Consider the following 277,652-nt stretch of genomic DNA (forward strand, 5'->3'; position numbering starts at 1 on the left):
TTAACATTTTGACAGCAAAAGGTATTTTTTGCTCGTACTCAGCTAATTTAACAGCAGCTATACAGTAGAGTAGGGCTCGGACGGACAGGGATCAGCATATCAGACAGGGTCACATCCAGATGCAGTAAGTGGGTCAGGGATTATCCAGCTGGGTCACATAAACACTGAGGCTGTGAGTCAACTTGGCAGCGTTTGGATGCATCATGATCATCCTGTCAGTCCGCATAGCAAGTAACAGGATAATGAGATATACTGACCTGTGGCCATGCTGTTCTATTAGTGCCTGCTTAATTTGGAAAGAGAACTGGGCCTGAAAGAAAATCATTATGTGTGTGAATTAATGCTTGGACGGACTGTTGTGGATTTTCTATTTGGGGAGAGGAATTAGTTGTTACTGAAACTCAAACAATTTGTAAATAACACGACAGAATGAAGGTTTCCACAGTTTCCACATCCAGGAATGAGTCAAAATTAAAGTCTTAATTTAACAGGGACTCCACTGTACTCTACTTTATCCACTAACAGTTATCATTCGATAATCAGAGACTTAAATTTGCTGTTAACACAGTGAATAATCAAACCCACTGATTATTTTCAGTGACAATAGCTTTTATCAGACACATTTGTTGTCAAAAACAGTCAAAAATATCACTACCAGTGATATTTTAACAACAGACCTTTCTGACAGCAGACATGTCAACATGTCACAGCAGGAAAAACACAGGTGTGACTAATAACTTTAATTAAAACTGCACTCCGTTTAGTTCCAGGAAAACTGTAAAAATCATATAGTGAAATCAACTCATCTTGTTTTATTTATCTAGTTTTATTTATTCAACCTAATTCAACGTAACAAAGTACAAAGTTACCACAACTTGTCTTTTTAAATTCAGTCAACTTAAAAATTTAAGACAGCCCAGACACTAACTTTTTTATGTTAAAATAAATAATTTATTTTTGCAGTGAATGTATTTTGAATGCTGGCTTACGGGCAGGGATTACTAATAAACCTAAATGGAATAGAGCCATAATTAAAATTATTTGCTACATCTGTGCTTTTTTTCTGATGTGAATTTAGGTAAAATGTCTGTTATTAATGGCTAGTTGAGGAGGAAACTAATTACAAATACTCAAATAACTGCAACTGAGTAATTTTTTCAGAGTATTTATTCAATACTGTAATTTTATTCACACTGAGGTATGCATTATCCACTTAGTTAGTAGCTATCTGCTTTCTTTTAACATAACAAACAAAAAACAAGCCCTGCTGCAGCAGGCACAGGTTTGGAGAAGTGAGCAGAATAGTTCAAGAACTGGGGTCATTTAGACTGAAAATCTGAAAAAAAAAACAGAAACACCTTTTGACTGAATGCTGAAAAAGCAACTACTACTCTGGGCAGCTGTTGCGAAAAATACTTTGTACTTTTACTTAAATATTTTTTAACACCAGTAGTTTTACTTGTATTTGAGTAATATTTCAGCAGTGCTCTTCCCGTCGTGACAGTGAGCCGACATGCACAACACCAGCACCCTGAAACTGAAGCAGCTAAGTTCAGCCATAATTAATTTTATTATTTACACTGTGAATTGCCTGTCTGTCAAAATGCCTTCTGGGTAAATGGCCAATAGACCTTTGTTCACAGCAGCCATATTGATATGAAATACTACACTGTGTTATCGATGACACTAATTAAGGTTCTGTTCCTTTTAGCGTAGCAGAGACGCTCCAGTGAACCAACACGCACCACGGCAGCACCCTGACTCTGTCTGACCTGAATGTAACAGAACATTAATTAGTATCATCTCTAACGCCCGTGTTAAATCTACATGTCAAAATGGCTGCTGTGAAAAAGGCCTTTTGTTCACTGTTGATTTTCACTTAAGGTTTTGAGGTTTTGCTGTATAAAAGTTTTCATCAAACTTCTTTGACTCAGATATTTTCATAACATTTGTTTCAATTAAAAGTGAATGCAATCTGTCAACGGTGACTGATTTGCCATTAAGTACCGTATGTTTGTCACCTTCAAAATGAAAGATAAATTAATGATGAATTATTTATTGGCATCATTTGTATTCGTAAACATCATCCGTCTTAATCTAACTACGTTTTTCATGCACCTCATAACCAAGTGGACAAAGATTCCTTCTCAGGTGTTTGAACCAGCATCACAACAGTTTCTTATATAGTAGAGGCTACATAAATGCTGGTAGATTATACAGGTGACCCAAATAGATGTTGCGTGCATAGAACAACAAAATCCAATTAAATATTTCCTCACACATATAATTATAGAATATATGATATATGCATATCCTGGCCAACACCATTTAGTCACATAAAAATTAATTTGCGACATATATAGTGCATAGGATCTGAGAGGAATGACTATTAAATACTGTTAAATATGGTTAAAAAACATGTTTTGAATGTAGTGTTTGAATGTCTGGTATGAAGACAGACTTTTCAAATGAATAAATTACTCAAAGTTGAGGGTGTGTGGTTCAATAATGCATCTTTCCAGCTTTAGGAGGAGGTAATTGTCCCCTCTGAACAGGTAATTGTGATTAAACCTTCACACTACTAAACACGTGACAGGCAATTTAGGTAATCCATGCAAATCTACTTACAAATCTACTTATGAACTGGGTTATAATTGAGTACCTTTATAATATCTGTGTGAAGCTTAATTGAGATGTGATGTGAGCTTAAGGCTGATGTTTGGCCCATTATTATACAGCCCTACTGCCACACTTTTCATCACAAACTAGGCTACAGTAGGTGGCAGTAATGTGCTGATTATTGGCTCCTTAATGAAAACTGCTCATCATCACACATTCATGGCTCTGTCCCTCTGTGCTGAAATATCACCATAATATTTCTATCGAGGCTCTTTATTTGTGTTTGGAATCCAAAAGAGGCTTCTTGCGTTGGTGACTTCATTCCTCTAGCAGCCTTTTCTTACATTGACGGGTTTATTATGCTGTTTCATTGTTATGAGATGGCCGTGTAAAGATCACTTCAGATCGGGTATTTGTAGTTTTAGTAGAGTCAACAACAACAGCTCAATAAAATAGGCCAGAATAGATATTTTTTCCGTAAATGTTTATTACAATCAAAACCATTTCAGAGCAGCAGACAGCCAGATGGTTGCTGAAATTCACTATCTGTGCTACCAGTAGCTCTCATCACTATCCATTATGTGTTTTCTCACTCGGCAGCAATGCTGGCACTTTTCCCTGCAGAGAGGACACAGCTTGGGTTTAAATAAATGTTTGTGGTTTCACAGAAATCTGCTAAACCTCTGGATTTTAGATTAATCCTCCCTGAGCAAAAATAACTAGGCTACTATTATGTTTTTTATGGCTGTCTGCATCACTAGAAAGTGTGTTTTTAGTGTGGTACCTTTTGGCGTTTCCATCACCGTCTTTTAAGGTCACCACACCGAGTCTTATTCTGATCAGGTGTTCCTTGTTTTTTTAATATTACTACAGCTTCTCAGACTTTGGACCATTTAAGTTTAATTAAATATTATCAGGAGTTATCGCTGGTATTGTTTAGATGCATTTTTTTCAACCTTCAGGAAGGCTGAAAAACAAATATTTGCTGTCCACAAATGTCCCCTCTGATGTTCTCTCAACAGTAATCTCAGTCTGGATCACTGAACAAAATCAGCAGTCCACTCCTCCGTCCCGCAGCCTCCTAAGATTACATCTTTTTTTCCTGCAAATACTCAGTCAATGCGTTTATTACATCTTCACCAGGATGATTGAAATGTCCTGTATCTTTGTTTACATAAGTGCTTTGAAAATTTCCTCACAAAACCATTTTCATAAAACTTTTAGTGAAAGAAGCTTCTTGGATCAGAAGTGAAATGTCTTCAAGTCCAGTTGCCTAGTACAACTTTTGGGAGAACCAGAAGTGGTAATATGGCATCTCATTTCCAGGTTTTAGGATTCACTCTGCAGCCCTCACAAAGTACAGCCAAGTCTGATGGAAATGTTGTTAGTTTTTCAGTTTAGTTAAATTTAGTCATATTACAAAACAAAGTACTGGACAAATTCTTAGCCTTAGATGTAAAAATTGATAGCCACTATCATCACAGTTCCAGTCAATCTGAGATATGGGCCAAAATGGCTTACGAATCATCTGACCAACATTGCCATCTAGCTTTAATTTAAATCATTTCATGTTTTGTGTTTTTTTTATGTGTTCCGTGTTATTAGTACTACCTGTATTGTAATATACATGTAAGTGGAACAATAATAAATTAAACTTTTGGTCAATGCATTATCTGTATATAATATATATTATCTATATTTTTTTCTTTAAAAGTGGATTAGTTTTAAGCCTATTTGTATTTCTATTAGGCGTATCCTCAACAGTACAGTAACTCAGTGTGAATCTATAGTGATAGGAAATACAGAAGACAGACATTACATACATATACAGACAGACAGACAGACAGACATGACATTTGTCAGTCTATTCAAGAGCACAGGGAGGAACAACCAGTGACTAAGATGAAACAGAAGTAGCCTTCTCTGATTCCACAAAGAGCTTCTTTCCCACTTGTGATACAAGATAATATGCACAATAATCAGAAACTGCACAGCTGCAAAGAGTGTCATATGTTTTTTTAGGCTCGTCTTTTATCAAAAATGCAGACCTCTCTGTCTGTCCCAACGTCTATGACTCTGCCTCTGACTCAGACACTCGGTCAGCTCGCGGTCAGCTTCACAGCATGACACTCTATCCATGATCTGGGACAGTGAGCAGCATCAAAAACATCCAGATGTCCTGACGCTAATGCTGACCTCTGACCTCTCTGTCTGGCAACTAGAACAAGAAGCACAAAGTCCAGTAAATGGTGCAAAAATCAACAGAATATTACAGGATGGTTATATTGAGTAATAAACAGCAGAAGAAGAAGTCTAACTCCTATTCAGTGAATCTTGCTTAATGAATTTGACAGAATCATCAATGATTATAGATAGATAGATAGATAGATAGATAGATAGATAGATAGATAGATAGATAGATAGATAGATAGATAGATAGATAGATAGATAGAGTTACAGTGTGTAAGATTTACTGGGGTTTTCTGCAGAATATGACCAAAAATAGAATATAATATTCATAAGTATGTTTTCATTAGTGTATAATCACCTGTAAATAAGATTTGTTTTGTTTTTTTTTCTTTAGAATGAGCTGTACAGCTCTACAGAGGGTGCAGGCCCTCATCCATAGAGTTCACCATGTTGCACCGCCGTGTTTCTAGAAGTAGCCCAATCTGCAAACTCATCACTAGATGCCACTGAATCCTGCACACTGATCCTTTAAAAACAAAAACAGTGAGCAAACAATCAAACAAACAAACAAAAAAACAACTATATAAAAGCTGCTCAAATTCAAGTTTAGTAAGAAAACATATCCAAGCACCAAATCTGCCTAATTGGAGTTTAAATTTTTACGTGTGGAATTTTGGTGTCTAAACTAAATAAACCAATGTGTGTTTTAACCTGATTTTATAACTTTTAGGTCAGCATTTCATTATTTTTTTTTGTATTTTGGACAACTGAATTTAGTATCTGACTTCCACATTAGTCCAGTTTGTGAAATTGCACCACTTAAAAGGAGAGAAATTCAAACCACATCAATTCAGATATTAAAATATTTAAATGCTAAAAGTTCAGTGGCGTTTCAGTGAGCATTGCTCTCTGTGAATAAAATTTAAATTGTTTTTTTTATAGTAGAGTATAGTAGAGCCAAGAATGGCTATTAATAGTGTCAGTACAATTGTTTGCTGGTGAAGAGCTTAGACTGAGAGTTCATTTTAATCTGACCAGTCGCAGGTCATTATCAATCATCATCATCAATCATAGTTCATAGTTCTTTCCACAACAGTATGAACCATTCAGGTGTTGATTTTCTTTTACCTGTCCTTCTGCCCCTCTGTGCTCCTCCGACACATCTGCTGGATGACTTTTGCTCACATTATTGTCAGAGAAGAGGCTGAAGTTGCAGATCCTGACTGCTAGGTGGCAGTATTGGCTTTATTGGTTTGCCACTGAGCTGAATGTAAACATTAGAGATTCAAAGAGGCCACTTTGGAACCACAGGGAGCAAACATAGTAACAGAAATTCAGGGATGCACACAATCAATCAATATGAATGTTTTATGAAAAAAAAAAGAAACAATCATGCACACTTTTAAGTTCCAAAAGACAAACATCCAAAGCAAGTGAAACACAATATATACTGTATATTTACATATGAACACCACTGGTATTTTCAACATGCCTCTTTTACCACAAGACCGAGCACAGATAAAACCTGCAGCTTGGTTAATGCTGTCCATAGTAAAGCAGCAGCCATGGAGACTTATCAGACAACACTTTGCTCTATAAACACCATTCATAATTTAGATATTCAACAAAGGTTGATGACGGTTTTATTTACTGTGTGACCATGCACAGCTCTCCACAACACAGTCTGCTCTGAAACTTTGCCATTAATTACATCTCTGTTCTCGTTCAGACAAATTAAGGATTGTGAAGCAAAATTGGGTTCATCAACGTGTCACCAACAAGAAACTGGCACAGTGATATTAGAGCTGACACATTAAACAACTGTGAACAACATAAAAAAACGGTTACCCTTGCATTAAATTTTAAAAAATCTCTTCAATTAATCAGAGCAACACGCCTCAGGAGAATTGGAAAAAACACAATGATGAATATTTCATCCCGCAGAAGACCTTGGTACATATTTGTCTTTTAGTTTGCTCCATCAACACCAAACATGCAAGTTAAGTGACACAAAACCATCAACATGGAAGAACCAATTATCTTATTAGGTCGTGTGTCTGCAGGCAATCCAATTGCAATCAGATCAATAGATACGAAACGTCTGACAGTTATAAGACCACTTGGCAATCTTCGGAAGCATTAGGCAAAACATTATTGCAAGGGAGAGGTATGTGTGGTCATGACGGAGGAGTTTAAATGTCAGCGGTTAATGAAAGTGACAGGCCACATTTTGCTGCAGTGTACATTGCTGCAATGTCATAACCATTTTCAGGCATTCAAAATTGGGCTGAATTTGAACAGATGAACTAATATGGTCCAAATTTTAAAGTCTATTTTTGGTCCAAATTTGGACCTGATCAGACAGACTAAACATGGCCCAAGTTTCACTGTCTACTTTTGGGCAAAATTTGGACCAAATCGGACTGACTAAACACTGCCAAAATTTTAATGCCTATAATCGGGTTGCATTTGGACCAAATCAGCATCTATTTTTGGGCTACATCTGGACCAAATTAACACATATTTTTAGGCTACATTTGGACCAAATCAGATGGACTAAACAATGCCCAAATTTTAAAGTCAATTTTTGTGCCAAAAAGTAGCCACAACGGGCTGACCAGATTTAGCTAAAAAGACAATACTGAAATGACGTCAGGTACCGGGTGGGGATGTAATGAGAGCAAGCAAACCTGACATGAGGGACAAACTGCAGAATAATTCAACTTTCCCTCTCATTATATTTTCATTTGCACGATTTCAATTTTTTGTTCTGCAGAGGAGCATTTAGATTGACATTAAACCCACAAAAGGGACGTGTATCCCCATGAATATGATTATGAAAATTCTCATACTGTCAGCTTTGTTGTGGGGAAGCTTTCCCACATTTGCATCAGGTCTATTTAGACCCGAGATTAGAGTATTGATCTCTGAATGTGACCCCTTTGGGTGTGTTGTCGTGAATTATGGTCTCATCTATGACACAAAGCAAGTAGGACATGAATCCTTCATAGTCATGCAGAAAATCCTCAGAGCATGCGATGAAACGTCTCTCATGCCAAGTCGTCGGGTCAGTCTCTCCAGTGGACGGGGATCAGTTCATTCCTGCAGTGTGGATCCAGGCAGCTCGTTAGTCAGCGTGTGCCAGCGCTCCACCTTCTTGCCCTTGTTCTTCAGACAGTCTATCCAGTGTTGCAGAGTGTCTCCCTGTGAGTGACACCCTAAGGACACCCCACCTAAACAGTGCAAAGAAAATAAAATAAAAATGACTTATTTAATTAAGACGGAGTGAGGACTAATGTAAAATGTCAGTTAAAGAAACATTATGTAACTCTTCTACAATAAAATATCAACTTTAAAACAATTTTGCCAACTGACTTGTAATAGAGTGAATGGTGCTTCTGCCATTCCCACTCTGTGTCCCGTATGCCTGTTCCTGCCCCATGCAACTTTGTTATCAACGTTTTACAGCGCCAAGTCACACAAAACCAACTATGTCACTTATTTTGTTGATCATACTGGACTGGATATTTTATGGAGAAAATGTTTTAGGGTTTTGTCTCTGATGCCCTCCAGCTGCTCTGCCTCAAGTCTGGGCACCACAACTGGGGTAAGATGAGTAACATAACCGGGCATGTACAGTATCATGGCAGAGCTGTAGCTGTACCCTCAACCTACATCTTTTTGTTGTATATATTTGGTGTATCCTCATTGTCTTATTCTGTTCTTTTGTTTTCTGCTGTACTGTTTTTTTTTAAGCAGTAATGGCATATTGTGTTGTCTTTTTCCCCTGTAATTACTTACAGGCATAAATCAATTTACTTTCTAATGAAATTGGGGACTGAGAGCCAAAGAGCTGAAAATGTTAATTTCCTTTTATAGCAAGAGCAAAAAAATCAATTTTAATAAATGTTCAGGTATTTAATAACAGTTTTTCACTTGAGTTTTGTGATTGTAACTGTGTCTAATGATACAAAAGCATGCTCTTTTGACCATCAGATAGAGCTGAGCAGTGTTGAATCAAGTGTTGAAATTTCTGTATTTCATTTAAAATCTACCTGAGTGATAGATAATAAGCAGCTTTATTGAAATGTAACAATAAAGGTGACTGAGTTGCTGTTTTTAAAAGGATATTAGGTTACTCTTCTCTTCATTGACTGACTGAATGGCTCCACAGCTTCATTTCAGTTGCCCAGTGGACACTTTCAAGTACTTTTATTCCTTAATGGATTTCAACTCTGATATTTTAATAATAATAATTAAAAAAAAACCTTACTCAAGTATGATGATTTTCTACAGCACCGCAATGAATTAACTTGAAAGAAAAAATCTGCTCTTTTTTTTCTAATATAAATTTTCATGGAAAACAATTCCTGCTCTGTAACTCGATACCTTCAGCCAGCCCTCCATGTCCAGGGCTGGCTCTCAGCCTCCACAGAGCCTGTCCCAAAGCACATAACCCTTCTCCAGCATGTGGGGTTCCAGGAAGGGCTCTCTGCCCTCTAGCCTTCACCCAAGGTCCCTAACACTGGCTCACCAACCCTCAGCCTTGAGCGAGCTTCCTGTGCCCTGATAGGACCTTCACCCAAGGCATCCCACCCACAAGCCAAACCTGCGGACCGACTCTTAATCGCCTCATCGTGGGCTACACTTTTAAAGCTGCGCTGTGCTTGCCTCCAGTGCTTGGGCCCACTGAAACATGCAGGGTTAAGAGCAAACCTGGGGCATGGAGAGCCTGTGGAGGCCTCCCCAAGGCCGGAGTGCCTGAGTTAGGGGCTCTGGATTAGGTTTATGGTGCTGGACCATGCTGGGGGGCAGGTTACAGAGAGGCTCCAGTGGGGCTGAGAGCCAAACCTGGACATGGAAAGCCAGCTGGAGGTATCTCATTAATTCAGAAAAACAGAGCAGGATTTTGTTCATGAAAACTTTTCTTGTAATTCTACTCTAATAATCTAATTAATTCAGAAAAAACAAGGTTAAAACTTTTTTTCTCAAGTGAATGTATTACACTTCCGGAAAATTCTATATTTTTCTACTTGTCAACAAATAACATGAAAAGACCGACATCAGCCATGAATTCATCCTATTGACAAGTATTGTCAGTGTAACCAAAGCCTGATATAACTTATTCCTGTGTGCCATCGAGCTCCATTGTTGTCTTAAAACAATTAAAAACACATCAGTGAGCTGCACTGTTGTACTGAGTGACATGTTACATCATTACCATGAATGTGGGTATTGTATTTGTTTTGATTTGATCCCACAAACATCCTCTTGGCGCTAGAAATACTCATTAGAGCAGCAAATGTGTACAACTCTTGGCTCATTTTGCTGTTATATGCCACTTTTTGTTTTACCCTGCCAATGTTTGGTTTCCTTTTTTTTAAGCACAGCATGACTCCTGGCAGTTATCTTTTCACATTTTTGTGACCTGTTTTTAAAGGTCTTCGTGTTCAGTACAATTTGTTGGAAATAAAAGATACAGAAAAACACCAGACTTGACATTTACCTACTGTAAGGAACAGAAATCTGGACTTTTAAAGGACCAGTCTGTAGGATTTAGTGGTATTTTGTGGTGAGCCTGCAGATTGCAACTATATGGCCTCACCCTCCCCTTCCAAACTTGCAGGAGGACCTATGGTGACCATGAAACTCACAAAAAATGCAAACAAGTCCCTGTCTAGCAACATAAACGGCTCCCTCTAAGATAATGAAAACAAAACAATTCTTATTTTCACACTAATTTTGCACAAATGAAAACATTCTTAAGAATATTCAATTCTATTTCTGCCATATTCTGCCAATAAATCCCCTTAAATCTTAAACATAGACCTTTAAAGTATGCCTGAAAATATATAACCAAAAAAAAAACTACTCAAATAGAGGCACAGGAGTAGATGTACTTGATCCCACTCTCAGAGCAAGTATAGTAAAAAGCTAATTTTCAGCCAAAATGTCACTGACACCCTTTTGGCAACCAGACCCTGCAAATTACACTCAGTTCTGCTCTCGGATCATAGCAGATAATAGAGAACATCTTAAAATATCTTTGGCACCATCTGCCATGGGTACAACATTATTAGACTGCTAATAAAGTAGCCGGCCAGCTAATCAGTAATCCCAAAAAGCACCAACAGGAAATGATTAGCTGCCAGAGTGTTTGTGCTGTCAGCTCACCGATGAAGTCGTTGGACTTTCCCAGGTCGTAGTCCCACACCGTGACCTCCAGCGTCTTGGTGGCTAACTCCGAGAAGGTGATTTCATAGAAGAACTCCTGGGTGAAAGCAAAGAGGGAGAGGGGTGAGTAGATGAGAGCAAAGGTCGAAAGATCACACCTAACACACATGTTCCTCCTCCTCTGTATGCCTTTAAAATACTCACTAATGAGGCAGCAGATAATAATATGCAAACAGTAATTGGCTGTGTTAGAAAAAGGTTGCAGAAGTTTCACATGCAGTGTCTCTGAAGACTGTAGTTATACGTCTAAATGAGCTGTCTCTTTACATTCAGCCATTGTGAATGTGCCTCTTACTCTCACAGTTATGCACACACATACACAAACATGGACATCTACCTCATTAAACTCCGGGTTGAGAGTCTTTTTTATGACCGCTGTTTTGTGCTTGGATTTCTTATGAACATCTGGCTTGAGGTACCTAAAACAGAGGAGTGTGATATGGTCACATTATCACTCACGGGTCATGGTTCTGCAGAAAGGAATATTGTAGTAAAGTAGTAGTGGTACAAGAACTTCAAATGCCAGTGATGACTACAGATAAGTCTGAGTGAGTTCATGCATACAGAAAATCATTATATTCCCACAGGAATTCTAAGTGTATCATTCTCTTCCATCATGTCGCTCTTACTTCATTCTTAGTGACTTGTTCATTGATAGATGATTCAGAAAAAGTATTTACTAAAGAGAATGGTTCATCAATTCAGGAGATTCACTCATTTGCCATCTTGCCAAGAGTCATATTTATACAGTAAGCGTTTTCCCCAAGACTGTGCAGCCGCCACACTGTGGCATGATTGGTTAGTCCCGCTGTGCTGTGATTGGCTAATACTTGTTGCCTGATGATAGCTGTGAGCGCAAATCCTGCCTGATGTGTTTGCCAGATGTAGAATAATTTTTGTATTTGTACCATAATTTTATAATAATAATCCAATTCCAAAAAAGGCTGAATGTATGATAATTTTGCCATTTCAATAAACCCACAATATGAGAGCAATCAATCACATTAGCATCACTGATCACACCAGTCTATCAGCACCACAGTGATCAAACAGCTGGTAAATCAGTGCCACACTGAGTAGATCTCTAGTGTCTGTGAAGTTTCCCTTCCTCTCTCTCTAGTCCTCCATATTTCAAGTTGCCACTAATGATTACAAAGTAGTGAGTCAGCGGGAGATTGTTAAACTGTTTCACAGCAACACACCCTGCTAGGCAATATCTGCAGTAGCATCAGCTTTCACATGGATGCACATCAATAAGACCAGGCATAGTTAAGACTAGGCTTAAGTCTGCTTGATGAAACTGATTGAAGTCCAATCAGTTAGAAGAAGGTGTAGTAAAGACCAGTTGGTGCAACCCACTCCAGGGCTTTTATTTTGACAGGTAAGAACAGAGGGAATGATTGTGTAATGGGCTGCGATTGACTCTGTGCGAAATGATTAACAGTTTCTGTCTCATTCAGATGATGGAGCTGCTATTCAGTGTAGTGTTCTAGCTCCTTCCCAGGTTATTCCATCCAGTCCCACCCAAACTATGCTCTGGTTGATTTTTGGATATCAGAACCACTTGGTTAGGTTCAGGAGAAGATCATGGTTTGGGATAAAATAGACTTTTTCATGTTACCAATGGATGTATTAAGGAGTACTGGATAAAGTGACAGAGGCAGATCCATTCATTCCTACGAGAGCTGCTAAATGGCACATGAACTTGACTTCCACGCTTGATCTTTCACATATGCTTCAGCGTAGCGCGGCCCAGAGAGCAAGGACAGTAGAGACTTCCTTCAGACGAGCGATTAACTTCTGTCTTTTGTTTAATAACTTAATTGTGCAGGTCTGCTAGACTTTCCAAATGTTATCAGACCGAATGAACTGAATTCTGAATTGAAACAAGTCGTTTTGCGGGGGTTGTGAAATTTATCAATTGTTTTACAGCTGCTTCTTTCACAATGTGTGCTCATAGGAATAAAGTGTTTTGTGCTGCAGCGTGTTACTTGATGTTGTCATTACAGCATTTGGCCACTATGTAAAACTCTTCCTGTGGGCTTGACTGTAACCACGAAGGGCTTTCTGACAATCATGAGGGAACAAGTATTAGCCAGTCACAGCACAGTAGGGCAGGACTACCTGGAACACATTATATAGAAAAAAAACACGTATGGAGGCTACAGCCAGCAGCCTGTTAACATTAAGACTGGAAACGGGGATGCAACTAGCCTGGCTCTGTCAACAGATACCAAAACCTACTGCCTGAAACCCCATCCACATGTTAATGGGCAACACACTGAACCCCCAAGTGCTCTTGATCTGTGTGTGAGTGTGTGTGTGAATTATCCATGAATGTGCATGTGAATGGGGTGAATGAGTTCAAAGAGCTTTGAGTAATTGGAAGACTAGACAAGCCCTACATAAACACAGCCAATTTACCCTTGGACAAAACCAAGCTAGCTGTTTCCCCTTCAATTCAATCTTTATGCTAAGTTAAGCTAACAGCTGTAGCTTCATATTTACAGCACAGATACAACAGTGGCATCCATCTTTTCATCTTAGTCTGCAGGAAAGTGAATAAACACGTTTCCCAAAATGTCAAACTGTTCCCTCAAAGCTTTAATTTATTATCTGTGAAACCATCCATGTGTGAGTGTGAGGACTGATCAGTAATTCCGCCACCAGCACAGCACAGATTGAAAAAGCTCAGCATCCCTTTTCGCGGGGTGTCATTAAATTCTCAGGATATTTTTAAGCCAGCTGGAAGGAGCGTGGCAAAATCTCTATTCACATTTGCTTTCCACCCACCACCCACAGCTCGGAGAGCGTATGTTCCCACACGCTCTCAGACACAACAAAGCATCTGGGAAAAAGCTCCCGCCAAAGGGCAAAGATGCGAGCACGCATCCGAAATGAAACAAGGTGTGTGATGTATTACTGTGGATGTGTGAGGGATGTATGCGTAGGTTCAGGAGAGAGATAACTGGAGTTTAAGGCATGATGGGAAAAAGAGAAGGGAGACTGGTGTGTGAATGCGTGTGTGTGATGGGAGGCTGTTTGGTGTTTTACTTATTCCACAAACAGCCTCAAAGAAAGTGTTCAGGAGAGCACTGAGAAAGAAGAGGGGGGGTTTTACAGCTCATTTGTCCAGTTTCTGTCATGGTGCATCATTCAACACAGGGACCTTCCTGCCCTCGCTGGCACACACACAGCCACACACAGTGACACACACAGTATTGCTTTTCTTTCATCAGTGAGTAATGAAACTCCAAGGGACCTCTATGACACCAACAATAGCACCCAACTCCGTCTCCTCCATGATACACTGTGCCCATAACATTAGATCATGTCACTGCCTTTCAGTCCAGTTTGAAGGCTGTCAATACACACACGCTCTTCACATTATCTTGACGGATGAGTGATATATTTCTCAATGGCTTCCACTTGTGTGAAAGCTGCCCTCATTTGTCACCATTACCTTAAGCAGGGTTAACTCGAGCCATCTATCACTCATGAGAGGCGACAAAAGGTGATTCATGGGGTCAATATAAGCCAATGGCCATTTAAGACCAAACATTAAGGTGGAGGGGGAGATGGATAGGTCATGTGGAAACGAGGGCCGTGAAATGTCAATCTCTCAGTCCAAGTTGTGTATTAATTATTAAGGGATAGTTCAGATTATTTGAAGTGAGGTTTCATGAGGTACTTATTCATAGTCTGTGTATTAGCTACAATAGACCCCCACCTAAAAAAAGGTCCACCAGCAAAAAACAATATCATTTTAAGTGTATGCTATATTTAGAATATCTCCACTGTTTTGTTTTCCCATCAGACAGCCTTTTCTGACGGGAAACTGCTCTGCCCAAGCCAACCAAACTCCATTTTGGTAATTATATCTGACAGAACAGGGGAGTTCCTGGTCCACCGCTGCCTCGATCTGTTAGATTTTTTTGCGTTAGTGTGTGACTTTGGGGTTTTACAAGGTTAGTTCAGATTCACTGAAGTCAAACAATAACACAAACTAACCGATGGAGGCAGCGGTAGCGGTAGGGTAAAACGATTGATTCTGCATATGGAAATTGGTTGATTTGGAAAGAGATGTATTTTGGCTCCTATAACACGGGTTTCCTGTCAAAAAAGGCTCTCTAATGGCAAAGTAAAGTGGTGAAATATTCTAAATATAGAGTACAATTAAAGTTTAAAGATGGACCTTTTTAAGGTGGCTAAAACCTTCTGTATCTGACCCTGTTCACAGCAGTACACTGCTTAATTGCTAGTACTCCTCTCTGTTTCTTCTAATTGGTGGTGTAGTGATCACAATCTACTGTAGGTAATATAATGATAATTGACAAGTACCTCATACAACTCAATATTAAATAATCACTTTAAATGGGTCCAGTGATGTGGCAAAAATAATTAGACAGAAGCGTTACTCCATTTTATTTAATCAAATACCATGGCGTTCGGTGAGTTCTTTAATTAGGTCCTTACGTTTTAACGTAGGGGTCTGAGTAGCCGTTGACGTCCATGGCTGCCAGGTGGGCACAGCGTTTGACACCCACACAAAGCCCGCCACGAGCCCTCTCCTTGGCCTCGCCCTTCACGTCGCCATCATTGGCCGGGGGGAGGTACTGCAGGCAGAGAAGCAGACGGCCTCTCTCCTCTAGACTTCTCTGCTGCTCAGTCTCCCACTGAGAGAAAAATGAGATATGAGAGATAGAAAAAGAAAAAGGAATCAGGAAAAAAGGTGTGAGCTGAATCTGTAGATAAGTGATTAAAGGTTCAGGGTTAAAAGGAGGCCTTTATATATTGAAGATGATACATCAGAGGCTGCGACCTGCTGATGAAACAGGCAGCAATATTCAAGCTCCTGTAATCAATATTTTTTATATTAGCAGTGGATTAAATGATTGTGTGTAATGTAAAGAGGTGGCTCAGAGGGATGAATTACAAAATTCTGCTGGTTGCCTTATCTCTACAGAGCTTTTTGGTGACTTCCAGCTCATTGTTTTGTGTTTATGGCCCTCAACTTCACTGTTTTGGTTCACTCTCACCACTCTCAGCGGTGTCATTTCCAGACTCAGCAGGCACTTGTTTTCGATGGAAAAGTTCTGATAAACCCAATGTACACTTCTTACTCCAGATATTTCTCTCAGGAGTTGGTCAAGAGCAAAACAGAGCCAAAAGGTGAATGAATGTTGGACTTGTAGATTCAAACACAACTTTCAGTGAATGCTAATGTTGCTCTGTGTCTGTTCGATGCATAAATAAGCCTGAGCTGCTCGCTGTCATGCTCATCATATCAACTTAATAAGGTGATTATATGTCAATGTTGTGTTTACTGAGGGCAAAAAATCAATTGATGCAGGGTTAAAGCTAATAAAGAGCAGATCCTCTTACAGCAGCACAGTAGAAATCAAAGCAAGCACATAAATTATGCGTAACAGCAGCCACTATTATTACAAGTGACAGGATGAATGTTAAAACAAAGAGTATTACTAACAGACAGTGTAGTGCCTGAATGTACTATAAGATCACATTCATTGAACATGCTCATGTTTTTGGTGAACAGTGAACTGAACATGTCCATTTGCAACAAATGAACGTGACTGTAACTGTCACGACAATTAATAACACTCATGCGATGTGTTTTAAGGCACCCGGCATGGCCAGAGCAACTGGCAATTAAGACGTAGCTACCAGTACTGCTGAAGCCACTTCTTATGAATATTTTTAGGAGTTTTGTGAAATCAGTTCAGATTCCAACGAAAAAAAAAAGTCTCACATTTGTTGTCCCAGTGTCAGCAACAAATTTGAAACAACACATCAAGTTGAAGCTTCTGATCAGTCTTGGGAAATACCTGCGACCACAAGAAATCTCTGACAATCAAAACTGTGAACTATGAATGTGAAGTGGTTCATTTTAATCTGAGCGAAGGTAGCTTTTGTGAACTTGCACAACACTGATTGTAGAGTTCAGTACGAGCCTAAAACACAACTCCAGCCGACACCCGCCATGTCTTCACGACTCAGCCAGACTGAGCCCAACTCTTTCTACCAAATCTGAGACTCAAGGTTATGTTTTCTCTTTATTCCATTTGTTTCTGACTGAAAGCTTATTGCTCATGCAGTGCACTGGCTACACTCTTTTCTTCTGCGGACTTGATATATCTGCTTGCAGCACCTAACACCCAATATTACTGGCAAAGTCAGAAAGAGACTGCACATGTAGAAATTATTAAAGACCCCCTCCAGACATGTATTAATGTTTGTCCTGCAAAAACGCTGAATTATAAAGAAATTTAAATTAAAATTAAAATCCTTAAAAAGACATCTTTTTCTTCTACCTCATTAAAAATGCCAGAATCTATGAATACGTAAAATTCATTTCTTTCTCAAGTTTTCCCTCTGGAAACAAGATGTCTCCTATTTCACTGTAGAGTCCATTCTCAGATATTTGCAGTGAGATCTTCAAGTTTCTATATCACACTCGTATTAACTGCAAGTTGGACCAGGATTGACTTCCAAACTCGTTGTGATGTCACAAATCATGCTCATAGGCACGCCCCTTAAAATTAGATTTTTCAATGAGCCTAGTATTCTAGTATTGTCATTATCTTTCTTATTATACTGTACTGTTTTATTGCAATGTCTAGTTTATCTCCTCATTTACTATTCTTTATTTTCCTATCCTTTTATATTTCTGCTGCTGTGAGACTGAAATTGCCCAAACCCCTATCCTAAACCCGAGACTCTGTCTGGACACCTTTGCTCTAGTGAGATAGTGTAACTGTAAACAGTAATACAAGTAAGGCTGTAGCTGGAAAACCCCTGAGTGCACTAAACCGAGCAAAGGTGAGTTTTATTGTTTATGAATGCAACCTTTTATTTGTCAGGGGACAGATATGTATTTCCCTCTTTCAGCAGTTACACGGTCTTGCTTTAAATTGTACTTTGTGTCCTTTGCTGTGATGTAGCTCATCTCTCTTCTTCCTCTCATAAGCAGACACACCTAAAGAGCTCAGTGACTTTCATCTAACATTCGATCTCATCTGCCGCAGCTCAGAGACAAACCAAACCATCACCGACATGGTAATAAACAGGAGTGCAGTGGGTCCGATGGCAAAGACCTGTCTTGGACAGACCTTAAAGTCATATTAATGCACTTTGTCGCTCGTGGCTCGAGTATTTTTCATGGACAACATCAAACTGTTACCCAAGTATTTGACAACTAGCGGAAAAACAGAGTAGATTAAAAGTGACAGATGAAAGAAAGCGAGGAAGCAGAGGCAGAGGGTGAAGTCGGGGAAGACGATGTTCTCACAGGACCGTGACTCACCCCTATGGCCAACAGCACCAATACATGTATGTTATTTATAGGAAAAACGCGCGTTTGTTTTTTCAGGACTTTAATCGCTGTAGGTGCATCTTTTTGTGTTATGTTTTATGTCTGAGCACAGAAAATGGAAAAGGTTTTATTGCCTCTGATGTAATTTTAATGTGAAAGGGGTTCCATCACTCCTTGACAGTATTTCTCACTAAATGTCTCTCCTCTCCTTTATATCTCTCCATCTCTCATTAAGTCTTATCTTCAGGCGTGTGGTGGGTACAGCCAGGACGATCAATATGCCACACGCCCTACACTCCTCCATGCTCCTCCCTCCCTTTTCTCTAATTGTCTCAACAGCTTGCCCCTTTTCTTTTCCCTAATTCTCTCTTTCCTTACTTCTCCTCCTCTCCTTGTCTGCGTTTTTCTTTGGGAATCATCATTACTGTCAACACACAGTCCGCCATCTGCTGTGACTAAGTAGGAGACTTTAAAACTCGCAATTAGTGAGGATAATTTGCACCAGGTATCTGGTAATGAAACAGCTCAGACCTTCACAGATCGATAGAGAGCAACTCATTAGGGAGGTGGAAATAAACAGGCATCAGTGTGGAGCCAGGCAGACACACACGGTGACAGACGGATCGGAAGGAGATAAATTTGTGGGTGGGTTAGCAAGGCAAGAGAACTGGCAGCATGATCAGAAGACACAACCTTAACTGTGGTGAGAAATACGGAGGCTGTTGTTTTGCTTCAGTTATCTTTGTGGAGGATTACACCGGCCTTCTGATTCGACCCCTTCGTTAATTTACTCAATACATCTTTTTTATTTAACTTGATATAATGAGTTGAATGGATGTATTATACAGAGTTCAAAATGTGTGCATTGTTTCAGAGTTAAAATTTTCCTGAGACCACCTTTTTTAAGAGAAGTTATGGCTGCCTGTTTAGACAACAATGAAAGCACTGAAAACAGTTTCATAATGTCTTTGTGCCGATGTTGGAACAAAGTAGCTCCAACAGAAGCGGCTCCAGCTCTAAGTTCTTTGTGTGTAATGAAGAACTGACTCTTCAAACTGAAAAAATGTCAAAGGAAATCACATTTGTTTGCAAAGTTTATCAGTGTGACTGAGATCTTCAGCTTACTGAACATGTTTTCTCAAGTATAACTGAATTAATAAGAAGTTTATTTGACTACACTACCGCAAAATTACCACAACTTGTCTTTTTAAAGTTTAAGGCTGGACACTAACTTCTTTTTTTTAAACAGTGAATATGATAAGAGATAATTGGCCCAGAAACTGAAACATTGAGGACTTTGACACTTTGATGAAAAAATGAATTATTTATTTATCTATTTGTTTTTCTGGATTTCCATGAAATACCATGCCATAGTTATATTCCTACACAGACAAATGCAGTGCATGGTTTTGTGTATTACTCTACACGTGACCCAGCAATTCAGCCTACAGTAACCAACTTGACCATAAAGGTTAACTTGTAAATTAAGCCCTACCTTTAGTCTAACCTGGAATATGTTAATTTCTGTATTCATCAGTATTTAAGCCAATCAAATTTCATTTGAAAGTTTTGGGGCGTAGCATATCATTATCCTTATCTTGGGTTCTCTTGGGTATACTGTACATTTTTTTTCTTCACACTATTTGTTTTTGTATCTCATTCCATGTCATTATATGACTGTATACAGAATGCATACATGATTACCTTAGTGAATACATGTAGATGTGTACACAACATTTCAATTACTTGATTTTCATATGTAACATCTCCATTCACAGACCATATAACAACACAATACATTTGGGGCTGCTGCAGCCTCGAGTGTAGGCCTATTGAATAAATATAATCATCACTAAACCAATGACTGACAAAAAAGGGGTAAAAAAAAAGACATACATATAACACAGACGGTTAATGCCCAACAGAGTAATAAAATGAGTCATGAGGCAGCAGCATTACATAAAAACATAAATATGAACAGTATATATGAGAGCATAGAGACGATTAATCCACTCTGACAATCAACCATTTACTCTACAGGGCCCAGTGTCAGATATTCTCTTGCTCAATGTTTGCAAACTTTAAATACGTACGGCTGTAATACTGACGTTATTGAATCAGTTCACAAACTTTATGACTCATCTCTGTTTGTAACTGTTATGCTAATTTTTAGTTTCGTCCCATAATTGTTGTCACAGAAGCTGCCATTAAGCACAAGTTACACAGTCTTACTTCAATGTAAACTGTGCAGTTCTATCTATCTATCTATCTATCTATCTATCTATCTATCTATCTATCTATCTATCTATCTATCTATCTATCTATTGTCGTGTCTTTTCCCTTTTTCAAGTTTTCATTAATTGCCACATAGAAAAATCAAACTCAATTATCCAGTTTGCCCACAGATTGATTTGAAATACTGCAGTTAATTACCTCATAACAATAAATTAAAGTTGGCTTAATGGATTTACATGACTCAAGCCTGTCTGCTAATTGATTTTTTAATGTCTTAGGGAAATGAATGGATACTAATAGAAGTCTAGAACAGGGGAAAGCATGCTGTACCCTCAACTGGTTTCAATAGTTTGCTGTCCTGTTAAATATACACAATTTGTGTTAATGGCACTTATCTTAACCTAAAGCAAATCTTAGTGAAATTAAAGATATAACTCAAACAACAATTAATACGTCGACTACTTTCTGATTATTTGATTATTTAATTTATAAAATGTCAGAAAATTGTGAAAAGTAATATGAGTCCACAAACAAAACAGAGAAAAGCAGCAAGCGCTCTCTCACAGTGAATGTTTGGCATGTCTGTTTGACAAATTTAAATGATTAATCAGTCATCGAAATTGCTGTCGTTAATCTTAATGATTAATTGACTGTTTGTTTCAATACCTGTTAGATAAAAACAGTAAAACCTGTTTCTCTTGTGAATCTTAAATGCATAGTTGGGATTATTTGAAGTGGGGTTATATGAGGTACTTATCCATAGTCAGAGTATTACCTACAGTAGATGACAGTTGGTGCGGCCCCTGTTTGGATGACATGGACAGGATCAGCAACAAAAGGTATTAAAAAAATTTCACTATCTCTTTAAACGTACACTATAGCTCTTTGCTTAGCTGTCACATGGCTTCTTCTTTTTTTTTTAAATAGGGAATTGCCATTATTGAAGTCAAATATGGCTGGTTCCAAACCAACCAAAGTCCATAGTCAAAATCAGTAATTTTACTTCACAGAACATGGGGGTTCGGGGTGCACTGCTGCCTTGGTTTGTTGGTTTGTATTACTGTTTGACTTTGGTGAATCCACACTAAACCATCCATAGTCACACAGTAACACAAACAAACTAACAGACTCAGCAGCAGCAGACCAGCAGCTCCCATGTTCCACAAGGTAGGCTTACTTTTGCCAATGGAGTTTGGGACAGTGATATTCGGCTTATATAATGGCAGTTTCCCATCAGAAAAGGCTGTCTGTCATCAAAGTACAGCAGTGAAAATATTCCACTTAAACTGATACTGATTCTTTTAGCTCGACCTTTTTAAGCGGCTGAAATATGTTTTGTTGCTGGCCCTGTCCACAGCACTACATTGCTGAACTTCTGTGCTGGTGCTCCTCTCTGCCTCATCAAATTAAGGGCGTGCTGACCGCCATCTACTGTAACTAACACACTGGCTATGAACAAGTACCTCATACAGGTCCATGTCAAATAATCTCAACTATACCTTTAAAGGAAGAATGATGATGACTGATAATTTGCTTCCACAAAAATATACAGGCCATAGCATGAAAACTTAGAGCAAACTTGGAATAATAACGGTTTACTCTCATGCTTTTAGGCTATTATTTTGGAGCCATGCCGTCTCGTATTGGTTAAGGGGAACAAAACTCAGGCTGGATGAAAGATGAACTGTAAGGGCAGACAGACAGACAGACAGACGGAAGGAGGGTCAGGTTGACCAAAACAGAGGAGTCATGCTGTCACCTCTCTCAGGTAGCAGGAGATTCCTCTCAGGGCTGTGCTCATCGCAGTCGGTGAAGGCAGCTGGAGGCAAAAAGAGAAAAAAAAAAGTAAGGGGATATGACTGACAGAAAAGCTGTACAAGCAGGTTAGAGAAGCACAGGATGAAGAGAAAGGAAGGGATGCATCGAGTCGAGGGTGAAACCACTTTGAAAATGACAGGCCTGACACAGCGTCTGGTGCGCAGGATGACAGAGGGGCTTTAGCGTTTGATCGCAGAGTGGTCACCGGCCTCAGAGGGCCAATCTAATACCAACAGCCCTTTCCAACTCGTGAAGAACAAAAACCCAGCACCCTCCCGCCTCTTTTCACACACAAGCCCCCCCCCCGCTGTCCTCCACTTTTATTTTTTAATCCATTTGTTCCTCATCTCTCTCACACAGTCTCACTGTTTATTGACGTCCCCCTCCTCTCCTCTCCCTTTATTCTCCCAATCTCTATGTACCCTTTTCCCACGTGTGACCCAGCTGACATTTAGCCTGCACAAAAAGCTATTTGTGAGCTATAAGAATAGAAATGGTGGTCTGTCCTCTGTTTACCTAATACTTCTTCTCAGGAAAGAATCATGAGGCTAATCTGGACACCACAGTCTTTTTAGGTAGTTCAGGTTTAGGGCTGATAGCTGCTTTTAGTTCAATTTAAGGAAAATCTACTGTGCTTTAAAGGGGTTGTTTGAATTAGATTAGATGGTGGTTAGCATGCCCCCATTTTAGAGAGGAAGCAGCAGTAACAGTGTAGCAAGCAAAGTAATGTAGTTTTGCAGACAGGGTCGGCAACAAAACTTAGTTACCTAAAAAAATCGATATCAATTTAAGTGTGCAGTATATTTAGTACAGTTAACTGCTTTACTTTACTTTCAGACAGTCATCTGATAGATACGACAACAAGATAAAGCAGTGAAAATATTCTAAATATAGCATACACTTAAACTGATATTTGTTTTTTGTTTTTTAGGTGAGTAAAGTATGTTTTGCTGCTTCTTCAAAATAGTTGTGTGCCACCCGCTCCTACTGTAGGTAATACACCGACTCTGGAGAAGTACCTCATACAACCCCACTATAAAAAAACACAACTTATCCCTTTAAATTCTAGTTTGCGGAAGGCCCTTCCCTGTTTCAACTTGGTGAGGTGCAGCACATGTTTTTCTAGTCTGGTGACTGTTCACTTGACTGGCCTGCATAGAGCCATGACCTCAACCCATCCAGCACCTTTTGGATGAACCTCAATGGCAGAGAGTCTGGCCTTATCACTCAACAGCAGTGGCCAACTTCACTAAGCCTGTGGCTGAATGTGACTAAATCCCTGCAGCAAGGTTTTAAAATCTGGTGCAAAGTTTTTTTCTAGGCGAGGGAAGGCTTGTATACCAGCAGATTATTGCCCACAGTTTGAAGGGTTTTTTTAATGGCATGTTCAGCAGCCACGTCTGAGCCACGTTACGCCCGAGTGTCTGCACACTTCATGTGGGTGTCCGCATATGTTTGCTCACGTGATGTAACCACAGACTGTGTAATTAATAGTGGACGGGCCTGAAAAGTGAAGCCAGTATGGAAGTGCCTTAAACCTGCCTTCTTTCTGATGACCAGCAGGGCACGACACCTTTGGATGCAAAAAGAAATAAATTGTGCTTAACCTTCTCAGTTGATTTATTACCTCACTAAACAGTTTCTTAATGACTTTATGGTCTCAATTGTTAGTCTCAAGTCTTTTTCAATACAGCATGATGATATAGCATTTTGTAAATTATGGTCCCATTTAGAGTAAAATAGACAATAAAGCGAGGTATGCTTTAGGGCGACTTTAGGCTACGTTGTGATTGACATATGGCCACTCCAGAGAAAGGCTGCAGAGAATCTGGACCAAAATCCGTCTACAGTTTTTTCTAAATTGTTTTGGCTTGTTTTTCAAAACAGTCTCAACGTTCTCTAAACTGCAAGTGCAAACGGTTTCATGGAACATCAAAACTCTATTGCATGTTTGCAAAAGGTAGATATTTTCCCATCTCCCCTCTCATTCAACCTTCAGACCCAAGTTTTTGTATCAGTAAATATTCCAAATGTCACAAAAATGAAAAGTTGTTTTGTCACAGTGTGAGCCGTACTGGTCAAAATGTTTAGATCTTTTTTCACCATAATAATCAGTACTGCAAATGTTTCTTAGATACAAATCTCTGTTTGATTTTACTTTTTTGTTGCTTACTTAGAGTCTGAGTCTAAAAAAATTGATACACAACAGGATTCAGCTAATACAGAATGTATATTTTGTTAAGCTGTTGTGTACCACACTGAGTCAAATTTCATTGAAGTCAAATATGGCTGTGACTCTATAAAGGGTTTTGTGCTGTTTGAACTATTCCTTTAACATGTCTTGTTGCATTTGCTTTTATTAACATTCATTTGAAGTGTGTTGTCCTAAATTAGCTTTTATCTTCAGTTTTATTGTCATCTTTAACAATAAAATCTAATGTTTGACTATAAAATGCCACAGTATATTACTTTCTCACTACCCTAATAAACACATTTGAGGGATTCTTCTTCTTTAAATGTTTATGATTATCTGTTTATGTTGCCAGAAAATCTATTCTTATTAGTTTACTCTTTTTTTCATCAGCTTTTGTGAAGCACTTGTTCAGCTGTTTTGCTAACAATGCTACCGTGTCCCTCGTGAAATGTTGTAAGACAAACAGCTTGGTTTACACAAAAGAAACAATAATTGAATCGCAGAGGAGTAAGCAGGTCCTGCCTTCATTGCTTATCAATGACCAGATAGTGGAGAGGGTGGACACTTTTAAATTCCTAAAGGAGTTAAAGTATCTCTAGGTCTTGTACAAGAGTGATGATAAAATGGAGTGTGAGACCGACCGATTTGTGCAGCTTTAGCAGTAATGCAGCTGTTGTATCGGAAACTTGTGGTGAAGAGGGAACTTTCGATTGCCGGTCGATCTATGTTCCATCTCATCTATGGCCATGAGCTTTGGGTAGTGACTGAAACAATTAGGCTGCAAGCAGCTGAAATAAGTTTCCTCCGTACAGCGTCTAGGCTCAGCCTTAGAGATAGGGTGAGGGGCTCGGACATCCAGAGGGAGCACGGAGTAAAACTGCTCCTTTAGATTGAAAGGAGCCAGCTGAGGTGGTTCAGGCATCTGATTGCCTCCTGGATGCCTCCCTTTAGAGGTTTTCCAGGCACGTCCATCTGGAGGGGAGATGCCTCAGAGCTGGAAGGCATTGCTGAAGAGAGCAATGTCTGGAATACCCTGCTTAGCCTGTTGACATTGTGACCCGACACCAGATAAGTGGAAGAAAATGGATGGATGGAAGGATGGATGCCCGAACCATATTCCACATTGTGCAGTGAGGGGTCAGCATCAGCCACATATTTAATAAGGCCCACAGAGGCTTTGTTTGGTTTGACTACACGCCTACTGTGCGAGCGTCCTCGTCTTTTCAGTCACAGTGTGGTATGGCAACAACAACTGCCCTTGAGAAGGGACAGTTACAAAGAACGGTACATTCAGCATCTAAGATCATTAGCTGTGACCTTCATCCGTATCTGCCGCTCACATCAGATACAAAGCGCAGAAGGTGATCGCTTACCACTCTCAACCTGCTAGCTCCCTCTTCAAACCCCTCTCCCCTGGTGATTCCAGAGTCTTAAGTGTTGGACATCTTGCCTCAGGGACAGCACATATCCTAATGAGGCTTTCCATAATAAATTAATTTGATTGATAGATTGAACACACAAGCGCTTGTAGTAGTAGTAGTAGTGGTAGCAGGCCACAAGCAGCAGCACAAGCAACAGGCACCTTTAGAGGACAGCTCACTGTCAAATCAAAAATACATGTTTCACAGGCCGTTGCTATGAAGAACAGACCATTTCTATGAATAACAGACCGTTGCATTGCTATGTATTATCCCTGACATAAAGTATATGTTTGAATGTATAAATGTGATAACTATTTTCCCAGTTTTTGTTTTATATCTATTTACGTGTGTGTTTTTGGACTGTTTTTAGAAGCTGCAATGAAGAAGAATCCTACCAACAAGGCAATCAGTGGATGGACTGAACTGATTGTACAGACAGTTTATCTATTTCTATCTATATTATGAAACCCAGGTTTGTGGTCATCATTGAAGTGGATTGGTATGTCTACGAAATATCGACATTTTAACGCCTCCCTGTTGGCGTGTAAACGATTTCCTGCCTTCTCTCTTCACCTCATTCTTTCCTCCCGCTGTCTTTCCCCCACATCTTTTTGTCTCTTAAAAGATGAGGTTGTGAGTCCGACAGGAAGCCTTAATATATTGAATATTACTGTACCCTCCAGTCATTTATCTCTCTAATACATACTCATTTTTCTCTTTCCTTCCTTTCACTCTTCCTCTCCTATCCCCTCTTCTCTTCCTTCTGCCCCCACCCCCCTCGCTTCTTCTCACAGGAGGTGGATGCTCCAGACAGATGTTAAAGTGTTTGGTCTGGTCTGGCTTCACGCGGCGCAGGGCCACCCGCGACTCCCCGATGAACTCATTATGTGTCAGCTTGTCTTCGTCACACACGGACACCCTAGGAGTGAGAGACAGAAGAGGGAGGCAAGATGAAGTAGAGGTAGAAAATGAGTAAAAGCGAGAAACAAAGATGGGGAGAGAAGGAAACATGAATAAGAATATATGAAATGCTGATTAATGAGGCTGAAACAGAGTTAGAAAATTTCAAGTAGAAAGACGGGTGGCACTATTTTAGGATTTTTTTTTACAGCACACTAACAGAAGATGTACCTTGTACCACTGCAAACTAAAGTGTATTATTTCCCACTGTTAGAGCCTGATTAGACTTAATTAGAGGATAATTTGGGACACTTTACAGTTGGAAACAATACTGTAGTTTACAGTACAGTTCTGATGTAATGTGTCCCATAAAATAAGGGTTTGCTACAAAGCACAAATTGTTATGTCCTATTAGTGTACATGTGGATATATGGTGTGTATTTAGGGTATAGCTGTGTTTGTTTACTGAACTATAAAGAACATATACACAGTAAAGCTTGTTGCATCTTATTAGCATACTGTAAAATAAAGTGCAGCTAAAAGATGTAATGTGCTCTTGAGTGTGTGTGAGGGACAGTGTTAGTCAATCAACTTCACATATTATGACTCATTTAATTATATCCGTAATGTTGTGGCAACATAATAATGAGTGAAGAAAGTTGTTGACCTGAATTTAAGAGCACACAGTCAGAAAAATCACCTACGTATAAATTTCAGCATCTGTATATTGTATGCATAATTACCATTTTCCCTCCCAGGGGAATTTAGATAGTGTGAAAGTGCATCATGCATGGTTAACTAAATCCATATTTATGGGTCTGGCAAACTTTTACACCTGCCATAGCATCAGACGAACTGCATAAGTGGGTGGGAGCAGCAGAGGGGAGTGAAGGAGATGGAGGGAGGCTGTGTATGTGAAATCAAAAGCCACCGAGCGAGGGATGGAGTGACGTGGGTGAGAGGGAGAGATAAAAATGGATGAATTTATTCAAATGTGTGTGTGTGAAGAGTCATTTATGTATGCAAATGTGTATGTCTATAGGCAGAAGTGAGGAATCAGTATGCTACAAGCTAACAGAAATCCAGTGTGATTGCTTTTTTCTATCCTTTATGTAAATGCGAATGAAAGACATGGGGGGAGAAAAAGGAAAATAAGAATGCAATCTGTCAGAGGTCTCAGATATGAACACACTGCCTCTTGGCCTCCTGTTTTATTTGACCTCTGACTAAATTCATAACCACGGCAACGAAACGTCGTGGTCACCTGCCGCCTTGAGTTTCCGGTAATAAAACACGGCATTGCATTGAAGGTGCAAGGGGCCAGTTGCCAGGGGGACACAAGATATGTGTTGGTATTCGCCCCAGAGGAACTTTCTAGTCTAGCAGCTTATTAGCCAAACGTAGATGTGAAAGGAAAAAAAAACCCCAGCAAAAATAGAAGAGCATGAAAAAGAAGGACAGAAAAAGAAAGGCAAGAACAGACGAGACTACAGAGTGATGAGGTCAGTCCGAGCTGTGTGGTGAAAGATGGTGTGATACATGGATGAGTAAATGACAGCGATGATCAAAAGGGCTTGAAGATGGAGTGGTGAGTGAGTGACCGTACAATAGGTCAAAGAGCCGAGTGTGAAGCGCAGCGTCATTATAATGTGAAGCGGATGTAAGGCTGCAGCTACACAGTATGTGCTCATATATTCACATTTTACTGTCACTATGACAGCTCGCATTTCCCACTACATCAAAAAGATTTCATAATGTCAGCGCAGCAGCATGACAAATCTAATCACACACACTGTCACCAACTCAAATGTCCATGTCAGACATGTAAAAATGTTCGCGGATGCTGTATGCAGCTCGAGAGTCCATTTAAAGGCTCTTCCTCTGCTGCAGGGCAGGTGGATGATGACACCTTTCAGACTGGCTCTCACAGAAGCTCATTTCAAAGTCAAAATGTTGAAAATAAAGTCAGACTTCTAGTATTAGTACCAGGCATTAAAGGAAATAATCAGGGTAAGGGAGGAAGTGTACGTGGACAGCTGTGGACACCACAGACACCTACTGGTTCTGTTTATGCAACTTTCCACACATGACCAGTGGATCTGTAGTGGCTTTATGGACAAGTCTGCGCACTCACAACAAATTAGGGCTATGTCAATGTCCATACAGAGCATTTACACCCACTGATGATAAAATTCACGTGGACCCTCGCAGACCCTTGCACATTTGCAGATGAGTAAAGTATAATAGCAGCTCTATGCCTGGCCCTAATACTCTTATATAAAATAAACTCAAAACTATGAGATAATGTGACAGAATATTTGTCATAATTTTGATCTCAGTTTTGACTGACGAGTCAAATTATTGAATTTTGCATAAAAACATTGCGAGAGACAAAATATTGACTTACCATGTTTATATATGACTATACATACTTCTGTCATAGCTAACTTTTTTGTCAGCAGAAAGGTCTAAATTTTCACTTATCAGTTTGCCTAAACTAGAGTATTTCTATTTGTATCATTCATAACCACTGACATAAAGATGGATAATATGAAAGTTCCCTAAAAGTGAAGCCAAAACATCTCAACTGCCCCCTGGTGGCCGGCTGCAGTATAGGTCATAACTCTGCCCCCTCTATTTCAGAAAATGTGAAATGACCCAAACTAAAACATCACAGCACATATCAAAAATGTTTCTGAAACATGGTTTCTGTCATTTTAGTTAGTTCTTATCACACTGATGTCTGTATGGGCGGGACTTCAATCTGCAGCTGCACAAACTCACCAGTGCAAGACGGCTGCCATTTTCGTGGAGTAGGAAGAAGTAGAGACGCTTCATCTATCTTTATTTTACAGTCAATGTTCAAAACCATTTATTTGTCTTGTTTTTCTTTTCTTGGCAGGGATGCACTTCCACAGCCTCTGGTCTTTAATTGATAATTGATCAATAGCCTCCAGACAGTTGTAAATTAAATAAAAAGTTATAAAAAGGATGTTAAATCATGACCTCCTGTCATTATAATGCAATAGAAATACAGAACTGCAGCTTATGAATTCCATTTCAGAAACTGTATTTCTGAGATCTCTCAGAGGATACGCTGCACTTTGTTGCCCGCGGCTGCTGCTTTGAGGTTGGAAGCAATAATGGAGATGCAGTTTTTCAAGTTTAGAAAAAGTAAGTGTTCTGTCCTTTTTCAAAATGTGGCATGGCTTGTTGTGGTTGCTATCTTGTCTGAGTGCTGCTTTAAGAGAAGAAATGTAAAAACCTCCCTTTTCTGTGATGGATTTCTTCCTGTACTGGAAATGTGGACATTGAGTAACAGACTGCAAGCTTGGGTGGAAATCCGTCACTTAAATTATGAGGGACTAACACCTAACTTGGACTGTTGGTATTTCAGACAGTTGAAATTTTTTTCTACGCTGGAAGTAGCCTGGCATTTGACCATTACTCTGTGATAAAAAAAAACCCACCACAAAAATGTTGTACACTGTAGCTGCAATGAAATGTGTTAAACTGGTTATGGTCGGATTAATCCTTTAGAATTTGCCCTAAGAGCACTTTAATTATATCAATTACATAATCAAGAATTCCATTTATATAATATGTGATTAAAATAACTTTGTACGCAATTTCAGACGACATCAACATGTTTACACGTTTCAGTAGGTTAAACTTAAACGCCTCTGTTGAATCACCACCGTGTTGGAGGCCGGTTGTAGGCCAGTTTCTCTAATTTCCCTCGAGAGATCAACCATCAATCCTATTTAAATCCCACTCCCACGTGTGCAATGGCAAAGTTTTAGTCACAGGCAGAGACAATTCGCAGCTTTCGCCACCTCTGGAGGGGGTCAATGAAATTAAAACACCCCGCAGTGCCTAGTCTGACCTCAATCTGTCACTGCAACTTGAACGGAGAGAATAGCAGGGTGAAAGAGAGACAAAGAGAGGGAAAGGGATGGTTTAGACAGAGTGAGGGGAGATCTTTTCTGATCCTAGTGGACAGGAGAGCTGTGAGGACAGGGAGGAATGAAGGTGAGGTGACAGAGGAGGATCAAAGGATCAGTGGAGATAGAAAGAGTGGGAACACATGAAACAAAGAGGATAAAGGGCTATAAACCGAGAGCAAAAGACTCCGTGACTGAGACAGATGATAAGAAATCCTTTGTAAGCAAGAGTCAGCTTTCTGATGGACAAGACAAAACAGAGAGGCAGGAAGTGATGGAGCCAGAAATAGCCAGAAAGCCTCTGAAGCAAATGTTTACCGGAGTGTTTTGCGGTACATATCTTCCTCTGTGATTCCACAGTAGGTGAGCGTCTCGTTCCACACAGGGTTCAGCGTGTTGCGAACGGTCTTGGTTTTCAATTTATTCGCCTGCGCATCAAAGCAGAGAGGAGAGGAAAATGAAAAGCTCTCAGAACGGCAAACAGCAAACAGCCTCAACAGGAAAACAATCTTTTACTGGATGGAAGGTCATTTTATTTTAGTGCAGATTTACTGGCCTGCACTTGCACTTTCATGATACAGCTCAACATTACAGATGGAATCAAATATGCTCTCAAAAGTTCTGTGCAACAAGTTACTGAAGATCTTTTTTTTTTCAGTTAAATAAAGCCACAGGAACAAAACTGTGTTCTCCTGATAAAATCAAACCTTGCAGGCTCCCGGAAGCAGGTGCAGCTTGACGTAAGGATCAGCCAAACCGTTGAAATCCATCGGCTTCAGGCCCTAATGAGACGGAGAGAGAAGATACAAGAGAGGCATGTAAAATAATTGGTGGAGAACACTGTGCAAGCTGCCAACACCTATAATGAATTGTTAAACGATTATCAGACTGAGAGGTGAAGGGTTCATTTACAAATTGAATCTAAAGCATGGAGGTAAGGATGATGTGGGAGGCTTTTAATTTGACAGATAGATTCAGTTGACCAGGGAGCCACATAGTGCAGAGGCCATGCTGCCTGTTTTAAATATGAGGTAAAAAAGGATGGAAAATGAAATCCTCTGCTACACACTAATAAGAAAATGGAAAACATTTCCCTAGAGTCTGTGTGACTTCAGACCTTTAATTTGTCTTTCTTTAATTAGTGACACAAAAAGCTTTATGAAGTAAGGAGTACTGTCAAATGGGTGACTAATTAATGAACTAATTAACAAGGTAAAATGCTACATGCAGACAGATTAAAAAAAACTATAGAAACATAACAACATAAAATAAAACAATATAAAATATATGACCCAATAAAACAGGATGTACCAAAAACGGCTAAATACAATTGATAAAAGAGGGGTAGAAATGAGAAAAACAGATTTACTACAAAAAAAAAAAAACTTCATAAAGTTTTGAGAAGTGATTTAAAAGGTGGTACAGAGTTTGCAAACCTAAGTTCCTCAGGTAGGGCAGCACAGGCAGCAGCTAGGCTCATAAGGCATCAGTAAATCTAAAATGTTGGCAGGCTTTAAAAGCAAAGTTTAAAATCAATTCGGCTTCTAACAGGCAGCCAGTTTAATGTTGGATGGGAGTTATATGGTCTTGTCTCTTAGAATTAGTAAGAAGTCTGGCAGCCGAATTTTGATTAAGCTGGAGACAAGAAAGGGGTTTATGACTGAGCCCAGAATAAAGGGAATTGCAATAATCCATGCGTGACGAGATAAAAAACATGGATGACCTTTTCCAGATCTGCTTGAGATTAAAAAAAAATCTTCTGAAATTTTGCAGTGTTTCTAAGCTGAAGAAACCAAGACTGCACTACCTCACTAATATGTGTATCAGAGTTAAGTCAAATGCACCAAGTTTGCAGGTGAATTTCAATAAAGTTGTTAAAAAGAAAGGGCTCATTTATTCCCCCTTACATATGAAAATAGATAATAAATTAATCAATTTCAAACTATATAGCTGCTGTTGCCCATTTACTTTAACGTATCCTGTAGATTGGGAGGGATTTTAAGCCACTAGAGGGCGCCGATCAAAGTCAAAAGTTATCCTAACAGAAGGAAGAGTCAAAAGTTTCTGACATGTTGACACTGGAGGTTGTAATCATGCGCGTCTTGAGAAAGAAGAAAATGCAGTGGTCTGTGCAGCCAGTAAATACATTGACAATGTGTGAATTTCTTTGTCGTGTTCTGTGATTGTGTCTCATTTGAACTATTAGCTTCAGACAGAAGGCATCTGTCTGTATCCATATGCTTATCTAATGTTAAGTGAACGAACCTCAAGAGTCTACAACCAGGCTAGCAGTTCTGCAGGGCTATATTTAGCCACGGGGTGCTTTGAGCTAAATGTTGCTACTGATGCTACTGTCAACATGCTAGCAACATGCAAGCTTGCAACAAAGACAACAATGCTTGTTTTCATAAGTTCATTTATCTTATCTCGAAAAAACACTTGGCAGATTTCTCAAGATAATTTGTCTTGTGAAAACAATTTGTGTTCTCTGTTTTCTTCTCTAATAACCAGAAATGTCAACCACATGAGGAAAAGCCGGTAAAATTTATCCTCTGGGATATCTGTACAAACTTTGAAGGCAATCCATCCAATATTTGTTGAGATATTTCAATCCGAAAGTGGTGGATGGACTGACAAACATCGCCATCCCTAGAGTCACTGCACTAGTCTAGCTAAAAACAAGGGTTGTTTTTTGATTTATAGCCTCACAGCTTTATGTGTCACTTTTTGAACACATAAATATGACTGATATAAATTTAAATGACAACTTGTTTTTAGTAGAATTGATTTTCTATTTTTTTCTCTCTGTTTTTTTCACCTTTGCTCTCAGGACTGTGCAGCGTAAGGAGCTGGTGGCTCTCTCATACAGTAGGTCAAACTCTAACGTCCCCAAGGAGGCTGAAAGACAGATGATAAAAAAGTTAGTTTGGTAATTGCTTTTCAGATGATGACTTTATTAACTTGTATGAAGAATGATGGCAAGAGGAAATGTGGATTATCATGAAAAACTGTCTAGTCTTTCATAAAATCACATTTTAACATTTTAGAAAAAAAAACCTTATTCACTCTCTTGCTCAGAGTTAGATGAGAAGATTGATGCCATTGAAATGATCAGCTCGTCATCAAGCCGCTGCAGGAGCCTGATCATTTGAATCAGGTATGTTGGAGCAGGGAAACATCGAAAAGATGTGAGGACCAGGACTGAGAAATGCTGCTTCAATCTAACCCTTGGCAAGCGAGCAACAAAAGCGTAATTCCAAAAAAAGTCAAAATTTTCCTTCAAGACCAGTTTCACAGTGTTATTCTTTTAAAACTAATCAGCTGGAAACATGCACATCAATTGGACACAGAGTTTTGAACCAGCTCCTTAAGTTTTAGTGTTAGCACTGGTTTATGTCAACTGGTTTTGTTAAATCTGTGTAAAATCAAGGACCAGTTGTATTAACAATAAGAAAGAATTTCAATGGTAAATCTTCTGTAAACAGCGTATGTACTGTGCCATACTGAAGGGTCAGCTTAAATTTCTTTGAAGCATTCTAGGCTTTTTCTCCCAAATTCACATCTGTGTTGAATTAATTTTTATTCTCTGGCTCCAGCAGCTTGAGTGAAACCAGGTCGTCATTACTTTCAGGTGACTCACTGTTATCATCGCTGTCACAGCTGTCGATCTCGATGGAGGTGTCCATGCTGCTCATGGCTGACAGTGAGCCCCCTCCGCCTGCCACCCCCGGTGATAACAGGCTGCTGCTCCCACCTCCTCCCCCTCCTCCTCCAACTGCCCCTCCACCTTGACCCGTGCTGCCAGGGCTGAGTGTGGTGGGAGCTGCCACCTGATTGGGCGAGAGCGGCTCAGAGAAGGAGGAAGTGGGCGACAGGCGAGGGAAGTAGGCAGAGATTTGACGGATGGGGCGGATGGGGCCCGGACACACGTCGATGGCCATGTGCTCCTGGATGGAGATGGCTAAACTTTTTCCTTTTCGCACAGTCATAGGGCTAGAGAGTAAGAGACAGAGATAAATGGTGTTAGGAAGTTAAGTTCTGATGTAAATGTAACGAGAAAGAGGAATGGTTAATGCACAATTTGCGATTTCAGCCAGTCATGACACTTGTATTAAATATTTAAGTAAGTGTTTGTCATAATGAACTGCTTCTCAGCTGTTGTTTGTATGTTTTTAAAAAAGGTTTAGTGTCAAAATGAAGTACTTAAAAAGTTGAAATGGATGTCTTTATAACTTTCACTTTCAACTAAAACCGGATAAAGATGGAAGTCCTTTAGTTGTCTTTTCAACATCATAAAAAAAGATGTTTTTTCACCTTAAACTTTAAACCATAGCCGGACATAGAGGGACATCCTTGAGTAGTTGTCTTTTGAACAACATGAAAAAGACAGAAAAAGACTTTTGGCTAAAACTAGACGTAGATGGATGTTCTTAGGTGGTTGTCTTTTCACTGATATGAAAAAAAAGACATTTTTCTGCCTTTAACTCCCAACCAAAACCAGCCATAGATGAATGTCTTTAGATAGTTGTCTTTTCAATGACATGAAAAAGACATCGTTTCACCTTTCACTTTCAACTAAAATGTATCTTAGATGACTGGCAAAGGCTTTTTTGACTATATTCTGCTGGGTGAGATCACTTCAGCAATACACTGACTGAAATTTGGGAAAGCCTTCATCTGAAACAAGAGTGAAGACACTGATCCACAGATCTGAGATGTTGTTCCCAATTTCACCTCTGCTATTTGTAGCGAAACAAGGTGAGCTTAGTAAGAAATTGGTGATAAATAAGATCGTTTCCTGTGGCCATCTCTGAGCTATCATCACATAATCAGAGTTTCTCATTTGCCATATAGTGAAGAGTAAGAACTTGTAATAAGAAGCATTTATCTCAATTTGCTTTCACACTGAAAACTCCTTCAACATGATTAGAACTCTTAAGAAGAAAGACATTACTCATGAGATGACAAAATACAGCAGAGGATGTGCATGAATTTGCATTTCAATTGAATACATCTGAATAAACGCAAGCGAGGATAAAGGATAATGGACAATAGGGGTCTCCCCCGAATCCTAATCATCTTTGATGAAATTGCAGCGTGTGTGAGCTGCCGAGGCATGCATGTTATCTAAAGTGCTTAACAATTCTCCATAGACAGACAGGTAATTATGGGATGAAGTCTTTACTGGAAGGCTCTTCAGTACACTCGGAAGAGGAGAAGAGTCCTGATGATTATATAAAGTTGTGGCAGGGAGTGGAGTTGACCACGAGGCTGACGTCTCTCTGCTCTCTTCCCGAAATAAAAAAAAGAGGGGGCTGGATTACAAATATCTCACAGCTTTTGTTTTCTAAAGACAGCAGGCCTTGAGGGGGCGTTCTGTCCTCAATACTCAACAGATCCCCCCCTTCTGCTCTCTCTGCGTTAATCGATCGAAGCCGAGGAGTGAGTATTTGCTCTGTGAATATTTGCACTTCCCAGGTGTTGTCTGTAAGTTGAACGTCGGTGAAGTTTGGAAATATCAAAATGAAGAGAATGTCTGCACACACACACACACACACACAAACACACACACACACACACACACACACACACAGAGAGAGAGCTTTAGATAAATAATTTAGAAAAGTGCCCATATTGACTTTATGCTGGTGACTGAGGGGCATGAAATGAATCCTAACAAATAGAGATAAGTGGAAAATCAGGAATAACTAATGTTTGACAATTCTTTATCAGTCATTAGAGGAGTGAATGATCTCAAGCCTGCATCCGTATTAAAGGAAAAGTTCAACACTCACTTTCATGCTGAGAGTTAAAGGGCTCTCCACAGCAATAAAGATAACTGAAACAACAACGACAATGATAAAGATGTGAGCATCCTCACTGATGAATAACGTTCTAGTGGCACAGTGGCACCAAGTATGTGCTGTGTGCTCCAGCAGCTTCATCAGCTCAGGAAAATGGATATTGATAACGTTGCTCAGAGAAACAACAAGAAAACGTCAAAAGATGAGAGCAGTTAGGAAAGTTGTCGTCTTTAGAATTTTAGTCATAGACAAATTTTCATTTTGGTCATACTTTCGCACATATGTTTCATTTACACTGGAGATGATAAGGACATGTCCCCACCATTTTTTGAAAGGACACTTAATTGTATAATTTGTTAAAAATGTTAAATAATAGCTTGCTTACTTTGAGAAATATTTATTTGCGCAGTAAGAAAACATGCAATGAGTCATGATTGTTTCATCATCAAAACAACAAGACTCTTTAACTTCGCATCTAAAGGTAAGGTTGGTTTATTATCTTTAGCTAAAGTTGTTAACATTTTTTCCTTCAGTTGTTTCTGTTTCATCACATTTTAGGGGAGTGATATTGAATATTGTTCTCTGGGGTGACTCACTTGCATTGGTGCTTTCTACACTTGATGTGATATTGGCATTGTTCAACTGACTGACGTGATGTTCCAGCTGTGGATGTGATCAATGACTGTTATTTGTGCTGCTAATGTTGTTTTGTGTTTCATGTTGAGCATTTTTGTATTGTGTGCTCTGCTGTAGCCTGGGCTGAGCCTGAGCCATAATGTCCCTACCACTTTGTCTAACAGAGTGATGCCCCTGCTTTTGTATGAGTCAACATCAGTCAGTTCACTACATCAATTAGAACCAAACTAATTGAAACCTCATCCACACTAAGGACATTTTGGCAGTATGTCTCTGGTATGGTCAGGTTTTATTGTGTAATTTGCACCCTAATATTATGTTATACGGGTGTTCAATAGGTTGTAGGCTATATCATGTAAACTCAGGTGGATTTTGATTGGCTGGCTGTCAGTGTTTCCCTCGAGCAGACAGGAAATAGGGTGCGGGGGGGTTGACAAGCAGCAAAGGGCTGCAGGCAGGAGTCGAACCAGCAGCTGCTGCAGAAGACCAACAGCCTCAGTACATGGGGCGGAAGCTCTACCAACTGAGCTATAGGGCCGCCCCAACAGGGGGATTTGTTGTTAAAATGTTTTAAACCCAGGGGTGTTTTCACCGGAAAAAGCCCTGACACACAGCAGCTCCAGAGATGTTGATGGGCAAGAACTTGCTTTCAAAGCATTTTAAGTACGTCTCTCCCTTCTTGTTTCAGTTGCTGCAGGAGAACACTTTCTCAAAGTTAAAATATTGAATATGGATCGATATTTTATTGAGATGGGATTATCTGGAAAAGAGCTGTACTGAGTTGGAAATCCAACTTCAGGGGGCTGTTCCAGTAGAAACCTCCAAATTCTGACTTCCCAGTTCAAATGGAGATGGTTTGTGAGATCTAAAAGTGTTGGTAAGTAGATTTTGTTACTTTTTTAAGCGGTTTTAAGCTCCGTAAAATGTCCAACTATTGCTTTATTATGAACGCAGGTTGTAGTTCAGATGCTGCTCTAATGGCTGTATTTGTAAGTGTCTTCAGTGCCACAATTATTCCACATTTTATCTTCGCTTCTGTTTGTGGGTCAAAACCTGCAAACAGATTAAAGTCAGACCCTTCAGTCATCAGGACAAAGTCAATAATGACACCCTGGCTCTGAAATTGCTGCCTCTCACTGTTGACCTTCAGCAGAATTACAGGCAGCGAGGGTCATTTGTCATGTACGGTCCAGTTTCTCTGCTGTGAGCACAAAAGTGTGCGATACACACCACAGCTCATCCAGCTTTTCCTTGGCTGGAGATGAAACAAATGTCCGAAACACGCTGCAGTGTGCCAGCCTGCAAACTTCCTCGACTCATCTGACTGAAAGGACTCTGACAGACCACTGGCTCTGAAGTGAGACATGATGGACATCTTTTTCCAACAGCAGACATTTTGGTCATCAAGGACCACAACAGCAAAGTTAATGACTTCTGAAGTGCTGAGCAACGAGTCAGAGTTCATCACTGCTCAATTAAGCAGTACAGAGATGACCTCGGACTCCTGTGCATCAGGACAAGCTGTGACTGTTGTTTTTCAAACCTGAGGTGGATGAATGCACCCAGTGAGCACCGACTGGAATTTTAGTGTTGATTTCTAGTTAAAAAGTGTTTGATATTTTGCCCTCTTTTCAACCAGCTAAAATGTGATTATCAATGTGTCACAAAAAAACTTTTTTAAAGTTTAAAGAGAGACAATATTAAATATTTTGAAGGCATTTTTCACTTCTACATGAAGACATCGTTTCACCTCACTGAATGTTTCATGTAAAATGTCATAAAAACAAACTATATATTCTGTGTGCTGCCAACAAGAAGCTTCCAGGGCATCATAATGGGAGAGGTAAAATAAAGAAATAGCATTTCTTGCTGTAGCCTAATGTGCAGTTACAGCTTTGACTATTCCAAAGGTATGTGCAACCAGTCATCACTGCACTTTTTTTTTTTTTTGCATTTTACATGCAGCATTTATTAACTGACACACTGTAACCTGTGCGGTACATTTACTGCCAGACTGACAACTTACTGCTCGGCTCTGCTCCGCTAACAGCACCGTCTGTCAGTCTGCTGCTGACTCCACCTCACTTGCAAGCCAGACACATTTATGCACTTCTCCATTCCCATAAAGGAGCTACACTACCCTTATGACAGCACACTTCAATAAAGTTAAAATATATATATATATATATATTAAGACAGTCACGGTAAACAGCCATGTGGTCCATATGTTGCTTTGGCACTGCAGTAAGAAAAAATCTGTACCATCACTCATTCTTTTTCTGGCTTTCAACTGAGAATTTTAGATGCAGTTTCTTGGCAAGGGTCCAAAGTGATGATAGACTATCATTTACACAGTGTAGAGGATAAAAAATGTCTCTGTTGCAAATCCTGGCAAAATATGAATGTTCAATAAATGTCTTTTAACAATTTATGAAAAAAGTTTCACTTTTGAACCAATGCTGAATGTCTTTTCACTGGGTCTGTTTATAAAGTCATTGGCAATGCCCTGGTCTATGATTTTTGTTTTTCAGATGTGAGGTGGATGGGTGGAGAGAGAAGGTGAGCCAGAGCTTATCACAGCTACTGTGCCATAAATCTCTCTCTCTCTCAAATCTCAGTGTGGCACAACAATAGCAAAGAAATAATCTTAAATTAAGTGGATTGCAAGAGATTAAATAGAGGTGAAGAGAAGTTAATGAAACTCCCTGTGATGATGATGATGATTATGGCCAGAAATTATTAAAAGATGAATTATCTCAGACGAGGAGATAATAATGATTGTTGTTATGAGTGATACATAATCCATCAAAGCACCCACCCCCACACACAAATATATCAATACATCCACACAAGCATGACAACAAACGTACAGGCAGATACACTTCCCTCAGATCATTAATTCAGCTCTCTACACACACACACACACACACACACACACACACACACACACTACGCAGCTGTTGCAGGCTTGTGCGCGAGTGTCTGTTGATATAATGTGCGCAGTCAGTCGCCTCCCAGTCCTGGCAGATGTGGCCGTGAGCTGGAAGCACCATCACCGGCTCCATCACCAGCAGCAGCAGCAGCAGTAGCAGCAGCACTCGTACAGCCTGGAGGCCTGGTGGCGTGCAGCTCGCGGGGAAGCAGAAGCTCACAGGGAGATCATGATTGATCGCTCTCATGCTGCCAGCTGGAATCTCTCTCTCATCTTCTCTTTTCATCATCATCTCGTTGTTGAGAAGTGCGGCAATGCACACTCGGAATAATAAGGTACAGATTTCACCCCACACTTCACAAATTTTTCTGTGCTAAATCTTGTTTACATACATGAGTGTTAGCCTCAGAGCACACTGGTTGAACAACTTTACATAATTCCTGTAAGCCACAAAATAATGGCACAACTTGTCCACAACAGCTACACACACGACACTCTTAGAAATAAAGGTTCTTACAATGACATAGGGTTCTTTGGCTTGTCCCCACATTTTTGATTCTTGGTTGAACCTTCTGTAAAAGTTCCACTTGGAATCCTTTCAGAAGGTTCTCCCTAGAGGGGTTATATCCAGATCAGTCTGTGAAAGGTTTCACCCAAAACCCCCTATGAGAGGTTCTACAGAGAACCCTTCTATGGTGGAAAGGTTCCACCCAGAACCCTCCCTGGGGTTTCTATCCAGAACTTTTTCACTTTGTAAGAAGAACAAGGTAACAAGAACCTATCCAGGATGTTCTACCGAGAACCCTTCTCTTATTCCAAGGGTTTCGTCTAGAACCCACGCAGGGTGGTTTACTGAGAACTCTTTTATATTTCGAGGGTTTCATCTGGATCCCACTCAGGGTGCTTTACCAAGAAACCTTATATGTTCCAAGGGTTTGATCTAGAACTCATGCAATGTGTTTTACCATAAAGGTTTCATCTAGGAGCCATCTGAGAACCCTTATGTTTCAAGGGTTTCATCTAGAACCCATCCAGGGTGTTCTACATAACACCCGTATATGTCCCAAGTTTTTCATGTAAAACCCACCCAGGGTGTTTTACAGTGAACCCTTTTATGTTCCAAGGGTTTCATCTAGAACTTTTCATCTCAAATTTTATAAGGGTTTTTACCTATAATCCGCTTGTCTTCAGCAGGTTCTATGAAGAACCATATTGTATTCTGTAGATGAATCCTGTAGACTGCATACAGCGGTCATCATTTTAACAATAATTGTTTACACTGAGGAAACATCTCACGCTTTCAAAAATCTTTGAAGAACTTCTTCTTCTTCTTTCTTCCAAAAAAGGTTCCACAGATGTAAATGGCTCTGCGTAGAACCTCAACCGTTCAGGAAAAACCTTTATTTCTAAGAGTGTAGCCCTTTGGCCGTTAGTTATGCAACCACACACAGTACAGTACTGTATCTCCTGCACGGCCCCCTTGTACATACATTTGTGAGGTTACATATGCTTACAGCTTCGAGAGGGAGGGATGAAGCTGCCAGAAGCCGGCAGTCGGGAATATCTCTGTGCAACATGCGACTTCCCCTCCTCCTCCTTCACTTTAAATTAGAGTCACATCACAGCATGGACGCCCTCACCCCCAATCCCCCTCCTCTACCTTCCTATCTCCACCTCAACAACCCACCTCTCCGCTTCTTCTCCCCTCTTTATCTCTGTCATTATCACTCCATCAGTCACTGTGATTCCACCTGTAGGTATGCGAGCATCTCTCGCTGCCTATCTCTTGACTGGTTCTTCTTCTTCTCTTGTGTCCTACATACAATGGGCCCCCGCGGCGGGCTCCGTTCACCTTTAAATAACAAGCTGCTGGCTGACAGGCAGATGGTATAGTAGTACAGTGCCGCCGTACACTGTAGCTACTCATTAGAGCTTGACAGTCAGCACATCATTTATAACTAACCACAGTGACAGCGAGCACTTGTCAATTAGAGACAAGTTATTCCCTGGCAGACAGGGATGAGTAAACTTCAAAGTGTGTGAGCGAAAGTGTGTGTGTGATGGAAGGTGTGAAAGAAAAGTGAGAGAGCAGGTAAAATGAGACAGAAACAGGTTAACACATGTTGCACCTGCCTGCTGTGTGAGAATGATGCAGAATTAATGTGTTCGTCTGTCGTTTTTTATTTTCTAATGCAGTTAACAAAACAAAAGACACACACACACACACACACACACACACACGAGCCAAACACACAAGAAAAGTGAAGATATAATGATCTTTAAGAGGTGTATTTCATTCAAAGAAATGCAAGGAAAAATATATTTAGACCACAACATTAACAACCTGTCTGCATTTCAAAATAAAAGAATAAAAAATGTTGCCTTACCTCACTGATAGCGCAAGTGTGAAACTCCTCATAAAAAAAGAGGGGATTCCAGCGCGGAGAGGAGAGGGAGACTAACTAACAGGTGGCGAAGAGAGGAGAGGAGGAGAAACTAGAGAGACAGAGAAGAGGAGGAGGAGGAGGAGGGAGACAAAGAGAGAGACAGGGAGGGACAGAGTGAGCTCTACGCATATCATTAAAAATTAAATGCACGAATAGTTCAAGTTGAGATGAAAACGAGGAGCAGAGAGGGGAAGAGAGAGGAGAGCGGCATGCTGGAGGAGGAAGAGGAGGAGGAGGAGGAGGAGGAGGAGGAGGATGGAGGATGGATGGAGGGAGTCAAGAGGGAGAGAGAGAGAGGCAGAGGGGAGTTATTCCTTGACATTCTGTTGTGCATGTGACTGTTTCGCCTCACTCCCCCCACCATCACCCTGCGCACACACACACGCACGCACGCACACATGCATGCACACACACACACACACACACACACACACAGACACACATACACACACACACACACACTTGTTTTTGTCACGTAGGAGGACATTGCATTGACTTGCATTCATTCTTTTCCTGCTTAAACTAACCTCAGAGGAAAAGGCTGATAATTTTCAACTAGGGATGAAAAATCAAGGGTTGATAAAACTACAATGAAAAAATCCATGATATAACATTTATCCCAATATTTTAAGATGAAAAAAGAAAGAGGATGACTTGAAAAAAATCTCCTTTAGTAAATAATAAATCTGACATATACAACATTTTTTGTTTGTATAAAATTCATTTGAACTTTAAAAGCGCTTTCCTTCTTAAAGTAAAATAACCAAAATGGCATTGTCTTTGGCGATGAATGCTTGAATGATGTATACACTACTGCAGAACAAGAACAATGCAGGAGTCAGTAGCAGTCCTTTTATAGAATAGAATAAAAATGATAAAATAATTAACCATGCAATATGACTGTAGATATCATCACAGTCTGGCACTGTTCTGTCGCAATTTTATGGTGAAATTCAGTTTATTTTTAAGTCCCAATATTCTACACTTTTCTTCATGCCAACAATTCCCAGCCAACAGTGAGCTGTTTCATGTAGGCACTACCTTCTTCCTGCAGTAGAACTTACCATAACCACTTTCTTTCCAGTAGAAAAAAATAGTTCCTATTTGAAACTGCTCACCACAAGGTCTTAAGATTATCTTGAGTAACTGACTCACTCATACCAAGACCATCTAGATGGATAAATAACACAGCAGGTAAGAGGAAAAAAACAGATTTTTGATTTTGGGGTGAACTGTCCCTTTAAATACAGTGGAAGTCATTAATAGTAATCACAGTTACAGTGATGAGCGTCTTATATGTATCAAAAAGCAGAGAGACAGAGTCATTCCTATTCAAATGCTCTGACAATTATTTGGCTATAGTAATAAAGTAGTCTGCTCATTTTGGGTCTTCTGAAACATGACAACGCATGGCGGAAAAAATAAATAAAGCTACAGTAATTCTATTTGTTTTACTTAATTCCCATGATACCTTGCCTCATGGTAAACTGTCTGCTTCCAGCTGGCTACCTGAGGCTGGTGCTGCATACAGAATTGAAATCATGATGGGGGAAAAAAAAGATTTTCTCTCAATGAAAAATATGGTCTCCGTGAGGTTCCTGACAAACTGCCAAAAATGAGCCAATGAGATGCAGCAGTGAAACTACGAAGCTATATTGTATATACAGTACTGTATTATAGTGTATCTGAATTACTCAGTACAAGAATTTAACTTGTACAGTAATTTGAAAAGCATTTGGCAACAACTCTTTTGTATTTTAAAACAGTCAATGACTCAACGTTCATGACTTTATAAATAAATAAATAAAGTGGAAACCTCTGGGGCTGAAAAAAGAAACCAATGCCAAAGGAAAAAACAAGTTGCAGTTCCTTGAATGTCCACTTGAGGCTGGCACCAAAAGTGAGTAAATCCCCATAGATGCCCCTGTTAAAATGCCCCACTTTACAGCACAAATAAACATGTTAACAGCCCGGTACAATGTTTGTGTCAAATGTACATGTGGTGAATTTTCATATAACTCACCTGTTTAAATGATGTTAAGGTTCAAGGTCTTTTCACACCAGATGCATCTTTTTCATGTGATTGATTTACACATTATTCTTACTTTTTGAACATGTATACAGTCAATGCAAGCTTTCACATTAGATTTTCACTGAGTGATATTGCAACTTTTATTTTTTGGATCGAGGTTGATTTTTCTGAGGTTTTGTGTGACTGCATGGTGTTGATAATGTCACATCCAAAACATTCAACATGGCGGACCACTTCTTTCGTATAACTCCATTTCATATGATAAAAGTGGGAAAGAAAACTACAGAGACAACAATTTCAAAGACAATGTATGAAGAGGATTAATAAATAAGCCTCAGTATGATGATGGTGTGTATATAAAGCTTCAGTCTACAGAAAATGTGTTCACATTTCTACGTCTTTATGTAAACTTCCATGCAGGAAACCCCCCACCCCACCCGAAGAATATTAATGAACCAAATGCTCAGTGTATACAACAGGAACTGTTTACAATATATCTCACCTCAGACATATGGCTAACTGCTGCTCTGGATCAACTGGGTCTCTAAAATTACCCCTCTGCTTCTTCAAGTGTGTTGCAACAGTGAAATATGTCATGAAGCGGCTGTGGTTTCAGCTCCTGAACCAAGCAATAAAAAAGGTCCTCTTTTTTTCTCAGTGTTTGGTGCACCATGTATATGAGTTTTTTCTTCTTTTTATTAAGTATAAGGAGCACCAGGTCATGTTCACTGGGTGTTGATTGCATGTTTTTTGCCATGGCATGTTTTTTTTTTTTTTAAGTTAAATAATTTGCATTGTGCTTAATGTGAAAGTCAGTAATTCATGGTTTCAATTCACAATTTTTGTTGTTTATACTCATTGCTGTTGTTGTGTAAAGGCCTTTCAAGTTATGCATAATCAGGGTTGTGCCCACTTTGAGTGACAAGTGGTAAACGTCACAGATGGCTAGCTGCCAGTTAGCTGCTTTATTTGGCTTCCTCGGCTCCACCCACACTCCATCTCTTTGCCTATTTATGGATTAGCAGGGAGTTAACTGAAGTCAGGCACTGCCAAGATGGCAACAGCCAAGCCACCACACAAGACGAGAGATGTAAGTCACAAAGTTTCACTTGACTTGTAAAATTATGTTTTAAATTTGCAAATGACATATGTGTGATTTGTGGCACAGTTCAAACAGAATCGAAAAATAATTTGTCTCTCTCCATAGACTACTGTTTTTTCTGAACTTAGGACCCATGGGGCACACCGGAAAGGGCCTGACTCAGGCGCTCTTTTGGAGATCTTGCCGCCTTGCAATAATTTGGGGATAAATGCAAAGATGACGGTTGGTTCTGCAACGCAGGGAGTCATGATCTGGATCTTTTAATCATCAAATAACAGCCAGGGGGAGTGACTCTAGCCTCATGAAGTCTTATTGTCACAATGAAACTGACACTTTTGGTACCATTGTGTAAAGAGACCAAAACCAGCGCTCAGCAGTCATATTGGGCAACCTGCACTATAGCCGGAGAGGCTGCAAAAAGCTGTTGAGTGGATGAATAAAATGTTCGTAAAGAAATAGTTCCAGCCCCTAACTCCCTTAGTACCCCTCAGAATCACAGCCATAATGGACCAAATGTAACATTGAAAATTTAGCAGAGAGTTTTGCAGCATTATCCAAATATTTATGTTCTTGTCTAGCAGTACGGCAGACCCCCAAAGACCTCAATCCTCAGAGCTGTACGGATTAAACATACAAGGTACAATATGTTGATAAATCAGTGTAGCTTCAGTTTTGGTCAGAGCAAGCATAGCTGTCTCCCCATGAGTCCAGTCTAATTTCATCTCCTTTCCCAAGATGTTGAAATATTCTTTAACCATGCCTAACCTAACCCAAGTCTTAACCTTAACTGGACCTGGTTTGTGTCCCCAGATGAGAGACAAGTCTAACTTTCTGTTATTAAACTGACATCTAATTAAATCAACTCCATTATTCTGTCCATGTTAATTCCAAACTAATACACTGTGTCTAGATCTCTGTCTTTCTCCCTCACACACACACACACACACACACACACACACACACACACACACACACACAGTCTCCTCAGTCTCAGTTCCTCTATATAATTAAGCTAATGGCTCTTGAGTCAGTGATAGACAAGGGGAAACATGCTATTTCCCCCTTGCGTCTATTGAAGGGACAAAATTGGTGTTCTCTCTGTGTCTCTGTCTCTTTTTATCCGACTTGTCCCTCTCCTTCTATTGCTTCTTTCTTTCTTTCAGTGTCGCGTCCGCACTCTGTGAAACTCTCCTTCTATCAAAAAGAGGAGCCAGCAAGCTGTCACACACAGCACAGGCTGCTGAATAGACTTTCTGGTGGGTTTTTTTTGTGTAATCTTCAAAAAAAAAAAAAAAGGCCTGATGTCTTTGTTCGGTGGTGTTCTTCATGTCTCTCGTCTTTCTTATCTCACGTCCCCTCTCCAGTTCTATCTCTCTAGTTCTGCCACACCAACACACATACATACACACATACACGCACAACCTCACACATGTTCTGTTTCCATTAAATTGATGCCATGGCTCAGACATGCATGGATGCATTAACACGGCCATATAACAAACACGAGCCTCCAGAGAAGAATGACTCCCACTCCTTCATGCAAACGGCTCATGCCACACATATTTAAACACACATGTACACACACACTGTAATTTAAAGCCACCACTCTGACCAACACTGTCAAAAGACTCTCCAGTCCCTTTTTCACCTTTTATTCTTCTTCCCCTCTCCTCCTCGCCATATCTCTCCTCTCCTGCCTGCTGTTTATGAGAACTGAAAATCTCCCTCATTATAAATGCATAGTCGTTACGTGCTCTCTCCACACCAATTATGTCGGAGACGGGTGCTTCAGCTAAAACAGCTGACCACAAAAGCGTCCACAATGGCTCTGAAAAGAAAAAATGACAACACTGCACCAGTCGGCCTGGTTGCACACAGATGACAAACACTGATGGGAAGGTTTTCTCTACAGAGTCACTTATACTGTAAAACTATGGACAATTTATTATAGATTCTGTTTTTATAGCCAATTCCACACAGATTCCGTACATACAGCTGCATTACTTTGTTGCATATACTCAAGTGCCTTGGTCCATCTGTTCAGTTTAGGTGCAAAAGCCAAAAAAAAACAGTTAAATTATGATAATAAAAACTGCCTCCCTTTGGCAAGATGTTCTCAAAACAATGAATAGGTTTAGAAATACAAACATAGTACATTAAGATGCAAAAAAAGATAACAATAATAACATGCTCAAGGTGCACAAATCACACAGAACAAAAAGAGGCAGCAAAACACTGCTGCGGTATAACTGCTAGAATGTGACTTATGGACGCACAGCGCCTCTGGTAAAGAAGGTGGTGGCAGGAACATCAGAGCAATGGTTGCAATCTCCCATCAAATGCAAAGAAGCAGCAGCAACTATGTTGATAACCACAGAGGAGAAGTGAAAAGGAGAGGTCTCAAGAGTAAATCATGTCTACAGGTGTGTTGATTTAGCAGGGATTAATGTTAATGAAGAATGAGAAATGTTGAGACAATCACTGACCTCACTGAAGCGTGAAGTGCTATGTCCAGCAAAACCACGTCCATCTGAGTGAAATGCCAAGTTTTTAGGAATAAAAATGCAAGAGCAATGTGGAATGCCTCAGAGCATGAAATATTCACAAGAACTAGACAATATCGGGTAAAACCAAGCTGCATCCTTGCTAGCTAGAGTTGGCAGTTTGGCTACCTTGTGATATTGCTTTAGCTGAAGCTATTTTACTCATTTATTCATGTTTCTGGGCATTAACAAAAAATGAAATGTGATGCTCAAACAACTGAGCACTTGAGTTTGTTACCAGAAATGGTTGCTGAATTTATACATAATCAAAAGGAAAAAAGTAATTCCAACGGGGATTTTCCATCGGCGCTTTTGGCCATGCTGAGTCAAACTCTATCATGCTGATTTGAATTTCATTACCATTTTTATTGCGCTGAGCTGTGCCAAGCCACATCTCAGATGTACCTACTCTAGAATGGGGCCAAAGTGAGCCCGACCCGCCTCCAAGCAGGCTGCAGTAACGTCTCACCAACTGCAGGCAACCCATGACGACCCTCCTTTCTCCCCCTCATCAAGCTTGTGTTGTGATACTGAGCTTGTGTGTGCAGGAGAGCAGAGAAAAGGAGGTTTCTGAAAGTCCCTTTATGTTCAGTTCTCAGTAGTTTTGTAGCTTCTAACTGAATCTATGTGCTGTGAAATATAGCCAATGTGGCTATTTACACCTGCATGACAGAGATAAACCATGATCTTTTTGTAAACCTAACCAAGTAGTTAGGTATTTTTTGGATCCCCCAAACTGAAAACTGGAAATAACTAATTAAAAAAAGTCCATAAAATAACATCAACACTGATATCCAGCTTCAAACAGGGCTCAGACTTTGTGTCTGAGGAGAGACGTGTTTAACCAATTCATCTACCACAACCTCCTCTTTACAAAGACTTTGCCATTTCTTTATAGTTAAACTAGGAAGCTGGATGTAAATAGCCAAGTAGCAGCCATGTGACTATTCTCATCTGGGTGCAAATAGTCACTTTGTTAATCTATATAAGTTGCTCAAGAAAACTTAAGAATAAACAAGAACATTGTTTTGTTTGTAGATACTGTAATTCTCTGTGCCTTTTTAGATTGTCCAAACACATCATTTTATGGGATAAACTAACTGCACTTCCTGTTACAGTAAAATGATGCCAAACACAAGCGAGCGGCATAAAAGAAACAATCAGAGAACTTGAAGGTCTTCTTTTCTCTGCCTCTCATCCATGCATGTAACTGCGAGGTCATGGTCATCGTGTTCCGATTGGAAAGAAAAGGACTCGAGCTTCTCGCTGCACTTGTCGACTCTGCTTCTTCAGTATTTTCGCTCATTGAGATGAGATACCCCGATGTATTGCATGACTCACGGGCCCATAAATGGAATGGAAATGCTAGCAATCTTTTATGTTAGAAATGAAAAGGAAAGAGCCTGATAGCGACAGTGAAGAAAGAAATTCAACAGCTGTTGTGATGCCAGGAGCGCAAGGGAACGGAGAGTGACAGATAGGAGAGGACACTGCATCCAAATAACAAAGACTTAAGTTGCAAATGAGGGAAGGATGTCTGAAAAAGGAGATGAGGACATGTGAATTAAAAATTTTATTCTAAAAAAAACTAGTGTTTGCTCATTTCATTTCTTTGTGTAGCCTTTATCTGTGGATGAAATTAAAAAACCCAGTGAAAGTGGGTTGCAGACAATTCCCTAAAAAATTAAAAACTCCCAAACAATTCACTAAAACGCTATTGCTTGAGACGATCGAGTCAATATGTAAGAAGGCAAAAAATATAATGTACATCCTTTTATTATATTACTTCAAAAGTCCAGTCAAGAAAGTGTAAAATGAAAAATGGAAATAACAGAAAATTTTAGCCTCGAGCATGTGCTCCTCTGAACTAAACATCAAAATGAACTTCATACTATATATTACTGCATATATGTTGTGTCTTTCACTGCAAATCATCCTGGGTGCTGTCCCAGTTACCTTTTCTATTTCTTTAACTCATCCCCTATGGAGCTTTACATCCAGGGACGAGTCTCTGACTAAGGGAGACATTATTAGACGTCCACTCATGCAGGTGCAAATTGATCCGACGGAAGGATGGGAACAAATGTAAAATGTATCTCAAAGCTTTTTCATACAAAGTTGTTTTCTGAAGGAGTTTTTCTCAAGGAAAATGTGTTGTGTGGTGATAAACAGACAGACAGCCGCTGGAGAGATGTGTGACGGCGCAGTCATTCAGCGAGCGGCCTTGCTTGCCATATGGAGACGAGCAGCTGGAACAGTCATGGAGGGCAGGGAACAAGTTTACATGAGTGCATGACCGACTGTGACATGTGCAGATGAGTGTGCAGCAGCTTATGAACCCTGCAGCCCAATGTGCACATTAGGCATGTTTGTGTGTCGGTGTACTTACATTTGCTCATGATGAAGGGATGTGACTGTGTGTTCCTCTGCCTGTTAATACAATCATATATAGTAATATCTTGTCTGCAAAAAAAGAAACCCTCGTCTCTTTTAGGACTTATTAGATAAAGTGTTATATTGCAAAAATCAATATCATGGAGATTTGTAATATATACAAGTCTGCAGGCTGTGACAGATAACGTAACCTTTGTGGAAAAAGCAGAAATGAACATAACTTCACAGGTTGTTTCAGCTCACTAATTTTCTCATTGAAACAAATGAGGAAATTACAGAGGAGGAGCGGCTATTACAGATTATTGCCATTGCATCCGCTTTAGTGGACAGTAATGGCTTTTCACCTTCCTCGAATGAATGGAGTTCAAGAAATTACATAGTCAGACTCTTACACTTAGGCTGTGATCTATCAGCGTAACTGCGTTCAGTGGTGTATAAACACTTCTTTGACACAACGGGGTGAAATAAATGCAGCAAAAGTGCCCTCTTGGATGGCCCTATGGTAGATAAAACATGATAATGTGCCCTCTAAGGTGACCCGATGTGCAAGAAAACGTGATTCAGTGGACTAATGGGTGCCCTTAAAATGGGGAAAATGCAGTGCCCTCTTACCTGCCCTGTGGACACAACGTGATGCAGTGCCATATAGGCTGCACTACATACTATAGAAGCATTTGGATTTGTTTCCACCATAAATTCATCAAAAGTTTCTAAGTGTCTGTGCCGTTTTTATTTGTGTTGGCCCTGCCCCTCAGACAGCCTCAGTCTGCCACTGGATTGACTGACATTCAAGGGCCCGCATTGTTAGAAAACTCGCTGTCGGCTCCTGAATGTTATCATTAAAGGAAATACACAATATGATATCTGCCTGTGTTAAACTTGATTGAAGTACGGTCTTGTGTTTTCATGAATAATGGGTACTAATGATGAGCGGATGGGCTCAGAATTCATTCACGTCTGCATGTATTCATAAATTGTCCATCCACCACCCACATGAACTTATTATTTTCTCTGATCTTTTACAGATCCCTGTATGGTTATATTACCTTTTAAAACATATTAAGTGGGGCAAGCTCTTCAAGTGATTTCTTTATTGTCTGTAAGATGCTTTCAGTACTTTTAAACGTCTCCATGCACACAGTAATGTCACTACATCTATTAACTATTAATAATAATTTTTAAATTGAAAAACTAAAAGCTGTTCTAAACTTGATGTGACAAAAGAAACTCTCCACAGGAAACAGAATTAAATCAGTGAAGCTGTGCAACTGTTCCTCGTTATTATGGTCCTCGCATCATTAATGGTTACTCCTTGATTTGACATTTTCAGCTTAGATCAGTTACTACAGGTGTCAAGACACTATCTATGCATGCTAACAGACCATGCTCTTGTCACAGATAAACTTTAAGTAATAAGTTTATTAAATAAAATGCTTGATTTATTTTTGTTGAACATCACAGCCCCATTTAGGTTAGCGGAGGGCTAAATGTGAAGTTGGCTGCTTGACTGAAGAAAGTCTCCAGTTAGTTTGCTCTATCTCTGTATCCAGTTCTTTTTGTACATCCATGCCTTCACTCTTGCTAAGTAGCAAGTTATTCCTTTTATGTTATTTGACCTCTTGTGTCATCTGCAGTTTGTCCTGCATTATAGAGAGGCGGGTGTCTGGCCAGCATCAGCTGTCTCTCTTCTCAGTCCTTATTTTGTGAATTACTGGAAAGTTTTTGAAGGACCAGTGTGTAGGATTTAGTGGTGTCTAATGGTGACCTTGCAGATTGACACGCATCTGCCTCATCCCGCCCTGCTCAGCACGTGAAGAACCTACGTTGGCTGTAAAATGTGCGCAAAATGCAAAAGGCCACATCTCGAGCCGGTGTTTAGCTTTTCTAATTGGGGCTAATGTAGAAACATGACAGCTCAACATGATGCACGCTGTGAAAGAGGATCCACGCCCTCTGTGGACATAAATGGCTAAAGTTTATGAAAACACAACGATTATTTATTTATTTATTTTCCGGAGGTTATACACTAATGAAAACACACCTTTTCTGCCACATTCTGCCAATAAATCCCCATAAAATCTTACCCACAGGCCCTTTAAAGCCTTTAAAAATATTCATATAAAACAATCTCAGATGGGAAGTTTGCTTCACTGGTTGAACTGCTCACAGCTCACATTAAGCCTGTGAGAAGCATGGTTTCATTTTAATGGCACACAAATCAAAAAAGCTGAGATTTATATGCTTTCAAAAGTTGATTCCAGGTCATCCTCAACCACTCGAGTGTGTTTACAATGCACTTTTGAACTGTACTGGAGTGAAGGGGAAGGCAAAAGCAGTAATTGATAAAAACATACACTGAACGATCTCTTCAATAATTAAAATGCATTTTTAAAAAATATAAATAAATAGTGTTGGTAGCTGATTTCATAAAGCATAGATGTTTTATCACAAATTGCCTCAGGCTGCAGTTGTGGAGGCGTTGGTGTCATGCTGAAAACCTAATTTAGTCCCTGTGGTTATAATAAAACTCTATAAAATTAATATTTACAGTATCATTCTGAAATATTCCACACATCAGTCTTACTATTCATATATTTCTTGAGATTATAAAGTCCTGCATCATTTAAATCTCACACAGCTTTGCATACGTTGGCTTACAAAATGGAAGCTGACAGGCTGTTATGTCAGCAATGTCCAAATGCGAGCTAAAGTGTAAAGTGCTGAAATGCTTCCTGAAAACGGGAGCATGGCATTGACTTGATTTCTCTCTCTCTCTCTCTCTCTCTCTCTCTCTCTCTCTCTCTCTCTCTCTCTCTCTCAAAAGTGCATACATCTAGCCTCAGGTGATGTGCAGCCAGCCATATTCAAAACTGTATTTTATTAAAAATACATTGATATGCAAAAAGGCTTGAAAGGGCATTTGAAAATGAAGATTTGTTTAGTCTGATGTTGGTTTGCAGTCTTCATAAAGCCATTGTACAGTAGGAGTTGTACGGCTGTAAAAGAAAACATTCTTTTTTTTGTAATTGAATATTTTCTACAAAAAGCGTCTTTCTGCCACGGCCAAACAGGCTCTCAAACTGAGGCTGTCTGTGCTTCAAGCTGCATCATTTCACACTGAAAAGTGAAGATCGAGTCAACTTGAAATTCAGTGTTCATGGCCAAACACAAGAAGGCTTCATAAACTTTTCATAAAAAAACTGTGAAACATATGTTACCACTAACAACGTGTATGTTAATAACAGTATGACATCTCATTTTAAAAAAATGTATATATATGGCAGGTTTCATGGCTGAAGAGCGAACCAGCTTGCAATTTTTATTTGGAGATTAAATAATAATAATAATTTTATTTATAAAGCATCTTTAAAAACAGATAACAGGATAACCAGGAAAGTCCCAATGCCAATACAAATAAATCAAATTTAAAAAATAATAAAAGGTTTAAAAGTCTCAGAGGATTGAAATAGATTTCTGTTTGAAGTTCTAGTCAGAGGATGATATCTGATGAGATGAATTTTATATGAAAATATCTGACACATGCTAATTATAGACGTGACAGACAGGCTGTAGAGTAACACCCATGAAACAAGGCCTTAATTATGTAAAACATGATTAATAACCATTAACAAGATGCTATTCTGACATGAGATGTTCCGTTTTTTCATACTTATTTGGGTGTTTTATTACATGACATATGCTCGAGGCTGTAATCAGCAAGTCTGTTGAAGTGTTAGAAAGTGTTAATGAATTATGAATTTGAACAAGAGAAAGCAACGGAGTACAGCAAGAGAGGCAGCAGAAATTAAAAAAACAGAGAAACAGAGAGGGAGAAAGGATGAACATGTAGGGACGGGAAGAAGAATAAGAGATAGGCTGTCAGATAAACATTTCAGAGGCTGAGACTTATCATGATCTTTTCAGAGAATTTAAATTGTCTTTCTATTATCTCCTGAAAAGGACTAGATATAAGAATAAGAGAAGCCTTCACCAGAAGACAGTCAAATAATGAAATCATCCAGAAAAATGCATCACGGAGGAGGCTGAAGTTATTCCGGCTCCGTTGAGATATTGATTTTTACATATCAGGGACACCTCCTTCACTCTCACAATGCTTTTGAAATTCCTCAGGGGTTCAGGCTTTATTGGAAAAAAAATATCAGAGTGCTGTGCCTTTGTTGAGGAGAGACGATCTGTGATGTGTTAGGTAGTTTACTGTGAATTTCACCTCATGAAGACAAAAACACATGAATATTCGGTCGCCCTTTATTTTTTACTGTACACTAATAAGTCATAAAAAGCCATACTTTGTAACAAAATTGACAAAAGCTAGAAACAAAATGTTCTTATTAGACAGTGGACAACCACAACTATACCCAGTTAGACAGTATAAACCCAACAGTACACAATAAGATGTTACAAACCTTACACTATCAGATTAGACAAAAACAAGAAATAATATTTGACATTATTAGACCCTTAGATCCTTATTAGAGGATAACACACATTACACAGAACTGTACTGTAAAATAAAGTGAAATCACATCTGCTACTTCCCCAAATCTACCAATACACTTTAGTTTACAGTACAGCTCTGTTGCAATGTGTCCCTAATTACCCCCTAAGAAAGTCTAATAATGGTCTATTAAGGATCTAATCCAGTCTAATTAAGTTCATAGTATAATTTAATACAAAGCACAGCTTGTTATGTCTTATTAGTGCACTACGAAGTAAAGAGTGACCAAATATTCTAAAAAGCCCTCTGAAAAATACATTCCTTACAAACAACATTTGCAAGGCCTCTATTCGCAGATTATATTACAAATGGCACGATTCCTTTGCATCTACACCTCACACTCATCTATTATTAACCAACTGTTAGACATTAACAACAACTTAAGAGTCTAATTTATGGGTGAGAAAACAAGGCAAATGAGAAGAGAGTAAGACGGAGCTAAACACTGTCTCTTCCAGACAAGCTTTACGATCTAAATTTTCCAGTCTGTGGAGTAATGGCTCTTCAGAAACAACTGAATTGAGTCTGTCAGATGACAACTAAGTCAAGAGATGCCTGGAACATTACCTTCAAGAGTGACCTTTCATTATCCAGTAGTGCACTTATGCTTTCACAGCAAAGCTCACAGGACAAATCTCCGAGCCAGACTGGCATAAAGAGCGCTGCTCTAATAAATTAAGATTTATATCAGAGTAAGAAGAAAGTTGGAGGATTTGAAAACAAAAGTTCTTTGCAGAGTAGATGTGAGAATAGGGTTTATGGGAATAGATCAGAATTTTTTGGGAAAAAAAAAGGCTTATTTGCTTTCTGGCAAAAAGTTAGACGAGAATAGTGATACCTCTGTCACATTTGTCTTTAAAGCATGAAGCTACTGCCAGCAGTTGGTTAGCTTAGCTTAGCACAAAGTTTCTGAAATTCTCCTACCAGCGCATTAAAGCTCATTAATTAACCTATGTCATTTGTTTTGTTTCATTTGTTCTCAAGCAGTGTGTGTCAGGGCACAGTGGTGTGCTGTGGGATTTTGTGCCTGGACTTAGTCTACTGTCCCCAGGGGGAAATTCATCTCCAAAGCACTGAACACACTGATCGACATCAATCAACAAACAAACAACACACAGTACCAACATATGTAAATCACTGAATACACTCAACGAGGCCTCTTATTTAAGGTGGTTATGGCAGATGGGATCAGGCTTTTCCCAAAACAAGGCCTTCTGCACCTCGGAGCTCTGTTCCTGCGTCCAGAAGGCAGTGGGGTCAGATGGTGGCTGAGTGGGTGTGCGAAGTCATGCGCTATTGTAGTTCCAATGCGAGCTACGGCCTTATTGTTTAGCTCTGTGAGGTTGGGTGTAGGGAGACTGATTATTCTGGCAGCATTGTTGGGTATTCATTTGAGTTTAGCGCAGTTAGTAACAGATAACATGTTAAAGAAGCAGGTGGAACAGTACAGTATGAAGTATGAATAACACTCTGGTACAACATTAAGAGGAGGCTACTATACACTATACACATTTTCCAATACAGACACAAATTCTGTACCCTAAAAAAGTTCGTTCAGTCAAACAAATCACAGTTTTTGTCTTTCTCGTAGTTCCCAGATGGTGGGAATTATCAATATGACATGTATTTGATTCAATATACCTGAAGAGGTTATGCAAGTGCTCAGTAGTCATGATTATAATCTATCAATTGTGTTTTTTTTCTATTCTATCAGGTAATCATTTTATGTTCAATGGAGGAAAGTGTAATAGATAAAAGTATTTTACATTGCTTGATCCTTGTTTTGTATTCTGTCGTTAGTTCTTTACTTTATAGACACTGAGTTTGTTACATAAAGGAAAAACTGGGACACGACACCTAGGTAACAATGACCTACAGTCGAGGATTGTCAGCTGACAGTTATATGTCTGACCACCATCTTTACATTAACAGGGATCTATAGTTAAGGTTGACAAATGTGTGACAGCTGCTCCCATACATGCCCATTTACTGTATAAGAAGCACTTACAGAGTGTTGGTCTTTGGACCTTTGACTTCTGTCTGCAGTGAGCCATATATGCATGGATTTATATTACAGTAAAACTCAAAGACAGACAGATCTTTGCATTTTTGTCTTTATTAGTGCAGATTTCCACCATACATATAAAATGAATGATTGTTTTTTTTTATGTGATTTTAAAAGTTTTGAATGAATTCTTGAAATAATATATATAATATATATTAATATTTCATGAGTGATATAGTTGTTTGTTTTATTTTATTTGGCATTAGTAAATAAAAATAAATGTTTACAGAGTAATGAGTGATAACACACGCTGTTGTGCATGGATGTGAATGCAAATGTGCCTTGAAATTTTGGCTTCTCTTTGATGTGCCTTGGACACAAAAAGCTTGAAAACCACTGGTTTAATCTGTACAGGGGTTACGTGCCAGACTATTTCTGGAGCCAGATATGAAAACAGAATTTCTGGGTCTGTTCCATGAGTAATGAAACCGCACTCAAAATCGACCTGGCGGGGATTATTGATCGCTTACGTGTGTGTATGTGCGCGATCACTGGATTGATCAGCCCAATGTTTTTTGTGCACATTCATGGTTATATGCGGAAGGACTGCTGCGATTCACAATGTTTGAAAAACCTTTGAAAAAAACTTTTTTATGGCTCCACACCAGAGAGGCAGAAGCATTATGTTTTCAGATCGTTCCTTTCTTGTGAATGATATATCTGAAGAATGCCTTGGAGGAATTTCTTCTGATTACATTTTAGTGATCAAAGGTCAAAGGTCAATATCACTGGGACCTCTTCCATTTTTCTGACTGCTCTGTTTTATATGACCACTGACAGCTGACAGCTTACTCTTCTTAACTGGCAACAACTGCTTCAGTCGAAAATCTTGTTTCAGTTGGGGACAGTGTGTATCGGCGGTCATGTTAATAGTGGAGGAACATTGCAAATCTCCACTGGTTGCATCTGGCAGTTGTAGTGGCATTGCAGTAGGTGCTTCAGGTGGGGATCTGCACATTGAGTGCACTCTTCTTGTTGATCATATTTTGATCAAAAATGGGGAAATTTGCATACTGTAGTTCACAATGCCTAACCCAACATAACATGTCATGTGATTCACTTACATTTAGCCAAAGATTGTGATTAGGATAATTATTGTATAGTTTTTCTCTACAGTTTAAACCAGGGATAAAAATGCGTCATATTTGAGAAGAAAATTACCAAATGTATTTCAAGTATTTCAAATATACAATAAAAACTCCTCAAATATTTTGTTACAAATTTTTTTTTTCTGGCAAGCAAAACACAAATGACAAAATACTCAAAAGTGACTCAATACCTTCAATACATTTAATTTAAAACTGCCTGCTTCTGCATTATATTCACCAGAAAGATATGATGTTGGTATCAGTCTTCTTACTCCCTGAAAGACACCAAATACAGTAAGTGTATTTCCCAAATGTCAAACTTTTGCTTTAAACGTTATTGACCGTGAAATCAACCTGCAATCCCAGCAGCAGTGAAATTGAATATGTCTTAAGATTTACACTGCAGACAACTGCCGATACATTTTGTTATAATCACCACTGTGAGGCCAAGTTTACAGTATATTGCCTGGAGGCTGCAGGGGAATCAGGGCACTGCTGGTGACACACACACACATCAGTCATTACAGAAGCACATATGCACACACACACACACACAGACACAATGCATGCGCACACACGCATGTATGCACACGCTGACACCCCCATAAACAGTGTTAAATCTCCACCATGTACAGCCCCAATTGTAATCCGCCAGCCAGTTGCTAGGCAACACTGGAACTTGTAATAGCACTCGGGTATCATGGCCCGCCGCGGGTGGGGTGGGGGTGAGGGTGTGGATGGGGGTGCCGGGTGAAGAGGTTGCAAGAGTTTTTTTTTTTTTTTTTTTTTTTTTTTTAGAGGAAGCCTCTGGGGAGGAAGATGGACGCTCCAACTGGTGCTCTGATGAAGGCTTGATTTCTCCTCCTCCTCCTCCTCCTCCTCCGACCACCCAACCATCTCTTTAACCATCATGGGACCCCACAGTCAACACTAATGCCATTTCTGACAGGAGCAGCTTTACAGGAGGGTTATGATGTTAGATGAGGGGCAGAAGAGCAAGGAGATGTGATGAGATTTCTGCTCCATTTCTTTTTCAGTATGTTCTAGCTGTAGTAGCAGGAGTAGGGATGGGGGATTCTGGAATGACTCATATTTTTAAGATTTAATATTTTTTAACCAAACTAGGGCTGCAGCTAATGATTATTTTGTTATTTTATCCATTATTAATTTTTCCAAATATTAAACAATCAGCAGCAAATAGCAAGACATGGCAAAATCAATATCAAAGCTGCCCTGGACATTAACACACACACACACACACACACACACACACACACACACACACACACACACACACACACACACACACACACACACAAAACCCTAAATAAAATGAATGAAAACAAAACATTAATGCCAACAAAGTGCTACAGTAGTTATGTAGTTATGATAAACAGTCCTACAGACAATTAGAGCTGAAAGAATTAGTCAACCAATCTGCTACAATGATTAATGAATTAACTTATTATTAATCAACTGTTAAATTGATCGCCAACTATTTTGACACTTCATTAATCATTTTGAGTACTTTTATTTATCGAAAACATTACCAAATTCTCAGATTTTAGCTTCTTAAATGTGAATACTTTCTCATTTATTTAGCCCTCTATGAGAGTAAACTGGATATCTAGACAAAACAAAATATTTGAGGACATGACCTTGGGCTTTGGGAGACATTTTTCACCACTTTCTGACATTTTATGGACTGAACAACTAATTGATTAATTGAGAAGAAGAAGAAGAAGAAGAAGAAGAAGAAGAAGAAGAAGCTGGAACAAGTGAATATTTGCTTAAAACATACTAAAATGCTTAATCATTGATCTGTGATGGCATAAAAGGGTGTTTTGTTTGTTTTATTTGGATTGTGTGCTCTTGCTGTGTTATGTATGTTCACTTTTATTTGATTTGAATTGTGTATGGTGGAAACTGGAATGATTTTTTTTTTTTTTTTGAAATAATCTCAGAGAATCTCTGAGTTTCTTTTTGCAAATTCATGACTATAATTTAGATAGATCTAGATATTGTTTTTCCTTATGGATTTATGACTTTAATCTTGGAAATTAGTTTTTCTCTGTATATTACTCTTCCCTGGCTCTGTAGTTCCCTGGCCCTAACATTAATAAAGTCAGCAAAATGAACAAATCGATCAATTGTTTAGCTCCAGTGAATAATCAAATACAGAATCCATTCATGAGTCAGTTCTTGAGCAGTTTACATCTCTGGGAGATGTAACTAGATGCTAATAAAATGATTAAATATGACAATATTTCAATTAAACATGGATGAGTTGATGTTTTAGGAATTGAGAGAGGAGAGGAGAGAGCATCTTATCCAATAAGAAGAAGGGAGTTGGATTTGGCTGTAAAGCTTCATCCCCAATCCTCCTTTCAGGCAGTGGAGGCTGCCAACACATCACCCCCAACACCCATGTGATATACTCTCCCACTCCATCCCTCATTCCTAAGAGGCAACCTGGGAGCCAGTTTGTCAGGCTTAGTCAAGCTTACTGTACCTTCTGCCTGTCGCCAAGCAGAGCTAAACTAACCACCCCAGTGGATGAGCAGCGCTGCATACTGGAGCTCAACCATGCCAAAGGGGGCAATTTAAAAAACATTATAATCACATGAGGAGAAATGTCTCTGGCTTGATAATTAGCAGTGGCGAATGGGGGATATCTTTGATGCTGTTTGGTTTGGCTGCAGTGCAACAGCATAATGGGCTTCTTCATTATCCTTTTTCCAGATGACTCCAAAGCATTTTCAGGAAATACAAGGAAATACATATATTTATAATTCATGCAGCTTTTAGGGTAATGGTCTTTTGTTGAGGTGTGAGTGTGAACTGCAACCATCCACAATAGTGCTGCTGTTCAAGTACAGCAGAAATTAATCGCATGCACATTAGAATTGACACAATAAGTTTGGTATTTTGGGAAAAACACTCGTTTGCTTTCTTGATAAGAACTGGATGAGAAGTTCGATAACTATTTCATATCTGTCTGTTAAAGATAAGGCTACAGCCTGCAGCTAGTTAGCTTACTTTGCCTAAATACTGGAAACAGCCAGCCTGGTTGCCCACCAACCAACCTCTGAAGTCACTAATTAACAACTTATATCTAGTTTGTTTACAAAAGCTGCAAAGTGCAAAATTGCCAGGCTGTGGTTTAATCATAAATATACCCTTTTCACAGCCATACTGATATGTAATCACAGGTGTTACCAATTACACTAATTATGGTGCCATTCCATTTAGTATAGCAGAAACTTTCAAGTGAGCCAACATGCACAATAGCAGCACCCTGACTTCGTTTGACACGAATGGAAAGGAACTTTAATAGAGTGGAGAAGTCTCTCCCCACCTGATGAACCACCATGGGACCGCACTTTGGAAAAAAAAAGAGTGGTAGTCAATGCCAAGAGACAGGTATTTTTTCTAGTCTACAATATCATTATTAATAAATAAAGATATCTTTATTAATAAATAAAGATATTGTTTCATAGAAATTGTCTGTGAATATAATCCAGCAAAAAATTATGTTGTCAAAACAACCTAATTATTACTATTCTTTTTTTTTTAAGTAAAATAAGGTGTAATTAGACTTTTTCATTTCTTGGACAATTACTCAAAGCGATTAACTGATTATCAAAATAGTTGGTGATTAATTTAATAATTGATTCATAATCGATTATTCAATTTATTGGAGAGATATGAGAGTGGTCTCAATCTTCTCATTTAACTCTATGGAAAGAAAATAAGCTTCTTTCCCAAAATGTCAAAGTATTTTTTTTAATTCAGTGTGTTGTGTGCAGCTAATCAATATTGCTCTTTGGAACCTGGAGTGAGGTTTTCAGTCAGTAGCCGGCAGCCTCAGTGTGAGATCTGTTTGACATTATTGGTGCAGTCGTACCTTTTATCATCCTCTCTGGAGCACTCACACTCAAACACACACACACACACTAACAATACAGCAAAGTCCCTCAGCTGCAAGGATAGCGATAGGGAAGCACCGCCACAGTCCACCCAGGCATATCTGCACATGGACCATTTGTTTCACCACTGTGCCTCTCCAGCTCTGCTCGGCATCTGCCTTCATGGCCCCTGACAACTCATGTGACAAATAGCCTCTCTCCCGATACCTCAGCTCCCTCCGCAATCTGCACTTTCCCTTTGATGATAATCATCTGCTAGCGAAGACTGACCATGTGCATCAGCCATTGGGGATCACTGTCTGGCATCAGGATCCACCAGCTGCCACCGTCAATCAAGTCTGTTTTAAAGCCACTGTTGGTGTGCTGTAGTGAAACCATGCCACCCTGTGGAGGGAAGCTCCATCCTGGAGCCATCTGAAGCGTGATCAAGGATCCAAACCTTGATTTTGATGTAATGTAATGCTTTATTGATCCCTGGAGGAGAGTTCTCGTTTCACTTTTCTCCCTCCACCTTTAGGTCAGAGCGCTGGGTCAGATACAAAACAGCCATGTCTCGCTCGAGGACGTGTTAGCAGGATGGATGCTTGCTGACACTGCAGCTTGGAGCTGAGTCTTCTGGTGGAACAATGATCTTCACCCTGCTGCACGAACTGCATTCCAGATCTGATAGATTTAAGTTTTTGTGTCAAACATGCAAAGATCATGTCTGGATCCCAATCTGTATGGTGGAGTGTACAACGTGTGCTGTCAATCATAAATGCAGTTGTCAGCCAAAAAAAAAAGTCAGCGGTTTTGGCTTAAATACAACCAGTTTTCATGAATATCTTATGTTGTGCCTTATAAAAATGGCTTATTTTAAAGCAACATATACATCAGTGAGATACTGCAATTAAAACCAGTGGTTCCCAAACAGTCTGCCAAGACACAGTGGTATGCCTTGGGATTTTGTGACAAGCATACATTATTACTGCAATATACAACTACACAAAAAGTTAAGAAAAAGTTAGTTGTGCAAATTACTCAGCCCGTCCTCACCAGAAAAATGTGCGTATAGGTTGAATATGCAAGCAGCTTCTTATGACCCATATTTCCATTTATTATTAGGCAGCGACCTCTCATGGGTGTAGTAAGTATGGCCGTACAAAAATAAAGAGTGACAAAGAAGAGGTGGATGGATCGCTCCAACAAACATAAGACTTTTGTCCTTGATGCACATGACTTCTGTTTTGTCACTTCCATCGTGTTACTTCCATCACATTGCATAAGTAATGTAGCTATTGTTGGAGCAGAATGCTTTTCTAAACCTACTTTTTAAAAGATTAACAAGAAACCCTACCCAAGTAGTTTTTTATGGCAAAACCTAACCAAAACGCAGGCTTGGGAGGGTTACTTTTAAATTTATTATTGATATAGTTACTAATTGCCTGTTAAAACATGTACTCAGTAGCTTAATCCAAGCATCATAATATTAAAGTAATACAACCTCATTACTTTCTTTTACATTTGGATTACCTCAATACCAAGCAATTCCTTCCCTTCTCATGAGCAAATGCACCTTTAGATTAATAGGACAGATTACACACATTGAAATTTACTTTGCTAACTATGATTCACACTTCATTCTCAAACTTCACATAGCCTGCCATAAACTTATTCTGAGGCTTCGATTTTTTACCCACACACATCCCGGTCACTAGGATCACAACCTGTCGTCTGTTTTCACCAGAGGCCATGATAATGAAGACCAGATCCATGTTGTAATGTGTGCACACTGTGTATCATTCTGTACTTTAACATGTATTGTAGAATTGTAATCCTGCTATTTATCTAATTTTTTACAAAATTTAACATGTTTGTACTTCAGCTACATGTGATCTGTTCCTCACCAGGCCCGCCAAACTAAGACAGTTTTACGAAAGGAGTCCGATCCTCTTGTCGTCACCCTTCTTATACTGTAAACTTAATATTGTGATCCTGACCTAATCTGTGTCATGGCTGGCACAGCGACCAGGCCTATTGGGCTCTGGATTCGCTGGTAATTAATAATCTCTTTCATCCCTGCTGACCTGCTGGTTTATGGGTCAATCATTACATGATGCTTGGACAAACCTTGTTTGATCCCATGGAAAAGTGTTTTGAATGCCAGTCTTCTTCAGATTTAGATTTATAGTCTAAATAGAGGGCTGCAGGGATGACGTATTTTTGTACGTTGACCCAGAAGTGAGCATCACTCTGGTAACCTATTTTTGAAGTGTAAACGCAATCGCCAGAGGTAAAAAGGTAGTGAGGCTATAAACTAACTACACCACAGTAACATGACTCACCCCCACTAAGTGACCAGTGTTCACTTTTAATGACATTTAATGTTCACAACAACCACTGTAGTGTCATTTAGCCACTTTTTAGCAACTGTTCTTTCTCTAACAGTATGTAAAATGCTATTTAGTGATTTATTTTACGTTATAAAACAAAACATGAAGAACTCTTATGCTTGTATTAATAAACAGACTATTTTAAGCAATAACAAAAAATATTCAAAAAACATATTGACTTAGATAAGGCTGAGATAAGGGTGATAAACAAAATAAATCATTCCCCCGAATAAAACAAAATATGTGTTATATTTGTATTTGAAATCAAGCCAATTATAGCCAATTTTTTATTTTATTTTAATACACACATGTACACATATACATACATATAGACATAAACATACATCAACAACAAAAGATAAAAGATACCAGGGACTTTGGTATTTTGCCTGGGGGCAGTGCTTTTCGTCCTCCGGCGCACAGTGTTGTGTGGTGGAGGACTCACTTGCATGGGGATGTCTTGTAACTTTTTTGGTTGAGGTAGCAAAACTGTAACCTAAAAACCTACACACCAAACCTTTGCCTTAACTCCAAGAGGAGAGTTATCATGTTAGTTTGTAAGCTCTGGATATGCTGAGGCCAATTTTGTTCCCTTTGACCAGAGCCAGGCAAACTGTTTCTGCCTGTTTCCAGTATTTATGCTAAGCTAGGCTAACTGGTCACTGATTGTATGGACCTATATTGGGGCCAAAAGTTTTGTATTTTAAAAAATAAAAATTGAAACTGAAAATTCAAGCTTTGATCTTGAATTTTGAAAAATACATCAATGTATTCAAAATAAAAATAAGTGTACAAAGATTTTTTTCAGGTTAAATATAATTATGATTCACTCTTGGAATTTCTTTTGAATAAATTATTTATTTTCATTTTTCACTTTCATATATTTTGATATTTGAAATCAACATGGCATCAACTGAGAGGGGTGTGGAATCATGACAGCATCTTACTAACAAAAAGGCTAGGGACCTTCCCCTATCACGTTGCCTTCAGGGAACATAGGAAGTTAAACAATTCAACTCAACACTTTATGTAGACTACACCATGTGACTGGCAGTGAAAAAAATGATGTCAGTGACAAATTTCCATTGGCATGGCATGCACGAATATTCTGCATGGCTAAATCTAAGTGGTGAATTGGCAAAGCTGGAAGTTCATCACTTAAAGATGGCAGTAACATTGCATGTTGTCACAAAATGACCTCTCATTTGAACATTTCTCACCTGTGTGCTGCTCCAGCAGGTGGGCCTGCAGATGCCGTCATTGCAAGCGGACACTGCTCTGCGTTCACAGTGCTACATGGAAAGCATTAAAGTGTGGCTGTTGAAGTGCACAGTCTGGCATAATTTATCGCTCCGCTTCTGCAATTGGTCCTCAGTACTGTCTGAAACAGCTTTCACATCTCACATCTCCAAAAACGTCGGAGTAAATTTCAAAAAAGGCGATATTTGGATAAACTTACCACACATTTAAGAATATTAACACTTAATAAAGTGACATATTAACAGCTTTAACCTTACAGAGGAAATTAAAACAGATTTAGCAATGCAGAATATTCGTGCATGCCGTGTCGATCTCAAATATCAAAATATATGAAAGATATGAAAAATGAAAATAAATAATTTGTTCAAAAGAATTACAAGAGTGAATCATAATTATATTTAACCTGAATTTTTTTTGGTACACTTATTTTTATTTTGAATACACTGATATACTTTTCAAAATTCAAGATCAAAACTTGAATTTTCAGTTTCAAATTTTATTTATTTATACGAAGGACATGCACTGTGAGGTGTCAGTGCTAACCACTGGACTACCATGCTGCCCTAACATTATTGTTTATTTTTTTAGATTTCAAATGAGTTTTTCACAGGGCTGACACATAGACAGACAACCACTCACACTCACACCTACGGGCAATTTAGAGTCACCAATTAACCTAGCGTGCATGTCTTTGGACTGTGGGAGGAAGCCGGAGAACCCGGAGAGAACCCACGCAGACACGGGGAGAACGTGCAAACTCCGCACAGAAAGGCCATGCCCCAGCAAGCCAGGGGATCGAACTCAGGACCTTCTTGCTGTGAGGCGGCAGTGCTATCCACTGCACCCCCGTGCCGCCCTTAGATTCACCAATGAACCTAATATGTATGTCCTTGGACTGTGGGACAAAACTGGAGCACCCAGAGAAAAACCCATAAAGACATACGAAGGACATGCACTGTGAGGTGTCAGTGCTAACCACTGGACTACCATGCTGCCCTAACATTATTGTTTATTTTTTTAGATTTCAAATGAGTTTTTATTTGGTTCTTAGTTTCAGAAAAAAAAGCAACTAAGAACCAAATAACAAAATGACTCTGGGCAATAATGAGAAATAACTAGTAAAACAACAACCACAATTAAGTCTGAGGTCAGGACATGGACAATTAACAACTATGAACCTAACCTCCAAGTCTTTGGACTGTGGGACAACATGCGACGCCTTCCACTAAAACAACGTAAAATGTGGCAAAACTTATAGCTTACAAGTTTGAAGTGAGGTCAGAGATGCCCTGATCGATCACTCCTATACTTACCTGGACAAGTCAGTCTTCATTGATGGTGTCTCATACTAACGTTTGAATCTTTTGCCTTTCTTGTCCTCTCCTTCATCGTCTTCCCTCGACCGCTTCCTAGAGACCCCTGGCTCTTGGTCTTCTCCACCTACCTGCTTGGTGACTTTCTCCTCTGTTTCATCCACAGCACTTGCACCCTCAGCCAGATCAGTATTGCTACTGCTGCATGTACGATCGTGGTCACTTCTGGTTCCAGCAGTCTCTGAGTTGCTGCCAGCAACAAACTTGATTTCCTTTGATTTTTCACTGCTGCTTCTCTCTTCCTCTGCTCTACTGCTCTTTCTAGTCCTTTTCCTGCCAGGCAGAGGGTTTTCTTCTGCAACCTTAGCATTAGGACCTGCTGGTTCGGCTGGACTGTTTCCAACATTCTTGTTAGAAATATTGTCACAGTCAGTCTTGTCAGAGTCCTTGTCAGAGGTGCAGTCCAAATCCTCACACAATCTAACCCTTTTTCTGCTACTCTGTTCATCGTTCTGTCCATCCTCTCTTGGCCTCTTTGATGGGCCAGGCAGAGGGTCTTCTTCAACAAATTCACTGCCACCGATAGGGTCGTCATTGTCAGTGTCACTGTCGGAGGTGAAGTCAAACTCATCCCACCATCTGAAGTTTTCAAAGCTCCTTTCTCTGACAATTTGTCCAGCTTCTTCTTTTGAACTCCCCCTGGGTGGGCCAGGGAGAGGGTCATCTGCAGCAACCTCAGCGCTGGTACCTGCATGTTCATCACAGTCTGTGTTCCCGCCACTCATGCAGTTAAACACATCTGAAAATCTCAATCGCTTCCAGCTTCTCTCCTCGACGTCTAGTCCATCCTCCTCTCTTGACCTCTTCCTGGATGGGCCAGGCAGAGGGGGGTTTTCTTCAGCAACCCCAGTACCAGCACCTATGTGTACGACTGGACTTTTTCCAATGTAGTCAGTGTTGTCACTGTCACTATCAGAGGTGTCATCCCACAGTCTAACTTGTTGCCCGTTTCTCACTGTGATTTCCTCTAGTTCCTGCTCTCCTGACCTTCTGGATGGGCCAGGCAGAGGGTCATCTCCTGACCTTCTGGATGGGCCAGGCAGAGGGTCATCTCCTGACCTTCTGGATGGGCCAGGCACAGGGTCATCTCCTGACCTTCTGGATGGGCCAGGCAGAGGGTCATCTCCTGACCTTCTGGATGGGCCAGGCAGAGGGTCATCTTCTACACCCTGGTTGACTCCGACCTCATCACGAGCACTGACATCTTCTACATGTTCATTAATAATGTTATTGTCAACATTGTTGTTGTCGATGTTGTTATTGTTGTTGTTAACGTTGTCAGCGTTGCCCTGGTTTTCATTGTTGCCATGGTTTTCGTTCACAGCATCGTCATGATTTTCATCATCGTCATGGCCAGCATTTTGTACATTTGCAGGTTCCTCTATCCACTCCTCTAACATAAAAGGGGCTTCCACATTCAATAATTCATGATGTAGGAGAAAGTTCAGCCAAGCTAGAAGCTCAATATGAAGCTGATCAGCTGGTGGGAAATCGCCTCCTGGGACATTTGGAAAGTTTGGATCTGTAAGATAAGTGAGAGAAGTATGTTAACATCACCATTCATAGAATCATACAGAATTGTACAGTAAGCAAGTCTCCCTTAATAGCTTTCGGAAAGACTGTAGATCAAAGTGTAAAATGTGTAAAATGATGAACTAAGTACTTACGATTTCCGCCATTGTGCCATCCGTCTCCTTGTCCTCCTTGCTCCATTTTCCTGCCTAAATAGAAGAAAAAAAGAAAACTTAAGTTAGTTTACAAGATTAATTAATGAGGTACGTTTATGAAAAAAAAAACAAAACAAGAAAACTATAAAATGTGAATTTTTTTTGTCTAGGCCAGTATAACTTATATCAAATAGTTATAACAACTATTTACATCAATTTGAGAACGTTTACATGACAGCAGACAGCAAACTTGAACCCAATTACTCAAGATAATCCACAGACCTCGCTGTGCGCAGTTTCACGTAGGAACTATTTTCTTACACCGTACTGCTGTACAATAAATCCCGTTTGAATTGCCTGTGGATGTAACCTCAATGCAAAATGGGAGTTGCTCAACTACTGCTGCCTCAATTAGTTTGTTTGTATTATTATTATTAGAGCAGTACTAGCTTATATAAAATCAGTTTCCCGTTGGAAAAAGCTGTCTGATGGCAAGGTAAACTGGCACAAAATATTCTAAATATAGTGACACTCAAACTGATTGTTTAACATTATCACAGTAACTAGTTCAGAAAACACCCTCAGTCATGTAAATGCTTACATTACTAAGAAATTATATATCATGTACAGGATTATAGACTTACCTTGTTTCCAAAGAATGAGCTTGTAAAAACAAATGGTAATTACTGTTTCTTTCTCCTGGGAAAAACAGCTTATTCTGTATTATGTTCTGTCTCCTTTGATCTGATACCATTCCGTGACATCACAAATGTATGATGTCATCACTCACTCATTTTTTTCTTTCTTTTCAAATTCAAATTCAAATAGCTTTATTGACATGAACAAAAAAATGCTGTCAAAACAGTTTACAGAAAATCCCTTATTACATATTAAGTTTATTTATTTATTTATTTATTTATTTATTCTGTTCATTTTTGACAACAAATTGATCCTAACCAGTATTGTAACCAAAGCTTGATGTATCATACTAAACTGTCACGCGCTTCAAAAATAAATATTTTGTTTTAACATACAAATGTTTGTGTCTGGGCTGCCTTAAATTTCTAAGTTGGCTGTATTTGAAAAATCAAGTTAATGTAATTGTGTAATGATTCAAAAAAAATAAACTTCTTGCCAGCTAAACTTGATATTTATTCAGTTCATGAGTAAATATGTTCAATAAGCTTAAAATTTTAAGTTGATCCAAGAACTCTTCAGTCACACCAACGAACATTACAAACAATTTGATTTTTTTTTTTCCACGGAGTCGGCCATGTTGCTTCTACAGTAGTCCAGAACAGACAAACCAAACACTGGCTCTAGATAAGGCCTTTTGCATTTTGTGCAAGCCACCATAAATTCTCCCACACACTTAAAGGAGGAGAGGAAGCAAAGTGTTTGCAATCTGCAAGCTCACCTCTAGGAGCCACTAAATCTTTGTCTCTTGTTTCCATGCACAGCCAACTGGAGGGAGAGCATCATGTCAATGTCAGCATTTTTACAAGTAACCTTGGTCTGGATGTTAGTTTGGATGTTAAATGCCTTCAGTATCATCACATTCTGGGGCGGGTGCGGCAGCGGTTGTGCCACAGGTGCTCGCTGAACCTTTTTTGTTCTGTTGAAGCTTCTCAAAATACTCAAAAACGTGATTTTGTTCCATTGTTTGTTCCATTTTTGGCAGTTTTTCACCTTGCTACATCACCAGCGAGAGGTCATAGGTGACTGGTCACCTGACGCCTAGCGGTGTTTATGGCAGAGTGCTTCAGTGTCAACAACGCCCCCTGCTGCACAGGGAGTGTAATATATAATCAAATTTAATAATTTTATTATATATTACAATATTTAATTAATTTTATATATGAAAATATTAACATCTATTTGATATATTAATTTAATAAATAGTTTTAAATTAAAATGCAAGTTTGTGTGGTGCACCTGTGCAAATGGTGAGTGCCAGGGAAGGAGTAAATGATTATCCCGCTGTTACAGAAAATATTTCCCATGTTTTGCCATGTCTCCATCTTGCCAGCTGAAAGCAGGCTTCTAAAATTGGTTTGTCGTCAGCTGCTGTCTTTTTTTAGCCTCCACGTTTGCAGCTCTTGTGCGTCCAACCTGCAGCCTTTGGTTTGTAAAGTCGCCTGCAAAAACTTTAGTGAATGAACGCTGGTGTTTGCTGCAGGCCTTTGAGAGCTGGGACGGGCTAATACTTGCAACAAGACAAGTAGCGGAGAGCAAGCAGTGTGTGTCTGTGTGTGTGCAGTGCAGCACTTGAGTCTGCAGCCCCGGTGTCGACTTGTGTGTGTGACCGCCTGGAGCAGCTTGGTTTCCGGGAACGACGCGCTGCAATGGACCGGTGAGGCTGCAGCTGCATGGAGGAACGATTTCCTGCAGCAAGTGCAACATTTTACGTAAACTACTATCAAATTAAGCCAGAGAGTGACGTCATGTTTAAGTTCTCCTGTTTATATGTTTGATCGATGTTTGAGGTTATGGTTACATTACGTCAGAACATGTTGAGATGTCTTTACAAATACGCAAATAGTCAAAACATTACTTCTGCAGGCATTCATGTAGAATATATCTTAATATAGGAAAACACCCCGGCGTACATAGCTGTTTGCGTGGACTAAACTTTATTATTTTTCATTTCTATTATTTTATTGTACTGTGACTATGTCTGAATTGTTAGTCCGTGTTGCTTTCTAGTTATTCTAGTTATTTAAGCCTTCCTATAAGTGTATTGATCTTTTCCCATTGTGTGACCTTTCCATTGATATTATATAATACTTTGCTTGAGTGCAGTTCTCTATGGAGGCCCATTTCTGCCACTGTAATGGGAAAAAAAAGATCCTTTAAGTCATTATAATGGGACACTTTCTCAAAATCATGACATAGCATTTAAATATTATGACTTAGTATTCTCAAAATAATGAGCTAGTATTCCAAGATAATGACTTGGTATATCAAAATAATGAGAAACTTTAAGTAAATAATTACTTAGTAAATAAGTAATTAATTTGAGAAAGTTTCTTATTTTTAGATAGCAACTCGTTATTTTGAGATTATGCTATTCTTTTAAAAGGTTTCTCATTGTAATGACTTCCCCATCACATTAGTGGAAATGGGTTTCCACAATCCCCACATCAGAGAAGCAGCACCAAACTAGGCTTTTGGCTTCCGCACAGTGTCTTTAATTTCCATCATGAGCAATAGCTAATGATAACATTAGTTATGTTAGTGGTATTTTCACAAATCAAAACAATTTCAAACACATTTTAAATATGCAAAGCAGCTTGAATTAATATTACTGTAAGAAAGAAGAGAAGAAAGACAGAAACTAAATGATCTTGTTAAAACAGCTTCGCCAGTAGTTTCCGTTTTATGGACTTTGACTAAGAGCATCTACATTAGTAATTTTCTGGTTTGAGGGTTTTCCTTGATTTACTTCGTGTGTTTATGGCTCAGGCAGGCACTTCATTTTGGCATACATTTGTTAACATTTGTGCCTTTTGTCTCAGCGGATCTGCTACACTGGAGCACTATAAAGCAGCCATGCTGCTGAGTGGTGTTGGTGATGCTCTGGGATACAGGAACCAGCTGTGGGAGTACAATGAGTCCGGACCAGCTATTCATCAGGTCAGTGCAGGACCAACATGGATAGAGAAGTCACACTACAGTTGAAACAAGTTGGTCCGGGGGCCTTCAAGGGTCCTTGACAGGGTTTCAGGGGCTCGAGTAAAGGTTTAACTGAGAGTTCATCTTTTGGTCATAGCTTTTATAGACAATGATCATGTCCTGTGTGCATTATCTAGTTTCATACATAGGAAATAATGTACAGCAGACGTGCAAAGTAATGAAATACAAATACTTTGTTATATGTACTTTTCTTGAGTATTTATTTTTCTGAGAACCTTTTACCTTTACTCCCTACATTTGAACACAAATATCTGCTCTTTCTACATGTTCAAAAAAAAGGCCTGTCACTTTACTGTTAATGCATTTGAAATACATTATTTTTATCTTGCATCATTGTGTGCCACCTTCCAAACATCAAAAAGTATTTCAACCTAAATGGATGGCACAGTGATACATAGAAAATGTGATTGCTGTATGTATTGAAAAACCTAACAAGATGAAAAAGGATGACAAGAGAGGACGACTCGACTGCAGATAAAAGCTGACACCGTTTTACTTTTATACTTTAAGTACATTTCAGAGCCTGTACCTTTTACTTTTACTTGAATCCAGAAGTTCAATCAGTCTTTTGTATTTGTACTTCTTCTTGAGTACTCACTGTACATTATCCTGCTTATTCCACGGCTACTTACGTAAAAAAAAAAAATCACAAAATATTGATTTAAAATTGATTTTATTGATTTAAAAATGATTCTGTTGCTCTTTATGATCAGAACTGTGTCCATGGCATAGGCTGTTCTTCATAGCAATGGTGTTTTTTTAAGCAATAATTTGGTATTTGTACTAATGGTCTGTGGTACCAACGGTCTGCTATTCAGAAAAAACAAACCTGAGCGTGCCATCATTGACCGATCAGAACTGCGTATTCGATAAAGTAACGGATAATGTAATGTTAGCGGGTCGTAATTGCAAAATAAAGTCAGACAAAGTGATTTAAAAATGATTTAATTGCTGTCCCAAAGACTATGATGAGAACTGTTCATAGCAACAGTGTGTTCTTCTTAGCAACAGCCTGTTAAACACAGCAGTGGTCTGTTATTTAGAAATAACAGACTGTAGAATGCTGTACTTGACCAATCAGAAATAAGTACTTAACCAAGCCATGTAGAACTAAATAATAAGTGACGTCTTCGTCCTTTCTGTTCTTGCAGGAGCTGAAGGAGCTTGGTGGTCTGAAGAACATCAAGGCTGAGCTTCCTGATTGGCCGGTGAGCGATGACACAGTTCTGCATCTGGCGACGGCTGAAGGGCTGGCGACTGGTGAGCTCAAAATGACATCCAACTATATTACTCTCTCCGACTTTTGTTTCTCCTTTGCTCATTTCGTTTCAAACAAGAAATTGATTGGATTGATCTGATAGTCGGTGCCGCTCTGATGAGACCTCATCAGGACACGCACCACACCCTCCCTCCTCATGAGCCCCAACTAAAGGTTAAATCTAATTTCCAGTCTTGCCTTGATTTGCTGCTCTATTACAGCTGTGCACAAGTGGAAGGAAAATTGTAGAAATCCCACTTGACCTTTAGTGTGATAAGGCAAACATCGAGCCTTGTTAACAGATGTGTTACCACTTTAAAAACCTTAATATGGACAATGTCTGCAGTTTGAACAAGTTGTCTCCCCCGTAGGGAAGGGCGGGGAGGAGCTCTTGCATGAGGTGGCTGCTCGATATGTAGAGGGGATGAAAGACATGGAGGGGAGGAAACCAGGGCCTTCAAGCATTCTGGGTGAGACAAAATCTTCCTTTGAAAAATAATATCATGTATTTGTAGCAATGCCAGAGATTTGACTTTCATTTGCTCTTTCAGGAGTCTCTCAGCTGAAGCCTGGAGAGGAAGGCGGCTACAGAGTGGCCTATAATCCAGAGGGGACGGGCTGTGGAGCGGCCATGAGGTCTATGTGCATTGGCCTCAGGTAGAGACACTTGTTCTGAGAATAAAAATACAAAATAACTCTAATTCTTATGCATCTGATGTTCTGCCTCCTGCCTGAGCCCTCGATGGGTTATTACTTTTTAATTGTCAGTGACCTTGTAGTGTCGCTTTACTGAGCAGAAACTGAGCATCCTAACAGTTAATTGTGGGTTAAGACGAAGACAGGAAATATGTTACAAAATGATTTTGAATCAAGTGGAAAATATTGGCACTATATTATCAATTCAAATCTCTAAAGTGTTCCAGTAAATCAAGACACTTCTCTGTTGTGTTGATAAATAAATCCTCTGTGCCACTTTACAAGACTACCCTCATAAATGATTTATAAATGGTTTACAATTAGGTTGTAAACAGTTTAAGAATCAGTAATAAACAGTTATAAACATGTGGGCTTGCTATTTGGCAAGATCCAGATATTGCTTAGGGTAATACTATTTAATAACCATCATTAATAATAGTCAGTAATTGATAGTCAGTTAAACTTAAGTTAGTAACAATTATTTTACTGTTAACAAACAATGAAATGATTCTGAAGTGATGATGAGTAATGCTATAATTTATATTTTGTTATCATTAGTTTGTGTTCTGCACAATTACAGTTACATTCTGATTAAATTACTAAATTCACAGTTAATTGTTACATTTAGAACACTTTATATACTATATTAAGTGTTATCTAATGACCAAGCTGCTGTATTTGACAAGTTGGGAGAACATGTTGTCATGTTATCTGGATGGTTAATGGATATTAAACTAATGTTTAACAGTATAGTATAATTTAAATGACACTATAAAGCACTAGTATCAGTATCCTTAAAGTGACACAGGTACCAGTAGAATACTTTATTCATACCTTTTTTCAAAGGTTCTTCTTTATGAAGAATGCTTGTATTTGCTGCAAGCAAAACTATATAAATAGTTGTCTTTTTGTAGTATTGACTGCAGGTATTGTTTATGTAGTTACAGTCACTTAATAAATGGTTTATAAAGCATGCATATGCATTAGTAGAACTTTATTAACAGTTAAATAACTAGTAACTACAGTTTAAGTAGCTATCACTTTACCATTTATGAATGATGGTTATTACAAAGTGTTACCGTTAATTGATGCTGTTAATTCAATATGCTGACATTGCTTAATCGAAAGTAACTTACTAATATTTGATGAAGCTGATTGGCTGCTGATGTAGAAGACAAAATGAGCTAAGTCAGCAATGAGAGCTGAATCTGTACAGATAAATCTGGGCTCATTATTTAACAAGCAACAGGCCACTGTTGCCCTTTTTAATTAATGCTTTATAAAGTGTTTACAACCTAATTATAAACCATTTATAAGTGCAATCTTATAGTAAAGTGGTACAGAGTCCTTTAACTCTTAGGCTATTATGTTTTCAAAGTGATAAAGGGTTGCCCTTCTTACGTTACTGACATGACCTTCAAAGTTAAGGTCAGAGTCCAAAATAACTCCTGAGGCACTCAGACTCAGTAACTCTGAGTGTGAATATATTTCCTCACTCTGCTCTTATGTTCTCGTCACATTTTCGAATGCCTAGTTTTATCCAAACAGTAGTTCCAAATGAAAAGATATTCAGTTTACAGTGGTATGAAACCAAGAAAAAAAGCCAGTCTTGAGGATGGAGAAGCTGAAATCAGAAAGGCAATTTTTGCTCAAAACATGATTTAAGCGGCTCATCGATTAACAAAATAGTTCGGCTCTTAAAGGGTAATTTTTTTTTTTAACATGGCCCCTTTTTCCTTTTCCAGTTTTTGAAACTGGTCCAGTATTGAGGGAGTGCACTGCAGCTGCAAGACGCAAAACTGAGCAACAGTGTGATCCCTCCAGGCAACTGCAGACCTTTAAAATACATCCACCAAAAGTGCTTTTTTTTGCCACTGACAGGCTCAGACTGTTATTATATGTGTCTGACAACATCATGGAGAGGATTGCTACAGTGACAAACCTTTTTAAAAGAGTAAGACATGTTTTGTTTAATCAGAAACAGTTGTTTTATTGCTCCTGCTAATTTCACCAGACTCCCTTTGCAGAAACAGTTGTTTTATCATCGTCATTGTCATTTTCATTCATAGTCGAAAGAAGCAAAATAAAACTCACCAAAAATGTCATCTGGTTCATCTTTCCACTCACTCTGAGGTCAGACGTCAGAGAAGCAGAGAAACGGAGAGCACAGCCAGAATATCACAGCTAGCTTGATGAATAAAGAGTTTATTTCAACCACACCAGAGTTGGTGAATAGTGAAAAGACTCAATAAGACAGTCTTGGTGAGTTTTATTTTGTTGGTGTCAAGTTTCATGATGATAAAAGTACTGTTTCTGTAAATGGAGTTTTGGGTGAGTTTAGTGAGCATTATAAAACATCTGCTTCTGGTTACATAAAACATGACTTTATAAAAAGGTCTGTCTCTGTAGTGATCCTTTCTATAATCTCAGTGTCAATGGAGAAAACAAGCCCTTACAGTGGATGTATTTTAACATTGCCCTGTCGCCTGTAAGGATTATGTTGTAGTTTCACCTCAGCTGACTGCAGCACTCTCCTGCAATACTGGACCAATTTAAAAAAATGTCCCATTTGTCCATGTGTTACCCTTTAACTCACTGTATTTGGATGTGGAGAGGAATTCATCAGGGACTGACTGAATGGCTTAATCAGTTTTTTTAATTGTAAAAAAGATGAAACGTTCAAGCAGGTTATCCTCATCTTCATTTAGGTTAATGAGTCACAATAAAATGAAAATGAGGGAGCAATATTAAAAACGCACTGTGCGTGTTGGCCACCTATTCACATGAAGGGAACATCTAAAAAGAGAAAAAAAATCCTTGAACATTTCATATTTGTATAGTTGAGGCACACAGCTGCCGCTCTTATCCAAAGTAATTTAGAGTAACTGTTACAGTGGAACACATTCTTTGATCAGTAAGCAGAAAATAACAAATAAATAATAGAGTTCCAGGGTTAAAACATTAGCCAGAACCAGTAAAAACATCATGTGTACTCAATTAAGGCCTGAAAAGAAGTAATTACTGTCAACATAATTTGTATCCAAACAGAAGACTACCACAGAATGCTTAAACATGTTTCTCATCTGTGCGACCGACTAAGAACTGAATATCCTCCATAATAAATGTTGATAAGGACTTTAATACTTTGCCCTCACCAGGTATCCAAAACCTGCCCAGCTGTTGTCGTTGGTGGCGGTTGCCGTGGAGACAGGCAGGATGACCCATCCTCACCCCACGGGTTTCCTGGGCGCGGTAGCGTCGGCCCTTTTTACCGCATATGCCGTCCAGCGCAGGCCAATCACGACGTGGGGTCTGGGCCTGATCAACGAGGCCTGTCCAATAGCGAAGAGCTTCGTTCAGGGTCGAGGGTACGCCGTGGAGGAGACGGAGAGAGACTGGGGCTACTTCTGTGACAAGTGGCAGTGGTACGAGCAGCCGAAATCAACATCAGCAACTTTTTGTTAACCTATTTCAGTCTCAAGGTTAATCTATGATGACGGGAGACTTGTACTAAAATGTCACAGGTCACGTGATCAGTTCAGCAGCACTGCACACATTGTATTAAAGGGATAGTTTGGATTATTTGAAGTCGGATTGTGTGAGGCACTTAACCAAAGTCAGTATATTACCTATGGAAGTTTGGAGAAGCAGAAAGGAACACCGACACGGAAGCAAAGCAATGTACTGCTGTGGACAGGGTCAGCAACAAAATGTATTTTAGCCACTTCAAAAATCAATATCAGTTTAAATGTACGCTGTATTTTTATCTTGGATTTTATATACAGTGCCAGTCAAAAGTTTGGACACATCTTCTCATTCAATGTTTTTGAATTTATTTTTATCATTTGGGTTCTGTGTAATATATTTTATATATTTCAGTGTTTGACAGCTATTATAGCTGCCTATATATAAGTGTTGCTCTCTCTTGCTCAACCAAACTCCATTGGTGAAATCAGTAATTTTACCTCACAGAACGCAGGAGTTGCTGGTGAACAGCTGCCTCTAACACACAAGTCACACAATAACACAAGAGACCAGCAACTCCAGTGCTCTGCAACATAAAATTACTGTTTGATTTTGGTTGAAATATTTGACCTTTATAACCGCAGTGTCCCGATGGAAAGGGCTGTGTGATGACAAAGAGATGAAAATACAGTGTACACATATATGATATCAAGTATTTTAGATGGCTAATATACATTTAGCTGCTGATCCTGTACATTGTGCCAGCTGTTGTCTACTGTAGGTAACACACTATCAATAAGTCCCTCATACAACCCCACTTTAAAAAATTCTCACTATCACTTTAAGTATTGCTCCTTATATATTATTTACTTTTCTTTTTTTACTACTAGTGTATGTATTTACATTATATATATATTTACCACTGGCATAAACAGCTGTTTCCTCCTCATGTTTACAGTACAAATGACAGTGTGATCAGGATGTCTATGAACTCTGGAATGACTCATTACTTGTTTGAGTTGTGGAGAATCACATCACACGAGATGAATCTCTCACCTCTGTCCGCAGGTACCTCGATTTCAGGGGAATCTCCAATGGGGTGGGGCCTGCGATTTGGCCCTCTGCCTATGGCCCAGCTGAGAGAGATGAAGCCTACAAGAGCTTCAGCCTGTCGGGTTGGGCGGGACGCAGCGGCCACGACGCTCCCATGATAGCGCTGGACGCCCTGCTGGGGGCGGGGGCGGACTGGGAGGAGCTGATGAGCAGAGCCAGCTTCCATGGAGGTCAGAGGTTCAGACAAGAAAATGTATAGGCTGTTTGGGAAATGTTGTCCTAATCTTAATCAAACCAAACCTCTCTAATTTTAGCCCAAATTTAAGTAGTTTCAACTTCAGACCTAAAACTCACCACTCCAAGCCCTTTTTCTAAATATAGTCTGTTTTAGTATTAAGCCTGGTAGTTTGCATAATCCCAGCCTTCTGGTTTAACTTGATAATCACTTCTACTCATAACCTCCCTGGACATTATAATTTCACGTTTGAGCATTTTTGCACACATTCCTGGTCATTCCTTTTAAACAGAGATGTTTTCCCAACTTCTACCTAAAATAGTCAGGGCACTTTTCCCCAAAGCAGGCCATATGGACTGATGGTCTAAACTCTAATTGGTCCTCATCTGTCATTGTGTTGAGCACAGAAGCAGCTTTGTAGAAGTCACGCAAATGAGGCGTAAATTAAATTTCCTTCATAGAACAGTTAGTGAACAAGTCGTCTTTACTACAAAGACATTAAATAAATCTGCTTATGAATGTGGGGAATTTCAGTCATCCTAACAGACATTCTGATGTGGCCCAAGTGCCATAGCCGTTTCAATGCATTCATAACTAAAATACAGTTAGTTATTAAATGCAGTAAAATATCTGGTCCATCTGTTAATTCTTGCACCAAATCAATGTAGTTAATAAGTCAGTTAATTTGAAAATTAAGAATTTCAAAGAAAGATGAGTTATGGATCTTTTGATATTTATTCAATTTATGTGATAAATAATGTTATAATTAATGTTTGTTAACTGGCCCCTGACCTCTGTCATCTTGCACAACTGCCCCCTAGGCAAAGAAATTTGAGTACCTCTGCACTAAACCACAGCATTCAAATTGTTGGCTGGAAAATCAACACAACAAACCAAGATGCTTAAAAGCTCTGTGGGTTCATCACTACAAGTGACCCCTTTTACATTAGTGTCTTTAAAGCTGTAAAACATTTATTGTAGTGGCCTTAAAGTAAAACATATATATGAAAATGCTTCATCTCTGCACTTGTGCTCTCCTTTTTGCCCAGGTGACAGTGACAGCACAGCTGTGATTGCCTGCTGCTGCTGGGGTCTCCTCCATGGCACCCAGGGGGTCCCTGAATGCAACTACTCCAACCTGGAATACAGAGATCGGCTGGAGCGCAGCGCCGAGCAACTGTACGCCTTGTCACACTGAGAGGGCCACCACAGCCTGCTGCACTGACAGAGTGTCCAAACATCTTGCGCTGAGGGGGAACTAGGCCATGCACTCACATTGACGTAGAGCTAGTTGGTGCGCTCACTAGTACATCGATCTGGAGTGCTGTCACATTACCACAAAGTGTGGTGTCATACTTGCCTGTAGGGGAAGCAGAGTGTCCCACTAACCCACAGAAGAGTCATTCTGACACATCAAGGACTGTGTGCCTCATGATGTTGGCACTGAGGCTGGTGTATTAAGAGGGGTCCCCCTAGTGACCATTTTAAATTAACATGCAGAGCTGCAGCACCGAGTGGAACGAATCCAACCTAATGAGAATGTGAGAATACAGAAAGTCCCCCAGGAGATAATTACTTCGTTTTGTCAGCCTGACATAATAGCAAATGCTTAGCGAGCTTCAAATTAAATGTGCTCCTGTTATTGTCTAATGAAAAATACATTCTGTGTCTCATTATAGTTGTTAACTGTTACTTCATGCAGTGTAGAGCCACACTGTAACAGGCACAATTAATGATACAATAAATTAAACCAACAAAGCTTTGTAGTTGAGTTGAAAACTTTATTTTTTGGTCATTGTTGTTTTAATATTTTTTTTGTCTTGTCCATTTTTTATTAATTATATTGTCCTACAGGAGAGAAGAAGGGCAAAGGGGTGGTCTTAACTACAGGATTGAGTTAAAAAAAAGAATTATTTGCTAAAAATCCTCTTCAAAGCCCTCTGTTCATGCTGTATTCATGAGAATTTCTCCGACAGTCTGTTTTTCCCATTTGCGTCATAGTACATTACAAAACCCCACAAGGCTAAAAACACGTTGCTGGAAGATAAAGTGTCTTCTGCTGTCTTTTCCTCTCCGACTGGTCCGCCCGAGCAAGGTGCCTCATGTCTCTGAGAAGGGACAAAGTTGGAGAGAAGAGCAGGATGGCAGCAGGGGTCGGAGGCTGCTGCTGTCATCTGCCACCTTCATCATTAGCATTAAAAAGGTCCTCCTCGTCTGGGACTGACACCGAGGTTTGTACCAGTGAACAATACAGCAGAAGCATAAGGTGCTGCAAGACTTTTTGTCCTCTTCTCTCCTTCTGCACAATCCTGTCTGTCTTTTTTCTTTTTATGAGTCGCGTTCAGTCTGGGCCTCACATCCAGCAGGCAGTGGGGATGTTGGGGCTCATTCCTGGGAATAGTTTGGGAGGTAAGTGGGGAGAGGGCAGATGGGGTTTAGTTTCCAGGCGGATGGAAGGGAGCAGGGTGTGTCTGTACCTGCATTGCTGTGGGAGGGAAACAAAAACCAACAAAGTCCATAAATGCAGCACTTCAAATTACAGAAATGAGTCAATCACTTTTACATTATGAGTCAGGAGGGATTTTAGTTGGAATTAAGTCTTGTACCTTGTGGATGTCCTATGTAGAAGTGTTGGTGTGCTCCTTGCTGAGGTCCGTGCTGAGGGTGCTGGGGCACTGAGCCGGGGCCCTGCTGAGGGGGTGGCTGCAACATCACTAACTGTGGCTGACCGTGTCCCCCTGAGTGGTGGGGACCTGACATGGCTCCCTGTACGTGGGCCTGCAGGATTGCCAGAAGATAAATCAAGTTTAGATCCAGGTAAAGCATTTCAAATGAAGCAAAACTAGGAATGTTCAACTGGTGACTAATTGCCCTGTCAATTAAAACAGAGATTTAGTTTAAATTTAAATTTCTAGACTTGCTGCAAAAGTAAGTAAACAAACTTAGCATATTTTATAAATCTGTTAGGTTAAACATTGTCTGAAAAAAGATTCTTGAAGCCATTAATTACACTCAACAAAATCCAAATAATATTTTAAATGCAGCTGATATGTATGGCACGTGCGGTGTATTTTCAACATTCTTTTCACAGTGTGGCTAATGTTAGCAGAGCTAGCAGGAGCAACCTGCTCTTCTTGCAGCTTAAGGTCCACATGCCTGTGCTGAATGTGGTTACACACAGTTGTAGTCAGATGTTAATATGTCTGTTTATTGACACATCTTATAGAAAACCTTATTTTCATTCATTCTACGTTGCTGGATTACAATATCCAGGCATTAGCGCAAAGTGAGAGCAGGCAGCTGTCTGCCAGGGCTTCACTCCATTGAAGTGGCAACAGTTAACCAGCACTGTACATAATGAAATATTGGTAAAGAGTTTAATCGACTAGTATTTTCTAGTTAGTCAACCAATTGTTCGCCATCCTTCACAAAACAATCACATTTTCCTCTTAAATGTGAGTTTTACTCAACAATAATTCATTTGCAGTGATGCACAAAAAAGGAACAGCAACCATGCAGCAGAAAAAGCAGCAGCTCTCTGGATCCACACCTGTGCTATCTGTCCCAGGGGATATGTTGGTGGGATGCCCTGGTGGCTGTGGATGCTGTAGCCCTGAATGGGGTAAGAGCCCTGTGGAGACGTATGGCCTGGCGGCATGTTGGGTGGGGTGGGTGCTGACAGGGGACCTGAGTGGTACAAGGACTGGGGCTGTGGGCCTGACTGGGCGTTCTGAAAGGAGAGATTACAACATCAAATTGTTAGGAGATGAATTAATCACACAAACCCAGAGGCTGGATCCTTGGCAGGATGTGGCCCTCAAAAGCGAGACTACACAGGCACCTCCTCTGTCTGTTTCACACTTCTCTTGACCTTAAAGTTTACTTTCCCAAGTTTATCACCAGAATAGGTGCCATAAAACTGTTGTAATAACATTAAAATAAATATTCTTAGTACTTACGCACACAAAAGGTTTCTCTCAAATCTTGTTCACTACCAAATGAACAAAATTTAAGACAAATAAACCTTTTGAGTGCATAGATGTTTTAGAGCTTTTACTTCAACTCATTAAAACAGAAGTGTAGGTTTGTATTTTTATTAAATATATATCCATATAACATACAGGTCACTACCCAGAACAAAGAGGAGAGTTTATGCCTGGATTCTTTTTGAAATGGAGCAGGGTTTTCTACTCGTTATAAATGTGCTTCGTCTGGACATTCAGCCTTTGGAGAATTCAACCTCTGAATTGGGACAAAGTAAAAATATGTCTTGGTATATTTTGGGAAATCCAAGCAGTCCTGTAGGGGGGGGGGTTTCTCACCTGTCCAGGGCTAGGTGCAGCGTGCTGGGGAGGGGGCTGGTTGCCTGTTGGGGTACTGGAGGGCTGGGGCTGATGAACTGCACCCGAGTGGTGGGAGAAGGACTGTGGAGCTACATGGAAAAAGAGAGAACCAGTGTCAAGATGATTTTAGTTGTTTTACTCTCAATATATTGAAACTGTTAATGGAAGTCATTGAATTTAATATTTATATTTAATAATAATTGTGATTTGCTCCCTGTCTATAACTGATAAACTGCCTGTGTCTCAAAGTCTTCATCAGGTTACCTAAAGGACACCTTGTGTCAAAATACTGATACAAGTATCAGAGCAGTATGACAGAATATTAGTGTTCCACTTACCGTAGATGCCCTGCTGTGGTCCCTGAGGTCCGTCTCCCTGTGCAGGGAACTGGGGGCCTCCTGGAGGTCCGAGAGCTTGCGGATGGGGACCCCCACCTTGACCTATCATCCTGGCTCCACCCTGCAGCATGGAGTACATCGGCTGGAAAGGGAGGAGGGGAAGACAGAAACAGATCATTTTAAAATGTGGATGTAAGATATACTAGGCAGCTTTAGATGCTGTAAACATCTGTTGAATAAACAGGTCTCAGAATTAGATAATCCTCTCACCAGTTCACGTTTTTAATGCTACTGCAAACATTCTGCTGACCATTTAAAAAGTGAACTAAAAAAAGGTACTAGAGGCTTGACAACCTACCTGTCCAGGGTAGGGTGTCATGGCCTGGATGACCTGCTGCTGGCCGTACTGCTGCGGGTTGTACTGAAGGTAGGACTGAGGGTAAGGAGACGCTACCAGCGGGGCCCCAGCTGCTGACGCTGCGGCTTGCAACATGGGGGGTGCTGAGGTGCCATGATCAGAGCGCTGAGCCACAACTGAGCCTGGTGGATGCAGAGAATTATCAAGATGAGATAAATGTGGAGGAAACAACCCAGATGCAACTACAGCGAGATGTTTTTTTTTTAAATTCATTTTGCAAAATAGATGTTGTGTCCAAGTAGCAATCTGCTACCTTGTAGTTTGACACCTCTATAATAAACAAGACCTCTCGGTACAGGAACATTGATAAAATCATAATTTATGCTTAAACTGAAAGGCTCCGGGTCTGCACTATGAAAACAGGACTTTCATTTTAGAAACAATTTGTCACAGTCTGAAATGGAAACAACAAATTAAAAGCACGGACATACTGTACAGCAGTGGAGAGAAGTAACGCTGTATTTACCTTTGGGCCTGGGATATTTTCCCTGGCTGACTGTAGACATGGTGTACTGGTACATCGGTGGGGGCTGAAAGACAGAAATGATCAAGAAGTCAACATGTGACAAAGAAAATTAAATTAGCATAAATTGTGATGATCAATTTATTGTTTTTGCTATTTTTTTAAGCAAAACACCAAATATACAGTTTTTTGGTATTCTATGAAGAATCTTTGGATACTTTTTTTTATTTTAGTAGACCAAAGCAGTGGTTCTTTTTTCAATAATGAAATATTTTTCAGCCAAGCAGTATTTTTGTTAGAAAAAAAAAAAACAAAACAATATTAAGAGGTACAATACAGCGCTGTACCATCAATGTCAGCTTAAATCCAATTAAAACACTTTCTTCCTGATACTGATGGTATTTAGTTGGCTCTGTTGTCAGCTTTCTTTTTCACTTATTTCTCCATATTTTCAGTTGTATTACTGATATATTTCAACCATGAATTCATTTTCTTGATTTTCCTCGGTCATTTAATATCAAAACTAGCTTCTCTCAACAATGACTTTCTTTCTTTCTTCGTATGAGTTTTTTTTTTTTTTTTCATTTTTAATGAATTTGTTACAGTGTGATTATTTTAGAAATTATGCATGATTATTATTTTTTTTAATTAACATTTAAAAAACCTCATGAACCCCCTGCAATATTTCAGTACCCAGTTTGAGAAACAGGACTACACGATTCATTAAGAAAATAATCAGATAAATCAATAACAGAAAGCATTTCTAGTTGCAACCCTAAATATATCCAACAAAAAATAAATGTATTGCCATTAGGAATCTGAATTATAGTCTAATGTAACTTGTGAGTCTTGCTGTTGTTCTATATTTGTTTTCAGATATTCCATGTCTAAAAATGCCACTGGCAGTAAATGTAAATTTGCTTCTAAAATCATGTACTCAAATGCTAAAGTGTCAGGTATGAAAAAAGATTCAGCTGCATGGCATGGTTGTTACTTCCAAAAATACAAAAGCTTAAATGTCTTTGATAATAAACACAGATGTTTTTGAGCTCATGTACCTGTACAGAGTGGATCTGTGGTACATAGGAGAGGTAGGGGGCGTTGTAGAGTGGCCCCTGTCCGCCTGGGTGCTGAAGGACCACTGGACTTGGAGGAGTTGGCCGAGGTGGGGTGGGCGCAGTGTTGGGCTTCGTCTGTATGATAACACAGTCAGAGATAAATTAAACTGTATGTAAACACAAGGGTTTTAAAATGTTTTATTTCTCAATACTGGACATTTTCCTCCATATATTACAATAAGTTAACTCCTAACATTGTGCAATTTCACTTAAACTATAAAATATATGGTGAACTCTACTTTAACACACTCTTCGATCTACACAATACATTACTAAAGTGCTCTCTATATACTACGCAGTAGCTTTAGCCAAAGTAATAATTTTTCATGTTTTAAGATAAGATGGATTTTTGTATTTCCTGAGAGAAATGGTTGCACAGCAGTTTTAGTACAAAGTACAAAAGAGTGCAGATATAAAATATCAATGAAGCAGGAAAAAAAATGGCTTACCATAGGCATTTGAGGTTTGATAGGGTTAAACTCTTTAGCGTTAGGGTTTAAGGTTGATTTCTTCACTTGGCTAGAAAAAGGGAAAAAAAATGTGTTTACAAATGCCATAAGTAGGAAAAATCAAATGGTTTACAAGGAGAAATCTGTCATCCTTGTCGAAACTTACTCTGCCACACCCTCCGTCCGCTCCGCTGTCTCAGACCTGGCCTCCTCGCTTCCAGGAGTCCTGGCTGGCTGCGGGGCAGCTGGTGAATGCCTGTCTGAAACCGGTGCTGTGGAGGGGGCTGTGGAGGCGCCAGGGGTAGCTGTGGTGTCCTTGGTGGGGTCCTCAGCAGGTGCAGGTGAAGGCTGAGGTTGGGGCTGGGAGGGACTGGGAGCTGGAGGCTGAGGTTTGGGCTCTGAAGCGGGGTGAGCGTCTGATGGCGAGGGTTTGGCTGTGCTGGGCTGGGTGCCCTCGCTGACAGCAGGAGGGGTGGCTGCTGCCGGGGAGCTGGGAGAGCTCGAGCTGCCTCCACTCGCCTGTAGCTGAAAAAAGAGAGAGAAAGAGAGAGAGAGAGATACAGACCGAATCAGTGGGAGGCAGGTGAAGAGGGAAAGCGGGAAAATGGAAGGTGGAAATCTATCAGCTATAGAGAAATAAATGTTTAAATTCACCAGCCACTCAACAGTAAATCATTATTTGGTGTTTAAATCTACCCAGCACTTTCATACTTTCCCAGCATTTGGCTGGTGCTAATTTCCCCCTGGAGTCGATGAAAGGGAGAGGAAGGAATGAAGATTTAGCGAACAGATAAATGTAATTATATGGAGCCACTTGAGTCTTAATTAGACGTTTTTTAAGCTTTTGATGTAACACATCATGATAACACATCATACAGACATTTTAAGCTACCACATCGCTTAAGTGGCCAATGGCCACTAGGCAAATGTCCTTGAGAAGCAGAGAACAGGTCCAATTAAATAGTCTTTTTCAGAAGTAACTTAAGTTTCAGTAAATATGTTGCCCAAATATTTAAACCAAGAAGCAAGTATACTACAGCTGTACCAGACTCAGAATTTTGTCGGTTAAATCGGCTATGGCTGTTCAATTCTAAGATTCAATGATTTGTTCCTTTTCTTTTTTCAGTTCAGCATCACACTTAACTTCTATATCGGCCTACATGAATGTTTTACCAGCAACAGTACATTCAGACTACCAGCAAGAAAGCATGAGGCTACAAGTCATTTTCAATGGAAGCCGGCAATATGAAACCAGAGATGTGACACATTTTGGCAGCACGGAGGGCATGAGGAGATACGAATCAAAGCTGAGCTGGCCTCAACTTTTTCAGCACTCAAACGACCTGGTGACTCATCAAGCAATCATATTTCTTTGTTTCGCCACTTCTGTATCCTGTCCCAAAACGATTTCTGAGTTAACAATGGAAGAAAAACTTATTCTTGTCATTAGCCAGTTTTATTTAACCCTATTCCCTTTTCTTACCACAACAAAATGGAGCTTAGCGGTCAATGTTTGCTGATTCTACACACAACCACTTTCCAGAGCTTTACTGGCAATTTGGTGACAATGTAGCTACTCATGTTTGGCCATTTAATAGCTGTCACCAGTAATGTGAGCATACAGAAAGACTCACGTTTTAATGCAATTCTTTGTTATCTGTGACGTGAAAACATCAGATTTCCACTCAGAGAAACAAAGTGTTTATTCTCCTGCTCATAGTTCAGGCACATCCCACTGCAACTTAGTGTTCAGTGTAGGTTTTACATTTCTTTACTTCCATCATTTCAAACCATTTCATATTTTGTTGTGATTTAGAGACTTGGTTAGTAAAGTTTACAATCTGCCACACTGTTGCATTGCTCTGTGTACAATGACATAATTAAAAATATGAGCAGAAACTTATTTACCAACCACCTGTTTCACCCTCTTTCATCATGTAACCACCAGGGCATACTGACACATTTTTTTGCACCAGCTACAATAAAACTATATTTATGATTCCCCTCGTTCATAATTCCCAACTGAAATGTTATCCCCCATGCATTTTTGTAAGCTTTTACCCGTTTTATTCTGTTGTAATGCACAGTGACAGACAAAAAAGGAAAGAATCTCAGCTGACTGAGATGTCACCTTGTGACAATTCAAATCTTTGACTTTCAGGAGTCAGCCCTATTTTCTCCTGTTTACCCAGGTGGCTGTATGACATGTGTGGACTGGATTGACAAGAACAAGACGGGAGGGGGGTCATTCATCAGGGATTGGGATGGGAGCATTTTTTTCACAGGAGTGAAAAAATCCACTCTTGTGTCACCCTCTAATTGCTACTAGGCAATTGTCCTTGAGAGGCAGAGAACATGTCCAATTAAACAGAGCTATTACAGATCGGCAATTACATAACACTCAAGCCTTTCTCAGAAATAACTTCAGTCAAGATGTTGCACAAGTATTCTTTCTTGCAGAATCTTATGACATGTCCAACCTTCAGTTGTTCTAGAGTGACAGAAAAAAATACTGTAACTAGTCACACAATAAAATCAAACAACCTCATTACAGGAACCTGAGTTCCTAATGTACACTTAAAGTTTAGACCAAGAGGTGTTGGGTGTTGAAGAGTGAGTATACGTTCAGTAACAAACTGCCCTGACTGATCTTCACAGGACACAGTAACTAGTATTCAGTGTCATGTGAAACATACTAATGGTCACAACCAAGTGAATAAGCCACCAGTGATTTTTTTTAGGAAGTCATTTAACATCAGTGATGTCTCGGGTCGCAGCCTCTTGATTGGTCACAGATTTTCTCATTTCACGCTTCATGGAAAGGAAACTGAACTCTTACCCTGAATTCCTTGCCAAATTTCCGCAGCTCCTCAATCTGTGACCTCTGCTGAACTGAGGGAGCTGGTGGAGGAGAAAGGAAACAAAGGTTAATGAAAATGTGAACATTTAAAAACTGCCAACTCAGTGCATGCTGTCAAAAACACACACACACACGGATGCAACTGAGCCTAAGTGGACTGGACTGTGGGTGATCACATTAAAAGACTTGAAGACAGTTTGAAGGTTTTACACACACACACACCTTTACTGCTCTTGCTTTCCTCTGTGCTGCTGGGGCTCTCAGCTGAGCGTTCTTTTGCAGCTGCTACAAGGATCTCATTCACTGTAAAGACGACACAAAGTAATTAGCTGTAGCGCTTCATTAGATTCCACCTTCGATACCCGTCGCTCACTGCGACTGTCTCACTGAGGCAGATGAGGCTCATGTCATAACAGAGCAAATGGTTTTGACTTTGATTCTGAACTCTTCACAAAGAAGGAGAGAAGTGAGACAGTACCATCCACAGGGAAGAGAGGGGCGGGGCCAGATGTCTTCTGGGCAGGCAGGGAGACAGATGATGTGTCCAAATAAGGTGTGTCCTGGGAGGAGCCTGATTTAGGAGAGCGAGTAGCTGCAAGGACGGGACAAAGAAAAGTAAAGTTTTAGGCAAAATCTAAGTGTAAAAAGCATTTGTCCCGTTTCTTTTACTAAATGACAATATTTAAATCCTCTTTAACCCACTTTTTTCTTTCTTTTTGCACTTAATTTTTGTTAGTTGGAGTTTGTTTCTATGTTTTCCTTTTTACAGCTTCTTCAGTTGTGATGTCACAGTTACAATAACAGTAAAATATTGTGATATGTAAATGATTATGTTGTATTTGTCCCACTAATAAATATAGTTGACAAAACAATAGAAGATGACAATGAAGAAGAGGATGATTTTGTTACAACAGATGACTGAATGTACCTGTGGACTGAGCGTGTGAGTTCGCAGTGCGGACTGTTCTGCTTGACTGTGGAGGTCTTTGGGCTTTAGGAGATGTTCTGGCAGAGACTGAAAGGCACAAAAACAGTTTTTCACAATGCATACTGCCTCAGCAACATCAAGAGATCCTGTTAAAATACACTCTGACACAAGTTCACACTCTTACCTCCATTAACAGGCCTGCCAGCTTCAGACAGCGAGTGTGGGAGTGAGTGGGAATGAGGGACTGTATGTCCGTGTGAGGCTGGGGGGCTGGCTGGGGATTGGGCAGCGGAAGCTGAGGCTGGTGTGGTTGCTGGTCCACCTGGAGAGGCAGGTGTATACGGGCTTGCGGGGCCGGAGCCCGGACCTGGGCTCGGGCTTCCTTGAGGGTGATGGGGCGCATAGGCCCCACCTCGCCCTGACAGAGGGCTGTTTCTCTCTGAGGGGGAGACACCAGGCTGGGGTCCAGCAGCAGAGGGAAGAGGGGGTCGGGGGGAAGAGGAGGATGGAGGGTTGGAGCGATAACCTCCACTTAGACGGTTGGGTGGTCCACCAGGACCTCTCTCAGCTCGCTCCCGCTCTCGGTTCATCTCCCTCTGGCGTTGAGGTAATGGAATGTACTTGCCCTCCCTGAAAGAGGAAGAAAATCCATCACATCATCACCACTCAGGGGTAATGCATGAGTAACACAAAAAATACAACACATCCAAACCAACATAGAAACATGATGAAAATAATTAAGTTAATTCTTGATACAACTCTGGAAAGAAACAGGAGTTAACAAAACAATATCACCTCAAAGTCCATTCAGTAGCTGATCTGGAGGATTTTGATCATATCACATGATCTTCTTTGGCAGATGGAACTCCAAAACAGCCACAAAATGGACCTTACAGTGAGACTGGTTTGTCAACTGCTGATTCCAAAGTCAAGAATTAATGTTAAACCTCATTTGTAAAGCCACAATTGGCAATCAGTCTCAATTTTTTTTTTGAACGGTTTAAACTTATACAATATACAACCAAAAACGTCAGAACAACAATCAAGTTTGTTTTGTCAATTGATTAAATTTTGAATAAACAAGAATATATAATTAATTTTTCTTTTAAGCAGCATTTCTACTTGACATTTTAGACATTTTAGACTCTGGTGTTCAACCACCTATTTTTAAATTGGTTTTAAATGTATTTTAATAATTTCACTTGTTCAACCATTTGGATGATGCATTTAGAAATTTCTGCTATATGGTCTTTTAAGCATATGGTCTTGTATTTTCTTGTGTTTCTCTTCTATAATTGTGATTGCTTTTAGGTTGTTTATGGTAAACACTTATTGTTCCTTGCTATAAAAAGCTATACAAATAAATACAAATATATCTAGTATTATGTACAACTAATATTTTTTCTCATGATTTGTCTCAAAGGTTTGACATCTACAGCCAAAAAGGTCAGAAATACGGTATTGTATGGATGTTGATTATCGCAATACACGTCAGAACCACAGAATCATGCCTAATTGTGGTATTTATGAAGATTGTTTCGTAAGTACAGTTTCAGACTGCTTCAGACTTCTCACCTGTTGCTGGCTCCAGGGCTGTCTCGGCCCCTTTCGCGCTCTCTGTCTCGTGGGCTCTCACGGCCCCTCTCACGATCGTTGCCGTCCCGCACCACAGCGCTGTACTTCTCTTCCTCGCTTTTGCCCTCATCATTTTCCAGGCCAACACGATGGCGATACTGGGGGCTGGACTCAATCTCACTAGCCAGGCGGGCAGCACGTGCCTCCCTCTGCCGGAAGACCTCAGAGTTGCCCTTCTCCAGTGGCACACTGGACAGCAAGAGAAAGGTGGGACAAAGACACAAAATCCTCAATTCTGATTTGTAATTATACCAGACAATCTACCATAATGAATTTTACAATAAAATGCAACGGCTTAATACAATATGTATGATATGAAATCAATGAACCCATTTGCAAACTTACGTATACATTGACAGGCTGGAATCATACGTTGACGTGACTCCATATTTCACTTCATTGTAACGGAACATCTCATTGGCATCCCAGCCATTGGACTGAAGAAAGACAACCATAAAAAAAAAGCTGAGTTTAATGGTGTGGAAAAGTAATTTGCACTTAATAATAGGACTGGACAATGAAACAATAATGATATGTATCATCAATAGACAATTCATGCAAGCTGCCGTGAAAGCACATAATGAATACATCATCACATCATATCACTTAATAACATGAAATAGATTGGTTTCTTGTAGCAAATCACTAATAGTTAACTTGTTTCAAAAGACAGAGGTTTGGATAATAAAACAAAATAAGAGATTTACTGTATGTATTAGTGACGTGTTGGCCACTGAGTAACCGATGAGAGCTGGCTCCTGTCTGGGAGCTGTTCTTTTTGTTGTAAATTAATACAAGACAGCATAATAGGATGATCTTTTTGCCACACTGCTCGTCGGCAGTGTGCACTCCATGCATGCATTGAATGAATGTTGTGCATGACTAATCACTGACTGTCAGAAGTTGGATGTGGCATTCTCCTTTCAAAGAGCCGTAATTCTCATTACTAATATGTATAACTTAGAGTGCATATTATCATACAATTTCTGAGGTCAAATTGGATTTATAGTATACCATTAGATTGTTAGTTGCTGTTTTTGTGCATGTATTAAAGAGACAGAGCGACTCACAGCATCATTGTCCAGATCGTAACTCTCTCCATTGCTGTCTCCTCCCTCCCATCTCTGCAGAACCTTCTCCTTGTGTTCTCCATTGACGCGGTTGGAGCTGATGGCTGTGTCTGTGAAGGTGTCTAAAACAAAAGACAAAAAAAGATGAAAGTGTTTCCTTTGGCAGCATTTCTCTGCAGCCTACATTTTGAGTCTGATTCAAACTGCTATATTATGCAACATTATGCTGTCATTTCTTTTAACCATATTGCCAAAAACAGGGGTCCTGGACAACAAATCACATACTGTCCATACTTTTTTCCTTCACAAGATCAGCAGATATTTCAGACTAGTACAGTATGACACAGTTGACACAGATACATTATTGTCTGTTACATGAACGCTGCACTTTGTCATCATTTACAGCACTTGGAAACCCGTTAACTATAATCAAAGATGCGCTTAGCATGAACAGTCTAATGCTCATACCACAAAGCCATCTTCTCTTAATCATTGTGTCTTTGCTACACATGCATTGCAGGTTGTATTAGTTTCTTTGATTCCCTGCTACTCCGGTCCCTAGGATGTGCATATTTGTACCTCTGGTAGCATAGTTGAGGTCAACATCTCTGCAGATCATTGTCACCAGGTCTGAGGGGCTGAAGATCATAGTGTCAGTGATGTCCTCCCTCCGTGGCGGAGCTGACGTTGAGCCCTCCTCCTCACTGCGTTTGTGCACAGCGTCTACAGCCAATTCACACTAAAGAACAAACATTGGAAAGGCAGCAGAAGTTAAGAGGATTGTGTGAAACTGCAGAGCAGTTTAAACTAAAAAAACTAAAGAAAAGGTTATATTTCTCCTTGACACAGGTTTACCATTATAGTGGCAAGATTGCTGGCAGTGCTTCATTAAATTGGCAGAACGAAATGCATGCCTGTGTGCTCAACCTGAGCTTCTTACCCGAGAACTTAGAGTCTTGAATATGCCTTCAAATACACTGCCATTCTTCACTCTTATGTCGCAGGTGGAACCCTGAGAGATGGATAAAAATTTTGTTAAAAGCCTGTTCTAACCTTGCTATTTAGATCAAGGATGCATCCAAAAGTGGAACAGCATTAGTTGATTAATTATACATATTTTGTGCAATGTATCCTGCACACTGCATAATTCATATGAAAGGTAGCTACAGGATGTACAGTGTACGGAAAATACACAGTATTCCCGTTTTTTACAGTCATGTGGAAAAAAATATTTTAACCAGCAACTTTCTGCTAGCTGCTGAGACTCTTCACTAATCATGACAGACACAACAGATCATAAAAGAAAAGGTAGCTTTACACTGGATAAGTTACATGTTACCTCCAACTATCACAGAACATGTCAAAGGTGGTGATTCAAGTCACTCATTTTAGACATCATCCTGGTCTGAGAAGACCATTGATAACAAATCAAATGACTTACCACAACAGCTGTGAGGAAGTGAAGCATTCTGGCATTGTTGTACACACCCTCAAACACCTGCAGATGGCAAAAGATAGAAAGTATCCATCAAATGAACCTTCACCTCAACATGACATAAAAACATCATATAGTGATATTAGGGATGCATAGATATATTGGCTGACAACGGTATTGGACAATTTTTGCTTTGCTGACTAGTATCGACCTATGGGCAAATGAGAGGAGGAGTTAAATCAAATTCCTTTAACAATCAAAATTTAACTGCCCATCTTAAGAGCCATCATCCAAATCATTACAATGAATCTGAAGAAAAAAAGAAAAAGCTGCCAGAGAGGAAAAACTGTCAGTAGATGTGTACATTTTGAAAAGCATTGTATTTTATGTTTGGATCTAGCATCGGGCCATCACTATAAGAGAAGGCATAATAAAGTGTTAATTCCGTTACAAGAGAGACTTCATGTCTCTGTAGTTAGGTAGAAAATATGTGCATATATCAGCAATTGGCCAACATGAGTTGGAGAATATTGACAAAAATCCAACATTGTGGACCCTTGACGCTAAAATATTTGAGCACAATATGCTGTCATTTTGTTTGCTGCCCAACTTTTTGGGATCAGGATACTCACAGGAGATGACTGGAATGATGGCTTTGCAGATGTTCGATTCCTATGAAAAACAGCACAGTTATGACAAGTTTGACTACTTGCAAACACAAGGAGTATAACTTGTTTTCAAAGCCTGTCACAACAGTCTCGCATTCCACATTGCACATATACAGCACATGAGTTAGGCTCTAACTAGGCTAGTTAGAGCCCTGACAAGTTCCCAAATCAACATTTCTACAGCTGCACTGAAAAGTTTATCTACAGTGCATACTTGGTCCCTAAAACCACATATAATGCCAACCTTTCTTGTGTAGACTAAAAACACTGGCATCAGAACATTGTGTAGTATTATATCCAATCTTAGAGAAAACTCTAATATGTTATAATCTCAAAACATATTCAGTTGATTTGGTCTCTTTTGAAACAAATCACACGGTTTTCTTAATAAAGAAAGCAGGGAAAGGGGACAGCTACATCATTTAAATCATGCCAACATTTTAGGTGAACAACGGAAACGTGGTTTTGAGCAATACTTTCATTTTCACACATTTAATAAAGGGACTGAGATAAATCTGGATACTAAAATGCAACCTCCTTAAAGACAGCGCAAATTGGATGATATCACTGCAAGTCACATTCACGGTTGCAAAACAAAGACTGAAACAACAGTTCAGCAAACACACACTAATTTGAACCATTCAGACCCCATATGACCTTGTACTGGCAATAAACTATTTACTATCTTAATAAAAATGTTTGTACACCAGACTTTTCTTAGCTAAAATAAAAACGTGTTATTGTTGTTTTGACAGTCTTTTTTCAAACACCAACGTCCCCTCTCTGGCACTGACAGGCCAGATAAACTTTGTGTTGCTTGTATGCTGCTTTCACCAAAATTGAACCCACCTCACTGAGTCGTCTTCAGTTCAAGTTGAGGATTCTGATTGGCCAGCAACCACTGTCAATCAAACTTAGCCTAATCTCATTGGCCTGGCGAGAAGCTCTATTTCTGAGACACACCCACTGAACGCACAACGCTTTAACCGGTAGGCCTCTGAGTCACAGGACAATCCCCGGACTGTCCTGACGGGAACCCCCCAGCCCGCTTACCTCCCGGCCGGTGTCCTGTTGCTGCTGTTGATGCCGCTGACTGGGGAAGACATACCACCGGGGCCCGAGGTTCCGTTAGACGCTTTTCTCCCGCCTGACCCGGGTTGCTGCTGTTGTTTCAGCATTGCGAAGCACAAGGCTTAGACAGTACCAAGTGTAAGCTAACTTATAAACACTGATACCTCTGGATGTCAAGTTGCTTTAAAAGCGAACTATCTTTAGCAATATCACCTGTCCTAAGGAGCGCAGAGCCGGTGTAACCTCAATAAGACCGGCTATTGTAGCTAATCTTGCTAACTGAATACCAGTCGCCTGTGGCCTAAAATGTAAAGGCAAAACACCTCACTGTTTCTAATTAAATGTAACATATAACTTAACAAATTTACCCCCGCTATCTACTTTGTAACCACAGTGGTTATGTCAAAGCAAGCGACTAATAAAATGACACGAGTTTCCGTATGATTATTTAGCAACAGCTAGCTGAGTTAGCATTAGCTTAGATCCTCAAGCTCACTTCGGGCGCTTTCCCTCCGGGATTTACTTTCTTCTCTCTGTCGCGTCGCCTTAACGCCGACACCGCTGACCCTTCCGTTAAAAATTAAGGTCTTAGCGTTACTGTCAGTTGCCTTAGGAAGTCTGATTTGTTCAGGTTTCTTACTGAAAACCTGCTGCGGTCGGTCAACACCACCTCTCGGTAGCTTCACTTGACTCAATCCGCGCGCGGCTGCTGACTGGAAACCGGCTGGAGGGGGAGGCGCGTGCGCCTTTGACCTACTAGTGAGCGCGCGTACGTGGAGTGATGCATGCATTGAATCGATATTTGATTTGATTGAACTTGATTTAAATACGATATATTTGGAAGCCCGTTTTCGCCGATAAAAAAAATAAAAATCATATTACAAGTCAAAAATGTGAAATAAAAAAAAATCATAATTATGAAATTGAAAGTAGTGAGATAAAAAATTAAATTATGATAATGATTATGAAATAAAAATAATTATAGTTTGAAACTCATAAAAGTATGACATTACGGAATAGAAAGTCATTCATTTGAGTTTTAATAAGTCAGAATTATAAAATAAAAAACTCAAACTTATGAGTCATAATTATGAGATCTTAAAAGTCAAAATTAATAAAAAGTCATAATTATGAGGTAATACTAGATTTTTGGGGCAGATGTTGACATCGATATTAGGGAGTATTGGCCAATACACTTTATTCTGGATATCAATCACTGACAAAGCTATGTAATGTAATGGTGGCAGGATATTTTACAGTTTAAAAATAAACTTCACTGACCAAAATGGCGTCAGTTCACTGAATCAGTATACTTATACATATAAAAAACATACATCAAATGCTGGATATAAAACTAAAAAGAAAAAAGAAAGATAATCTGCATTATGCTCTATCTGTGCATATTGGACAACATATCAGTACTAATGATATAGGCCGATATAGCTTTTAAGTATTGGCCATTAATATCAGCCAACTGATATATTGGCCAGGCTCTGGCAAAAAGTCATAATTATTAGATTAAAAATCAAAATGATTAGATTACAAAGTCATAATTATAAGATAAAAATAAGAAATATGAAAAAAAATCTAAATTATGAGATAATAAGTCATAATTATGGCATGAATGCTCAAAATTATTATATAAAAAGTTACACTTACGAGATAAAAAAGTCCATCTTTTACTGGCGGAAATGGGCTTCCATAGATGTAAATAAGAATGGATGGTTTCTACTGTACACGTGGCAGCCAGCACACAAAACAACAATATTTGTTTTGATATTTGATAATGTTCTCTTCGCATTCCGCCTTTCCATACGTCTGTTGCTTGCGTTACTTCTTCATTTCATTCATGAATTAATCTACAGTTTAAAAGGACTGCTAATGCCGACTTGACCTAGCTTAAGATCTTTGTCAGTGCGTCTATACAGCAGTTATTACGGCTGGAAGCTACAGACAGCATGGCAGCCTCCACTGAGAGCGTTTAGCAGCAGTTCTGTAATTTTCCCAAGGATCTTTTCGTACCTCTCACTCTCCTTTGCAAGCAACATTGAATCCAATAGACAGATCTTCGTCACCCTCCAAATTCGTAAGGTAAATTGTTTGTTGTGATGGACCCATACGCACAAATACTGTGTGCAAGTTAGAGTATATGTTAAAGTCTCAATGTTCTTCAGATCTCATTTAAAGTTAAGTGAAGAACTACTTCACAACTATGAACTCCTGTGGTCTTCCTTGATTTGGTAGATCAACACCCAACTGATAATCTATTTATTTTGTTGAATGATTTTTTTTAAGAAAAGATATTCAAATCCCACAGTATAACATTAGATGGTTTGGTGTCAAATGTGTACAGTCAAACGTGAAAATGTTATGGTTTCTAAAGTTCTTCATGGCAGTAAACTAAGTTTCAAGCCAAGTAAGACATAACTAATCCATCAATCAGGAAAATTATTTATTTATTTATAGTATGCAGCATAAATTACTGCCACACACTATAGCAATTGTAGCCTAAGCTAATTTGCAGTGCCCATCCTTAGCTGGATTATGTCATATTGACAGTCATCATGTCAATATTTCTGACCATGTGTAACCTTCCTCGTGCAGGTGTGCGTCTCACATGTTGTCAAAGAAGCTTCCCCACCTGCAGAGTTTCCTGGTACTGGTTTCCAGACGAGCCAGTCATCTTGCCCGACAACAGTATGATGTTATCGTTGTGGGTGGGGGTCACGCGGGGACCGAGGCGGCGGCAGCAGCAGCCAGAGTGGGAGCTGAGACACTCCTGGTCACACAGAAAATAAGCACCATCGGTAAGATGAATTAAAGGGAAAAATACTCTTTACTAAAATATTGTTTTCATATGTATCATAGTTTTGGCAATAAATTGGTGTGAACAACTTGATTGAGAACTGTTTTTTTTTGTTTTTTGTTTTTTTTTTCCAGGTGCCCTGTCCTGTAACCCATCTCTGGGAGGAGTGGGGAAGGGTCATCTTGTGAGGGAGGTGGATGCTCTGGACGGGTTGTGTGGTCGAGCAGGAGACTGGGCTGGGATCCATTTCTCCATCTTAAATCGTAGAAAAGGCCCTGCTGTGTGGGGCCCGAGGGCCCAGCTGGATCGCCAGCGCTACCGTGAATTTATTCAGGTACCTGAAGAAGGCACAGATATAACAGAAGATTTAATATTCCCTGTTTAATATAACATAAGATTTGTCTCTGAATGAATAAAAATTGTTATTAACGATGTGTCTGCCTGCTTTTTGTCATTCAGTCTGAGCTGCTGTCCACTCCCAGGCTGACGGTGCTGGAGGGCTCAGTGGAGGAGCTGTTTGTAACAGAACCAAACCCAGAGGAGCCTGGACACCACAGAGTCACAGGGATACGTTTGGGTGGGGAACACAAGAGAGCTACCTGCCAACGTTCTCTTCTTGCTACGATTCAAGCTTGAATGAAATTTTGCAGCCAAGAAATTCTTATGAATCATGGCTGTTTATTAGTCGGTTTAGGAGGAAACTAACCAGCACATGATGCATATTAAATGTACTATCACTGCTCAGTAGATTAAAGGGACATTTGGATTAGGGAAGGGAAGGAAAGGGAATGGCTATCAAAAACACTATTTTATCCACTTAAAAAAGCCCTATCTAAAAATTCAATATCAGTTGAAGTGTATGCTATATTTGCAATATTTTCACCGCTTCATCTTGCTGTCAGACAGCCTTTACCAACGGGAAATATAGCTCTCTCTCATTCAACCAGACTCCATCTGTCATTTAACAGCATAGAACACAGAAGTTGCTGGTCTACTGCTCTCTTGATTGGTTAGTTTGTTTGTCTTATTGTGTGACTTGGTGAATCCGAGCTAACCTTTTAAAACCCAGGAGTCACACAATAATGCAAACAAACTAACAGGTCGAGGCAGTGGTAGACCAGCAATTCCTGTGTTTTGCAAGGTTAAATAACTGATTTTGCAAATAGATTTTGATTGGTTTGAAGAGAGCGATATTTGGTGTATATAATGCCAGTTTCCTGTCGAAAAAAAAGTATTATGATAAGGTAAAATGGTGAAAATGTTCTAAATATAGCGTACACTTAAACTGATACTGATCTTTTTTTAGCTGGGCTAAAATACAGTACATTCACAAATGCATATCTAGTTAAATGCACTTCTATTATTGCAAAATGCATCAGATTTCCAATATAAGTTGGCAATTGCAGAAAAAAGTAGTTTGCTAATCACTTCATTATTTTGTGCTTCTTCTGACATCCTATCAGCAAATGGAAGCCACTCGATCTCAGCCAGCTCTGTGGTTCTCACTACTGGTACGTTCTTGTCTGGCTCCCTCTTCGTGGGCCAAACCACGTCCCCAGGGGGTCGGATTGGAGACGCCCCGTCGAGTGCTGGGCTGTCTCACACGCTGAGGGAGAGGCTGGGGCTGAGGATAGGCAGGCTGAGGACCGGTACTCCTCCCAGGATTGTGAAGGATTCAGTAGACCTGTCCCTGGCTGAAATTCACCCTCCTGACAGTCATCCAACTCCGTTCAGCTTCCTCAATACACACACACACTGCAAGGTAACATTTTTGTAGTAAGTACTCGTATAAGTACTTCTTTTTTATTAAGTCATTGTTTAGTCTATTAAATGTTAACACAGGAAGGCAGACCAGTATTCCCTGCATTATTCGTCAAAAATAATATGGACAAAATCAAATATCACAATATTTTTTTACCAAATACCTCTATCAATATTTATCAAAAAAATGTGACAATATTATAGGGATGACCACTGGTGTTGTTTTGCAAAATATTAACAAAATAAGATTTTCAATAAATAATCATCAGTTAAGTAGATATAATGACTAAGTGGGTAAAGGCAAATAATAAGTTAAGATAAAATAATTAACCATGTTATGTTGTTACAGTTCAGTAGTATGTTAGAGCTAAACGGTGCAATGGACTTACTATTTTATCCTTTAATTAAATGTATTCTAATTACTGAATGCTTTATTTTGAAACTAAACACTTCATCAGCCTGAAGAGCAGCTGCCGTGCCACCTGACCTACACTACGCCTGGTGTAGAGAGAGTGGTGAGGGAGAGTCTTCATCTAAACTGTCACATACAGCAAGACACCAAGGGTCCCAGGTACACACACACACACACACACACACACACACACACACACACACACACACACACACAATGTACATGCTAGACATTGCACACAGTGTGTTCTGACATTTTAAAGTAACCCTTGTCCTCGTCTCCCACAGGTACTGCCCCTCCATTGAATCACGAGTGCTTCGCTTTCCGGGGAGAAAGCATCAGGTGTGGCTGGAGCCGGAGGGGTTGACCACTGACCTTCTGTACCCGCAGGGTTTGTCCATGACCATGCCCCCTGACCTGCAGCTCCGCCTCATCAGAGAAATTCCTGCCATGCACAGAGCAGAGATCCACACACCTGGTACGCTGCCTGACTTGAATGAAATGATTGCTGTCAGTTAATGGACTTGACATCAAAGTGTTCTTACTTCATGGGGGGTCTTCTCCAGGTTACGGTGTGCAGTATGACTTCGTGTGTCCCACCCAGCTGAGCCCTGCCCTGCAGGTGAAAAGCACACAAGGTCTTTTTCTGGCCGGTCAGATCAATGGAACCACAGGGTACGAGGAGGCTGCTGCACAGGTAGCTGCTTTTTTCTGTACTTTACTTTTTTTAATATAATGTTTTTATTTAAAATTTTAACACTTTTATATTCATATAATATGCTGTACATTAAAACACATAATACTGCCAAAAAAATTTTAGAGTATGCTAAAAAACAGATGCAAAATATAAGAAATGTTTAGAAGAAAAATAAAAATTCTACAGGCTCGGAAACTGTATGCTTATATGTTGAATCTAAATCTTAGCAATTATTATGAAAATCATATGCACTGTATACCCATATAGAACCATAGCTAGACCAGTTACAGGCCTCTGATACACTGCCAGACATCTGTGACTTTCTTCAGCAGTTACACTGGATCTGGTGTTTTAATCACTGGATTTTTCCACAAGCTTGAGAAATATTCAATATCACAGCTGAGTAGACAGGATTAAAGAATGGGGATGAAGTTTCTGCTACTGCAGAGATGAATTAGGTGAAACAGAATTTAATGTGATTATCAGGCTAGGGCAGGTGAAGTATCTGCTTTTAAAAAATATATATTTTCTCAAATAAATAAGGCTAACAATCTTTTCTTCTGTATCAATTTATTGTTTTTCATCTATTATTTGTGGTGGCAGCAATGTCCTCTGATGCAGTCGAACAGTATATGTTCTGGGGCCCAAGAAAAGTGGGATATGATAATCATAATCAGCAGTTAATACAGACAGAAGAAAAATTAAAGGTGTTTTTATTGAAGCAAAATCCACTTTTCCACAAACAAATACACACAAGAAAGACAGACAGAAAAACTAAATGATGTCCTCATGTATGTTAATTACAACATTAAATAAACAATGGGAGAACACAAGGACAAGTTTCTACGCAAAACATTAGCCAAAGGTGATGATAGTAAGGTCAGAAAAGAGCCCCATATCTTTCACACATTGCTGGTTTCCTCCTTAAACTATACAGAATCTTTTCGGGTGTGTTTTGGGGTCTTCATTCATTCAAAATTTGCCTCCAGCTGTGCATGTAAATAATATGAAGTATTTAACAAGTAGTGTTGTTAATCACATTTTAATTGAATAGCAGGCTTAATCCAAACATCAGGTGTATGAGTAGTTGCGTTTTTCAGGGGTAACAGAATCAGGAACTTGCTGTCTGACTGGTATTTCTTGTAGTTACTGGTTGTATCACAAGGAGGTGCGGAGAGGCGGATTCTTACTCCTAATGGAAAATGCTGAGGATCTAGTTAGTTAGTGCTAATTGGGAACACTCTGTCCTTTATACTTCACAGGCATAATTTGCATAACAAAAGACAATCACATATTGAAAACGGCCATCATATCTTTTCTCACACTGTTTATGAATTACACTGAATCAGATTGCCATAATAACAGGCATAGGTGAAGATTTTGGAGGGGGTGGAAGGGACAGGTCCCCCTCAATATTTAGAAAATGAGTGGTAGAGAGGACTTTTATTTTGACAAACCACACGTTAGAGAACCTCACTGCATTACATTTCATTGTTTTAAGTTGTCAGCTGGCGCCTGAATTTTGGGTTTTTCTTTAAATAATTAGACTAAACTGATGCAGAAAAGACACAGATTGGTGCTTAAAGGACTCACACTTTATGTGCTGAAATGAAACCTATGCTAAGTATTTACACCTGAGGAACACTTTTGTTTCTGTTTCTTCAGGGCCTGTGGGCGGGGGTTAACGCTGCCTGCTGGGCGCTCTCCATGCCTGCGGTGTCGCTGTCTCGGACAGAGAGTTACATCGGTGTTCTCATTGACGATCTGGTGAGTCGAGGTGTCACAGAGCCTTACCGCATGTTCACCAGCCGGGCGGAGTTTCGAACCTCTCTGAGGCCGGACAACGCCGACCTCCGCCTCACTCTGAAAGGTAGGAACAGCGTCGGGACTTGAACTGTGATTTACAATAAAATGGCACCAACTTTTGACCTTTTTGTTCTATCTGAACAAAATAAAAGATCTCTGTTCTTACTGTGGTTGTTGTGTACACATTATGGGTCCACTGATGGGTTTTTTTTCAGGACCGATACTGATTATTTGTAATCAAGGAAACCGATAACCGATATTTGGAACCAATATACATTTTGAAGTAAAAAATAAATAAATAAATAAACAAAATCGCTGTAGCAGAGTCAAAGTAGAGCATTTTAAAATTAATTTATCTAATCAGTAATCAGATTTTTTTTAAAAACAACTTAAAAATAATGCTGAATATCAGATCCAATAATCAGTCGGCCCCTGGTATGCATTGTTATAGGTTTTTTAAAAATTAAATAAACACATTGTGAATCACGATATTAGATTTTGATATTGCCAAGTGTATATTTCATCTGCTTTATTTACATTTATGTTTTTTCCTGTTTTAATCAACTTCTATGGTCCAATAATGCAGTTTTAACCCATAATGATTTAAAAAGTAGACACATTTTTGCCGTTTCCATGGTTCCACTTAAAAAATATTACAAATCAGAATGTAAGACAGCCTGTAGAGTCATGAGGGGTCTCATTACTTGTTATCTTTTTAAGTTTTTCTCCCCTCATTAACGTGGTCCTCTATCAGGGTTTGAGGAGGTGGGGTGTGTGTCCTCTTCACGCTACCAGGAGGCTGTGAGAGTGAGGGACAATCTGCAGGATGCACTGACTGCCCTTCAGGCTCTCTCTCTGTCCACCACCTACTGGAGAAAAAAGCTGCCCAATATGCGTATGAGCGAGGCCAAGAACACCCTACTGACGTGAGTGACAAACACTTCATCTGTATGTACGGTCAAAGTTTAATCTGTGGTCGATTTGTAGTCCTGACTGTTACTTTGTGGGCTCGTTCTTCAGTGGTATGGATGTGCTGCAGTACAACGATGTGTCCTTTGAAATGATGGCATCTGCCTTCCCAGAGTGCCTTTCACCTTACATGGAGTTTGCACAAAGACTCAAGATAGAGGGTAATTTAAATTGTTGGCTCAGTTATCTGCCTGCATTGCCTCTAAACGTCACTTTGGTAACATAGTTTATTCTCTCAGTAAAACATTTCTCCTGTCGTTCAGCTGTGTACCGGCCTCACTGTGACCAACAGAGGAAAGAGATTGAGAGGATTCAGAGAGAAGAGAACATGTTTCTCCCACAGGACATCGATTATTTGTCTCTGCCGGTGTCACTGTCTCAGGAGGTCAGAGAGATTTTGGACCGAGTTCGACCCAGCACTGTGAGTCTCCACATTCAGAGTGTAGAGGATTTATGCTTACCAGTAGCTTTTTGCCTTGTTTTTTGCCTGATAATTGTTAAAAAAAAAAGAAGAAGAAGAAATAGAGCCTGATGCATATAACAGCTGATTGATATTATTGGCTCAGTATTAGCCGATCACAGCTATATTGATCTATATTCTATACATTATCCAATATATGCCAATATGAAAACATAATCCAGATTGTTTTTATTTTTTAGCTTTGTAGGCAGCATTTTATGAATATGTGAACCTTTTTTTTATTAATTCAAGTTTAATATATGTATTTATTTCTTGGCTTTTATAAATACTAGACTCTGATTGGTCAATTGTGGCTTTCTATGGCCTGTTATTTCTGAATAACAGCCATTTGCTATGGATACAGCTCTGATCATAGACTCTAGAAGAGCAATAAAAACATGTTTAAATTAATTAAAAAAAAAAAATTCTCAAGTAGCTGTCTAATATGCAGGATAATTTGCAGTGTGGGGGTCATTATTGAGAAATAACCAGAAACACTTAACATCAGGGTCCTGCATCACCCTGTCAGGATTTCTTTCACAATAATGACCCACTCACTGTGCTTTATCCCTCACATATTTTGTTTTACTTTTGTTTTTTTAAATTTATAGTAACTAAAATTATTAAAAAATTGACAAAAGTTTGTTTTAGTATAATTTTGAATAATAAAGTTTAATCTTCAACTGCAAAACATCCTGCCTCCATATTACGATGACAATAACTACATTTGAGGGATTAAGTGTTTAGAAACATTTTTTTAAACTCCCTAATGTCAATAACCATTATTGACATTTGCTCCAAAAATCCAGTATCCATCAGGCTCTTAGAAAAAAGAAAAACAATACTTAATCTGCCTGCAGAAAATCCTTATTTCAGTGTATTCTTGGCAAAATGAAATGAACTTTTGTGCTTTTACATAAAAACATGCAAATAATAGCATACTTTTTCCCTCCAGCTGGGTGCTGCTACACGTCTGCAAGGCATAACTCCAGCTGCAATTGTCCATCTCCTCAACTACGTTCGCCACACAGGACAAAAGGAGAGACAAACACACAGGAACCAACCAGACCAAAAGGAGGAGAGAGAAGAGGAACTGTGTGCGAGAAACGCATCTTTACCTCAGTGAAATCATGACTCGTAAAACGTCTTGTAAAAATGTATTTATTCCTGAACAATGTACAAAAGAATAAATTAAGGTGTTCTGAAGTTTTACTTAAATGGATAATTCTATATTGTAAATTAAAAAAAAAAGTTTAGCAAAGTAAAATTGTGTACCAAAAATTCTGTCATATAAAACTAATTCTTCAAGATAAGAAGCCCTGAGAACTTCTCTAGCTGCTCCACTGTGAGCGATCTACCTGGTGAAGAATTCTAATCCTGTTAGTAACATTACTGTGAACAGTATTAAACTCCATGTGACCTTCTCTGTGTCGCCACTGTTAATAACAAGGTGGCCGTCCAGCTCAGCAGCGCCTCTAGTGAAGAAACCAAATGGAAATTTCCAGTGAGGCTGAGGTGAGCCCCTGGGGGGTTCTGGGTAAACCGTAGTGTCGACAAACGTCACTTCAGTGGTTAGTGCAATAGGGGACGACATAGGACACTGAAAAATAACAAGACAAGAGATTTTTCATGGACGTCAAACTGTGTGCTGTGCAGAAAAAAAAAAGAGTTTGATGCTGGTCTCACAATGAGAAGATGTATGTGTTCATACCTTAAAATTCTGACACTGGAAAATGTATTTGGCTCCCAGGATGTAGTTCTGGGGAAGGTCTAAGAGACCCTGACGAGCCCACAGCACTCGGATAGAGAGAGAGCTGGGGAGGACGCAGCCTGACTCACATGTTTCCTGAGAGAGGGAACAACGGAAAAGAATAGAATTTTGTTTTATTCTGCAAATAGAAATGAGTTCATAAGTATAAATCTACAAATTCATAAGCATAAATACATAGTGGCATATACTCTAGTCCTTCAGTTGAGAATATCACAATAAAGTAAGTAAATATCACTTAAGAAATTCTGCTGTCTGTAGGCTGAAGCTGCAGCTTAGAGCGTCTACCCTCATTACAACACATCATGTTTAACACATTAAGATCAAACAAAAATCATCCATTTTTGTGTTTCAGCTGCAAAGACTTTTTTTATGCAAGCCTAATGATCTTCACGTCCAACAATACACACACATACACCGTAGTAACTAAAATAATCCAGAAATGTAACATTCAAAGGCTCAGTTGTACCAGCAAAAATGTGGTACAATTTTTAAACCATTAAATCATATTTTAACATTAAATTATGTTGCACCAAACAGGCTTAAAATTGAGAAAGACTAAATTTAAACTTCTTGAACCCTTTAGTTTTTTTCTCTAAACCTAGATCAGTTTTAATTCTGTTGCACCAAAACCTTCAATTCAAAACATCAATTCAAAATGTGATCCAGTATTAACTTTAAACTGGCTTTTATATGATGGATTGTGCAAAATAATAATGTTACTCAAAAATATTAAGGGACAGACTCAACCTAGTTGAGTTTTGTAATGTGTCTCTTCTTTCTTTCACTCCAGTTGATCCTTTAAAACAGTCGTCCAGTTACTGTAAGGCAGTATGTTTTTTACTTACTGTGCTGTTGGCCCTTATTGCTCCATTAATTTGGCCAACAAGTTTTTCTCAAAGGAGTCATCATGAGTTGGCTAACTAACTTTTTAGCTGGCTAGCAAACAATTTAACATTTTAAGGAATATAGAGCAGCCGAAATTTTAACTCTGATTAGAATTACTTTTAGATTAAATTAATCTCAGTGTTGCAACCCAGTCTTAAGTTCTTAAACTTTGTTTTTTTAAATATTTAAAATTCACTGTACCTCCAGGCTGACAGGACACTCCTGGGTGATGACTCTTGTCCATTCCGGTTGGGTGCCTGAGTTCATGGCGATCACATCAGGAGTAGCTAGTCCCTGCAAGATCCCATAAATCTGGGAACGCAGCTCAAAACAGTCGCCAGATGAGGAACTAAACAGCACATGTAGAGAGTGAAAAGACAGATGGACTAAAACTCAATACTGCATCACTACTCTCTCTGTAAGAAACATCAGTTAAAAGTATAGATAGTACAGACTCACCTGAATGTGCAGCCAGTGATGGTGTTGTGTGTGAAGAGGACGGGTGCCCGCCTGCTGGGGTCAGAGGAACACTCCCCACTCTGTGACACCCCCAGTGTGGTCAGCTGACATCGCTGTCAAGGAACCGTGATGCATGATAGACTCATAGTAGCTGTATAAATTAAACTTAAAGAAAAGTTTGTGATGCTGATTGTGAGGATACAGGCTTCACATCTGCCTTAAAGCGACCGATGACAAGAGATCCTGCTCTGAGTCCAACTGCAGGGACTGGTCCTGGAGTTGGGCTTGGTGTTGCCAGCTGGAAGAGAGAAGCCGCATTAATGTTAAGTCTTTAAATCCGTACCTCATTTAGTGATGATATCTGTGGCTTTAACAGGCTACCTGGAACTGTACAGAGTGCGTCTGCAACAGCAACTCATTTGGATCCACATCAGCTAAGACCACGTTCACTGTTGCATATGTGAGCTCCCCTCTGCCTGTGTATCCTATGACAAACTCCACCTGCAGGAGAATCAGGAAAAAACTGTAACTGTAAATTGTATATACTTTTTGTGTGTGTGTTTATTTTATTTTGTTTTGTTGTTGCCATTTTGTTTCTTCTCTGTATCCTTCTGAGAATTTGGGATGGGTGGGGGGAATTTTGAAACACAATTTTATACTTCATATTCGGCATTTTTATAATACCCATTTCCAATTTAAAAAATATATGATTTAAAGGAAAGGAAAGGAAGGAAACAATTATGGAAGAAAAAAAACATGTTTTAATCTACTCACCATTTTCACCACATTGACACAGGAGTTGTTTTGCTCACTTGGTGCAGGCAAGTCGGACAGTGGAGTAATAGGGACCTGAAACAAGAGTTTGTTCAGCTCAAAAGTCTTTGAGTTACATTAACAGTTTGTCTAAAAGTTTTATTTTTCAATGCACATACTGTACCACTACAGGCTGCTAACTCCACACTCAAGAGGTAGATACTGCATAAAGAATGTTGTTTCATTCTAAGACTTGTGCTTTAGAAACATTTTTGCCTGATGACATGTAGGAGAAAAAAGCCCTGAGAGGCAAGTAAGAAAAAAAGTCATTCTAAGTCTAGTTATGAATTGATTTCTCTCCTGTGTTTATGACTTAAGAGGAAATGAGGTAATGAAAAAAGTTTTTTTCTAAGTTTCTTAATTTTCTTCCACCTATGAAAAAAAGTTTGATCAAGCGTTTGTTCTTGCAATACTAAATTTGGCCACAAGAGGCTGAAGTACACCTCGATCTCATGTTCTGAACAGGACTAAAACCATTCATGTTTTCTTCCAGGTTAGCTTTAATTTTGCAACACACTGTAAAAACAAGGTACATACAATATATTGAGGGTAAGCAAGTTATGTAACACAACTGTTATGTCTTTCTTTTGGCTAAAAATGTATTTGACTCTGCACTGAATGCTTTTAGTCCTATTTAGAATACGTGGTAGCAGTGCACTTCCCCCAGTGATTGAAACGAGCTTAACAACAAGAAACACTTGGAAAAATTATTCTGGAAAAAAAAAAAATTACCTGCAAAAACTTTTGTCACCCACCTGTTTCACGGGTGACAAAAAAAAAGAGAAAAATATCATAAACATGGGAGATAAATTTAGAACAGACTTAGAAAATTAATGACCAGAGTTTTTTTTTCCTTACTTGCCTCTCAAGGCTTTCATACAAAAATGCTGCATTGGTTGACAGTCGATCAACTTGTGCAGAGGGATGTGAAGTGCAAAATGACAGTTTTATTCGACATTTCTGCTAATGTTATGTGAGGTGTATGTAGTCAGTGACTTACCAGAAATTCTGACACTTGTGCTGTCTCACCTATTGGAATCTGTAATGACAACATTGATGTTAACCTCATCAGCTGTGGAATTTTAACCTGTGAACATCTACATATAAAGGCATTTAGTGTAGGCAGACTCACTGACCTTGACCAAACTCAGGTCAGAGAAGTAGGAGCGGGCGTTGAGATTTGGGTCTGTGATGCAGGACTGAGGAGTTAACGTGCGGGTACAAGACAGAGACACAGACCTCAAGAACTCTGCGAGCAGAAGAAAAACGTATTTAGGGGAAAAAAAAGGACTTGTACTGCTTAATATGGTTGTGATAAACAGGCACAATTTACCAGACATAGCAATGTGTTAACTGTTTATGCATATTATTCGGATGTCTATTGCGAAAGACAGCAAAAGTACACAAAAGGACTACTGAAAATCTTTAAAGGAGACAAAGGAGGTCTTCTGACAAAATAGGATTTATGAATGATTTTGCTGTGCACTGAGAGGGTGAAGAGAGAGAGACTGCTCATTATGACAGGAGAGAGTACCTGACGTAAAACTTGCCTGGAGGTCTTAATTTTGTTTAATTTGGTGTGCACTTACTTGCAGGATTTCGGTTGACACAGAATGCAGTACCAGCCCCTGCAGATGGTTGACGAAGGAGACCCCGGACAGACGAATTGGAGAAATATGTCTGGATGACATCATCAGCCTAAAAAATGAAAAGTCTTACACTGTTTTCATCTCATTTATTAAAGATGCACTCTTTCATTCAGTTCTAGTACTTTCTAGCCACTAAAATATCAAAGGTTTGTTACTTTTAATACTTAAGATACAATATTGTGAGCAGAAAAACACAATATCTGTTTACCCTGTAGAAATCTCTGCTGTAGCTGCTGCTCAGAGGTGCTGGTGGTGAGAAATGGTATGAGTCCCCTAAAGCTGGATATTGAGATAGAGCTGGGAGGGACTGGGGTGCCTTATCTGCTGGGAGAGGGTTAAAAAAATTCAGATTTTAAAGAGCATTACATGTCACTCTTGTATAACTATTTGTTACATGATCAGTGTTTCCCCTGGTGATACCACAGGTGATTGTTAATTAATTAAAAGATAAACTATGCAGTGTTTTTTAAAAGAATATATTCTTATTACATCTTTGTACCTTCAGTCTGAACACAAAACAAAGTGTCAGTCACACTAACAAGAGACGAATCCACGTTGGCCCTGAACATCAGCCATTTCTCAATGCAAACTCCTGATCTGTAAAATAAAAGATTTTTTAAGTGCTAAAAAATGAGCTCTTCATGTAGTTTAACTTCAGAACATGTGCGGAGGACTCACATGGATTTCTGTGGACATCCAGTGAAGACAGTGCTCAAGTTTGCAATACCACAATCAACTGTGTCACAACAGCAGCCAATGTCACAGAAATCCGGGGTTAAATCACAGAGACAACCTGGATAACAATAGAAAAGACTCATGTTAGTCAGGAATACTTCAGTCTTGTGCAAAATTAGAGAATGTTAGGAGGTTAACTGCTTTAACAATAGCACATAAGAAGCACAGTGGATACACTGTCAGTCATATTATTTTAAATCTTAATCAGTTATTGAGTAACTTGAGTAAATAACGAAAGTTGTAAAAAGTAAATTCAGAAATGTTTGGGACTAGTGACCTTATTGGAAACAACTGAAGTCTAACTGTAAATAGCTAAAATGTTGAGACTGTATACTTATATTTATACTGTTTACTTCAATCGATACTAATGTTAACATTATGTTTTTAATTCACATTAGATGGTGGTTCACCTTTTAAGTTCACCTGACTTTAAACAAGCTGAAATGATGAGTCTACCCTTTGGATCTGAGATATAATTATTTGGAGATCATTGCCATGTGTCAATGCCTGCTGCTAAAAAATAATGTCTGCAGACAGCCTAGCCAGTGTGACTGCTGTGTAACAATGTTAGCAATCCCCTTTGTGAGATTTGGGAAGGTGGGGAAAAGGCAGGATTTGAACCCTGTAGTAGAACTCTCATGCACCCTGCTGTAAATGGTAGCCTAAATTTCCTCGGTGACCATCATTTTTTCTATATGTTACCATGTTTCTCCCAACTTACATGACAGCAAATCTAATCCAAAACTGTTATTGGCTACTATTAAATGTGTGTATTGTTATAATATATAGAATAATGCAGTTGAATTACATATTGCACTGCCAAGGGGCACCTAATACAGATGATACGGTTTAACAGCCATTAATCTACAAAACTAAATTAAGAAAAAAAAGTTCAAATGGGGTCTGGCTTGCATGAACAATGGGAGACACTTTGATAATGTAGTAGCTTGGCATCAAGCTAACTTGGCCTGGCAAACAAAAGACTGCGGCAGAGTAGAAACAAAGGTCACTTGACTGAGAGTTTCAGTTTGTGAGTCTATTTCCAAAAATGAACAATCACAAGAACCAGATGTGAATTACCCTCTGAGGTCAGCACAGGTTGGGCGGTGGGTGCAGAGGGAGCTTCAGTGACCACAGTACTGGGAGCCTCAGACACAGTCAGGGCGGTGGTTGCCATGGAGTCCAGAGTGGAGTCCACAGTGGCCGCCTCAGTGGTGCCACTGACACTGGTGGAGTCCACCGCCTCTGTACCGCCCGGAGCAGGGGTGGCTGAGCTGAAAGACTCCCCATTAGTAGGGCTGACATTAACGGCTGAAGTAACCCCTGAATCTGTGGCTGCGTCTGCCAAACATCCACATAAGACAATAAGTATCTGAACTGAAACACACCACTGACGGGAACTCATTTCGTCAAAGAGACATGGTGCAACCAACTGTGCTAAGTAGAGCGGTTAGCTGGCTAGCTAATCGTTAGCTAGTCAGTTAGCTAATGTTAACTTAATAGCTGGCTGGAATTATCTGTCCTACATCGCTCGTAACAACTTCAGACCCATGAGTGCACCCTATAAAATAAAATAAAAGACGTTAAAAACTAAATAATTTATAAAGCATTTCACGTGAATGCATTTAGCTAAGCATGCTATACATAAATACACTGACAAAGAGCAAGCTTCTTGTTGCCAAGGAAGTTGTCACGGCGGCTTCCGTTTCTAAGATAAGAACTACCGTAAGACACATAAAAGAGAAGAAAGACGTTTCCCAGCTTCTTACATTTATGTAATCAGCATTGGTCTACCCACATTTATAAATCCTACAATCTGATAAGAACAAGTACAAGAATGAACTGAACAATTAAATGGAGCAAGACAAGAGAGAGGGAAGTAAATAAAAGAAAGAGGGTGACTTTTTCTCACATACATTTTTTTGTTTGGGGACTTTTGCAACTGAATACAAAAATACTTAAATATATTTATTGGAATTTAGCATCTTAACACATCAAGACGTACAACTGTATCCCCTCCAGTCACCCTTGTCCCAGCTCTGTCTCCCACTGCCAACAACCCAATCATACAAAATCATCCAAAAACATAAATAGTATCAATAAGAAAGAAACATAGACATTATTTAGTAAAATAATAATATAATATAATAATAATAATAATAATAATAATAATAATAATAATAATAATAATAATAAAATAACTTAATAATTAAAAGAAAGTGGTCATTTGTTAAAAAAAAAATGAAGAGGAACTCAAAGACGAAAATGTGTACTATAGGCCTATCCAATAGGACAGTGTATAACATTACATACACAAATATACTGTATACAGATGAGATACAAGAGAATGTCTACAAACACCCACACTCATCTGCTGTCCTTCCCTACAGATCGACGTCCCACCATACAACCCTTGACTTGTGTATTTCTGTCTATGGTTATGTTCAAGTACATGTTATCACATTTACTGGCTTTGACTATATATACAATATGCCAAAGTATATGGATAAGAAATCTGACTTTATTTGAGGTAATGACTCAGCTGAGCTGTCTCCACTTCACCCCAATTTCCTTTAGTGTCTGGTCTCCAGATTAGGTCAAGCTATTAATCCACAAACAAACAGGATCTGACGTTCTTCTCCTTTATTTCTCCATTAAAATAGTCAAAGCATTCTTTCACTGAATACCTACTGCAAATGAAACTTTGCTGTTTTTGATTTTCTGTCTGGACTCTGATTATGTGTATTTTGAAAACTAGTGATGAGAAAGCAGTGATCCTCCCTGGTCCCAACCTTGTGAACAGAAATGTGTTTCAACCTTTCCAGTGTGTACATACCCACTGACACAAACATTTGCCTTAGGTCTTAATCTTTCCACAAGAGCTCTCAAGTTTCACAATACAATGCCAACAATTAATGTGTCATCAGATTACCCATTCTCTGTATTGTTTGTGTAAATCCTACCTCCATCATGTAAGGAAATCTGTGTAGCACATAATGATATGTGGCACATAATGCCAAAGACAACCTGCTTTAATTGTTTAGATCTGACCCAGCATGAACCTGGAGCTAAACACAAACTCATACATTTGCCATGTTATGTTTTTTTCTCATTTATTTAGGTGATCCCTAGAGACAGTCAGAAGGTACAAAAGGTTGAGAACCCTCAGTATAGCACATACACAACACTGGATTATCTAGTAGTGGGAAATCTAGATAAGTTGATTTCTTGACTTGCAATAACTGTTTTTCCACAATGGATACTTAGTATGCCTCAGTGGCCATGATGAGATTAGCAGCACCCTGCGTGGCTACAGACTGCAGTGAATGTGGATCAGAAGTGAACAAAATGTTCCCTGAGATCTACACCACACAACAAAATAGTTGTGTTCATATTCTTTTGTTGATGTTATTCCTTTTCATTTCTGAGGATAGCTAGATTTCCACCTAAACTATACTACTTTTGCCTCTATTGGACAAGACAGGTGAAGACAGGACAGGAAAGGTGAGAGAGACAAAGGAGACAACAAACAAAACCACATAAATAACAATTTATATGCATTTTTTTTTTTTTAAATGAAAGCTAGAAACAGGCTGCAGAAAATGAGGAATTTAGTCACTCTTGCGATAAAATTACACAGAAAAAAAAAACAGGTGGCCAACAACACAGAACCATATCTTCCCATCATTTGTGATACTTAACCTGGACTGGAGGAAAGTCAGGCCCTCCTCTACAAAGTTAGAAACCGTTTGAATTTTAAATAATGCAAAATGTGCTAACAGCAAAGGAAGATTATTACTGACTGCTTATTATTAGTGACTGCTGGAAAAGTAATCATAGTAGTATACAGTAACTTACTGTATACATATTAATATATTACTATTAATATTTTACAGTAATAATCCTGTGAAAACTACAGAAATTTGTTACTTAGTTTGCTTAGTCAGAATAATGAAGTACCCTTTGTTTTGGATAATTCTTCAAGCCTGTTTCTCTCTGAGGTTAGAATGCCAGAGGTGGACACTATCACTTCTCCTTTGATATCTGATATACTGGCCACACTGAAAATATTAGATCTAAACAGAAAGACTTTAATCCAGTGTATCAAACAGACCAGGCTGTCAGTCAGATTTAATACATGCAGGATGAATAGCGTGTTAGAGGTGAAGCTGACAGTGAATTGCACATCTTCATCCTCACTGTTCACTTAAGCTTTTTGCAGATTTTACAGGTGTGACTGTGGGGAAAACAATCAAACCCTGCTTTTAAATTCATTCATCTTTAATGGTTCCACCCTGCTGTTTTAGTAATGGGTCTCATTTGTCCTCTGTTTTGTTTCCACAAATACTCTGGTGGGGCTGCATACTGGCCGTAAGAAAACTCTGAGCCGAGCCCAGATGTCAACATGCAGAGGTGCACAGATTGAAATCAGGGTGTTGCAGGAGCAAACACTTTTTAATGAACTTGACCTGGATGAAACAAACAAACTGTCCAATAAAGAACACTTATCTCTAAAATGTCGACTTTTCAGGGGCTAAGAAAAACAGCCATGCTTTTAGCATTGTAACAATGCATTTTTCAGATGATCCACTGGTTTTGTGAATGGTTTCTTTGACCTGAGAAATAGGAAGAGTGTCTTAAGCATTTCCTCCTTTTAGTGAGTTTTAGTGAAAAGTTCAAAATCATCAAATGTGGAGATGAATGTTTTTTAAAGGATAGCAATGATATGTGGAAAACATTTGGTCCATAAGCAAAAATTGCTTGAATCCTTAAATTACTGAAAAAAAGGAATTTGTATGAAGCAAATCATGTATTTAAATTTATAGCAAAGTCTCTTTGGCTCTCTGAAGATATGAACATTTGTCTCTCAGTAAAGAGGACATGTCTCAAAAATGAAATAGAAGATACAACTACAGATTATAAAAAATGTTTACAAGCAAAAGGCATGTACATGTCAATGATAAAAGCTCTCCATTTACTTTGATTACTCAAGGATTTTCTGTATTTATGTCCTGTGTGTTGGAACCTCTTAGGTTAGTCTCAGGGGACCTGCATGAAAATAAAGGTCACTGTGACACTGCAGGATTCATATAAGGTTATAAAAGCATGTTAGTCATAGCAGATAGGCCAGGTTCCAAGTCTGCTTTTACTGCTTACTGCTTGTATTTTAGTTTTTGTAAACGGAATCCCAAGAAGGTCAATATCACATTCATAAAAAAAGACAGTAAAAATCATCTCATGAATAAAATATATGAATGAAACAACAATTTGTTGAATAATTAAAGAAATTATTAAAACGCAACTCATTATAATATGCCACTTAAAGTTCCTGTAAAGCCAAAATTCATAACTTATGTGAAGTTTCACCCAGCAATGACAAAAAACACTTTTTTTTGCTTGTGACACAGTGAAGCATGGAAAGAGAAAACATCCATTCACTGGAGTGCTTCTCTACAAAAGAATAACTTTACTTTTTTTAATTTATTTTGGTGACACTGGATCATATTTCATGGAGAAAATATTTTCCGTTTTCCCCTCTGATGTCCAGCTGTTCAGCTTCAGCTCTCAGTTATTTAGTTGAGCTTTTCCTGGTAGACATATGGCGTTAATTAACTTGTTGCTAAAGATCATTTCTTACCTTATGTACACACAGCCTGTTCACCCTGCTACAGAAGTGTCCACTGTTGTCTTCCCTCAGGCTGTGAGATAATCCATCCTCACCACTCCTCCATGTTAGCTTGTTCTGTATGTTTTCTTTATTTTTTATTCTATCTCTTCAGCCAATCTAGTCAATCAATGATACATCAAAATCTTGTTATACAACTTGACAAATAGATATCATTTCATTCTTGTGTATTGTGTTCAAGACGGGACTATATAGTCATAGAATATTGTGTAGAATTGCAGGAAATGCAATGAAAATTTCCTCAAGTTTGTGGTGGCCAGAACTGTCCCCACTACTTTCCAAAACAAAGCTACACCTTTGCTTTTGTACTATAACATACTGTGTCTGTGTATGTTTTGTAAATTCAAAACACATGGAACATGAATTCAGCAAAGAAAACCTTACTTCATTTTTGTTCAGTTACAACTCTGTCTGGTCTGATTGCTTGTACAATGTTTTAGCAAACCTTCATCCACATCTAATCTTAATCTAAATCTTAATGTTCTCTCCGAACTCAAACATTCAGGTTGCTTTAAACTTTACATTTATTCCAACGGGCTTCTGCACAGACAGTTATTAAAAAGCAGTCTTCTGAATTGTAAAGAGCATTCTGTGCATTGTTAAACCTTTCAGACAACCGTCAAGCTGCAGCTTATTTTCACTGAAAATATTGTTTACCTTTGGCAGGATATTGAGTATGGAAATCCTGGAATGTGAATGATAAACAGCTGCTTCTGGCTGAACTCAGTGTCCTGCTCCCTGAATTCATGTCCCGCTGCGTGTCTACACACATTCAGTATGTCTTGTTTCCTATACAAGCTTAAGTGAGATTATCTGAAGTTTATCAAACAGCCTTTTATTGCCATGACTTTTTGTTTGGGTTCAAAGGTGTCTTTCAGTTGGTAAGTGTGTACAAATGCTATGCCTCCCATAAATAGTTAGTTTTTATCTGTAATAAATATTTACACGATTTCAAGCCTCACATTGTGAGGCTTTGGTAAAGGAGCAAGAAACACAAACTGGCATGAATGAAATTACACAGTGTTTACATGATCATATGATCCCCTAATTTTCCTCCCTGTGGTGTGTTGAGCTCATGTGAGACTCTCCCTCGTCCCAAGCTCAAATTACAGGGGAAACAGTTAGGATAGTGTTATGGGGAAAAGTGGAATTCATACGTAACTGGGAATGTTACATAAGGGCACTTTGGTGTAGATCTCCCTGTGCAAGTTCAAGTGATCGCAGACAGACAAGAACCTGGTACAAGCACTCAGACGGCCAGGTTATAAAGATAGAAAGAGGGAGTGACTGAAGCACTCAGGCTTCAGCTGGGACTGGGAGAACAGGAAGGACTGTTCCTGGATTCACATATTGAAGAGGATTTAAGCTGAAGAGTGCAAGAAATCAGGAGGAAACCAAAGCACAACAAGGAGGAGATAATGACAGAGTGACGAGTGCTTGTGGGCCTGACAATCAAGCAGGAAGAGATTCGAATAGCTGGAATTTATGGTGTACAAAAAGCAAATCAACTGTGAATGTTTGACAAAGGAGCAGGATCCAGCTGAGAGAGGAGCTGTGGCAGACAGCAGCTCAGGAGTGAACCACCCTACTGGCTTCGCTTGAGCCATTTTACACTTTAATCTTTTTGGTTCTTGATTTCCTGGAGGAAACTTTTGACAGCGTCAGTCATGTCAAAGACAGAAGAACTCTCCTACAGCGAAGCCATCCAGAAGGCCAGCGCCTCCATCACTCGCTTCCCTCTCATCCCAGTCAGAGGAGTCCCTCTGATGTGTCACATCGCCCAGAACTGGGACTCCATCTGGGCTTTTCGTCCTGACCCCAGAGACCTCCTCATCGCCACTTACCCAAAAGCAGGTAGGCTACTCACACAGCTGCATGCTTATACAGTGAATCTCCATGTGGGTGGTGGGTTGTAGACAGGAAATCTTCTTTGTGTTGTAACAAATTGAGGTATTTTAGTGGAGTATTTACATTTTCTGTTACTTTATATTTCCACTCACTCATGAATCAGAGGAAAATATTGAGTTTGCATACAAAATATATGATAATCTTCTAAAATATGTTGCATTGTTATGGATTTCATGACTCCACAGCATATAGAATAAATCACATTAGATCTACTTTGACAAACTACAACAGCAAAATGCTGCTTAACATGTAACACATAATTTATATACATAATAAGCCATTTTTCTTGTTTATGCATACATTTACTGACACTTTTGAACTTTTTAAAGTATATTATTTTAATAATACTTTAATGAAGCATTTTTTTTAGTGTTGTATTGCTATACTTTTAAAGGATCTGAGTACTTCTTCCATCCTTGAAATAAAGCTAATATAACAGAATACATGATGGACCCATCATAGAGTGAAGCAAAACAGAAAAACTAACAAAAATCAAAGAAAAAATATACAAACTAAATTAATTTAAGCAAACCTATAACCCTTCTAGACTAATGGTTGACAAATATGGGTTTTTCAATGGCCAATACCAATATTTAGAGAACAAGACAGCTGATAGCCAACATATAACGCCAATATTAAAAAAAAGAAAAAGAAAAGTTGTGGGTGAAAGTGCATGTGTGAACATAATATACATTAAACACTCACCACCAATGGTTTTAGATGAGATTAGCATTGATTTAGGATGGGAGAATCAAATTTAGGCATTATTTAAGTGTTTACAGCAGAGTATATGAGAGTTATAATACTTGACTAAAAAATAACTTTCTCGCCACCTTCCCAAAACACACAAGGGGGAGTACTAACATTTTCCACAGCAGTCATACAGACAAGGCTGCCTGCAGATGTGTCTGCAGCCTTTTTTCTTTGTTTGGTTGTGTAAGTTCAGGTGCTGGCTGATGGTGATTATCTCAAACTACCAGAAAACTGGCCCAATCAGTTGGCCGACCAAATGACCTGTCTATTACTGCTCTAGACCAATCCTCTTAAAGAGTGACAGCATTTATTCAAATTAAAGGTTTAGCGTTTAACCAGAAGTGCAAAAAGCAGTAAAATGCTGATTAATGCACGTTATGCATTTGTGTAGCGAAAAATGATAGAATAAACAGTAAGGAGTAGATATGAAACAAGTGCAGCAAAGATGTAACAGAGGGAAGCGACAATCTTAGGACTTGAGTTAATGTGTTGATTATTTTGTGTGGGTGTAAGAAGGGATTTCTCCTGAAACTGGCGAGATTCAATACATGCAAAGTATCCTATTCATTCAACTCATTGTTAATTTTTGTTTTTGGGATATAAGGGACCACATGGACACAGGAGATAGTTGACCTGCTAATGCACAACGGAGATGCTGAGGCCTGCAAACGAGCCCCCACACCTGTCCGCAGTCCTTTCCTAGAGATTTTCTCTCCACCACCCATCCCCTCAGGTGTGTTTTCATATGCTCACGTTTGTATGCATGTGATTGTACTTATAAGTTTTAATTAAGTGCAAAATTTTATATAGGGGATACATTTCTGAAATAAATTCAAAGTCAGGGGTTGAGCTTTTTCTCTATGTTTCTCTTCCTTTTTCTCTCCTGCCGCTCAGAACATCCACTTCAAATGCACTTTGTTCCTCTGGATTCGGCTAAAACTCAAGATATTATTTTCAAATGCATCCTCCAGCTAGGTCTGACTGTGCAGTGACAGAACTCACATATCCAGTTCCTGCAGGAATGTTTTCAAAATGGCTTATTTCCTCCGCCTTAATCAGGGTCAATGAGCTATTAACCCATAAACATTTCTCTCGGCGCCAAACTGCAGAGTGACAGACTCAATGTTTCTGCTGGTGGAAAGAAAACAAGTCAGTGTGGAGCCTTAAGTGTATGCTGGTGCTGTGAGTGAAACCTGAAGATTTAGCCAAGTTGAGCATTACCTATACTGCCTGAGCTGCCTTCTCAAACAAAACCAACGCTGAAATAAAACATGCTTTTTTGTTTTTTTGAAAGCCCCATGGCATACTAGAGGGTGACACAGGAGTGGATTTTCACCCCTGTCCCATCCTGTTCCCAGAAAAATGACTCCTGTCACATCAATCCACAGTCCAACAGAGCAGACAGGAGAGAATAAAAAAGAATAATAACAAGTAGCATTATGGTAAACAAAATAAAGTTTATTCATATTAGGACTGAATATAAAAACTGACCCATTGTTATTATGTTGGTGCATACTGTCAAAAATACCATAGTAGGCTACAGCCAGGACCATATAGCTATGGTATTTGCACCTTGGTAAAATTAATTATGGGCTGAATTATTTATTCATGTAAATTCCGTTTTAAAGCTCTGTCTGAAAACCAAATTTTGCAGACAGCTAAAAGACGTTTTCTGGGGTTCCTGCAAAAGCAGAATATATTCACATCTTAAATTAGCTACTGCTAGCAAACTCTACCAATCTAGATAGCTAATCTACATAATTAGCTAGCTAGTTAGCCAAAGTTTTGCTAACTGAAGATGTGACTCAACGTGTCGCTTTTACAGGAAAAAAGAAAGTCGACAGAGGTACCAAGTTTGTTCAACTGTTATTGGAGCACAGAGCAAAAAGGGTCAGTAGGAAGGACCAGTTGAACTCGCTGTCTTGTTTATTCAGGTAGATAAGAAGATTAATACCACTCTCATATCTGTACAAATACAAATGTACAGCCAGGAACCAGGATTTTGTCAGGCTTGCTGCACCAAAGCTAAATGGCTGCTCACTGTAGCTTCATATTTAGTGTACAGACATGAGAGTGGTACTAATCTTCTCATCTAATGCTAACATATAAGAATATTTCCCAAAATGTTGATGATGTATTTTCCTTCTCTTTCTAAGAATCATGACTTGGTTACTCCAGGTAATCCACAGTAGTGGATTTTTAGTAGTTTAAAGAAAGTAGTTCTGGTAGATTCTACTGTAGAAAGAAAATAGTTCCTATATGAAACTGCTCACAACAAGGTCTGTGGATTATCTTGAGAAACCAAGTCATAATTTTAATAACACAGTTTTGAATTTCACTGTCAGAAGACAAACAAAAAAAAATGTTACTTTGAACACCACACGCTGAATGCAGTTTAGTCTTATATACATTATATTGGAGAGAAGAAGTACATCTTTATGGTTAATTTTTCCAAAACTCTGAAATGCAAATCACACCAAAAAAATCTAGGTCGATGAACAGCACTGCGGCTGCTGGACATTTATTGATCATGTATGAACGTGGGCATTACATAACACCAAATCTAAGATAGTGTGGAACAAAAGTGTACCTCAACTCGTTTATACGTACATATTGTTTTCCCTGAATGTTTGTTGCAGGTCTTGATCTTCTGAAAACTATGGATCCACCTAGAATTATAAAGACACATCTCCCCTTTCAGCTGGTGCCTCCTGCATTTTGGGAAAACAAGTGCAAGGTAAGGTTCAGCTGAGAACAAGATCCTGCAGTGAATTTTATTGCATGCTGATAGGGTGAAGGGTTCATGATACAATCAGCGCAGTGAGAGGTGAACAAAACAATGCCATAGAAGTGCCTCATTAAATTACCCATTCTCTGTATTGTTGTTGTAAATCCCTTTTTTATGTCTGACCTGTGCGTGTGTGAAGGCTATCTACGTGGCACGCAATGCCAAAGACAACCTGGTGAGCTACTACTACTTTGACTGTATGAATCTGACCCAGCCTGAGCCAGGGCCCTGGGATGGCTACATCCACAAGTTCATGCGAGGAGAGTGTAAGTGGATTAAAGCACATTCCCGAGTGTCATCTTACCTTCAGTCTTACTGATTATTCCTGTAATCAGCTATGGTTGATGCATTTAGCTACTCCACCAGCCACAGGTTTATTTTAGAAAATTTTAATATGAAAAAGGGCTGGTGACTGATGTGATCCATGACACCTCAGAAAAATGAGTTACCTCACAGTTTTTCTTCATGGGAAGCTTTGTATGCCTCAGTGACCATGACAGGATTAGCAGCTCCCTGCTGCAGAGCGAAGGTAATGCTAATCACAAGAAACTGTTCCTTCAGATCTGCAAAAGAATTTCAACTACAGCGTTTTTAAACGTAACATGTCTTATTTCTTCTCTGCTGCCTAATTGCCATCTTTATTGTTGCAGATGTATTTTCAACACGTTTGATTGTGACTTTGAGAACCATTTTGTATTTTGTAAAACTGACAACCCTTCTGTCACAATGGTCTGAGTACACCCAGCAGACGATATGAGGGGGGGGGATGTCACCCCCATTGTTAGCAAAATGACCAAATAGATCCCCCGCAGTCTTAAATCATGTTTTTGTAAAAATCTGGGAAATCTGGGAAACAACTTTAGAGGTCCAACATTTTCATAAAAATTAATTTTAAAACAAAGATGATTATAATAGCACATCTTACAACTTGAGTCTTTGTGAAAGGAGTCATTCGAAGTGGTGAGCCTAAAAAGTATCTTCACTTGCATACAACAGTTCCCCCAGCATTTTAGCCAGCTCATTGGTTTGGTTTTTCCCCAAGGAGGTCCACTCTCACTGCTCTCATATCATCAGTTTTTCATTTTACTGTGAAGCATTTTACTACCTCTGGTCCAGATATTTCTTGCAGGAGGTGATGGAGACCAAAAACTGAGCTAAAAACAGTTGATCTTGTAAGTTCAGTAATTGTAGATTGTCTCACTTTGTTGTAATCCATCAGTTCTGCAGTTAGAAATGCTTTTAAAGTTATTGAGAAAGGATTGTCTAGGTTTCTCACTTTCTAATCAGCCAACAACAGCGGGTTATTAAGCCATCTGCTGTTATTAATGTTGGCGTTGAGTCATTAATGAGGTTTCTTGTAGTAATTGATCATGTCAGCAGTTTTTAAATATTGACAAGTTGTTGAATATGCTGCCCTGTCCCAGAAGTTAAGCGTTCGCTTGTCAGGAAATGATTTGACATTATTAAGTGATACCCAACTGATCTAACCAACCAACCTTAATAAATAAAATAATTGCTTACACATCAGTCACAGTTGGCATAAATCTTTAACTGGAGAGGGAGTAATGGATGTTCTTGGTCTCCACAGTGTCGTGGGGCTCCTGGTATGACCATGTAAAGGGTTACTGGGTGGAGAGAGAGAAGAGGAATATCCTTTACCTCTTCTATGAGGACATGAAAGAGGTGAGGAGAACCTGTGGGACACTCCATAACATACTGCATGGACCCAGCAGGACCAGAGTGTGTTGTAAAGACCCTCCTATTTACTCCTGCAGAACCCTCGACGTGAAGTGGAGCGAATCATGAGGTACCTGGACATGTCAGTGTCTGACGAGGTGATCAGCAAAATTGTGGAGCTCACATCCTTCAAGAACATGAAGGAGAACCCAATGGCCAACTACTCCTGCGTCCCAGCACCTGTTTTTGATCAGACCATCTCTCCCTTCATGAGAAAAGGTGCACACATCTGCTCCTAGTCCTGTCCAGAAGAAAGTTATTAATCCAAATAATTAAGTACCCAGGTTTCAAAATTAGGAAGAGTGATCTGCATGGGGCGAACACATCATCTCACTCCTATAAACACGCAGAGAGGAGAACTGTTGACAAAATACCATTATTATACCTGTGTTTTATCTTATAAAAATGCAATTAAATCAGCGTCTCTCTCTGTATAAACCTCTCAAAGACACGACTCACTTCTCTGGTATTGTTTTGTATTGCCTTTATGTCACATTGTAAAGATAAGGTGGCGCCCCCTAGAGGTTACTGGATTCCTTGACTTTGCTTCTGTTTTTTTTTTCAATCATTTCTTTATTTTCTTCATTTAACAAACATTCATGAATGGCAGAGAACACAGATAACTGTCATTATAATAGCAACTAAAGTGAAGTAAAATATGAAATAGTAGTGATTAAAGAAAATTGAAGAGCAAAAATATACAAATAAGAATCTCAATACAGTTGAAAAGATTAGTTGACTAATTGATCACTCCATTGGCAGAAACAAAATCTGCAACTATTTTGATAACTGCATCATCCTTTAAATAATATTTAGTGCATAAATGCCCAAAATTTTCTTGTTGCATCTTCTCCAACTTAAGGATTTTGTGTTTTTCTTTATTTTGTTGAATAGTAATTGGCTTTATTTAGGTGTTGGACTATTTTTTTATGGAGTTACTTTAATGCCAGCACAAACTGAATATGAATTAGCTAGTTAGTTAGTTTTGAATTTGAAATGTTCAAACTGAATAGTTTATGCAAAATTTGACTGTTTCACAGAAGTGAACCCAGTGGTATGAAATTTAATTTAACTCATATTGCTTTGAACCTGTGAGCACTGCAGTTTCTCAAAATTCAGTTATCAAATTCAAAGTCAAAACTATAAATTCAGATTCAGTTTGTGCTGGTAATTGGAAATAGTGATAGCCATTCCTCTGACATTTCATAAATCTCACTTTTTGCGCCACAAGCTGAGAAGAAAAATATTTGTATATGAGGCCGGAACTGATTATTTAACCAATTAATTTGTCTATTAACTGGTTAATTGTTTAGTTTCTGAAATGTCAGAGAAATGTCCATTATTATTTCTGAGAGCCCGAACCTGATGTTTTTACATGTTTATTCCAAAACATTAAGAAAATTATACTATATTATACTACAAAATAGATTAAAACAGCAAATTGTCACATTTGAGAAGCTGCAACTAGCAATTTGGTATATTTGATGGATAAATTTCACCATAGTTAAGAGTCAAAATATGAAATTTTGATTTTGGGGTGAACTGTCCCGCTAAGAACTTTATTCTAAGTCATCTGCTAATTACAACACTGTTACTCATTTAAATACTGAGCACTGTTGTATTCTCTTCTGCATTTACTGTCTTTACAGGTGTAGTAGGTGATTGGAAAAACCACTTCACACCCGAGCAATCAAAGATGTTTGATGAAGATTATGAAAAGCAAATGAAGGATGTGAACATACCATTCAGGACCCTCATCTAAGGTACTCATAAGGGGTTTTCCTTACTGATGCAGCTCTGCAAACCAAAGACCGGTGAACTGACACTGTGCAGCACTCAGAAATACCGTCAGAATATTTGACACAAGCTAAAAACCAAAAAAAAACCAAAACAAAAATAAATCTTTTTGACTCACTTCTGAAGCCTGGATGTTAAACACTGTGTACACCAAATCTATGTTTAAAAAAATCAATAAAAATGTTCTCCACAATACAAGTACATGAGTTTGTAATCATCACTTTATTGCAGCTTATCACGTAAACAATATATAAGACCAAAAGTGTTGTGACTGAGTGGACATGCCCATTTTTAATGTCATGAGACCTCCAACAGAGTCTGCTGACTGCATGGAGCCTATAGAGAGCGCTGGCAGCTGAAGGCATGTGGTTTTTCTGCCCATATGAAGTCATTTTGCAACCCTACACCACACTGTACAGAGCCCAGCCAAAGCAGGGAGGCTGCATGAGACACGAGCAACAAAGACTAGAATAAAAAGAATGAGCTGGAAAGTCAATCATATGAAAATGGACAGAGGACACAAAAACACAACAGCTGAGAATATCCAAGTTTAACAAAAAATCACTTTTAATACATACTTTATGTCTTAGAATAAAATCTTAAATATTTGAATACTTTATTGGCAGGGATCCTACCCCGTTTTAATTCAATCTCCTTCCTTATATAGAGGCTATGTTTATGTAGATTTTTTTTTGTTTGTTTTATTGTTTTTTTTGTACATTTTCCTGTGTTTTCTCCTCTCTCTTCTATTGGTTGGCTCACTATGGTTCCCCTCTTCGGTTCTGATCTTCTCTCCTCCTCTCTTCTCTCCCTCTTTCTCTCCAACCCTTAAGATCCTCTTCTACATCTCTATTTAGCTTCTGTACCTGGTGAAGAGAAAATAGAAAATTAGAAAAGGAAAGGACAATGGAAACAGACACTGATCCTTTTGACAAAATTAATTAATTGCAGACAAACGTGATTATTACTAAGTATTTGAACTAATTTCACTAAAAAGCATAATGTAATCTATAAGATAACGTCTCACTTGAGAATAATTTTGTTTTTTAAAGCAAATCTATTGAAAGCAGCAAGCAGACTAAGTGTGTCCGCAGTGGGATACTGAGCTTAAGTCATTTTGCTTTTATCTGCAGGCTCAGACTTCTTGAGTAGGTTGAGGAGCGATGCATTACTATGCAACATGTAAAGAGCTCAGGCCTGGGTCAAACTAGTTATAACTTTTCAGGTGTGCAGAATTTAATTTTCAGTACATTTAATTATTTTATAGGCAGGTTGACATTCACAGGATGGACCGGACTGTTTAACCATCTGACTTACAGCCAAAGGCAAATGTAATGTAAAATAAGAAACATTACATGCAAGTGTAGCTTGACCAGGTCTGAATTATAAGCACAGCATTAGGCCTCTACAGAAAGCAAAATTTTATTGGAAGAAAAGTATATTTGCAAGAACTACGTTATTTTTCTAAAGAGGGTCTCAAACATGGATGCGAACATCTTGGGAATCCCATTTAAAAATTCAAAATATTTTAAGTAAGGTTTGGTAACATTTCACCTCAGCTCCCCCTATTCAATATTTCTAAGCAGGATGTAAACATACGTGACTGTTTATAACACATTATAGTTTGGTGGTAAGTAGATGTAAGGATCTTTTAAAATATTTATTAATAGGGATGTAACAATACTAAAAACTCAAGGTAATAATACCCTCATCAAAAAGTTTCAAATCTGATGTGTACAGAATTTTTGTTTATATAAAATTTCTTTTTATTTTTAACTGTGCTTGTTTAATAGCATTGCTTCACAATTTAGATAGATAAAATACAGATGTTACCAATGAAAATAATTATGGTCTCATTTATTCTAGCAGAACCATTTCAGTGATCCAATATGCACAACAGCAGCACACTGACTCTGTCTGACCTGAATGAAAGGAAACCTTAATTATTATCACTGGCAACACCCGTGTTTACCCAACTACTTCATGTCAAAATAGCGGGTGTGAAAAAGGTCTATATCAATCCTTTTTACACAAGTGGCACCAGAGCAGCCACTGGTCAAAGACAGAAACAACCCAGCAAACACGCTGCAGTGCTGACAGCAGTAACTCAGAGAGGATGAACTCGTGAGCCGATACAACATCAGAAAGAGCAATAAACAGAGAGCTCAGAGGAGGACATCAGATGCAGAGATCTCCCTGTTCATTAGTCATCGTGCCACCTGGTCAGTCTGTGGCAGATGTTAAATTATTTTTTTTAGCTGTGTCATTAAGTAGAAGGGAGAACCCAGTTCAACATCAACAGGAGAGTGATGATACATAGAGTAGACAATACTGAATACAGAGCAGGAACATATGCAACAAAACACAAACATACACACAGAGTATAGACAGACTGACAGCAGGAAAATACCTTGCTTTAGTTACAGGCTAATGGTGGTGGGTTGACTGAATTTAGCCTGGAAATCAACAAAAAGGGTTAAGTGAGTTAATGATGGATGGAGAGAGGGGGGAGGGATGAGAGAGATCAGGCAGGTGAAAACAGACATCAATGGAACTTATGATGATGAGGAGATGATGTGATAAAATGAAATGACAGAACAGTACAGGATGGAGAAGGATTACACTTTGTTAAAATATTAATGAATCATTAACAAAAAAGATGACAGAATTAATAAATTAAAATGATAATAAATATTTTTTAAAAGAGATCATAACTGTTATTTTAGGAAATAAGGTACATCTTTATTTTTTTAAAATATGTTAGAGTGAGTTAGCAAAAAATCCAAGGCTACTTACTCTCAACGTAGTTGCGGGCGACGAACTTCAGCACCTCATCAATGGCGATGACGGGGAAGGAGAGCTTCAGGACCATAAGCCACTGCTCAGTGGTCAGATGGGTCAACTTGAAGATCATCTGGGGAGGCAAAAGGGTGGGAGTCAGAAACTACAGTGGAAAGCAACTGCAACAAAAACTACACAGCACAGAGGACTACTGAGTACCGCAATATAACTCCTAAAACTCGGAGATTTACACACATAACTCTTAAATCAAACTGCAGGGAGCGCTGGTGGCTGACTTACGGGCAGAGGGTCAACATAGATGATCATGAAGTGCAGGGACATGGAGAGGGTCATGGCGGAAAGCAGCCAGAAGTTGCTCCATGGGGGCATACGCACCAGAGACTGGTTCTCAGACAAGCTTGAAAAAGAAAAAAAAAAAGGGGAATTATGACAATAAACGTCTGGTGGTTTGGCATCTAAAAATGTACACACAGTAATTAATTGTTTCAATTTTGCAGTGTTGACAGAAAGTTTCTGTGTGACACATGCTAAATATTAATGTGTGTTTACATGTCTGCTGGTCATTTTCATATTTTTTGGGAGTGTCTTAATATTTCTTCTTATTGGGCAGATGTGGCAGCAGAGATCCGATTTTAATTTAGTTATGTATTGGTGAAATGTGCTAACTATGCTGAAAAAAAATATTATTAATATTAGTAGCATGTATAACAAAGGCAATAACCAGAAAATGGCTGAGAAAAGAGTCTCCTATAATCCCTGAATGGATGGGAAGTTCAGGAAAGTTGTACTATTGGTCGATTGCCCTTTTCTCTAAAACATACCACTAAGAAATGTGAAAAATATTGGAAAAATTGGAAATCTTTGAATCTGAAGTGATTTTTATGCACTTATTTTGTTTGGAGAATTATGTATTATTTTCTTATGTACTAAGAACAACAGAATGAAAAGTTATGAATGAGTGGGAGATGTAAAAATACCCTGGAATCAAAGTCATGGATCATAAAGACCTGTAAGATTTCAATCATAGTCTTAAAGGACCCACAGATCTCGATACAGCAATGTAGCCAGGCTTCATTTCATTAAAAAACAAACAAACAAACAAATGTGCAGTATTACCTGTTGAGGGCGTTGCACATCTCAATGGTGACCAGCACAGACAGGGCCATGGTCATGGGAGGGCAAGCCTCAAAGATCTCGCAGTCGATGCCAACGAAGTCCTCGTTCTCATCGTGGCACTGCATGAAGTGGGACTGCACAGAGGAGAGGAGTGGTGAGGTCATTCACTGTCTGCGCATGGGTGTTTGTGAGAGACAATATGAGAGAGAGACAGTTACTCACCAGCTGGTAGTAGGTGACATGGGGGCCAGTGGGATCGTACAGGAACCACCAGGCAGCACCACCAACAGTGGCGGCACCGACGTATCCTGTCAGGGAAAGGTGACAGCGTCAGTGTAGGTGGGAGTGTTTCCTGCATTCAAACAAAAGCCGAACACACAAAATCCTGTCTTACTTACCACCAATAGCCATGTATCTGAAGAACAGCCAGCCAGAGATCAGGGGCTCCTTGGGGGAACGTGGGGGCTTGCCCATGATGTCCAGATCAGGGGGGTTGAAGCCCAGAGCGGTGGCAGGCAGACCATCAGTCACCAGGTTGACCCACAGCAGCTGGACGGGGATCAGAGCCTCGGGCAGACCCAGAGCAGCAGTCAGGAAGATACTGAGAGAGAGAAAAAGGAAATAATAGAACAAAATGGACAGCCAAAGTTAGCCAGAGACAGAGACAAAGATGGATGAAATATGTATGAAAGACAGCTGAAAAATAAAGATGTCTGAAACGTGGCTTAAAGATGGAGTTTAGGTGCGGATCAGAGTGAATGCTACACCACTCACCAGACGACCTCACCGACGTTGGAGGAGATGAGGTAGCGGATGAACTGCTTCATGTTGTTGTAGATAGCTCTGCCCTCCTCAACAGCAGCCACAATGGAAGAGAAGTTGTCGTCAGCCAGGACCATCTCAGAGGCAGACTTGGCAACGGCAGTGCCAGAGCCCATGGCGATGCCGATCTCGGCCTTCTTCAGGGCAGGGGCATCGTTCACACCATCACCAGTCTGTGGTGGGAAGAGAGCCAGTTAAACTGCTATTCACAAACTACAAAAATGTACAGCACTACATGTCACCGGTTGTATCCTGTGCTTACCATAGCAGTAATGTCATCATAACCCTGCAGGTACTCAACAATCTTGGACTTGTGGGATGGCTCCACACGGGCGAAGCAGCAAGCTCTGCGCACAGCCTCAGCCTGCTCATGGAGGGGCAGATCGTCAAACTCACGTCCGGTGTAGGCCCTGCCAGAAACATCCTCCTCCTCGGTGAAGATGCCAATACGACGGCAGATAGCGATGGCGGTACCCTTGTTGTCACCTGAGATATAAAGATGGAGAAGTTTGGTGGAGAGTCAGAGAAATGGCAGATGTTGCTGAGGTGAAAAACATAAATTCTGCACCACAGGGGAGAAGACACAGATGTTTTTAATTCTGTATACTGTAGATATTAATTGTTATGGCGAATGTTTTCACAAATACACATCCCATAATAAGAGTGGTATCACAACACAGCAATTTTGTGGTGTAAGATACACTAAGATCTAACGTACACAGTTATTCATTTGTGTAACTGTGTAAATGATAATACAAACTACAGGGCAACACTTTTGTTGTTATTTAAATAACAGATTTTCCCTTTAACAGCTAACTCAAAAATACTGTGTAATTGATTACTATGTAAAATCATGGTTTCTACAGGTTTCAACAAGTTAAATTTTAGCTTTTTTGAGAAACATATGAATGCAATTTAATCCTTATTTCACGTCCAAGCTGACAGATCACAGCACATATAACTCATCCGCCAAATAATACTAACCAGTGATCATAATGACACGGATTCCAGCAGCATTGCACAGCTGAATGGAGCCAGTGACCTCCTTACGAGGGGGATCCAGCATACCAACGCAGCCAACAAAGGTCAGGTCAGTCTGAGGAGAGAAGTGTGAATGGAGTCATTCAATCCAGGTTTTTACACATGATCACGGTTGTATCCAGACATTTTAACATAAAGTCCATCTGGTTGTTTACCTCATAATCAGCAAACTTGGTAGAGTCCTCAAGGTTCATCTCGTCCAGCTTCAGGGGGGTGTCACGGGTGGCCAGGGCCAGGCAACGCAGGGTGTCACGGCCGGTACCCCAGTCTCTGATCACAGCCATGATCTTCTCCTTGATGGCGTTGGTCAGGGGCACGCGGGTGGTGCCAACACGCACGTATGCGCACCTGTCAATCACACCCTCAGGGGCACCCTGTGGAGACAACAGGACAATTATTTTGTGCTCCGTTGAATGCTTCACAAAGTCTGACTAAAGGCTGTGGGAAGCAGGAAAGACAGAAAGAAACTCGCCTTCACAAACATCTTAGCACCACCATCACCCTTGGAGGGAGTGCAGTACACAGACATGGACTTCCTGTCACGGGAGAACTCAAGAGTGACATTCTTCTTCATGAGCTGCTTGACCACCTGTTGGAGGACACACAGATCAAAGGGCCTTTTATGAGATTGACAGTCAATTTGCCACAGGCTGATCCAATTAATGATAATTTTCAGTGGTTCACAAATGAGACAGAGCATAATTAAGTATCGCCCACATCAGAGGGGAAAACAATTCATTGGTCTCCAGTGACTTAATATTGTGTGAAGGTGCCTCCTCATCACTTTCCATCTGCTAGAAAATGCCTAAAAGCTGCTGTGTAAAAAAAACAGAATCAAATTTGTATAAGCTGCTAAACTGAAAAACTGAGCCTTTAATAAGGCAAAAGTGAATATAGACTTGAGGCATCAGCAGGAAGACTAGGACAACTGACACTCTGTACACCTACATGTACAGCAAGCATCGTTTCTGAACTATAGAGGTGATTTGATCAAGTAGTAGTAAATTTTAGAGATCATTTTAAAATCTGGTCACTTAGTGGGATAATTTCTCACAGAAAAACAAGCTAAAGAGTAGGAACACTGCGACAAACTGAAAATCTTGAGTTTGTCAATATATCATTTCCTCTCTGGTACACATAGGGCACTAAAATAATCTTTTGAAATGATGAAATTTTGTTTTTCGATAGCTACGGGCATTTTGTTAGTGTTTCAGTCTGTGGTTGCATATTGTTTGCCCCTCCAGTGAATTATGACACATTGTGATCTGTATTAACAATAAAAATGTGAATTCTCCTTAATAATGGCAGGAAGAAACGTACGGTGCAGCAGGCGTTGGCTCTCTCAATCCTGGACAGGTTCTTCACGTTGCTGTTGAACACGTTCATCTTCTCAACCAGGCAGGACAGGGCGGTCTCGGTAGCCTCACCAACCTTCTCATAGATCTTCTTGGTCTGGAGAGAAGGAGCACAACGGAGAGAATTTGTTAAATTGTGGAAAGGCAGTGAGATGAAACTGGAAAAGTGTCTGTTGTATGAAAACCAAAAGTACAGGCAGGCTAATTGTAATTGTCGGGTGAATAACATCACAATAAATAAGGTCAGTGGTAGAAATAAAGACTGGATTGAAACCAATGGATTGTAATGAAAATCACCTTGAGAGGATTATCATATTTTGCTTGAATGTCACAATATGAGCATAATGAGTTACAGAGAAAAGGTAATCTGCCACAGTATTATTTAAACCGCTCATCTAAACTAAAACTTATTAGAAAAACTAAGTGCTTTTTGAAGAAGTTGTTCTTCCTTGGTACTTTGTAGTAGTCTAGTTGTGATTTTAGTCTCAAATGGTATAAATAAATGAAATGAAATGAATGGTTTCAGTGTAGCAAATATACCACATGACTTCATTGCTTTACCTCGTTGTAGTCCAGAGAGGAGTCGTTGCACAGGGCGCAGATGGTAGCCAGCTCAACAAGGCCGTCGTATACGCTGCAGTTAACCTTGGCACCACCCTGGGTACTGAAAGACGAAGAGAGAAATTACAAATATATGAGATGATTCGTGTGTACCTCAATGTATGACTGATGATTGTTTTAAAATGAGGACAAAATAACTTACACCTCGCCCTCAGGGGTGTACTTGGAGCCAGAGACATCAAAGGCATCAAGGTCAACATGGTCGCCATCAACACTCTTAATAATGAACATCTGCAGTGGAGGAAGGAAACAAAGTTTTAATTGTGTTCGAACAAGTCCTCTAGACAACATGTGAGGGTGAATAACAGTTGATACGCACCTTGGTCACACACATCTGGTTGGTGGTGAGGGTGCCAGTCTTGTCGGAGCAGATGACGGAGGTGCAGCCCAGGGTCTCCACAGAGGGCAGGCTTCTGACGATGGCGTTCTTCTTGGCCATACGGCGGGTACCGAGGGCCAGGCAGGTGGTGATGACGGCGGGCAGACCCTCAGGGATGGCAGCCACAGCCAAAGCAACAGCGATCTTGAAGTAGTAGACAGCACCACGGATCCAGGAGCCACCATGGACGGGGTCGTTGAAGTGGCCGATGTTGATGGCCCAGACGGCAACGCAGATCAGGGAGATAACCTTGGACAGCTGCTCGCCGAACTCATCCAGCTTAGCCTGCAGAGGAGTCTTCTCCTGCTCGGTGGCGGCCATCTGGTCGCGGATCTTGCCGATCTCAGTGGAGACGCCGGTGGCCACAGCAACACCGATGGCCTTGCCAGCAGCGATGTTAGTGCCCTACAGGGGAGAAGAGGAGAAAAAGGTAAGAAAACAGGTAACGGTGGCGAACCGCGAAGGTGAAATACTGATGTTGCTGAGGCACTTACAGAGAAAAGCATGTTCTTCTTGTCCTGGTTGACGGCTCTGGGGTCGGGAACAGCATCAGTGTGCTTGATCACACTGACGGACTCACCTGAGGGAGAAAACAGCAAAATTAACTCAAAACTGTAAACAGAGATAAGACAGAAAAAGATGTTAATAAGCAGGTTTAAGGTTTCTTGAAAGCTTACCAGTAAGGATGGACTGGTCAACACGCAGGGTGGTGGACTTGATGGTAACAATCCTGATGTCAGCGGGGACTTTGTCACCGACTGTGGGAATCATAGAGAAGCCATCATTAAAATTAATTCTTGTTTTTGGTCATTGAATGCATAAATATTTTTCTTATTTATGTTAAACAGAAAATAAATTGTGGCTGTGTATATTTGTGGACTACTTTCTCTCAGGAAATTTCAATTTTTTTTAATTATTTTTTCACCTAATTAAGATTCAACTGACTGTAATTGTTGTAAGTAGCACCTAATGAAATCCATAACTGAAAAACAATTAAACAAATATTCAGAATTACGGTATGAAAATGGAGCCAAATGCTCAAATTGGATTTCATAATGAGACAAAACCTAAACTGACACATGGCTCAATTAGAGTGAACCACACATGGTGGGGGGTGGGGACAGCCAACTAGAGAGGCGACAGGTGTACACTGACAAATGAACAGAAGTGGGCAATGGCAGGGAGGGGAGAAGAGGTGCGGCAGGTGCTAGTGGGGGTATTTATACTCCTGATTTTGCTTTCCCTCAGTCAGCATGTTTTCACAGCAGTGCTACTCCATCCTGCCTCACTCATGTTGCCTTAAAAAGACACGAGGCTCTGCCATCAGACACATACGTCCTGAATTCAGCCCTTCTTTCCCTCAACAGAAATGTAAGTATCTCCAGTCTACTTAAAAAATAATTAGCAAACAAAGATAACCAATGAACAGTTTCTTACCAGACACCTCAACAATGTCACCGGGAACAATTTCTCTGGCCTTGATCATCTGCACACTCTTTCTGTCAGAACGGTAAACTTTGCCCATCTCAGGCTCGTACTCCTTGAGAGCCTCGATGGCATCTTCAGCGTTACGCTCCTGTGACACACACAGATGAAAAAAAGTCAAAATTAGTGAAGAGTGTCAGCTAAAACAAAGGCAGAAATTCACAAATTCTGAGCCTGACTTGATTGAGAAAAAAAACCTAATGCGCACTCAACAACAATTATCAACAAACTGATGCCAACACGCCTGTTTATCCTTGCTTGAATGTAAACCATACTCATTTTGACCTTGGTCCTCAATGTCCTTTAGCAGGCTTTGAGTCATTACACACTGATACACAGCCTAGTGATGACACATGAGTAGGTCAAATCTGTGATCTGATGTGCGGTATTCCATCTAGAGTTACCATATATTATTTCTTTCTTCCTTTTTTCAAATAAATACCAATTATTGTGTAGAAAACGTGTTTCTACTGTGTTCAGAGATGATATTTAAAATGATAAAAATTTGATCTGGGAAGCACAACATCAATCTTCTGACAACAGATTGTCAAAGTCAGTTCTGTTTCTAGATGAGAAAAACAGGAACGAAGCAGCTGATTTCAACACTTGGCGAGGATGTGACAACAACAGTGTTCCCATAGTGACTGATGCCTGACAGTAGTGCCAATTACTTAATGGCATGTAGAACAGCATGACTTGCATAATGTGAACTATCCATCCCCTGCTGCATTGCAGTCAAAACACAAACAGGGCATGGAGTCTGCAAATAAACTATTTTATTTATCTCTTTGAATTGATGTGAGAGTGAATGATACTGTTTATTCAAGATTTACTCTGTGTTGTAACGGCAGCTTCAGAGCACACACCAACTATTTTGGGCTTCAAAGCTGTAAAAGTGATAATGTTACGGTTGTGCAACCACGTCTGGGTCAGAAGCACGGCAGTAACTGGAACCTGTGTACTTTCTGTCATCATTGCAATGGATATATGTCATTGCACAACATGCACTGACCTGCCACACTCCAACAACGGCATTAGCGATGAGGATAAGAAGAATGACGAAGGGTTCCACAAAGGCGGTGACGGTCTCCTCACCTTCCTCAAACCAGGCCAGCACCTGAGGTCAGAGCAGTAAAGAGTAAATCAGTGACAGTAGGCCTGGGAAACAGCATATACATGTCAGAACATCTGTATTTGATGCATTTTAAAAGGACCATTAATTTTATTTAAATATTTCCATTGTGTCTGAATGAGAAGGCTCCCTCATAAGCTTAATAATAAGGGATATTTTCAAGGAATGTGGAGGCTTTTATAGTTTTGTATGCATTTATTGCAAACAATGTGAAAGAAATAAGAAGTGATTATTTTACACATGTTAACCTGTTACTTTGATAATATTTTTGTATGCCACAATATAATCACATGATTGATATTATTTTGATGTCAATACCCCATAACTCCTTGCTCCTTCTGACTTCAACCCTTTCTTTGCAGAGGCCCTTCGTTCCTTCCTTCAGGCCTGACCTTTCCCGAAGGATTCAGTTTCTCTCCTCAGCTTGGGGCTTTCTTAAAATAAACCCTTACCCTTCAGCCCCCCTATACTTCGCTGACCCCCGTCTCTCACTGGCTCCTCAATATTCGCCTTCTAAGGCCATCATGACAGCTGCCCGAAGGGGTGAAAGCTGGGCATAGGAATTAATACACCTCCTGCAAGCCTTCGCAATCTGTCTCCCTCCTCTCAAGTTGTCGTCCTCAAAAATACACGGAGGGGTGGAGGGGACTAAGTGACCACACAGAAATTATCAAGTAGAGCATGTGTACTGGAGGAGTTTGTGTGATGGGTTTTAAAGTTAAATGCAAGTAATTACCTGTTTGAAGATGGAAATAAAGAAAGTCAAAGGGGCTAGAGATTACTGTGTCAAAACTCATCTGTGGTCATGTCAAGTGTCACACACGTGATGTCTCGTGGAATTTGTTGCTACTATTATGTCTGCCACAAACCCAACTACTACTACTTGAGTTTTAAACTGAACGTAACAGGAATGACCACATCTAAAAGTTGTTTACTTACAAAAGAGATGCAGGCAGCGAGCAGCAGGATCCTGACAAGCAAGTCCTCGAACTGCTCAGCAATCAGCTCCCAGATGCTCTTACCTGAGAGACACAAGCAAACAGGCAGAGAAAAAGTTAATGTAAGTCAATACATAATTATCACAAAAAATAAATGTCATGACTGAAATATGCAAATGAAAATGTATTTCCGTGGAAATGGAAGTGTTTATAGTATAGATTTGTGATTGTTCTTGAAGATAATGGTCAAAATATAATCATCAGCATCGCACAATCAAGATGTCTGCATGTTTTTATTACAACCCTTCTGTGGATGAGGGCAGTTTGGAGTGTTAATGATAGCCCTCCCATCTGGGTGTCAGGTGTCTGGAAGCTCTTGTTCAGACTGACATATTTCTTTGTAAATGTGGCTGGATAAACACTTACCCTCCTCAGCGGGAAGCTCTGGAGATGGATGCACAGGTGAAGGAGGAGAAGGGGTGTAGAGGCAGAAAGACAGGGGAAAAGGATGGTTAGGTAAAATGAGTGATGTTCAGAAAAGAAAGATGGCGTTCATTGTGAAACATTTGCAACAAAATTTTGAGAGAAAGGTTTTATTCCTTGGTAAAAGATGATAAACTTAAACTCCCTAACTGCCACCTTTTCAAAAAAGAAAAACCCTGTGTGCTTTACACTTGGTGACTTTAAGCACTGTTCTCGGGTGGCTGAAATTAAAAATCCATTCTAGTGTATTCACCTCTTTTGACTTCTAAGCTGCCGGGGCCTAATGCAAACCTCACTGCACTTCTCAAATTTCTCAATCTTTAGACAAAACATTATGTTTAATGGCAGCTCATTAAATTGTTCCAAGGCAACAGAAACATCACAAGAGTGTTGCTGCTTCTGAACTGTAATACCATCCTCTATAATCCGCCATTCCACTGGTTATTGATCAGCAATCATATTACGGGTCATTTAGCCATAAGCCATCTAAGGACCTCCCTTTTAACCCGGCCTAAAATTATCCATCTCTCCTGTTAACGCCCGCCCCATATATCACCCAGGAAGCTTCTTGAGCCATCACCTGTCTCTCTCGCTCTCCAGCCATCTTCTTTGGCTATCTTTAAATAGCTCTTCAAAGCCCTCAAAGTCTCTGCTTCTCAATGTCTCTGCATTTCTACCAGCTGTTGCAACTCCTCTCTAAAAAAGCATCCCATGCAGAAAACTCCACTGGAGTCAACTCAGTAAAACGTGGAGAAACTCTCCTAGCAAAAGCACTTAGTGGAATATTTGCAACGTAAACACTTAGATCTTTCTTTAACTTGTTACCAAACAGTTACTCTGTGAGTCTTTTTTCTCTCACTAGGCCTCCCACCCCATCCCTGACTCCCAGTGCTCTCACCATTGTAGCCATACTTGTCCAGGTTCTTCTTGAACTGGTCAGGAGTGAGGCCAGTGTTCTCATTCACCCCGAAGTAAGCCAGGCATTCTGCCGGCATCTTTGTGTGTGCGTTCTCCATCCTTTCTGGATAGACAAGGGATTGCCTGTCTAACCGTGCCTATCCGCGCTCTTTAACCTCTTGTTGTTCTCTGCAGTTTTTTACCCTTGGTCCACCACCCTCACCTAGAAGTGTGGCACCCTCCAATTCAGGAGTGCTGGACTGACAGAAAGAGCGAATAAGCGTATACACGCTCAGGGTTTTATACCACCAAGGGGCTCAGGATTGGTGGACACCCCACTGACACACGCCTCCAAATTCCAGCATGGGAGGACATAGTGGGGTGGGGTGGCGTTGGGGTTGGGGGGGGGGGGTGCGGTTGGGGCTCGAGGTGGAGCAATGGGGAGGTGAGATGGTGGACTTGGACAGGAACTGGGGACAAGGCTTGGATTTGGAAAGGAGGTAACGCAGGAGAGTGGTGGTGGTGCAAGGGGCTTGAGGGTGGGTGGGGGTGGGGGGACTTGTACCACAGATGAAAATGAGATCTGTTTTTGGAACATGCATGGTCAGTGGAATAAGACGAAGGGAGAAGGTGAGAGAGTGAGACAGGAGATCATCCAGAGGGGAGTAAGAGGGGGAGCATTGAGTGACGGCTCAACTGGTTTCTGCTGAGGAAGGTGGCTGAGCCAGAGGGAGAGGAGTGAACTACAGACTGAAGAGGGGACATGATGGACCAATAATTTAGTACAAGAATTAGCTGGCATTTTTACAAGCACAATATGAGTTAAACATGTCAACACAGACACATGGAGTTCTCAGCTCAAACTAGAAATGAGAACTTTGTGCATCATCCACTATGGTGTACACTTATCTAAAGTTCTGCAGAGCCTATGACCACTCATAATAAACAGCCACCAGACCCCTTAATGAACTTAGTTAAGTAATATATGGGAATCATCAGGGACAGAAGAAAGCGAGTAGAGGAATGATCGCTGGGGGACAGGAATGCCGAGGGGACAGCCAGAGTGTCACACTATCACACCACAGAGGAAAAGCCCGGGCTGCAGATACAGGGGGATCAAGTTTTATCTCTCTTTTTTTTATGAGGAAGAGAAGGCAGCAGGGAGATATGGAGCGGCTTAAGTAGATGTGCGACAGATGATCCGGCCACAAATTGCTATTGAGTGAGGCACAATGGCCTCTTGTGGTAGATTCAGAGCACTGAATTTGTTATTGACAAGTAAGAACACACATTTAATAGATAAAATAACAAGTTTCTTTATATGTACTTTTTCATTTTTATTCGTAAATATGTATGGTGACATAAGACTTGATCTTTTTTTTTTAACTCTCTTTTTTTTTTTTGCCTGAATCTTTCTTCTTTCAGACAAAAATCCATCATCATTCATAAGTCTGAATATAGTGAAAACTTTAGTATAAACCTGAATAGTATGATGTTGACTACAGACTGTGTTGATTTATTATTTGTTTTAACAGCAGTAAACAGGCTGCTGGGTGGTTCAGAGTCCTCTGTAGTCAGGAATTCAAGTTGCTGCTGCTAATCAATAAACTGACAGGTGTCCTGCAAGAACAACAGCAGTCACTGCTCATCACCTTTGACAGCTACAGGACACATTTTTGCTGCAATCTCTTTATCACTGCCTTATGTTGCTGTGCAGTGTCATTTTGTTGTGCAATATCATGGTGAAATTTAAACTTGAAAGCATTTGTAAGCATTAAAATAGGCTTTACTCAAAAAATGCATTTCTCGGTAGATGTTGCATAACAAGTTGCATTCTCCAAAGTTTATTTTTGGTCAAACTGCTCCTAGAAAAAAATATGTAACTGCTTTCATCGTGTCAGCCATCTGTATGTTGATGACTGGTTTTACTTTGTCAGATTTCATTTGAATTCCACTGTCACTTCAAATGCGGCCATCAAGCACCAACTGGATGGTCAGCAAATTCAAAGAAATTGGGTCAAACAAATTCTGCTTTGACAGAAACAGAGCACAGCAATTTGTCCATAACACACTGAGATGCAGTACAGTAATGTGGTGACCTATACAAGGGTCATGCTTCAACAAATAACAAGCATCACTTTAAACTGAATAATAACAACAATGTGAACTTTTGCAGTGTCCTGTAGTGACAGAATAACACCGACAGCACAGTTACTGTGTGTGGCATCATAATAACAATATGGCTGGTTCCCAAATGTTTGATAAGTTCTAAATATTCCAGAGGAAAACAGACTATTCCAGAATATTCTGATATAAGGATGATCAAAAGCTGGAATGGCTGTTTAAAAAGTAAAAAAGTTTTATTTATTATTTATTGTATATTGATTTTTCGTGATACACATTAAATCTCTATCAGGGACTGATGGTCTGTATATATTAATCTGAAAGATGCTTTAGTTGTTTGTCAATTTTCTTTCTCTGCCCTTTGGCAAAATATATGCTGTACTTTGAATATACCATTTCTTGTAAGCCCATGAAGGCTGGGTATAATTGTATGCACAATGCAATAAAATTTCACCAATTCACTCATCCTAAAGCATTTCATATATATGTGTGTGTGTGTGTGTATACTTTTATTGGTATTGCATAAGAAGAATTAAATGAATATAAGTGAATAAAAGCAGTCCTGAAACAGATTAACCGACTTGCTCAGGGACACTCAAGCAGAGTGGATGCTTCCAGTAATGGAAGCTTTAACTCAGATCGTTCTGTTGACGGATGGACTCTCTAGTAACAAGGACTCTCAAGGACAGTAACTGAGGCTGTCAGTTAGTTTGTTAAAAAATAAAATATTATTCTGTATTCTGGTTGTGCACAAAACATTTGATGATGTCACCTTGGGCTTTGAGATACAGTGAACTTTGTGTGATTTTATGGACCAAACAACTAATCCATTAATCAACAAAATGGTAGCCAGAATAATCACTAATGAAAATAATCATTAGTTGCAGCCCAAATAAAACGTTTTTTCTTTCTTTTTTTTTTAAAAGTGCAGCCCATTATGTTTATACTGACCTTATGACTCATCAGCATAATTTCTGTGTTGACACTGCGAGGACACACCTCTCTCTTGAGTGTTTCCAAACAACTGGGATAAATATTTATATGAAACATTTAAATATAGAATATGTATTTATACATTTGTATATACATTTCATGAATCTGAATCTTGTATGTGCAGTACTTCTGAATCAACCTACTATTTACATACTATATAACTATGAGGGGATACAGTATTTACAGTATATACATTATTAGGCTATCTGTAACACAAACATGAGCTTCTGCTGCTCCTCCACAGAGAATTTCTAAAATAGGAAATAGTTTTTGTGGCAGCTTTCAAGTTTCCAATCAGCTGCTGGTGGCCAACTGACCCAGCCCTCTAGCCTGCTGCTGAGGGGCAATTCCTTTCCCAAAAAGTACAGTAGGTCTACAGTATCCATGAAATAGAAGTGACTGGCCATCATCAAGAGCAGAGTTTTGGTCACAGAGTCTAAACACCCGTGAACTTTGTTTTGCGTGCATGTACATAATGATGTTGTTTGATTTCATTGGCATTATGGCAGTGATTAGTTTGATGGAGATGCAAATTCCACCCTGCAGTTAGTGAGATATCTACACACCATCCAAAGTTGAAGCAAAGCTGAACTGTAAAGCTGGGTCGCACCAATTAAATCATGGTTTAGCTTTAAATTACATTGCATCAAACTTTTAGCTACTTAAAATTAAGAAACATTAGATTTAAAACTCTCTTTAAACCTCATTTTGATTTTCAGCTTACCTAGATCAGCCTATATTTGATTCTGTTTCACCAAAACTTGAAACTCCAATCTAAACTTTCTCTGTGAAGCCAGATAGCTAGCAAACAATATAACATTTGGTTCACTTTTAAGGTAGGTAGCAAACAATATAACAGTTCTTTGTTGTCTTTTTTTTTTTTTTTTTTTTTTGGTTGTTGTTTTTTTAGCCAGCCTGCAAAAATGCAACATTATGTTAAGGAATAGTCAACTGTTTTCCCCCAACTTTTTATATTTATTAGGTCCCAACAGCACTTGAAATTATTTATTTTATCTATTTTACTAATTTGGGGTTAGCAAACATTTTCATAGCCAGCTAGTACATTAAAACTTCAAAGGGGGAATTTTCTCAACATCTTTAAGAAAAAGAGACAAACACTTGGCACTAACTGTATGTTATATGAACTTTTTTTTGTTCCCAGACATATTCTTAAAACATTTAATTCTTATTCTGTTCTGCCGGTGTCCCCATCTCTGTTTTATCCAGCCATTCTCCAGGCCTCAGCTGTTGTGCAGCCGTTGACCTCTGAGATTTGGGGGCTGTGATAGGGGTCGGCCTGTCAGTGTCTCCCTCAGGGTAGAGCAGTGACATTTAACTCAATATCCCAGAAGGATAAGGTTTCTCCCTCGCTCCCCTCCATCTTCCGCCTCTGTCTATCTCTGAAGTGTCAGTGGCCTGTGGGTGCAGGGGACTACTACAGTGTAAACTCCTCCAAGCTGGGACACCCATCACCTCCAGCTCCCACCGTGGCGCTAACATGCCACGCCCTCATGCCATGCTGAGGGATCACCATGTGCTGCCTTAACCCACCAAGCCCTCCCTCCTCCTCCCTCCTTCTCCTCCACTTGTGAACTCTATACATGTTCCCAGTTCTGTACAAGTGTTAAGTGCTGCAGGGGTGCAGCTGTACGCACGCCTATCTTATGCAACTAAGTCTGTCTCTGCTGACTTGCACGGCACAAGCAAAGTGAGAGGGACAAGGCGACATTTGTCACTTAAAGACGTGGAGCCAGTGGAGACAGACATATTTCCTAAAGTAGGGTATTGTCATTAACAGCACATTATGGGGGCTGCAGGTTGTCCAGTTGATCTACTGTACATGATCCATTTGTAGGTGAAGGAATCCCCCTTTGCAGTAGTTGATGGTCATAAACAGGCTTTCATTAATCTAGTCTGAACTCACTGGTCAGCCAGGCAGTGTAATTCTAATGCCTAAGTAAAGGGATAGCTTGGACTTTTTGTGGGGTTGTACAAGGTACCTATCCATAGTCAGTGTATTACCTCGAGTAGATGGCAGTTAGCGCGCTCCTAGTTTAGAGAAGCAGCAGGACATATTTTACCCCCCAAAAAATTAAGAAAAAAAAAAATCAATATCAGTTCAAGTGTACACTATATAACCCAAATAAAATACGAAAATATGAGCCACCAGACTCCACTGGCAAAATCAGTCATTTTATCTTGCCGAAGTGCTGCCTTGATCTGTCAGTTTGTTTGTATTATTATGAGACCTCTGTGTTGTAAAAGATTCGTTCGGATTCACCAAAGTCATACAATAACACAAACAAACCAATCACGGCAGCGATAAACCAGCATCTCCCCTGCTCTGCAAGGTAAAGTTTTTTCCAAAGGAGTCTGGTTGCTTTAGAGAGAGTGATATTTGGCTCATGTAACAGCAATTTTCTGACAAAAAAGCTGTTTGACAGCAAGGTAAAGTAGTGAAAATATTCTAAATATTGTGTACGCTTAACCTTAGGGCTGCATAATATGGTAAACAAAATGATATTGCAATTATTTTAAGAGATTTTGCATTTGTAATATGAGTTACAATTTGTGGGAATTATCATTTTTGATTCAAAATTTTAATTTATTTCCATCGAAAAAATGTTACAATGATGTTATGAAAAAAAAAATGAAAAACATGTTTTCTTACATCTAGGGTACTCAAGATTTGTAGGCCAGGGCATCTCTGCAGCACTATAGCATTTCATTATAATGGTGTTTCACACATTTTTCCTTCATCAAAAAAACTGCAGCTTCTGTGATTTGGATATTGCACTTCGCCATATTGCAATTTCGATAATATTTCGAACTGTGCAGCCCTACTTAAACTGACAGATTTTTTTTAGATGGCTAAAATAAGTTTGGCTGCTGACCCTGACCTCAGCAGTACGTTACAGTACACCGGTACTCCTGCTGCTTCTTCAAACTGAGGGAACACCATCCTCCATCTACAACCTCACCTCAAAAAATCTGAACAATCCCTTTAAGTGACACATTGTAATAGTGATTCAAACTTGCCTTTTCTAAAAATAACACATAAAAAAGGCTTTGAGCAATAGGTTAAGGGTTAGGGTTGAGTGCAATGGCTCAGTACATCCATGATCTGAAGGTTTGTTAAGATCATTAACTTTTGTGCACATGCCAAATGAACTAGGAAACCAAAAGATTTGCTGTCCAACAACACGAAATTAAATAATGCGTGGTATTGACAGTGAGGACATAATTAGTACTGGGCAATAAGGCAATGGATAAAGGAGCTACAGTGTCGTGTTAGCTGGGCACTTGTTACAGCATTAGCTAATAGTAATAATAGAAGTGGCAGCTGAGTCTCTGAATCCGGAATTCCTCACAAGATATAAATAGAGCAGGTGACACCGTGCTGCTGGCCATGGCACCACGGCAGCTTTGCGGCTTTTTTATTTCAGAATGCTGGACCTTTAGCTCAGGCTCGTAAGTCTAACTTTCATCTATTGGGAGAAAACAAGATAGGATGCTGGATGGCACATTTGACTCCACAGTGTCATCAGTATCCATGTGGTTCATTGGGACGAAAGAGTTCCTGGTTGTTCACACCATTCCACACACTTAGGGCTGTACTATATAAGCCACGGGGGAGTCGACAGGAAAGTGAGCCCGCTGATCGAAAGTGGCCTTCATTTTACTGATGGGGTGTCATTTACTTGGCTGGCTCTGCATTTTTAGAGGCCGGCTGTTAATTTACTGGCAAAGATACTTTATTGGGGGACTAGAGCTCTGCAGAATCAAGTGCAGCATCATGTTAGCTTCACTGGCTGCGATCAATTCAGATTTCACTTGCAGCGACCTCGAGTCATTTAGAGACATCACAATAGAGTTTGTGTTGTAGAATCTAAACAAGATTCAGTATTTATATAACAGTTAATTCAATATTTAAACTACAGAAGTTTGATCTCCTATGTTATGAACTACAAATGTGAGTTACGCTTTTTTAAATCGAACTGTATTAGATTAAATCGCATCAACAGTATAGGTTTTACTCTTAAAGGTGCAGTAAGTGAATTTGAAAAAAAAAAAAAAAATGATGTTGATTGTTCAGTACGATTCCCAGGTCACCAACTTTGGACTGGCGGCTGGAAGATGGTTGATTGTTGAGATTCATTCCCAGGTCGTGAAATACTTTGGGAATGAGATTCAAAAATCGTAACTATCTTACCGACTGATTGGCCAGAGTCTCCAATCACAGGCTACATTTTCTAAAACCTGAAAAGAGAAGAACAGAAGTCTAGCTTTCTCAGGGAACTTGAATTACTGTGCTTGCTTAAAGTTTCTTATGGACCGTTTGCCCAATCACGCAAAAAACAAACTGTCTACTCAAGCTTTAAATATATTTTGAGAAAAAACTCAATTGTTTCTCTTGGTTGCTTTTGCAGGCACTCACTGCACTAGATTTTTTTAAATTAATTATTTTAATTATGTTGATACAGTCCTCTGAATTTTGTGATAATACTTAAAAGACAAATAGTGGGATTTTTTTTCATGTTATACATTTAACCAACTGTTTAATCAGGAGATTTTGATGTGACATAAATATATATTCCATTCTTTATCTTCAAGACCTTAACAGTCAACCACAATGCCATCCTCACAATAAAATTACTGGCACAGTTCCATCTATTTCACAGATGAAAAAATGCTCTTATGTTAACACTGTTAAAAACGAAATGTATGTTTCCAAAACAGCAGGCTGCACAGATTTTAAAAGGTTTTTTTTGGGGATGTCTGCACATGAACAAAATCCTTCTGGAGTTTCATAATAGCAGTCTTAAATTAATCCGCTTAGTATTTCAGACCAGCATAGCTGAATGAACTAGCATGTACAGTATTTGGTATCATCTGAAAGATGAACTCTTATACTACATCTTCAATGTCTTGTCTATTTTGAGTACACTTATCCAACCAAGACACTATTTCTTGGTTGATAGCTGTGACTGATGAGGCATGTCGCAGCCACGAAAATGGACTGGACCCCCTAATCTATGAAGCAGCATTTGATTTTCACCGTCTTCTAACTACAACAAAAACACAAAGTTTACAGTTATAATTCAAGAGACGTGCTGCAAGAGACCATCTTAATCACATTACCTTACACAAAGAGGTTTGGAAAAGGTAACGACTGATTCTGCATTACGATATTAGGAAATAAATGTTTTTATAGAATTCCTCAGAAATATTCTGGAAGACATACAAGTAGGGGCTTCATCTTTCACTTTACTTAACTATTTAAGCAGAATAATTCATAGTAAGTTACAGGGCAGGGAAAATCCAAACCCAGCCCCCTCAGCTATAACCCTCACCTCTCACCTCAGTGGTCCTGTAAAAGGAAGGCTAAATGATAGACGCCTTGAAGAAGGCCGTTGATGACAGGAAGACGAATGAATGCAAAAAGAGCCAGAGAAATACCTAAGAAAGAAATGGGATCCTTTTTTGATAAATATAGAATGAAGACCGTTCGAGAGAACCAAAGAGCTAAATGCTAAGAGCTACATAGTGCAACACAGACACTGTGCAGCAAGTCAAGCTGAATGTTACCACTTTCATTAAAAATATTTAAACTGACAGCAGGTTATTAATGGAAATAGAATTTTATACTGAATGTTGTCACCAGTTAAATATAGACCCCCTGTGGTTACTTTTAGGCACACATCCAGCACTTCTGAAATGTTATCCTTCCCCAGGGAAAATGTACAGCAAGAAGCATTTTGTTAAACAAAGCTCAACAGAGTTTCTGTCTCATAGTTATGTGGATCCTCTGACTGGAGGAGCCTAAGGGGCTCAACAGCACCTCCATGTGGACAACAGCTGAACATATCCAGATACTGATACTTCACATAACAGCAGAGATTACTGCAGCTGAATAGAAGTTTATGTTCTTTTAGAAAGCATGGCTTGTATTGGCATGAGAGGCCAAATCTTTCATTTCAGTGGTCTGACTCTACATTACCACTTGTGCTTGATGAGAGGCCTCTTATTATTTACTTAACTTATTTAACTTATGTCATTTGAGATTGGTCAAGTTAAACATTCTTAAGTCAATTTGTTGCTTCTAAAGGTCTTTTTGGGCAGCAGGTATTAGCCACTAATGAAAAGACATTAATTTTGTGCAATTATTCATCTTCTACAAAATCAACTAACCCTTAACTAAACTAAACTAAATCCAGAGTGATTGACCAAAATCTTTTTAACTGAGGACACAGTATATTAGGAACCATAAATATCCTTGAGTTAAAACGTATGGTATGAAGACACAGAATACAATATTGACTGAATAAATAAATAAAAACATGAAATTGTGTGATAATCTAGAGTTGAAGCAATCAATCAAGTAATACCTGCAAACTAATTTCAGGATTGTATAATTGTTTTAGTCACTTTCAGGCAGAGATGAAAATCATTTGTTGGTCCAAGCTTCTCAAATGTGAGAATTTGCTTTTTCTTTTCTTTGGTCTTATGTGATGATAAACTGAACATCAGATTTAGCCTTATTTGACAGACATAACAAGTCAGTTAATGACATAACATTGGGCTTTTCAGACATGTTAAAGCATTACTGATTAAGTATGGACACATTAATCACTAGTAAAATAATGTAGCCCTACAACAAGCAAATACATTTTCAGCTAGAATTACTGCATTAAGGTTGTATACACTCATGTCTGTCCACATCTAAATGTAGTGATGACTTTGAGGGAATTTCATAAAAGGTATTAAGTGTATTTTTGGCAAACAGAAGTTTTCACTGTATTGACATGTGCAATTCCAGTGAATATTTTCCAATGAGAAACAATGTCTTCACTTTGAGACTATTTTTACAGAGGGGTAAAGAGGACTGATAGGGAGCTTCATCACATGGTGCAACTACAACAGCCATCAGCTCAATATCAGTAAAATCAAAGAGCATGTGGTGGACGACAATGCCTCAAATATGAATGTTTCTGCAAAGAAACTACAAATTCTGAAATGTAGATGCTTCACACAAATCTTCAATGTCACAGTGAACCTGATTTTCAGCCTCATATACAATGTCATCAACTCATTATTGTAAACGTATGAAATCTTGTCATAATTAGAATTTGGTGGTCAAAGGTCAAGATCCCCGTGACAAAATACATTTTGACTGGCGACTGGTTTACTGGTTCAAAGTGGCCTTATATTTATTTTTCTTTATCACTTGCTCCTTTCTACCTCTATTTTTGACTCTTAAGCTGTCGTAATGAGTGAATTTCCCTGGGATGGGATCAATAAAGCTCATCTTAATCTCAACAATTCAGTCACATTAATTGTTAAATCACAGGCAACTCCTTGTTTTGTGAGGGACTGGAAACCAGATATACAAACAGCTTTATGCAGGTGATTCATTAAATCCATGTCCATAACATACAAAAGATTACAATAAAATCACCAGTAGACACTGTAGCTCAGATTCTCGCTTTATTGGTCAACTTGATGAAAGACTACAAAACGAATTCACAAAAAATCTCTTTCAAGTAATCAAATCTGTACAAACCTAAACTGTATGGGGTTTTTACAGCTCTGGCTCATATGAATCTGAAGAGTCATACGCATGTGTGTGTGAGTGTGTGGCTAAGCATGTGTCTTGCTCCTGTGAGACAAGGTGACACTCTCTCCTGTTCAAGGACACGGAGACGCCACACTCAGATACGCAAGACAGTGCATGCACGCACGCACACACACACGAACACACCTGTGTTTGAGATTTTACAGTACAGAGGACAGGGAAAACAAAATACTTCCCCCCTCCACAAGTACACACACACATCACCTGCTGGCAGGGGTTTGCTGCTAAATTCATCAGGTCAGCAATCTCCCACTGTCTCCCAAACCCTGCATTTCAGTCAAAATTACTGTACAGACAGACACTGTGGTTTCAACATTTCCACGGGAAGAGTGGTAAGAGAGAGGGGAAAGTATAAATCTCTAATACTCTCACACAAAATGTACACGTGCACACATGATTTTAATGCTCACCGGCAGACGAGACATGGCCATCGTCTGCGCACGCACGCACTCACTCAGACAATTCATAACATTAAATGTTTTAAGAAGTACAGATAAAAAAGGAAAAAAGCCCTGGGTATAGGTTTGATTTCTGGCTGTTTGGTGAAAGAAAGGAGAAGAGAGGTAGAGAGGGCAGGAGGGATGGGTTGGAGGTCGAGGGCAAACTACTGGTGTCATTTCTTAGCTTTCCTTGGAGGAGTGACTGGGCGGCCAGAGCTCATGCCCCCACTACCATAGAACAGCTTCTTGTCTGCAGGTTTGAGAATCTGTTAAAAAAAAAAGAGACAAAGACACCAAAGCTGAGCAAAAATCAGTAACAAAAAAGCTTTTTTTTTTATTTTGTTGACATGCAAGGCCAGTTATGTCCTAATTTGAATCATCTGAGGGGTCTGGTTGATGTTAGACTTACCTGGAATGAGCACATGAGGGTCTCGTCTACGCTCATCATGGCTCCGGCATTGTCAAACTCACCGCAGTAGTTTGGAGCTGAGAACAGCGTCACAAGCTGCCTCTTAGCAAAGAACTCATATCCGTCCTCAACCACCTGAAAACAGATAAACCAAGAAGTTGTTTTTTTAAGATTGTGCGCAATTTCAGACAATTATTTCTCACCTGTGTACAAAGTATTCTGCACAATTAATCAAACTACTATCAAAATCACAATAAGGTTAAGTGCAATATCCAAAACACAGAATCCTGCAATATTTTTACTAAGGAAAAATGTGTGATAAAACACCATTAGAGTAAAGTGTTGTACTGATGTAGTGATGTTCTGTCCTAAAAATGTTGTTCTCCAAATCCAAGAACACATTTTGTCATGTCATCATGATTTTAACAGTTTTGTTTTCATTGAAAATATAAATTGTGAAGCAAAAAGTGCCATTTTCAGAAACCATGAATCACATCGCAACTGCAAAATAATTGCAATATGCCTTTTTTTCCATATTGTGCAGAACCACATTGTAATTCATTTAAAGCATTTTATTTACATAGGGACAACAAGACATTACAAATACATTACTATTACTTGAGCTGCCTACCTTGTTATCAGTAAAACTGTGCTGAAATCCAACTGTGCTGAAGTGGCCAGGAGTTATCCAAGTATTTCAGCAGTTCCATCTTACTTTTCTTCAAATATTCCCTAACAGTTGGATAAGCTTGTTTGATAAAACTATAAAAGGAGTTTATGTAAACAGAAGGAGGAAAGATTCACAACACTAAAATAAGGTAGAATCAAACCGTAATAGAGTAGTAACCATCCACCCTCTTTATAGGGTTTTTAAAGGTTGAACGACACATTATTGTCTCTACAAAAGCTCTAAGCACAAATATAAGCTCCTCACCCAATATCAAGTTCCAAACCCAACTCTTGCCAGTTTAAGCAGCTGTACCAGAAGAATGGTGGCTTACTTGGTAATGAATTCATTTGTTTTATTTACTGATTTTCATTGCTACCGCAAGAACATTTCCATTCTTAGGATCAAGTTTGTGGACTGACCTGATGAGCCCGACAAATGAGGTCCATGTCGTGTTTGTGGAGGAACTTAGTGACCACGTCAGCGCCAAATGTGAAGGACACACCACGGTCGTTCTCACCCCAGCCCAGCACATCTTTGTCTGGGTCAGCCCACAGCAGGTCGCAGAGGAGGCCCTGGTCAGGCACATCAGTGGGGCGCATGACCCTTCGGACCTGCTCCATAGACTGGAGGTCTGGGGATAGGCCTGCGGAAGTTTAATGTAAAACAGTTACATTTTAGACAGCAGAATTTAGCATTTATGATGTTACCCATCAGTACATTTCTGAACGCCCTGAAGCCCGGATTTGGTTTAACTTTAGCTTTAGCTTTAGCTTTAGTTTTTAACATCGAAAGACAGAAAACAAATCCAAAACTAGACATAAGAGAACTCTAGAGGATCACAGGTGTGTCAAATAAGAAGCATCCATGGTTACAAAATAATAATCCTTAAAGAGAGGCTTGTGTGTAACAGGTATCTCAACCTAACTTTGAGCTGTAAAATATGATTTAAAATAATGTCATGATATGAATACATTATCTTGATATCAATCACAAACAAAATCAGGCATATATGTATAAAATTTCACAAATAAAACATTTACTGAAACATGTAGACCTCCAATTGTCCTAATTGCATTTTTGCCTTTATTCGATTCAGCTGATAATATTACAAAAAAGGGGGCAGAGAGAGGGGATGACATGCAGCACATGGGCCACAGGCAGGAGTTAAACTGGCACCCGCTGGAGAGGAGGCTGATAGTCTCAGAACATGGGGTGCACGCTCTACCAACTGAGCTACAGGGACGCCCAACGTTTAGATTACTTGATTGACTGATCAGCCAACTAACATAAAATTCATCAGCAATCATGTTAATAAACGCTCAAATGTGAAGACTTGCTAATGTTTTCTTGTCCTACAGGATTGTAACTCTTTGGGTTTTGGACTGTTGGTCACACATAACAAGAAATCTGAAGACGTTAGTCTTTTGGTTTTGGGGAAATTACTGGACATTTTTCAGTATTTTAAACCCTAAACAATACAAAAAATGTTATCTGTAAATTAATCTACAGTTAAAAAATATGTAGTTTCAGCCTTAAATTATGATCCACTGGAACATAAGAAATATTGACTTTCCATCTATAAAACAAACATTCAATTATGTATACTTGACATCAATGTGATTAAAAATGGATTGTGGCTTTAATTGCAATGTCTCAGCAGATGAAAAATTCTAGCAAACACACAATATCCTTTCTGTGTTCTGTCTTATGTAACGCTGGTACTTTGAAAGAGGGAGGTGGTGTTTACCCTCATGATTATCAGTGCCTGTTTACATATTTTGTGTAGCGGTTCTTGCAGACATGAGATAGCTGCAACCGGCTGTTGGTGTCCTGCCGTCTGAGCCCTTGGGCCCATTTTATTCTTTGTTTTAAAAATATGTGCCAAAATATATAACAGTATGCTATTTCTAGCATATTTTTTAGTTGTTTTCCTTTCATTAAAAAACAAATTTTCTTGTTCATTCTTTAATCTGCCCTGCTTTTACATATTCTTCTACTGTCAATAACCTTAAACAGAAGGATAATCTCTTAGTTTTGCTTGGGCATTTTTGAGCAATTGACTGACACTTCTTTGCAATTTTCAGTTGTTTAAGACCATTACCAGCTCACATAACTTAGACGGATTTGTGTTTTTGATTCCAAATCATTCAATGTATAAAGTAGAATGCACTCTCTACAGTAACATTTAGTCTAGCAATGTCACACTCATGAGCACAATCTGTTGAAGTTGTACCTGTACATCAAATTTAGTGCTTGTTAGACATTTTTTGTGATTAGAAATTAGACATAAAATAAGCTCTACAGCCATGACTGCTGAACAAGGTGAGGATGCATAAATATACTCATAACAAGAAATTAAGATCCCACACAGTCCTGCAGGTCTGACCATTATGTTGACAGTAACAACAGTGCAGAGGCGAGCTTTTGTGTGTGAGCGCTCTGGATAGATGCCAAATGAACTGTTTGATGAGGATACCTCCATGGCAACAGAAGATCTTCTCATCAACAATGGCCGCGACAGGCAAACAGTTGAAGCAGTCAGTGAAGGTCTTCCACAGCTTTATGTTGTACCGCCTCTTACCTGCAGGAGGAAACCACAATAACTTGGTCACAATCTAATCTTGAGACCAATAAAAACGCAGCGCTGCACATATTGCATCACATTAAAAACAACATTTTACATAATCCTGGCTCTGTAAATAGCAGAGAGAGGCATGTGATTAATCACTAGTGCCTGATCATGCTCCTTAGCTTGAAGCCTGCTGTACTGAGAAGTTATCTGTGTTATGGCTTTTGTTACTGCTAATAAGTCAGTTTCCTCATCAAGTTTAAAAGAATTGCTTTAACTCAGATCCATGATTTCTTAAAGAGGCATTGCATTGCATTGAAAAAAAATAAAATTGTATACTCATTTCAAAGTGCCAATACAGTCCCAACAAATTGGTTAAAGCTGATGCACAATTACAATAACTTTGGTTCTGGCCCTTGGCCAGTATAGCCTCTATTGAAAAAAAAAAAGAGAGAGAGAGAGAGAGAGGGAAAAAAATTCATTTCTTCACTCCAAAATGCATGCATGTTATGACACATACCCATCAAGATGATAATTATGAGACAAAATGAATTAATCGTTACTTTTCAAAACAGACAATACATTCATCATAAAATATCTAGGATCTTAAAAACAATTTGCTGTGCACCTGTACATTACACCTGAATGGAAATCACTTGCTCAATTCAATAAAGTGAATCTGATAAAAATAAATAAATAAATAAATAAAATAAAACTTTCCAATAAATTAATTTTGTCTACTCTTTAACCACTTTCCCCTTTCTTTTTTTAATGGCTTGAACATTTGAGAAAAAAAATATTCATGCTTGGGTTTACATTTTTAGCAAACTGCTGGTAACCACAGATTGTAAGATTAACGTGTCTGTTTCTGTATGCATGCAGTATGACTTACACTCATCGTAGAAGCCATATATTCTGTTAATGGAGGCGCACTCATGGTTTCCTCTCAGCAGAAAGAAGTTTTCTGGGTATTTGATCTTGTAAGCCAGCAACAGGCAAATAGTCTCCAGGGACTGCTTGCCTCTGTCTACGTAGTCCCCCAGGAACAGGTAGTTGCTCTCTGGTGGAAAGCCCCCATATTCAAACAGCCTCAGCAGATCATAGTACTGCCCATGAACATCACCTGATGAGACAAGCATAGAGTGGAAACAGCAATGTTGGTCAAAGGTATGATTATCATGCCGTGTGTATGTGCACAACAAAAGGTAAGGGACTTGGATAGAGGTACAACAACACTTGGCACCCTGCAAATTAACAACAACAACCCTTCAGACCATGATCGGCCATGCGTTATTCTAAATGAACGCTGTTATTAGCACTTCTGGTGCTTAACTTGTTTTTTTTTTTTTTTGTTTTTTATGTGATGATGATGATGATGATGATGATGAGACAACCAAATGAATGTGAAAGCTTGCATTTAGTGTGATGATACTTGTGATTCTAACTACAGTGCAAACCTGGCCAGTCCTGAAATTTGCACACTGTACCTTTAAACTAGCATTATGCCATTAAGTGGCATCAAGCCGTATGACACAGGAGGAACACTCCAGCGAGTGCAAAACAGCACTGCTCTGGCAAGCCCATATTATCAGATTATCCCTATAGTTCTGTAATTATGTGGCAAGGTCACAGCCATGCACCATACACTGACCTTAAAATTAAATTGTTTTAAATCAACTATCCTTTGAAAATTCTATCCTTTAGCATCTGGTTTTAATAATATGTAGCATAATGTGAATGTAAGCTTTCTCATTACAGTCAAGCACTATAAGCTTCAAGAGTCATCTAAGAGTGTTTGTAAATGCAATGTGACCACACTTGAGAATTCCCTTGACTCCAAAGAACACAACTAAGCCTCACCACAAATCTTGAGGGGCGCCTCAAGTTCGAGCAGGATTGGCTGGCTGAGGAAGATCTCCCGGGATTTGAGGCAGAGACCACGGATTTCATTCTCTGTCAGCTGAACATTTTTGCCAGGTCTGGAGCCTTTCACTGTGAAAGAAACAAGCAACAAGAGTGAGAAATAACTCACTGAAGACAAAGAACCATAAACATAGCAGAGTATTGTTAGTAGTCATTTGGTGTAGGGAGTAAATTGTAGAACTGTGCTATTCAAAAACAGTGTGCAAAAAATGTTGAAAATATACAAGTATTTTTGCTCTGAAAGGGAAAAACTGCATTCGCATCTTCTGTGCAAAATAGGGCAGACTGCCACGGACAATTGGCTCATGTTAACATGCAGTGTGCTTGCTGTTTAGTATTCCATCGTGATATCATTACTCCATAATCAGAGCCATCATGATCCCAACATTTTTTTTTTTTGGAATCAAAAGGCAATTGGCATTTTATTTTGTGTATTCCGTTAATCTTTCATTTTTTGACTTCAATGTATCCTTCACGTTTTATTTTGGTTGAATTTTTAATTTCTAAATTCAGCTTCAGAGGACAAAATAGACTTAAGATTTTATGGCATTTAAACACAAATCCTTGAGCATCCCTATACATAACGAAAATAGAAAAGACCCATGATTTTCTAATAGCACCCTGGGTGCTTTTACTTTGATATGGGGCATTTTCAAAATTCGATGTAAATCACAAGCAAAAATACCACGGAACCACTATGGAGTAACTCAGAAAATACCACCTGATGACAGTATAATGCATTTCAGCTTTAGTCCAATTTCCAGCATGAAAGTATTTCTCTTTTGACCCTACTGCCCAAAAGCTTTCGGCTAAGAAAGGAAAGTAAATTTTGCACAAGGATCATTTGAAACAGAGGCACGTTCTGGACTAAATACACAAGTGCAAAAAGATGTAGATTACGATTTTTTTTATGATTAAGTAACAATTCCAGGTTAACGACTTTAACTCTCCCAATGTTTAACGTTACTGTATGGATACTTAATCGAGCAGGGTAAAACATGAATATAAAACGTGTACGAGGGAACAATAAATGTAAATTTGTTTTGAGAAGGATGCTACTGACCAGACACAACCAATTGTCAATCCAACCCCTGTGTTTTGTTAGCACGAAATAAAAGATGAACTTAACTTGCTAACGTAGCATAGCTGGCTATCGTTGTCTAGCCTGTTAGCTAAAATGGCTACCTCGGTGAATAAATATCGAGCGAAATAATGTCTTACCTTCCAGCAGACGTTGTATAATGGAGTCGATGTTCAACTTGTCGGCTTCTGCCATGCTATTCTCCTATTCTGTTTGATTTCTAATAACTCCTACAAATTCAAGACGCTGTAACGTTAACTGTTAACTGGCTACCGAGTTACCGTTAGCTCAACTAGTTTAGCGTTAATCGGCTATCGTTAGCCTGCTAGCTAGCTAACCTTGGGGCAGAATTGGCAACCTCAAAAATTGAGGCTGGACGCTGAATTTTTAAAGGTGTGATGGCTGTCATGTACTTCGGCAATCCGCAGTAGTTAAATATTTTCCATCAAAAATCCGAATTCACTATAAGCTTTCGAATTTTCTCGTGACAACGATATTCCTGCCGTAGCTACTAGCACCATGCCATCGACAAAAAAAAAAGGCTAGACAAGCGTTAGCTCAAAGCGAGGTTGAACGGAAGAGGGCAGGCAATTCCCGCACTTCTATTGGCCAGTTTTGCCAATAGGCGGTATTTGAAGGACTCACTCTGCTCTCTGATTGGCTCTTTGCAACGCCGGTCAGCATTTAGTTATCTCAAACCACAATGTAAAAAGGGCAATCGTTCTCGTGTATATCTCACGTTTTGCATTGCATAAATTGAAAATTTGATCAAACACTGCAAGATGAACCGTGTTTGTCCACATTTACTCAAACATTCGTCTGTACATCGCTCTTGTTTGTGGCGCAGTAAAGCGACACCCACGGAAGTGACCAAGATGGGAAGAGTTGACGACGTATTTTGGCATGACGCAATGTCCTAGCGCCTGGCAACACGCACCGAGTGATTCATTCTGAAGTTAAGAGATGGCTTAGCTAGCTAGTTTGCTACTTCACTAAAATAAACATGACTCTAATTCAGATAAACATTAACTCATCTATTCTACGTTAATTATACTTTTGTTTATATTAACTATTCAACCATCCGACCATGAAGCTACTCCATAAAGACATAGAAAAAGATAATGCCGGGTGAGTGATTGGCGACAGCTAATGTTAGCAAGCTAACAAGCATGCTATTTTGCAGCTGACTGTACATGTGTCAAACTTAGTCGTGTTGAATGTCCATTTGTGATTTACATTCAGTTGTACCAGCAGAAACGTGGGGCGTCTCGGATTGGTGTAGAAATAGTCCCTTTTATAGTTAATATGTAATAACACAAAGGACATGAATCATATCAGCATATATTGTGCCACTCAGATTATGCGGATATAGCTTTCACTTAAATGACTAAGCATACGACGCCTCAGTGAGTCAACAAAATAAACCCCATTTGTGTTACATTGATTAACACTTCATGATTATAGTAGCAGCATGGATGCTCCTGCATCACTGCACCATCTGTGTCATTGTCCTTAATAATGGCTTGTTGTCTTCAAGTAAGAGTATATCCACACTTTAATTTTGTGATAATCTAAACCACACCTGACTTATTGTTAAAAGTTAACACCAACTCAGAAGCTGGGTTATTGATGATAGGGCTGTTCAGTAAATTGCTATTGTATTCATAACATGAGACTTGATTCTGCCTTAAGATTTTGGATATCATTGTTGTGTCCCTGGTTTTAAAGGCTGCATTAAAGTAGTGGGATGTAATGTTCTGAATTCAGAGACTGACTAGTGGTTCTGTTATTTGCCTTTACCTAATTAGTCATTACATCCATATTACCAGCGATTATTTATGAATAAACTCATTGTGTTAAAACTCCAGTGTGTAGGATTTATGGGGATCTATTTATAGAATTTGGAAGAAATTAAATATGATATTCCAGTATTTTTTATAATCACTTAATAATGTGCTTTGTTTCTACAGTAGCCCAGAACGGACAAACCAAACACTGGCTCTAGAGGCCACTAAATCCTACACACTGGTCCGTTAATATTTTGTGAAAGTGCCAGTAGTCATCTCTTTAATATTGTTGTAATATTGCTACAGATGCACTTGAATTTGTCCATATTACCCAGTCATAATTGACAGTGTTTACTTCTTTAGTCAGGTGACTCTGGTGCCAGAGGAGGCGGAGGATATGTGGCACACCTACAACCTGCTCCAAGTAGGGGACAGCCTGAGAGCCTCGACTATCAGGTAAACACCAACTCCTATCACATGAAGGTCATGGCTGAAGCCCTGTAGAGCACACACAACTATCTGACAGCTTTCCAACCCCATGGAGAAGGATTTTGGCTTTGCTATCTTTGAGCACTGCAGAATTGGTAGTGCAGCATTTTTCTGAGCCTGTTTCATTTCTCACAGATTCATTCTTCAGTTAGTTGATAAGGATTAAAATCTGCTAGTTTATGCATTTGTACAGTATCATAGCAAAGCAACTCAGGGTTTAGTTTCAATTACAACCACTGATCAGATCTGATACACACCTAACATTATCAGTGCAGCCAGCTACAGGGGGTGACTTGTAGTAACTTGACTGATCTGACATGGAAAGTTGCAACAGAAAGCTTTGTTTACACATGACTTTTGCTGTTGCAAGAATTCTGTTTTTGCAAGACCACAAATTTCGAGCTCTGTCTTGTCGCCAATTATTTAAATTGACTTTAGCAACATATCTTGATCATCGTTGTGGAAAACTAGCACTCTTGATCTAGCTTTATGCCTTGCTGCGACACATATGCATGGATATGTATTGTTTCCAATACTCTAGTGAAGCTCTTAGGACAGTATCCAGTTTAGCTTTACTGAAGCTTTGTTTATTAAAGTCACTCTCTATTTATAAATGATTGTGCTTGTTTTTCAGGTGTCCAACTTTTTATCTGTTGGACACCTTACTGTGTATCACTTAGTGTTTTGGTCTCAAAAACATGCACAGCAACTAATGTCCCATTCCCCTGTTTCCACAGGAAAGTGCAGACAGAGTCACCTACTGGAAGTGTGGGCAGCTCCAGAGTTCGGACTACTCTGACTATATGTGTGGAGACCATCGACTTTGACTCCCAGGCCTGTCAGCTGAGAGTAAAGGGCACTAACATAGAGGAGAACCAGTATGTCAAGGTCTGAGACTTTTAAAGCAACCCGACAGTTGCAGTCATGTCACATTTATGACGACTGATGTTTTTAAGTGAAGCAGGGGGATTAGAACTGGGCTTTTCAAATTTATTACTTACTCATCTAATTTTTATTAAACCTCAGAAGTTTGCAATGATTGGCGATAACAAAATAACATTTAATGAACTCACTTAAAACCTTTATGTAGCATAAATTCAACAAGCAATTAATTAACATCACATGATGGGCCAGCGTGAAACCAAGTCAGACACGGCTCAGACAGTTAGTCCATTTATCTCTGTCTCAGACATATTCTCACAGCTACATTAACGTTAGTTGAAGAAATGCATGACCAGAGAAAATGTAGCTGATTTAGGTGCTTCTTGGAAAGTCTTTCTGGTGTAATCTTATTCTGTGAACTCAGTAACAACACTCACCACTCTATCCAGCAGTTATTCTCGCCATGACAATGTTGTCAATGATAGTGAAATACTGTTAGCCACATTAAAACATGTCCATCTGAGAAAGGATCGCTGTGAACAATGTTCAGCTTGTGCAGTAGCGGAGCTTGTTCACAGTATAGCAGCTGCACTATATATTCAATGTCACCAACAATGCATTGATCAATTGAAAATGTATTTCAAAATAGAAAACATTACAATTTATAAAGTATCACATTCAGAGTACCAGATATTAGCTGGGTCCAGATTGACTTGCCCTTCAGTCCAGAGGCAGACCCTGGTCCACACGTTGAGAAGTGCTGGACTAGTATAAGAAAACTAAGAAAGCAAATATTGAAATTAAGATTTCAGGAGTGATTAGAAATCGTTACACATGTAGCTTGTGTCTGATAAGTTTACTCTCCATTTGAAAAGTCATAAGGAAAGGCAGTTTCTTTTCTGAAATCTAATCAAGGCAAATCAATTTTTTTTTCATAGGGTTTAGATTTTGCAGGTAGAATAAATTAAGTGTATTGAACCATGAAAGGGCTTTATGTAGGCCGGTTGCTGTGAACAGTCAGTGTATACTATATATTTACTATGCATATAGTTAATCAGCAATGTAACTTAAAGCCGCAATTTGCAAAGAACTTTTCTATTTTGGAGGCTACTGTAGACAAAAGTAGTACAGTCTCCTCCGCCATAACCACAAAATATAATGTCAAAAATAGATTTATCTGAATTAAATTATGCTTTTCCTTCTTTTTACCTTAACAAACTGCTCACTGTAACTTTGCCTGTGAAAAAGTAAACATGGGCTCATTTCATCTGATTTCAAGGAGAATCTGACCCGGTGGCCGCCATTAAGAATAATTATACAGAGATAGCCAATCTCCTTGCTTAATGTGTAGTTTGCTTATGTCGACCATTTAGAGGCATCAGTAATAAATTGAGACTGTTTCATAATCAGGTAAAAACTCATTGCAGTAGCTTTAAAATTTATTTTCCTGCACAAAAAGAGTCCATTCTGTTGTAGTTTTGTCATTGCCCAGCCACATTATTCAGTTAGTCTTAATGTAAGCTCCTGATTGATATAAGTCATTGATTATGTTCTCTTCTTCACTGATCAGATGGGGGCTTACCACACCATTGAGCTTGAGCTCAACAGGAAGTTCACTCTGGCTAAGAAGAGCTGGGACAGCGTTGTGCTGGATAGAATCGGTAAGCAGGTGCTACTGTTTACATTCAACTGAGATTTTAATTTGTTTTGTTCAATCAGAACAATCACAGCAGAAAATACCGCTTTGTCTCATTCTTGTGTTTGGCTCATTTAAGCTCACACTTCCCACTTGCTCACCAACTAGGACTTGTAAACAGTAATCAAATGGGCTCACAAGTATCATGTTTACCAGAGAGATTTTCATGGGCTTTAGCAACTGAACACTGCCAACATCTCAGAATCTATTTCTTTATATCCATAAAACTGCATGTAAGAGTAATTTCTTGTATTTATTTCAGATCTGCTGCCAGCAGTTTTTAAAGAGGAATTCTTTGATGAGTACTCAAGTGTGAATAGCGTTTTTCTCTACTGACCAAATGAAGCAAATCATAGAAACAAGCACTCTAGTGTTCAGACATATTTTTCCATATTTGGAGACGTTTGCTTGTTTTAAGGATTCAAGGTTACTTTTAATACTGTCATTATCCACAACAGCATAAGCATTCTGACAAATAGATTCACATGTTTTCACTCCGACATAACACAGACCTTTGCCTCTTTCTGTCAAACAAATGACTGTGAAGTGATCCAATGTGGTTAAAACAACACAGGGATGTTTAGAAAATGTTAAAAATTGCTTACAGATGTTGAAGAGTTAAGATCATGTTAAAGGTTAAAGCTGTTTGGACAAGATTACATTTTTGCCTGTTTCCAAGTCATCTAATCCCCAGATTGGATGTACACTGTTCATGCCTTTATTTGACCTCTTTTTATGTTAGCGATACTCTTAAAATCGTTGTATTAACTGCAGGCCATAATGACTTGTCCCAGATACCAATAATAATGAGTTATATCCTGTATATATTAAAAGCTAATCATGATTGCCTGACTGACAGGGTGACATTTCAGCTGTTTTTCTTTGAAAATTCACAGTCCTCTTGTTAATTTATTTACCAACAAAGAGGCAGTGTTGCCATGGAAACAGAGTAGGGAGAAACGAGAGGGAACTGACAGATGGGGTTTATCCATCTGAGTCATTGCTGCTGTTATTTTCACCACAGTAACTTAAATTTAAGTAGCAAGTGCTTTTGAAATTAATTACTGCAGGCATTACATGCTAATTGCTTTGCAGTAAAAAAAACAACAACAATAATTTATTGTAAAACTGTAAGAACACGTTTGTCTGTTTCTTCACAAATTACACACAACCTCAGTTAATCCATTTATTGTTGCTTTGTTGACCCTGTAGACCAGGCATGTGATGCCACCCAGAAGGCAGACGTGGCAGCCGTGGTAATGCAGGAGGGTCTGGCCAATCTGGTGCTGGTGACGCCCGCCATGACTTTGCTTCGTGCAAAAGTGGAGGTCACCATTCCTCGCAAGAGAAGGGGAAGCTGCACTCAGCACGAGAAAGTAGGTCAGCTTTCTGTAACTGCACAGCTGCAGCAAACTCGAACTTGGATGAGAACTTGGATGGTGCTGAATGGATGGTGACTTGGATGGTGATTCTTGCATTTTTTTTATTTGTTTTGATTTATTTGGATTTTTAGCATTCTTTGCTTGTTTTTATTTGTTTCCCTTCTGTTGTTTTAATTTTGCTAAATGAAGAATTTTGGGCTGTATGTTTGTATGAAAGGTGCTATATAAATAAAGTTGAGTTGAGTTGAGTTGATGGACTGATGGGAGAATAAAGTCACTGAGTCTGGGTATAGGGGTTTTACATTGGCACCTTTAGCTACTCAGAGTCAAAACTAGTCTCGAGATACAGAACAATCAGAGATCTCACCGTCTATCAATCATCTGGGGATTTATAAATGCAAAATAGTTGCTTCAATGACGTGACTGTCTTGTGAGTGTAAGTCAAACCGTGCTGTCTTGATTTGCATTTCCATTACCACCTATAACACACCTAGCTTTGCCAAGTTGCGCCCGATATGGACCATCGTCTGAGTGGGGCCAAAGCGCACCTGACTCAGCTCCAAGCGGGTTGTGGTGTTGTCTTACTGACCATGGCCAACCTGAGACGACTCCTTTCTCCTCCTCAAAACAAGCACGTGTTGCAAGACTTGGCTCATATCTGTGCCGGAGATGAGAGAAAAAGATGTTCAGCTCTTGTAGCCTCTGACTTAACCTCTGTGGTTTGAAGTTTAGTTTCTCTCCTGCATCATTGTTAGTACATTTGCGTATCAGCTTTATCATACTGTTTGATGTTCGTTTTCACCTGGATAGGAGTCGTTTTAAGTTCCTGCTGATGAAAACCCAACATTTCTTGATTTTGCAGATATGCAGATATAAGTATTTATACATATTTATCAGTTTTTAATGCACATTTGTCACATTTACAGTAAGTAAAATAGGATAAATCAACAGAAGTAAAATTAATCTACAGAATAACCAGAATAACAGAGTAATCTAGACGTAGAAAAAAATTCTGTAAGCTTTTAAAAACAAAGCCTACTGGTATTTCTAAGAGTCGGAGAGAATGTGTGTTTGATGCACAACATTTTTGTTAAGTCAGGAGTGTAAGACTTTTTCAAGTGTGATTTTTGAGAAAAACAAAACATTGTCTTATATTTGGGCTGATACTCTAATTGGATGTCAGAGTCTGTCAGTATTTGTCATGTAGGCTCATATCAAACCATCTGTCTCTCTATTTTCAGGCGCTGGAGAGGTTCTACGAGGCTGTGATGCAGGCGATTCTCCGCCACATCAATTTTGATGGTAATGTAGACACACACGCACTCACATCATGTTCCTGTTTTATACCACAAGCTTCTCCCTTTTTAATTTGTTGTTCCTATGTGAGCTGTGAGTCTCTCATCTACTGCACTGTCTGTCATTTTTATGGAACCTTTCTGGTTTATTATTGTTTCCACATAATGAATTAAAGATGTTGATTTCTCCTTCTTGCCTTTTAGTGGTAAAGTGCATTCTGGTTGCCAGTCCAGGGTTTGTGAAGGACCAGTTCATTACCTATCTTTATAAAGAGGCAGTGCGACAGGACAACAAGATCTTGCTGGAGAATCGACCCAAATTCATGCTGGTCCACTCGTCGTCAGGTCACAAGTATTCACTTAAAGGTACGACCTGGTGGCCTCTGAGAATAAAACAGTCAAATCTCATCACAAGGTCAAAACTCAGTACAATGCTTGTTGTTTTGCAGAAATCCTCTCTGATCCCACTGTGACAAGCAGGCTTTCTGATACCAAGGTGACTACACTGTGCACTACGCTGATTTTTCATCTTGTTTTATTCCTGAAGACAAATGCTCTTAAACTGAAAAAAGCGATCAGTCTGGTATTTATTTTTGTCTTTCAGGCAGCAGGAGAGGTGAAAGCCCTGGAAGATTTCTATAAGATGCTCCAGCATGAGTCTGACAGAGCCTTCTATGGGTGAGTGCTGATGAGCAAGAGCAGCCAACAGGCACAGAGTCGTCATTCATTCACACTGATAACCAACAACCTTTGTCTCTTTGCATTCTCACAGACTGGCTCATGTGGAGAAAGCAGCTGACGCCCTCGCCATCGACACCTTGTTGATAAGTGATAAGCTGTTCAGGTACATGCTGGGAGATACTGTTTGTTTCTGGCACAGATCTGTAGGTTATCCATTGCAAATTTACAGTGCATGTGACAGTTTGTTTCTACAGACAGAAGTAAATATGTAAAGTTAATTTATCCTGCTGCAACATTTTTGACAGTTTTCTCTTGAATTGTGTAGCTTTTATGCAGTAAAACATTAATTTAAAAGATCGTAAAATCACACGAAAATGGCTTTAATTCTCATTTTACATACACATATATTCTTTAACCTGTTCCTGCAGCTCTTTATTTTAAAGGGATTGATACTGATGTAAACACACAGTCTGAAACATTCAAATCTGATATGTGTATCAATGCATGTTTTGTGTGTCTCCATGCCTATGTCCAGGCATCAGGATGTCCCCACGAGGAGTCGTTACGTTCGGTTGGTGGACAACGTGAGAGACAATGGAGGCAATGTCAGGTACAAGTCTTCTTTTAAAAGACTGACTCTTAGCATTCAACAAGAAAGATGTTGGCGGAAGATCTGATGAGTTTCTTTCTCCTTTTTCACGCAGAATATTCTCAAGCCTTCATGTGTCTGGTGAACGTAAGTTCTAAAACCATTCTGATTTTTATCAATTCTCCATTAAAGGAGAAATATGTGATATATTTTCAGCACTAAACCACAAAATGTCCATGATGTGTCATCAGAGATTAAGAAAACATGCAAGGTTGAAATACTCCAACAACAACACCACAGCCAACATGTTCTCTTTTGAAATTTCCATTCCAGTCCAGAACGTCTGTTTTCATTTTCCAATTTTCACATTTAGTAGAGTGAAAATTAATGCAGAATGTTCACCGAATGAGTAAATGTCAGGATAACAGGCTTAGCTTTACAACGACAGTTATAAACAGCTGATCAACTTAAAGTGAAGGATAATGTTGCACTGCCTGAGCTTTGAGTCTGGGGAGGATTGAGTGGGAGTAAAAAACATGTTTCAACCATAGATTGTATTTTAAATAATGATTCAACCTATTTAATATTATGTCTATGGTTTCATCTCACTTTTTGTACTGCAGCACTCATTTTTGAATGCCACAATTTTATATATTACTCTTTTTAAAAAGACAGATCAAACCTTTTTAAGTACATATATCTGTAGTGTTTATTTAACAAAATCATTAATTAAGCATAATCCATGGGTTTATTGATTAAAAATAGGTTATGTTATGTTTACATTCTGTGTATCTCACTAAAACGCATTGTGAGTAACCTTGAAGCAAACAAATGTGTTAAATGTATTTCGATCCTCACAAAACATTTGCAGTGACGATTTTTAAAAACAATTTCAGATCTTCATTGTTTATGGTTGCCAGCTTGCAGTCTTCGTCTTTACTGACTTTGTTGGTGCATTGTAACTTTTCATAGCTCATTACTGCCACCAGCTGTTGCATGCATGTTTTATTGCATGAATGTTTGTCTTGTGCAACATACAAAAACAAAATGAGGACCAACTCCTAAAAGATTGTAAGGCTGCAAACAACAATTATTATCATTATTGATTAATCTTGATCATGATTGATCTTGATTAACCTGATTATTTGTTTAGTCTATGAAATGTACGATTGCTTCTTTTTACCAACCAGACACCTCATTTACTCTCATAAATGACAAAGAAAAGCAGCAAATTGTTTACATTTAAGAAGCTGCAAATGTTTCTTGACAAATATTAATCATTACAGTTAATATTTAGGCAACTGGTTTAAATTTGATCAGTTAATTGATTAATTGTTGATTAACATGAGTGCTGTTCTGTAAGGTTTCTTACAATTCTGCCAAACCTGTAGTGACTCTCATGAAAGTGAGGCCAACATGCTGTCTGGTCTGCCCTGTAGATGTTTGATGATTGTGATTGTTGGAGGAATTTATTGGTGTCTTTGAGCACACCAAGCTAATGACGCTCATTACACATCAACCAAGGCCCCGACCTTCCCTTAAATTTATTACTTCCTCAGTTTAAAATACCAAGAACGGAAAAGTTCCTCATCTACAGTTGTGCCTTTTGCACTTCCGCAAGCAGCCTGCGGTCCTGGCTGTGCACTGTCACCTTTCGATTTAACCTTGACTGTCTCCTCAGAGCTGACTCAGCTGAGCGGAGTGGCTGCCATCTTGCGGTTTCCCATTGCCGACCTGTCAGAGGCCGAGGAGGACAGCAGCTCAGATGAAGACTGATCCACAGAAATGGAGCAGAGAGCTCTTATTGAGAGAAAAGAAGAGAAAGCTCATCCAGTGTTGCAGATAACACAAGAATGCATTGACTCAGTGTGTTGTATAACAATAAAGCTGCTGTGTTATCGGTTACGTATTCCACCTCTGCAACATCAACACCTCTTTCAAGTCTAATCTGCACACCTCTTTTCTTAAAGTGGCCATAACTTCAAGTGATTTGATGGTGTTTTGGTGCTTTGATGCTTTGGGTTTGAAGGTGTTTTTGAGTTCATCAGAATGCCAATGAAAGGAATGTAACATTTGTTGCCAAGTCAAGATATTTAGCAATAGAAAAGAAACCGTGATTTTTCTTTCCAAGTGTATATACAATATATCGCTCTTGCAATTAAACAACAGAAGCATTCAACCACTTGCGTTATTTCACTTTGTCACATGAACCAATCTCGTCACACATGAATGAAACACAAGTTGGAGCAGGATATAAAAATATATAATTTATTACATTCAGTCATTTCATTTAAAAACTATTTTCGTTATGGGTAATGTGACCCAAAACTACTGCATTTCAACAAACTAAAAATCAAGTATGCTCAGGATTTTTAATTTAATATATTGTTATCAGAGTTCCACAGTTACAACACTGTAAGTTCCTCTTACATTCTTCTCTGGCAAAATGTCAAATTGCAAACTTCCCTTGCAAAGACTTTCAGCAGCTAGAACTAAAGTGCATTTTGAAATAACTTGCATCTCTTTTCTTTATGTTACTCTTCCTGCCTCATTGAATCAGCTACCAGCAATCTATCAATAGTCAGCATAGCTGCAAGTGCATGTGTGAACTTGATAAACTGCATCACTCAGAGGGACACTGGTAGGTCTTAATCCAGGCTAAATCCTCCAGTGTTCCCCAGTGCAGGTAGATAATTGAGCAGATGACCATGACATGCATTATCTGGTGGCTGTTGCCCCAGTTGTCAAACCGGCCCGGGACGAAGCGCTCTGGGATCTGGATGATGTTGACCAGCCCTCCCAGTACAGCCAGAGTGTCCATGATGACAAAGAGGCGCAGGGAGTTTGGGCTACCCACCCCACTGCCGTACACGCGGAACAGGAAGAGGCTGAAGCGGAACAGGGCCTGCCAGACAAAAGCTCGGAGGCGCAGGACATTTGTACGGGCTGTGGTGGCACAGTAGATACCGTAGGCTGACAGGAGGACGTAGGCCAGCAAGGCAGTCTGTTGCACGATTGGGTAGCAAAGAAGGGTGATGTGGATGATGGGTAGGGCCCCTGGTGACAAAGACGGAAGATAAACTCAATAACTTCTTAGTTTTAGGGACACTGCCATCAGTTTATTGGTATGAATTGGTGGAAACTTGAGATTTGGACTGGAGTCAGAAGTCAGGCTTTACTTGGATTTGGCTGTTGTGAGACATTACAGAGACCAGACTCCCTACAGTCTTGATTCGAGACTTGAAGGCAAAGATATTCAAATCAGAATGCAAGTTTTTACCTTGAAAATTTCAAAACAGTTTGCACTGTTAAAGCCACATATTGAAATCTTCAGTTAGCTAACTAGCTTGCTCAAATCAGCAAAACTGTAGCTAACTGGCATTTTGCTAACTTAAGATGTGAACCTATATGTTGTTTTACAGGAAAAAGACAAAGTTGACCAAGGTATCAATTGCTCAACTGTTACTGGAACACAGATCAAAAGGTGTGGGACTTAGGAAGGGTCAAGTTGCTTATGAAGACATGAGACCTGAATTGTGTGAAAGTTCATCCTCGACCTTGGAAACAGTAATCTGACATAACCTTAACTAAAGGTCAATTTACTAAACCTTAAGTTAAAAAAAAAATCATATAGCCTAATGACAGCTAAGCCAATTCCACCACTGATGAGAGCTGTAGAGCTCCAGAAAAAGCTACTAAGTCTACCTGGAGTTAATCTGTGAGACTTGTAAACAGCTCTGATTGCTGAAGATCAGGATTTAAAATGTCGCACTCAAAGAAATCTAAGAATTCAGGTAGAAGATATCAGAGTCAGATTAGCATTAACAACCTACCCAGGGTGTTGACGAGACAGACCCCAAACATGTCCAAGGAGAGCAGGGTGTCGTACACATGTTCTCCTCCCACATGGTTCATGAACACATGGTAGATCACTGAGCCCACGGTGGGAGAGAGGCAGGCCAGGTAGTGGACCACACAGATCCACGTGCTGTCCACCTCCATCCAGGGGATACTATAAGGCAGCAGCACCAAGAAAAGGAAAAAAGGGATTCCTGAGGTGACCGGAGGATTAGGAGATGAAAGGTGGAAGAGGATAGGGGTGAAATGAGATAAAGGAAGAAATGAAAATGAATGTTTGAAACCTACACAGGGTTGTAATTCCTTAAGAATTATAAATAAGTGCCCATTAGTATTTTATTAAGATGATTAGACAGTTATTTCTCCAGTATTACCAAAAGTTTTAAAGAGATAGACTGGATTATTTGAAGTGGGGCTGTGTGAGGTACTTTTCCACAGCTGACGTAAACCCAATTTAGAGAAGCAGAGAGGAGCACCAGTATGGAAGCTAAGCAATGTACTGCTGTGGACAGGGTCAGCAGTAAAAGGTTTTTCAGACAGACACACACACAATCAATAGCAGTTTAAGTCTACACTATACAGTTTGTAGAATAATTTCACAACTTTTCGTTTCTGATGGAAAACTGCTTTTATATAAACCAACTATTGCTCTCTCTGCTCTCCAGACCCCATTCACTAAGTCAGTAGTTTTACCTTGCAGAACACTGGAGTCGGTTGTCTACCACTGCCCTGATCTGTTAGTTTGTTTGTGTTGTTGTGTGACTTTGGTGAACCCACACTAACTTTTTCAGACATCGGGCAGCACTGGACCAGCAATTCTGTGATGTAAGATTACCGATGTCACCAATGGAGTCTGGTTGAACGAGAGAGCGAAATCTGGCTTATATAATTTCATGGTGTAAAAATTGTCGTCCGAAGGCAAGGTAAAATGGTGAAAATATTCTAAATATAAACTGGGCTGGTGTTCCTTTCTTCTTCTCCAAACTGGGGGCGTGTCAGCCGCCATCTACTGTAAATAATTCAGTGACCATTGATAAGTACCTCCTACAACCCCACTTCAAAGAATCTGAACTTTCCATTTAAAGTTGGTGCCTATTGTATGAAAATTAATGACATGTTTCTATAGTGAGCAGGTGCAAAATGAGGAATTTCTGTGTGGTTCTTCTGTTTGTTTCTTCATGATGTGTGAAATCTATGGCTGTTGTGCATGTACCAAACCTTAACAATACTAGAAAGCTAATACCCTTCACTTCCCCTTAGTAAGAGTGTTAGTCTTAATGAACTTATGGGATAACCAAGGTGAAAATGGGGCACAAAGAAGATACGTTCAGAAGTTCAAGGCTGTGTTTTAGCTCATACACAGATAAATTTCCATCTTTGCTTGCGGTTGCACAACTTAAAGGTAGAATAAGTAGGATTTGTCAGTTTCTGTTTGTAAACACCCCAGAAAGATAGTTGTTGTGTCTCATGTGCAGGACATCAAATACAGAAATTGCTAAGATATTTTCATAGGTTTGCTCAAAATCTATGCAAACATATCGCCAAGATATTTTTCCCGTGATGCATATGGGCATTTTAAGCTGAAAGTGTGAGCCAACCACACACCTTTAAAGATCTTATTAACAGCAGGATATTTCCAGGACAGGGATTCCCAGGGCAGATTACAGTTAATACCCCATATCCTCATTACACACTCTTGTCAAGTATGCTTGTAACTGGCCAGAAGTGAGAGTAGTGATCATCTGTGACCTGTTTTGCTTGTACACCCCCCCCAGATGGGTTAAATTGATGCAAGGTGAGAAACCTTTGCACTGTGTTTTTAGTTGTAAAGACATATTTTAATGCTGAAAAAACGCTTTATTAGCTCAAAATGATGCTTACTGTAGTGGATTCCTAGATAAAGATTAGCAGTTGAAAGCAGAGGAAAGCACAGCTATTTCTGGACTTACCATGGGAGTAAATGTTCCCCAGTTCATTGTGCATGTAGAAGAGGCTCTGGAGGCACTCCTGAGCCGTGGACACTGGCCGGTAACCTGTCAGGACATATTTGTTGAACTGAAGGTGTGCAGGGGTCTTTGAAAAGTCCAACAGCCGGGGTCCTTTGTACAGCACCATCATGACTCCCTGCAGCCAATGCCCTCACATTTAGTTGACAGCGCAGGTTCCTCAACATTTACATTCTTACAATGAGGCCACGCTCAGGACTCCGAGGCACGGTCATGACCAAGACTAGCCGGAAATTCTGCTACTTGAACCCATCATTGGACAGGTGTAATTCCAAACAAGCAACCTGTTGAGCTGGCAAAGTGGCATGCTTTCAGTTGGACCAATCAGCAAAGGGTTCTTATCCCTAAGCTGGAGTAATCCTCACAAAAAGCCATGTGCACTACGGCAGCTGCTCCGTGTCAAGGCCCATAACTGACTCACACCTCAACTTCATGGTAATATATTCTGTATTTCCCTTATTATACACTGCACACATGTTCCTATTACACATGCTCAAATATAACTGCTGCAGTCAGGATGATCTGAGGATTACAGCACCTGAATGACACTGATAATTAATGTATATTTAAACATATGAATGAGTTTTGCCTTTTCCATAACATTGTGAATGCATAGAAACACATAAGAGTGTAGCAAATGTTTTCCACTGTTCATTTTATTCAATCAAATACTGTACAATCATAAACAGATGTTTGCTACAAGTAGTAAAAAAATCCCTTTCCCATGCAAAATAAATTAGACTGATTTACGTTTAACAGGATTATTTTGAGTCAATAACAAAACTGACTGAAACAAAACATTGACCATCTGCAGAAGACAAACTCAATTTCTCCAGCAACCAATAGTTTGCATGTACAGTGAACAGTAAGTGCAGGACAAAAAAAGGTAATGCAGGATGCATAAAAACATACCTAAACAGAAAACCTAACAACTCAGCATGTTTAAATGTTGTTTTTATCTCTAGACTTACAAACACAAAAATGACAGGACTATTCAACAGACAAAAGAAAATAAAAAATATTGTACAATGAGGAAACAATCAAAAAATAATATACAACGGCAGAAAAAGAGATTATACTTGTCGTTGTCAGCAGGGTTAACCTGTGAGGAGACAAAAATGCAGTGCAAAAATAAGATATGACAGAATTTTATTAATCCAGAAGGAGATTATTGTACTAGAGATTGCTCAAAAATGACAGTAATACAACAAAAAGAATAGTAATAAAGAATATAAAGAGTAAATAAAAAAAAACAGTGCCTAATAGAATAACAGTAAAAGTAAGGTGCCTTTAGTAAAATAAGTAAACATAATAAACTATATAAAATAGAAAAGTAATAATGGCAATGATATTTAAAAGTAATTAAGAGTAATATCACACATTTTACTGAAAAAGTAATATTGTAAATGATGAGTAGGATGATTAAAAAGAAAGCAAACTGAATAAAGTTTTTTTTTGTTTTACCTTGATAGCCACTATTTCCAAAGAAGCCATTCAAATCATATTTGCCATTCTTTGCTCCTGAAAACAAAGAAAAGAAACAATGCAAGCTGTGATGGTGGTGAAGTTTTACGTTTATATTTTGAAATGTTACTTACACTGATTACATTACTTCAAAGCACATACGGCCTCTGCCCATGTTTTTAATGTTTGGCACGGTAACCTCAGAGGGAAAAATCACCCATTTTCATACAAATATCCAGTCAGCTGTGATGGTAAATATAGTAATTCCTCACTGGATTGGGTGGCCATAAACAACGACATGGGCATGGAAGCTCGCACACTGGTGCTGGTTGCATCCTGGTACATGTAGGCACTGCCAGTTAGGCTCTGTGTGCACGACAGTGCAGTTTTCTTGTTCAGTATAACAGATTTCAATGAGAAGATTGATACCCCTCACATTTGTGTCTTAAATATAAAACTTAATGAGCTCCGCCTGCCAGCACCTGTAAAGCTCAATAATTTTCACGTCATTCAGTCTGATGTGCCTGTGAAACTTTGGCAGTTTAAGTGGCATCTTAAATAGCCTTCTTCTGTATTTAGAGACTATCTAGACCAATTAAGGTTGATTTTTGTATAATCCTGCTGGTATAATGGCATGTAAGGATGGAGAAATGCCAGCTATTACACTGAGAGTGAATGCCAGCCAGCATTTTAATAATTTCAGCTCTACAGATGTATGAAGTCCCACTTGATAGTTTGTTTTTGTTTTATACGCAGTCTTCAGATTTGTCCCAGCAATTGTTCACCTTTAGTGTTTCCTGCTGAAATGCTCACCCAGTTCAGTCACATTTTAATACACAAACACAAACAGAAATAGTTTGACATTTTGGGAACAATGTGTAATGACTCTCGTTTCTGTGCACTCATATGAAGCTAGAGATGGTTAGCTTTCTTTCCTTCCAGCCTTTATGCAAAGCTAATTTAAGCCACTGGTGGTTGTAGAGAGAACCTCACAGTGGAAATTTCTTAGGCTAGTTGTTGAGGTAGCAAGTACAGTAAATGTAAACAGCAGTAATGTATTTAAAGATAGTAAAGCACTTCAGTCAAAACTTTAAATATTTCTCAGGAGACAATCTCCTTTTCCCACATCATATATACAACATGATGATATGACACCTAAAGGTTCATCCCTCATCCTGCCAGGTAAGTCAATATATCCTTAGACTATGCAACCATTTGTGAATATTCAGGCTAGATAATCCAGGAAGCAGTATTTTAACTTCTCCAGGACTTGCCTTGTGGGTGAAAATGGAGTTTGAGATGCTGCTGAATGTGTATCTGACGTGGCAGCTGCTGTTGATGCGGGTCGTCAGGCTGCTCAGGCACCTGAGCCTCGCCCTGCATTTCTCTAGCAGGCGCCGAGTCAAGGGCGTGGCTGGCGGTGCCCGCGGGGTCAGGCAGGCCCTCAACACCTGCTTCAGGCACATCAGGTGTGAAGGAGGACTCCACAGGCAGATAGGATGGGACAGAGGGGTAGGCCAGGGTGGGGCCAGGAGTAGGAGCTGCAGGGAACGCAACAACTGGAGAGGGAGAGCAGGAAAAAGGGAAAAATGGATGAATTATGTTAGAGTGAACTAAAATTTCAGTGTTATTGTCTGTGCAAGATGTATGTAATAAAAAAAAACTGGGTTGAAATGAGTTTTCCTAGTTTTACCTTCTGGCTGCACTTGTCCATTTATATAGCCCACATTTTCTGAAAGTGACAAACAGTGAAACATTACGTGAATGCAGTCGAGCCTTAAGGGACAGCCAAGCAGACATACACGCTGTTCTCACCATATCTATCTATAGCCATCCCCTCGCCTTCCACTGCAATTGCTGGAGTCGGTACCTGTCCATTCACTAAGACATTTGGAGAAAAAAACAGATTAGATAAGAAAAAATTGGGGTCTACAGCATATTTGTGCTGTGAATCTCAAAGAGACATCTCTTTCCTTTACCCACCGTAGGATTTTCCATGTGAATCAGGCTCAATAGGAAGGGTCTCATAAGGTAAACCTGTATCTGTTTAATACAAAAAAAGAGATGAATGTACAATTTTTTGTAAATTTCTAATTGAACTGCTCAGGTCCTTAGTAGCAATAATGACAAAATACCATATTGTGCAGATCTGCTCTCAGATGCAGACTCAAGGGGCTGTGACTGGTATGGTCCCTGGTTACCTGTTGACAGATTTATGAGAAGCCATTAAATAAACATGATACAGTGCAGAGGAAACCGAATGATTGGCATCAAAGGACGCACTGTACCGTATTTCCCAGAAGATTTTGCTTCACTCCCAAAACCAAGAGGTTGTGGTGCATAAGGAACTTCACCGCCACCTTAGCAGCAGGCAACCATGCAGAGACGACAAGTTAAACCAAATAAATGAACGTGAAGTGGAAATTAGCAGGCAGCTGTAATGTTTGCTGAAACTCACTGTATTTGCCTGTTGATTTTCCATTCTGTCCAAGTCCGAGAGGTTCAGGGTGATACTGTGATACAGCCATACCTGGGTGAAAATGTACACAAATTGTGTATTTTTTTAATGATAATTCATATGTTTACTGATTAATGATTTGCTTTCTTGCTGAGTGTCATGTCTGCATAAATTAAGTTAATCTCAGCAGTTGGCTGACTTAGTTTAGCATTAAGACTAGAAACACCTCAGACTGGGAAATCACCACAGGGCCCCATAATGTGATATTATCACAGTGCAATATTATTGCAATTAATTTTATGAAATCGGATCAATTGTTTAGTCTGTTCATCTACAAGATCAATGTGGAATAAGAAAAAAATCAGTTGAGACATAAATGTTACTGTGCTTTTTTCAACCAGAAAAACCACAACTCCTCAATTTACATGTATTCGTTCATAAGTCAGTCTTGACTTGTCCTGTCCAGCATGACAACTCAACAAGCTGAGGTGGTCAATATGGCGACTACATATAATGACTGACCAACACCGTCATAAAAACCTACAAATCCCACTGTCTGTGCCTTGTGCTGACCTCACCAGAAAAAACGTTAGCACCATCTAGAAGACTGAAAAAGCAATTTATTTTATTTTTAAAATTGCATTTGCAATATTAATACTTTAGGGTACATAATAAAAGATTGATACTTAGCATCCATTTATCAATATAATGTTGCCATACAAAATATCTTGATACTATGCTGCGTCAATTTTTCCCCTACCCCTAGAAGCACCACAAATCGCTGCACTGACGGTTATTTGCTGAGGTATTTTTTTGGTTGAGAGCAGTAACTTCTTGGAGTCTCTGCAGGTTGCCAGAAAAGAGTCCCATCCAAGAAATAGTCTGCCATATAACCTCCTTTAAAAAGCAATTTGCCATTTGTACACTTTGGTTTTTGTACGAATTAAACAAACAAGATATAACGTGTTAATCAGGGAGCTTTAGAGGTGATATTAGGCAGATGTCACCTGTGGATAGAGCCATATATTTTCCGACAAGAAAGTTAATAAGAATGTTGTACTTTTCCTTTTTACCATATTTGCCTGTAGATTTGGCTTCAGGGCCCAGTCCAGCCGGTTGAGCTTCATAAGGCATTCTTCCATAACCTGTAGGAGAAGAGAGAAACAGAGGAAGAAGAGAAATACAAAAATGTTTAAGGGGAACAATTACTGAGATAAACGAACAATTACAAGAGATACCAAAGCTAACTATTTACCGTATTTGCCGGCTGTATTTCCATTACTGCTGAGACCAAGAAGCTGCCCACCGTTGGGGTAACCGCCATATCCTGAGCAGAGATGGAGGGAAAACGGTATAAAGTGATGCCCTCTCAAAATAGATGCACATAAGAAGCCTTTTCACAGTCAACTGCAGATTGTGGATTTAATTTAATCTGCCTATCAGTGTCTGCATATCTGGAATTGCTGCTGTAGTGAAAACAAAACTATCTGTCACATTTAAACCCTTTTTGTTCATCACACTGACCGTATTTCCCAGGTGCAGGGTTCCCTCCTGCGCCAGCACCAAGGCCACCTACAATTTTGAATTGATATTGTCATTACCATGTCAAACTAGATAAAGACCTTTGTAATGTAGTGAATGGAACATGGTATCAACATGCATGGACTTGTTGTTTTGGTTCCCAGTTTGGAAGTAAGTAACTAAAATTTGATAAAGTTACTTGTGGAACTGCACAATACTTTTTTCATGACTGCTCAAGGCAAATTACTCACCATATTTTCCGGAAGATTTAGCATCACCAGCAGGCCCATAAGGACTTCCACCATAACCTGGACAGAATTCAGAAAAACGATGGGCTAAAGTGACACGTTTATGCAGACACTTTGGTACATAAATCTAAATATAGATCAATCAACACACATGGATTACAAATAAATGATCTACCTACATAAACTACCTGAAAGGAAAGCATGCAATAATAATGTAAAAGAGACATACCATAATGTCCTGCACCATTAGTGCCTGTACTAACAGGTTGTCCACCAAACTGCAGCCCTCCAATGCCTGAATCAGAGCGAGCAGTGAGTGAGCAGAGAATAATGTTGGCTGACACATGAATAATGTGAAATGAGCTTTAACAGGTTGAAGATTTATATGAGAGTTCTGCACACCAAGGTGAGGAAGAGTTTTAGTAGCTATAAACTCTTACAGCCATAAATAAAACTCCCTTTTCCTTTCAAAGCTATATTATAGTGAAGTGACACAGCGGAATATGACCAACAAGCGCTCACCGTACTTGGTGTTTGATTTCTGTGGGCCCATTCCCAGGGGCTGACCACCAAAAGGCGAGCCACCCATTCCTGTAACATTAAAGAAAGTTTTGGTTCTGGTGTAATAAATGTTGTTGAGTTGATTTTGTGGACATGTCACTCCTAAAACAAGAGCTTTTTCATACTGAGTTTTAGTTTAAAAAGACTGGAAAGAAATAAAGTTCTACATACCACCATACACGCTGCCCGTTTTTCCATTTGGACCAAGACCAGCGGACTGAGGCTCAAACTGGCTCAGACCTGCATCAGTACACAGGAAATGTTTGTGTATTGTATCTACTGACTTTCATATCTTGAGATGAATATGCTCCTAACATGTACATAGTCTTCAGGCCAAGGCCGTGTCTGAAATCACCTTTCTGCTGAAATCAGGGGATAATCAGATTGCTGAGGTGATTGTAAACACACTAACAGACCAACAAATTGAGAAACTGAGATACTCAGATGGTATGACAACAAAATGTGTGAGTTAGAAAACTCCTCGGTTGCAAAAAGTATAAAAAACTATCATTGATTCTTTAGATGCACAAAAATAGACATGATTCAATACTGGCTGAGGAACAGCACTGGGCTCAAAATGTGTTGCATCTCAGCATTTTGGACTTGAGCCACTCCTCGGTTAGTTTTTATTTTCTTCTTTTGCTCTTTTACACTTCTGTTTCTGCACAACCAAACCAATGAGTAACCCAGTATCAATAACAATTTTGCTTTTTGCAAGGAGGGAACTTTCTGTTTTTTTCACTGTAGATTACACTGTGGGTTATTCTGCTCACTGTTAAAACTGTGCTGTCTACACATGCTTAAATTATATCTTTATATGATGGCATTATCTTACCATCCAGTCCAGCAGGAACCACCGGGGCTCCGTTGTATGGAGTCTGTTTGGCCCCACCTGTAGAATTAACAGCACATTTTCACTATCTGTATCTTACTGATCTAACTTACTTCACCCACATGTTATATGTATCTTTCACTTTCCTTCCCTAACATACCCGATTTGCCGTTAGCAGCAGGTACACCTTGGCCAAGTCCTGGAAAAAAGAGAAATGCTGTCTTATTGAAATTCACACAAAAACAAACTGTCGCAAAACTAATTTTCTGAAATAAATGACATATAATAGTACTTACTTGCATAGTCAGGCTGTACACCAGCGCTGTAGCCATTTCCATTTCCATACCCTGCAAAAGGAATAATATAAACTACCTCAGTGGTGTTAACTTGCAAAATGTTTGGCCTGCAGTGGCACAGCAGCAACTATCTGTATCACCTACAAATTCATAGAATTATTGTGTGTTATATCAATTTATGAATATGGTACTTCAACAAAGTTAGTGTAAGTATTGAACCCTACCTGATTTGGACTTGCCAGCTTCACCCAAACCTGTATTTCCAGACAAAAATGGCAGAATTTCAGTAAAGGTCTGCAGTATTTATACTAGAAGAATTTAAAAACGGGCTTTCTGTGGTCCACATTTATCCTGAGTTCATAAACCTGCTGTAGGCCGAAAATATCATCAGCTTGAATAAAAAAGGCGATATTTAAAGCTTATTACCTCCATATGAATTTCCATTTCCATATCCAGCTCCAAGGTACGCTCCTTGTTCATAAGCTGAGAGCATACAGAACAATTATCAAAACAAATTTCACATTTCAAACTATAATTATTCCAACTCCCCTTGAGGTTTACACTTTTTTAATTGAGAATAAAACACTCACCAGGTTGCTGAGGTTTCCCTGCATAAGGATATCCAAGTCCTGCACACATGAAACCAAAGGTACTTTCAAAATCACATCTAATTTAAATTGGAAAAAAAAAAATTAAAGTACTTTCTTCACTGCATGTTTATATTAGCAGTAAGTATTACCAGCTCCATATCCATTGCTGAGTCCAGGGACAGTGTAGCCGGCTCCATAACCTTTGGATAAACAAAACTTCATTACAATCTTCTTTATAGTAAAAAAAACAAAAACAAAAGCAACTCATCTGTTTTACTGGGCTCCTTACCTGGTTTGCTTGATTTAGCTCCTCCTCCGTTTGAATATCCCCCTGCACTGGCACCATATCCTTAACAATGACACAATATCACTACAATCAACTCTGCATCAGGTGTAAATTATTATCAGCAAAATACTCAGTTGTGAACATTTTATACACATAAATATTGAGAATGAAAAATAAAGTACCATTACTGTTTGGTTTAGCACCATATCCGTTTGGAACACCAGCTCCCGCTCCGTAACCTAAAGAATCATAAATAAATAATATAAACAATAAGTATTGATCTATCTAGGAAAAATACACTGTTACGCATGAATTGAGTCACTAGTGTACAAGTACCTTTTGTGTTTGTACCAGATGACGCTCCAGCACCTGCATAAGCTGAAATGACCACGACATGATATGCCAATAAGTTATATGTACTGCAGACAATCAGTGGATTAATGTATTAGCTCCTCACAGTATTTCACAGAAATACTTAAAAACTATCTAAAATCATTTAAAATAAATTGTACATGCAATGAAATCAAACAATGATTAGATCACTGGAACTATGGTTATCACTTTAAACTACAAACATCACCAGTCTTAAATTAAAATACTCCGTTTACCAGGTCGAGGTATTTTCATCCATTGTCCATTTGGTACCCCTGATGGTCCACAGTCTAGAAAACCAATGTAAACATTTATGAACAGCAAAATTCAAGGTTTCAATGCAAAACAAATGCACACATACCACCAACAATCGACCACCAAACAAGCAGAAAGTAAAGGTGGGAATGATGGGAATTCATAGACCAGAAGTGGGACTGGACTTTATCTCTCAAATTATTTACTGCTCAAAGAAAAGCGACAAAAGTATTTACCAGGTTTGGCTGGTTTAGCTCCCTGTCCCTTGGACGCAGAAGCTCCTCCACCATTCACTGTAAAATCAGAGGAAGAAGCAGACGAATCAGGCTTAGTTGGAAATGATCCAATGATCCATACGACGCCGCTAATTAAAAAAAAAAAAAAATCAGTGGGTTAAACTCAGATTTTACCTCATGCACTGAATGCACCAAATTGAAACGTAGAATTAAGAATTAAGATAATATGCATCACAAGGACCACACAACAAAGTAACACACTTCACACTTTTAGTCCAGAAATAGAAACATTGTGAATTAGTTAATTCTCAAACTGCTCCAAATGTTGGAGGAATAGTTTGACATTTGGGGAGATTTGTTTTCTTGCCAAGAATTAACCGAGATGAAAGGACTGATACTACTTTGATGTCTGTAAAGAAAATACGCCAGACTGTCCAAAGGCAACAAAATCCAACTATGAACTCCACCAAAGCCCACTAAATAACACTTTAAATCTCATTTGATTAATCTGTACCAGCACTTAATGTAAGGACAACACAGGCAGTAAAATTTAGTTCCAACTGAGAACTGAGAAAGTTTGTTTTCTGGGATGTTTCTTGAATGCTCCCGCCTAACGTTCCCTCGATGTTAAGTTGCAAGTTTTTCCTACATAAGACGAATGTTACATTTCAATAACGCTATGAGAATGTTAGTTGGATGCTGCAGGAAGATTACTGGAACAATTTCTCTTAACACTCCCTAAATGTTAAAATGGCATGTTTGCTTACATCACTAATGTTTCCTGGCTGACCGTTTCCTCTTGTTTCCAGTCGTCGTACTAAGCTAAGATAAACATGTCATAGCTCTCTCTTCATATGTAACGAACAGATTGGCGAGGGGTATAATTTTATTATCCAACTCCAAATTCTAAAATGTCACTTTAAAATTGACCTTTATAAATTTAACAAAGTTGAGTGAGGGTTTCAACAAGAAAACATAAGAAATAAACACACGAACACAAGTTATTGGTAATTTTCTGAGACAACTCAAGAGCATGCGACACAGAAACAAACAGAACTGTAATGACACAAAAATCAGTATAACTAAAACAACTATAACCATGTGCACCAGCTAGGATTCACTCTCAGATTAATACTTGGCATTTCTCAATCTGAACATGTAATTTTACCAACAATATTAAAGTAAAAATTCACCTTAATGGGTGAGGATAGTCTGTCAATATTTGCATTCAGATTGCCAAAGTATTATTCAAGTTTTAATGAATCCTAGCCATTAAAACAACACAAATCTTGCAGTGTAAGACACTTATCATCATGTCCACAATTCTGTGACAGACTGAGAGTTAGGACAAACACAGGATTCAGTCAACATTTATACGTGCAACGGGACAACACTACGAGACACCCGGATCAAGTTTCAGTTTACCAGTTGCCCCTCCTGCAGGGTGACCTTTGACCCCGTGCCTGTCAGGTCCTGCCTCAGGCTGACTTTTGATGTTTGCTTCTTCTGGTGTGACCTCAGGAACACCCACAGCCAGAGTTTCTTCAGGCGTGATGCTCTCTGGACTTTTAGCTGCCACTGTCTCAGGAACAGCTTTGGTTTTCACAGATTTGGTGCTTTCAGGGGCAGCGTCCCCTTCACTGGTGCTGTCTACCCCAAAAAGAACATCTGCCTCTGCAGCTTTCTGCTCAGGCACAGCACTTCCAGTCACATAACCTAGAGGCCATATAGTTAATCAACCTTTATGCAGACATAATTTTACTTCGATGTTTGCAAATCATTGCTGCTAATGTTCCAATCACTAAAAACACAGAGTACACACATTTGTTAAAAAAAAAAGGAAAACATGAAAAGCCTCCAAATTCAAAGTTTAGCATTTACTTATTTATTTATTAACTCACATACATAAAAAATACGCTACTGAGAGGCAACTTGTGCCAAAGTCAGAAACTAATAAACACTTCAGGACAGATATTTTTTATGTATTTGCTCTTAAGTTATGTAAAACAGCAGTATGTGGTCTAAACGCTCAAATGTTGAGTGTCTATGGGATCAAATAACATAATTATAATATTCCAAGCTTTGAGTTTGAAAAACCCCTGATCAAAATATCAGTTCAAAATTGACTGTAGAAATATTTGATGTTGTTGTAGAGAATGAGGTCAAACAGCCAAAGCACCACTGATACTTTCTTATAAAAAATAATGTCAAATAGTGGAACGAGTGATTCAACAAATTGTGTTGTTGGTATTTTTAGATTGTTTCCCAGTACAGAGACACTGTACAGACTCAGGTTTGTGGTACTTGCCTTGAGGAAGCTCTGCTGCCAGCTCTGGTGCAGGTCCAGGTCCAGATGTGGCTGCTGGTGCAGGTGTGGGCTGAGGTGCAGGCTTTTGCTCTTTGCCCTGAGGAATCACCGGCGCTGCTTCTGGTGTAGCCTGAGGGATGAGCGGCGTCTGTTTGTAGCTTTTTCCTTGCGGCACGGGCGACGGCAGCCTCTGGTATTTCTCTTGCGTCACCATGACAAGGATGCCACTGGTCGGCTCAGGGGCGGCAGGTGCTGGAGTTGCTGCTTGCTGAGGTGTGACGCCGTCCTCTGGTGCTGCACTCGGCTGCTCAGGAGACAGAACTCCACCTTTCAGGCTCTTTCCATTAGACACACCTGCACCCTTTGTGCCTTTAAAATTTGGCATCATGCCATAACCTTGGAGCCAAACAGAAATATGTGGATGAAAATTTTAATGGAAAACACATAAGAGAGATAAAGCCGGCAACATGCATGTACAGGAGAATTTACCGTTGTTGGCTGCTTGAGCAAACTGTCCATTAGGTACACCAGCAGGACCACCGTACCCTGTGAAACACAACGATTTCATAGATTTAATATTCAAGAATTGCAAGACTATCATCCTAAAATGGTGCTTTGTCTTAAGATTTACACATATTTACAAAGAATAAATAGACAGAATGATTATGTTTGCATTAATCGTTTTGAATTATGACAACTTCTAATGAAATTAAGTTCAACCAACAAACTACAGTGAGCTTTCCTCCAAAATCAAATGTATTTTTAATTACAATTTACCATTTACCATTTGCATTTCACAAGCTTTTAAGTTGATAATTATGATTGATTAGGCAACCATTAAAAAAAATAAGTTGCCCCGATTAAATTTTCTTGAGTCTAAATTAGACAAATATTAAGTTAACAATCTAAATCGATAAATAAGAATATTTATCTTAAAACCATGCATTTAATTAAGTTGTTGTGATAGGTCCCCTGAATTACTTTTTAGTGTACAAAAATGAGCAAGATAAAGTATGAAATACAGTTAACAATGAAATATAATAAAATATAAGTAAAATACAAGTAATTTAAGTAACGAGGGTACAAAAGTATTCAGCAGTAATATACAGTACAGGGTGTGGCCTTACAGATATGCAGTATTTGTGTATTGAGGATTCAGTACAGATACAGATTTAGTAGTATACACAAATAAATAAACTTCATAAAAAAAAACTTAAATCCAATAAGCACTGCAAAAAGAAAAACAGACAAAAAGATGTTCATAGTTGCATATTTTATTTTAGATTTATCTGTTTTTTTTCTGGGGTGGTTCAGTTTGATTATCACAAACACTGCTTATGTTATGTGTATTTATGCAGCCTTCTCACCAGTTTTAGCACCTTCACCCGGTGACACTGCTCCAACTCCTTTGGTAGTTTGAGGTTTTGAGCCTCTGCTTGGCCCTCCATATCCTGCAAACAACAGGTTCTAAATTATATTACAATGGCACTGTCTCAGGGTAGCGATAAATCAACTATCACAATCGCCTCACAAGAAAAAATCACACTCAGTAAGTAATAAAGAATATTTCAAATAAAAAGAAAAAATAAATACATAAATTTGACATTAGATTGGTGGAACTTATTGTTAAGTTTACCTCCATATCCGCCAAGTGCAGCGCCGTTTCTGACTCCATGACCTTGACAGAGAATAAAACAAGTAAACAAGGCTGATGATTTTATGGAAGATTTAAAGTGCCAAAATTGTAACGAAACAAACAAAGAAATAAAGTGAAAAACAATACACATTGTTATATGTATTTCTTTTTTATGAATGCCTCTACTGAGTCATAATTAGATGCAAAACATATGTTGAAAGGACAGCCAACGATTTAACCTAAATATTTAGCGGTGAATTTTCCATCTACCATTAAAAGAAGTGTATTGATTTTCAGTGTTGTCCAGCAGAGAGCAGCATAGACCTGCTATAACATTAAATATGGAAGTGATTAATTCATTTACTTAATATTTATTTATTTTGATTCTGGCAGTTATTGTCATCCATAAATATATACATGAAAATAAATATATATAACAATGTGAATTTCATTTTTATTGACAATGTTTTAAATTAGGCATTTCAAATCTTCCATATTAAATAGTAGTCAACTATTTATTACTGTATATAAGGTCAATATTTTAACAAGTTGTTACCATTGGATTTGGCTCCATATCCTTTGGCTCCAGCTCCAGCTGCAGCTCCATAACCTCGGGTCAAACATAATTTTACATAAATACCTGACTCCATAGAAACAGACAGGACATACTTCTACACAAGAAACATTTATAACACTTTTAACACTAAATATGATCAGTTACCATTGGGTTTAGGTCCATATCCATTGGGAACACCATTTCCATAACCTCGAGATTAAACAAACCAATAAAACAGTCATCCATATATACCTAAACTCTTCACCGTGTTCAGAAACACACTTTGTGACATGTATACAATGAAAGTATTACCTGGTTGGGGTTTTGTTGCTCCTCCTCTGGTAGCCCCATGTCCTGTAACACATTCACGGAAGCAGATTACTTTATAGTCTGATTGATTTAGATGTCATGAAAATAAAACAGTATTTTGAAACATAAATAGATTTGGGAAAGAAGTGACAGTATTACCGTTGGATTTCACGCCATACCCGTTTGGAGTATTGCCGTACCCTAAAAAACACATCAGAGTAAAATCAGAGTTATGCTTCACACAAATAGACCCACAGATTCTCTAATTTGACCTAAAGCTTTTTATTTTTCCTGAAAGTTATGTAATGATAATGCTTTATATATTCTTTAAAAAAAAAGGTGTTGGAAAGGTAATATATATTTAGATCTGAAAACAAAATTACATAATCACTGTGACCACATATTTACCTGTTTTTGCTGGCTTAGTGGCTCCACCACTGGGGTATCCATAACCTTAATAATTTCACAAACAGCAAGAATTATTGACTTCATACTGCGAATAAGAATAAGAATAAGAATAAGAATAAGAATAAGAATAACATATTTCTTGCATCTTGACGCACCATTTGGCAGGGCTCCGTTCCCATTAGGGGCTCTGGCTCCTGGATAACCTTTACATTTTACAACACAATGATTTCAGATTATTTTAACAGAGGACTGTTTTTTAGTAGAGGTGAAATATTGGATATTACTTGAATGTTTACCATTGGTTCTGGCACCTTGTCCATTGGACACACCAGCTGCGGCACCATAGCCTGAAATTTGTCAGAATAATTATTATTATTGATAACCCAAAAAACTAATTTTGACATGTAATTTTCACTTCACAGAAAGGATATTCCTACCTTGCTTTGGTCCCTTCATCCCTCCATTTCCATAGCGAGGTCCCAGACCCAAACCAGCACTGCCATAACCACCATTGTAGCCTATAAATACAGTATACACATATATTAACAAATTGCATTTCTGCTTTATTCATCATCCCTTATGTAAAAATACAGATCGACTGAATGACTCACCTCCCATGGGTTGACCTCCATAACCATTATAACCATTACCACCATATGCTGGAAGAAGAAACAAAGACACTGTTACTGGTGCTGTACAGTAGATGCTGTCCTCAGTCCTGTATCGTGGTCTTCACTCACCTTGTGTCCTTTGGTTCCTAGCAAGCTGAGGAACCCCCAGACCCCTGGAGGGTCCCATCCCCACACCTGGACCTGAAATCACACAAGCGCACATGTATCAGTGTCGTATCAAAGTGAATATCTTCACGACCAGGTCACAGGAGATGAGTTACCTGCACCATAAGGTGGTCGGCCATATCCTTTCACAGATTTGCTTCCAGCTCCTCCCTGTCCTGTTAAAAACAGAGACATCCTTAAAATGAGCATGTTTTACATTACAACAAGCCCATGCCAACCTCTCCACTTTACATCTCTTACCATTTGGTCTTCCCCAGTTGTTGCTGGATGGACCAGCTGCAGTTCCCTGACCTAAAGAAAGACAATAATATACAAATATGTGATTACATTCACATTTATTTACCTAAATATGTGTTTTAAAGTTGCAAATGTTACCATTGGTTTTAGCACCATTTCCAGTAGGAACACCAGCTCCGGCACCATAGCCTAGAAAAAAAAGAGGAATTTAATCAACTTACACACAGCAGGGCAGGTAGAAGAAATTAACATATTGCTGATGCAACAAGATCAGTTTGAGGCAGAGGTGAGGCAGAATCACTGATTTGCAAATCCCAAAATCAAACTCCTAAACAAGTCATAATGCACTCTTCACCAATGATTAGGTTATGATTTTAGCATCTAATTATTAAAGATAATAAAGAATGCAATGACAGATGTAGGCCTATATATTTCAACAGAGAAAAATAGAGACTTTCCTTCGTGACTATAACTTTATGAGGTGCACTTGAACACATGAAGACCCTTTCTCTGTGTTGACTACCCAACAATCATTTCAGTTAGGTTTTCAAATTGTTGAAAGTGCAGAAACAGGCTATGTTTTTTTAAACTAATGCCTTCTTTAGACTACTGTTCACTGTACAATTTTAAGCCACTGCCACAAGTACATTGTATTCTGATTTTTGATTCTTTCAAACTCTTTCTGTTCCTCTACCATGAATCTGTAACATTTGAAAACCTTATATGGTTCTTCCCACGCCACTCTTAATGTGTATGTGCATATGTGTGTGTGTGTGTGTGTGTAGATTGTGTTATATCATCCAATCAATAAACATCGACATTTCATAACAGTGCTGTAGGATCTACCCTACCGTTGCCTTTTGTTCCAGCTCCTGCAGCTGCAGCACCGTTACCTACAAATAGATACAACACAAATCATCTCATCATCTTTTCTTTAAAACAGTTAAAACCAAAGAAAGATAAAAGCATTCTAATTATGACGTATTCAATCCGTTTTCAAATTAAATACACACAGTATGCATTTCAGACTCAAATCTGATCTTGTACATCATCGCATATAAAATACCGTTGCCTTTAGTTCCTTGTCCACCATATCCACCAGCCTGTGCACCATAGCCTGCCACATAAAGAACATTTCGACTGAACAGTGTTGTCGTTACTCAGTGTGTGTGTGTGTGTGTGTGTCAGAGGGAGAGAGAGAATATGCCACACACTTAGACATGATTCATACCGTTGCCTTTCATTTGTTGTCCATTAGTTGGACCAGCTGGAACACCATATCCTGCAACAGAGTTACAGTGTGACTATATTATGCTAAAGTTCGATCCGAATTATTTTTTTTATATAGATGCAAACTGTCTGGTGCAAAACATCTACCATTAGATTTTCCTCCATTTCCATTAGGTAATACTGCTGGATTTCCTCCTAGATTAGAAACAATAAAAAAGAGATTGAACTCAATTTATAGGATGTTCAGCACTTCAGAGCAAGAACTGCAGTCACCTAAAAATCTTAGTAGGTGCGTCCACACTGGAATACCCACCTTGTGTTTTGCCACCTTGCCCGTTGGTTACACCGGCTGTTCCTCCATAGCCTTAAAAAACAAGATGTGAAAGCATAATCAAAGCACAGTTCTTACCGTAGTTCCTTCAACTAAAGTTTTAGTGATGTAAATGATCTGATTACTAAAACAGAGTGAATACAGGTGCAAGGTAAATCTTACCTTTTGTCCGTCCTCCATTGGTCACACCAGCAGCTGCACCATAGCCTTAAATATATCAGATATATGGTGACAAAAGTTGTATTGTATGTAGAATAACCTCTTGATGATGTGGAGGCACATTCACACTTCTAAAATCAGATCAATCTGTCTGGCAGAGTAATGTAATGCTAATTACTCACCTAGTCCTTTTGTGGGGTATCCACCATATCCATTCTGTGCACCCATTGCTTGACCCACACCTGAGAAAAAATAAATTAATGATAACATTTTCTCAGGGACAGAGGAATCTTCGTGTAGTGAAGCTGATTTACCTTTTGATGGCATCAGCATTCTTCCTACGCCTCCCCCATTCCTCCCTAGAAAAATCACCATGACAGCTGTGAACCAAAGTTTTTGGCTTGTGTGGAAATCCTACGAGTGTAGTGATTTTCATGTTTCATTAAGTGTACAGGCTGTGATGGATTTACCGTTAGGCTGTGGCCCTTGTCCATTGGGTACTCCGGATACAGCACCATAACCTGAAAAGCATGATTCACTTTAATGTAAAAAATACTGTCAGGTTAGAACAGAATGAGGATAAAACATTCATCTTTACATTTCCTCTGGGTCCTGATTAGCATGAACATAAAAGCACATTGATACTATTAATCAAATGTAAGGTTGTCATCAAAAAGTTGATATTCATACTTTCATGTCAGAGATACTCTTGCAGTTTATTCAGGGACTGCATGAAAATGATCAGAAAGTGAGGGGTGGTCAGAAAAGCAGGAGGGTATCTTATTTTTCTGCATAATAACAGTGAGCAGAACCGCAGTTAAATGTTAAAATGTTAAATGTGTCATACAAAGTTAGATCATCATATGATGCAAGTTCAGCCAACAGTTCAGTTAATCAGTAATGAGGTGAAACCAAGAAACTGTGGAATCAAGAAATTTAAAGGTTCAGTAGGTAACTTATTTAAAAGAAATGATCATTTTGTCATATTTGCTGAATCTGTAACTATATTCTAACAGTCATGAAACAGATAATCTGTAAACAAAAAATCTGGTGCCTCTGGCTCCTCCTAACACGTGAATGACAACAACTAGAGCCAAGAGTCTCTATCGCAGGTGGCTTGGATCCGTTATTAGACATATATATGTAGAGCAGCGCCACATTGACACCTTCGGATTGTTGCTGTGTTACGGTGAGGTCACCGCCATTTCCCTTAGGTCAAGACTGACCTGTGAATAAATCCTGGTAGTGAGACTCAACAATCATCTACCTTTCTCTTGAATCGCCTACCCCATTTTTTAAGCCACTAATAGCTCTTGGGATGGCCTAGCTTTTTTAAGAAGTGAAACATAAGGTTCAGCCCACCTCCCTACCCAAATAACGTCCTTAGAGTCCCTAAATTAGAATCACACACTCAGTTTTTAAAGATATAATCTGGTCTCCTGGTGAGTCAGTACATTTTCGGGAAGCAGCGAGCATCGACTCTTCAGAAGTCAATGGAGCGACTGTGCAGTAAAGCAGTAAAACTATTCTCTTCCCTCCTCACAGACGGATGTTAAATTTAGACTGCTGCTGCCACCGAAGCCGAGCGGCCTTTGATTTCACAAACCGAGGCCGCTGGTAAAGAGAAAAGAATATATAGTTGCTTCCCATCATCGCAAGAAGCTGAGTACACATAAGAGCCATACAGCGAGCGTTGCTAAGATTTCAGTTTAACATGATCGTTTGAAATTTGACAGGCAAACCCGAGCACCTGAAAGACACTTGTCTCTTTTTATCTCTTCAGGATCACTGCCCAGACTGCAGCAGGCAGTCCTTAATGCAGCATTTTGATATAGTTTGGGAGTCTTTAAAAAATGCAGGGAAAAAAAAACAAAACATTGATAAAGATTGCCACATACACTTTTCAGACATGCATCATTATTAGAGGGATCTAGAAGAGAAATGGTGCAGACAGTACACAGTTAAGACAGTGGACACTGCCTCTCAATAGTAGTCTTCAGGGGCACATACAGTAGGTGCTTCATCTGGGGAATGGAGGATTTTCTCACTACAATACTGTCATGAATTTAACTGAAATGAAAGATTCTAGCTGTAAGAAAAAACTCCAAAAAAAAAAAAAGGGTTTGAAATATGTCACACACTGGTAATGTGGTCTTGCGAGTTCCTCAGTGCCAGCTAACACACACAGATTTTCTTGGTCATATACATCAGTGTTTGACACGACATGAGTGACTCTACTGAACATATGAGACGCACATTTCCTTTCTGAATTAAACTTAACAGCTGAATTTCTTCTGGAAGGTTTGAATTGCCTAATCTGACTTAATTGTCCAATTAACATGGGAACTTTCTTAATTCTTTGCCCTCTTAGCCTGTGTGTTTGCATTTATTCTAACCAAGCATGCTCTTCACACAAGGCCATTGCTGTATCTTGTATCTCCTCAGTCCTAAAGGCAGATCAGAGTAAAATATTGTCCTTTTACTTCACTAATTTATCTGACAGATTTGGTCTGTCAGGTCAATTGGTCTGACAATATTGGGCTGATACAGTTATTACAGTCTGTATTGGCACATGTTGTGTAATAACAGAAGATAATACATTTTTTTTGTTTTATAGACAGCATTTTGTGTACACTTGATCCTGTTTTTGCTGTTCTATTTGTGTTTTTATATAATTGTTTAGAATAATTAAGAATGTCATTGAAAGTTTACTCTTTCAGTGACCTGATGCCATTTTGGATTCTAAAGAAATAAATGAAGAATATCAGCTGATATATCAATATTAGATTTTGTTTTACTCCCTAATATCACTATCGGTCCCAAAAATCAGCCCTTAGTTACTTTACAAAATTAAGATTTTGCATGAAAAGCCATATGAACACCTTACAAAATGTTTATTAAACTACCTAACAGTTTATTAAATTAGGGATGAAATGATTTGATCAATTTATCGATTAACTGATTTTGAGCAGTGGTTGTCTGCCTTTTTAATGCAAAAATGGTATTTCAAGGTTTCAGCCTCTAAAAAAGTGAGGATTTGCTGCTTTTTCTAACCTAAGATGACAGTAAACTTTATTTTGTTGTTTGGACTGTTGGTTTCACTTTGGGTAACTGTGATGAGCATTTCTTACTATTTGTCAGAAATTTTACAAACCAATCAATCAATTAATCAAGACAGTAATCAGCAGATTAATACACAAAAAAGTGGTATTAGTTAATCCTATACAAAAAAAAATCTAAATTATCCTCTTACACATGAATGCATGAGTAATAGTAATCTAACATAATAACATAACAGTCAAAGGGAACATTTTTCCATCTTGAGTTTTACTTTAAGTATATTTTCCTGATTATAATTGCATTTTTTTTTTAAACCTAAGTAATATTTTCAATGCAGGACTTTTACTTGTAACAGTGCCATATTAGTACTTAAGTAAAGGATCTGAATACTTCCTCCACCACTGATTATTTCATATGTGACTGACTCCCAGCAGGGGCCTTCCCTTCTGCACTTGACTCACCTCCTGTGTGTGCCGTCTGCACCAGCCAGAGGATCACCGCACTCTGAAGAAGTAGTCGTCCAAACATAGTGGACCCTGGAGGAAAAAAAAAAGCCCAAAGTGTTTTAGACCCAGCAGGCAGGAGGATGAGACGGGTAGAGCGGGTGATGTGGAGTGGGTAACGTACCCTGATTGTGAGGGTCTCATATACCCTCTGGTCTGAGGGGCCCCTCCTTCTGCTTATAGATGCTCCTGGTCTCCAGATCCTCCCCCACTTGTTGGGAGAGACACCCGAGGTGTACACACACACTAACTAAATAATTGGTCACTTAAAGCACATTAACACTTAAGAGAGAGATAGAGGAGCAAAGAGAGGGAGTTCACCAGATTGGACATTGACTGATGAACTGGGGACGGTGCAACATTGTCACAGATGAAGCTGTTTATACAGGCTTTATAACTACTTTCTCAAATGACTGTTTATAACCTCAGCAAACTAATCCAAACTAATCTGTGTGGGATTTTGGATCAAGGAGTTGACACTGATGATGTTAGCTAGTAAAGAAAAAACAAATGTTTTCCAATGGAAGCTCTCCTGAGACTGATTTTTTACTTTTTGAAAATAAGATATGGTTAAAACTTGCTGTGTTTTCAATACACTTTAAAGTTCCCAGTGAGTTAGAAAATAATGTTTTATCACATTTATTGCACTATATGTTACCTATATACCAATATCTGGCCCAACAATGACAAAAAAGTTGTTTAGTTGGATGGGAACATTCAACCTGGGCAGCAATAGTATGCAAAGTAATTGGTATTTGTTTCAGCAACATGATGTTAGTGCCATAGGCAGTCAACTTCAAATTTTAAGGAAGGCCAAAAGAAGCTGAGAAATTCAACATTTTGAAGTTTTAGAAACACACAAAAAATCAGTATTTCAAAAAGTGTTGTTTTCCCAATTTGTTAATCTCAAAACTTAAAAGTTTGAAACTGAGCTTCTCAACTTTACACTACAGTGTATAGCATGCAAAAGATGACAGATGTCACTTTCACATAAGAACATCAAAAACTGTGAAGTATAAAAACAACCCTGAACAGGAACTAAGTCTCATCTGAAGTGTCTAACCATGGAAACAAATATACTGCAGACATGTTAAGCTAAACACTTGCAGACATAAATCATTTTTAATGATTGACCATGGTGACAGAAGCCAACAAAGTTTAAATTGTGCATGCAATGATGTGAATAAGCAGCAGTTCTGTCCAATATTTGGTTTTAAGAGCAGTTCTTGCACGTTTCTGTAGACTAAAACAAATAGAGCGCTATACAAACTAACAGAGCTCAACATACAACCTGTGTGGACTATCCTCAGTTTTATTTGTGAATGGATTTTATGAGAGATGACATCACCTCAACATGCGGAGAAGCCAGTTTAAAGCGAGATGATGGAAACTGTGACCGCTTCATCCTCCACTCATGTCTCTTCCACTCTTTAATGTCTCCATGCTCTTGGCCTACACACACGCACACACAGACAGAGTTGGCGAGTGAGAGTGGCCCCTTGTATATTTAAAGAAAAAAGTGAGTAAAAAGAGAAAGATATCTCACCTTTCACATAGATTCCTCACTTAAAGTCCAAATCCTCTTCTTATGGGGTCAAGGAGAGGTTAACATCTCATTCCACAGCACACTCAGACCTCTCACATACTTGGCTTCTCTACAAACACTCTCAGCACCTCCGACTGCTGCCACTGACAAACCATCAGTCTAACTTTTCACCACCTGGTAACAAATGTCTTTCCATTTCCTCTGATCCTTCAACTCCTTTCTGCAGGACGTCATACAGATCGTCTCCTATGGTGCGTTAACTGGCAGCAGAAGGGATAAATATGGTAATACTTGGTGTAATAATTGTAGATGTTGACTTTGCTAATTGTACATACATGGAAAGACGATGTGAAATGACCAAATATCAATCTGAAAACTACATCTGTCAAGTCACTTCATTTGGGCTAAAAAAAATGATTGGATGGGCTTAGCACTTAGGTCTGCAGATATCACATTTTCTTCCCTTTTTTGTCAGAGCGTTTGATTGATTTATGCTGTTGGGATATATATAGAATTCAAATAAACAAGACAAAAAATCTTTGTAAAATACATTACCTACCCTAGCTTTAAAATGAAATTTGTGGCGCCCAGATGAATCCTGATTGCTTTAGTGATTTCGTGTAGCACCATTGTGAGCTTTTTATTTAAATTAAATTTTCTAGTGGTGATAGTGACATTTTTATCCAGCACATCATTAGGTCAAAATTCCAATTTGTACAATACTTAGATTTATGATCAACCCCCTGCAAAGTTAATGACATTTCCATCAGCCTCACCTATACTGTGTGTTTAATGCTAATTAGAAGCATGCTAACTAAGATGGCAACCAGCAACATACCTCCTAGAGATCAATATGCTATGTTAGCATGCTAACATTAGCATTTAGCTTAAAGGACTGCAGTGCTAAGTACAGGCTCACAGAGCTGCTGGAATGTAGACCATTAGTCTTGTTTGAAGATGTCCTGTCCAGGAACAGCTTTTGTAGGTATGTCCTTCCTGCGGCTGACAGCTGTGCTCAGTGGAAAATGCATGTCTGTACTAAACTGCTGAGGAGTGAAGAGGTCAGTGCACTTAAAAGCCGCACATTAATTATATATTTACTCACAGATCTTTACAGAACATAGACAAGCATATTGATATCCTCTGCAAACCTCCCACACAGTCATGTAGACCTACACATGCTGTCAGGATGGTTTTCACCCAGTCGGGGTCTGACAGTTTCTCTTGCTGGTATGTGTTGCCCTGTGTACCTGTGATATCTGAATAACATCAAGCTGAGCACCAGAACAAACTTATTCTACACAGACACATGACATGAAATAATATGCCAAATTGTATCCGTTACTGCAATCAGACAGCTGAAGCTGGCTTCCCTGCACTCCCATGATGTGTTTTGTTTTGAGGTGGCGGTCAGGATGTTAGTTTGTCGCTTTATGTACCGGAAAAAAGACGTGGGCTCAAGACCACAGAAAAACCACTGTTCGACAAGGATTCTGACTCCACACAGCCATTTGTGTAATGTATAACCCTGCCCAGATGTGTGCAGCTGTTGGAGGCAGGCTGGCCAACAAGGCTCTGACTCAAGTGTCTGGTTGACAACCAGTGAGTTTGGCCAACTGTGGAAATACAACTTTGCTTGGCAACGTTGCTTTAAACAAGCTGCAAACAAACCCAGACTGACAGCTGTGAGCACAAATGGAGCACCTTCAAGGGAAATTTAGATTTGTCATTTTACGCTTTTAAAATACAAACTATCATATTTTTCTATACAATATTTCTAAACATTACTTTAAGAGACAGGTTTGTCTGTTTGTGATATAACATGAATAAATATTAAAGCAAGCCTTTCCTTAACTATAAACACTGGAGGCAGGAGTCCTGGGATAGACAGTCCTCAAGAATGCAACAGTGGACACAGCAGAGGGTTTAACAAACACAGACAGAGTCAGGCAATAATTTACAGATTAAACACACCATGTTATGCTTAATTCAGACTTCAGACTCATGGAACATATTAAAAACATTTCTTTCAAGACACTTTAATGCACCATACTGTATTACTCTTTAGCAAAGCTACACACATTTAACTAAAGGTTTACATGTTTAGGTTTGATCTATTGCACATTTCTTGAAGGCAGTGATGTTAGAAAAAAAGATCTGCTTTCACTTATTTAAGCTGTCATACTTAAACCACATCTGGAAAGCACATCGTTTGGTCAAATAAGGCCAGCTGCAGCTTCAGACACTCACCGTCTGGGCACACATCAAATGTCTTCCCAAATAGCCAGTATTTGATACTTTAATCAAACTTATTAGCACACACTTCTTAACAACAGGGGATTAACTATTTTGAGTGATTAAATAGAGACCAACACATGTGCTTGTTTCACCACTTGGTCTCCAGGACAGTCAGTGCTCATGGCTTCATTTGTCTTACTCACAGTAATTTATTTCAAACACACAGGAACACTGTTTTAGCCGAATTCCAGCTCACTCAAAGGCAATAAGAAAATATTAGATGTCTGCCAAGACTAAGATTTTATAGAGCCTTTAAACAGTCTGGCCACTGACAAACCAAAACACATTACAGGAGAAACATTACAGTAGTCAGGAGAAAATGGTGCCTTATATAGGAGCACACTGCATTACAAAGTGTTAGTGCTGGCAGAGTGCTGAAGTCATGCACATTGTCAGCATCCACTGTTATAAACACATTGAAATAAGTAACTAATTGAGGCGGCATTTGGCTCCCGCAAGCTTCATTTTGTTTATTTTCTCTTCTCTTCACCATAGCCTCCAAATGTTTAGTTTTTTTTCTTTTTTTAACTGTCATAGGCAAAACTTTCCTTGTGCATTTTGCAAATACCTCACATCAGTGCACCGAGTGCAGAGATCTGCTCTGCAAAAAAAAAAAAAAGAAAAAAAAAGACATCTCTTCTTTTATGGATTCTTCTTCACATCATGTCCTGCTGCCAGTTTGCTCCTTTAGGAATGTCACACACTGGCGTTTCAGCCCAGAACAGGCTTAGTAGTTTGCTTATAACACAACTCTTTAATGGAAAATACAGGAAATGTGGATCACAGCTTTGTTTCTTAGATTCGGTGTAATGTGTGCCAGAGTTCTTTTTCCTCTGACCTTATTAAAACGTACTATGTAGTTAAAGAACCAGTGTGTAGGATTTAGTGCCATCTAGTGGTAGACAAATATTTTGCCTCACCTTCTCCTCCAGGAGTGTTAGAGAAGCTACAGAGGTCACCAAACCTGTGCAAGACCGAATCTAGAGACAGTGTTTGGTTTGTCTGTTCTAGGTTCATATAGAAACACATGGCGGCTTCTGTGGAAGAGGAGCTGCGCCCTCTGTAGATAAATGGCTCATTATATGGTAACAAAAAAAAACGGTTTCAGGTGATTCTACACTAATGAAATCATATTTGTCATGTTCCTTTTCTCCCATATTCTGTCAATAAATCCCAGCAAATGTTACACACTGGACCCAAGTATTAAAATTAGTTGGTCATGCCTAAAGGAAATAACGCGCCATTTTTTTGTAGCTGTCCTCAGAAAATTTGTTCAAGTCATTAAGTATTAAGGTGAAATGTTATGTATGTCTTGTCTTTAAAGAGAGCCTGGGGTTTCAGGATGTAGATTTGAGCTGCACCACCAAAAACAGACAAGTACAATCTGTTGTTCAGGACTTCGAGTGGTGGCTGGTACCAAGATACATTTTCTGCAGACTGGATCAAACTGTTGAGCATTTTTAAAGATTTTTTTTTTATTTGTGTTGCAAGTGCTCTACAAGGGTGCAATTTAAATTATCACTGTTTCCAAATGAAAACAATAAATAAAAATCTCTTTACAACAACTGAAACATCTAAGATAGAAAATTACAAATATATCATATTTAGTATCGCTACACATGTATACACAATGCATGTCTCTACAAAAAACCCAAATTTGCATGGCTTTTACTTCCTTAATGATTATTATAACAATGAACATATAGGTTTGCTGTACAATCATAAATTACTATACAATCCTCAACCTGGTCACCAATATCTGATCCAACACATTTATCTCAGTAAGTGATAACTCATGTTTTTTTTGTCCAAAATGTGACTAACATTTGGAAATATGTACATGTTGAGTAGGTAGATAGTTAATGCAATGTTACCACCTCCATATATGGCAATCTCATGAAATTATGGCATGGAGGATTAAAAAAATAATCAGGTTTGCAATTTTAGAGTAACTTGTACTGACGTAACCTACTGGAGACCAAAGGGAGCAAAAAGAAAGATAAAGATCAGATAAAGGAAATAAAAGAAAAGGGAAACAGTTTGTGTGCAAAAATGTGAGGGGTTTGGGGAGAGAGGAAAAAATAAGAATCCAAGTACATTACATGGCTTCAGTTGTGATGAACACTGAGGACTTTTTGTCAGAGCTTCTTCTGCTCCTTCACTCTAGTGCTCATCACTACCTGGTCATTATCTGAGCGTCTCATAAGTGTCTGTGCACCTTAAGATGGAAGAGCCAGGAATCCGGTGGCAGACCTAAATAAAGATATTTGGGAATGATAATAAGATCTACATCCACCGAAAAAATATATAATTCGTATCCAGTGTGAAAATCTGCCTCTAGTATCAAAACATCTAAAGAAAAAATGAAAATGACTTACTCCATGTTGCTTTTCAGCTGATGCACAGTGCGTTTGTCCAGGTAACGGCAGAAGAGAGTGAGCAGGTTTGAGGGCATAAGGAGCGGCTCCACCAGTGAACACTGGGACAACTGTCCCGCCACCTGGAATATTGTGTCGGTCCTATAAGACAATGGGAAAACCAATGTCAAAATATCGCAAGGATGTTTAAATTATCTGTCATCATGGAAAATCATCCTTCAAATCCCCACCAGGTCTCAAAGTCTCCGATGCTGGGCTCTAGAGGAACGCCTGAGGACAGCAACTTCTCTCCGTGGGACAGGAGAGCATACAGTAAGGACAGTCCAAACTGAAAGGAAAATACGTTAAAGGGATAGTTTGGATTATAAGAAGTGGGGTTGTATGAGTTATTTATCCACAGTCAGTGTATTACCTACAGTAGATGGCAGTCGCCATGCTCCAGTTCAGGGAAGCAGAGATGACTGCTGTGGACAAGGTCAACAACAAACCATATTTTAGCTACTTCAAGAGTTTAGTTCGAGTGTACGCTATATTTAGAATATTTTCACCACTTTACTTTGCTGTCAGACAGCCTCTTCTGACAAGAAACTACTGTTATACAAGGCAAAATATGGCTAAAATATGTTTTGCTGTTGACCCTGTCCATTGTTTAGCCGTGCTCCTGCTGCTTCTCCAAACTGGAGGCAAGCCAGCTGCCATCTACTATTGGTGATTACTGCATAACTCATTAATTTGTACCTCAAAAATAATACAGACCTTGTTCTGACATGCCAGCGTGAGCGACTCGTATGTCGTCAGAGACTCAGATGTCAGATCTTTGAGAACCCTGATTAGCTGACTGAACGTCAGGCCTCCAATCACATTTCGAAGAGGTGGATAGAGCACAGGAAGAGCCTAAAAAGAAGATGTGAGGACAATTATCAGATTAATCTCAAAAATTTTATATTAAAACAAACCAAACAAGAGGTTTTGAGCATAGATTTAGTTCATTTTTGACCTTTTGAGCATGTGTGTAGCAAAACTTCAAGGTACTTTTAAAGGGAACAAAGTAGACCAAGATTTTTTGTTGCAAATATAAAAAGGGAAATTTTCTTAGGCACTGAAAAAAACCTCTGCTACCTCTTCCGTGTCTCTGTTCATCAGCGTAGGTAGATTAGATGTCACAATGCTCAAGATTTTCAGTGCAGAATCATGTTTGAGGAACGGCAGCAGGCGGGCGAGTAGCTTTTTGCCTTTTGAGACCAGCAGGAAAGGAAGAAACTCCCCTCCTGAATCTCTACATCAAATTATTTGAGAAAATGCATCATGTTGTATAGTTTAAGACAGCTTGAAACAAGAAGCCTAAATTAATTTCATTTTCCTACATGCAATATTTACACAATACATAACACTTATTCTTGCAAGTGGTGGTCTGTTTATAACTCACAGGGGATCGTGGTGTTGCAGCTCGGAGTAAATGTACTCCACTTTCCTCTGTGTCTTCTCCATCAACCGTCGTTCTTCTGCTTCAGACAGGACTGCAGTTTTCATCCTCTCCGACTCTTCCACCTCCAACAGAACAATGAACAGCTGCAGGGCAGAACAGACCGAGTGTTTGAGAACAAGGTTAAAAAAAAAAAAGAAGAAGAAAGGCATCTCAGTGCATCAAAAGTAACCAGCAAGTACCTTTTCTATTTTGCTGAGGACCTCTAATCGCCGTTGTCTGATGTCTTTCTGTTCCTGCCATGTGGAAATAAGTCTCAGTATCAGGGATGGCAGATTAATAACATAAAATGCCAGAGTCGTCTCAAGAACACAGTCACCTCGAGTGGACCTTGAGCTTGGACTGCATGAACTGCACTGATGGCACGGCGAGGGGAGTAACATGTGGACACAGCAACTTGACCCAAAGAGCCTTCAATGTGCACAACTGGAAGAACAAAAGACTTTTACAATTGTAGAAAAATATAAAAGGAGAGGTACGGCTGAAACCTCTCTAGGAAACACGAAACACCAAATAATGTGGTGTGACAGCATGAAAAGTTGAGGTGAGGAAAAACCTGGAGTGTAAGAGTCAGTTTTTGTGATGTAGGGTGTGGTGAGCTTGGGTGGCTCCCTCTTCCCTCTGATGCCCAGCTCTTCCTCTGCCATCTTCGCTTCTATTCGTCGGTAATACTCCTATGACAAAATTTAAATACCATAGCCAGTCAGTCAGTCTTTGACTTTGTACTTTCTGATACAGAAAATACTAAAAAAAAAAAAAAAGTGACAAGCAAAAGTTATGATAAAGAAGACACCCGAGCCACACCCACCTGGTAATAGTAGTCCTCGAGGTATGGGTGCTCACTTTGCAGTTGAATCATCTGCAGCCTGGTGATCCACTCCTTCTCTTTGGCCGTCATGAGATTACAGTACGGATCCCAGCCGTCTTGTTTTCTACAAATGGGCCATATTTGTCTTTAAATAACCCATTCCCTTTTCATAACCCATCAAAAGTTCAAAATCTCCAAGCGATGCAGCACCAACCTTTGGAATAAATGCTGTTTTTGACTAAGCAGTCGTTTATGTTGGGGGTGGAGCTGGGTGACAGGACCGGGGTACCTGTGGGTCAGACAATGTCCAGGTTTAGAGTAAAAAAAAAATTCAAGAGTAAAAATTCAAGTACATAAGGTACCTAATAGGGCTGCACAGTTAATTGTAGAAAAAAAAAAGTTGTGATCTCGATTCATACATCTGTCATCTCATTTCTAAATGAGGACTGACTTTCTTATAAAAGGACAAACCACATCACTAAATCCCAGCCATCAGACCAAACAAACATCAAAAACACAAACGTTATCCTGTGCATCATCACAATTTTTTTTAGTTTAATCACTTTGGTAAAGTGCTCTAAGGGAAGACAGGAAAAGAGACGGTACACAAGACTTTCAAGTTAATTTGTCTGTTGAAAGCCCTCTCTAGACAGCAAGTGTCTCAGATAGGGTTTTTTTTTGCTTGAGTGTAAAAGAGTGCAATAAATGTGTTTGGTGAAAAAATAAGAATCATGTGAGAAGTTCATGATCTCAATTCTTAGAGAGTAAAATTGTGAATTTCCAGACTCTCCCATTTTTATTGTTTCACCAAGAGAGAGTAAAATGCATAACTTTGACATGATGACTGAAGTAGTGCAACCTTTAAAGGCAGGAAAAGCCACCACTTGACAAAACACTTATGCCATATCGCGATATAACAGTATCCAAAAAAAAAAAAGATAATATCACGATATTGATATACTGCCCAGCCCTAAATGACAGGATCATTACATTTCAAATATTAATATTTTTGGCTTATGCAGATGAAACATCAGATTATGTTAAAAATCAAGCATTTTTCAAGGGGCATATGTAACTTCAGGCATATTCCTAACCTTGGAAAAATAAGCATGAGCAAATTAAGCATTTTCCAGTCTTACAAGATACTGCACAAACCTTGAATGTCACATTTAAAGCACTATGGATGAACTGAAACATTGGTCAGTTTCCACAAAAAGCTGATGCTGTTAGATATAATCAAAGAGTAAAGATGTATAGGCTATTTATCTTGATGCTACATGATAACATGGTAGTTGTACAATATGGCGATACTTTTTCTCACAGAATGTTTAAACCAAAAAAGTGGTCATTTTATCCATCTTCATTTTTAACTTATCCTTCTAGACGCCGTCTTTTTTGGCTCAGGAACCGTGGTAAGAGCTGAATCAATACATTGAGCGTACAGCCTACAATCTGTAGTCTTGTCCTTTCATGTGGAAGAAGGTTATGTTTGGGCCTCCAGTAAAATCATGACTCAGCTCTATCCTCAACATGAGGGATCTAATATCATGCGTTAATATTATCCCAGTCGATATCTATGTTCGGTTGTGCATCAGTTCTTGGGGTGGATGGATGTTCTTGCTGCATCTTTTATCTCCACAAGGTGCAGTTATCCATTCCCAACATTACCTTGTAAATGCACATTAATGCCATGGATTGTACAAAATTTATGAACGTCAGCTCCATGAAGAGAGTTTTATATACTCATGAGGGATGAACAAGCCTGCCAAGTCATAAATATACTCAATACTCAAACTCTGCTGACAAATACTCACCACAAATCAAACATTCCTGTGAAATACACAAGAGTGTCACACACCTGAAATGCTGCACTGAATTGGACGAGGGGCTGTAAAAGGGGGACGGTCTTGGTGAGTTGGCTCCAAAGCGAAGCTGCATCATCTTCGGAGTCAGCGACTGAGGAGTGGAGGGACAAGGCCGGTTCGGAGGAAACATGAAGCCCCCTGTCTGGTTTGGAGCAAAAAAACATCATGAGTCACAGCAGACAGCAGTGCATTTGCTGTTGGCTGTAAGGTATCAGAAAGCATCTCATTTATGATGGAATAAACCTGATTGTAATGTTGCCGAGGGGTTGACGGTTGACGTGAGAGGATGGGTGATCCTGGTACCATGGATGCATGCATCTGCAAGACAAAGATTCAGTGAGGAATTTGACAGACCACATCTGACAATGTGTTTGTTTAAAGGAATAGTTTGCAAGTATGTAAGGTGCATTTCCCAAAATATCAGATTCAGTAAATATGTTGCTCAATTGCTCTTGGCCTCAATACACTGACAGTTTTGGTGCCCATTTTATCCTTGCCTATCAGTGGAGCTTTCATGACTTAACCACAAAGCATATAGTGTACATGACTTTCCCTGTTGTAACCACAAGATCACCAGCCTTTATTCTAAGCTAACTCACTACTTGCTCCAGCTCTATATTAATCATTCAGACACGAGTGGTATCAATCTTGTCATGCAACCCAAAATGTCAAACTATTCCTTTAAAAGAAACTATCTAATAAAATTGACTTTCCACCCGAGAGGGGCCTCTTTGGCCATACTGCCTTCTGGGGTAGCATCCTCTGGGTTCCCCTCTTCTGCCCCTGAAGGAAGAGACGGGATATGGCAAATCCAGGAAGTTGGGGGTCAGGTGCTGACCCCTATGACCGTCAATCACACACACTATGGCACTGTCCTACAAAACAGAATAAAATAAGACAGCTATTTGTTTCAGTAACCCAGCATCAAATGGATGATAATGTGTTTTGTAGCGATGCTAACCTGAAGTATTGATCCTGAGAGTTTTCTAGTCTTTCTGGAAGAAGGCGCCATATACTGGAGGGGGGAAAAAAACAGGAAAATTTAGCAGTACAATTAAAAAGTATGACAAAAAAATTCTTTAAAAGTTGGAACTTACATCATCCTCAAAGGTATCACGACACATGGCGTTTCCACAGTCCACTATGGCACTGTCAAGACCCTTAAAACAGGAAAAAAATAAATAAAAATGACCAAAATGAAGACGAGCTGCTACAAGAAAAGCTGTCGAATCTCAACTTTCAGACAGTAAATAAATCTGCATCACCTTAAGGGTTGGTCGCCCCTGCACTATCCTCATCACAGCTGGGTCCTCAAACATCTGGCCCCTACCCAGCCCTCCTCTGTGTCCCCTTCCTCTTCCACGCTGTGGCAGAGGATACTGCGGCCGATACTGTGGCCTCTGTCTGGGAGGGGAGGGGGAGCTGTGGCGGGACGGTGGTTTGGGGTCTGGTGGTGGAGACGGTGGTGGTTCTCCAAACTGAAGGAGATCACTGCTGGGTTCGTCTGTGGGCCCGTTTTCATCAAGATCTATGTAACACGTAGATTGTAAGAGACACAATAGTGATTAGTGTGAAAATATTTGTCTGATGTCATATTTCTTCCTTTCTGCCAGAATATTTTATGCCAGAAAGCCATTAGGAAGTCAGGTGACGTAGTATGAAGAGTGACAACATCTATAGAGGAGAGAAGATGTGGTGGGCGAAGGGGTGAAACAGTCTTTCAAATGAGAAATCTGGATGTAGCTAGTTAGGCTCTAACTGACGATACGCTATAATTTGCACATTATGGAGAATGATAAACATAAGTATTACAAATCCTGGTGAAATGTGGTCTAAATGTAAACATCCAATCAACATCTGAAAATAGTCAGTAAGAAATTTTTCACTTTTGAATGTATTCTTAACATCTTTTCACTCGTGGCCACTCGCTTTTTACACGTCTTTTCAGTGGAAAAATGCTCACTGGGTCTCCTGGCACCAGCTTCACAGACAAAAGAGCGGCATCAATCTTCTCAACTTGCTCAATCCCTTATAATTTCAAGTTTTCAGCTTTTTTGGCGGGTCATTTTTTACAATGTAGAAACAGTCTGGCTTCACCTTCTGCAGAGGCTGACAGAGGCGTTGCCTCATCTGAAGACAAAGGGATTTTAAGGAGGAGAAGGATGTAAAACATCTGCGCACCCATTCCAAACGTTTCCTCATTGTAGACGTTGATCTCCTCATCCTCCTCAGCCATGGCCTGCAGGAGACCACAGTCCATGTTTGTCCCACCCTCACCATCACTCCACTCATCTCCATTCTCAGGCCACTGAGGCTCAGACACCTTATCAGCCTCCTGAGTGGATGAAGACAATGTGGAGGTAAATATATATATATATGTACAAACACAAGCCAAGAGACACTGAGGAACTTCTAGAAATGGTTCCTCTGTCTAGAATAAGCAGTTTTTCATTTAGTTATGTAAATGTAAGGGTTTCTCAGCCAACAACATTATAAAATCACTTCATGGTATCAGACAATTTGTGGGGAAATGCTTATTTAGCATGCAGTGACCACCTGGTGGGCTTGTTGCAGGCTGTGTATGCAGCCCGGATGCTCAAAACAACACTATTCACGCATTAAAAGGATACTGACTTACTTGTTGCTGTTCTGAATCGCTCATTGTGTATTTCTGCAAGACTTTTATACACCTCGAGCCGACGGTAACGGTGACTTTCTTCACGAGGTTACCTGCTTTCTCTCGTCAGACAGCGAGGGAGGCTCATTAACTTTTAAATGAACTCACCTGTGAGGCGCAGAGGCGTGTACACGTCAACACGCTTCACGTAGCTGTCAGCTCTCCTCCTGCTAAACTTTATGAATATTTTATTTGGGGTTTTTGAATTTGTTAAATAATTTATACTGTCTCTTTCTGATGTTTTCAAAAGCGGAAAACATTCAGGACGCTACTGGCAGTGATTATAAAATAGTTGAGCTCAAAGCGGGTCGACTGGGTGACGGTGAGTAAACAGCGACATCTAGTGGTCAAAATTTACTTTAACCACTGCAGCAGCAGCAGCAGCAATATTTTTAGACTTTCTAATTCTGGAAGCTTACAACCATACCTCTATGCCACATGTATGATATACTGCAATAGATATGTTCTTGTGCATTAGTGGGTGAAGAAGGATCAGCAGTGGTTGAATTAACTTTCTAAGTACAAATGTGTAGCCGACTTCACTTTTACCATCACCATTACTATTTTATGCAACTTCATACTTCTACTCTACTAAATCTCAGAGGTAAATATTGTACTTTTTTCCTCCATTACATTTGTTTGACAGCTTTAGTTATTAGTTACTTTTCAGATTGCAGATTTTCCCTTCCTGTCTAGTGAAATCATGTTTCCCTAAATTTTGTGTTTTTATTTTCCTTTCCTAACAAAGCTATAATGTTAGGACACTGAAACAGGGAACTCACCTAGTCTAACCTATACATCTCAAACATGGTGTTTAATTTTTCATGTATCTATTTATTCTTCCTTTGTGTGTGTGTGTGTGTGTGTGTGTGTGTGTATTTCTAAACATGCACAGTATTTACTTTTGTTTAGATTTAAAAAGAAAGGAGATTTAAAATGTATGTAAATTAATAATATATGGCACTTTTGCACCAAATTGCTTCACAAAGACAGAAATATGAGGACCTATACACATACAAGCATAGGGGCATATACTGTACATGCATAATAGATGATTTTTTTAATTAAAAAAAAATCAAAAGAAAGAGTATAATAGTGATTTTGAATTTGAAATCTTCTGATAAACTGAAGAATGAAGTGTTCTTTTATGGTCTGAGAAAATTCTCCTGTCTTAATTCTCACTTTTTCTACAGCAGTAAAATGCATTATACACTTCAATGCAGCAGTAATATTAACCAAAAAACATTATATATAATAGTAAAACACTAATAAGTACCATTTTAATAAAATCTGGCTCATCTTTTTATATATTTTTACAGATGTAATTAGTAGTTTGTGTCTTAATAAAGGAATATGAAAAAGTTACTTTTCCAGCTTATACTTCCCACAAAGTTGCTGTTCTTTTTTGTAGGAACGTATAGACTTGAAATTACCTCCAAGTTGCTTGGTTTCATGATAGATAAAAAAACAAAAAACAAACTGTAGTTGCTTTTCTACATCTTGGAACAAACACATTTTTCTCAAAGTATCTTCCTTCCTCAAATTTCACTGTTGATTCTTTGATTTATCCACCTCTGAAACAGCGAGACAAACTGTGTTCTCCTTTATTTTATTCTTTGGAATCATCTTTGGCAAATTGCATAGAGCAACAGTGAAAGAATAATGCAAAATATCTGACAATAAACATATGACAGCTTAGTCTGTTACACAAAAACATATAGTATATAGCAGTCAGCGTACAATATATAAATGCAATTGCAGTGGCACTTATACTTTTTGCAATATAAAGCAAATATATTAAAGGGGATTTCGTTGCACAACAGCACAAGTCCTTCACTGAAACAATAAATCTGTTCTCAATATACTGTTTCTTTTCTACCTTTGGCAAAAGAATTCAATTTTAAATATTCAATTTGAATCAATACAGTATGTAAAAGATTCACATACATGACAAAATCCTTTGGCATCATTTTGCATCTGTCTAACCAATGCTGCAGTCATATTTCACACTGCCAGTCGACAACCCCAATTCCAAAAAAAGTTGGGATGCTTTGTAAAGCTTAAATAAAAGAATGCAACAATTTGCAAATCTTTTTCAACTTATATTCAACTGAATACAGTACAAACACAAGATATTTAACTCTTACTGATATACACTCTTACTGAATTTGATGCCTGCAACATGAAAAAGTCTGGATGGCAGCATATGTTGCTCCAAAACCTGTTTGTACCTTTCAGCATTAATGGGGCCTTCACACATGTGACAGCGAGTAATGATATCCTGGGCTCTAACAGCCCTATATCATCACAGATGCTGGCTTTTGAAGATAGCACTGGTAACAGTCTGGATGGTCCTCTCCCTCTTTAGCCTGGAGGACATGACATCTGTATATTTACAAAAAAAAAAAGTTAAGCAGTTTGAACATTAAATCTCCTGTCTTTGTACTATACATCATTAAATATAGGTCGAAAATCATTTGAAAATCATTGTGGTCTGTTTATATCCGCCTTTAACACAAAGTCCCAACTTTTTTGGAGCTGGGGTTGTAAATGCAGTCCTCTTTTTTGAAAAAAAAAAACAAAAAACAGAAAGAATTGGGATGGATGATTCTCTTTTTTTTTTATTTCCCTCCCTCCATTAACTCTTAAAACCAAGAAAGAGACCAGCTCCACCCTCATTCCCACAGTAAAAAAAAACAAACACACTGAGAACTACAGCTTCTTCACTTGGTGACCCAGAAGAGGGGAGGGGGGGGTAAAGTCCTGCTGTGTCCTTAACCAAAGAGTTTGATGAAGCAGGGGTGGCAGTAGGGTTTGTTCTCCTGCTCCTTGAAGCAGCCTTTGCTCAGGGGCTTCAGGCAGAAGTGACACACGAGGTGGTGGGGGTGGAATTTGGCCCCCATGGCGGTGACGCAGCGGCCCAGGATCGGCTGCTGGCAGGCCTGACACATGCTCCCACGGGACTGGTGGTAGTGGGCCTCACACAGGGGGTTACCCTCGTGTTCGAAGAAGCTGCCGTTGACGAAGGGGCTGTAGCACTCCTGAAGACGAAAGGAAAAGAGAGAGCAGAGAGCCCTGAGTCACGGAGCTGTAATTAGAAAGTTGTCATGTGAAATAACAACTTTCTCATGACATAATTCCAACTTATTTTTAGCTTTTTTTGATTTTTTTAAAGCCTCTTTTACATGGCAGTTTTACAGAGAGCAGAGCCTTTCTGTCAGAAACGCCCTGCTGACTCTCACAGTCTTCACACATGTACACATCACAACCACAGTCTGATCTGCTGGTCTAACACATCAATTTGTTGGTCTCAGATATGTCCTTTGACCCATTTGCAGCAAGTATTTTAGAAATCCTGCGGTCATAAATCCAAATGTCCACAACAGAACCCCACCCAACTAATAAAAATTCTGACAGGCCACCAACCGAACCGTTCAGTTTTCTAAGTGTTAAAAGAAATTTAAAAAGTACCCTTTAATTTATGTGCACAGCAGCTACATTCAGCTGACGTCAACAGGTACCAAAGTCTTACATATTTCACATTCAAAGGAAACACTCTGAATGTACACATAACTTGTTTGCTTACAAGAAAACAAGAATAAAAAGTTCTCCAACTATCCTATGTCAGAAAAAAAACTGACTAAGATGAGCAGCCATGACACACGAGGGATCAAAGTCACAGGGAAACACTCACCCGACATACGAAGCACTGTGGATGCCAGAGCGAGTTGAGAGCTGAGATGTAGTTTTCCAGAATGGGCTGGCTGCAGCCTTGACAGCGAGAAGCGAACAGAGTCAAGAAACACTGCTGGCAGTACTGCTGGCCCTCACGGTCATGGAAACCTGCAGAAGACACGGTCACAGCTTTACACGGCTCAAGCTTCTTTGAAGAATGTTAAATTATCTGGATAATGCTGGGAAAAAAAACCTTCTCCACGTGACTACAATCTGCTTGTAATTGTTTCAGGTTTTACTGATCCGGATTTTAAAAGGCTGAATCTCAGACCTTGTTCTGCATTAAATTTGGCTATTTTCATGCCAAAGATTAAGTGTTTCCTCTGAATTCTTGGCAGAGTAGAACTGCTTTTAGGACAGAACATTAAATCTACTTTGAAGACTACACGAATAAATGTTTTTAAGGGGATTAGCAGCATTTTAAAGCAAAGTTATGAGCCACCCTAAGGGGTTATACAGTGTGTGGAAATCCATGCAAACAGTTTTCTAGCTTCTACATCATTTAATGTGAATTATTAACTGAATATGTGCGTTTGATGGATCCTGCAGTGATTTCAGCAACAACAACAATGACCCTGTTGAAGTTCACTGTTAAGAGTTGTGTGTTGAACCCAGACAGGATGTGCCGCCCATTACCTTCCTCTCCAAATGCCCGGCTGCACTTCACACAGCAGAAACACTCCGGGTGCCAGTTCTTATCCAGAGCGGTGACCATTTTCTACAAAACAAGGGGAAATAAAGTTAATTGGCTTCAGGTGGGTTTGGGTATTAATTCAAGCTGTTCATGTCAGAATAAGCTCTGAGTTACACGTCACATGCACATACAAGTCTCTCACATTTAGAATGGGCTTGTTGCACTGTGCACAGTGAGGCGAGAAGAGGGTGAAGTAGTCCGACTCGCAGTACGGCCGTCCGTCCTTCTCAAAGAAGTTGCGACTGCCTAACTCCGTTTCGCACTCGGTGCACACAAAGTGCTCCGGGTGCCACACCTTTCCAAGAGCCGTTACCACCTGCACAACAGTCAAACAGTGATAAATGAAGAACATCCTCCAAATATCTTCTTTGTGAATTATGTTAGATTAGATTAATTTTGGGGAAAAAATGATTTGATCTCTCTGTAATAAAACTACAAAAGCAACACAGAACCAACAACCATTAATTCAAGCATTTTTTTTAAATTCCAAACACAAAGAATTAAACTCTTCAAGGAAACTACTTCAGGGACAGAGCCCCCAGTTCTGACAAAAAGTCAAATGTGAAATATTGTGATTCAGTGATGCGTTTATAGCTAAATCACAGTTTCTGTCCCTGTTGCATTAGTCTAATGAGCTAAGCTTGAATTGTAAAAAATATAACTTAATAAAGGTACATAAATATATCAGAAACATGATGTGAACGATGTAGGTCCACTCTTTAATTTAGTGTACCTAAATCAACAAAATTGTGCTTAATGTAAATTTCTTCTGCTCTAACTTGGTTGGCATCCATTGGTTAATTCTGTACTAAGTAGAGATGAAATAGACATTTTAATATTTATGATATACGTCTTAAATTACATTCATAATGTCCGTAAATTTAACTTGACCCAGACAGAGACCCTGCATAAATAAAACTGAGCTGTCACAAGTTTAATATACTTTTATACTTTTTAAAAGTCTATATAGACTTGCTCTGATAATTCACCTGTCCCACTACTGGTTTTTGACACGCTGAACAGTTTCCCTTGGAGGATGTTTGGACTCCTTGTCGGCTCAGATCTGACTGAAGGAGCCCCAGCATGCTGTCCAACGAGCCGCCGGAAGAGGGCTGTGTCGGGGCGGCGGGCTGCTGCTGTGGTGCTGCTGTCACCACTGGATTGACTGGCGCAGCTGGCTGGAGGATGACAAATAAAAATGATGGTTGGTACATCTGTCTTGGGGATTTTAATTCTCTAAGAGTGTAACATCAGTCTGCAGTTGGTGTGAAACTAATTGCCCTAAAAGACAGTGACTGTGAGGCTTTGGACCCTCAGATATGAGGCTGAGTGCAGCACAGGATGCATGTTTGAGAATGTAATGCAAACACAACACATGACATTTTGTGAAGGAAACCACAACATTTAGGAAGTAGTTAATCCGGGAATCCATCAAACCAACGATTTAGCCTATGGGGGCAACAGCAAATGTTTCAGGGCTTTTAGTGTAGCCAGCAGACATCCTGATAACAGAAGACTTCCTCTTCTGTCCACCAGTCATTGTTTGCAGTCTGATTAGAAACTTGAGACACAAGGTATTTAAGGTCCAGGCAACATTTTGGCTAATCTCTGGACACAGATATGTGTTTATGAATCAGCATCTGAAACAAAAGCTAACAAAAAGCTAAACCATCATCAGATGACACCTGATGGGTTCCAAAATTGTATTTCAGTCAATGCTTTCAACCTCTTTCGCTCTCCTCGTGGACTATTTACCTTCACGCAACCAAAGCCCCCTCAAACATGATCGGTCAATACTACTCGCAGGGTTGCGAGGTCTGTGTGACAAAACCAGCCCAACAGCCAATAAAACTAATGTTGGCAGCTGGAGAGCAAAGGCACATTGTGTGTGTGTGTGTGATGTGTCCCATGTCAGTGTGTGTACATGCTGATTAGTCAGGATTTGATATAAATAAACAATTTAATTTACAAAATGATATAATAATATTTATAGATATTATTAATGTAATTTGCAAGAACAGTAAGTCTACCCCACTGGAGGACAATAAAAATCAACCCACGGCAGCACATCAAAAATAATCGAATTCTGCAGGAAAACCATAAACCTGATAACACTGATTACTCAGACTGCAAACCGACTATAAATAGTTCTGATACCAAAATCGTTTCCCTTTCCCATAGAGTCTACATTCATATACAAATATCTGTTTATAGAGATTAGGAACTAGTAGGCTGCTCGCTATCAGCCCATCATGTCTGTTCTCCGCAACTCGTCTCAAGTAAGAGAAGTAAAAGTCAACAGCCATGCTATCAGCTCTGCGAGACTATATTTAGGCACAGTGGTTGTGGTCTTAATGTTAACCCCAGCATACTAACATGCTAACCATGTCAATGTTAGCACGCCAATGTTTCCCTGGTTTGATGTTTACCCAGTTCACCATCTTAGTTTGTTATTTGGCACAATAACATAAACCTCTTGGTGACACGAGAGGAAAAGTAATGAATGTACAAAATGTATAGTTATATTTGTTTAAACTTTCTGGATCAAAACGGTGGGTCGACCTCCCATGCCTAAAGCCATGCCACATTCATGATTAAAAAAATGCAGATGCCGATCAACATTTTTAAATGTGAACGTCACAACTTGGTAATAACAGAGTAAAGAGTATCTAATGGAAAAATGTTCCTTTAAAAACTCACATAACCCTGTGCTCATGCTTGTTTATCATCCACAGCTGGACTGCACACTGGAACTAAACAAACCTAAAATGACAGAGCCACTTCCTTTGCTCACATGCTAGTCACTGACTGGCTGAAAAGGAGAATGACTGGATTATATACCACACCAAATAGAACAGATCTATAACTTCCAACGATCTGAAGCTATTTTTGAAGCTGGAAAATATCTCCACCAAGACTAATTTCCATCCTCAGGCCCTATCTGGTGACTGATTTATACCAGGAGGCATGTGCTGTGGCCAGGCCACACAGTTACAGTGAAGTCATCATGAAGTCAAGCAAGCGTCTTCGTATGTCCACCGTGAATCAGTGTGAGCTGCTGTGTTAAAGCCTGGAACAACTGTGGACTTACACTAAAACAGTTGAACTGTTCAGCCTCTGTGTCTCATTTTCATGCTGCTGTGTGGACTCTTACCGTGCTCTGGACTCTGAAGTCTGACAGGGAAGCCATCAGTTTGTCCAGTTCCAGTGTGGCTGATGTTGCTGAAGGCTTTGCAGAACTAAAATACAAGAGACAAGAAAAAGTAATTTAATAAATCCACAAAATAAACAACTTCATCTGATCTTACTTAAAGAGATAGTTCACCCCCAAAATCACTCAGGTTGCGGTCTGTTAATTCATCTATTCTTTTTTATGTAATTTAGCAATATTTATACTGTTTGGCTCTTTATTTGGTTGTCAGAATTACTAAAATATTACGAAAAGAATACTTCAAAATGCACTGAAAATGTTACATAGCCTCAAGTAGTTTGCAGTGCAGAACATCCACTAGAACTGCAGCAAGCTATGTTGATAATTTAGATTTGACTACATTGATTAGATTCGGTACCTGGAGGACGAGGTTGTGGCTTTGTCCTTAATCTTGTCCCTCTCATCTTTCTTAGAAGAAGGGAACTGAGCGAGTATCTCATCTGATGATAAAAACAAGATCACATGTGAGAAAACTTTCAGAATTAAAACACAGAGATATAAACGCACACAGATACACACTAACCTGTGATGTTGAACTGGGTGGCGTTCAGCTCCTGTAACAGATGATCCAGCTCACTCAGACCTCCACCCAGCAGCGAGGAGGAGGAGAAGGCTGGAGGAGGATCTGTGGTGCGTGGAGACCGTGGTTTACACACTGTGCTGTAAAGAAATACAAGACAGGCCAAAAAGAACACAGATTAGGAAACATCCTGTTTTTCACTAATGTGGTCGGCTTCATCATGGCCACTTTGTCATGAATCAGAGGAGCCTCTTGAACTTTGTCCGTTCAGAAATGAGTCACGTAGCAGTAGCCTACTCTTATTTGTCTCTAACAGTGGTTTAGGATCCAAACACACTAATTGAAAAATGGATAGAATGACAAACAGAGAAAAATAAAACAAGAAATTCATGATTTGTCTTGAATAGCTTTGGGATGATATTTTCCCTGCAAACACAATGAGAGACTTTCTCTGTGATGTAAAATCCGAATAATCAACTTATATTCACCCAGATGTAATCTTATTTTCTAATATTGCTTCATGACATATAATGATGATATGATTATATTTTGTATTATTAATCTGACTCTGCAAAGTAACATGTAGCTAAAGAAAGCAAATAAAGACATTTCCCTCTGAAATGCACAGACTATTTGGCCATTCTACTCACTTCACTCGTTTTGAATATATCTGAGGTGTTGAAGGTTATTCAGAGGTCTGGACCCAGGCAAATAAATTTATTCTATGCAGATGATACTTTATTAAATCAAGGAGGGAGTTACCTGTATAATTTGTCTGGGCTGGAGTTCTGGTTGGATTTCATTGCAGCTGAAACCGTCTGAGAGACAAAACAGAAGCACAGTCAATCAAGTTTCTTCCATAAAGATGATAATACTAAGGACAAATAAATCAGAATGTGTAATGAGAAAATCGATCTGAATCACTGAGATAGACATATAAAGATGGCCGAGATGACAGCTTGCCAAAATGAAGCCAGAACATCTTGATTTCCCCCTAGTGGCTGGCTTTTGGATGGTTTCTGACATTTTAAGTGCTTCTTACTATGCTGATGTATGTTCAAGTGATAATTTTTCTGTAAATTTGGTTTGATACGTTATTTGGTCTTGTCGTGGCTGACAGCTGAGCCTTGCCCAAGAATGAATCAGCTGGGTATATGGGCGGGAACTCAATACCGCGGCTCCAACCCTGGTCACCACTGTGCCGACTCCGGCCCCAAACAAAGTCACCAGCACAAGATGGCAGCGCTCGTACCCGGGATATTTGACTCCATCTAATTCAGACCAGCTAATCGTCTACCTGTTGCGGAGTGTAGGCTGGTGGCGGCGGCCGGGCTGGGGCGGTCTCCTCTGAAGCAGCATCAGCATTTTTTGGGGGGTCAGAGGTAAGCAGGACAGGACACCGAGCTAGAGGAGAGCCGGTGTTCTCCAGATCAGCAAGGAGGGCGTCTGGAAAGGAGAGATGAAAAAAAAAATGAATTAGAGAGAGAAAAAATAATGTAACATATAACGGCATGAATGTGATGGAAGTTTAGTTACATTTACAAGATAGTTTAGCTTCAGGTTGGTTAACTACCTCATAAAGTGTCTCTGTATCTTTATGAATGTCCCTGATGAATGTTTTCAGTTTTTTTATGGAGTATTAAAGGGAAATAGAAAGGTAAGAAACTGATTTAAGAACCATGCAGTGCAGTCGAAAATACACTGGACCAATGACAGAACATAAGATTGACACAAGGTTAAAGAAGTGAATGACGTACTGGCAGACAGAATGAAACACATGCAAACACATGCACAGACAGTTACGTACCAAACACAACAATACGAGGACTGAGAGGGTAGTTAGGTGGCTCAGGCACTCCTAAGGAGAGACAGAGAGCCTGTGTGACCAAACCAGTAGCAGCAGCAAAATCGGCCCGCATGTCAGACACAACATGTAGGACAATAAGCGTCCTCAGACACCAGAGGACAGGACAGTCACAACCCAAAGATAATCCATCGACACAGCGAAGTTATTAGAGCACACAAACATTTCTGCATTCATATCCAAGAAGACATGCCGGCATGGAAAGGAAGCAGAGGAAGAGTGTTTGGCAACGATATGTAAGTTCACTCCACCCCCCTTCAAGTCACTCAGTGCTGAAGTGGAAGCTGTCCAGACACTAGACTTGCTCAAGGGTTGAGCTTTGCCGCTGCATGACATCATTTAGTGCTGACAAGTCTGTGTACGTGCGACTGAGGGCCAAAGCTGGCGTTTGTAAAAAAAAGTGGGCTGAACATGAGTAATTACAGACTCAAAGTTGTAGAGGAGAGGCTGCTGCCTAATGACTTCACCTTTCTCACTGCTGATACCATACTGAGCATTAATTTAGTGGTTCGCAACCTTTTTTTTCCTTGATGTACCCTCACAATCCGATCAGATGTGCTGAAGTAACCCTTCGTCGACAACACTGTTTATGTGCCAAATGTTTTATCTGCTATGGATATTTTTTAACACTGTTAAAGAGCCAACAGGATTATTTAGCATTGTACTTCAGAAAAGTTGTGAGACTTGGAAAAGACTTGTTTAATCATTAAAATCAATCTAGCAGAGACTAAAATATCCTAGCTTTTGTTCCCTAGAAACACTGGATCATACAAATCCCTAAATCCTAAAGTTAGATTAATTATTTATTAGCATAAACTGTAATAACAAATCAGATTAGGCCATATTTTAGTGGTTTTAGGGAATATGCTGCTACCTTAACAAGTGTTGAATATAATCACTTTGTAATATAAAGCTTCAAACTGTTTCAGAATACTTGAAAAGCAACATGCATCTTCACTGGGGCGCTAGTTTCAGCCAACCCATCACCCAGATGCAACAACAAGTACAACAACCCTACCCTAACCTTTGTAGCGTCCTTTGCTGTTTCCACATTATGACTTAAAGGGACTGTTCTCCCTAAAATCAAGAAAACGTATTTTATCTCTGGTCTGTAGTGCTGTTTATTCATCCAGATTGTTTTGGTGTAAGTTGCAGAGTTCTGGAGATATCAACCACAGAGATCTAGATGGATAAACAGCACTAGCAACAGCTGAGGGGAAGCTCATGGGCACAACTAAATGAGAATAATGACTTCTAACTCTGGAAATGGAACAATCTGAGGAGCACAAAAATGCAGCATTAATGCAGGTGTCTGTAGTAACGTTGTAGTCTCTAAGACAAAGATGAGATAACAGTGACATGAATATGACATCACTGGGTTTATTTTCTCAGAGCTAATGATGCCTTCGTGTCATACGATGGATGGTAGAGATGGGAAAGATTCCCATGTTTGCATCATCAAGACAGTTGTATGATTACAGACTTGGTTGCGTGAGCCTTAAATACAGTTCATTGACAATATGACACCATAAACATTACATTATCGTAAAATTACAGCAAGTATTGAAATGAGGTGTCCATATTTATTTGGTTTTCAGGCACTGCTGTATCAGTAAGTGCCGAGTTGGAGGGATTGACGCGTTCAAAAAGACCTTTAAGTGGATATTGTTGGACTAATTTTTTTTATACAAGACATAGTGATCTCAGAATTGCTGATGTTTAGGTTGGCCTTTTTTTTTTATTCTCAGTAGACTTGGTCAAGTTTGCACACTACTATCACTTGGGGTGGTACTATCACAGATGATGGATGGTTCAACCGTGTATCCTTCAATTTTGAGTCATCTGTTCAACAAATACTCAAACCAGCTGCACTCAGGTTGTTAGGAGGTGTGTCCCTCAACAGACAGGACAATGGAGACAGGATCTGGTGTGGTGAGGTCTGGAGCACACGGTTATAGTTAGACTATTTTAATACGGTGCTGTCCCTTGTTAAAAAGCTTTAATTATAACCATGTGCTCCAGACCTCATCACTCCAGATAAACTTGGTTTGTAAGTTTTGCTAACATGGAGCAGCACAGATGAAGTCTCACCACAAGGTACTGGAATTGTAGATGTTCCAATTTCTATTTTTATGAGTACGTTAAGGAATTCTTTTTGGCTTACAAGCTGAGCTAAGAAGTCCATTCTTGACCGTGGAAACTTAAGTTGTGAACACCACAAGATTCATTTTGATCTTTTTAGTCCATGTAGGACAGTTACGACCTGGACCTTGTGGTGAGTTTTCTGATCTGCTGTTTCCAAGGTCCCTTAGAATTAAGGGTTCCAAAAAGGATCTTTCTGGAGGGCTGAAATTTCTACTGCGAACCTTTGGCTTCTGAGGAACCCTTTATTAGAGAGAGGGTTTTTCAATGTTATTTTGTAAGACTAAGGGTTCCCTTAAGAACCCTTTTCACCCAAAGAACCCGTTTTAGAAGAAAGAGTTCCTCAAGGATTGTTGAAAGCTGAGGTGTCCTCATATATTCAGTTGATATCTTTACCATCATTTCATGACATACAATAACATGCAGAGCAGAGTGTGGCTCTCTGCTCTGGTTTGTAATATAGGTTGAAGCGACAGCCCTCATTTCCCGCCACGCCTACTCTTCTGGACTGAGGTGTTCAAGTTTAATGTTTTATGTTCCAAAATGCTACAAAATGTTATATTCTATGTTTGTTTATAATGTGTTTGTTTAGAAAATGGTGGTTTATTTTCTCTGCCAGGTGTAAGCCTGGAGGGGATCATGCGATTGCTTACATGTGTGACCAACAAACCTGGAGCTTGTCCGCTGCTTATCTTACATACTACAGGACACATCAGCCTTATTTATTTGGTGCAAATTCATGACTGTATGCTGAAGGGCCTCTGATTCACACTTTCTGAAAAACCTTGAAAAAACCTTTTTTTTTTGCCTCTGCACTGGCAGCAGCTGTGGCATGATGCATTATGGTTTTGCGTCATCTAATTCTTGTGAACACAATATCTCGAGAACGCCTTGAGGGAATTTCTTCAAACTTAGCACAAATGACCACTCAGACTCAAGGATCAACTGATAACATTTTAGTGGTCAAAGGTCAATGTCAAGGTCACTGTGACCTCAAGTCCATTCTACTCTTATGAGCACAATATCTCAGGAACGTTTGTGGGGAATTTCTTCAAATTTTGCAAAAAATGTCCACTTGGACCCGAGGATGATAGATTTTGGTGCTAAAAGGTCAAACATGTTTTTATCTGTAACTCAAGAATTCATACACTTATTTATAATTATGATAATATTTGATACAAATGGCTAACAAGATACTACAGTGATTTAGAGTAATTAAATAACCATATCAATGTAATTATAATCCATAACAGTTGGTGATGAAAGGGATTAAACCCAAATTTCTTTTCAGTTTCCTGACATCTGCAGCTGTACTGAGTGCACTTTTCTAGTGCAGGTAATTGTCATTTCTGTTGGCTTATAGTCTCAGCCATTTAACCAGGTAGAACCCGTTTAGATTCTCACATTCTAGTAACTTTTGTAGACTGATATAAAGGATGTTTGAGCGATTAAACTTTTTTTGACATGATAGACCCAATCTAATTTACCCTGCCTTAGTTCATCCCTGTGGCCACTTCTGCCCCAGATGATTCACATGTCTGGTACGACCATGTGGTGAGAATCTTGTGAATATACTACTTGCCCCCCTCCTCCTCCCTGCTGTGTGTCTCTTGCACACATACACACACACACACTTACAGACTAAACTGCTCATATAAGGAGCTGAACTTCTCTCAATGGGAATTATGACCATATTTAGAGCTGCCTGTCGACTTGTTTGTCTTGGCCAAAGGCCTCTCTAACAAGTGGTCTTTCTCACTGAAAAGCCTCGCCAGATCCAATACATAAACTTACAACATTGTTGGACAACAGCATAAACTGAGTGTCCCGAACATGGCCACTGTGCTGCCTGACTGAAACGCTCACCCAGTCACCCAGTAACTACATGCAATCCAATCCAGATGTGCCCAGATGTGCTTGGCTATGACTAGCCATTCCTTCCAGTATTGCTCAAAAAGCATAAATCCCTCAATCCTGAAGTGGACTTCAAGAAAAAAAAAAAACAACAACTGGCAGCTGAGGCAAAAAGAAGGCCTTTCTATTTTCATTGAACTCTGTGGCTTTTTGAAACAGCAGTGTGGCCCTGGGCTATTTCAGGGCCTTTCCAACTCAGTTATTCCCAAACACAAAGCGTCAGCTTCTCATAATGTTGTTATGAGAAAGAAAAGAAGTCTCCCTTTGACATCTTCATCAACAGAAATAAGACAGAACCAGACATGTTGCTTCTTTGAAATGGAAAACACTCTCTCGCACATTATGCGGCTTCTCTCTGTCCCTGACTTGTTAATATTAATGGATGAGGAAAGCCCGCTGTGGATCCGCTTAATCTAATATACAAAGAATTTATTGAATTTGCAGGACATGCATGAAAACACTTTACAGCGGTCAGGCGGACACAGAATAATGTAGTATCAGTATTATCAGGGCTGCAACTATTTAAAGTTATCTTTTTTATTGATACATTTTTTTCAATTGAGTTCTTTGCTCCATAAAATGTCAAACAATTGTGAAAAAAAATGTTGATCACTGATTCCAAAAGCCCTTGTTTTGTCTGAAAAAATTATCAGAAACTGAAAAAATATTCAGTTTATTATCATATAGGACTAAAGAAACCATAAAACAGTCACATTTGATAGGCTGAAATCAGAAAATTTGGACATAAAAAAGTCTCAAAAATAATTAATCAGTTATTAAAATAGTTGGCAATTAATTTAATAGTTGACAACTAATCAATTAATCATTGCAGCTCTGGTTCTTATGTTACCTGTTTTTTTTAGTGTGTGTGCATTTATAGCTACTTTGCTTGGAAATTTCAACACAATTGTGCAAAAAAAAAAAAAATTAAATCTCAAAGGACAGAAGCACATGTGAACAGTATAGCATGGATTATGGGATGTATTATGAGAGGAAACCCTTATACAATAGAAGTTTTTGCTCCTTTAGTGTTGTAACTCAATGGGATCCCATAAAATCCCCTTTATATTACAGACTCATATACATGTGCCTGTGGACAAAGACAGCATATTCTGCTCCTCTGTGATTACCAGAGTGAACAGAGACCATATTTCCTCTGTTTAGGCACACCACCCCTTCCCCAAAGATCCCCTCCAGATATCTCACCATGTAGTTACAACCCTGGAAACGAAGAACAGCCTTTACACTCACCCAGATCGTCCATGATGTGAATTCAGCCGAGTGTTTCCTTCTTTATGTGACACAGTCCGGACGCGGACAGCATTAATAAGTAGTGATGGACGAGTATCGCAGCCCGCAGGATAAGACTATTGTCTGCGTCGGTCCCGAATAACTTCTTGGACACCGTTATCCGCCAAGAGAGGAGGAGGAGGAGGAGGAGGAGGAAGAGGAGGGAGAGGGCGTCCCATTTCTTTTTCCTACACGGCTCTCTCTGTCTCTTCCTGTGTAATGCTTACCAGAGGACCTCAGACTGGAGAAGAAGGCGTAGTTAAATAAATGTGGTTACAAACCCGCATTCCCCGGACACGAGACGTCATCCTGGACATTCCTGTCCATATTTGGGAGAGAAACATTAAGCAGCACAAAACGCTGCTGCGACCAATCGGTGACAGAAATATTGAAAATGCATTTACTACAGTGTCCTTTACTGTATGTGCATCATCGTGATAAACACTACTTTTTTGTGTGAGGATTTTTCATAAATATATTTATTTGATATATTTTATATTTATGTTTATTTCATACAAAATTTGAATAATATCTTTATACATTTTTTAAAATATATTTTAGCGGTTTCTATTAGTTTAATAAGTGTTTAATTATCTGTATTGCACGTGTGTAGCATGAGGGAACTGTAACTCTGTGTTGTATGATACTAATAAATTACCCTAAAACTGTGATATCCACTTTTTCTTCCACATGTATCCCCAGCCAGCATTGTGGGTTGTTTTCTAAATCCGAGGAATATCTGATCATTTTAATAAGGCTTGAAAAACCCCGGAAAATTTGTATTTTTTAAAGTCTATATTTCTACGGAAAAAAATCAAGAAAAAAAGGTAGATTTAATCATTTTAACTACATGATTGATGCGAAAAGATCTTTGCTATGAACTTTCCCCACTCCACGGCAGAATTAAAGGTACAGTTGTAAGAGTTACAGGGTTTAATTGTCAAAATAGGGAAGAAATGGAAAATAATATTATCTTCAAAGTGTAAATATTTTTTGTAAATATTGTTATATTTCCTCTTGTGTATATTGTTTCTAATGTTTTCTCTTATTTATACTGATTGGTTATTTATTGCTATTTATACTTATTTATACTTACTCTAGTTTGCTATGCACTTGCTGCTGTGACACTGCAAATGTCCCTGCTGTGGGATTAAACAAAGATCTTATAAATATGCTTTCATTAGTGTGTAATCATCTGAAAATAGGCATTACTGAGTTTTTGTTACCTTAGTGTGAGACATTTATATCTAGAGAGGATGCGGGTCCCATAAATGTATTGTGGAGCTGACCTTGTTTGCAGTTGGAGTGGTCCTGTCAACAGTTTTAGAGACATCTCTATTGTAATGTTGGCTTATGGTGGCTTAAAATGCCTTTTGAGAAGCATTTCTATCGAAATACCACAATTGGCCACTGGGACAAACTGTAAGCAAGTTTGAGAGGAAACGCCCAGTCTGGCTTCCATAATACAGTACATCTATGGCGCATCTTCTTCCATGGAGGCCACCATGTTGCACCATCATGTGCGTGCAGTAGTCCAGAACAGACAAACCAAACATTGGCTCTAGATGTGGCCTTTTGTGTTTTTGCCCCTCTAGTGGCTGGCTGCAGTATAGGTGATAAACCTAGACAGAGCCACCAGTTTACACAGTGACACAGTGTTGAATACTTTGATAATAGGGTGTCTCAAAGCTCTAAAGGACAGGGGGTGTCCCACACTATACAGATTGTGAAACCCTGAGGCAAACTGTGATATGTAAATAAGATGCGACTTGTCTTGATATTAGTGATGGTATGAACCCTATAACTATAAAAACAAAACGGCTCTTCGGGTGCTAAAATTCCTAGCTAAATAAATACCCATAGACTTTTTCACTGAAGACTTTTTGTCATTACACAATAGGAAACGCATAGGTGTAAATACTGAAATGAACGACGGCTGAAATTCATTTAGCTGCTTCAGATTCGGGGTTTCACTGTGCATGCTGGTTCACTGTCAAATCTTATCAAGACACTTGAACAGAGCTGAGCTTGCCCAACCTCTTTAACAAAGACCCTTTGAAATATGTTATCTTCATTAAATGTTGACAAAAATCACATTTAAAAGAAAAGTCAGCCAGCAGTGTAAAAAACAAAACAGGAAAACCTTTTAATTAAGCAAGCTCACAGTTACAGGCTATGTTTGTGTGATTAGGGGAAGGTGCCACATTGATGTTGGTGACATGTGCATTTTTAAATCTTACGTTTTAACAGCAGAAACTTACTCTCCTCCTGTGTGTACTGTATGCCACAGACAAAATGTCCTTTGACCAAAATAAATCCCTCTGTTGTCAAAGAGGTACCTGCCTTTGGTCTCAGTGCATGAAACATAGAACAAAGAACTGACAAGAGAAACATACTTAAACAAAATGACAGGGAAAATCTAAACATAATAATCATTATAAAGACTTTCTTTCCTGACATGAAATCAAATCAGAAATGTACAACAAAACTGGGAGAGTCACATCAAGGAAACTTATCAACTAAAAGTTTATCAGTTTCTGTGAAAATAAAGCCTTTGTTTTGATCTTGTTCATGCAGTTTGCTGATTCACCGGACTCCTTATCTATGTATGTTACTTCTAGAGCACTGTGACACACAACTACGTCTTCACCTCTTCCAAAATATTAATGATAATAATTATAATAACTCTCACACACGCACACACACTCATACTTTCCAAACCAACATCTTCATTCAAAAAGTTTGAGCCAGTTGGTGCTTAAGAGCGAAGTCGAGGAGCAGAACTGCATGTGATGTGGAAATCATAAAGAGGTAAAAAAAAATGTGAAGCAAATTGGAGGGGGGGATGCTGGGATGATAGCATGAAGGTAACATGGATAGGTTTGGTTACCCATAACGTCCCGATCCATCAACTGAAATTATATTACATATCCTCCACCCCGCTACTTCTCCACTGCAGTTAATCCACACACACACCCACTTCCATCCTTCCTCTCCATTGCTCGTTTCCTCTGCCTGTCATCACTGCACCGCCTGTTCGTTGGCAGTGCTACCAGAGTCCTGAGGCTTCATCACATCCGGGAGCTCTGGGGGGCTGGAGAAGGCCTCGATGTGCAGCTGTTCGAACATCTCGTCTGAAGGAGGGGGCAGAGGAGGACACAAAGAAACATTAGCTTCATCGTGACAGCAGCAGAGTTGCATGTGGCTACATCAGTCATGTCACAAAGCTGCTGCAGTAGACATCGATTGCAGTCTGGGTGGATATCCCAAGGTAAGAAAGTAAGAATTACTCTGCTTAATGCACTCTTAAACAGGGAAAAGGAACACCCACATTAGATACAATTATTGTGAATCATCTTTCTTTCTTTCTATGTCTTTAATTTGATACAACAGCTGAAGTGAGGACAGGAAAAGGGGTGCTGCAATCATACTTAGCACCACAGATCAATAATTAACAGTGCAACAGAATGGATTAGTTACAATCATTGATGATCATAAGGGCCCAAAATGAGATCAATGCAGATTAACTGGCATAAAATAAAAAAGGCTACCATCAATCAGGCAAATAACTAATGATGTTTAAAAATTTAACTTAAGAAGTAAGTCCAAAACAAGACTTAACCCCTTTCACACAAGCGCCACAACTCCACAACTGTCCAGAGACTACCCAGAGGAGTTGTATGTGTGAATGGAAATATCTGCATTAGTTGGCCTGTGCCTCACCATGCCAGCTCCCTAGTAGTAGCTAGTCGTTGCTTTCAACCATTCACACACGAGGCTCACCTCATGTGTGAATGGATGAAACGCAACCCATCCAGGTATTCTGCTCCTGCATCAGGCCCCCACCCCTTTTGGGGTGAAAATGATCACTCTCATTTTACTGCCAGTTAATCAAATTATGAGGTCTTTGACAGTTTAAATGCAAAAAATAAGAATACCATATCACTGTTTAGCTATTAGGAGAGCTAATACTATGGCCAGTCAGGTGAGCAATTATGCTACATCTTTCCCAAGAATGACTGGTGTCTTCACATAGGAAAAATTAGAAAAATAAAGGTCCCTTCAGTCTGTCTCCATCAAAGTGGACAAATCAGACATGCAACTACCTTAATGAATCATCGGGTAATGTATTTCAGACATCTGTCACTTTTTTATATCAGTTACACATTTTATTTAGGTGTTTTGGTACTGTTTAACTAAACTCCATTCTAAAAGCAGGTGTTTTATGGTAGGGATATTTTTCTCACAGTAAAGCTTTTAGTTCCACTGTTACCAAAAATCTTGTCTGATGTACTTTGACCTACAGATACAATCAGCACGCATGTCATTTACTCATAACCTGTGATGAAGTACTTGACACAAATGCACATACTGACTGGCCGCTTTCATACTGCTTGTTTGCACCCAAAGGGGGGCATGATTATGGGATGTGACGAATGGCTGCTCCCATCCATACAGCAGATCAGCAACCGGTGTGCATGAGTGGTCATGTTGATGACATTGCACAGTGTGCAGCTGTTTCATCTCTTTTCTGCTTGCCTGTATATTGCTTTCCAGTCTTACATTGATCATTTTGTTCATACTATGTGCCAATCTATCAGCCTACATTAGTCTAATATTTTTTACGTCTATCTTTAATACCTATTTTTATCATCTGATGTGAAAACATGACATTATAGTCAGAAAACTAAAAGTTTGCGTCCTGAAAATCCCAGTTCACCACAAAGCATCTCCCCTGCCAGCAGCAGACTGGACTCGCTGATCTCAATGTCCATCACCCTTTTCAGCTTCCATCACTGTATTTTCATTTTGAGACCTGGTTTGTATTGATATCATCACAAAACATTCATCATTATGGGTGAGTCTGCCTCCACCTCCCGTATACTCTGCAGGCGCCACCCTTCGTAAAAACCATATAGAGTATTTCCAGAACACGTCTGAAACGGACAATCTCTGAAAGTGACAATGTCCTGACCTGATTGTCAGGACATAGTTGGGAGTGCATTTCTGAAAACAGCTTTATAGAATAATTCCCCATGCAGTACAAAGTATAAAAGAAGCAGAAAGATAGAAAATATCTGTTACTGTCAACAAAAAAATTCACTCTAATTTGAGGAAAAATATCCCTGATGCTTAGACACACAGACTGATCATACCATTTATGCGGAAGGCCAGACCAACTGTAGCTGGGGCTTGAGGTCTGGCAGTCTGATTGGTGAATCCACAGTCACCAAGAGTTTTGCTGTCCTCTAGCAACTGGTCATCCTGTGGAACAAAAGTTAAAAATGTCACAGAATCCCCTAAAGTCTTCAACATGTATGAATTTGTTTTAATGAATAACAAGATGTTCCAGAGCATATTTTAGTCACCCTGAAGAAAGAAAAGTTACATCCAAGAACCTCAATAAGGATGCCCATTACTGTAAATTTCAGCATGTATTTAACAGATTTCACTGGTATACTTGGTTCTTAACTCACTTTGTAGAGCCTCTGGTCTTCAGGTGTTCTCTTTAGAATTCCTTCAACAATGCGCTTCAGTTCATAGACAGTGGTGGACTCCTTGGCATCTGTGAAGATTGTGGTCTTGTGACGCCGGATCATTAAGAACACGTCCTGAAGAAAAGTGGGCAGAGAATTATGTATTTAAAAAAACGAAACTGAGTCAAAGACACCTAGATTTGTTGCTTCATCCTGAGGACGATTTCATACTGGACATTATTCTTAATTTAGAATGGGATCAAACAGGATAGCTTGTCTGATGCTGTAGCTAGGATAGAAGCCCTCTTTATTTGACAAGACATCTCAATAGGCCATGTAAGTCGTTATTAATTATCCATATGAAAACAGTTTACAACTTATTAACCACTATTGTTCGCAAAACCTTGTAAGAAAAATTTAAGTCAGCAGTTGGTTGCTTTGCCAATGTGCCAGGCAGTTTTTTCCAGAGGTATTTAGAAGAATCACTACTACTGGCATGTCATTGATTCATACGCTAGCGAAAAAACAGTCATCAGTAACAAGCCGATGTACAGTTGAGTTAACGCGAAATTAGCTAGCACGAAACAGCCTTGGATTTTTGAGTGAAAATTAGCCCTGACAGTTAAATTAATACACACTGTGGGTCTGACAATGACAGTATATGTTCAGCTTATCTAACTATTCTAAATGGGTTAGTCGGCTAACGTTACATCACTTCCAAGGTTAGCCGAGCAAAGATAAGTTACACCTCTCGTTATAGCTAGGAAGGCTAAGCTAACATAGCAAGCTTAGCGTTAGCCGGCTAGCAAACACAGGCTGAAATCAACTACACCAGACTGTATAGTCAGTTATTATAACGTTAATACATTTTAAAGACACAATAAACGTTAATTCAGTGCTTGTATCTAAGGACAAATCTCACCAAACTATCGATAATATAAATTAAGTTACCATTTCAAGTGGTCAGCTAGCTAGCCAGTTGCGCCAGCCCTGTGTTGTGCAGCAAAACCCCAGACTGCACCGCTTGCGGATATTGCGCAATTCAGATAAGCATTCGATATTCACGGAAGACAGGTACGCAACGCTGCGTATGATTTTCAGAATTTGGCGCGAGGTAGTTACATGAGGGAAGGGTGTGTGCACGGTTGGATTTGGGTACAGCGAGTATGTTTTCCCCACTTTGTTGGAGACTGTCGTGAATACTGAAGTATGGTATGTATGTGACAACATTCATTAATTCTGTTTTACTTAACGTTGAACTGTCAGTTACAGTACGCTATTTTACTGTAAATAAACTAGCTAACAGTTAGCTAACAAGGTATTGTTGTTGTGTTGTTGACTGGTCCGCCCTCAGTTAACGTTAGCCAAAATGTTTTTTTGTGGAGGGGACACTCGTCCGTGACGATAATGCTGCTGTATTGCGTGGAGTAATGTTTACGTTTGCCATGACTAATTCAGCAACGTCATTGAAATAAAAGCTTACATTTGAAGACTAATGTTATCAAACGTTTACTAGCTAACGTTACGTTTCTATGTACAGTAAATGATTACGTTATATTCAGTAGGTCTGTTCTACCTCAACAGATATCAACAGGCTAGGAAGAAATGTTACACAAATGAGCTGATTATGAAAGGATCAGTAGGATTGATCGATACTGACATCAGACAACCTGTCAAGCAGGATGTTCAGGGTGTCAGATCTCTGTAGTTGTGACAAATGAGTGTGATCAAGATGTAGAGGAGTTCCTTCACAAAGTTCTGGTTTAAGCTACTACAAGGAGTTTTTAACTGGTAATGAAACAATACTTATGTCAGTATATGACCTACATGAGCACATAAGACCATCAATCAGAATATATGTATTTAGTTGTTCTTAATGTCTGCCACCGGGTCGGATTGTCCTTGAAATCAGGAGCTGGTGTTTACATTTTCCCAGACAAAGTTACTCAACTTATAGTTACTAAATATAAAATTTCCTTGTCATAGCTTTACTTTTACTAACGTTGAACAACTTTTTATTCTCTATTGGCAGATCAAATTTGATCACACATGTATCAGAGTCTAAATTAACATGTTTTAGAGGAACATTAAAATATTGAGGCTTTACTTTTGTTCTGTGGATTATGTCAAATTAGTTCTAGAATTTTAGATTGGGATTAGTATCATTAGAATTTTATTGATACTAATATGTACACTGATACTGTTTATCAATAACAATACTCATATATAATGTTGACATTCTTAATTATACTACTTGGCGTTATTTGGGCCAAAAAATAAGACATGATTATTTTGTTGTTACTTTTTTGTGGAAATAAGTTAAATTGTGTCCTGAGTTTTTGCATGTAGCTCCATTTTTATGTAATATTACATAAATACTGCTTGCATTATCATTTGTCAAGGAGTTTATCAGTATTACAGTACCGACTGGTCAAGGTTTAGTACCAATTCCTGATACCCATGCCTCACCAGCAAGGTTCAGTGCATCTGTAGAACAAAGGTATATTGACTGGGTATGAGCAGTGCAGAAATGTCATTAATGCATTCATAGTAATTGTGAGCCAAGACCGCTAGTGTTTAAAGGTCTTCTTTTGAATGTTGCAGCTCACCGTCTTCAAAGAAAGGAACTGAAAAAGTCCTACACGATGTCAGTGGCAGTGGAAACCACCACAGTGTCCAGGGTGCCTCTCCCTCTCCCAGCCCACTTCTCCCATGCGGAGCGGTCCTTTTCCCTCAAAAAGCGCCGTCTCCCTTTTTCCTCATCATCTACGTCCAACTCATCCCAGTCCTCCCCTGCCCGGCTCTCATATTCTTTGCCCCCTTTGCCACCGTCCAAGGGATGTCCCCCTCTGAGCAGGATGTTCCCCCAGCATCTGTCTCCCTGGACACCCCTGTCTAGTTCTCTTATTAAATCTCCCCCTCCGAATTCTGTGTATGATCCCAGCAAACAGCAGTCATATTTTAGTCAGTGTTTTATGAATCTGGGCCTTCTGGGAAGAGGATCGTTTGGAGAGGTCTATAAGGTGAGCAAGGTGTATATGTTTATGAAAGCAATGCATTACACATATTGAAGTTTAATACACTTAACATCAAAACTATTTAAGGTATGCTATGTAGATCAGCAATTTAAATCTAATTTGCATATGACAAGCTAATCGGCAATGCCTGTCATATTTCACCACCATTTTCTTGCGTTTCTATTAAACACATCTCGACTGTGGTTTTGTAATGGGGAAGCTCACAATACAAATTTAAGTATCTGTTAGCTGTGATAGCCATATTTTTTCTGTGATCAAGATTATTGTTTGGAGATCCCCCAATAGAAGCGTTTTCTGTTTTTTCCTAGGTGCAAAGCAATGAGGATGGCTGCCAGTATGCAGTCAAGCGTTCTGCTTTTCGCTTCAGGGGCAACAGTGAGAGAAATCGGAGTGTGAGAGAAGCCAGGAACCACGAGCGCCTATGTCCTCACCCTCACATCCTGAATTTTGTGGCAGCCTGGGAGGAGTGTGGCAGACTGTACATTCAGACAGAGCTGTGTAGCACCAGCTTGCTGCTCCATGCTGAGAACCAGCCTCCTGGCCCAGGTCTGTCTGAAAGAGATGATATTTTGCTGTATACAAAAGAACATACTTGTATACTAATTCCCAGACATACTAATTTGACTTTGATTTAAAACATTTCAATCCAGATGAGCCTGCAGCATGGGCCTACCTGTGCGACATCCTCTCAGCACTACAACACTTACACTCTAATGGTTTTGTGCACCTTGACCTGAAACCTGCTAATATCCTCATGACTGACTCTGGCCGTCTCAAGCTGTGCGACTTCGGGCTGCTGCTAGAGTTCAGACAGATGAGTACAGAGCTTGCAGAGGAGAAAGTGAAAGAGGATGCCCAGGAGGGAGATCCCAGGTACATGGCCCCTGAGCTGCTCCGAGGGGAATATGGACCTGCAGCAGATGTTTTCAGGTACAAATAACACAGATGAGAAAATTACATGATAGTCTAACAAATGTAAGTGATTGAACTGATTTAAATTTGCCTGATTATTGTTGAATCCTTTCTTCATTTAGCTTGGGTGTCTCTATTCTGGAGCTTGCCTGTAATATTGAGGTTCCAAATGGTGGAGAGGGCTGGCAGCAGCTCCGACAAGGCTGCCTCCCCTCAGAGTTTACCAGCAGTAAGATCCACTTTCTTTTAAGTCCCATTATTTATATTCAGATCATTTATGTTTTTATTAACCCCATGTGTATTTGCAGGCCTGTCAATTGAGCTTCAGTCTGTACTGCGGATGATGCTGGCCCCAGAACCATCTGAGAGACCAACAGTCTCTGAGCTTCTTGCACTCCCTTCTGTTTGGAAACACAGGTTAAAAAGGCGCATCTATCTAATGGTTGCAGAGACCACACTGACACTGGCCTCCCTGTGCCAGGTAATGTGACTAATAAATATTTTAAACATTAACATTTGGACTTAGTTTTAATAATTAAATGCATTAAACATGTAATCTTGCAAAGAGTGACTTAATGTGTCTACAGTCAGCAGCCTTTACCAAGTAAGTAAAGTAATATTTAAAATAAAATTCTGCTTCTGCATCATGTAATGCAAACATGAAACATAAGAGTGTACTTTTCACATGCGTGAAGGCTACATTTTCCATATTATCTTGGTCTTTTTTTCCATAGAAGGTGGTGTGCTTTGGGTGTAGACTCCTGTCCTCCCTGCCCTGGTCCTTTCTCCCTCATCAGACTAAGCCAGTGCCCTGCACTCCTCCTAAGGATAGCTGGGACAAGGATTTAACCCTGACCCTCTCCCTCAGTGCCATGCACGCAGACTCGGATAGTCCAGAGGACGAAACAGTGTTTCTCTTGGATCCTACAGACCCAGAGCTTTCCCCCAACTTCTCACACAGGTAGGATGACATTATTGACTAGCTTGTTGCCCTGCTCTTTACTCTGAGTGCACAGAAGAGAAGTTCTCATTTTGGATTACTTTAGTATATAAGAAATGTATCTAATTCATAGCTTAATTTTACACCATATATTGAAAATGCCCATCTTGTAAATTTTTTACAGCAATAATTTAACAGCAAGTTTAATCATGTTTTCTGTTCAAAACATCATATTTATTTAAAAATTGGGCAGTGGTGATATGAATTTGACTTGTTATCTAATATTTTCAAAGCCTGCTTATAAAATGTTTCTACAGATTTAATGTGGTCCTGCCTGTCAATGTCCAGCTGGTCCAACAGTAGTTCATGTGTGACAGAATTATGGCATTTTAGTACAACTTTGAGGTTTCTGTTGTCATTGTTCCTAATGTGTCTGAAATTTGCCAAATTGAATTTGACTCCATCAAAGCAGATAGTTCTTCTGCAACTTGCTTCTTGTTTTTAGCATGTAAATATATGAAGTCGTAATCCACGTACATCTGACGAGTTACAGTAGTTGGATATGCTTCAGGCACATCATTAATGAACAAACTGAATAACAGAGGACCCAAAGTTGGACCCTGGGGTATGCCAATGTCATTATCAGCAATTTTTTTAGGTAATCTGATCCGTGTCAAGACATTTTCTGTCTGTAAGGTATGATACATTTAGTTGCATTAGGGTATAAATAAACATAAAAGATATAGAGAAATAGCTCCTGGGACACTTCCTTTGCCTTGAGCTAAATTTCTTTTTTCTATCAAACCCCTTGTTTTTTTTTTTTTACATTTCCTCTACAGAGTCAAATCCAGACTGTGTGTGGAGAGCACATCTACTCCTCTCCCAGGTTCACCTCTACACAACCATCAAAGTCCTGCCCACACACCCACTCACTTAAATGTGGGTGACTGGTCCTTGTGTAACTTAGGGCAAACCCCCTCCAGCATCCACTCAAATGGTTCTTTCCGCACACTGACGCCCAATGCGAGCCCCATACACGCACAGCTCCATACAGACACCGTGAATGAAAACTCCACGCACAGCCGACATCCACCATCCACCAAGTCCTCACAGCGATGTGGACACAACTGGCTCAGAACGGAGGAGGCTTTACCTCGACCCAACTTTGAACCAAAGAACCTGCTCAGTTTATTTGAGGAAACAACTCCATGAGTACAAGACTGCCAGTTTACATTCAGGGGCAAAAGTCAGGTGAAGAGGACCTTATGTATGAATGTATCACTACATAGTTTATATGAACTGCCATTTTGTATCAGTCCTACGGCTTCTTGTATTTGAAAAAAAAAAATAGGGTAAAGGGTTGAATATGTAATCGAACCTTTAAGCACTTTTAATGTTTGTGTAAACGCAATCTGTTGCTGAAATGACAAGTCATGATGTGTTGTTACAGAATTTATAATTAGACTGGTGTACTCAGAGTTATTTACCTCATGAGTCACTAAGGAAAATAAAAAGACAAGGGAAACAGAATCGTAACTTGTGGAATATGTTTTTACTTTAGAAGTGTGTGATTGTTTGTATTTTAGGGTTCATGTGAGTCTGATAAGCAGTTTTCCCTGTCATTTTAAGGCAAAGAGTTTTGGAAATCAAGGGTTTGGATCTAGACAAAAAGGCCTTTTTCATATATATATGTATATATATATATATATATACTGTATATTTGAGAGGAGACAGACATCACTACAGCTGATATCTCCAAAACCCTGCAGCTCACACCAAAACAATCTAGGTGGACAGAAAAGTTTACAGGTAAGAAATGAAATATGTATTATTGATTTGGGGGTGAACTGTCCCTTTAAGGCTTTTGCGTATTCACCAGTAGATGGCAGCAACGTACTTCACGCTGGATACCAGCCGCATCTGAAACCCAGGAAGAGGGTAATTATGTGGGTGGTCGATGTTTGTTTCGTGCACACAATACCCACATCTATCGGGATATTTATTTACCAAATCATATTTGGACGTCGGTTGTCTTCCGGAAAAGCTACACCCATAGATGCCAAACGGTCTCCCGGTCTGTCATGTACTGAGAGAGGAATTTGCAACCTGATTACCAGCTGCACAAGTGTGAATGTCGTAAACAATGAGCGTTTTGATTTGTATTACTATCAGATAATCTCGGATTCATCAAACACCGCGACAGTATATAACAGGATCACATTAGGTTCAAGGTAAGCTGCTTCACATTTTCATACTAATTTTCAATAGAGAGCCTGAGTCTATTTGATGGTGAGATAATGTATTTTTTCTAATCCATTAAGGTAATACTGTGTCCTAAATTGTGTTTTTGAAGAGATATCTGAAGGTTATAGGATCTAAATGATCATTTGATAGTTACAGATCTGCAAAGGCAAACTCAAGTCATCATATTGGTCAAAAGCATGCAAACATCTATCAAAGAATTACACTGATCAACACATATTCTCCAGTTTTCAACATCCATCAGTCAATAAAGATGTCCAAAATTGAGCGTCTGAACGCCAGAGTGGAGAAGCTGCTGTGCAAAGCTGTGCAGGAGGTTCTGGAGGTGGTGAAGGAGACCGTGTCAGAGTACCAGGAGAAAACTGCCAGAACACAGAGGGAGAACCAGAGTCTGAAGAGGAGGCTGCAGGAGCTCCAGGAGAAGCTACAACTGGAAAGCAATGGTAAGACAACACAGTAATGAAGTGTTGGAGCTTATGGAATCCAATTTCTGCCATTTTGATGGGAAAATAATAACTAAGTCATTATTTTGAGATACTAACTCACTATTTTTGAGATGCTGAGTCATGCTTTTGAGAAACTAAGGTATTTTGAGAATGTTTCTCATCATTTTGAGAAAGTATCTCATTATTTTGAGGTACTAACCCATTATTGAGTTAACAACTCATTATTTTTAGAAAGGTTCTCATTATTTCAAGAAAGTTGTTCATTATTATGAGATACTAACTTATATTTTGAAATACTAACTCATTATTTTCAAAAAATAGCTCCTTATTTTGAGATTACTAATTATAATGAGGCTTCTATAAAAAACTGTTTGATTAAAATGTTGATTGTTGACTTTTTGTGCTTCGTCACCTGTTGTGCAGGAATTGTGCTGCAGATGTCCCCTGCATCTGGGCAGGCTGATGCAGACCTGCATCTCACTGATCAGAAACAGAAAGAAGAGTTGGAGGAGGACACTGACCTCATCCCCTCTGATAAGGACATCACAGTAATTTGTTCTTCATATTCATTTGAAGACATTGACTGTGAAGCATCTATCACGTCATTAGCCACCCCCTGTCTCTCCCCCAGAGCTACGACAGGACCACATTTAGAACATGATGACTTGAACAATCCAAGAACTCTTAAAACAGAGAACAATAATGGACTGTCAGCACCAATTTCAAACCGAGAGGACCCTGTCACGGCAGTCACAATTTCTGAAAATGATTATAAAATGAAAGTAGAGCCAACATCAGATGAAGATGCTGTGCATAACAAGGAATATTTCTATGATGATGTTCCTATGAGTGCTACATCCTCACGTAGAGTAAACCTAGAACAGCCTCAAGCCAATTCAGGACTATTCAATGAGTCAGGGGTTGTCTTTCGTCTGGAACAAAATGGCATAGAAGAGCCACAGTCTCAAAGATGCAACATGAATGGAGCAGAAGAAGAACATGCCACTCAAACAAGCTCGAGAGCTTTTCAGAGAAATGTCAGAAAACACTACTGCTGCTCGCTGTGCGGTCGCACCTTCAGGCATGCAGGTGACTTCAAGAAACACAACAGGGTGCACACGGGGGAGAAACCGTACTGCTGCTCGGTGTGCGGGAAGAGGTTCAGTCAGTCAGGCTACCTGACGGTGCATCTGCGCTACCACACAGGAGAGAAGCCGTTCGGCTGCAGTCACTGTGGCAAAAGTTTTAGTCACTCAAGTAACATGAAGAAACACGAGCAAACTCATCTGTAAGGCTGCTGGTTTTTAGACGTTGTTCAGATGATATATCCAGATGTTTCGGTAGCACTTAATTACAGCTCTGTAGTAACATCATAATAGTGGAGAAATAGTTTGATAATAAAGTTTTAATAACAGGTGATACCATGTTCTTTCCAAAGTAATAGCTTGGTATTAACAGTGGGTATATCTGGGTAATATTAGACTGAAAAAGACTGAAAATAACGGGTAATAATGGGGAAACAGTAAAGGATGGCATTTTTTGTGCAAGTTTATTTTTATAATTACTAGCGAAGTGGCTGCTACATATCTTGGCACATGCATTTTGCTACTGTTTCACACACTTTTTTGCACCTGTTCTACTGAAATGAACTGAGGACACTAATGTTGAACTTCTGAAAGTGAAATTCTTTTCCCTTCCTTACTTGATATCTGACTTAAAGTGGTCAATATACTCTGTTGTCGTATTTTGTGCATCATTATGCATCAAACATTTTCAATGGGATACAGGTCTGGACTGCAGGCAGGCCAGTCTAGTGCCTGAACTCTTTTACAATTAAGTTATGCTTCTGTGACACGTGCAGAATGTGTCTTGGCCTTGTCTTGCTGGAATAAGCAGGGGCCATGAAAAAGGCAACATCTGGATAGCAGCATGTGTTGCTCCACAATCTGTATGTGCTTTTCAGCATCAGTAGTGCCTTCACACATGTGACAGTGACCTATGATGCCATGGGCACTAACATACTCATGCACCATCACAGATGCTGGCTTTTAAACTTTGCATTGGCAACAATCTGGATGGGCCTTCTCTGCTTCAGCCCAGAGGACATGACGTACAAGATGTCCAAGACATCCAAGACGTCCGAAACCAATCTGAAATGTGGACTTCTCAGCCCACAGCAGAATTTTCCAGTATCCATAAGTCCATGTCAGATGAGTTTGAGCCCAGAGGAGTTAGCAGCTGGATGATGTATGGCTTTTGCTTTGCATGTTAGTCTTAACTTGCACTTGTAGATTCAGCGACAAACTGTATTTACTGACAACGGTTTTCTAAATAGTTCCTAAGCCCATGTAATGATATCCTTTATATAAACATGGGTTTTTAATGCAGATCAGCATTATAATATGGTAATTACCCATTTTGACTTCCAATAATTTTCATGTAATTTTGAAGGTATTAGACTGAAAGAAGCTTCTAATATTATGAAAACATGAACCTATATTGTTATATCACATTGATATTACCATTTTAGAAGGTTATCATATTGTTACCAGAATATTAAATGATCAGATGTACCCACTTTTAATATCAAGCTATTACCTAGTTATGACTTTGGTAATCACATGTAATTGCTTATTACTATCTCATTATTAACAAACAATTACCATGTTATCACTGAGCTGGAATATAGTGCTACTGATATTTCTTATATGTATAATGTTATTGATATTTTGAGATGGACAGTGAAAAGGGCAACCTGTTTGTAAGAAAAGAAATAAGTTATCCTCTATGAGCATTTATGTCATCTGAGCATATTGCAATCTTAAGCTTCAAGAGTGTAACATGGAAAAGTAATTGTGCCTTCTTTTATCATAACTGGAAGCTCATTGGAGACAACATCATATTTAAAGTGTGAAGCACAATCAGAAAATTCCCACTGTTCCTGCTGTAGTGTTGTTTGTCAAATGTTTAGAGATTTGTTTATTGTGTTCCTCGTCATGGAGGCTTTTGCGTGGACCTCTGCATTCATTTCAAAATCAAATAAATGTATTTGGTACTTGTTTATCATAATGTGTTCTTTAGTAACAACAGGAATCTGATTCCCCAAAACAACAGCAGACATTGTGTCGTCATCTTGAAAACTCAGCAAAGCATCGAGCAACTTGCAGCATGCTTGATAAAACTTGACAGTGTGAGTCAGTGCATTGAAAAGTACTGAAACAATTGTCCCAGTGTGTGTGAAGTTAATCTGTAACAGGACAAATCAGTTGTCAGTGATGAAACTAATTGCAGTCCACTGATAGATGTCAGGCAATAGTGTAATTTATTTAATTAGTAATAAATCCATATCAGCAAGGATAATGTGTAAATAACTGATCTCTGTCTCTTTAACGAGTCCTAATCAACTCTTATGTGAAGATGTGTTGTGCTGCATGAGGCAAATGTTGGTCTCGTTAGATACTGGCTGGTTTAAGCAAAAATGTAATCTGTAGCCATAGTTCAGTCCCTGATAAATGTTTTTTTTTTTTTTTTTTAAGTATACATTTTACAATGAGCTTTTATTGTGACCTGTCCAAGGCACACCTGTGCAATAGTCGTGTTGTTTTTTCTTTTGGCAAAGAAATGCTCACTAGCAGAGATTTTAACAAATTTGTGAACAGAATTTGAGGGAAATAAATGTTTTATTGTGCATAGAAAACATATTAGATCTTATACTTCAACTCATGAAAAAATTGCACCAAAAAAGTATAGTGCATATATTTTTGTTGAGTGGATAAAAAAATACCCACATATTTCTCTATAAATATTATTGGTCAGTCTTGGACAAAGTGGAAGCCTTACAAGACATAAAATCCCTCTCAAGCTTTCTGTAAACTAGTTGCCAGAGAAACCAGATGAGTTTCCCACTCTGAAAAAACAGAAGTTCAACTCCCAAGACTAGACTGGCCTTTGAGGCTAAAAAATTGCAGCAGTGGTGTGTAGTAGTATAGTTATACCCTATTAGAGATTTGTATTTTTACTTTTTTATTGTGTGTCCTTGTGGCCCATCAGAGTAATCTTTTTGAGCCACCCCATCCCTCAAAATGTAGTTATGTAAATGAAGAAATGTGATTGTGAAAGGTGATTGAGAAAATCCTTACTGTAGGAGGTAAAAGTGACCTACATGATGATCAGGAGGTCCCATAGAAACTGAGAGAGCAGAATCAGACCACAGTCACCCAGCAGCAGTGAAAAATGATGGGAAAGCAACTAAAAGCTGGTTAATATCTTGAGTGTGTTTCAATCAACCAGACTAGAGGAGGTATTTCATTCAGTCATTCAGCCACCACCCAGAAACCCTGTGAACTAAGTTGAGGTTGCATATAAATATTTAATTTTAGTGTGGTTAAAGAGACAGTTCACCCCAAAGTCTGGTATGAAAAAATGGTATGAGTTGCAAAGCTGTGGAGATATCAGCCTTAGAACTATCTGCTTTCTCTCAACTTGGACTCTGGTGCTCAACGCTCAAAAAACAAACAAACAAGCAAATACAGTTGTGAACAGCTTCATGTACCAACTACTTTATTTACCAGGGAAAGATGAACTCAGCAGTTAATACCAAAATAAAGATAAATAGCATTGCAGGCTGGAGGAAAAATATGTGTATGTGTATGTCTTTAATATGTGTTTCTGTGTGGCATAATGTGCTCATGGGAGTATGCACTATAAAATGCATATAAGGGAGTGTTACAGCAGTGTTCAACTTGATATGCCATTCATGTTACCTTTTATTTATTTATGTATTTATTTATTGATTTATTCAGTCATTCATTTTTGACCAATTAATTATTATACATTTTGACAATAAAAAAACGATTTGATCTAACAGATCATTATTAGTAGGCAGAGCAGCGCAAATTAATGTGCATTAAACTCAAACTTTTATTTTGAAAAACCACACCACAGCGGATGTGATTCAGTTGTGTTACCGGGGGTCACGAGTTGTTATGTCGCGCTCTGAATTTTGCTTTGTAATATTGTTTCCCTTTTAATTTTAATAGGTATGTTTGCTGAAAATGAGTTAAATTTAAACGTCTTGCCAACACAGTAAGCGCATGGCGAGTTTGTTGGAAATTTAAAGGGAAAACGATAACGGACGGAGTTAGCTTATGTAGCTACCGTTAGCTATCCACGTTACGCCAACTTCAGTTTGCAGGTACAGCAGTTATAAACATGCTTAGTTAAGGAACTGACACCAGCTTATCTGTGGCCATGAAACACATGTTTGCATTATGTTTAATTTGAAATTCAGATCAAATATTAATTATATATAGCCTATATCATAAACATGTAATGTTGGACATAACCATAGTCTGTAATTTAGTAAACATGTCACTGTGATTAATGTAAGGTGACAGCACTACTTCAGGTAAACTGACAAAATCACCCAGGGTTACCCTTGTATGACTGTAAGATGACTGTACCACTAAAAAAATATTAAACTAAGCCATGTAAAATATATTAAAGCTCAGGTCAAAATGGGATCAATGTACAACAAAAGTCCTCTATTCTCTATAACTTGTTACATGTCTATATTGAATGTTGTCCTCTTTTTAACACAATAATGCAGGTAGTGACTAGTTTATGATTAGAAACTGTTTCTAAAGTGTCCACTGGTGCCTAGACTGTTGATGAATAGAAAGTTTATTTGTGTCATTTTTTTTGTACACATCAGTTTTGTCACGCAGTGGTGTTTGTGAAACATTTCCTTTTAATGATTATGCAATAATAGTTGCATATATGCTGCTCCCTTTGCAGAGGGTTATGCATAAACTGTGCACAGTCTTTTCTTACCCTTAGCGATGTTTCATTTCAGGATGTCAAAACTTGAACGTTTGAATGCCCGTGTGGCCAAGCTACTGTCTGAGGCAGTGCAGGAGGTTCTGGAGGTGGTGAAGGAGACTGTGTCAGAGTACCAGGAGAAAACTGCGAGAACACAGAGAGAGAATGAGAGTCTGAAGAGAAGACTGCAGGAACTTCGGGACCAGATAACAAGGGACAGTATAGGTGGGTAACAAGTGGTATTTCCTTGGAAATTTTTGTCATTTTAGATAATGCTAGTATTTTATAGTGTGAAGTTATTCATGAAGGGTATAAAGCCTTTTACTTTCGGTCTTACTTTCACAGCTGTGGTACCCACCAGTAGTCCATTACCTGAAGAACAAGAAGACACACAGAGTCAAGAGCAGGATTTAGGGCTCGCTTTGAGGCAGATCTCAGAACTCCCTCTTACAGAGCAAAAACTGATAAGCAGTCACAAACCTGACCAGGACGTGAAGCAGGAGTCAAAACACCAGGAGAGCTACAACACTGAATCACAAGCTGAGAGCAACTTGGTACAAACAACAGAACAGTGTAAAGCACAATCAGAGGAGGTGGCGCACATTACTGAGGAGACAACAACAGTCCATACATCACACAGTGCAAACAGGGACATCACTGCTGTCTTATCCAATAATGTGTGCACTTCTCACTCCAGTACCTCACTTGGGGTAAACCTGTCTGCCATCAAAAGAGAGCCAGAACCAACAGGTTGCACAATGTCAGAACCACCATCTCTCCAAGAACAATACAGTGGATGTGTGGATTTAAGCTGTAACTCTTCTCGTCACAGCTCTTCTGAGACGAACAGGCCACAAGTTAGTGCTGAGCCTTGCGGACTTGTCTTTGTCCATTCGAATCACGCCACACCAAGGAGGCATGGATTTACAAAAACCAACAGGGCTGCATTTGACGGGAGAAAAATCCGGATGGAGCACTTTAGGAGAGATGACTCACATTCGTGTGTTGTATGTGGAAAGACGTTCAGCAGGGTTGGGAACTTGAGAATCCATCAGCGTTGTCATACAGGGGAGAAGCCGTATGGCTGTGTACAGTGTGGGAGGCGTTTCAGTCAGGCAGGAGACCTAAAAAAACACAAGAGGGTCCACACAGGGGAGAAGCCATACTACTGCAACCAGTGTGGAAAGAGCTTTAGTCGAGGGGAGAATTTGAAAAGACATCAGAAGATCCACATTGGAGAAATTTTACAGTTACAGCAAGTGTGGAGGGAGCAGCAGCAATGATTGTTATACTGGACTTGCTGCAAATTCAGCACACTTAGTTTGTGGGAGAATTTGTGAAGGATAATTTTTGTTCTGTGCCCTTAGACAAAGTTGCGACAGAATTCATTGGAATGCTAGTCTTTTGTATCTCATTGTTGCAAGGAGTTACTTGCTGCTCTGTTATGTTATGCTTGTCTTTTCGTCCCTCTGATCATAATGGAACAGGGCTATAGAGAGTAAACACTTAACCAAAGAGCCCAAAGCTTTATAGATAGAGATGCACTGATATAAAGGCATAAAGTAAGTATCTGAACTGAACAGAGGTCTATACTACCTGCCCTGGAGCATGTTATGTTTGGGATAAGATATCAACACATATAAAAGCACAGCCTACTGGCCAATCAAAGTTCAGTGCACGTATTGTGAGAGGAGTGTTCAGAAACTGGCTAAGCCATTTCATTATGCTTTTTCAGTATCATCCTACAACAGAGACTTATTGAAGCGCTAAAGCCTTGTATTTATTGGAATAATAAGATATGAAAGAAGCTTACAGACGACTTAGAATTGTTTTTATATTTATTTTTTATTTACTCCGAAGTCTGTTTGACAATACCAGGCTTGCAGCTCAAAGAGTAAGGCTAAAACTGTCATGCACCCATGAGAACACATCTACGCAACAGATTAATTTAATGGAATATATGAATGTAATCATAGTGAGATCTACTTGTGCTCTGATGATGGTCCAGTGATATTATAAGCCTATTATTTTGTGCATTTACACACAGTCAGCCATCTTTTGCTAGGTCCCTGCCAGTTCCTTAATTTGGCAGCTGCAACTGCAGACACCGCCCCTTAGATGTGAACACACTCATGGCTAGATTGGGAAACCCTGGGTTGATTGTATAGCACAGGTCTCTGATCTGTCTAAGATTATTTTTGGCTAACATGATTTATTGTGGAATTTTATCTAATTTAACTGTTATTATATTTATTAGCTATGTATATTTAGCCAAAGAACAAAAAAAAAAGAAATATTCTTCTCTATAGAAGGTAAAGTTTTAGTGACGTTCTCTGACGCCATATTGGTGCATCTCTACTGTACCGCTGCAGCTAGTATTGATTTTGGATTAAACAGATTTATATCCAGTGAGCCTCTCTAAAGAGTAGATCTAAACATTTTGAGATGACAGTGTTTTATGTAGTGTAACATGTCTTTTGGTCATGTAAGGAATGATAAATGGTAAGTAAACGCTGAAGACAATGATTGAAACTTTTTAAGATATGAAAAGCATGAATGTCATCAAAATTGCCTGATTTTACAGATTGATCGAAGCTTGCTGTATGCTGGATATATTTATTGCGGATTTATTTAGTTATTTAGGACAAAGACCAGGAAAATAGAGTTTGCACAATAAACAATAAATCAATTTATAACCATCACTAATGGTCTTCACGGGGTCTTGCCTTATATACAAAAACAACAGTTGCTGATTCCATAACATTGTTGATTCAGTCATTCCTTCTTCCAGATGTTAACAATGTGTAAGAACACTGGCCTTCCTCAGTACAGTGTACCATTGGTTTTACACTCAAGCTTATTGTCGTCTTCCTTCCTCACAACTTAGAGACAGAGAATCCCAAAATCAATACATTGATTATTCTTCAAACTTGTTCATCTTCCACAGTTATTTGGCTTGAATAATGTTAGAAGGCAACAGTGTGTAAGTAATCGTCACATGCATGCACTTTACACCAGTTTACACACCAGATGTTAGGGGTTTTCACAGAATGACCAATACATACCTCTTATACACTTAGCCACAGAGTGAGACGGGAAGTCACATGGTAGCATCTGAGAAACCACAAACAGGTCTTGATATAAGTTATGTTTCAGAGAATATAAAGTGTGCATACATTGTTTTATTGTACTTATTTATCCCCACCAGCTGTGGCCAGTTACACATGTACATGGCAGATTAACTTGTTAGGAGGAGCTGGGCCATTACACTGACCACTGTGCATTGTCTGTGTACCCTGTCAAGTACTTGTGAAGGATAGTACATACAACATAGTACACATGGCAATTTGATTATAAAACCAGAGACCTGCCAGTACTCTGAAAATTAGCTTAACACTAACTCTTTTACAGTAAATCAAATGACATTTATGCCATTTTTAGAAAGAATGAGACAAAATGAGGAAAAAGGCTGAATTAGTTTTATTTTGCACACGCACATTCCTGCACTAAACTGTACAGCTCCTTCATTTAATCTATCTTCATTTTGCACTTATTTTGTTCGTGCTTTAATATTTTTTTGTCTTATTGTCAGTTTTCTGTATTTCTATTTAGATTTTCATCTTAAAAGGACAGTTCACCGCAAAATCAAAAATACAAATTCAGCAGCAGTGTCTTTTTAGAAATCTTGACCCAGTTATTCAAGATAATCTGCAGACCTTGTGAGCAGTTTTTTTGTAGGGATTGCTTTATTTCTATGGTAGAATCTACTGAAACTACTTTCTTTCTAATATAAAGAAAATAGTTCCTACATGAAACTGCTTGCAACAAGGTGAATTAGTGCATTTAGTCCCATTATATTTGAGAGAAGGTAGACATCTCTACAGCTGATATCTTCACAATTCTGCAACTCACACCAAAACAACCCAGAGGATGGGGATAACTGTTCCTTGAACATATATTTTCTTGGCCTATACTTATTCTTATGCATAAACATATCACAGCAAGTTCCTGTATCAGAAATTTTTTTTTGAAAAAGAAAAAAAAAGCCCCCATACTGCTCATCTGATGTCTCCTAAAATCTCAACATGCTAAATTCACTTGAAATAAATCATTTACACCATATGTTTAGCCTAAATCTTCAATGTAGATCCTTAACTCGGAGCCACATTTATGTGTGCATGCACACCGTCTGAACTGGGTGTGTGTGGTGTGATGGTGTGTGTGTGCAAGTGAACGGCATGCTGTGGCTTTAGGAGACTTGGATTATCAGACAAGCTGGATGGAGGCATTTTATGGTTTTCTTTCTTTTTGGCTGCTTTTTCTGTTTGAAAACTGGTCACATTCACTGGCATTGTTTCTGAAATTCTGCAGCACCGTTTTCCTGCGAAACTCCAAACCTGACCTTCAACCAGCATGACAATGAGTAGATAATGACGGAATTGTCTTTTTTTTTTTTTTGGTGAACTATCCCTTTAATCTTCTATGACAGTAAATAACTAATTGATTAATTTTGAAAATAACTGACAGATGAAACAATAATGAAAATAGTTGCAGGCCTAAAATTAAGAAAACTAATTGATCAAGGTACTGACTGCATGGCACTTCTAGGGTCCATGGAGGTCTGGCTCCACCCTGCTTCACAGGTAATTCAGACATGCATATACAATGTTATTTACTAACAGAAACATTTTATTATTTTTGAATACTTTTCATGTAAGAACAGCCGGCTTTAACTTTATGTAAGTTCATGTATTTCAGTGTGTAATGAGCCTGTAGCTGCAGTTGTGTACACAGTGCTGCAGCAGTGCGCTGATGACGTGGAGCTGCCTCACCTTCGCTACCAGGAAGTGATTGACACACACCCACAGAGAGAGAGAGAGTGGAGGGAGTGAGAGACATTTCCACACTCCTGAAAGGTGAGTAAACACGAACCATGTGGAAGTGAGAGAACTGTCCTCCCTCGCTATTTCTCAAGCTAAAACGTAGACGCGTAAAAAAAAAAAAAAGGAAACTGAAATTGGAAGTCGGTCTGTTATTTTTATTGTTAGAGAGGCTCAGAAACACGGATGGTGAGACCTGCCGCCTCATAAACAGGAGGCGAGTTATTAATGGCGGTCAGTTTGGCTGGTCTCCAACACAGTTGAAACATTTTAAACTGCGTACCTAACTGGTTGAAAAGTTTTTGGAAATTCGTGATATGGAGCAACACGGAAGTGCGTTTATTTAGCCTCCAGCCAGGAGCTGAACATTTGTTCTCCATAAACACACAAACACACTCAGTAATAAATGAGGAAGAAGAAGTCTGAATTAGTTTTTTTTTTTTTTTTTTTTTGTCTGAGTTGCAGGTTCAGCTCTGAGCAACCTGTGATGTTGAAATGAAGCTTGATGAAAAAGTTGTCTCATATTTTGAATCTGCCAACACGCCGGTGGACAAAGAAGGTTACCTGTATAAGAAGGTAAGACTTATTTATTCAATTTTTAAAGGGACAGTACACTCCCAAATCAAAAATGCACATTTCCCCCTTTTATCGATTGTGCTATTTATCCTTAAGTGAGCTGCTAAATTTTGGAGATTTCAGCCATAGAGATGTCTGTCTTATCTCGATTATTATGGAAGTAGATTACACTCAGTGTGGACTGTACAAAGCACTAAAAAGTTACATTGTAAAAACTCAACAGCTGTGTCTCTTTCAAAAAAATATGACCTAATTACTTAAGATAATCCATAGACCTTCATGTAAGCAGTTTCATGTAGAAACTATTTTCTTTCTGCCAACACCTGCCAACAGTATCACCATGCAGAAGGAAGTGTGCATCTGCTCGTGGATGAGAGGTCACAGCTCAGGCAAGGAGGATGCCATTGATTGCATGAGCCTCTCATCCATGCGCACTTCCTTCTGTATGGTGATTCAGTTGGCGGATGTAGTCTGGTTTAAAAAAAAATAGAAAAAAAAATAGTTCCTACTAGGGCTCGACCAATACTAGATTTTTAGGGACGATACTGATATTAGGGAGTTTTAAAAAAGCGATTAAAAGTGATTAACACTTGTGACAAAGATATGTAATAGAGGCAAGATATTTTACAGTTCAATAATAAAGTTTCTTGTCCAAAAATGATATCAGGTCACTGAAACAGCAAACTTTCACTGGTGTTTTTGATCATTCTAAATAACAATAAATAAAACAGAACCAAAACATATGTAAATATTGAGCCTGGGTTAAGAAAAAGTATCAAATACACACTGCCTATTAAGCAAACGGCTGTTAAAAAACTGTTTTCATATAGGTGCATATCAGACAATGTTTATGCCAGTACTGATATAGACCAATATACTGTAGTTATGATAGGCCAAGTGCTCATAACAAGGTCTGTTGATTATCTTGAGTAACCAGGTCATGATTTCTGAAAAGAGATACATAGATTTACATAAGATTATTTCCCAGCTTTGAGTACAACAAGCCTAGAGCCCTCTAATCCCATTATATTTGGGAGGAGGCAGACAACTCTACAGACCAACGGCCAATATCTCCAAAACTTGTCAACTCACAACAAATAGGACTGCAGGCCAGAGGAAAAATGCATTGTAAGTTTTGGGTTGAACTGTCCCTGTAAGAGGAAGTAAATCACATGTTTCTGCATGTTTGGTTTTCTAAAATCACACACTTTGCCTTTAATATTGAGGAACTTCTTGTGCCAGACTGCTCCAAAAATGAATTCTTAGTTTTCTCCTCCACCTTCGTTCTACAGTTTGATGGCCACAAGTAGAGAAGATCTCCTGTGATGTTCTATGGTGTTCCTCAGTGGAATAGTAATGATAGTAATAATAGTAACATACTGACCTTAAAAAAAGTTACAAAATCCTTTACATGGGAAAATTAAGATTAAAACATTACAGCACAACAATAGACCAAATGGATCTTAATTAGTATCTTTGGTAACACCTGTGTGTACCCCACTATTTTATGTCTATTTTTATGTAGAAGTAGATAAAATGAAGCAGAATAAATGTCTTGAATAGTCTGGAAGGCTGTCAATCCATACAGTTTTCAAAATTATGTAATATTTTGAATTTCTAAACACATAGTAACAAAAAATGTACTTCCTTTTTTTTGCTGTTTGCATCAGTAATTTCCTCACAGAGTTGTGTAAAAAATTGAGTAAATGAGCCAGTAAACCACAGAGTGTACAACTGTCCCACAGGGTGAGATAAAGACTTCCTATCAGAAACGCTGGTGCGTGCTGAAGGGGAACCTCCTCTTCTACAAGGACCGGCCGACCGACCGGGACGTGATAGGAGTGATTGTTCTGGAGGGCTGCACCGTCCAGCTGTGCGAGTCCGAGGAGCAGTTCGCCTTCTCGCTGGTGTGGAGCGAGCCGGGACTGCGGACGTACAAGTTTGCCGCCGAGGACGAGGCCAGCCAGGAGAGCTGGATCAAAGCCCTGCTGTTGGCCAGTCACAGTTACCTGGCCCTGATCGTGATGGACCTGGAGAAGATGTACAGAGGTGAGACACTGAAAGGCTGAGTGTGTGTTTTCCTGTGGTCAAAGAGAGCTGCCTTTGTTCTGCAGAGCAGCTGTGTGAGGCGGTGAATCACTATTTACAGACGCCATGTACATCATGGTACACAGTATGCAGACGGTGTAATCTCATAACATCTGACTGTCAGCATGTGCAGACATTGTGAACACAATAAGTCACGTTTAATTAGGGTTAATTCAATTCTAGTAGTTTTCTAAAGTTAGTTTGTGGTTTAGTTGTATTTATTGTGATAAATTGTCATTGTTAATCAACTCCTTTCTGATGATGAGTCAACAAACAGCGAACATAATGAACTTCACAAAGGTTAGTTTTATTGCAGGGTTATTTCTGTATAATCAGAAGTGGGCAAAGTACACAACTCCAGTATTTGAGTCAAAGTATAGATCATCCTGCTAAAGTATTACTCAAAAACAAGTGAAATTTGTTCACTAAGGCTGTAACAATATATTGAATATCACAATATTGCCATAAAAAATTTTTAAAACTGTACAGAGCTGTAACAGTATCTACTCAGGTCATCTGCTCAGGTCATCACTGCCTACTTTTATTTTATGTAATTAAAGTAGGAAAGCAGAAGCACTGTAAGTTAAAAAGGAAAAACAAATTTCATACAGACAAAAAATGTGATACACATAAGGTTTTTTATTTAATCAAGGACAGTTTTATCACAATAACTATTGATCAACTATTGTCAAATTACAGTATTGTGCTGGTTTTGTGCTCCTGCAGAGTTCCTGCAGCCTGCCTGAGCTTTGTGAAAAATCACAAAAGTCTGGTGGCCCGATAGCTCGGCTCATAGAGCGTGCGCCCTGTGTACTGAGGCTGAGAGTCCTCCTTCCTGTCGTATCTTCAGCTGTCCTATCAATACAGCCATAAAAGGACAAAAAAAAAAAAAAAAATCAAGAGCCAGTGTTAAAGTTTGCCTGTTCTGGGCTGCTGTAGAAACATGGCAGTTCAACATGGTGGCTTTCGTGGTAGAGGACCCGCGGTCTATGTAGATATATATGTAATAATATGTAAATTACTTGTTCAAGGTTATTTTCAGGTGATTTTTACACTAATAAAAACACTTATGAATATTGTTGTCCATCTCTGCCAGTAGATTGTCCTAAATGTCACACCTTAAAGAATGAGTAAAATTACTTATAGGACTTGAAAATATACTAGTAGCCCAAAAAAATGACTTGAGTGATTTAGTCATTTATATTAGTAATTTCGGTATATGTAATAACTTACTTCCACCCCTGCAAATCCCCAAAAAGTCATTAAAACTACTACTAATACAGATAACTTAATTTAAGATGTTAATCTGGAATAAAACACATCTCAACATGCTTTCTCAGGCTGGACGGCGTAGTTTTGTAGACAATGTGTGGTAAACAGAGCAAACACTTAAAAGTCCAGTGTGTGAGATTTACAGGGATTTGTTGGCAGAATATGGCAGAAATGGAATATAATATTCTTAAGTATGTTTCCATTACTGTGTAATCACCTGAAAATAAGAATTGTTGTATTTTCGTTACCTTAGAATGAGTCCTTTATATCTACAGAGGGCGCAGGTCCTCGTCCACAGACACCGCCATTTTGCACTGCCATGTTTCTGGCTTTTTGGTTATTCATATTTTTCTCTGTTCCTCAGATGCATTAGGTGAGCTCTCCAGCAAACCAGCCAACCCTTTCATCATGCCAAACTTCAACACAGCAGAAGTGGAACATCCTGCAGCCAGTCTGAGCACACAAACTTCAACGCTCTCTTCGTATCCAGCGCCGGCCGTGGGAGCAGGACCCAGTCTGAGCTCCAATCAGATGCTTCAGGCTCCGAGTGCTTCATCCAAATCAGCAAGTAAAAGATCACCCAAACTGTGGCCCAAGAGGAATGCAAATGTGGTGCCGGTTAACACCCCTGCCCCGCCTTTGGGGGAGTGGTCAGCCGTCCTCTTAGGCACCAAGGAGGACTTTAGTAAACTGCATGAAGATTTTGGAAAAGAGGTGAAAGAACTGATTGCTGATTGGTCAAAGAGGGGGCGAGATGGTGAAGTTGCTCAGGACGAAAACTTAATAGATTTTGGATGATAATATTAAGTATACACTGTCTAAACCTTAATTTCAATAACTGGTTGCATTGCAAAGTTCTTAAGTAAATACAGATTACAGCAATAATTGGTAAAAATGTATTTCATATATTTGTATATATGTTGTTCAAGAGCACACTTTGTTTTTTACTTATTATTCTAGAGTCAGTCAATAAATGGTCTTTAATCTCCTGCTCTATTGAAGTGTACTCTTACATGTTAAGTTTTAAAGAAAAGGTCACAAACAGTAGCACTTTTTAAAGACACACACTGAAAATGTGACCTTGATATTTATCTACTCTACCTTTATCTTCCCTACTCTACTCTCAATCAGTAGTGCCCAGACTTTTTACGTTGGAGGACCAAAACTGAAACTTAATCATGGGTAACAGGCCAAAACACCTGTTGTGTTGTATTGTATTGTTTTTTAGCATTTGTTTTTTTTATTGCAGCATCCAGTACAAGTACAACATGTTGTCGTTTACATTTACAATTGTCATACCCCTCAAACCTCAACCCCCTTTCCTTTCCCCTCCAACCCCCTGTCCACCTGCCTCGCCTCCACCAACCAACGGGATAGAAGATCAGAGCAGTCCTATTTAGACAGAAGATCTTTCAAGTCAGATATCAGATTAATCCATGTTAAAATTGTGTTTGGTCCTGAGGAGGCTTGGCTGCAGTTAAGCCCACCAGCCAGACTTTCTGCGCTTTTTCTGCAAGGGAAAGGCAGAAATTGTCATTTAGAAGATGCACAGCAGAGTCCATTAGTATTAGTACCTTAATTAGTCCTGCAAGGGTATTAACAACCTTCCCCCCAAATTCTTAAATCCTCGGACATTCCCCTGCGACATGAATGAAGGAGCAATGGGAGCAGAAAGAACAATATTGGTCAGGGACCACCCCCATTTGATGCCTAATTTTCGGTTTTAAATATGCTCAGTGACAAAATTTCAAATGTATATACTGATGGTTTGGGTTTTTTGCATCCAAATTGCACCCAATCCAATTTTTGTCCCACCTCAGACATGTCTCTCCCCCAAGCCTTCATTCCTGGTGTGGGCATATATTTCTCTGAATTCAACTTGTCATATATATAAGACACTGTATGCAACTTAAAATAGGATGTTCTTGTAAGGTTGATCCCCACGGAACTCTGTAGACTTTACAAGCTGACCTTACTCTGAAATAAAAGAAACGAGAATGTTTATCAATATTTTATTGGGAGATAAGGATTGTACTTGCTCCATTAATATTGTGAAGAGTTGTAATACCTTTATCCTCCAAGCTATGTTAGTAGTTCTGTTGTATTGTTAAGATGGTACCAGGATCCCAAGTTTCCTTAATTGATTGACTTTGTGCACAAAGTGTCGCTCTACCTGCTATGCTCAGCTTATATAGAATAATTAATCATGATTAACATATTTAAAGAGCATTTTTACCTCACTAAAAGTTAAATAGCCAAAAATAAATTTGCTCAGGGAGGTTATATCAAACATCACAGGATGGCAACTTTGATGGATGGACATCGATGTATTGTAAGTAAGTAAGATAATACCTGCCAAGGTTTATGTTCCATGATTGCAGAAATGAATATTTGAAAGAAATGAAATAGTTATACCACATCAAATGTTTTAATACTGGTACCTTTATTTAGAACCACAAACAAAAACCTGTGTCATACGTGTGCAGCTACCAGAAATAAAACCTGCCAGCCAATCAGGATCAAGAAGCTTCTATGGCCATTGTATGAAAGTCTCTATTACAAGAGCTGATACTTGAGTTTCTGCACAGAAACCAAAAGTGATACCTTTTCCTTTGAGATATATAGACATGCTTTTCTACAACCCCTTTTTACATTTAGCAAAATAAGCTCTAAGTTCTCATTTGTTAAATACTGTCCTAACACCAGCAGCTCTACAAGAACCTTGCCTAGATAAAATAGTAAGGAATCTGCAAAATTATGATTTCGAAATCCAGACCTATCTGATCAAAGTGTAAATAAACGGGATTACAAGAAATTTACAAGAAGTTTTTTTGCTTGACTTTTAACTTTGTTGATACTAAAATAGCATTGGGGTTTAGGTTTCTGTTGCTATGCAAATAAAAGTTTTATTGATCATTTAATTGTCTAGTTTGTCTATATACAACTGAATTAAACTTCCAAACCACATTAATTTTAAAACAGGCCAGTGATTTGTGTGGGTAAAAAAAGGACCAACAGTTGTGTGTCGGGGGCAAAGCAGGCCAAGAAGGGCAAAGTCTGCTGAATTTTAGAAGAGAGTCAAAATGGCTGAGAAAGAGAATGGCGGGGGGCAGCAGGCAGCGCTATTTCAGTCTCTCCAGCTGTCCTGTTTTTACGGTCTTTGACTGAGCTTGGTCTCTTTCTCCTTCTGTCTCTCTCTCTTTTCACCTTCAGGCCCAAACTTGAAGTGGCTGCCCGCGACGTTCTTTGCATGTAGGATTTAACTTGTGCTTGCTTCTCTGTAAATAATTTTCTCTGGTTTTAGATCATCCGTGTCCAGACCAAGGATCAAATAAAATCAACAGCAGAATCTAAAAAAAAAAAGGTCATATATATATCACATTTATATATTAGGTCATATATGAAATATCAGGCCTAGAAATGAGTGGAGACACAGTATCAGTTCCCACTGGTGCTGGATCCCAATACATGCCTTAGCTGTGCAGTTGTGTGATTGATGGTAGCCTATGGAGCTCATATATGGAGTTTAGTGGGTGGGTCACTGTCCTCCTATTCTAAAGCAACTATACTGGGAACCTCTAGGAGAAACCCAAATTAGTGCATCCATGCTCATTTAGTGCAATCATCATGTGCTGTTTACCATCACAGATGTGACTTACTATCACAAGAACAGATATTAAGAGGTCCTCCAATTACAGAGAGAAATTAAATATTGAAAATTAGCTGCTTTGTCATGTGCTGATTCTTGTTAACTGCCAATATTTGATTAATTATTTATAAATGGTTTACAATTAACTTATAAATGACACTTTATAAATCATTAATAAAAACAATTTTAAGCAAGTTACAACATAGTTTTCATACAACAATGTGGGCTCACTCTTTGGCAATATTTAGTTACTGCTTACTAATTAATCTTACTGACAGTTATAACTGGCAAAGGAAGCTGTATTAGCCTGATATCAGACTGAACTGTCTATTTGTCACAATTTGTTCATTCCCATATTCATCAGTTAGCTCAGTGGAGTGGGCGGATTTGAAGGTCTGGACCAAGACAAGGCCTTATTGTAATGTATAAAATGGTGCGTGTTGAGAATGTCATGGTAAATATGGTAAAGCTTGCCAGAGCCTCAGTGTATGAATCTGGTGATTTGACATGTTGATTTAATATGCTAAATTAAACTGTATGGCTATTAAGATATGCTAATGATGGTTAAATGCTTGCAATTTATTAACAAATGTGATGAAGCTGACTGGTATAAATGCTGCTGAAGGAGCAGCTGATGGAGATGAAGACAAAGTCAGCTAAGTAAGCAATGAGATCTGAGGCTTAACATTACAGATAATGTGGGCTCACGATTTGGAAAATGACACGTTACTTTTGGCCGTTTTATCTAATGTGTTATAACAGCTTATGAATGATTTATAAATGTTTACAAGCCAATTAATAACCTAATTATAAACCATACATAAATCATTAATAAGGGTAGTTTTGTAAAGTGGTACCTTGTTTTCTTGCTTACTGTGTGTGACATTTTGGACCTCTGTTAGTGTACAAAACAATTAAACAAGATGAAAAAGAAAACAACCAGCTGCCTTTAGAAGTTTGAATGTATAGATCCCCCCCCCCAAAAAAGGGATGCTGTGTAAAACTTTAATAACAACACAATAATTTACAAAAACTTTTTAACTTGTCTTCGGTTGAATACAGTTTGAAGTCAAGATATTTCATGTTCAAACTGATAAAATTTATTGTATATATATATTTAAATATACACTCATTCTGAAATTAATGTCTGCAGTACAAAGTTGGGAAGGGGCAACAAAAGACCAGGAAAGTTGTAGAAAGCACAAAAAACACCTGTTTAGAATATTCAAAAGGTAAACAGGTCAGTTAATAACAGGTGATAGTACCATTATTGGATATGAAAGGAGCATCCTCGAAAGGCTCAGTCATTTACAAGCAAGAGCAGTGTGAGGTTCACCACTTTGAGAAAAACTACATGGGCAACTACTCCAACAGTCTGAGAACAACATTTCTCAACACAAAATTTCAAGGAATTTATTTCATCATCTACAATACATAATATCATTAAACGATTCAGAGGATCCAGGGAAACCTCTGCGCATTGACCCCAAGACCTTTGAATCCTCAGACGGCAATACTTTACAATCTCATGGCTGTTAAAAGAATACTACTACATGGGCTGGGGAATACTTTGGAAACTGACAAAAACAGGGAAATCATGGACGCCATGTCCTCCGGGCTGAAGTGGAAAAGTATCATCCAGATTGTTACCAGCTCATAGTTCAAAAGCCGGCACAGTATGAGAGTGTGTCAATGCTCATGGCATCATGGCAAACTGTCACATTAGTGAAGGCATTATTAATGCTGTACATAATCAGATGTTGCTCCTGTTTTGGAGCAACATATGATGCCATCCAGACAATGTCCTACTTACTTCAGCAAGACAATACAAAGACACATGCTGCACGTGTTATAACAGTGTGGCTTTGTGGTAAAAGCATGAAGATATTAGACTGTCCTGTCTATAGTCCAGACCTGTCTCCCGTTGAAAATGTGTGGCATATTATGAAGCTCCATGTATGAAAACAGAGACCCTGGACTGTTGGACACCTGAAGTCATATATCAAGCAAGAATGGGAAAGAATTTCACTTTCAAAACTTTAACTCTTAGTGCCTTCAGTTCCTAAATTGTTACTGGTTTTAAGTTTTATATGACTTTAATTTTTCTTTTTCAAAAACCATACATACATGTATATACAATATTACACAGAGTGAGTCAGTATTAGAGGACTGTTTACATTTCTCATTGATGCAAGGTCACTGTTTCTAGAGACCTAGTAGTCGTGTGTCATCGCTGGAGCAGGACCAATGTCCATCAGCCAACTGATTTCAAGTTTCATGACTGTTTATAAACCCTGCTGGCCACTACTGATCTACATCGTAGTACTGGGCGCTAACCTCAGACTAAACTTATCATTTAGACAGGTGATGACTTTAGGATATGTTTACTGAGATTACATGTTGGCACCCTTAGTGGCTCACGGCTGTTAATTGCTGATAATCTCATACGTGTCGGTATCAAGAGGAGTAAAGCAGCAACAGCCTGTCATCACACACTGGGTTTTGTTCTCTCACAGTGGTTATAAAAGAAACAAAAATAGCCACAACAAAGACTCTCAGTATGTATGCCAAGAAGAAGAAGAAGGGTACAGGGGCAGGTCAGTTGTTCAGTTGTCCCGTAGCTTTTCCTGTCTGTCAGTTTTCCCATATTAGTCCACAGATGACACCAAAGTCATGCCTGTGTGTTGGCATTGAATTCACCTCATTCCAAGACTCCTGGGACCTATTTTGGAGCATCGGTAAGCCGATCCACCCCAGCACCTCCTCGCTCCTCCCTCTTTCTCTTACTTTCCCTCGGCTCTGTTTCCCTGCCAAACCTGATGGTGTGGCTAAAAGTAGCCCCCCGTGGGCTAGTATATAAGGCCCCAGGAGTCCACTGCTTACATGTCAGTCACATCGGCTTTGGCGTAGGCTTCTCTTCTCTTGACCAACACCAACCCCACAAACTTGAGAGATGGTGAGTGTGGCCATGTTCCTTGGAAGAACAGTCTCTAGGGATGTAGGATCTTCTCCGCACTTAAGTGATGAGATGAAAGCATCACTGAAACATTTGCTATCTGGATTACCAACAGCCCAAGAAGCAAAACTTCTCTTGAGCAAAATCTCCCAAACTGTGGATTTGGACCAAATCTTAACTTTTATTTTCTGGCTTGAGCTAAATTTTAATCTTAAACCTTGAAATACAAAATGTTTTGGGTTGACTGGTGTAATATTGTAGCTCCCAAAACAATTAAGGAATACTTTGTACTTTGTATTTGATAGATTCAAAATGGGCAGACTTTTTTTGTAGGAAAAGAACTCTCTTCACAAATCTCCTTAAAGAAAATCTGTGATTTGTTGGCAGTTTGGCAAAAGCCATCAGAAACAGTGATTTAATTAGACTTTTTGTAGAGTTCTTTCATCTGTCTTAGTCATAACACAGATGTAGAAATAACCGAAACAAGCAATTTAGGGCCTCTGTTAGGGCATCTGTCACTGTCTTCATTTATCTAGGATCACCGCATTTTATAGCATCTCCCGTTTGGTTGATGTTCTGTATGTTTGATGTGTATCTCACCTTTTATCATCTCAAAGGCACCCAAGAAGGCCAAGAGGAGGCAGCAGCAGGGTGAGGGTGGATCCTCCAATGTGTTCTCCATGTTTGAGCAGAGCCAGATCCAGGAGTACAAGGAGGTAAAGTTTTCCCTGTCGCATCTCACGCACTCCAAAGTTTCAAGTAGTATGAATCAAGCTCTTTGTGGGTGTTTTGAGAAAAGGGACTCATATAGCCTAACTGATGAGTCCATGTACCATTTGACCTTGAAGGTAATGCGAGGAACCTTCCAAAAGATATGGACCTGATTGGTTTGAGACAGCGTGACAGCAAAAATGTCCTCATCAGCACGACAGGACAGTAAATCTGAGTTTTCCGTTGACAGCAGCTACCTCTCCTCTGGGGTTAGCTCAGTAATCCTCCTCAGATACTCAAAACACTTGCTCTGTGACCCGACAGGAATGTCGCCAGCCAACAGCTGGTGGACAGTCATATTTATCAAAGCAGGAAAGATGGGCTCAAGGTAGCTAGAACATGAAAGGATTTGAGATCCCTGGAACTAAAGATGAGCCTGCATGGTGTTTAGGAAACAGAAAAGGGAACAAAATGTTGTTTTAAGGATAGGAAACTCGGAAATTAATGTTATTGCCATCTTTGTGGGGCTTTTCCTCAGTATACAGGTATAAAAAAAAAAGAGAACACAATGGCAACAGTGGCGAAAATAACATTGGGGACAGGGTGAAATAACATTGGGGACAGGGTCAGAAGATTTAGTCACAAGGCAAAAAACGGGGAGGAGGGAGTGACAGCTGTAATCAATACCTTCTCCTTAAATGTCGCAAGGGGCTTGTCTCAAATTCCGAGACCATTTTAACACCTTAGAAAGACAAGTGGGCGACCAGCTGCCAAGTCCCAAAAGGTTTGCAATGCCTTCTTTGGTTTCACTGGGTACACCCAGCTATGTGGAAGGAGAAGGTGGAGAACAGCTCCACATTTACACGTTTATGTCTTACACAAATAATTATCACAAGCAAGTCTCATGATGAGGATCTCAGTTTTCACTGTCTTAATTAGTTGTATTTTGGTTTATAGTTTGGCGGCTTATAAATGTCATCTGAGGAGGTGGTGAACCAACAAATGATTTTTGTTTCTGATTCACTGACTCACCTCTCCTCTGTCACCTGACAGGCTTTCACAATCATCGACCAGAACAGAGATGGCATCATCAGCAAGGACGACCTCAGGGACGTGCTGGCCACCATGGGCCAACTGAATGTGAAGAATGAGGAGCTGGAGGCCATGGTGAAGGAGGCCAGCGGCCCCATCAACTTCACCGTCTTCCTGACCATGTTCGGCGAGAAGCTGAAGGGTGTGTTGCCACATACACTCACACACTTAAAGCCTCCCTTGAGCGCATTTATCCTCTTTTTGTTTTTTATCCTTTATAACTGAGATTAATTGTCCACTTTTACTCTTAGGCGCTGATCCCGAGGACGTTATCGTGAGCGCTTTCAAGGTCCTGGACCCCGAGGGCACTGGCAGCATCAAGAAGGAATTGTAAGGGCTTTTACATTTAACTTATTCTTACAAAGGTTCAGGAGGGAGAGAAAAACACAAGCTAATTACATAGGGAACTAATCGGGGGCAGGTGAAAACAATTAGGAATCATAAAAAAAAGGAAATAAAACAGGAGAAAAAAGAGGAAAGAAAAGAGGAAAGAAAAGAACTTCAAAATAAAACAGGAAACAAGTAATCTTGACACCATCTGATATTAATATTTTTTAAATTTTTCCTCCCCAGCCTTGAGGAGCTCCTGACCACCCAGTGCGACAGGTTCACCGCTGAGGAGGTGAGCTGATCAGTCATTGTCTCACTCATATTCTCGTTCTGTCTTTAATAATTAGGAGTTGTAAACCTTTATTTTTTCAATCCCTCCTTTGCAGATGACCAACCTGTGGGCTGCTTTCCCCCCTGATGTGGCTGGCAATGTGGACTACAAGAACATCTGCTACGTCATCACACACGGAGAGGACAAGGAGGAGTAAAATCCCCCACTCTCAAGATCTCTACCTCTGTTCAACCCATACTAGCCGCACCTACCACCTACTCACTCCCCCTCCTCCGACGCCGTGGATTCTTTGCACACCTCCGCTCCCTGGCCCGCTCTTTCCGCTTACCAGCTCACTATGAAAAGACTTTACTTTATTGAGATACTCAGTGAGAGGACTGAAGGCTGTGGGGGTGTTTGTGTGTGAGTACCAACAGGGGAACATGGGATTATTTTCAATAAAAATAATCTTGTGGCACTGAAACGCTCTCTCTATCTCTGTCCCTGCCTGTTGTTCCTCCTGCTTTTCCTCCCATCACTCATTCTGTCCTTCTGTGTTGAGGCCAACAGTGCATGCATCATACCTACGTGTAAGCCAGCGTGTATGCATATGCAGTCCAGTGTATACCGTAATCAGTCAAAAAAGTCTCTTGGGTGCTGTGGTGCAAGCACAGTCACTTGCTTGAAACAAGTAAGCAGCCTGACCCAAGTGGTCTGTTAGTCTCAACCGGACACAGGGTGTTTAATGGGTTTGTCTCTTTGTTTGTACAAGGGAGGAGTGCACAGTAAAGGAGTGGGTATACTGTACTAAAATAGTTTGACTACACCTCTCTTTTTTCAATCTGTCTCTCCTCTTAAACACAGGTATGACGGGAAAAGTTGCAGTGAAAAACAGGAAAGCATGATTTTTTTTTTTAAATCTTGTAAATAGAGAAAGAGATGGTGAAAGATGGTGAGTGGGAGGCAGAGAGGAAAACAGCAAAAGTAAAACGTCTTTGTTCTTGACTTTTCTTCCTCCCTCTCACCTCTGTTTCTCTCCTGTTGTCGTGACTGTTCCTGTAACAAATAAAGAAGTACAAATAAAATAAAAAACTATCTTTCGTATACTGTGTCTGCTGGTTTAAGTGGGGGTGTGGGTGAAAGTACTGCTGGTTGACTGTGGACAGTGCTGTATACCACTGGCTGTAATATGCACATAGTGAAGCATAATCAAGGTTTGGATGGGGTATTTAATCATCATCATAAGCCCAAAGTTTAAAGCATGTCAGATCATGCTTAATTACAGTAGTATTGATTTATTTATATAGCATTTGTTATACATAACATACAGCTCAAGATGTTTTACAGTGTGGCATTAAAAACAAGAGCATGGTACTAAAAACAAGATAGAAAAAGAAATACAAAAAATAAATGAGTTCATAAAAATAGAAAACAGCAGTATTACATTAAAAATGAGACACAGTACAAAAAATACATTAAAATATACATTTAAAAATATATAAATAGAATAAATGGTTCAATAAAAGGCATGATAGTGTACTAACATGCTAAACTAAGACGGTGAACTCAGTGAGCATTTTACCTGTTAAATATCAGAGGACGTTAACATTGTGAGCATGTTAGCTTGCCAACAGTTGAATTTACCTCAAAGCATCGCCATACTTATAAGTGCTTAACATGACTGCAGACTCTGTATTTCAATAGTCAGATTTTTTGATTATGATTTTTTTTTCTCAGAGATATTTTTTACTTCATGATGTCACTTCTAATGACAACTTGTTGTCACCAATCACTACCCCATACAATCGACAGGCAATCACAATAAATCCTTATTGAAAATATATGGATAAATTAGTAGATAGAGATACTTGCATTCAACATTCAAATTAGCATGATGTAGCTTTCTATGTGTTTCTTTTACTGTTGTGTTCTTAATGTGGAATTTGCACTTTGCTTTTTGTCCACCCCTGTGACTAAAATCATATAAGACACATCTAATGCAGGTTTAACTTCTTTCACCTGTTGTTGTACAGAGGTATATGTTACGTCTATATCATACCCTTCCTGATTTTACAGTAAAACTCATTCAAATTTGAGTGGAAAACTAATGTATATTGACAGATGTGACAAACTATGGTGGTGTGACTTTAAACATTCACCACAGCACCTATGTTATTCAAATGAAGAGAACTTTCTCAAACGCAGAAGGTCCTGTGGTACGATCATATATAGCAAGAGGTCGATTGTTTCAGTTGCTGTAGGTGGATGTTTTCAACCGATTAAGAGCGGAAAGAGACCTTTTTTAAAGCAACAATATCCTACCACCACAAAAATGCACTGGTTAATTAACATCACCGATGACTCTAATGCAGCAGCTAATATCTCTTCGAAGTGTGAGGATGTGCAGTATGGTGTTATCTTCATCTGGAAAATGGTTGCTATGGTTTTTGCCTATAATTTTGGGTTTCCTGCAGCTGTTGCCATACTTGCGGACATGTTTCAGAAAGGAAGAAAAGGGATGCCATTCACCCCCAACGATGTCTTCATCTTAAATCTCACTGTTATGGATATGATTTATTTGTTCTTTCTTCAACCACAGTTGTATCTAAACGAGCGTGACTTGGCGTTGAAAGCATTTATTGCCTTCTTGTATTCATTCAATCTGTGTGGGAGGCCTCTCTTTATCACCTGTATCTCTCTGGACTGTTACCTGGCTGTCGTTCATCCTGTTACATATCGGGCAAGAAAGAGCCTGACTCCCAGGATCCTCACGGCTGTTGGTGTTTGGATTGTGACCATTGCATATGGCTTTTATTTTGCTACTGCACAGGAAGATTCAACTGCCATCATCCCAATCTTATTCATTCTTTTGACTTTCCCTGTTATTGGATTTTGTGACTTCTCCATCCTCTGGACCCTAAAGAGATCTAGCCCTGGAGGAAAAGGCATCCACCCTCAGAAGAAGAGGGCTCTGAATATTATCTTCACTAACCTTAGCATTGCCTTCTTTTCTTATCTTCCTCCAGTAGTTACCTTGTTAGTGCTTGAGTTTCTCAGGTTGGCTGGAAAGAGGATTGAAAGTGATTGTCTTGTGACTCCGGCGATGTGCGTCACTGTTGTTGGAAATGCAGTTTCACTCATCCTGCATTTGAACAATCTGGGAAAACTGGACAGGCTGAAATGTTGGAAGCAGAAATGAACCTCATCTTTTCAGTCTTTGTCTTTTCAGTTTTTAATATGTGAAAGCTGTGGACAGAGTGTAGTAATATGTCACCGTGTGTTGTAGCTACGTTAAGTGTGGTCTTCTGCCATAAAAATAGTTTGACATGTAAAAGTAGATGGACTATTCAAAAAAACAGTTGAGGAGGGAAACCTATTGAATTTGAATATTTTCAGCTGCAATATTTGTTAATATACCATAAACGCTTCCTAGTTGCATTTATTCACTGAAAAAAAAAACTATTTGTTTAAAAAAGTCAGTGTCTGGGCTGCCTTAAAATTTTTATTTGACAAGTTGACTTTTTTTAAAAAAAAAATAATTTTAATTCATTCAATTGTACTTATTCAATCAGCTTAAGATATTAAGTTGAAACAACAATTACATACACATCTGATTTCCTTTTATGGTTTCATCTCCTTTGTTCCAGCACTGGCACAAGGACAACATGTGAAACTGCTCCCAGTGAATTTATTCAGTTTTGAATGTGAGAGACTGTATTCAATACTAAACTCATCACAGTTCACAGTGTTTTTATTAAACAAGCTGCCACGACTTATCTTAAAGTGTATTAGAGACACGCAGCCAGTTGTAATAATAAATGTTTTCTTTGAACTATGAAAAAGAAAAAAGTTTTAATTCTCAAACAATGCACGCTGGGAATTCTGCTAATATGTAGATCATGTTTCTCTAGACAATTAATTAATGAGTTGATTGAACTCTCTGGAGTACATTCATTCAACTCATCATTCCAAGTCAAAAGACTTCAGGTTAGGAGAACTCGCGTTTAAAATTTCTTCAGTGGTCTGAAAATAAATACTAAATATTTTATGTTTAATTAACTTGAATAAATGCAACTTGAATACTTTCTTTAAGTTAATGAAAATAGATTAGTTGATTCCACCAAATCCCTGTATGAAATTCCTGTATGAATAAGTTTATGTTCATGATATAATTTGTTTGATATTGTCTGTTTTTTATTGTTTGTGTTGGTAATGTCACCACTTGAAAAGATAATGCCTATTTCCAGTGTACTGTCTATGAAGAGTAACAGGTGTTTAGTATCTTAGTTTATTTGAAAGGGAGAACTACAGAGAACCACTGACAGCAGCAGAAGCACTTCTGTCATTTAGTTTAGCCAAAACTGCATATTATTGTTGCTGTATATAACTTCAGGCTGCACCACTGCTTACCTTAAGGGTATTTTTAATTTCTAACTCAAGGAGAAGCAGTAAAATTCCCCAAAATTATTGTATGTCTGAACTACTATTCTATAATTAATGTTTCTTTTTTTGTTCACTTCCATTGACTGAATCTCCCCTGAAACTGTTTGGACTATATGAGTTAAAATAAAGGAATAAAATGCTGTGACATACTTGTTTTTGCCTTTTGCCTCTTTATCTTTAGTCTTAAAGGTTTCCTGAAATAACAGTAGTGGGGGGAGGTTGCTAATTTCAATACCTGTGTCATTTCATTTGTCTCTGTACATACAATTAATAACCATAAAATATACCCAATAATGAGATCCTATTCAAGAAATACTGGAGATTTTCTGTTTAATTTACCAAGTGTTGTTAAGCAGTAATATGTTGCTTCAACAATAAAGGAAATAACATATATTTTAACATATATGTTTGTTTACAGCCACCACCTCATTTACCTAAAAGGTGACTTAATTTACCATTTACAATACACTGACTTTGACAAGCTGTGGAAAATGACTGGTGATGAATGAAAAGACTTGCATATTCAAAGCAAGAGATATTTTCCACAGCAGGATAGGCACCTGTTAATTTTACACTGTAACAACAACAACAACAACAACAACAACAACAACAACAACAACAACAACAACAATAATAACAATACTACAGACAATTAAAACAAGTTGGTGATGATGATGATAAAAGCAATCTTTATATAAAAGCCTACAATATGTATAAAGGCATAAAAGAAATATCAAATAATGACTGCATTTTTTTTTTTTTAAAAAAGATGCATTTAAAGTAAGATTCTAAAACTGGGCATCTAGCTCTTAATTAAAAATGCCATCAGGCAGTAGCTTGTCTAATTTCTGGTGGGAATATGTTTGCATGAAACCTGGCTGCTTCACCTCTTTGTAGTTTATTTTTGGAACATTAGCAAGCCTGCACTACAAGGCCTAAGAGAACAGTTTGGAACACACTCTGATAAGAAATGTATGAAGGTGCTGACTCATTAAAAGCCTTATGAACAAGTAAAAGAATTTCAATATTATAATCCAAAATCAGTGACTGAGGTATGAAAAAAAACACATTCTCAGTTGTTCATGGGATTTTAGTTCTCTTAGACATAAACTCTTACATTATTTATGTTTGTTTCATTATTTCATTTGAAATAAATCAAATCGAATGCATTTGAAAATGCATTTCCAAAAACATGCACATTAGGTGAAAAAGAGACGCTAAATTGCCATAAGCTTGGAGGAGAGTGTCAATAACTGGTTGATTTTAACTTGACTCTTTTATTATTTATTTATTTATTTATTTATTTATTTATTTATTTTCTTATTGTAATAGTAAGAGTAGTAGTAGAATTAGTATTAATGTTACAAAAATTATATAATACCGAGCCACCATAAAATCTATACATCACAGATCAATAAAACATGTGACCTGGTGACGTGAATATAAACAGGAAGTAAATGTAGCTGCAACAACAAAAACATTGCCTTCAAAATTAAAGTCACCAATATGCCACTTAAAAATACCAGTACGGAATCCTGCGAATAAGCAGGCAAACAAACGAAAATAATTTCCCCGAAGCTAACAGGAAAGATGAAACTGTACACAGTATAGCTATAACCCGATGTTTCATCTAATAAAACGAAAGCTTCCGCAAACGTACATCAGTAAATGTTTTATTTGGTCGTGTCTCGAAGAGAACTCCAGACCCGCGAAAGATCTCGCGATATTGATCAATTTAACCAAACTCTTCATATTTTCCTAACCGTAAGGAAGTGCTTTCTGTCCCTAAACCTAGCCAGATCTTAAACACTGCATTGTCTTATTGTAAAACATAATTATTTTGTACATCGTGCTCAATCACGAAACAAGTCGAACAAATCTCGCGAGAGAATGACTGGGGTTCCGGTCTAGACAGGACCGTTTTAATTTGAAAATGACGGCCGGAAACGTCGTGAGTGTGAAATTTGACACTGGTCAGTAAGCAGGGGAACAGTGGACATACATTACTGTAACTGTAACACACTTCAGGTCCGGTTTGTCGCCACTAACTTAGAATGGCTATGTGGTAATGCGGACCGTCGGCTGTGAAGCCATCGATGCCGCTGTCGTCCTGCCGTGCCTTCGTGAGCTCTGACGGGCCGAGACGGACCACCATGGCCTCAGCAGCGTTACCTCGCTGCACATCTGTCAGACTCTCCGCCGTGGTCACTGTCGTCCTGGTCCTGGTGTCGGTGACCACTGTGCAGTCCTCTCAAGGCGACAAGGAGCCGGTTTACCGAGACTGTGTGAAGCAATGTGTCCGGACCAACTGCACCGGAGCTCGGCTACGGGGCTTCCAGTCAGCCCAGCCGCAGTACATGGCACTGACAGGTGAGTTGTTCTTGTTGTTGTTGTCAGGTAAGTTAAGCTAACTTAGCCTGCTAGTAATCTGCAGCTACATCTCTCAGCAGTATACTCTCTGCATTTAGCAACAACAAATCTGTTTGTGTTGTAACATGTGCTAAATAAGCTGTGCTAACAGTTAACGGTCACTATGTGTTTACTCCTCCATGTAGCGACTCTCTGCTGAGCTGCTTTACGTGTCATGGCTGCTCTGTGACTTTTAACGCCGTATATTTTCTCACTTTTGATGCTTCACGAAACGTGACTCTCTTTCATACATCGAGACAGACTTGAAAGTTGAAAGCCAGTTTTTCTGGCTGAGCAGGTGTCACTAAAGGCCTATTGTGACTCCACCTCTCTTGGCCCATTGTATCACTAGTGCTAGTCTGAGATTTAACAACACAACAAAGTGGCTCACCCTCTAATCACCAATTTAAAGATTAAAGTGCAAGGAATCAGTGTAAGCGAGCCAGAACTAGTGATGAATATCCTTAGGACTTTATTGTTACCGATATCGATACTGATAGTCTTTATCGACAGTGGTACCTGTCAATACCGTCATAGATACTACTGACTTAAATTTGGTGCAAAAATAAAAGTTATTTAAAGTTAAAGTTATTTTAGTATTAGTGTTTAATAAATTAAATCAGTCGCTTCCTGAGTTTTTGCATTTAGCTGCATTTTCTGTTATATTTAGTTCAGTGAGCCTATACTTTTGTTTTGCTCTTTCAGCTGTTTATGTAAAGTTACATATATACACCAGGGTTGTCACAATATCACTATAAAATCGCAAAACTTTCAGTTTCAGTGAATGTAATCAAAAGCAGAATCTGCAATTCTCCTCTCTCTCCACCCTCGCCTACTTTCAGTGTCTGGTCAGGGTCTGAAACAAAGAACAAAACAGTGGTGGCTTATATCAACAGTTATATCACACGTGATACCATATAGATTATCTTTTTAAAGAAGACTTTAAAATGTAAAAAATGTAAATGACATTGTCATGGCATAAAACCAATGATCTGTTTTGTCTTTACAAAGAAAGGTTCTGTAGTCTAACAATGGCATGGCCGTCGGTACTAAAGAAAATCTTAAAATCAAAAAATTGAATCGAATCATGACCTTAAAATTGAAAGTCAAATTGACTGGTGGATGAAAGGTGGCACATTGGATTGTGATTTACATGGAATAATGGAATTATACAGTTTTGATATCAAGCAACATCTTAAACTCGTTTGTTTGACCAACAACAGTATTGAGAAATACTGAGACAACTTTAATATAAAACAGAAAAAACTGAATTCACACATTAGAGAAATAAATCAGAAAATGTTGGAACTTGTGCTTAAAAATGTACTTAAACGGTTGTTTGATTATTGGGGTCGTTGCCGATGTTTCTGTCATTCAACTTGTTGTTTAAATTATTTGACTAAGGGTTTTAGCCACATACAGTTATTTGAACACTAGCAGATGTATTTTCTTATAATAACAGGGTAAACACAGGCGCTGCTAATGATACTAATTAAGCAGTCAGTTTAGTGTAGCAGAGCCTTGACAGTGAGCCAACATACACAAAAGCAGCACGCTGACTCTGTTTGACCTGAATGGAACAGAGCTTAGTATCATTGGTAACACCTGTGTTAACTGTACTATTTCATGTTGCTGTGAAAAAGGGTCTGTTTGTATCTATTGTCTGTAAGGTGAACTGAACTTGACCCTTTGACCTGTGTCAGTGCCTGTTCATGCCCTCAGCATGCTCCTCTCTTTTTGTTCCCATGCTCCAGGTTGGACATGTCGCGATGACTGTCGCTATCAATGCATGTGGACCACCGTGGGGCTTTACCAGGCCGAGGGGTACAGAGTCCCACAGTTCCATGGCAAGGTTCGTGCTTCTTAGCTTCATCACAAAATCTGTAATTCTGCATCGGAGAGGAGGAGTGTTCTGTCATCCTACATGGCTTTACAATCTATTCTCTTTGATCAGTACATTATATTAGACCAAAACGAAAAAAATCTTCAGTACTGGTTTTGCCTCAACTGTTTTATATTTTATTTCTCATAGTGGCCCTTTGCACGCTTCCTGTGTTTTGAGGAGCCAGCTTCTGCCCTGGCCTCTCTACTTAACGGCCTGGCTTGCCTTCTCATGCTGCTGCGCTATCGGAGCACGGTGCCACGCCAGAGTCCCATGTACCACACCATCAACGCCTTCTCTCTGGTGAGATGGAGACAATGGAAGAACTTAAACATAAATAAATACACCAGTACTACTATGTCTTTGTACTAGTGCTGTAACCATGCATATTTAACAGGATCCTGTGTGTGTGTGTTTCTGTAGGTATCTCTCAATGCCTGGTTCTGGTCCACAGTGTTTCACACCCGGGACACTTATTTAACTGAGGTAATAGTTGTTGGCTACCTAGTCACTTGTTATTTTTTTTATACCCGATGGCAGAGAATAAGTCATGACTTATCAAGTTTTATGACTAACCTGCCATCAGAGTTGCAGAAGAACAGGCATCTTTTCGGAGTTCTGTTTCTCTCTACTGGACCTGACTGACGTAAAATGAATAATCTCTCACCTTTCAGCCTGCTGTGGTCCACTCACTCCTGAGAAGGATTTGTTTTTCAGTCAGCTCGCTGTTTTTATGCAGGGTTGGTGAGAGCTGTTAGGACTCGATATGCAGACCAGTGAACCAAAACAATTAGCTGAGCGCGGCTAAAAACAGCCTCTTCACATTACAGAGTCAGTTGATTCAGTGTTAATGTAAAAACACTGATTGATGCAACTTTATTGTATGCCAAGTGGAGACCTGCTAAAATCTCTCTCCAACTGCCAGACCACCTCCTGAGATAAGTGTTTTTCAGTTTATTGGGTAACAAGCTTAGCTAATCACTAACATCCTAATGCCATTACTGACAAGCCCTCCAGTTGTGTTCCGTGTATTTTCTGTAACAACAAGTCTGCAAGTCTTTTTTTCTCTTGATTTTTATGTTGATTTCTGTTATCAGTAAACATGTTTTTGTTATTATGTGTTGTTCTCTTCCAGAAAATGGACTATTTCTGTGCAACAGCTGTCATTCTTTACTCAATCTACCTGTGCTGCGTCAGGTAAGCTCCAAAACAGGAAGTCCACCTGACCTGACCTACAAATGTTTTCATTTGTCCCCTAGTAGAAGATGGGCATGTGGTTGCACGCGAAGTGAAATCACATTAAACTCCACTGATCATTGACTGCGTTTACATGCACATTAATTTTTCACTCTTATTCAGAATATGACAGGATTCTGAGTAGTAAGGCTGGGGTAGAAATGCATGCACAAAAGAAAAACCCATGTTAACTCTGTCACTCTTAATAAACACTTTTAAATATTATCAAAGACTTGGCATTGAAATACTATTTTCACACAAAGAAGCAAAATGGCTTATGTAGTGCCAGCTGATCCACTGTAGCTCATGTGCATGTAAACAGGAATGTGAATGGAATATTCATTTTCATCAGCCAAGTAATGTAAACAATGTAGTAGAAATATTGTTGTTTTTTTTGTTTTTTTTTTGTTTTTTATTTGATTAACATTCAATGTTTCCATCAAATAATTCCTGAATGAAGCTTCGACATTTATGAGAGGATGATAGAAGTTGTAATGTAAAGTGTGTCTGTTGTAACACTTTCTTTCAGAACATTGGGTCTGAGGCGACCCGGGGTGTCCAGCATGGTGGGAGTCCTGCTCATCTTGGCCTTTACCTCTCATGTGTCCTACTTGACCTTCGTCAGTTTTGACTACGGCTACAACATGGCTGCTAACGCCACCATCGGTACAGCAAATGCTTAAACGTCATATAAAAGCTCATATTTGGTCGATCAGAATTTTTTTCCTGTTGCTACACTATACTTGTGTTATTAATATCTAGGTCGCAGCACTTCAATCTGCACCACTAATCATCCTTCAAATGGCTTATTTCACTGCAAAAACTCAAAACACTTTAATATAAGACACAATCACCTACCAAGTAACATTTTAGTAACTTTTTTTTCAGCAGTCTTTTTTCATCTATTAACGGGTGAATTTTCACTTATTCCATGGGCAGATTTATTTTAGTTATTACAAGAAAAACATTCTATTTTTCTAACATATTTTTGAATTGCCATTTTTCCCCATGTTTTTTATCTTATCTTTTCAATGTTTTTTTGTCTTTAAAGGCATGGTGAACCTCCTGTGGTGGCTGTGTTGGTGCTGGCAGAACCGACGGACCCTGCCATACTGGTGGAAGTGCGGCCTGGTGGTGCTGCTGCTTCACGGTCTGGCCCTGCTGGAGCTGCTGGACTTCCCCCCGATGCTCTGGATCCTGGATGCTCATGCTGTGTGGCACCTCAGCACCATACCGGTCCATTTCCTTTTCTACAGGTTCGTCCACTCAAGTGCTCTGCCTTTTGTTTCATACAGGGTATCTGCAGGTCTTGAAAAGTCGTGAAAGGTATTGAATTCAGTTCCCCCACAAAAAGCAGGAGAAGGCATTAACAAGTCTTAAATTTCATTGAAAGAGGTCTTGAATATTTTCTCTTGCCAACCGAAAGTTTTTTGTATGTGGTTGTTGATTATTGGGAGATGTTCTACAGCTATAGACCACCAGTGCAACAGTGGATTGTGCTGCAGGAGGCTGTTCAATCCTTTTTTGTGCTGTTTCATTCAGCACTATCCAGTTCCTCTTGGGTTTTGCAGGCTTTTATGGAGGATTGTTGCAGCTTTAAATGCCTGATTTCATAGCAGCTTTACTAAAAAAAAAAATGTAATGCATGTTTTTAGGTGTTTTTCGTAATGAAATTGCAGGGACAAGTGAAAAATCCCCCCCAAAAAAAGGTTGTGATTTTTTGTATTTTTTATAAAATATGAAAAGTACGCAGAGCATCAATAAGTCAATAACAAACACAAACCTTGTGTTCTCTTCAGTACATGTGACAAAATAAAAATACAAAAAAATAATAAAATAAAACACTGAGTTGATTCATTTGAGACGCACATGTATGACATTTGTGTGGGGGACTACTATGATTGGTGGAACTCGTGGGAAGCTATAATTATTGATCAAATTTGTGTAAAAGTTGCAGTGATTGGACAAAATTGCAAGATCGTGCAGAATTCACTGGGACTGGTTGAATTCTTTGTTAATTGTTGCAACTGCAGTACTGCAGCTTCCTGGACTGACTGATCATACCTGTAGCACACACCAGCTTGGAAGCTCATTCACTTGGAATTGGCAAGTGTCATTTGTAGCAAAAACTTAAATTAATTAGTTGGTTAGTTTCTGCCACTGTGTATTATTGATACATCCAGCTGTAGAAAATGGCTGAAAGACAGGTTGTGTTTTTGCCTTGAAATGTCATCAAAATGGGGAAGAGACATTGTTGATTTTTAGGTGTTTATAGATAAATACCTTATAAATGATCCTTCCTTCGTTCTCCCTCCAGTTTCCTGATAGATGACAGCCTCTACCTACTAAACACAGAGAAGATGGGTGTCAAAGTTGAGTAGGAGGAACTCATCGCCTCTTCACCACGCCAGCACCCTTGCACCTCCTCTCCAATCAGGGCAGCCGGACACCTGAACACGGAAGTAGCTCATCCTCCCAGATGACATGCATGACACCACTATGACTTCCATCAGAGTAGACATTGTTTACATCTTTCTTGTTTTTAATTTATTTTTGTACTCATTCTGAGGTAATTTCTCTCTTTTAGAATTACTACGGTTGATGCTTGCTCGACTTAACTTTGCCTTGTGCTGACATGTGCTCTATGGTTCTTTTGTCATAACTGCATAACAGGATGAAGGGAAATGTGTTGTATTCAACCACAAATGACCCAGTTTTTGACTTCCAACTGTGACTCTGCTACTTCTGTAAATGTTCCCCTGAATCCATGATTAGACTCTGACCAGCCTCTTGGCTGTGCGCACATGGCAGTGTGCTGTGACCGACAATAGATGGCACCAAATCTCTTTGCCCAGCCATCTCGACCTTCTCTGTTTGGTCTAGCATGTGTCAGCGTCCATCTGTGCCAAAAAAAAGTGGACTGGCGAACACAGAGAGGTGCCCCTTGTGAAGCGAAAGGGAGGGGAGGTCCCAGTAAATTGTTCTAGAGAGAGGGGGAAGGGGGTTTATGTTTGGAGGCCATTCTAGCTGACTGTGTTTTTTCTCTTTTTTCACCATCACACTTTTATTTTTGTGCCTGTTTGTTTCCACTGCTGATTTTGTTTGTCTTCTTTCTAATTTCAGTTTCATTTTTCATCAGCTGCCTTAGTTGTTTCAGTCCTTCTGTTGTTGTTGACCAATTGTGCTTTATTCTGTTGACAGTTTTACTTTGATTACTTGGTTTTTGAATTTGTGTGGGATATGCCTGATGATCAAACAAATGAAAATGTTATTTTTATTCACCTTGATTGCCTTTTAGTGTGATGAAAAAGGAGAAAATTATTGAGATAGGAAAAATAATCCTTTTTTTTCTAATAAATTCTGGGGTTTAGTTGGTGTGTGCATGTGTGTGTGTGCGTGTGTGTGTGTGTGTGCGTGTGTGTGTGTGTGTGTGTGTGAGTGAGTGTTTGTTTGTTTGACACCCATTATTTGGATTTGGTTGCATTTTTTTGCTGTAGTATCTCCCAGAATGGCGCACACACAACCAGCTTTACAGATAACTGCCCCATCTTGTAAAATACATTTATGTCCCTCCATGCCTGCCTTACACACTGTGTGACCATGTTTCTTCTTTGTGTAAACCTTTTTTAATCAAATTGTGGCACCAAGACTCTTGAATTCATACCATGTATGTGTTCATCCCTCAGTGTCCATCCCATATGTGCACTTTACGTGTGTGTGTGTACATTTACATGCATTTCTTGTTTGAAATTCTGCCCATGTCTTTTGTATTTCTGTGTGAGACTGTGAACAATGACCAGTATGTGTGTACACGTTGCCTTGACTCGACATTGTGTTGTTTTTACCGTCACAAAATGAATCAGTGTGTGTGTGTGAGGGCACTAGATTGTGCTCGACCCTTTTGTAAAACTATTGGTGTGTGTGTGTGAGAGAGTGTGTGTATAAGCTGGAGGTTTGCTGCTTGAATGTGTGTGAGACGATGGGTAAATTTAGCTTTGCTGGCAGCCTGTGATGGGGGTGGGGGAAGACCAAGGATGAAAGACATGGAGAGGTTGTCATAGGTTTGGGTGGCAAAAAAGATGCCTAAAATCATGGCAGAGATGCAGGCCTTATGAGATAAGAAGCATATATAGCAGATATTCTATTTGTTACCGGCCGAAATGGTTTATATTCACAGATGTAGTTATATTCATTAAGCAAAGACATTGATGAAATGGTGTTTGGGGCCCAGTTATGACAACATACATGTAAAAAACTACAAAAACTCCCCTTTTTAAATAAAATTAAATTTAGATCAATTTAAATTCACTACAAAATCTAAACTAAAAGTACTTTTTCTATCAATAAGAAACTTTCTAAATCATTTCACTGGTATCTGTTTTAATAAGTTGAAGATATCCTGAAGAATTTGCATAAAACAAACAGCAAACTCCAAAGTTTTTGCTCTGTAAATCACTTCATCGATCATTTCCTTCTTCCTCACTAATGATGACCAGTCCCTCCTGCTCCCTCACTCATCTGCTGCCCCCTGCCTGCTGCCCTGTGCACCATCACCTCTCCTACTCGATGCACTTTCCTCCACCTCACATCTACTATTTGACCAAAAAAATTATGAAAGAAATGGAACAAATAAAAGTGTTCTTTATTGATAAAGAACCAGGTTGTGTCCCTATTTCCCTGTTTGAGACTTTTTTTTTTCCTGTAAATGTGATCCTCGCCTTCTTTTTTATTGGTCCTCTCAATATGCATAAATACGGGTGGTCAAGAGGTGAAATCTGCTGTGTGGCTGCCAACACACAATCCTGTGTAGTCCTTTTATCAAATTTATCAAATTTATTTTGTGATGTCTAATACTGATGTATCAATACTTAAGTTACATTTCACATTGTAGCTTGTTGAGATAGTTTTAATTACTTTATATGAAGGTAAGTTTGGTTCAGTGGTTCATTCTTGACAGGTGGGAGATGATTAATGGGGTAGGTAAGAAGGAAAAAAAGGTTTTGCAACACAAATATATATTTTTGGACATTTCCTAATCTTTGCTTCTTTTGTGAAATGCTGGGTAGTTTTACTTCTTAGGGCCTCAAAAAGCAATTTGCCACAACTATCCACCAGATGTGCTGATACAAAATTACATGACAGAAAAAAGAGAGAAAAGATAAAGAATGAATTTGCTTCTTGTTCTTAAAGTCTCTCAACTTGGTGCCATATTGTTGCCGTTCTTGAAATCAATCCTAAATCTCTCTGATGTCTTTTTGCTGGATATATTTGATGCAAAATTCCAAAGTAAACCTCTTTTACTTTATTACTAATTTGTCCCTAGCAAGCCATTTCGTGAATTTTAAAGTGAAATGTACCTCTGATAACAACTCTGACATGTGATCCCAACCAAACATTTTTTGTAAGGCATGATGAGACAAAAGGGTTAGAAACCCCTTGTGCAATACTATGTCTAAGTCCCTGGTAACTACTGTTTCACTGTCAAATAAATGTAGTGAAGTAAAAAGTATAATATTTCCTTGTGAAATGTAGTGAAGTAGTGAAGCCTAAACATGGAAATACCCAAGTAAAGTACTTGAGTAATTTACTTAGTCATATTACAATGCTGCACAGAGTAGCCCTGATTCTTTATGCGCTGCTCATAATTCTTTTTGTTCAGTGAAATTTATGAGAAATGTGTGCTCTATATATCTAATGCTACGCTAAATCAAGGTACAGAGATCATCCTGCATCCCGGACACAAAAAGTTACTCCATAGTAAAAGTAACATTTATGTTTGTGATCCATCCCTCCCTTCTTCCACTGCAGTCTGAAGGTCCTGCTGGTCTTGTACCATTTGTACAGTAATTCTTGTTGGCCTCCTGCCATGCAGACCCCAACAAATATTAATATTAGTTTTTTTGTAAGCATTTTATTATTTAAGAAAACTGATTTCAAAATACACACTTTTTCAGCTAATACCATTATTTCTCCAGAGCCAGCAAACTTCTTCCAAGACTTGAAGTTTGAGAACTCCCCATAAAACTTGTTTTATTCATTTTACAGAAGTTTACAGCTGAGAAGATCACACAACCAGAATACTAAACTGGCTCTGTCCCATGAATGCCTGCAGCATAGTGACTTAGTCTGTGGGAACCAAACATTTCAGCAGGACCACCAGGACCACCAACCCTTGTGAACAGTCATGGTCGTGTGTTGTGCGTGGCTCAGTGAGAAGCTTTTTGTTGTTTCCTGATAGCTCGGTGCAGTCGGCTGGACTCTGACCCCGGCTGCTGTGGGTGGGGAGAGTGGATAGACTGGGATGAATGGAGTTTATTCTTCCTCCTTCAACTCCTGATCTGTGACCGTGGAGTGAAGGGCATGAGAAATATGAAGATGCTCCAAGTCGGTATAATGCAAATCATTTCACTTTTATAAATTTAGTGGAACACAAATTTCCATCGGTAAAGAAAGTTGGATTGGAATGGCTTTGATTATGCTTGAGTTTGAAAATATAAACAGCGTAACATTTAATCGTAATACAAATATTAGATTAATTCTTGGGTGAAATGATTTGTGTCAAGGAGTGTTTACTGGTTTATTGTAGGAACTGGCTGGCCTGGATGCTCTGAAGCAGTCTTCCATCAATAAATAATTAACCCATTAACGTCTACAATAGGATTTTATAATTTCCTTTACAGCACTTAAAATGCTAGCTGAGCCATCCATTGAGCCAGTGAAATTTTTTAAACTGGTCAAAGTGTGAGGCCACAGCACAAGTTTTCATGACATCATCATCATAACGAATCTTAGGAATCTTTGTTTCCACTGGGATTTTTGTGAAAAATTATATACTGTGTGCAACCTCATGTCATTAATAACTAAATTATCTATGATTATGCCAAACGCTTGGTAGTATTAGATTCAAAACAACTTAAATTTCAATAATATGAACTTTGATCCAGAGTAAATCTGATAGTGTCAAATTTTGTGTTTCTATCTTTAACAGAAAACAACAGTATTTCTGTTACACTGTTACTTTAGACATAAAACATTTTGATATCTTATAGTTTGTGCACTAACTTGCCATGAGTTTACTGTTGAATATTATGGCTGTATATTAGTACTATACAGTACTTAAGTTAAGTATTTTTGAGGTATTTGTGCTTGTCTTGAGAAGTTTTCTGCTACTTTCTGCTCCATTCTTTTTTAAACTTTTCACACCACTGCATTTATTTGACAGTTATTTGTACAATACTTTCATAATGAGCTTCATTTATATCGCAGTTTTCATTACAAATAACAAATTGCATCACAACAACAACAAGACAACAAAACAACAAACAAAAAAAAAATTATACATCACATAATAAAGGCTTTTCTTCCAAATAAAAATAAGTAGGGAATTGACTCTGCATGCCTGATCTTTTGCGGAAACAAACAGCATCTTTCATATTGCTGAGGTTTAGCCGGTGAAAACAGTCGTATTTTGTGGGAAAAAACATAACCTTGATGACAATCTTTCAACTTGGATTAGGGGAAGATTGAGATATGTGTTTTTGTGTGTGAGTTATATGAGGGTCTAAAAGCCTCTGGTGCTTCAGTTCATTTTTACATTCTGTCTGCTACAAGCCCCCCAACAACCAGAGTACAGTACTGAAACATTTACCCTTTGAACTATTAGCTTTAATTCTTTTTGATGTCACTGATTTTATACAATTATAGCTGCTATTACTTAAGTAAAGGAGCTGATTGCTGATACTGATATATGCACATATGTTTTTCCTACCTAATTAGAGCAAAGATCAAGTAGTGTAGTGAAATCAAAACATTATTATGCCTTGTCTTATTATAATGGCCTACTGGCAGATGGATACATAGAAAATGTTTTTCAAAATGTTCAAATTCTCTGGGAAAAATAAGACAGTATTTTTTTCTGCCTTATTCCACAAATTTGTCATCATGATCGTGAACCTCCACACCACAGTTATACTCATGTCACATGTGCATCATTGGCATTAACATTAGCATTTTTAGTTGATACAATATATAACTTTTAAAGCCTCTATCTGCCAGTACAGAAGATATTGTGCATCCCTGTTCACCATATTTAACACACTGAGTATTTGACTTGTGAGGATGGTTAGGACAATTAAGATCTGAGGGTGCCAAGCGGCATATGCAAATATTCCCTCCAGACAGGATGAGGCACGTACAAAAGAATCTACTTTGAATAACAGTTTGTCTGTTATGTTTTTTTTCCACAAAAGTATAAATGTCTTAAAATTACATGTTCTTCTTCTACCTCACTGAATAATTCTGAATCAATGAAGAAACAAAGCAAACGCCCTCTTGGATGCTCCTATAATAGATAAAATATGATAAAGTGCCCTCTACAGTGACCCTGTTAATGTGCAAGAAAACGTGATAAAGTTCCCCTTCAGTGGAGAAAACACGATGCATGCTCTACATGCCCTCTACGTGCCTCTAAATGGTTAAATAATTAATAGTTCCTTGTGTGACTTTATCACAGAGGTGTGTAGTAGTTATACTTTAAATCTGAGTCACATAATAAAACTGTTTTAATCTTGGAGGTGTTTCATCATAAATGTGTCACAACTTTCTGTGCGTTGATGCCCCACCTCATGCAGCTGGCGCGCTACTGATGTTTTTTGTGCCGCTCAGACGGCCTGATTCTGTCTTTGTAAAAATGTTAATGCACAGTGTGTTAAAATTAGATCTAAAGGTCTAGTTTGTAAGATTAGCAGGGATTTATTGGAAGAATGTGGCACAAATGGAATATGATATCCATAAGTTTTCATTTGTATTGTGTGTCAGACTCTGCACATACAACAGTCTGCTATTAAATACATTAGTGTTTTCAGTGATGGAACAAAACTGTCTGCACATTTACTCAAGTACTGTACTTCAGCACAAATTTTAGTTACTTTACTTGAGTATTTTGTTTTCATGACACTTTCTACTCCTCAAAAGGATGTATTGTATTTTCTATGCCACGACAGTTATTTGACAGGTTCAGTTACTACTCACTTTAGCCTACAAAATAAATGTTTGTATAAAAAACATAAATATATCTCATAAAATATGACAATATTTTATAAGACAGTATCATGATTAGGTATTAAAGGGGCATCCTCAAAAGGCTCAGTCATTCCCGAGGTTCACCACTTTGCGGCAAACTGCAGGAATTTGGGGATTTAACCATCTACAATCCATAATATCATTAAAAGATTCAGAGAATCCCAAGAAATCTCTTTATATAAGGGGGAAGGCTGAAAACCAACATATTCAATGTTGGCCCATGACTTTTGACCCCTCAGGCTGCACTGCATTAAAAACCAGAATGATTGTATATAAAGGATACTGCATTGGCTCAGGAACACTTTGGAGGACCGTTGTCAGTAAACACAGTTTGTCGCTGCGTCTATAGATGCAAGTTAAGACTCTACCATGCAAAGAGAAAGTCAACATCCAGAAATACTGCAGACTTCTCTGGGGCCTCATATCATCCGAGATGGACTGATGCAAGGTGGAAAACTGTGCTGTGTCTACATTTCAGATTGTTTTAGAAATAATGGACGTTGTGTCCTTCAGGCTAAAGATGAGAAGGACAATCCAGATTGTTACCAGAGCTAACCTCAAAAGCCAGTCTCTGTGATGGTATGGGGGTGTGTTTCGTGCCCATGGCTTCATGGGGTAATTTTCACATCTGTGAAGGCCTCATTAATGCTGAAAGGTATGTACAGGTTTTGGAGGAACATGTTCTACCATCCAGACAACGTCCTTTTCAGGGACATTCCTTCTTATTTCAGCGAGACTGCCAATACGTATTCTGCACGTTACAACAGCGTAACTTTGCAGTAAAAGAGTTCAGGTACCGGACTGCAGTCCAGACCTGTCTCCCCAAGACTGTTGCACACCTGAAGATGCATATCAAGCAAGAATGAGAAAGAATTTTTCTCTCAAAGCTTTGACAATTAGTGTCAGTGACAGTTTTTTTGGAATATTTTGCAGGCATCAAATTCATGAGTATTTAAATTAACAAAAGTCTTTCAGTTTGAACATGAGATATTTTGTCTTTGTACTATATTCACTTGAATATGAGTCAGAATGTATTTTCTGTTTTTATTTATGTTTTACACAACTGGAACTGGAATTATATAT

General features: G+C 39.1%; 20 protein-coding genes and 1 long non-coding RNA gene across 25 annotated transcripts; 10 read left to right on the top strand and 11 right to left on the bottom strand.

The window, feature by feature from the left end:
* Positions 1-6,036: 6,036 nt before the first annotated feature.
* On the bottom strand, positions 6,037-42,914 carry LOC146311965 (double C2-like domain-containing protein alpha). Its single transcript, XM_084740293.1, has 11 exons — positions 42,648-42,914; positions 34,529-34,881; positions 33,707-33,786; positions 31,596-31,670; positions 31,207-31,316; positions 26,837-26,963; positions 22,371-22,430; positions 15,520-15,719; positions 11,381-11,462; positions 10,984-11,080; positions 6,037-8,042 (listed from the first exon to the last, which is right to left on the bottom strand). Exons 1-11 carry the CDS (start codon positions 42,677-42,679, stop codon positions 7,906-7,908), a joined length of 1,353 nt encoding a protein of 450 aa, XP_084596419.1. The 5' UTR covers positions 42,680-42,914; the 3' UTR covers positions 6,037-7,905.
* Positions 42,915-71,053: 28,139 nt separating this feature from the next.
* On the top strand, positions 71,054-81,210 carry adprh (ADP-ribosylarginine hydrolase). The gene is made up of 8 exons (XM_084740297.1): positions 71,054-71,401; positions 72,567-72,684; positions 73,896-74,004; positions 74,374-74,472; positions 74,554-74,659; positions 77,857-78,123; positions 79,232-79,446; positions 80,501-81,210. The coding sequence occupies exons 1-8, from the start codon at positions 71,394-71,396 to the stop codon at positions 80,647-80,649; spliced, it is 1,071 nt and encodes a 356-aa protein (XP_084596423.1). The 5' UTR covers positions 71,054-71,393; the 3' UTR covers positions 80,650-81,210.
* A 1-nt stretch (position 81,211) lies between these two features.
* Positions 81,212-96,974, bottom strand: LOC146311967 (ataxin-2-like protein). Its single transcript, XM_084740314.1, has 23 exons — positions 96,230-96,974; positions 95,141-95,180; positions 94,515-94,571; positions 94,014-94,085; positions 93,653-93,812; positions 93,074-93,195; positions 92,349-92,440; positions 91,944-92,192; positions 90,553-90,998; positions 90,369-90,455; positions 89,919-90,032; positions 89,663-89,743; positions 89,420-89,481; positions 86,747-87,105; positions 86,581-86,650; positions 86,072-86,206; positions 85,017-85,080; positions 84,491-84,672; positions 84,133-84,274; positions 83,774-83,883; positions 83,002-83,181; positions 82,058-82,229; positions 81,212-81,936 (listed from the first exon to the last, which is right to left on the bottom strand). The coding sequence occupies exons 1-23, from the start codon at positions 96,352-96,354 to the stop codon at positions 81,887-81,889; spliced, it is 3,171 nt and encodes a 1,056-aa protein (XP_084596440.1). The 5' UTR covers positions 96,355-96,974; the 3' UTR covers positions 81,212-81,886.
* A 988-nt stretch (positions 96,975-97,962) lies between these two features.
* On the top strand, positions 97,963-106,376 carry mto1 (mitochondrial tRNA translation optimization 1). Its single transcript, XM_084740283.1, has 13 exons — positions 97,963-98,333; positions 98,852-99,054; positions 99,188-99,387; positions 99,513-99,630; positions 100,517-100,815; positions 101,273-101,385; positions 101,514-101,704; positions 101,793-101,923; positions 103,589-103,793; positions 104,484-104,655; positions 104,750-104,859; positions 104,962-105,119; positions 106,114-106,376. The coding sequence occupies exons 2-13, from the start codon at positions 98,865-98,867 to the stop codon at positions 106,282-106,284; spliced, it is 2,058 nt and encodes a 685-aa protein (XP_084596409.1). The 5' UTR covers positions 97,963-98,333; positions 98,852-98,864; the 3' UTR covers positions 106,285-106,376.
* On the bottom strand, positions 106,361-113,401 carry LOC146311969 (tectonic-3-like). Of its 2 annotated transcripts, none has more exons than XM_084740317.1 (14): positions 112,551-113,401; positions 111,414-111,528; positions 111,235-111,332; positions 110,944-111,059; positions 110,676-110,784; positions 110,223-110,335; positions 110,087-110,125; positions 109,048-109,122; positions 108,655-108,774; positions 108,476-108,571; positions 108,274-108,377; positions 108,016-108,163; positions 106,870-107,004; positions 106,361-106,758 (listed from the first exon to the last, which is right to left on the bottom strand). In XM_084740317.1, exons 1-14 carry the CDS (start codon positions 112,873-112,875, stop codon positions 106,513-106,515), a joined length of 1,839 nt encoding a protein of 612 aa, XP_084596443.1. In that variant the 5' UTR covers positions 112,876-113,401; the 3' UTR covers positions 106,361-106,512. The 2 variants fall into 2 exon arrangements, with proteins under 2 accessions (XP_084596443.1, XP_084596444.1); XM_084740318.1 differs by having other exon boundaries at positions 110,944-111,056; positions 112,551-113,400.
* A 4,953-nt stretch (positions 113,402-118,354) lies between these two features.
* sult1st6 (sulfotransferase family 1, cytosolic sulfotransferase 6) lies at positions 118,355-126,228 on the top strand. Its single transcript, XM_084740301.1, has 7 exons — positions 118,355-119,010; positions 120,422-120,550; positions 122,457-122,554; positions 122,745-122,871; positions 124,194-124,288; positions 124,381-124,561; positions 125,992-126,228. The coding sequence occupies exons 1-7, from the start codon at positions 118,824-118,826 to the stop codon at positions 126,102-126,104; spliced, it is 930 nt and encodes a 309-aa protein (XP_084596427.1). The 5' UTR covers positions 118,355-118,823; the 3' UTR covers positions 126,105-126,228.
* A 114-nt stretch (positions 126,229-126,342) lies between these two features.
* Positions 126,343-139,487, bottom strand: atp2a1l (ATPase sarcoplasmic/endoplasmic reticulum Ca2+ transporting 1, like). 2 transcript variants are annotated; one of them, XM_084740281.1, is made up of 22 exons: positions 139,212-139,487; positions 138,257-138,274; positions 137,832-137,914; positions 136,773-136,877; positions 135,713-135,851; positions 134,953-135,033; positions 134,770-134,855; positions 134,216-134,680; positions 134,039-134,127; positions 133,837-133,939; positions 133,241-133,372; positions 132,393-132,509; positions 132,076-132,294; positions 131,864-131,975; positions 131,142-131,365; positions 130,832-131,052; positions 130,456-130,658; positions 130,280-130,365; positions 130,058-130,191; positions 129,221-129,338; positions 128,936-129,053; positions 126,343-127,005 (listed from the first exon to the last, which is right to left on the bottom strand). In XM_084740281.1, the coding sequence occupies exons 1-22, from the start codon at positions 139,327-139,329 to the stop codon at positions 126,989-126,991; spliced, it is 2,988 nt and encodes a 995-aa protein (XP_084596407.1). In that variant the 5' UTR covers positions 139,330-139,487; the 3' UTR covers positions 126,343-126,988. The 2 variants fall into 2 exon arrangements, with proteins under 2 accessions (XP_084596407.1, XP_084596408.1); XM_084740282.1 differs by lacking the exon at positions 126,343-127,005 and having other exon boundaries at positions 128,928-129,053.
* A 10,311-nt stretch (positions 139,488-149,798) lies between these two features.
* Positions 149,799-157,607, bottom strand: LOC146311972 (serine/threonine-protein phosphatase PP1-gamma catalytic subunit B-like). The gene is made up of 7 exons (XM_084740299.1): positions 157,196-157,607; positions 155,912-156,043; positions 154,944-155,174; positions 153,959-154,063; positions 151,902-152,125; positions 150,813-150,947; positions 149,799-150,669 (listed from the first exon to the last, which is right to left on the bottom strand). The coding sequence occupies exons 1-7, from the start codon at positions 157,248-157,250 to the stop codon at positions 150,577-150,579; spliced, it is 975 nt and encodes a 324-aa protein (XP_084596425.1). The 5' UTR covers positions 157,251-157,607; the 3' UTR covers positions 149,799-150,576.
* Positions 157,608-157,944: 337 nt separating this feature from the next.
* Positions 157,945-168,035, top strand: pelo (pelota mRNA surveillance and ribosome rescue factor). Its single transcript, XM_084740294.1, has 13 exons — positions 157,945-158,183; positions 159,206-159,298; positions 160,069-160,219; positions 161,784-161,874; positions 163,122-163,285; positions 164,533-164,593; positions 164,791-164,952; positions 165,036-165,082; positions 165,191-165,264; positions 165,359-165,430; positions 165,803-165,877; positions 165,972-166,003; positions 167,538-168,035. Exons 1-13 carry the CDS (start codon positions 158,143-158,145, stop codon positions 167,630-167,632), a joined length of 1,158 nt encoding a protein of 385 aa, XP_084596420.1. The 5' UTR covers positions 157,945-158,142; the 3' UTR covers positions 167,633-168,035.
* A 75-nt stretch (positions 168,036-168,110) lies between these two features.
* Positions 168,111-172,821, bottom strand: paqr4b (progestin and adipoQ receptor family member IVb). The gene is made up of 3 exons (XM_084740303.1): positions 171,664-172,821; positions 169,690-169,908; positions 168,111-168,913 (listed from the first exon to the last, which is right to left on the bottom strand). Exons 1-3 carry the CDS (start codon positions 171,830-171,832, stop codon positions 168,480-168,482), a joined length of 822 nt encoding a protein of 273 aa, XP_084596429.1. The 5' UTR covers positions 171,833-172,821; the 3' UTR covers positions 168,111-168,479.
* On the bottom strand, positions 172,742-192,482 carry cmn (calymmin). Its single transcript, XM_084740315.1, has 55 exons — positions 192,332-192,482; positions 189,281-189,331; positions 189,125-189,169; positions 188,993-189,052; positions 188,814-188,858; positions 188,634-188,684; positions 188,468-188,515; positions 188,322-188,372; positions 188,157-188,207; positions 187,942-187,983; positions 187,229-187,279; positions 187,094-187,144; positions 186,949-187,008; positions 186,797-186,868; positions 186,668-186,715; positions 186,494-186,574; positions 186,353-186,403; positions 186,212-186,259; positions 186,057-186,101; positions 185,808-185,849; positions 185,652-185,693; positions 185,505-185,549; positions 185,340-185,393; positions 184,784-184,825; positions 184,515-184,598; positions 183,637-183,693; positions 183,148-183,543; positions 182,265-182,555; positions 180,840-180,896; positions 180,585-180,638; positions 180,313-180,354; positions 180,159-180,215; positions 179,980-180,039; positions 179,840-179,890; positions 179,691-179,729; positions 179,527-179,583; positions 179,101-179,151; positions 178,965-179,003; positions 178,808-178,864; positions 178,144-178,212; positions 177,934-178,002; positions 177,641-177,706; positions 177,415-177,471; positions 177,167-177,214; positions 176,898-176,969; positions 176,716-176,787; positions 175,643-175,714; positions 175,473-175,544; positions 175,320-175,385; positions 175,168-175,227; positions 175,000-175,065; positions 174,878-174,916; positions 174,459-174,743; positions 173,185-173,241; positions 172,742-172,822 (listed from the first exon to the last, which is right to left on the bottom strand). Exons 1-55 carry the CDS (start codon positions 192,396-192,398, stop codon positions 172,818-172,820), a joined length of 3,810 nt encoding a protein of 1,269 aa, XP_084596441.1. The 5' UTR covers positions 192,399-192,482; the 3' UTR covers positions 172,742-172,817.
* Positions 192,483-197,715: 5,233 nt separating this feature from the next.
* On the bottom strand, positions 197,716-205,490 carry patl2 (PAT1 homolog 2). The gene is made up of 19 exons (XM_084740316.1): positions 205,390-205,490; positions 204,933-205,086; positions 204,017-204,279; positions 203,849-203,911; positions 203,713-203,766; positions 203,468-203,626; positions 202,995-203,069; positions 202,745-202,893; positions 201,101-201,175; positions 200,887-201,010; positions 200,635-200,752; positions 200,398-200,504; positions 200,261-200,314; positions 200,022-200,164; positions 199,715-199,871; positions 199,352-199,489; positions 198,826-198,923; positions 198,596-198,736; positions 197,716-198,470 (listed from the first exon to the last, which is right to left on the bottom strand). The coding sequence occupies exons 1-19, from the start codon at positions 205,411-205,413 to the stop codon at positions 198,437-198,439; spliced, it is 2,130 nt and encodes a 709-aa protein (XP_084596442.1). The 5' UTR covers positions 205,414-205,490; the 3' UTR covers positions 197,716-198,436.
* A 1,531-nt stretch (positions 205,491-207,021) lies between these two features.
* LOC146311977 (transforming growth factor beta-1-induced transcript 1 protein-like) lies at positions 207,022-220,963 on the bottom strand. 3 transcript variants are annotated; one of them, XM_084740290.1, is made up of 12 exons: positions 220,760-220,963; positions 215,396-215,446; positions 214,886-215,034; positions 214,351-214,406; positions 213,592-213,728; positions 213,427-213,508; positions 213,012-213,096; positions 210,847-211,035; positions 210,000-210,173; positions 209,800-209,881; positions 209,123-209,271; positions 207,022-208,469 (listed from the first exon to the last, which is right to left on the bottom strand). In XM_084740290.1, the coding sequence occupies exons 1-12, from the start codon at positions 220,770-220,772 to the stop codon at positions 208,203-208,205; spliced, it is 1,434 nt and encodes a 477-aa protein (XP_084596416.1). In that variant the 5' UTR covers positions 220,773-220,963; the 3' UTR covers positions 207,022-208,202. The 3 variants fall into 3 exon arrangements, with proteins under 3 accessions (XP_084596416.1, XP_084596417.1, XP_084596418.1); XM_084740291.1 differs by lacking the exon at positions 215,396-215,446; XM_084740292.1 differs by lacking the exons at positions 215,396-215,446; positions 220,760-220,963 and adding an exon at positions 215,162-215,340.
* On the bottom strand, positions 207,022-236,261 carry LOC146311978 (uncharacterized). The gene is made up of 2 exons (XR_014772158.1): positions 235,849-236,261; positions 207,022-207,659 (listed from the first exon to the last, which is right to left on the bottom strand). It is a non-coding gene; the product is annotated as an uncharacterized LOC146311978 (long non-coding RNA).
* LOC146311979 (elongin-B-like) lies at positions 222,921-227,360 on the bottom strand. Its single transcript, XM_084740313.1, has 4 exons — positions 227,227-227,360; positions 226,276-226,410; positions 225,955-226,063; positions 222,921-223,932 (listed from the first exon to the last, which is right to left on the bottom strand). The coding sequence occupies exons 1-4, from the start codon at positions 227,227-227,229 to the stop codon at positions 223,820-223,822; spliced, it is 360 nt and encodes a 119-aa protein (XP_084596439.1). The 5' UTR covers positions 227,230-227,360; the 3' UTR covers positions 222,921-223,819.
* Positions 227,357-232,695, top strand: pkmyt1 (protein kinase, membrane associated tyrosine/threonine 1). The gene is made up of 8 exons (XM_084740286.1): positions 227,357-227,487; positions 228,880-229,298; positions 229,622-229,859; positions 229,964-230,243; positions 230,348-230,454; positions 230,534-230,706; positions 230,960-231,186; positions 232,005-232,695. Exons 2-8 carry the CDS (start codon positions 228,921-228,923, stop codon positions 232,375-232,377), a joined length of 1,776 nt encoding a protein of 591 aa, XP_084596412.1. The 5' UTR covers positions 227,357-227,487; positions 228,880-228,920; the 3' UTR covers positions 232,378-232,695.
* On the top strand, positions 233,091-235,356 carry LOC146311981 (uncharacterized). The gene is made up of 3 exons (XM_084740298.1): positions 233,091-233,396; positions 233,655-233,870; positions 234,297-235,356. Exons 2-3 carry the CDS (start codon positions 233,681-233,683, stop codon positions 235,163-235,165), a joined length of 1,059 nt encoding a protein of 352 aa, XP_084596424.1. The 5' UTR covers positions 233,091-233,396; positions 233,655-233,680; the 3' UTR covers positions 235,166-235,356.
* A 2,567-nt stretch (positions 236,262-238,828) lies between the features above and the next one.
* On the top strand, positions 238,829-241,360 carry LOC146311982 (uncharacterized). The gene is made up of 3 exons (XM_084740295.1): positions 238,829-239,067; positions 239,728-239,918; positions 240,039-241,360. The coding sequence occupies exons 2-3, from the start codon at positions 239,729-239,731 to the stop codon at positions 240,974-240,976; spliced, it is 1,128 nt and encodes a 375-aa protein (XP_084596421.1). The 5' UTR covers positions 238,829-239,067; position 239,728; the 3' UTR covers positions 240,977-241,360.
* Positions 241,361-244,214: 2,854 nt separating this feature from the next.
* Positions 244,215-249,505, top strand: LOC146311983 (sesquipedalian-1-like). Its single transcript, XM_084741312.1, has 4 exons — positions 244,215-244,609; positions 245,039-245,149; positions 246,895-247,198; positions 248,874-249,505. Exons 2-4 carry the CDS (start codon positions 245,069-245,071, stop codon positions 249,305-249,307), a joined length of 819 nt encoding a protein of 272 aa, XP_084597438.1. The 5' UTR covers positions 244,215-244,609; positions 245,039-245,068; the 3' UTR covers positions 249,308-249,505.
* A 5,452-nt stretch (positions 249,506-254,957) lies between these two features.
* Positions 254,958-258,622, top strand: mylpfb (myosin light chain, phosphorylatable, fast skeletal muscle b). The gene is made up of 6 exons (XM_084741485.1): positions 254,958-255,114; positions 255,732-255,830; positions 256,879-257,059; positions 257,169-257,247; positions 257,491-257,539; positions 257,634-258,622. Exons 1-6 carry the CDS (start codon positions 255,112-255,114, stop codon positions 257,733-257,735), a joined length of 513 nt encoding a protein of 170 aa, XP_084597611.1. The 5' UTR covers positions 254,958-255,111; the 3' UTR covers positions 257,736-258,622.
* A 5,275-nt stretch (positions 258,623-263,897) lies between these two features.
* pgap3 (post-GPI attachment to proteins phospholipase 3) lies at positions 263,898-271,305 on the top strand. The gene is made up of 8 exons (XM_084741306.1): positions 263,898-264,331; positions 266,125-266,222; positions 266,403-266,555; positions 266,676-266,738; positions 267,388-267,449; positions 268,018-268,154; positions 268,540-268,744; positions 269,806-271,305. Exons 1-8 carry the CDS (start codon positions 264,058-264,060, stop codon positions 269,867-269,869), a joined length of 1,056 nt encoding a protein of 351 aa, XP_084597432.1. The 5' UTR covers positions 263,898-264,057; the 3' UTR covers positions 269,870-271,305.
* The last annotated feature ends 6,347 nt before the right edge of the window (positions 271,306-277,652 follow it).

This window comes from Lutjanus erythropterus, chromosome 17 (genome assembly GCF_056507025.1).
Source record: "Lutjanus erythropterus isolate fLutEry1 chromosome 17, fLutEry1.hap2, whole genome shotgun sequence".
Classification (NCBI taxonomy): Eukaryota; Metazoa; Chordata; class Actinopteri; order Lutjaniformes; family Lutjanidae; genus Lutjanus; species Lutjanus erythropterus.

Coding starts and splice junctions, on each gene's coding strand:
- LOC146311979 (XM_084740313.1), bottom strand. Junction 226,064..226,275: donor AAGACCAGAGGCTCTACAAA/GTGAGTTAAGAA, acceptor TTTGTTCCACAG/GATGACCAGTTGCTAGAGGA. Junction 223,933..225,954: donor TCTGGCCTTCCGCATAAATG/GTATGATCAGTC, acceptor CCCCTCCTTCAG/ACGAGATGTTCGAACAGCTG.
- LOC146311965 (XM_084740293.1), bottom strand. CDS start 42,679: ATGAGGAGTTTCACACTTGCGCTATCAGTGAG. Junction 34,882..42,647: donor ACACTTGCGCTATCAGTGAG/GTAAGGCAACAT, acceptor CTTACTCTCTAG/CCCTATGACTGTGCGAAAAG. Junction 11,081..11,380: donor TCAACCCGGAGTTTAATGAG/GTAGATGTCCAT, acceptor GCTTTCACCCAG/GAGTTCTTCTATGAAATCAC.
- paqr4b (XM_084740303.1), bottom strand. CDS start 171,832: ATGATGGTGCTGTACAAAGGACCCCGGCTGTTGGACTTTTCAAAGACC. Junction 169,909..171,663: donor GGGGAACATTTACTCCCATG/GTAAGTCCAGAA, acceptor CGGTCACCTCAG/GAATCCCTTTTTTCCTTTTC. Junction 168,914..169,689: donor CTGTCTCGTCAACACCCTGG/GTAGGTTGTTAA, acceptor CTTTGTCACCAG/GGGCCCTACCCATCATCCAC.
- pelo (XM_084740294.1), top strand. CDS start 158,143: ATGAAGCTACTCCATAAAGACATAGAAAAAGATAATGCCGG. Junction 165,083..165,190: donor GCAGGCTTTCTGATACCAAG/GTGACTACACTG, acceptor TTTGTCTTTCAG/GCAGCAGGAGAGGTGAAAGC. Junction 165,878..165,971: donor GACAATGGAGGCAATGTCAG/GTACAAGTCTTC, acceptor TTTTTCACGCAG/AATATTCTCAAGCCTTCATG.
- LOC146311977 (XM_084740290.1), bottom strand. Junction 213,729..214,350: donor AGCCCAGACAAATTATACAG/GTAACTCCCTCC, acceptor ATTTCTTTACAG/CACAGTGTGTAAACCACGGT. Junction 209,882..209,999: donor GCAACAAGCCCATTCTAAAT/GTGAGAGACTTG, acceptor CTTGTTTTGTAG/AAAATGGTCACCGCTCTGGA.
- adprh (XM_084740297.1), top strand. Junction 72,685..73,895: donor CCGGACCAGCTATTCATCAG/GTCAGTGCAGGA, acceptor CTGTTCTTGCAG/GAGCTGAAGGAGCTTGGTGG. Junction 74,660..77,856: donor TCTATGTGCATTGGCCTCAG/GTAGAGACACTT, acceptor TGCCCTCACCAG/GTATCCAAAACCTGCCCAGC.
- pkmyt1 (XM_084740286.1), top strand. CDS start 228,921: ATGTCAGTGGCAGTGGAAACCACCACAGTGTCCAGGGTGCCTCTCCCT. Junction 229,860..229,963: donor GAACCAGCCTCCTGGCCCAG/GTCTGTCTGAAA, acceptor ATTTCAATCCAG/ATGAGCCTGCAGCATGGGCC. Junction 230,455..230,533: donor CCCCTCAGAGTTTACCAGCA/GTAAGATCCACT, acceptor GTGTATTTGCAG/GCCTGTCAATTGAGCTTCAG.
- mto1 (XM_084740283.1), top strand. CDS start 98,865: ATGTTGTCAAAGAAGCTTCCCCACCTGCAGAGTTTCCTGGTACTGGTT. Junction 99,055..99,187: donor ACAGAAAATAAGCACCATCG/GTAAGATGAATT, acceptor TTTTTTTTCCAG/GTGCCCTGTCCTGTAACCCA. Junction 103,794..104,483: donor CCTCCGCCTCACTCTGAAAG/GTAGGAACAGCG, acceptor GTCCTCTATCAG/GGTTTGAGGAGGTGGGGTGT.
- LOC146311967 (XM_084740314.1), bottom strand. CDS start 96,354: ATGCTGAAACAACAGCAGCAACCCGGGTCAGGCGGGAGAAAAGCGTCT. Junction 87,106..89,419: donor AATTTGGCAAGGAATTCAGG/GTAAGAGTTCAG, acceptor CTCTTTTTTCAG/CTACAGGCGAGTGGAGGCAG. Junction 83,884..84,132: donor ACCACAGCAGGGCATCTACG/GTAAGTGGAACA, acceptor TTTTCCATGTAG/CTCCACAGTCCTTCTCCCAC.
- atp2a1l (XM_084740281.1), bottom strand. CDS start 139,329: ATGGAGAACGCACACACAAAGATGCCGGCAGAATGCCTGGCTTACTTC. Junction 132,295..132,392: donor GTGCTAAGATGTTTGTGAAG/GCGAGTTTCTTT, acceptor TTGTCTCCACAG/GGTGCCCCTGAGGGTGTGAT. Junction 131,366..131,863: donor CCGTGTCATTATGATCACTG/GTTAGTATTATT, acceptor TTTATATCTCAG/GTGACAACAAGGGTACCGCC.
- sult1st6 (XM_084740301.1), top strand. CDS start 118,824: ATGTCAAAGACAGAAGAACTCTCCTACAGCGAAGCCATCCAGAAGGCC. Junction 119,011..120,421: donor CGCCACTTACCCAAAAGCAG/GTAGGCTACTCA, acceptor TTGGGATATAAG/GGACCACATGGACACAGGAG. Junction 124,562..125,991: donor CTCTCCCTTCATGAGAAAAG/GTGCACACATCT, acceptor CTGTCTTTACAG/GTGTAGTAGGTGATTGGAAA.
- LOC146311982 (XM_084740295.1), top strand. CDS start 239,729: ATGTCAAAACTTGAACGTTTGAATGCCCGTGTGGCCAAGCTACTGTCT. Junction 239,919..240,038: donor GATAACAAGGGACAGTATAG/GTGGGTAACAAG, acceptor TTACTTTCACAG/CTGTGGTACCCACCAGTAGT.
- LOC146311983 (XM_084741312.1), top strand. CDS start 245,069: ATGAAGCTTGATGAAAAAGTTGTCTCATATTTTGAATCTGCCAACACG. Junction 245,150..246,894: donor AAGGTTACCTGTATAAGAAG/GTAAGACTTATT, acceptor ACTGTCCCACAG/GGTGAGATAAAGACTTCCTA. Junction 247,199..248,873: donor CCTGGAGAAGATGTACAGAG/GTGAGACACTGA, acceptor TCTGTTCCTCAG/ATGCATTAGGTGAGCTCTCC.
- patl2 (XM_084740316.1), bottom strand. CDS start 205,413: ATGAGCGATTCAGAACAGCAACAA. Junction 203,627..203,712: donor TCTCAGGATCAATACTTCAG/GTTAGCATCGCT, acceptor TCTGTTTTGTAG/GACAGTGCCATAGTGTGTGT. Junction 200,753..200,886: donor TCGAGGACTACTATTACCAG/GTGGGTGTGGCT, acceptor ATTTTGTCATAG/GAGTATTACCGACGAATAGA.
- LOC146311969 (XM_084740317.1), bottom strand. CDS start 112,875: ATGAGTTCCCGTCAGTGGTGTGTTTCAGTTCAGATACTTATTGTCTTA. Junction 110,336..110,675: donor TGTCAACCGAAATCCTGCAA/GTAAGTGCACAC, acceptor TTCTGCTCGCAG/AGTTCTTGAGGTCTGTGTCT. Junction 108,572..108,654: donor CGCACTCTGTACAGTTCCAG/GTAGCCTGTTAA, acceptor TCTCTCTTCCAG/CTGGCAACACCAAGCCCAAC.
- pgap3 (XM_084741306.1), top strand. CDS start 264,058: ATGCCGCTGTCGTCCTGCCGTGCCTTCGTGAGCTCTGACGGGCCGAGA. Junction 266,223..266,402: donor TCCCACAGTTCCATGGCAAG/GTTCGTGCTTCT, acceptor TATTTCTCATAG/TGGCCCTTTGCACGCTTCCT. Junction 268,155..268,539: donor GGCTGCTAACGCCACCATCG/GTACAGCAAATG, acceptor TTGTCTTTAAAG/GCATGGTGAACCTCCTGTGG.
- LOC146311972 (XM_084740299.1), bottom strand. CDS start 157,250: ATGGCAGAAGCCGACAAGTTGAACATCGACTCCATTATACAACGTCTG. Junction 156,044..157,195: donor TATACAACGTCTGCTGGAAG/GTAAGACATTAT, acceptor TTTCTTTCACAG/TGAAAGGCTCCAGACCTGGC. Junction 155,175..155,911: donor GGCGCCCCTCAAGATTTGTG/GTGAGGCTTAGT, acceptor TTGTCTCATCAG/GTGATGTTCATGGGCAGTAC.
- mylpfb (XM_084741485.1), top strand. Junction 257,248..257,490: donor GGCAGCATCAAGAAGGAATT/GTAAGGGCTTTT, acceptor TTTCCTCCCCAG/CCTTGAGGAGCTCCTGACCA. Junction 257,540..257,633: donor ACAGGTTCACCGCTGAGGAG/GTGAGCTGATCA, acceptor CCTCCTTTGCAG/ATGACCAACCTGTGGGCTGC.
- cmn (XM_084740315.1), bottom strand. CDS start 192,398: ATGTTTGGACGACTACTTCTTCAGAGTGCGGTGATCCTCTGGCTGGTG. Junction 177,472..177,640: donor TAATGGTGCAGGACATTATG/GTATGTCTCTTT, acceptor AATTCTGTCCAG/GTTATGGTGGAAGTCCTTAT. Junction 176,788..176,897: donor AAATACAGCCGGCAAATACG/GTAAATAGTTAG, acceptor CTTCTCCTACAG/GTTATGGAAGAATGCCTTAT.
- LOC146311981 (XM_084740298.1), top strand. CDS start 233,681: ATGTCCAAAATTGAGCGTCTGAACGCCAGAGTGGAGAAGCTGCTGTGC. Junction 233,871..234,296: donor GCTACAACTGGAAAGCAATG/GTAAGACAACAC, acceptor CCTGTTGTGCAG/GAATTGTGCTGCAGATGTCC.